The 279,734-nt window shown below is 37.1% G+C and overlaps 2 protein-coding genes across 2 annotated transcripts; both read left to right on the top strand.

Annotated features, from left to right (window-relative positions):
* Positions 1-41,855: 41,855 nt before the first annotated feature.
* LOC117345076 (neprilysin-1-like) lies at positions 41,856-85,275 on the top strand. Its single transcript, XM_033908018.1, has 21 exons — positions 41,856-42,579; positions 48,282-48,329; positions 49,477-49,638; positions 51,096-51,179; positions 56,983-57,188; positions 61,206-61,385; positions 64,728-64,814; positions 66,073-66,197; positions 70,504-70,606; positions 71,074-71,193; positions 72,591-72,689; positions 73,082-73,159; positions 73,371-73,474; positions 73,793-73,851; positions 74,910-74,961; positions 77,219-77,286; positions 77,706-77,836; positions 78,782-78,847; positions 80,021-80,116; positions 81,021-81,097; positions 81,843-85,275. The coding sequence occupies exons 1-21, from the start codon at positions 42,246-42,248 to the stop codon at positions 81,940-81,942; spliced, it is 2,379 nt and encodes a 792-aa protein (XP_033763909.1). The 5' UTR covers positions 41,856-42,245; the 3' UTR covers positions 81,943-85,275.
* An 11,344-nt stretch (positions 85,276-96,619) lies between these two features.
* Positions 96,620-270,438, top strand: LOC117345325 (arginine-glutamic acid dipeptide repeats protein-like). The gene is given in 27 exon segments (XM_033908393.1): positions 96,620-96,727; positions 98,745-98,825; positions 99,456-99,715; positions 110,994-111,064; positions 136,610-136,712; positions 204,766-204,862; positions 206,169-206,322; positions 207,261-207,394; positions 207,816-207,915; positions 208,646-208,666; positions 208,668-208,745; positions 218,815-218,895; positions 242,047-242,179; positions 243,404-243,505; positions 253,224-253,450; positions 253,622-253,780; positions 254,124-254,210; positions 254,362-254,454; positions 257,601-259,039; positions 259,441-259,588; positions 260,258-260,423; positions 262,109-262,214; positions 262,427-262,554; positions 262,904-263,113; positions 264,100-264,417; positions 266,462-266,646; positions 267,146-270,438. Coding segments are annotated over 25 exon segments (4,680 nt in total). The 5' UTR covers positions 96,620-96,727; positions 98,745-98,825; positions 99,456-99,468; the 3' UTR covers positions 267,239-270,438.
* The last annotated feature ends 9,296 nt before the right edge of the window (positions 270,439-279,734 follow it).

Raw genomic sequence — 279,734 nt, 5'->3', positions numbered from 1 at the left:
TTACCACATATATCAAATATTATCCTGAGCGTATTGACTGTTTGGGTGAGCAACACGTTACACATCGTGACATTGTCGATATGGACTAACTATTAACAGGGTACACTCGTGAATATGGAATTAAGAATAATGCCATTTATAATTAACGTTATGCATTTGTATCTAAATTTTATCATGTACTGGAAAAATGTGGCGAGTGTTGAAATGTCACTAAACGGTGAGTACAGCCAATCAGAGCAATGATGTCCACACATCATAATGAAGTTACATTAGACTGTATTGTGTTAACTTTTAACTACATTAACATGTTGTTAAGACGAGCAGGCTACATACCAATTACAGCTTATTACGAAGTAAGTTAAAATCCTCGAACTTGGCTCAACCTAACTTATTTTTAAAATCTTATAATGAATTTCGAATGTAACGAATAATGTCCTCTTGTCTAAGAAAAATCGTTGTGAACAAGCAGTTTTGATGCCTAGAATTATATCAAATTATTGAATTATATCGAATTACTGAAAAAAAATTGAATCATTGAATTAAAATATATTGAATTAAATTGAATTATATTGAATTATTGAATAATATTGAATTAAATTGAATTATTGAGTTATATTGAATTGTTCAGTTATATCGAATTATTGAATTATATTGAATTATTGAATTATATTGAATTATACTGAATTATTGAATTATATTAAATTACTGATTAAAATGGAAATATTAAAATATATCAATTCATTGAATTATATATATTGAGAAAATCATACGAGAGAACAAACAGAATAACGTTGTTGGTGGTGTTTTTTTAAATGCATATTTGAACACAGTAAAACGTAAACACTGTATAAAGATAAAATGATTATTTCTTTCAAAGTAAAATAACGAATTCTTTCCGATGAATGTATATCACAAATAATAATAAGGAAAGCGACAAGACCATTGTTTAGAATGTACCATTAATTGCCTCAATATTAATATAGCCATTACCTAAGTGCTGTTACCAAGGATTACGTAATCTGAATTGATATCACATTTTAATGCGTAGATATCCAAATATGTATATAACACTCAATATTAACACACGTATCACCTATCTAATGTCACCTAAAGAGAAAGAACAAAATTCACACACAAAAATGTACATTAGTTTATATATGATCGTTAACTATCTATTTACATATATGTTTTTTCTCGAACCATTTGAATCCCCTAGACATATATAACTATTTACATATACATACTTAATGTAGAGCGCTGAAGATACACCCCCATACACTTAAGCATTGATGTCAATATTTGTTTTTGTTTCATTGGGGTATGAAAATACTTGTTTGCAAATTGTATGAATACGCGTAGCGGTTTTTACAAAAATTTGCATACAATTTCTTTCATACCATGTAAATGTTAAATGGAAGTAAAAAAACAAACTGAAATCAATGCTAATTTCTTAATTACAACAGAAAAACAGAAACCAATGTATGAATTCACCATTTCAATAATTTAATTGTGGATTATTTTCTTGACAAATCACTATGTTCAAATGTTTCGTCTATGGCCTCTTGTGTGACGTACGTGACGTCACAGACAGTTGTTTTCCGCCTCTATACATTAACAATCTTTCCAGACACTTATTATAAATAACAAATTTCAAACATAAATAAAACCATTTGGCGTACAAACGAAGTTTAAAGTTTCTAATAAATATTAAAAGAATACAAGAAATATCTTTAAAAAAGATAAACGGCATAGTTTAAATGCTAGTGTTTATAATACAAAACTGCTGGTGAAATAAATGAACGAACTCATGTGTTTCAGCACAGATAACAAAATGATATCAGTTTGAATCATTTTTGTGATACGACTGCATTTGAATCAGTATGATTTTATTAATGTGTCATTTGGAAAGATACATCCACTTATTCAGCTTCCATTCAATCTTAGCTTTGTTTCGTTTTTAACTGCATATCTGCATTTTGCATTTAGCGCTACATTGACCAATCCCATACTTCATCTTGACCAGTAACGCCACCTGTCGCGTCATCTCCGGGGCAAAAGAATATCATACGGAACGTACATTGTATCGTATCAGTCACATGCTTCAGAACATGATTCACAATCCTAAACGTCTAACTACACAGATAAAGAAAGACAACTCCTATTGCATTTTCATGAACTATATTAGAGTACGCTAATAAATCCAGATATTTTTTGCCATAAACACCATTAGATCACTACTGGATTATGTGTCCATTCTAAACACGTGTGTTAAGGGCTAGAATAGGTTGTGCAGAGTAACGAAGCATCTATAGTAGTAGGCAGTAAAACGCCATGTTTTAGGGGGGAAATACCTCTGTGGATGAATTGTATGACGAAAACAGTTAAATGTATTTAGAAAATAATCAATCTATGAATATAAGTCAATCTTATTAAAATCAGCTGTTACATGGCTACGTTTACTATGTGCATAGTAAACGTAGCCATGTAACAGCTGATTTTAATCAGATTGAATATAAGTCTATCAATTTTGTAATTTCACACAGAAAACTCATTTATTGATAAGATATCTGGTTCCGTGTTAATTTCATTAAAAGAAATATTTTGAAAATTAGGATATCAAAAATACAAATATGCTGGTTGTTCAGCGTTTAAAGCCTCAATACATATACACATTTGTCAAACATATGTAACGCTGTCACTTTCCTCTTTATATCGTGCATTTTGGTGCTTTTTTTCTTTGATTTTTTTTTCTGATTTTATTTTTCCAAGGAATGTTACAAAATTTTGCACACTTGTAGAAAATGGTCTTTTTTAGCTCATAGAATTACCGAGGTCATCATAAGCACACATCACGTGCATGAAAGCCGTTCCTTGTTGAAGAATGCGATGATTCTCATTTTTGAATTATTAGGTATCATAAATATTTGTTTTATTCGCTATATCTACCTGTAAATATTTCAAGCGAATATATCCGTTCACACTGAGTTCAGTTTAACACATATACTCGTTCACGCTGTGTTTAGTATAACACAGATATCCTTTCACGCTTTGTTTGGTATAACACAGATATTCGTTCTCTATGTGTGTATAGTATCACATATATATCAGTTCATGTTATGTTCAGTTTAACACATATATCCATTTATGCTGTGTTTATCATAACACAGATATCCGTTCATGATGTGTTTATTATAACACAGATATCCGTTCACGTTGTGTTTAGTATAACACAGATATCCGTTCGCACTGTGTTCAGTATAACACATATTTTCGTTCATGTTATGTTCAGTATAATACAGATATCCGTTCATGTTGTGTTCAGTGTAACACAGATATCCGTTCACGTTGTCCTCAGTGTAACACAGATATCCGTTCACGTTCGTGTTCAGTATAACAGAGATATCCGTTCACGTTTGTGTTCAGTATAACAGAGATATCCGTTCACGCTGTGTTCAATATAACACAGTTATTCGTTCACGTTGTCCTCAGTATAACACAGAAATCCGTTCACGTTTGTGTTCAGTATAACAGAGATATCCGTTCACGCTGTGTTCAATATAACACAGTTATTCGTTCACGTTGTCCTCAGTGTAACACAGATATCCGTTCACGTTGTCCTCAGTATAACACAGATATCCGTTCACGTTTGTGTTCAGTATAACAGAGATATCCGTTCACGCTGTGTTCAATATAACACAGTTATTCGTTCATGTTGTCCTCAGCATAACGCAGATATCCGTTCACGTTTGTGTTCAGTATAACAGAGATATCCGTTCACGCTGTGTTCAATATAACACAGTTATTCGTTCACGTTGTCCTCAGTATAACACAGATATCCGTTCACGTTGTGTTTAGTTTAACACAGATACTCGTTCACGTTGTGTTTAGTTTAACACAGATACCCGTTCACGTTGTGTTTAGTATAACAGAGATATTCATTCATGATGTGTTTATTATAACACAGATATCCGTTCACGTTGTGTTTAGTTTAACACAGATATCCGTTCACGTTGTCCTCAGTATAACACAGATATCCGTTCATGTTATGTTCAGTTTAACACAGATATCCGTTCATGCTGTGTTTATTATAACACAGATATCCGTTCATGATGTGTTTATTATAACACAGATATCGGTTCATGTTGTGTTTAGTATAACACAGATATCCGTTCACGCTGTGTTAAGTTTAACACAGATATCCGTTCATGATGTGTTTATTATAACACAGATATCCGTTCATGATGTGTTTATTATAACACAGATATCCGTTCACGTTGTGTTTAGTTTAACATAGATATCCGTTCACGCTGTGTTAAGTTTAACACAGATATCCGTTCACGCTGTGTTCAGTATAACACAGATATCCGTTCATGCTGTGTTTATAATTACACTGATATCCGGTTCATGCTGTGTTTATAATAACACAGATATCCGTTCACGTTTTTTTCAGTATAACACAGATATCCGTTCACGCTGTGTTCAGTTTAACACAGATATCCGTTCACGCTGTGTTCAGTATAACACAGATATCCGTTCGCGTTGCGTCCAGTATGACACAGATATCCGTTCACGTTGCGTTCAATATGACACAGATATCCGTTCACGATGTGTTCAGTTTAACATAGATATCCGTTCACCTTGTGTTCAGTTTAACACAGATATCCGTTCACGCTGTGTTCAGTTTAACATAGATATCCGTTCACGCTGTGTTCAGTATAACACAGATATCCGTTCGCGTTGCGTCCAGTATTACACAGATATCCGTTCACGTTGCGTTCAGTATGACACAGATATCCGTTCATGTTATGTTCAGTTTAACACAGTTATCCGTTCACGGCGGTTTACATTAATCTCCCTATTCCCCTGGTGTGTTCTGTGTGATACCGTCAGCCGTCGTGTTTTGTACTCTGTAGTAGCCGTAGCTGTAGAGGGGAAATGTGTATGTACCGGTAAGTAAGCTAGCCGACGAGGATTTGGACAACATGATCAATATGAGCTCCATTGAGGACTGGCAGTACCACCTAACACTCTCCTGATAAACACGTCGGACGGATCGCTCTCCGGCAGGTAGCTGGTTTGGGATCTACCTAAACTCTATCTGACCGTTGTCATTTGTTATACATTTGTATTCAATGCTTTGGATGTTTGGAAAACTCGGGTCGTGACATCTTAATGGATACGTATAGAGGGAGACTGAAAGTTATGTGTGCTTGAAATAGTTAAAACTCAAAGTACATTGATCAAGTCATCATTAATTTCCAGAACTCAATTACTCTGAGATTTTTGTGGAACATAAATCTATTAAGAAAGTAGGAGTGAAGGAGATTTAATCTGATTGGTGTTAGTACATACTTTATAGATCGTCACCTCCTACTCGCGACATTTTGATTTCTGGTTGACACGATAGTTGTATTGAATCGTTGTTGCTGTTTTTGACTTGGTAATTGAGAGTTACCCCGGTTCATTCGTCCTGATTGACGACCCGCCACACTGGAATATTCGCTGTTGTGTAAGTGACATCTCATTCCTAAGCAACCTACTTCCACGCGCCAAATCACCTATAAGGTAAGAATGATTTAATTTTTAAGCCTCTTTTCCTGCACTTCATCCCGGTATGATGATAATGGATTGCTATATTCTACAATATACAGTACTGTCTATCGACGTTCACAGCTTTTATAACTATGCAATTTGAACTTAGAGCTAGAACCAGGGGATTACAAATCCGTCAACGCCTCAGTGGTCCTACATCGGATGGCAGCGTTTGGTTTGTTTTTGTTTAACGTCCTATTAACAGCCAGGGTCATTTAAGGACGTGCCAGGTTTTGGAGGTGGAGGAAAGCCGGAGTACCGGAGAAAAACCACCGGCCTACAGTCAGTACCTGGCAACTGCCCCACGTAGGTTTCGAACTCGCAACCCAGAGGTGGAGGGCTAGTGTTAAAGTGTCGGGACACCTTAACCACTCGGCCAGCGACCCGAGTAATGACGTCACATTATTGTATGACATCACCCCTGGATTGTGAAGTTTGTTTAAAATGATGATCGTGTTCCTAACGCTGACGTAAAATCGAATATTTCATTTTTTGTTTTCATTCTATGATCTGATTTGCAAAAATATGACGTATACCTTGTGAATGCGATATAATTTTTATGTATATTATTTCAGCGAATATGTATTCTAAAACAAAATATCACAAAGTCATCAGACTTGCCAGATATTGATTTTTTTATCTATTTTTTTATTCGAGTTTGTATTTTATTTGTGATTCGTTCAAACGAAGCGTGGATCTCTACAACATATTGCATGACATTTCCTTTGATTAGACTTACCTATACTCTCTATACGTCCCGGTACTACCGGTAGCGATTTGTTACGAAGCCAATATAATTCTCTTTAGGATCTACTGCGACTTACATCATGTTCCACGCGGTTCTTTAATGGTCAACGCGATATGCTATCACGTTTTGTCACATTTTCTTTAGATCCTCTCAAGATTGAATCATTTAACATTATCATTCAGTCCAGAGATAATTTTATTTTACATCGTTGCATGTGATTAATTCATAAAGATATTTTGTGAAATAAGTGTACATTATATAGGTATAGTGTACATTATATAGGTATAGTGTACATTATATAGGTATAGTGTACATTATATAGGTATAGTGTACATTGTATAGGTATAGTGTACATTGTATAGGTATAGTGTACATTGTATAGGTATAGTGTACATTATATAGGTATAGTGTACATTATATAGGTATAGTGTACATTGTATAGGTATAGTGTACATTGTATAGGTATAGTGTACATTATATAGGTATAGTGTACATTGTATAGGTATAGTGTACATTATATAGGTATAGTGTACATTATATAGGTATAGTGTACAGTGTATAGGTATAGTGTACATTATATAGGTATAGTGTACAGTGTATAGGTATAGTGTACATTATATAGGTATAGTGTACATTATATAGGTATAGTGTACATTGTATAGGTATAGTGTACATTATATAGGTATAGTGTACATTATATAGGTATAGTGTACATTATATAGGTATATTGTACAGTGTATAGGTATAGTGTACATTGTATAGGTACATTATGTATAGTGTACATTGTATAGGTATAGTGTACATTGTATAGGTATAGTGTACATTATATAGGTATAGTGTACATTATATAGGTATAGTGTACATTGTATAGGTATAGTGTACAGTGTATAGGTATAGTGTACATTATATAGGTATAGTGTACATTATATAGGTATAGTGTACATTGTATAGGTATAGTGTACAGTGTATAGGTATAGTGTACATTACATAGGTATAGTGTACATTATATAGGTATAGTGTACATTGTATACGTATAGTGTACATTATATAGGTATAGTGTACATTATATAGGTATAGTGTACATTATATAGGTATAGTGTACATTGTATAGGTATAGTGTACATTATATAGGTATAGTGTACATTATATAGGTATAGTGTACATTGTATAGGTATAGTGTACATTATATAGGTATAGTGTACATTATATAGGTATTGTGTACATTATATAGGTATAGTGTACATTATATAGGTATTGTGTACATTATATAGGTATAGTGTACATTATATAGGTATAGTGTACATTATATAGGTATAGGATAGATTATATAAGTATAGTGTACATTGTATAGGTATAGTGTACATTATATAGGTATAGTGTACATTATATAGGTATAGTGTACATTATATAAGTTTACCCTTAAGAAAAGGTCGAAACATGGTTTTATTAACCTAAAAACGAACACGAAGTCGGATGTGAAATTTTTTCGCGTTAATAAAATCATGTATTAACCGAAATCAAAGGCTATAGCATTTTTATTATAAAATGATGGTTTGGTTTTGAAATAATTTTGCAAGAAATACAAGTAACACTTGTACATGTAATGACGGAGAATAATTTTTGAAGCATTTGTCATCAAAGTTTGAACAATTCCTGTCTGGAATATTACTTTCCAACGTTAATTACACCTATCATTATCTCCATCTAATCGCTTGTTTACATGAGGTTCATGTTATCTTGTCAGGTTCTGTACATCGTACTTATATTTGTTCCTCTTTGTCGTTGCAAAACCTTAAGAAATAACCCGAGCATTAGCGGGGACGGAATCACCCGAGTATTAGCGGGGAAGGAATATCCCGAGCATTAGCGGGGACGGAATCACCCGCGTATTAGCGGGGACGGAATCACCCGAGTATTAGCGGGGAAGGAATAACACGAGCATTAGCGGGGAAGGAATAACCCGAGTATTAGCGGGGAAGGAATAACCCGAGCATTAGCGGGGACGGAATAACCCGAGCATTAGCGGGGAAGGAATAACCCGAGCATTAGCGGGGACGGAATCACCCGAGTATTAGCGGGGACGGAATAACCCGAGTATTAGCGGGGAAGGAATAACCCGAGCATTAGCGGGAAAGGAATAACCCGAGTATTAGCGGGGAAGGGATGACCCGAGTATTAGCGGGGATGGAATAACCCGAGTATTCGCGGGGAAGGAATAACCCGAGCACTAGCGGGGAAGGAATAGCCCGAGTATTAGCGGGGAAGGAATAACCCGAGCATTAGCGGGGAAGGAATAACCCGAGTATTAGCGGGGAAGGGATGACCCGAGTATTAGCGGGGACGGAATAACCCGAGTATTAGCGGGGAAGGAATAACCCGAGCACTAGCGGGGAAGGAATAGCCCGAGTATTAGCGGGGAAGGAATAACCCGAGCATTAGCGGGGACGGAATAACCCGAGCATTAGCGGGGACGGAATCACCCGAGTATTATCGGGGACGGAATAACCCGTATATTAGCGGGGACGGAATAACCCGAGTATTAGCGGGGAAGGGATGACCCGAGTATTAGCGGGGACTGAATTACCCGAGCATTAGCGGGGAGGAAATATGTCTGCTGTATGTCACTGTATATCGTGGGACCATCCTACAGGTTCGGGGGTTGGTTTCTTATTTGTCTTCTGTCAAGAGTACATTGGTGAACCCAAGAATAAGGTTCGTTATATCCTAATGTATGTTGATCGTAGAAGGCGACTAAAAGTGGGCCCCCTGAAGAATCGAGGATTTCCTTCTGTGTCTCATATTTAGGGGATATATAAGAGACAAAAAAAGATCATCTGTCCTCATTGTTACACTTGAAACCTTATTTTTTTCTTTTCTTTCCTCACAGCTCTGTTTTTCTGTGCTTTGATTTCTTATCCTATGTTTCTCTATCACATCCGTCATTATATGATCCTGGCTGTTGGTGTCTCCATCACATCCGTCATTATATGATCCTGGCTGTTGGTGTCTCCATCACATACGTCATTATATGATCCTGGCTGTTGGTGTCTCCATCACATACGTCATTATGTGATCCTGGCTGTTGGTGTCTCCATCACATCCGTCATTATATGATCCTGGCTGTTGGTGTCTCCATCACATCCGTCATTATGTGATCCTGGCTGTTGGTGTCTCCTTCACATCCGTCATTATATGATCCTGGCTGTTGGTGTCTCCTTCACATCCGTCATTATATGATCCTGGCTGTTGGTGTCTCCATCACATACGTCATTATGTGATCCTGGCTGTTGGTGTCTCCTTCACATCCGTCATTATATGATCCTGGCTGTTGGTGTCTCCATCACATCCGTCATTATATGATCCTGGCTGTTGGTGTCTCCTTCACATCCGTCATTATATGATCCTGGCTGTTGGTGTCTCCATCACATCCGTCATTATATGATCCTGGCTGTTGGTGTCTCCTTCACATCCGTCATTATATGATCCTGGCTGTTGGTGTCTCCATTCACATCCGTCATTATATGATCCTGGCTGTTGGTGTCTCCATCACATCCGTCATTATATGATCCTGGCTGTTGGTGTCTCCATCACATCCGTCATTATATGATCCTGGCTGTTGGTGTCTCCTTCACATCCGTCATTATATGATCCTGGCTGTTGGTGTCTCCATCACATCCGTCATTATATGATCCTGGCTGTTGGTGTCTCCATCACATCCGTCATTATATGATCCTGGCTGTTGGTGTCTCCATCACATCCGTCATTATATGATCCTGGCTGTTGGTGTCTCCTTCACATCCGTCATTATATGATCCTGGCTGTTGGTGTCTCCATCACATCCGTCATTATATGATCCTGGCTGTTGGTGTCTCCATCACATCCGTCATTATATGATCCTGGCTGTTGGTGTCTCCTTCACATCCTGGCTGTTGGTGTCTCCTTCACATCCTGGCTGTTGGTGTCTCCTTCACATCCTGGCTGTTGGTGTCTCCTTCACATCCTGGCTGTTGGTGTCTCCTTCACATCCTGGCTGTTGGTGTCTCCTTCACATCCTGGCTGTTGGTGTCTCCTTCACATCCTGGCTGTTGGTGTCTCCTTCACATCCTGGCTGTTGCGAAGATGTTAAACCACTTAACAAACAAAAAAACCTGAAGAAATCGTGTTTCTTAGTTCATCAAGGTATACCCTGCGCTGGGCCGCTAAGGCCTGTAGCGTTATGTCCCGGTCTGTTAATATCTACACCATTTTTCTACCATTACTACGTTCTATCACGCTATCACAAGAATCATATCGGGATAATCGTGGCAAAATTGTCATTCAAACACTAAGTCGAAATCTTTACTATCATTAAAATTCTGATAAGTTAACCCGCCAATATTTGATCCCTTGATGATTTTCTCAAATGCAGAGTTCGCAGACTTTGTAGCCAAGGGTAAACTCAGAATTAACCAAATTCTTATAAGGACTGGTAACAGAAGCCAATTTTACTTTGAAATCAGAGGAACTACAGATATATTGTCGATTAAACAGAAGACGTTTATCCTCTCGGAACACCTGGTCGTGCTCTATACTGTTAACGTCGGATAACCGTGTAGATCTGTCCTCGTTGGATTTATTTTGGGTTCGAATACTTTCTATTTTTGTATCAGATGCGGCATTATTTCCATGGCATGTCTTCCTCTTTGACAAAGGCGCTACGTTGTAATGATAAAAGTTTCCTGTGTGATTTGATGTCAGGCACTGACAAACTGATTCGTACTCATGCATTTCCTTTGTCTTTATGATAATCTGTTTAATTAATTATTTATAATATTTCTTTCTCTAAGACTTCCTGATACGTTTCTTCTAAATGTATAATTCCTTATATTTCATTCTTTGAAGAATATAAGATTTACAGCTATCGCTTAGGGAGGAACGTGGTAATTGACGAATTATTTTGTCTGCACTACTAGTTATGCGCAGATTTTACTTGTACAATAAATGAATGTTATGTAACTTTCAATTGAATTAAGAATAGCACGTGCTGAAGTCAATCCCGTAATGTGTGGTGTATTCATCAGCCCCTATAAATCATTAATTCAGACGTACTTCTCTGTAATTTCCCAAAGAATATGCAAGGGAACTGAGAAGTGCATACAACTAAAAAATGTAACAATTGTAAAACAAGTGATATCAACTTGATCCAATCACTGTTATTTGCCCGGATGGAAGCGCGCGATGGGCCTAAGAGTGAGAGGACCCCAGAGTACCGTGGAACTTAGCGCGGTCGTGCAGGTGTTTCTCGTACACTTACGGTCGGGGAATCGAACCCCGATCGCCTTGATGAAAGACGAGTGTGTCACCACCCGACCACTGATAAGTATAACGAGATGAATCACTTACATAAACTACGTGAATATTGCTTTGATTCTAATTTTCTATCGACTCGGACATAAAAATACTGAGCTTTCATCCTTATGTTAGTGTTTGCAGTCGGGGCATGTCAATAGTAAACTTAAGTTGTTGTTTTTTTTGTTTTTTTTTTGTAAAGTTCAAGTTTACCAGATTGAAATATAAACTCTCTCTACTCTATCGTAACGTATTGCTAACCCAGACACGTTGTCAGTGTATTGGTGAATTAATTTAACTCTCCAACAGTTCAGAGATGTTTATGAAACAGATAAGTCCATGCATTGATAATCGAATCAATTGCGACACAGACAGGCGCGTAGCAGCCTATACGCAAATACGCAGTTGCGTACACATCAGTTTTAAAAATAAAACACACACACACAACCCCCCCCCCCCCCCCCCCCCAAAATTAAAAAAAAAAAAAAACCTCTGTTATTTATATCAGCTTATCTATACACAAAATATGAATGCTGTCCCTAGGTGATAGTTCTAGCCAAACCCACTAATTGATATAACTAGTCATTACGTGGTAGGGAACGCAATCAATCGGTCGGTTAAAGTGGGACAAAGAAAAATCCGAAGACCTGCTTCTTTGGAAGAAACTTCAGCTCGCCCCGCAGGAACCATCAGCATCAGAAACAAGTCAAAATGGTACACCTGATGTAACAAAGCTCCCTGGTGGTTGTCAGAATTGCAAAATGCTGACGCTAACATTTAAGAGCATTATGCATTTTATATACAAAATTTGCAAGATATATGTATATATGAGAGGTTGAAGTAAATTCTAAATAGCACACAAAACTTGGTTTTGATATCCAACGGTTTACACAAAATATGGGAAAAATGAAAATAAATCCAAGTAATTTCAAAATTAGTTGTCAAATAAAAAAGATGCCAGATATATATACTAATATAGACTAAAAAACTTAATATAGACTGAAAAGTGTTTCGATAAGTTTAAAATGAGCTTTGATACAAAAACGTGAAGTCCTAAACATATCAAACTTAAATTAAAAGAAGAAAAAAAAATCAATAAAATATTTAAATTTGTAACTTTACTCTACTAAATGATTATCAATTTGATTCCAGTATGGCGTCCTCCACCTCTCTTGTCTTGATCAATCAGTCTATTTGGTATTGTACCTTCAAAATAGAGCAAGTTATTTTCTATATTCTCCTAATTTTCTTCTGTTTATCTCTCCTACCATTCCCTTTTACAATACATACTTATTTTGTACAATTCAGATTATCTTTTTTATACTAAACAGATTATACAAAAAATGTATTTTTAGATATGTCTCAAGTACACGTATTTGCTGTTAGACGTACATGTAAAACCATTTCAGGTAAAAGTAGATTTCAATTGATTCCACGAGGAAAATGGGTATCTGAATGAGCGAATAGTGAAAATTGGAGATAATATCTCATTTACATATTTAAATTGCTCATTTAGATATGATTTAAAATTTGGGCATAGTATCATTTAAATTTTTTTCTGGGGTCTGATCTAGCCCACTTTCCTCCATTTGGTGCCATTCCTATAAAGGACTACTTACAACCGGAAACCAGGGTGAAGTCTGATTTACATATTTGTTACTGTTAATCTTAAAATGAATTATAAAACATTAACCAAAAGGATAGGTCCGGAGTTATATATGCGCAAAGAGTACAAAATTCACTATTGGAATTTTCCTCACTACATGACAGTTGGTAAGATGCAGAAATGAATCAATACTTTTAAGGAAATCGTTTGCTTTCAAACGTTAGGTGAACGTTACTATACGTATGCTTAGGAATGTTATTGAATATAATGAAACACAGCTTTCTGAATGCAGATAGACACAGAAATCTAATTTTCAAATGGACAGATTTTGATATTATATATGTACCCTTTGTCTGATCTTCGATGAAATTAGTAAATTAATGTATTTTTAAATCATTAGGTTTGCACACCAACGCTGTCACGAATGTTTTGCCTTATATATCAAGGCTGCTAAATAGTGGGATTAACGTCTTCAAACGAGACCAAGTGTGGTTGTCCTGGATTGTCTGGGTAGTAACAGTTATGTATTGATAATAATTACAATGTTGATTCCATATTACTTTCTAATTATTGAATGACGTTTTTATCTGTAAATATTGAATAAAATTTTATGAAACTTAAAAAAGTCTGGGTAGTAACATGAACACGGTTCCCTGGTAGTTAAGCTTCTGAACTCTGACCTCTATCTGAGAGAGTGTCCTAGGCTCGGCTATAACCGGAACAAGTCCATCAACCCCTATCTGAGTATAATGATAATCGTTATAATTCCAACTTTTACCTTAACTCTAGAACACATGTCGTGCTATGTTATGATCACCGGTACAGTTGAAAGATTCATTTATATTAAATTCATTTCGATTTTACTGGAACTTTTATAACTACAACTGTACTTTTATATATAAATGAATTTTACCTACGCATACCGTCATGAAAACATCGCCCATTGTCGCAATGATCATCCCAAAACGTCGTGTTACGGTAACGCGACTTAAATACAAGGTTGATCTCAGGTTTTTGGTCTTGATTTCTTTCTTTTACAGCCCTTCCCAAAGGAAAAGTATTGCTTTGCCCAATGGACTATGGTTGTGTACGTATGGTTATTGAACACATATTCGGACATTATGTAAACGTGTCCCAAGAGTGTAAAATAAGGTAAAGTCAACGCAAAGTATCATTCTAAATGCTGTGCAAGGTTCGTCGTTTCAAGAAAACAGGACAGAGTAACTATTCGAACATCGTTAAATGACGGACTTAAATTGTCCAAACACTTAACTGTATATCATAATACGGTACTCATTCACACCTCATTTCATTTCTCTGCATACACATACAAAATAACTTGGCTACGCGCATGACAGATATGGCCCATGCTCAGCTAACAGATGTAGGGGAATCGAGTTCCACACAACCTTAATTACCAAAAGACTAATTAACGTGCAGATAAAATGATTTGATAAGAAAACATTACGTCATCCGCTTACCTCGATTTTTGTTACACTTACAGTGTACCCAGCAGGGACCAGAAGAGATAGCTTGCAACTAGCCTGTATAATAAATTTTCAATTTCCAATCTGTTAACTTTCCGTTTCTAGATAGTAACACCCCTGCTTCATCACGATTTCCGTCACAGGTGTCTGCTGCTATTACACAGGCTGACATCAGCATGGCGTCATTGGGAAATATTTGTTTCCTAAGTCGAAGACGCTTACGCTCCTGAAACACACCTGATCATCCCCCCCCCCCCCCCCCCCCCCCCCCCCCCCCCCCCACTGTTTTTTTTGTCAATATTTGTTTTATATGTTTTGCCATCGTTTTATCAATTATGAGTTTGAATAACGCTGACCTTTGCAAATTTGTTCTCTATTTTTGATGTAGATATTACGACGTTTGAATGACGTTTAACAGCAAACAAAATACGTCGTCGTTATTTTACCTGTCTTTCAAGGTTGGAAACTTGAGTCGTGTCGGGACATTTATTATATTTTTTAGAGTCATCTGATTTAAAAAAAAAAAAAAAAAAACATTTAAAATTAATCATTATGTATCATGCTAAAAACATGTTATCTACCTAGAGTAAGTTCGGTCACACTGAACAAATATATACATTCATAAATTTAACTTGACGATAAAAACTAATACTAGTTGTGCGGCCTCTGTATGTTGATTGAGATAAACAGCGTGATATTAATATAAATACCAGCACTATTTCAATATCCTGCCGTACTTATAAATGCTAATTGAAAGTTAAATGGCACGCCTTAACTGTCTTGCAAAAGTTTATGCAGGAATTGTAATGATTTTACAGTCAAAATTTTAATTAAAATGTGAAATGCATTGTTCAGGTTAGCTATACATATCCATTTCATTTTATACGTCATGTCAGATGGTTACCTATTATAAAGTTATGTACATATAGACTGCTATGTAATGTATGAATTATGTATACAAATAGAAGGCTGTATGTAAATTGGATGTTATTTAAGTGTTGAATTTACATGTATGTTCATAGATGAAACATTTTAAGAATTTATCGTGATCAAATCAGGAGAGATGCAAAGAGTGAAACGAATCGTAATTTCAATCAAAATGGCCTTGAAACTAGCACACAACAAGAATGTTGAAGATTTAAAAGCCGTATGAATAGAATGTACAGTGGAAAGGGGGCCCGAAGGCCAACGAGGAAATAGATTGTAACCCGTGTGATCTATCACAGAGAGGACAATTGTTTTCTGCTTAATAAACAATGCCAACCGTGTAAATATAGTTAGATTCGAAATGATGTCATGTCCTTAAAATATGAACCAGGGTAGCAATAATTATACGACATGACATGTTAATGAACACCATTAAAATCATATGCACCAGGAATATTCCCTAATGATATAATTATGGACAATATCATTATCGTTATTGCTCACCACATACACGACTGTGTCGTAAAACACAGGGTTTCTTCCGCGTTTCTTCCGCAAGAAATCATAGCATATCATGAAAATTATTCTGTTCAGAGGTAGTCCGTTGATATCGAATCTAAAGCGACACCGATCCTAGGAGAAGCTTGGATGTTGTCATTTTATCTCTCTTACGGTGTAGTATTATTACTATTGTATATTACACATGTAAGTCTGCTTCCAGGTCCAGCTAGGAAGGTTGAGGTCAGTATTTTCTTGTTGAATAAGTAAAAGAAAACTATCTTTTCTAATCCCGTTATGTTAGGTTCTTTAATGAGATCAACTTATATAATAGCTATTCTCGTGTTTTCGTCTTCAGGGTATCTCATATTGCCCGCTGTATTGTAATTCACGTGCACATGAATTTAATATTTCACGCCAATTTTCGCCTTACTTGAAATAATAGATTTCATAGTAAGTAACGTCACATCGAATTCATTTCAGTTTGAAATTCGTTATGATCCATGTAATATAAGAAACTGGAAAATGTTTAGAAAGACATATCAAGTTTTAGTCAGAACGAGGATGTCCCCAAGGTCACCTTCTGTATCATCTACTTGTAGTGAAAATTCTTGGAAACAAATGACTATTTACACCTATAATACCTATAAGTGTAGTTGCAGTGTTAAATATGACATTTGTTGAATAATCATTATAGAAACTACATCATACAGATGGTTCGTTCTTTAGTTACTGTATGGCTGTTAAATTTCGTGGTGGTTATGCTTCGCTGTTGTCCTAGTCCGACCCAGTTTGACGGTGTTACATTTTGCGCAACTACACCTCTTGTAAGCATTTTCAAGTAGACACTTTTATACATTTAAGAGGCGAACATAACTACCCTGAGAATATTTATGAACAAAATATTGTAGTGTTTACTTGAGAATGCTTACTATACCATAATGTGACACATTTGATCACCTCACAAGGACAACATCGGTATGAAATGACAGCTAGAATCGAGAAGTGAACCTTTAAACAAAGACAACTTCTGGATCAAAGTATTAAAACTCTTACCCGAAGCTGTACGGTATGTTTCCATTTCCCTTTTGCATGTTTACAGTTAATATAGTGGTCATAGATGCCCACTATGTTTCGATACTCCAGGATTTGTACCTAATATCTTAATTTCCCTAATACACACATATATTGGAGAAGACCAATGTTTTACGGTCTACACCATTGTCACGATATTCTGTCTAACTTTGTGATGTAGAGTTAGATCTGGTCATGGTCCGTTATATTTTTTTTCTATTTTCGCATTTTTGGTATATGTCATGACCCGGATTTGATTTACAGAAGCAAAAACCGCTTAACATCTCGGAACGCATGGTCTTGTTCTCATTTTACTTTCTCATTGGGCTACGTGTAAATTCATTTTTTGATCATATTTTGGTTTGGTTTTATTCATTTTGAGTTCAAGGTTCACATATCGGTACATTTTCTTCATTTTGAGACTGTCAGTCCTGGCGACAAGAACCTAGTACCGATTCCATCAATGTTATTTCTTTAACAACTGATGTTACGAAGTCATAACACCGCCTGTATTTTGTAATTATAACTCTATGAAGCATCATTTTCAACACACGTTATTACATAAACGTATGTGTTTATTTTTATATATTCCAGTACTCTTTTCCCCTAGCTGCTTGTGCTAGCTCGGTATTTCAAGACAAACATTTCTTTAACCGAGATAAAATAATTTCAACTTCAAAAGACGTTACGACCAGCACTAGTAATCACGTAATTGAACATCAGACTTACAGCACGTCCATATGCGCGTGTCAGTAGTGCACTCAACAGACACGACAAACAGGGACAAACAACCGTCTACGGATTCCGATACTGTCAGTATCCACGACGGAGCCGGCTTTGTGTGTTGATTGTATAGGAAACTCGACAACAGAACAGCGAGGTCCTCAATCTACGTCGTGTTGCGTCTCCATACGCCCCGTCTAATTGCTGTAGCGGTATGCTGTGGTGAAGGCACTTTAAATGAATAAGACTTTCTAAATCTAACGATGTTTCTGACGGACAAAATTCTTATTGACATTATCGTGAAAGCCTATCTCGTCTGTATATATATATATGAGGAACCCCACTGTACTGCCCCCCCCCCCCCCCCACTGTACTGCCCCCCCCCCCCCACTGTACTCCCCCCCACTGTACTGCCCCCCCCCCCATTGTACTGCCCCCCATTGTACTGCCCCCCCCACTGTACTGCCCCCCCACTGTACTGCCCCCCCACTGTACTGCCCCCCCATTGTACTGCCCCCCCCCCCCCCCATTAAAGCATTTTCTGTCTGAGATGGTCACAATAAAGTAATCGTATCAGTATTTTCATAATTAAGATTTACTTCTATAATTCCTTGCTGAACGAAACATTTTTAATATCACTTAATTAAGCCGAGCACGATCTATAGCAAACGATGCCATATGAGGCAGTATTAGACATTACGGTGATCTGTAATTTAAAAAAAAAAATATATATATATATATATATCACAGTTCAGAACAGTAACTGTAATATATTTCGTCAATACACAACCTGAACGTATGAATGTGTATATAGGAGATAGGATGTGTCTGACTGCTGTGACACAGATTCACTGTTGTAATTGATGTATGATGAGTGAAAACCCTCCTGCGAGTGGTCAAAGAGTGCAAATTCGGATGACTATTTAGTGAATAAAAAAACTGATGTCACTGGGAAGTCCTTCTGTAAAGTTCAAATATGAAATAAAGGTTAAAGTGTACACTGAATTATAAAAATAATAATAACACGAGTGCCAATTGATATGTTTTGAGCCAGGGTGCGTCCATTGTTTCGATTGTTGTTTGGCCTCTGGGGTAAAATGATGGATCCATGTTTCATCCATAGTGACAAATCTCTGAATAAAGTTGACAGAATCTTCCTCAAAAAGGTTTAGATTAGCACCCGATAATGTGCACCTGGTGTGTTTCTGATCAACTGTCAGAAGTCTTGGTACCCATCGGGCCGAAAGCTTTCTCATTGCAAGGTCCTCGGTCAGAATGGAATGTACTGTACCTGTGTAATGCCACCTCTACAGGCTATATATCTTTCTTTGACTCGTCTGTCGGTCATAACAATATCATGAACTTTATTAACCATTTCCGGGATTGCAACATTGACAGGCCTTCTAGGACGGGGGGTCATCCTCAAGGCTCTGTCGGCCGTGCTTAAACCGCCACCCAACTTTTCACTGTAGCCTATGAAGGGACATCTTTCCCTAGTGTTGCTACCATATCATTATGGATATCCTTAGGTTTTAAACTTTTAATGCAAATATTGGATCACTGCTCTTTCACCGATTTCGTCCATTTTGCAAAAGCCGCTTGTCTTGTTTACTTTAGAGTGCTACCTCGTCGATATAAGCTAACCAAATGAGACCAGTCCTTGGGTACACGACCCTATATAGTCAGAGAATAGTAGGACTTAAAAGAACATCCTTGAGTACCTCCTTGAATATGAGGCACACAACATATCAATCGTTCCGCGTAGTATTGATTCGTTTTGATTGTCCCTTCTCCTTTTCATACCTTTTGGCATATACATGATGATTATAATTTTATATATAAAAGGAACTTACAAGTTACTAGAATGTCACAGGTAAACATTTATTCATTGTGATGTTATTATTAATCATTCTTGCATTGACATTAGCATAAATATTGATGTTATAAGCGCTTAACATGAAAAGATGACGACGCCTTTTGTATCGTCGTTTTTGATTGGCTGATACAGTGGCGTACACAGGCAATATTCTTTCACGTGAAATTCACGTGAAGAAATATTGCCTGTGTAATGGTTTGTGAGAGAAAAGAGTTCATTAATAAAAGAAGATTTCCCCAGGGATTATGTAGAGTAAATTAAAAGATAATTATTAACTTCTATATATTTTTCTATGTTGTGGAGCACTAACAAAAAAATGTACTCTCATCATTAACCGCTCTGCGCTAAACTACGATGTTGATATTGTTGTTTGTCTGTTGAACTTGTGTAACAGTTCCATGTTATAGTCTGTATGTGATCGTTTGTAATTTACCTGTGTCTTGATAAAGGGGAGGATTGCCTCGAAAATTCGACAATTTACTAGTCTGTACTGTCGCTCATTCAACATGATCAAATATCCATCACATAAATTATATATTCAAGCTGATAATTATAATCCCATTGTGATTTTTTAGCTATCCCTGCTGGATGTGTTAAATTGTCACTTTAATCACACAGATTATCTGTTAGCTATTACTGCTGGCTATGTTAAACTGTCACGTTTGTCACACAGATTATCTGTTTGCTCTTCCTGCAGGCTATGTTAAACTGTCACGTTTGTCACACAGATTATCTGTTTGCTCTTCCTGCAGGCTATGTTAAACTGTCACGTTTGTCACACAGATTATCTGTTTGCTATTCCTGCAGGCTATGTTAAACTGTCACGTTTGTCACACAGATTATCTGTTAGCTATTCCTGCAGGTTATGTTAAACTGTCACGTTTGTCACACAGATTATCTGTTTGCTATTCCTGCAGGCTATGTTAAACTGTCACGTTTGTCACACAGATTATCTGTTTGCTATTCCTGCTGGCTATGTTAAACTGTCATGTTTGTCACACAGATTATCTGTTAGCTATTCCTGCAGGCTATGTTAAACTGTCACGTTTGTCACACAGATTATCTGTTAGCTATTCCTGCAGGCTATGTTAAACTGTCACGTTTGTCACACAGATTATCTGTTTGCTATTCCTGCAGGCTATGTTAAACTGTCACGTTTGTCACACAGATTATCTGTTTGCTATTCCTGCTGGCTATGTTAAACTGTCACGTTTGTCACACAGATTATCTGTTAGCTATTCCTGCAGGCTATGTTAAACTGTCACGTTTGTCACACAGATTATCTGTTAGCTATTCCTGCAGGCTATGTTAAACTGTCACGTTTGTCACACAGATTATCTGTTTGCTATTCCTGCTGGCTATGTTAAACTGTCACGATTGTCACACAGATTATCTGTTAGCTATTTATGCAGGCTATGTTAAACTGTCACGTTTGTCACACAGATTATCTGTTAGCTATTCCTGCAGGCTATGTTAAACTGTCACGTTTGTCACACAGATTATCTGTTTGCTATTCCTGCTGGCTATGTTAAACTGTCACGTTTGTCACACAGATTATCTGTTAGCTATTCCTGCAGGCTATGTTAAACTGTCACGTTTGTCACACAGATTATCTGTTTGCTATTCCTGCTGGCTATGTTAAACTGTCACGTTTGTCACACAGATTATCTGTTAGCTATTCCTGCAGGCTATGTTAAACTGTCACGTTTGTCACACAGATTATCTGTTAGCTATTCCTGCAGGCTATGTTAAACTGTCACGTTTGTCACACAGATTATCTGTTTGCTATTCCTGCTGGCTATGTTAAACTGTCACGTTTGTCACACAGATTATCTGTTAGCTATTCCTGCAGGCTATGTTAAACTGTCACGTTTGTCACACAGATTATCTGTTAGCTATTTCTGCAGGCTATGTTAAACTGTCACGTTTGTCACACAGATTATCTGTTAGCTATTCCTGCAGGCTATGTTAAACTGTCACGTTTGTCACACAGATTATCTGTTAGCTATTCCTGCAGGCTATGTTAAACTGTCACGTTTGTCACACAGATTATCTGTTAGCTATTCCTGCTGGCTATGTTAAACTGTCACGTTTGTCACACAGATTATCTGTTAGCTATTCCTGCAGGCTATGTTAAACTGTCACGTTTGTCACACAGATTATCTGTTAGCTATTCCTGCAGGCTATGTTAAACTGTCACGTTTGTCACACAGATTATCTGTTTGCTATTCCTGCTGGCTATGTTAAACTGTCACGTTTGTCACACAGATTATCTGTTAGCTATTCCTGCAGGCTATGTTAAACTGTCACGTTTGTCACACAGATTATCTGTTAGCTATTTCTGCAGGCTATGTTAAACTGTCACGTTTGTCACACAGATTATCTGTTAGCTATTCCTGCAGGCTATGTTAAACTGTCACGTTTGTCACACAGATTATCTGTTAGCTATTCCTGCAGGCTATGTTAAACTGTCACGTTTGTCACACAGATTATCTGTTTGCTATTCCTGCAGGCTATGTTAAACTGTCACGTTTGTTACACAGATTATTTGTTAGCTATCCGTTTTGGCTATGTTATAAGCAAATGCCAATTTCAGCTCTTGAAATTATGAGCATGAAACTTTGATTGTAAGAATTTTAAGGTAAATGCGATCGACATAGTAAATAAGTATTCTTATTGTTTAAATCCAACCGCATTATCCACTAAAGGTGCAATTTAAAGACTTTGCAAGGCCTTTGTCACCTTTTCTGATAAGATTTTACCATCAACTTCGTACGAAAACAAGCGAAGACCGACACACCGTTTGTTCTACCAAAAATCTCGGAATATCTTATCGGACTCATCGAGGATGTTTTCAATCAGTAATCCAATTATTTTCACAATTTCATCCTTTATGTCGATATGATTACCTAACAAGGAAGCATAAGAAGTGAACAAAATATTCTCTGAAGAGAATGTGATGTGAAAAAACAACTTTCCCACAGGTTTACCAATCTTCCATCTCATTGTACTCCCGTGTTGTAAGTCAAGCTGAAAATACTCCACGTCCATCATGCAATATTCGGATAACAAAAGAGACATTGAAACCAAAGTAATGACGTCACGATGGAATTTATTTATGCTTTCCATCATAGTAAAACATCAAATTTTCTGACATTCTAACTATAAACATTTCCTTAATAAAAGAAACAGCCTTCACGCCTCAGTTACATTATCTGTTTAACAGACTATAACCTTTGAAATATGATGTCCAGTATAGACAACATCAATAATGTTTTTGTGACTCTTTATATCTTCTCAAAAGATCTGAGCATGATGTGTGTGAAACGTTGTTTGATATCAGAGCTTAATACACAACTTGAGAAACGCTATACTGATGACTCCATTGCCTTGTAATATTGATATCCTTCGGTAGATTTATCTGATGACTCCATTGCCGTGTAATATTGATATCCTTCGGTAGATTTATTGTCGACAACGTAATCTTATTGTAAATAATACTTTTTTGTGCGATAGGAAGATAGACGTAATCGGTTCTTAGACATGCTCAGTAGTTCATTTATCACCTATATTTTGAGAAAGTGAAGCTTCCTGGAAATAACTTAGCACTCTATAAGACGATGTCTTTGATAAAATGGAATACGCTTGCTTTCCCGGAACACATTGTCTGTCCGGCAAAAATCTTGATGTTATAGTATCAACAGCAATTTTCGTCCAGACAGTGGTATTAACACATGCATTCATTAACACTCATGACAATGACAGGCAGGATTAACCATATGATAAAAATAGAATTGCAACATTTTGCATTATCTTTACTTTGTCACTCAAAAGCTCGAAAAACTAAAACAATGAAAAATATGTATCTTAAATCTTATATGAAACGAAAATCGTGACAGGTCTGCTATTTCTGCAGCATCTTATAGACAATAGATGTCAGAAAACGGTACTTAATTTAAGGTGTGTCGATAGGGTGTATTGCAATGGCCATAAATCTAACATATAGAGGGTTTGAAAGGTTGATGGTAGTGTTTTATGCGAAACATCTTAGTGGCCATAATTCCTGAAATAGGTTTTATATTGATTCGTGTGTTTATGGAGAATATGTTTTTGCTTTCAAAAGTATCGGTGCCTTTAATGTATCTTTAATATGCGTCACATGAATGTTATCCATACCAGTAATACCGTCACCGTATATTGATGGCCTCGTTAGTGTACGATGTCGTTCTAGGAAGACTTATGAATATAAACTCTGGTTCCAAAGTCATTGTGTTATATTGCTTACATTATACACCAATGGATTCACAGTCGTTGACGCACACATGTTCATATATGCGTAAAATGCTTATGCCACCATACTTTCTAAAGGAATATACAAAATATTATCATTTATATATTATAATAAAGGTAAAACGATGACGAAGACGTGAATTTATCTGTATTTACGTATTACGTATTTTTTATTATGGTTTTGTTCACTTATCAGTATTGTCTTATTATACCCAGATACAATTTACACTGTTAAACAATAACTTTATTTTTGCCTAGAACAGGCATTTCATTGTCTTAACAAATATCGGTCCACAACGTAAACATGACGTTGCTTTTGATTGGCTGATATAGCCGCGTAATAATTTCTTAGAGAAAATAGTCCATCAATAAAAGTAGATGTTCACAGTAATCGTGTATATTACATTAAACTATAAGGATTTACTTGAATATATTTCTATGTTATGGAGCGGTAACACGAAAAGTGGAATTGAACTCTCTTCATTCAACAGAATCTCACTCACCAAAAACTGTTTCTAAGAGATTCATCTCTGTTTGAAATTGAATTACATTGAGAGATGTGTTCCGTCTGAATTTGCTTTCTGCCTTTTCATAGGATCACCTGTTTAATCTTTTATAACGTTCCAAATAGTTTGAACAGATGGTCCGGGGTTATTATATACGAAATGACTAACACTAGTTGATAATGTTTGAAGATCACTAGACATAATATCTATGATGTTTAAGTAAAATGGTGTCTCCCGTCGTTGCTCTAGCACCAACACTCAGCGATTCAAGGTAATAAACCAAAATGTTTAACACCTACTGATTGTAGAAATGCAAAAGAATTGATGGCTTTATTGATTTTTGTTTTCACTTTTGATGTCCATACTCCATATTAGATATAAGAAATAAGCTTTGATTTGTTTGTGTATGATATCTAAGTTAAGTTAGTCATACATACATGTACTCATCACAATGGATGTTCCTGTCGCGTTCTGTCTTATCAGCTCACACTGTCACTCTCAAGACAGTCTTATTCGAGGAGACAAAACATATTATACAAAGTTGAGTCATAACAAAAACAAGCTGACTATACATTTAAAAACATAGAGATGAATTTTATGTTGTTATTTAGCATTTAATGCGTGCATGTAAGATTCGCATATCATACTTAATATATTCCTGGATACATACGACAGCATATTGACATATACGTTAACGAGATAACGTCATAGATCTATAATCTGTCTGTAAGGTTATTTCAAAGATAAAATAAGAACGCGGTGAAATTTTAGGCGTTGTGGTGTAGACATCTATATAGTGGTGATATCTATTTGTAGTGTTATTCCAGACGTCTTTGACATGCTAGAATATCTCTACGGAATCTACTGCGTTCGACAGTCCTTGAAAAGTATTTAAATGTATTGTATTTGCTTTCAATTAGCTTTATATGTTTTCTGTATACTGTACCACCTCACCATCATCATTTTACAATCATTCGTACGCATGGTATAACGACGTTTGTAATTAGCAAATGAACCTGTTTAATTATCCCATTCATTTTCTTATCAGTTGTATGCAGAGTGGTGTTATTTCTATTTAAACTTTAGTTTGTCTGTGTAGTCGTGTGTGTGTTTGTCTCAACCAGAATCAAGGATATTAACAGGAAATAAAACACACCAATGCCTCACAAAGCAACTCGGAAAACAGCTATTTCGGAGAAACAGCGTTTCCGTGCTGTCTTTTTACGACGAAATAATCCACTTGATCAGTTAAGGAAACTACTAAATGTGTAGCAATCATTAAGTGGAAGGCGTTTCATGAATTCTTCTATCACTGCAATTGATTTTAAGTAAAACGTAACTATTAAGAGTTTGGTTTACCTAATAGTAATGCCGTGATGGATTTAATTGATCTAACGCACTCCAATCAGGATATCCTTGCTGATAGTCGGCTTTAACAGGCTGATGTCGATAAAAACACTATATTCTCAATATCGGCTTATATTGTTAAAATTGTCAATTTTTGGCATTAAATGAGGCAGGTTGAGCGTAGGTTTTGCTTCGTTTCTTCACCTGCTTTTTATTTTACTTACTATTAACGAAAATTACTACCCTTTCTTTATTGTAATATTTGTTAATGAACACTTTTGATTTTTAGGCCACCTGAGACAAAGTCTCAAGTGACCTATTCTAATCCCCTTTTGTCCGTCGTCGTGCGTCGTGCGTCGTCCGTCGTCCGTCGTGCGTCGTGCGTCGTCCGTCCGTAAACAATTTACATTTTCGACTTCTTCTCCAAAACCCCTAAACCAAATTCCATGAAATTTGGCAGGAAGCTTCTATGGCTAAAGGTCAACCAAAATTGTAAATTATATGGTCCCCACCCCCCAGGGGCCTGAGGGACGGGGCTAAAAAGGGTCAAATTGACTAAAACTTCAAAAATCTTCTTCTCTACTCTCAGATATGGTGGAATCAAACACTCTTCGTAGATGGAAGGGTCTTAAGGTGCTTTACCAAAATTGTAAATTTCATGACCCTGGGGTCTCACGATTGCCCCTGGGGAGGGGGTAAACTTTACTATAGTTAATATAGGAAAATCACATTTTTGACTTTTATTTGTTTTATTTCTATTGGAATTCATTCTAATTTGGTAAACATTGTCAGCATGGGATGACAGTTTGATGCCATGCACATGTTGGCCCTGACTGACCCCCAGGGGCTGATGGGCGGGCTAAAAAGGGCCAAATTGACTGAAATTTCAAAAATCTTCTTCTCAAGACCAAAATAAGGTGGAATCAAATACTCTTTATAGTTAGAAGGGTCTTAAGGTGCTTTACTAAAATTGTGAATTTCATGACCCTGGGGTCTCAAGTTTGCCCCTTGGGAGGGGGTAAACTTTACTATAGTTTATATAGGATAATCACATTTTTTACTATAATTTGTTTGAATTCTATTGGAATTTATTCTCACTTAGTTAACATTATCACCTTGTGAAGGCATTTTGATGGTATACAGATGTTGGCCCTGACTGACCCCCAGGGGCTAATGGGCGGGGTTAAAAAGGGCCAAATTGACTGAAATTTAAAAAATCTTCTTCTCAAGACGGAAATAAGTTGGAATCAAATACTCTTTATAGTTAGAAGCATCTTAAAGTGCTTTACTAAAATTTTGAATTTCATTACCCTGAGGTCTCAAGTTTGCCCCTGGGGAGGGGGTATACTTTACTATAGTTTATATAGGGAAATCACATTTTTCACTATAATTTGTTTGATTTCTATTGGAATTCATTCTAACTTGGTTAACATTATCAGCTTGGGATGGCAGTTTGAGGGTATGCACATGTTGGCCCTGACTGACCCCTAGGGGCTAATGGGCGGGGCTAAAAAGGGTCAAATTGACTGAAATTTCAAAAATCTTCTTTTCAGACCGAAATAAGATAGAATCAAATACTGTTTATAGATGGAAGGGTCTTAAGGCGCTTTACTAAAATTGTGAATTTCATGACCCTGGGGTCACACATTTACCCCTGGGGAGGGGGTAAATTTTACTATAGTTTATATAGGGAAATCACATTTTTGACTGATTTGTTTGATTTCTATTGGAATTCATTCTAACTTGGTTAACATTTTCAGCATGGGATGAAAGTTTGATAATATGCACATGTTGGCCCTGACTGACCCCTAGGGGCTTATGGGCGGGGCAAAAATGGTCAATTAAATTAACCGAAATATTTCAAATCTCAGGTGACCGTTAAGGCCCATGGGCCTCTTGTTATTTTACTTACTATTAACGAAAATTATTTACATAGTTCATATTTATAAATGCTATTTCTTCTATGTATTGAACAACCTTTTGAGATTTCCGGATATCGAACTCTGCTGGTAAATTTTTAGTCCCCGAGCTTTTTCGTTACCCTGCATGCCAACATATTTCAAAGGTTATAGTCTGTTAAACAGATAATGTAACTGAGGCGTGAAGGTTGTTGCTTTTATTAAGGAAATGTTTAAAGTTAGAATATCAGAAAATTTGATGTTTTACTATGATGGAAACAGTTTAACCAGTTTAGAATTTACACACGAAGTTCAAGTTCTTTTTAAAATATCTAATCTGCAATTGTATGAATTGTTTTTCTACCCTTTCTTTATTGTAATATTTGTTAATGAACACTTTTGATTTTTAGGTCACCTGAGACAAAGTCTCAAGTGACCTATTCTAATCCCCTTTTGTCCGTCGTCGTGCGTCGTGCGTCGTGCGTCGTCCGTCCGTAAACAATTTACATTTTCGACTTCTTCTCCAAAACCCCTAAACCAAATTCCATGTAATTTAGCAGGAAGCTTCTATGTCTAAAGGTCAACCAAAATTGTAAATTATATGGTCCCCACCCCCCAGGGGCCTGAGGGGCGGGGCTAAAAAGGGTCAAATTGACTAAAAATTCAAAAATCTTCTTCTCTACTCTCAGATATGGTGGAATCAAACACTCTTCATAGATGGAAGGGTCTTAAGGTGCTTTACCAAAATTGTAAATTTCATGACCCAGGGGTCTCACGTTTGCCCCTGGGGAGGGGGTAAACTTTACTATAGTTTATATAGGGAAATCACATTTTTGACTTTCATTTGTTTGATTTGTATTGGAATTCATTCTAATTTGGTAAACATTGTCAGCATGGGATGACAGTTTGATGGCATACACATGTTGGCCCTGACTGACCCCCAGGGGCTGATGGGTAGGGCTAAAAAGGGCCAAATTGACTGAAATTTCAAAAATCTTCTTCTCAAGACCAAAATAAGGTGAAATCAAATACTCTTTATAGTTGGAAGGGTCTTAAGGTGCTTTACTAAAATTGTGAATTTCATGACCCTGGAGTCTCAAGTTTGCCCCTGGGGAGGGGGTAAACTTTACTATAGTTTATATTGGGAAATCACATTTTTGACTTTTATTTGTTTTATTTCTATTGGAATTCAATCTAATTTGGTAAACATTGTCAGCATGGGATGACAGTTTGATGGCATGCACATGTTGGCCCTGACTGACCCCCAGGGGCTGATGGGTAGGGCTAAAAAGGGCCAAATTGACTGAAATTTCAAAAATCTTCTTCTCAAGACCAAAATAAGGTGAAATCAAATACTCTTTATAGTTGGAAGGGTCTTAAGGTGCTTTACTAAAATTGTGAATTTCATGACCCTGGGGTCTCACGTTTGCCCCTGGGGAGGGGGTAAACTTTACTATAGTTTATATAGGGAAATCACATTTTTGACTTTTATTTGTTTGATTTGTATTGGAATTCATTCTAATTTGGTAAACATTGTCAGCATGGGATGACAGTTTGATGGCATACACATGTTGGCCCTGACTGACCCCCAGGGGCTGATGGGTAGGGCTAAAAAGGGCCAAATTGACTGAAATTTCAAAAATCTTCTTCTCAAGACCAAAATAAGGTGAAATCAAATACTCTTTATAGTTGGAAGGGTCTTAAGGTGCTTTACTAAAATTGTGAATTTCATGACCCTGGGGTCTCAAGTTTGCCCCTGGGGAGGGGTTAAATGTAACTAAAGTTTATATTGGGAAATTTGTTTGAATTCTATTGGAATTCATTCTAACTTGGTTAACATTATCACCTTGTGAAGGCATTTTGATGGTATACACATGTTTGCCCTGACTGACCCCCAGGGGCTAATGGGCGGGGCTAAAAAGGGCCAAATTGACTGAAATTTTAAAAATCTTCTTCTCAAGACGGAAATAAGTTGGAATCAAATACTCTTTGTAGTTGGAAGCATCTTAAAGTGCTTTACTAAAATTTTGAATTTCATGACCCTGGGGTCTCAAGTTTGCCCCTGGGGAGGGGGTAAACTTTACTATAGTTTATATAGGGAAATCACATTTTTTACTGTAATTTGTTTGATTTCTATTGGAATTCATTCTAACTTGGTTAACATTATCAGCTTGGGATGGCAGTTTGAGGGTATGCACATGTTGGCCCTGACTGACCCCTAGGGGCTAATGGGCGGGGCTAAAAAGGGTCAAATTGACTGAAATTTCAAAAATCTTCTTTTCAGACCGAAATAAGATAGAATCAAATACTGTTTATAGATGGAAGGGTCTTAAGGCGCTTTACTAAAATTGTGAATTTCATGACCCTGGGGTCACACATTTACCCCTGGGGAGGGGGTAAATTTTACTATAGTTTATATAGGGAAATCACGTTTTTGAATGATTTGTTTGATTTCTATTGGAATTCATTCTAACTTGGTAAACATTTTCAGCATGGGATGAAAGTTTGATAATATGCACATGTTGGCCCTGACTGACCCCTAGGGGCTTATGGGCGGGGCCAAAAATGGTCAATTTAATTAACTGAAATATTTCAAATCTCAGGTGACCGTTAAGGCCCATGGGCCTCTTGTTCTAACTTCCGTTCAGGTTTTCCTACATTTTTGCCTCTAGCATACCAGACGGTCCTAGAACGACGAAACAGCTATTAAGTTCAGTTTTATACATCAATGTACAATATTGAAACCCCCAGTCTGTGATCTGTTTTGGGTACTGACATTTCGAAAAACGGGAAACGCACCTGGTGACGTCGGAGCGTTCTAAAAATAATTCATGTGAACTTCGATTGACAATTTTCCTTTGAAACACACTTCGACATTCTTCTTTAGATACAAGCATAAGTGGATCTTCTGAATGTTTAACACTTGAACAAACTGCTTGTTTGGTTATCTGATTTGGGAACTGCCACCTTATATCAATTGTTTGTTATTTGATGAAACGCTAAATCTATATTGCCATTGGCTTATGTGTCGTTTCAACAATCATTCAGCAAATTAATATCTTTAATTTACAAAAGAGTTTTCTACAGTTTAGTTTTGAAATTGCCGCTGCTTTTACTTAATTCGGAAATTAAATAGGTCTGCTACCTCAACAAGAGTTCGGACTCAGATTTCGGACAATGTCCCTGCTGGTAGGCAGGGATTAGCTCATAAAAAGATAAAAGACTTTTTGAGTAATGTATGGTATGAATCATAAAACCAATGGAGAGAATACATCAAGGAGTGATATTTTGTACCAAACAAGAACAATAACTCGTTTAAAGTGTTAATGTGATATTTTTAGGCATCATCCTATTTATTTAAAAAAAAAACAATGGATAGGATACAACGATGGCGTGATACTTTTCGCTTCCTAGAACAGTCGATCAACCGATTTCGGTTTCTGTACTTTCTGAAACTGATTTATTATTGCATTACATCAAGATACTTAGCTGAAGGGCGTTGTCGTTATCAAGACAATGTATTACGTATTTTTATGTATTGGAGACATAAGAAATATCGCTAGTTTTAATCAGATAGCAACAGTCATGATAAATGATATGGGTGTCTTATCTATGACAAGTCATAGAATGGCGAGGCAGCTGTATGTAGCTGTATGATTTATTTTGACTCTACTGTGTTTTGAAAGGTGCTAATGTCTTTTGTACAATCCGTCCAAGTGTACCTAATTATTCCTGACAAATGGGGACAACATGTAATATCTATAGTTTGGTGATAACCTTCGCTTACCTAGCATATGTCTTCTGTACTTTAATAGTGAGAATATATCAATGACTTCAGTCAATATAAACTGTCGTCATCTTACTTGACGTGACGCAGGCAAGTATCCATTTTAGCTGATAAGATTTCCTTTGTCCTGAAGACAAACATGGTGGTGTATATGACCTAAAATAATTTTGATTATGGTGTTTTGTCCAATCACTTTAATGGCGACAAACTTTTTATCGCGTTTGCAGGTACAGACGCTGGTTATTGAGATTCGACAAAATATAAACAATGCATAAAATTGCCATACACAGCCTTGATATATAAGGTAATAAGACTGGGTTTTATCAAGGATAAGCGTATTTTGCTTAACAAAAACCATGAAACGATTACCTTTCACAGACATATGGGCTGTACAATACAATTTTTTCATTGTGAGTATTATGAGGATTTCTTTCCGCAAACAACTGTAATCTGTAATGTTCGGTTTTATTCATTAGTTACAATTCTGTATCTATTACTTAACTCATATTCTTTTTTTCTAATTCATATTTAAAGATGTATTTTTGTATTTTATATATGATACAAAACATACGCATATATAAAACAGAAGTTGGTAGTACAAAAGTTCTTCACCAATTGAAAAAAAAATGATATAATTTGAATTTGTTCTAACAAATGTTTATTAATTTGGTCTCCGTGTTCCACGTACTTTGTTATAATGTTTAGAGGCCTGACATCGGATTTCCAAACAATGCTCTCTTTTATCATTCTCCATGCATTCATTCCCTCATCCGCATTTCTACTTACTTATTTATTCATTCATTGATTTTTACTTTTGAATGGGAATATTTATGTATCTACACATGTATGATTAATTAAATAGTAGTGCCAGTATCTACTATACCATGATAATAATTGACATGATATATAATGTACATTATATTCGGTTACTAGTATACCCCTTGGATTGTACATAGGACACAGAGGACAATAACAACACATTGTATCTACATCATAACGAAACCGTATTTCTGACTCAAAATCAATCAAACGATCGCAAAATCCGAACAAAGGCAGCTTGGCATGGAGACTGTTTCGGAGAATTAGATACAGTGCAGCTAAAATGACCATTCTAGTTTAAATATATATTCAGGTTTTATTAGAATACAATGCCCTTGCAGATCATGAATAAGGGGAAATACCACTGATTGTACTGCATGTCAAGAGGCGACTAATGTGGGAATCTCCTTCATAATTCGTTATGGCTTTTCATGTACCAAGCTTGGGGAAATAAATGCAACCAAGAGTTATCTGCGGTAGGTACATTTTCTCTACAGTAGTACTACATGATTCATTCTTGACTCTTTGAGCAAAACTTCTTATCACAAATGACTGTATTATTTAAAGTCCACCCAAATGACGATCAAGGTTAGGGATTTTGCCCCCTGATGGAGAGAAACCAAGGTCAATAAAAATTCAAGATGCTGCTTGTCTTAAAGAAAGTGGTACGGACTTGAACATTCCTTGTTAGTATAATGTGTCCGGAGGTGGTGTTTTGTATTATGTCGTGTTAATGTAGACCGTTTTAGTGTAAAGACATAATCGACGTGTCTATCAGTGATCATGATATCCTCGGACTCCTCGGACGTGTCTATCAGTGATCATGATATCCCCGGACTCCTCGGACGTGTCTATCAGTGATCATGATATCCTCGGACTCCTCGGACGTGTCTATCAGTGATCATGATATCCCCGGACTCCTCGGACGTGTCTATCAGTGATCATGATATCCTCGGACTCGTCTTCTCACACCTTATCTAGGCAATAAGAGGATGCTAAACCTTAACAAATAACAAAAAAAATCGAATGTGGAAAGATGAAAAAACAAACAAAACAATACAAAAAACAATTAAAGATAATAATTCCTATGTAGAAAGATTAAAATAACAACAGTTAAAACAATATAAAACTAAATAAACACAATAATTCCACTGTGGAAAGATGAAAAACAGACAAAACAATACCAAAAAAACAACAATAAAAGATAATAATTCCTATGTAGAAAGATTTAAATAACAACTGATAAAACAACATAAAACTAAATAGACACAATAAGTCCACTGTAGGAGGCTGCAAAACCATAGTCCAGACAAAACAGTACCAGGGTACATTTTAATGTAAAGTACATGTTTTAGCAAAGTCCGTATAGTACAAATGCGACAAGTTTTATCACACTTGGGAATAAATCCATTTAGGTTAAACCTCTTGGATGTTTTTTAATCAATTTGAATCGATGTAGAAATCGATATATTAGAGTATAATATAACTTATCCGAGTGGCCCTCCGGAGACAAATCAAACGGTGTCATCTTCTGTGATCTCTTGCTTCCAATCCAATCCTCTCGCTACAGTCATCCGGGGATTAACATCGCCTTATACTGTTGATCTATAGCGGCTCGATATGTGTAAAACCTCATCATTATCTGTGTTCGGCCTCGTAAATAATACACGCTTTCAATGTGGACTATGATGTACGCGTTTGTTCACACAAGTCTCCCCAAGACCCTTCATCGAATACATCAACACAATATGTATATGTATATGTATGTATGTACGTACGTACGTACGTACGTATGTACGTGTGTATGTATGTTATAACAAGGTATGTGCTGTTGTTTCTTTCGTAGTTTTTAATTTGTACTTGTAATTATTTTATATAAAAATGTACATGTTCAACAGCTCTTCATAAGTTTTATTCCTTATTCTTTTTATAAAAGAAGGTTGTTAATTGTTGTTAATTAATAATATTATTTTAAAATGAAAACAACTAGCTACCGACAGTTAAATAAACTACAGCTAATTAGAGTTGTTGAACATGTTTAGGTTAGTAAATCCTTTTCTTCCATGGTTGAAGAAAATAATCGATTATTCACGTTACAAATAAAAAATTTTCATCAAATATTGTCGTTTTTATTTTAAAGTTACACTATAAATTAATTAACCAGGGTGTCCATGACGGTTATACTGATCCGGAAGGCATATTGACTGGTTGTGTTACTCTACATGTACTTTCTCTACGGCCTCTGTGTATCTCGGGCCATATTGTAATATCTGTGAGTTGTTGGAATCACAGGTTTGTTTGCATACCACTTAATCTGGGCCCAGTTGATCAAAAGGTGATGAGGCTAATCAAAGTTTAACAACAATTTAAAGTCTTTCTGTTGAACTAACTTGATAAACATTCACGAAACTGATAACACCCGTCGGTTCTGTATACCTGCCTGTTTTAAGTAATGCACAAACACAGGTATAAAAAGAAAAAGAAAAGAAAAAAAAACTTGAGAATCTGGGTCCAGACCCTGAACCTGCAGTAATGCTGATTGTGGCTATAGTAATGATGTGGTTATAGTAATGCTAATTGCGGTTATAGTAATGATGATTGTGGTTATAGTAATTTTGATTGCGGTTATAGTAATTCTGATTGTGGTTATAGTAATGATGATTGTGGTTATAGTATTGCTTATTGCGGTTATAGTAATGTTGATTGCGGTTATAGTAATGTTGATTGCGGTTATAGTAATAATGATTGTGGTTATAGTAATGATGTGGTTATAGTAATACTGATTGTGGTTATAGTAATGATGATTGTGGTTATAGTAATGCTGATTGCGGTTATAGTAATGTTGATTGTAGTTATAGTAATGATGTGGTTATAGTAATACTGATTGTGGTTATAGTAATGATGTGGTTATAGTAATACTGATTGTGGTTATAGTAATGATGTGGTTATAGTAATACTGATTGCGGTTATAGTAATGATGTGGTTATAGTAATACTGATTGCGGTTATAGTAATGATGATTGTGGTTATAGTAATGATGTGGTTATAGTAATACTGATTGCGGTTATAGTAATGATGATTGCGGTTATAGTAATGTTGATTGCGGTTATAGTAATGATGATTGTGGTTATAGTAATGATGTGGTTATAGTAATACTGATTGTGGTTATAGTAATGATGTGGTTATAGTAATACTGATTGCGGTTATAGTAATGATGATTGTGGTTATAGTAATGTTGATTGCGGTTATAGTAATGATGATTGTGGTTATAGTAATGATGTGGTTATAGTAATACTGATTGTGGTTATAGTAATGCTGATTGTGGTTATAGTAATGTTGATGGCGGTTATAGTAATGATGATTGTGGTTATAGTAATTTTGATTGTGGTTATAGTAATTCTGATTGCGGTTATAGTAATGATGATTGTGGTTATAGTAATTTTGATTGCGGTTATAGTAATGTTGATTGCGGTTATAGTAATGCTGATTGTGGTTATAGTAATGCTGATTGTGGTTATAGTAATTCTGATTGCGGTTATAGTAATGATGATTGTGGTTATAGTAATGATGATTGCGGTTATAGTAATGCTAACTGTGGTTATAGTAATGATGTGGTTATAGTAATACTGATTTTGGTTATAGTAATACTGATTGTGGTTATAGTAATGCTGATTGTGGTTATAGTAATGCTGATTGCGGTTATAGTATTGCTTATTGCGGTTATAGTAATGTTGATTGCGGTTATAGTAATGTTGATTGCGGTTATAGTAATGCTGATTGTGGTTATAGTAATGCTGATTGTGGTTATAGTAATGCTGATTGTGGTTATAGTAATGCTGATTGTGGTTAAAGTAATGCTGATTGTGGTTATAGTAATGATGATTGTGGTTATAGTAATGTTGTGGTTATAGTAATTCTGATTGTGGTTATAGTAATGATGATTGTGGTTATAGTAATGATGTGGTTATAGTAATGCTGATTGTGGTTATAGTAATGTTGTGGTTATAGTAATTCTGATTGTGGTTATAGTAATGATGATTGTGGTTATAGTAATGATGTGGTTATAGTAATGATGATTGTGGTTATAGTAATGTTGTGGTTATAGTAATTCTGATTGTGGTTATAGTAATGATGATTGTGGTTATAGTAATGATGTGGTTATAGTAATGCTGATTGTGGTTATAGTAATGATGTGGTTATAGTAATGCTGATTGTGGTTATAGTAATGCTGATTGTGGTTATAGCAATGATGATTGTGATTTTGTAATGCTGATTGTGGTTATAGTAATGATGATTGTGATTTTGTAATGCTGATTGTGGTTATAGTATTGATGTGGTTATAGTAATGCTGATTGTGGTTATAGTAATGCTGATTGTGATTTTGTAATGCTGATTGTGGTTATAGTAATGATGTGGTTATAGTAATGCTGATTGTGGTTATAGTAATGCTGATTGTGGTTATAGTAATGATGATTGTGATTTTGTAATGCTGATTGTGGTTATAGTAATACTGACTGCGCTAGCATGATCAATCACTGCCTGATTAGTTAAACTGTTCATAATAAGATCTTTAAATCGTTATCATGTTTTCAGAACTTTCCAAACTGAAAACCGATACCCTTGTAACCAGATTGATAAATCTTATTGTATTTGTATGTATTTCTTTTTTTATGTTCATGAACATTACAATTACTGGCTTGAAATTGTGTACGTTTACCGATATGAAAAATAAAAAAATAACTCTGATACAATATTTTTTAAAAAGTTAGTTAACATGCAGAATAATTCCTGGCTTTGAAACTTCGTAATCAGGTTCAGCAACAATACATTGTTTCTAAACGTCAATAACATCAATGAGCTAAATAAACAACAAGTTACAGAAAGCATATCACATACAACAGTACACTGGAATTCAAAATAGTAGACGCGTACTAAAGTTAAAACTAATAGCAAAATCACGTACTTCTAATATAGAATATTGATTTTTGAAGTTTCTGACTTTGAATTATATGGCCAGGTAAATTAAAAATACCATACTTTGGTACGCTTGTACTTCAGATAATAAATATATACATCTATATATATATATATATCGCTGTCAATCAAACCAAAGAGTTTTACATGCCAATGAGCAATAAAGAATTCCTACGGGAAGCATATCATCAATGACAGGTTTTCAAGCTTATATTTGCAATCGGATTGCATGTTCAAGTCATGCATTGGATATATTTGGATTTTCTGGGTTAATCGAGCATTTTCAACCAATATACTTTACACGAAGGTTTCAGCCTGTGGTTGTGATTAGTGTTTGGTAGAGACCAATAAGGTTAGAATCACTGTTATAAACCTACATTTTACTTTGTATTTGTAAAACTGGTCATAACCAGCAGAGAATATAGACATTATAACGAAACCGTAATCATAATTCAAAATAGTCAAAAATGTGAACAAACAGGGATTTAACTGGAGACTTAAGATAAATACAACGGGAACAATTATTTATTGAAACGGACAAAATCATTTGCCATAGTCTCCTTGAGAGATAGCATTACCTATAGTCACCTTGCGAAATGTCGGTACGTTTAGTCACCTTTAGAAATATCATTGCCTATAGTCACCTTGAGAAATATTACCTATAGTCATCTTTGAGAGATGTCATTACCTATGGTCACCTTGAGAAATATCATTACCTATATTCACCTTGAGAGATGTCATTTCCTTAGCAATGTCTTATCATTGCAGATGAAAATAACGTGACATTTCTAGACCAGAACGATGTCTATGTATGTGTCTATATCTGACACCAGACATCTGATCAGTAGTCACTGACAACAAGTCCTAAAGGACGAAGCCCCCTTATGATACAGTTTTATATGTAATATGTAAGAAAAATAATCACTCGGCGTACTTTAATCTGTCAAAATTTGTCAATCACACAATATATTTTTCATATTTTTTTTCATCAATTTATGCATGGAAGTGTAAGAATTTAAGGGAATGAATCTGCGCATGTTTATCTCACAGCATATGTAAACACACTTAAAAAATATGCGTGTGAACTTTTCTTAGAGAGGTGACCATACACCAACATAAGAAACAGACAAAAACAATGGAGAACAGGAAAAACGGAATAGTATATCAATATATTAAGAAATTCACTTTGGCGAGTTGAGCACTCTGAGAATTTTTGGTCATTATCTGGAAATGCAGTTGACGAGGAGTATGGTAAACAATCGGCGAAACTCATTAGTCAGTACAAAAATTTTACAATTATAACATTCCGCTTCATGGATTTTTAGACCTGAGTAATGGTATCGGCAAAAACTAAGTCTGAGGGAAATGTTTTCAGTTCAATACATTTTATGATGATTTTAATTAATCGCGAATCAATGCATAAAAATACATCCAGTACACAAATTCATAAATACATAATAAAATACAGTGTGTTTCATCTGAATGCGAGCTTTTGAGCATTGATGAACATTTCGAAGGAGCCGTAATTAGAATCTATATTAGAAACACCAAATCAACCAACTTTTAACAGGCTTTTTCCGCTCTGCTGGCAAATATGGCTTTTATCGGAAAACACGTGACACAATCATAATGTGTGAAACAACATATCATTTCATAAGATATTGGATTACACACGACCGTGTAATTGTTTTATAAATCTAGAGAGGACCGAGACATGACAAAATATGCTGATGGAAAGTATTTTAATTGAATTTCGTGTCAATATTCCAACAGACTATCGGTTTACCTTTGGAAACAAAGTGTGCCAGGTCATTCAATATTGATAAATTTACAAAATAAGGCAGTTATTGACTATTTTTGCATATATCATATACTTGCAATCAGTCACATGTATTGATAATTACTTACGTTGTAACTAAAAGACAGCTTACAAATCAGGTGTGTGATATGCTTCATTATTTCTCTACGACTGATTTTCCTTTTCTAGATAGTAAAATCTCTGCTTCCTGAAACTAAAGTGTTTACATGTCAAAATTGATTCGATAGTCTTGATCTTCTTTATTTTCATACAGGCAGAGAATGGAATTAAATTGTAAACTAAACAAGGGCAGAAGAGAATAACTTGTAAACTAAAAAGGCGGAGAAAGAGACAATATTGTAAGCTAAGCAGGCGAAAAATGGGACAAACTGCTTACGACTGTTGACAGAAACAAAAGTCTGTACAACATAAAGTTCGATATTAGTGTTGGTCGTTACTGTAATACAGCGTGCAGTTTCGTTATCAACACCCGCTTTTCAGACTGAACACCACTTTAGGGCTGACCTAGGTTGACATTTCGAATTTCGTCGGAGAAATAAAAGAAAGTCAAATTGACAAAGAATAAGGACTCCTAGGGAAAAAAACAAGAATAATAGTTTACAAAACGACTTAGATAAATGTTAAAATATAGAAAAGGGGAAGAAAGTTGGTAACCAAATCGTTTATTTAACACTTCAAAAGATTAAAGTTGTACTGTTATAGTTGAATAACAAATCACTAAATGAAGTTTCGAGAGGTAAGTATAATTTACAATGGTCATTTGTTTATCAGTAGGGATTGGTCATTGGTAGTGAGTAACTGGTTTAGATGAAAATAGGTTGACAGACACGCTCAGACAAAATTTACGCCAACTATTCATGGGGGAGATGGGACACAAAATGGTTATTACGGAGGACAGGGTCACTCATGGGTTGTTTTTGGCTACTTTAAGGGAAAGAAGACACTAAAGGGTTATTTATGACTATTCAAGAGGAGGGGGCACTAAAGAGTTATTTATGACTATTCAAGGGGAGGGGCACTAAATGGTTATTTATGACTATTCAAGGGAAGGGGCACTAAAGAGTTATTTATGACTATTCAAGAGGAGGGGGCACTAAAGAGTTGTTTATGACTATTCAAGGGGAGGGGGCACTAAAGAGTTATTTATGACTATTCAAGGGGAGGGGGCACTAAAGAGTTATTTATGACTATTCAAGAGGAGGGGGCACTAAAGAGTTGTTTATGACTATTCAAGGGGAGGGGGCACTAAAGAGTTATTTATGACTATTCAAGGGGAGGGGGCAATAAAGAGTTATTTATGACTATTCAAGGGGAGGGGGCACTAAAGAGTTATTTATGACTATTCAAGAGGAGGGGGCACTAACGAGTTGTTTATGACTATTCAAGGGGAGGGGGGCACTAAAGAGTTATTTATGACTATTCAAGGGAAGGGGCACTAAAGAGTTGTTTATGACTATTCAAGGGGAGGGGGCACTAAAGGGTTATTTATGACTATTTACTAAGGAGGGGACACTTAAGATTTTTTTAATTTCCATTTTGCGGTGGAAGGGAACACCACGAGTGGGTAATGTATAGCTATTTTACGGGAAAGGGGGCCATTAAAGGTTTATTATATCTTTTTTTGGGAAGGGGGAACACAGACGAGTTATTTATGACTGTTTTACTGGGGATGGGAACAATAAAGGGTTATTTATAACTGCTTTACGGGGGTTCTGATAGAGGGTGACTATCTTACGGGGAAAGGGGACACTATATAGGGTTATTATATCTATTTTTCTGAAAGGAGGAACACAAACATATAACTGTACATCTGTATCTATATAAGTAATGTGTATATGAATGTAAATATAACTGTATATGTGTGTACATATAAGTAACACGCAGATATATATGTTTGTGTTGGTGGAATCACGTGATGTGTAAACTGAACCCCGATATGTTAGTCTTACCCAAACACCGACCCCTAGTCTCCCTACCCCACCTATGTGTTGACTGAACCCTGATATGTTAGTCTATCTTTCAACCCCTAACCCCCCTCTGTAATGATTGAACCCCGATATGTTAGTCTAACCACCCCCCCCCACCCCCACCCCCCCCCCCCCCCCCCCCCCCCCCCCCCCCACCCCTGTAATGATTGAACCCCGATATGTTAGTCTATCCCCAGCCTAACCCCAAGATTAATATTACTTTGTCGTGATACGCATATTTTGTGTGATAATACACGTTTTCTCTGCACAACAACTAAATAACACACATGTCCGTGTTTGTGTCGTTGGTCCATTATTGCACGTGTTTTATACTATTCACAGTCTAATGGTATGTTCCTTTTTATTCAAACGATATTGTTTACGCATCCAATATCGGTGTGACCTACTTTCTCACCTCGCTTCAAAATGGGATCTATCATGAGCTAAAGCATTACACCGCCAGTGTGTGGCGAATTGTCACCCCTAGCTGTAACAATAGCTGTAGGGATTGCTGTATTGATTCCAACACTCTTCGTATCATGTTAACCTTGATTAGTTTCTGTTAAAGATAATGAAAACGCGTGACGATTTTTCTTAATTATCTTCGTCATGCAAACATTCGTTAAGTATCAAAGTGCATATCTTAAATTTGATACGTGCATTTAAAAATATCCAACATAATTATGCATTGTTAAAACTATATGGAAATCGGTGTACATTCATCCCGGTAACGTCACTTACGGAATCTCACTGTTTTACATGTGTTCTGTCTTCGTTGCAGTTATCAGGGGAAGCTGTCTGCAGTATTCGTAGGAGCCATGCCTGTATATGCGTTGTGTGATTAACAAATTTCAACATGTCCGGGAAGATTTTGGGAATTAACCAGAAAATACACGAAGCACGTGTTGTTTGTAGGTTCTACGATTTATTGAGAGCAGTTTAGGATACCGTGGAATCTGTGGACATTGTAGGCTATCGACATGTCCGTCACTTACACCTTCAACAACAATCATAACGACTTAAACAATGGCCCCACGACCACCCAAAATGGTGGGATGGATTACTACCGAGGTTCTGCCAAACCCCGTGCTGGTAGTTATGGCAACCGAGGACAAGCCAAACCACAGACAACAAGTAGTTGTGAGAAGGTCGATCTCACTGTGCATATAGCCGGACACTCAAATTGTGCAAAACCATGGACGGCCCGAGAGAAATATCTGGGCACCATTTGTCTCCTGTTGTTCGTGGCGGCCGTCTCCTTTGTTGTCATAGCCTTAATACGTGATGAGAGATGTAGTAGGACCACCGGTAATGGTAAGTTACCCCCCACGTCCTCTAAAACGTACTGACGCGTCCTAGAAAGACAAACTTGATGTATGAGACAGTATTATATTTCACTATGCCTTGCCCTGTCCCTTACTAATATCATATTTAAAGGTATCCATACGTATGTCATTTGTATATGCTATTGTGTAGCGTCTTGGTCGGCCAAGTTATACCTCTGTCGTAATAGTTAATTTTATGACATAAAGAACATATTCTTACTTTAAAACAATACATTTGTAGATCATACCTTATACACCATGCTTTATAGACCAAACTTTATAGACCAAACTTTAAAGACCTCACTTTATAGACCATGGTTTATAAATAAATCATGCATTGTGGACCATTCTTTATAGATCATACTTTGAAGATCATACTTTGAAGACCACACGTTATATACCATACTTTATAGACCCTACTTTATAGACCATACTTTATAGACCACACGTTATAGACCACACGTTATAGACCATACTTTATAGACCATACCTTATAATCATATTTTATAGACCATACTATATAGACCATACTTTATAGACCATACTTTATAGACCATACTTTATAGACCCTACTTTATAGACCCTACTTTAAAGACCATACTTTTAACGGTCTATATAATGATAAACACTACATATTCATAAACATCTTCAAACGGTAGATATATAGTTATGTATGTGAAGTTGTAAATATGTAAATTTATTAACATCCATATGTATAATTTAAACTGCCCTGACCTGATTTCATTTTCTGGAAACATCTACGTTCACACAAGGAAGACAAACCTTAAATAAATGAATGACACAAAGAAAAAAAAACCTGATATGGACTCGCCAAATACAATAAAATATGCCTTCATTAGTAATCCAAACATCTAGACGACAATTTAGGACGTCACCACCACATCTGGTATCCTGTTTCAGATGATGGTTTGTGCTCCCTGTATGATACATAAGATGGTGGTGTGTTTTCCCTGCGTAATATCTCAGATGGTGCTGGGTATTCCATGTGTGATATCAAGCAGGCGACAAAAGTTACCATACAGGCTACAGTCAGCACCATCTGAAATATAATAAAGGGGAATACACCGCACCATCTAAGATATAATAAAGGGAACACACCACCATATCAGATATAATAAAGGGAACACACACCAACATCTAAGATATAATAAAGGGAACACACACCACCATCTAAGATATAATAAAGGGAACACACACCACCATCTAAGATATAATAACGGGAACACACACCACCATCTAAAATATAATAAAGGGAACACACAACACCATCTCAGATATAATAAAGGGAACACACAACACCATCTAAGATAAAATAAGGGGAACACACACCACCATCTAAGATATAATAAAGGGAACACATATCACCATCTAAGATATAATAAAGGGAACACACAACGCCATCTAAGATAAAATAAAGGGAACACAGCACCATCTAAGATAAAATAAAGGGAACACACAGCACCATCTAAGATATAATAAAGGGAACACACGACACCATCTAAGATATAATAAAGGGAACACACAACACCATCTAAGATAAAATAAAGGGAACACAGCACCATCTAAGATAAAATAAAGGGAACACACAGCACCATCTAAGATATAATAAAGGGAACACACGACACCATCTAAGATATAATAAAGGGAACACACAACACCATCTAAGATAAAATAAAGGGAACACAGCATCATCTAAGATATAATAAAGGGAACACACACCACCATCTAAGATATAAAAAAGGGAACACACAACACCATCTATTATAATAAGGGAACACACACCACCATCTAAGATATAATAAAGGGAACACACAGCACCATCTAAGATATAAAAAAAGGGAACACACAACACCATCTAAGATATAAAAAAAAAGGGAACACACAACACCATCTAAGATAAAATAAAGGGAACACACAGCACCATCTAAGATATAATAAAGGGAACACACAACACCATCTAAGATATAAAAAAAGGGAACACACAACACCATCTAAGATAAAATAAAGGGAACACACAGCACCATCTAAGATAAAATAAAGGGAACACACAGCACCATCTAAGATATAAAAAAGGGAACACACAACACCATCTAAGATATAAAAAAAAGGGGGGGGGAACACACAACACCATCTAAGATAAAATAAAGGGAACACACAACACCATCTAAGATATAATAAAGGGAACACACAGCACCATCTAAGATATAACAAAGGGAACACACACCACCATCTAAGATATAATAAAGGGAACACACACCACCATCTAAGGTATAATTAAGGGAACACACAACACTATCTAAGGTATAATTAATGGAACACACAGCACCATCTAAGGTATAATTAAGGGAACACATAGCATCATCTAAGATATAAAAAAGGGAACACACCAACATCTAAGATATAATAAAGGGAGCACACAACCCATCATCTAAGATATAATAAAGGGAACACACAGCACCATCTGAGGTATAATTAAGGGAACACAAAACACCATCTAAGATATAATAAAGGAACACACACCACCATCTAAGATATAATAAAGGGAACACACAACACCATCTAAGGTATACTATAGGGATTATACACACCACATCTGACGTACAGGATAGAAAGTGTGTACAATCTTGACAATGTAATAATTCACACGGTTTGTCCATATATGCTGTGTATTTTTAGTTTTCATACTGTCGATGTGTAAATAACTGACAGTGAAAAAATTCATCCTCATCAGAAAATGACAATTTGGCCTCATAGACACACTGTCCATACGTCACTGTATTATGATGTTCAACCTATCTGTAAACTATTGCGAATGACGTGGCCATCGATTACAAGCTCTTTGAGAACAACATTCAGGCATTTCTTGTGATTCTGAGTTGATGTTTCCGGTCGTTGTACCATGTCTTTGTAGTTCTATTAGGGACCATTAACATCGTAGATGTGTTATTAAGGAAAATTGAACTTTATATAATTGGCGTACTCTTATTGATTTAATATTTCATGACACATGTAGAAACGTCAAAACAACAAAATGCTTTGCATTAAAGTAAACAACTAGAGTTAGATTTTATTGAAGCCTTATAATTATAATTTCTGTCTCTCGGTTAACGAGGCGATCCAGTTACTACAGCATACGTCCATTTAAGTTACTACAGCATACGTCCATTTAAGTTACCACAGCATACATTGTACGTCCATTTAAGTTACTACAGCATACGTCCATTTAAGTTACTACAGCATACGTCCATTTAAGTTACCACAGCATACGTCCATTTAAGTTACTACATGTACGTCCATTTAAGTTACTACAGCATACGTCCATTTAAGTTACTACAGCATACGTCCATTTAAGTTACTACAGCATACGTCCATTTAAGTTACTACAGCATACATACATGTACGTCCATTTAAGTTACTACAGCATACGTCCATTTAAGTTACTACAGCATACGTCCATTTAAGTTACTACAGCATACGTCCATTTAAGGTACTACAGCATACGTCCATTTAAGGTACTACAGCATACGTCCATTTAAGTTACTACAGCATACGTCCATTTAAGTTACTACAGCATACGTCCATTTAAGTTACTACAGCATACGTCCATTTAAGTTACTACATCATACGTCCATTTAAGTTACTACAGCATACGTCCATTTAAGTTACCACAGCATACGTCCATTTAAGTTACCACAGCATACGTCCATTTAAGTTACTACAGCATACGTCCATTTAAGTCCATATAAGACTCACCAGTTATTACGAAAGATCTAAAGCATGTACCGTGTTTATCATTGGAACAAGGTAGGCGATTCATTGTTGTCCCCCTGCAATATAAGGGTATTTGATTTTAGATAAAAAAAAAAAAAAAATTTAATTATTTTGGGATTATCCGTGTTTATGAATATGACCTTCTTTTTAATATACGGCTCTATTTACATTAGAGGGTAGGTACCTGGTATTTTCTGTTTAAAGCATACTAGTTTAAATTATATGTACACGTTTACACATATTTATATGTAAAGGTCGCATAAAGTTCGAAAGGTAATGTTTATCTCCGGATAATTCAATTTATCATCCATTGTCGGCATTGCGATTCAATTATCCAATTTACATATACAATTGGCCATTTTTAAATGTAGGTATACTTCATAGACCGGTGAAATGTTTGTTGTTTTATCGTCTGGATTCCATTTGTATGATATAGCGAAGGTAATTTATATATGCTCAGTCTTGAAATGAGGTACATTCAATTTCATTATATTTATATACTGTTATAAGCTATCATGGTCAGTAAAACTGAATGTCAACATTTGAGACCATGGGACTGATAAATTAGTTTTAGCAATGCAGACGGTAAAGTTAATTCCAACTAAACTGAACTAAGTGTTGTTGTACTTCTGAGAGATCGTACACTTTGATGGTTTCATGAAAAAGCAACCGAATGTCGACATTGTAACAAAATCATAATTCTAACTAAAAATAACAAAAAAATGACAAAATACAACAGAATGATGGAGAATAAGACTATGTGCTCCAGGAGAGTTAGCGTCTTCATCGACTACACCCGACATACGAATCTAGGTCTAATTGACGACACCCGCCATTCAAATTTTGGTCAAATCCGGGCTTACATTTCAATATCTGTCGTGGTTAAGACAGTTATGGAGTAGCTTTATAAATAGTTATATGAAAGACGTCATATCTTTGTGACAATGTTTATTTTCTGAGTGTTTTATTTATGTTTAAGTATATGCTTCATTTCTCTGTATGCCTTTTTTTTTTTTTTTTTTTTTCATATATATTGCAGTCATAAGTACACCTTCTCTCGTTGGTAGTAACATCTCCAGTCCACCATCCATAGTTTCTTATCAAACAGCTTTGCAATAAATCAATGAGCTATTGAGCTATCAATTTATTTACCTGTATTTTTACTATATTTTAAGTAGCTGGTGTATCCAGAATTGACACATTGCACCTCTGTTACCAATAAAACACTCACTACGAAGAAGTACGATATAACTTATCAAATCAACGGCAATAAAATTAAACTGCACAGTTTTTCCACATAATAATCATGTTTCCTGTAACATCAACCTGTCATTTAAAGCATTTCTGTGATGTACGCACGTGTTTTGATTGCCTAATGTTAAATATATATTCTAAAAAAGGGATGAAAGTAGCTTGTCTTACAACAACGTCTGTTACTGCCAGTTTTCTTTTGAAAATCATGTTTTCCTACTATAAATTATCTGTTTTTCCTATAAATAAAAAAATGTGTTACTATAATTCATATACCCTTGATAAGGGAGATAATCTGTTTTTTTCTCTATTTACTTTATTTTTCCTATTAATATCAACATTTACTACTACCATACACATGTTCTTACCAAAAGGAGAAAATCGCTTTATATGTATATATATATATATATGAATTATAATACATATCAACGTTTTTTTTACTATCAATGACATTCCCTCGCTAAGGGAGATAAGCTTTACCCTAATAATGTCCGCGTTTGTCTAAAAAAAAATTCAACTGTTAGATATTCTTACGACAAGTCCACGTCCTATTGCCAGACACTGCGAAATCTGTCTGGGGCAACATATGTAGTAGCATTCTATATCTGTAAATGTGCCGTTCGTTTATTTTGGTTGTTTTAATTACAGTGCCTATACCCAGAAATTATTGCCTTTCTCAACATTGTGTCCGGACAGGTAAGCCATTTGGAATCTCTTTCATCATTGTGGCTTTTGATTCCCTTACAGCGTTGTTGATTTTCAATCCCTTACATCATAACCTCTTTTGAATCCCTTGCATAATTTTAAATTTTGAATAACTAAAATCATTCCTTGCTTTGAATCACTTCATCGTTGCTGATTTAAAATCTTTTACGTCATTATTGATTATGAATCGCTTACATCGTTGCTGATTTTGAATCGTTTACATCATTGATTATTTTTAATTGCTCACAAACCATTGACTGAATTACAATCTTTAGTACCAGTTCTCTCCGCTAGGCTTTGCTCATGAATACTAATTATTTTCGAAGCGAATTCTAATGAAGACCAGAAAAACTATGGCCGACATTCAAATCTACTTAAACGATTGCTTCTTTTGAACCCCTTACATTATTTCTTCTTTGAATCCTTGCTGATTATTAATCACTAACATCATTGCTGATTTTTAATCCCGTACATCATTAGTGATTTTGAATCTCTAAATCATTGGTGATTTTGAATCAATATACATTTTTTAGCATTGATTTTTAATCCCTTACATCCGTGTTGATCTGATTTATAAACAAGATATTACAAGTTATTACTAAGCCATAATGAAATGCAATAGGACAAAGTAATGAATAAAACAGTTGAAGATCACTAGTTATTCGCCGAACAGCAACAGAGTGTCATGTCTTTGATTTTTCAAGTCAGTTTTGGTAGAAAACGTGCACAACTGTAATTACTCTGCCTGCATTTCTAGGGATTCCAGCGCTGTTCATCACTGGTTTGCTGCTTTAACTAGATTAAACGCGGAATGTAGCTGTCTCCTTCAGTTGAATTATTGGCATAACTACCATATATGATAATTGTTATATTGATATATGAAGTATGGACGACTAAATTCCGTTAGCGCTCAGAAAGGTGAAAACATTAACGAGAGTAATATCATAGCAACATATTCAAAGCATGCATGGCTGCTCATGTAACTTGATATAAATTCAATTTCATGTTGAACGGATGCACTGCTATCATATGTTATTCTCGTATTTTATGAAATAAATGTGACAAATTGTTATAACTGTTTTTAATACATGTTATTTGTACAAATGTAGTAGAATAAACTATTTTTGATTTACTTAAGCGGCCATGTTGCTGGAAGCCATGGACCAGTCCGTGGACCCTTGTGAGGATTTTTTTCAATACGCATGTGGCAATTGGAACCGTAAAAATATCATCCCAGACGACAAATCCAGCTTTAACACATTCGAAAAACTTCATGATGACCTTCAGATCACTCTCAAGGGTAAGGAAGAGAGCGTCACATAGATTCCAGTTTACAATTTCCACAATTTAGGATTGTTTTGTGTATGCTTTCTCATCTAGGCAATAGTGCAAAGTGTAAGCATATAGAACGTCTCGAACACGCAATCTGCTGTGGACGGGCTAAGGTATTTCTCTTGACAGTCTGTTGTCTACTTTACATATTTCTTGTTAGATATGCATTGGTAAAACTGTATATACATACGAATTATTCGACAGAATCTCATCAAATCCGCATATCTTACGCATATACGTAACACCAGAATAGACTAAAGAAGTTGTTTATGATATCCCAGGATGTAACACAACCAGTTGAACGTGTAATGCAACATAATAAGACAAAACGAAATCGTTCATTATTTTATACGACGTAAATCTTAATCTTTGAAAAAGTCTCCCCTCACCATTTTGGTCTTAAGATGTCAGAATAATGTCAATAACTCTAGAAAGTGTTATAGGGATGAACACGATAGTTTTGAATCCGCAACGTTTTTATGGACGAACAAGAGAAAACATACACTATGTAACGTTGTGGAATGAGAAAGCGATAACAAATGGTGTCACAATTAACTACCTTGAACATAAACTTCGATGACACTTGATATCTGCCCAAATGAAAGCTATCATACTTGTTGACGTTAAAGAAGAACGTACAAAATAAAAATATATATATATATCACGTATTGTGTGTATTAAGGATTATAAATCATTTTCAATGTATTCTATTTTTCTACATATTTTTTTTTCATTCTGAAATTCATGATCGAGTTTTAGAAATATAGCAATAATATATATGCACATACATTTTATGGCGTTCAATGTAATCATATTATCTTATTAAAGGGTATTTCGCGTATCTACAGCAGTAAGATGTATTTCTCGTATCTACAGCAGTAAGTAGAAACAACATTGTAAGATAATGTATATTTCTCGTATCTACAGCAGTAAGCAGAAACACATTGTAAGATTATGTATATTTCTCCTATCTACAGCAGTAAGTAGAAACAACATTGTAAGATAATGTATATTTCTCGTATCTACAGCAGTAAGCAGAAACACATTGTAAGATAATGTGTATTTCTCCTATCTACAGCGGTAAGCAGAAACAACATTGTAAGCTAATTATATTTCTGCTATCTACAGCAGTAAGCAGAAACAACATTGTAAGATAATGTATATTTCTCGTATCTACAGCAGTAAGCAGAAACACATTGTAAGATAATGTGTATTTCTCCTATCTACAGCGGTAAGCAGAAACAACATTGTAAGCTAATGTATATTTCTGCTATCTACAGCAGTAAGCAGAAACAACATTGTAAGATAATGTATATTTCTCTTATCTACAGCAGTACGTAGAAACAACATTGAAAGATAATGTATATTTTTCGTATCTACAGCAGTACAAACGCCGGAAGTAAATAATCTTAATATCTTTTCCAGGTTTATTGGAGGAACCTGTAAGTTCTGAAGATAGCCAAGCTACTAAGAAAGTGAAAGTTCTGTACAAATCCTGCATCAACGTGTGTAAGTATTCAGACAGTAGAACATAAATCAATGACGTCAGACATGGTAATGATGTAACCAGTTTGTCTGTGAATGATAACGCGGCCATTTTTTAAGAACTTATCGTGATTGTTAACCTTCTCCTTGTCAGTTTTGTTTTTGGATACAGACACCAGACCCCAGACAAAGGAATCCTGTGATGTATAATACAGATAATTGTCTTCCTGTAGATGGTTAACTCTCTCCATAGGTGATGATGTATCACCGTTTAGAGCTTGGATATCAAAACAGTTAATATCTACGGTTTTAATTATCTATTATGTATAGAACTGAATGTAATTCATATTGTAAATTGATTAATGTCTTTAACTTAGTTCATAATATCAGCAAATTTAAGGTATGTTAGTTACTTTGTTCTCTTACTGATGATCCTTTAAACAATAACCCTATATAATATTCAAGCGTAACGTCATTACTATACGCTGTAGCTCGCGGGGCTAATATTTGGCGGTTGTTGACAGTCGGCAGTACTTCGCAGGTATTGAATTTCGCGAAACACCGACTGAAGTCAATAGTTCCATACATTTGTGTGTGTTTATAAATATTAGCTTGGTATTTATTTTCTCGTTTTATTCAATGGTCGCGAATATTATGGAAAATAAATATACCGCGAATATTACAGAAAATAAATCTCCCGCGAATATTACCAACTGTACGATATTACACATTAAATTACTGTAAACATTTTGGCGCATTCCATTCAAACTTTATAGCGCATATTCTAATTCCAACATATCAGCGACATGATGAGTTTGTGCACACCAAATACATTTTTTGCGAGAAACGCTAAGATAAGATTACCTCAAAAACATTATGTTTACAGTTCTCTTCAAATACCCACTCTTTTCTTTCGCGAACGCTTTTTTTGTCTAATATCATATCAATTTTCCTCGTGCTTCGTCTCTGGTCTATCTTGAAGTGCTATCATAATTAGTGAAACATTGCTTTAAGTTGATTAAATGGTATAAATGATAACACTGTCAAATTAGTCTATCGGCTTTATACATCAATAAATACGTCATTGGTACAATGCGCTCCTTGGCGAATGTCCACTGTTACAACTAGGTATCAAATGATGATAAATTTCGTATTAAGATTTCATATGTCTGACCGCTATACCCTAGTAGCGGTTTCCTTGTTCAATATTCACTAGTGATATATCAATAGTTACAATGATAAGGTTTCGAGAGATGCAGGTTGCTTAAGACTGGGAAAGTTCCACGTCTGTCATTACGATCTCATATACTATCTGACGTGTTTGATGTTTTTATTTCGGGTTTTCGGGGTTTTTTTAACTTAGGAGTATTGCTTCGTCATTATGTTGGTATGTTTGTTGTTCTTGTCATACGAGTTCAATCAAGTTGAATGAACGAGGAAGGGTACATATGATTTCCTTTATTTATCGGTTCAATTATTTCATTTTTTAAAATAATTATTAGATCGCAAAACCTACAAAGTCGTTAAATCATAACAAACTGATGAACAAGACTTAGAACGTCATTTGAAGTTGTTTTTATTCAATACAATCGGACTGCCAGATATTATTGCTTGGGAAACTTTGTCAGGTTTTTAATCAAAATGCTTTGTTCGAATTAAGTGAATACAAAATAAACACATCCCCTAAAGATTGCTCTAGTCTTAATGCAATGATAATATTATTACGGATTTATCAATATCTTTTGTATTTTTGTCTTTTGTGTTTCAAATAATTAGAATCTTGATTAAAACTAGTTAGATTAAGAACAAACTTTAATTTGTTTCCTACTGATATGAATAGAATGACTGGCCTGTCCTTCTCTCATGAAGTTGTGTTTCTAAAACTGCATATTGTTGTCTTTCTCGTATAGCATTCTTTCCAATAAACGTATGCAATAAATTCTCCAATTTCTGCAACAACTGTCAGGAATGGCTATTATCGATAATGACATATCAAATTTGCCTCAGTTTTAAGACTTTTTATTTCGTTAATTTGCCGACAACATGTTATCGATGGTAATGATACACGAAATTTCCCTGAGTTTTAAGACTTTTTTATTACGTTAATTTGCTTACAACGATCAATTAGGTTTTCATTGATCATTATCCCGTTAGAATTTATGTTTAAGATGTAATGAGCCATGTTTTGATTTCAATATAATCACGTTTTCTGTATCAGTTACATTAACACGACAATAACGTGGATATGATTATCTGTTTGTCATAATAACACACGTATCTTTGTCAATAACGGAGGGATTATAAGGTAATGTTGTTGAGGTCTGATAGATATGGCGTTTCAACACGTTTGTTTGATTGATTTGGTTGCTAGACATTAGGTATATCAGATGTCAAAACTCAATACAAACCTGAACAACAAAAGAATCCTTAGCAATAAACGTAACTGAATTAAAGCTCAAAATCGACAAAACTGAGGCAGAATAGGAAAAAGTGGTTGTCCCGGAAGGGTGGACAGAATTTGTTTCACACCAATATTTTGAATTTAAAATAACAATAATCACTTAAGCGTTCATTGTATTATACCCTATAACAGTAGAATAAGATTTATGAAATATTATAAGTTAGAAATACACAAAATCAATGTTTGTTCCATAAAATAACAAGAGTATAAACAACAGGGAAAACAATGTGTTTCTTCTTTGTTTCTTGTCATTTATATTGTATGAGCAATGACATTGTTATGTGTGCACACATCAGATTAAAAATACTCATGTTTTATTTCACACTAATATCACCTTAGACATTATGGAATTGGTTTATCTTAAGGTAATATTATTCATTTACTCAAATGAAGGCTAAAACTGAGGTTAGATTTTGTTTTACCTCAACATACACCATACATTAACAAACAATGCTAATAGAATACCAGTGTACAAAATACTTATACACATTACATATTTTAAGCAGCTAAATAGATATTTCTTAATAGCATTCCTGAATAAATTTTATTTCCTGAACTGTTCGAAAAACCTCAGTCGGTTTCATATATAGTTACACATGATACTTCGGGGCATGCCTGTTCTCTGTACATAGGGCCGCGGGGGCCGAGTGGCTAAGGTGTCCCAACGCTTTATCACTAGCCCTTCACCTATGGATTTCGAGTTCGAAACCCACATGGGGCAGTTGCCTGGTATTGCCCGTAGGCCAGTAGTTTTTCTCCGGGTACTACGGCTTTCTGCCACCTCCAAATCTTGGAACGTCCTTAAATATCCCTGGCTGTTAATCGGACGTTAAACAAAATAAACCTTAACCTCTGTAAATACAATAAGTACGATAAAAACTATGCTGTGAAACTATCTCCAGAGTTTTGTCTTTTCCGACGTTTGGTGGTAGTTATAATTCCGGTAACATCCCTTCAAGAGGATATGAAGCTCGATCCATTATCGTCCAAAATTACCGGTCTAGCACTCTGACGAAAGGCACTTATTTATTATTTTCACATTGGAAGCATATAATTATATTTAATGTACCACGTACGGCGTGTCATATAATAACGTAAAATTTGTCTCGGAATCACGTATCTCGGAGACGCTGTATTCCTGTTATTCGTCATATACCAATTTGAATTAGGTTTAGCAGCGATTCTTTGCGGAGCTCTTTCTAAAAGGAAATTTGTCACGATTCATTTGGGAGCTCTTCCTGAAAGGAAGTTTGCCACGATGTAGCATATCCCCTTAATAGATCGGTATACTCTGTAATATCTTCATTATCGAATTATTATCAAGTGGCTTCAAAATGGTTACAAACGATGTACTTTCTTACAATATTTTGATAAATAGGTGTGCCATAACTATACATTTTACACTTTATACATATATGTTTAAAAGCTTGACGACGTATTGACTTATTAATATTACGCCTTTGAAATATTAATGCATGCATCAACTGACTGCTATGTCAACGATGGTGCACGTCAAACTTTTGACCTTTTCTTACAGTACAACTTATAATAAAACGATGTAAACACGTGCTCGCGTTATTTATACCGTCACCTTTATCAGAAGTGTAGCAGTCACGAATATACGACGACTTTGTCGATACGGTATTAACCGGGCGGACAATGCTTCACAATATCCATAACACTGCCTCGGTGCTATTGGCTTATTACGCTGAACTGAACATGCACTTCATTTCAATCGGATGATGACTGGTGGTATAGATTCATGTAGATATATTGCAGTCATCACCTGATCTATTCTCAAGTGTAATCTCCCTTGCTGGATTTGTAAGAAGGCCTAATTAAAAGTTAACGCTCAGATAAATTATACAGCTGTATGCATAAAGCCACATGCATGCCATTGGTACACCGACCTCGGCGGGAAACCAGCGTGTGAAGTGTGTTGTGGTATTATTAACCCTACGTTAAAGTCATGAGGTCTACGTTATTCACATAAAAATATACTTCCAGTTTTCACGGAAACGACTCTCGATGTGAATAAATGAATTTGAAAATTACCTTTATTGTTTCGTTAACACTGTCATTATCCAAATTAAGGAAATATTGCCGTCTGTTTTCCGCCAATTCATCATATTTTGACTGCTTATATAACATGATAGATACATGAGTTGTAGAGAAAATCATTTCCATAATTAGATTTTATAATTTTGTAACAGGAAAATCAATAAAGTGGTAGTGTCGATACACATTACGCTTCACAAAACCATTTGGGGATGTTTGTAACACCTAAGGATAAAAACTCAGCCATGGACAAATATGGTGCCATCTTCCACACTTAATTTACGGATGGTATATTTCCGTAAGTGAGGGGACAGAAAGACCACTCACTCTTTTCCGTTGGGCTCACAACTTTGTCTCGAACAACATCAATGTGATGGATAAGGGCTCACGTTGGTGCCAACGTTTTGACAAGGACGCGTCCAGACCTGACCGCAATAAGGACTGAGAGCACCACACCTTGCACGTCGCATATGCCAGCCTTGTTCAGTCACATGACTTTGGGATGATCCCCAGTCATATGGCTGACCACCGCTAAGAATGTCCCTTGTAAGCAGAGCTATGCTTGCGAAGCTACCCGTGAATTAGTTCTTTGTTGCAAACTAATAGATATTACGAAATGGGTTAAATGTCACAGGAGAATATCGCGGTAGGAACATCCCGGTAAAATTTCAGTGCTCTAATTGTAGATGTTTCTATGACTTGTACTGTGGTACGCTTATTCATCATTCTGCTTTTTTGTTTTAGCTTGGTTATCCGCAAACATTTGAGTACGTCAAAAAGAGTATGTTTTCAGTAATTCTTTCCGTGGTTCGTTATACGTCTGGTGGTTCCGATGTCGGTACATAGGTTCTCATTGTAGGAAAATTACATCGATGACGCTGAAGACATTTTAACCTTCCAGAATAGCTCGTCTCATTGTCTTATTTCCCTTATAATATCTGCAACATATCAAAAAGTAGCGTTCATGTAAACGCAACTAGCATACCGGCAACAAATTACCTACTTTTTTGTGTTTGGCTTTTACAAATGTTTTATAGTTGTGACATTGTACTTCTTGATTTACCAAAATATTGCCTGAATATTTCGATTCAGAATCATTATGAATTGGTATCACAAAAAGCTAAGCTTCGGAAGAAACTGAATAACATATGTCTCATACTGTAACAAGTTAATCTTTTGTATGAGTGACATCCAACAATATTAAGATAACATGTTGAGGAAACCGTCTAAGCCTGTTGCAGTCTATAGGAAATTATTTCGTTTGTTTCTGTTTTATATGTTAAAAGTGCTGTTTTTTCTTGTCAACAGCCACGATAGAGGAAGTGGGAGATCGGCCGCTGAGACGGGTTCTTGAACACCTTGGACGTTGGCCAGTTGTCGACGACCTCTGGTCAGCGGAAGATTTCCACCTGGAAGAGGTCCTGGCTAAGATGCGCGGGATCTATAATGCGCCGATACTCATCGACTGTTGGGTTGGGGCAGACGACAAGAATTCGTCGCTAAATATCATTCAGGTAGGTATATACAAACCTTAGGCACGAGGATATTAGACGATACACACGTGTATATTAACTGATGGGCAAATGTCATTTCAAAGATAGGCACAAGTACATTAATAGATACGCACGTGACAATTAACAGAAGCACATATGTACGTGCACATTAAAGTGGACCTCTGGTAATCTGGATTACGTTGTTACTGCATAATGAAGCAGTTAGATAATAGGAAGAATCTTAACTAGACACTCGAATGTAGTTATGTTTTTACAGAAACTGGGAAATGATTTCTATGTCTTTGAATTAGGTATTTGTGGTTGATAAACTCGCTACTTCGTGCCTAGGTGGTTATATGCTTTTGAACGGATCTTCCCGTTAAAGGCTAAATAATATGGATGATGCAATCCACAACGAGGAAACTGAATAATTACCCTGATTACGTTTTATGGACGCCATCATAACCTGATAGCCTCGTTCTGAAATGTTAATGTCACCATAATTAAATTAAAACTTCATTGTTTTGGAGAAATAACATGCTGTGTTTATAGGAAACACATGTTATAACTAAAAGTTTACTATTTTGTTCATCTTTTCTCTACAGTTATCATTCCATTCCCTTATAAGAAAATACACCAATACCCTAACTAGTTGGAGGCACGGTGGTCTAGTAGTAGGACACATGGCTACGTGACCGAAGGGTCACTAGTTCGAGTCCCAGCACGGACACCGTGTTGCATCCTTGACGTAGCTAAAAATGAAAATATCTTAATGCTGAACAACAATGTCGCGTGGAAGCTGTTTGCGCCAAAATGGCAGCTCCGGGTTTATGCTTCCCAGAGAGGAAATTGACAAAGGTCGGCTGGTTGCTGGAGACATAATAACCACGGATAATAGTTTTTGAAATGCAATGTTGCTGTGGTATGGTAGCGTGAGGACCAGTCTCGGAGAATAGCCTATAAGGCCCTTTACCATTTGAAACACTTTTTTGTTGGATTTCATTGATCTGCAACCTTCCTAGACAAAGTTTCAATAGCAGCACTATAACATGTCGAAAACTTTTCGGAACTGCTTACATATTGTGATCTATCTAGGGGCTGTCGGTCTTTACCACAAGCTATGAGTTACCGTAGTCAAGTGTTTCATTTTAAACTAAACACATGGGGATACTAATATATCGTTATATTTTTACATGCTTCCTTTGTCTAATGTTGTTTCGCTTTTTGCCCGTTTTACTCGCCTGTTTTGGTCCTAATGAATTTTACAGTGTTTATTGGCCTAAAATGCCCAGGTATGTAATTAGAAAATAAAATAAAAAGTAAAGCTGAAATATCGTTTCGTAACTTCTCGAACAATATGTCATTATTGCTTAGGTTAACCCGTGACTATATTAACCTTCAAAGAATGCATTTACAATACTGAAATAGCATTAGAACAGAACTGGAACTCAATGATATGTACAATACTATAGAGTCATTGGTACAGAACTAAACTCAAAGATATGTACAATACAATAAAATCACGGGTACAGAACTTAACTCAAATATATGTACAATACTATAGAGTCATTGGCACCGAACTGGAACTCAAATATATGTACAATACTATAGAGTCACGTGAACAGAACTGAAAATCAAAGATATGTACAAAACTATAGAGTCATTACCACAGAAGTAGAAGTCAAAGATATGTACAATACTATAAAATCACTGGTACAGAACTGAAAATCAAAGATATGTACAATATTATAGATTCACTGGTACGGAACTGAAAATCAAAGATATGTACAATACTAGAGTCACTGGTACGGAACTGAAAATCAAAGATATGTACAATACTAGAGTCACTGGTACAGAACTGAAAATCAAAGATATGTACAATACTATAGAATCACTGGTACAGAACTGAAAATCAAAGATATGTACGATACTTTAAAGTCACTGGCAGAGAACTGGAAGTCAACGATATGAACAATTTTATATAGAGTCATTACCACAGAAGTGGAACTCAAAAATATGTACAATACTCTAGAGTCACTGGTACTGATCTGGAACTCAAAGATATGTACAAAAGATGTTTGAGTTGATATCACCCTTTAACAAGACTATTGTAATAGATGCAGTTAATGAGGATTGATGATTATAAAGCTATCGATACGAAAATGCAGGAATATGGAACACACTGAAAATGGCGCCGAAATATTTAAAAAGCGGCATGAAGGAAATAGTGGTCTCAGATGTGGTGATCTGGTGTATCATTGTAACGACATTCTCTACTTAAGTACGCTTTGGGGTAAGTACCGGGGAGTCATTAAACGGGAGATATTATTCAAGTGATGTTCGGTGTGTCGGACAATGGAAGGCGCTAAATCTCCGTCAGTAGGGTGGTGTCTCCTGGGGATCCCTGCCTTCACCTCGAGGCCGATACTCAAAGCGTGCCATACTAGACCACTAATTAGATTGCTCAGATCGTGCAGGGAGATTCCGGCATATTTGTCGCCTTACTACCAAGCAATTAGATTGCTTTGTATTGGCCAATACCCCTGAGAGATATGTCGGACTCGATTGTGATGTCTACACATACGTATTGGGATGAACTTGTATCTCTTGCCATACGCCATAAAGAGTTTTAATTAAAACAGCAATAAAGATGACAGTTTTCCTCTGATTTTAAGTATCGTATCTATTTGACTTACATAGTGAAGGTGTGAGATATGTAACGTGCTGATAAACAAAATGTGTTTATTCTCAAGTATCGTTAATGCCTCTAACATCTGATCTAGACGGAAATGTTCACATTTATTGCGCACAAAGATAAGACTCTAATGTATGAAGCACTTACCGATATGGACCTCCCATTATTTGTGTCGATTCGTTTGTTACCGTCTGGTATTACAAGGTCTCTACACAACAGACATTCCCTTCAAATACTGACATGCCCTTATATAGCCCGACCTTAATGTACCAAGCACTTACCGATATGGACCTACCATTATTTGTGGCGATTCGTTTGGTACCTTCTGGTATTACAAGGTTTTAACACAGTAGACATTCCCTCCAAATATTGACATGCCCTTATATAGCGGACTGCATATCATCCACTCACTGCAACACTTGACCAAGTAACATCAGACGTTGTTTGGTCTGTATCTTTTATTCAGAAATATTAAAAGACATAAAAACTCTTTACAGCAACAAGGACGAATAGACATAACAATAGGTTTTGTCTGTGATACATTTAGGCAATATGAACTGTTGGTGATGAAAACCAGTATATGACTGCGACTCTGCTCTGTCCATTTGAATTTTACACAAAAACAAAATTTCAGTCTTCAAAATGCTTGATATGCATAACGTTTGTACGAAGAAGTATGAATAATATTATTAAATTCTGTATAAGTAAAACGCGGATTCAATACAAATATTAAGTTGTCTAACGTGTTAATTTGAACATGTTAATTGGACTACCGTTTTTATGCACTACCATAACGATAATGTTCATCTCGAATTACACAAGAAACACCCGGAAAACCATTCCAAGATCTTGGGAACATTAACAGTTCAAGTCAGAATAAAATCAAAATACTCCGGAAACCATTTCAAGATATCGGAAACATCAAAAGCTCAAGTTAGAATAAAATCAAAACACCCAGAAAGCCGTTTAAGGCTTGAAAACATTAGAAGCTCGAGTCAGAATAAAGTAACATTCGGGAAGCCATTCCAAGGTATTGGAACATTAGAGGTTCAAGTCAGAATTTTAAAAAAAAACACACTCGGGAAACCATTTAAAGACATGAAAAACCACCACAAGATCAAGTCACAGTGGTAGCAATGTCATAAGGAGGAGGTATCCATATGATACAGGAATATGTAGATAACTGTTTACTTTCTGTCTTTGGTATCCATATGATACAGGAATATGTAGATAACTGTCTGATTTCTGTATCGGTACAGGAATATGTAGAATAGTGTTTGCTTTCTGTATCGGTAATATGTAGATAATCGTTTGTAACTGTTTGTTTTTCTGTATTGGTACAGTTGGACCAGCCAGTCCTGGGAATGCCTAGTCGGGAGTATTATCTGACAGACCAAAGCTCAGGCTACAAAGCTGCCTACCTCGAATACATGATACGGTTTGCCGAACTTCTGGGTGCCTCTCCAGTACGAGCACGTGAGGATATGATCAACGTTCTAATGTTTGAGACGAAATTAGCAAACGTGAGTATTCTTCGCTCTACATTAATTTAGGATAAGCCATTTTCTTGTTTGACTGCCAATGAAGGGAAGTCCGCAATATAAGAGGTGCTGCATATTAAGCAATGATTAATTAGGATCGATTGAAAAAAGAGACTGTTATATAGTTAGAAATTCTGTCTTACTAGGCCCATATTCTGTATATGTTTTGGAAAATAACTTTCGATATAATCAGCGTTCAGTTTAGAATCCTGTTATTGTAGTTAAATGTCAGTGTTAAACAGATACGTATCTATACCATGGGTGTCATTTGTTGGTGTTAAACAGATACGTATCTATACCATGGGTGTGAGTTGTTGGTGTTAAACAGATACGTATCTATACCATGGGTGTGAGTTGTTGGTGTTAAACAGATACGTATCTATACCATGGGTGTCATTTGTTGGTGTCAAACAGATACATATCTATACCATGGGTGTCCTTTGTTGGTGTTAAACAGATACGTATCTATACCATGGGTGTAATTTGTTGGTGTTAAACAGATACGTATCTATACCATGGGTGTCATTTGTTGGTGTTAAACAGATACGTATCTATACCATGGGTGTGAGTTGTTGGTGTTAAACAGATACGTATCTATACCATGGGTGTCATTTGTTGGTGTTAAACAGATACGTATCTATACCATGGGTGTGAGTTGTTGGTGTTAAACAGATACGTATCTATACCATGGGTGTGAGTTGTTGGTGTTAAACAGATACGTATCTATACCATGGGTGTCATTTGTTGGTGTTAAACAGATACGTATCTATACCATGGGTGTGAGTTGTTGGTGTTAAACAGATACGTATCTATACCATAGGTGTCATTTGTTGGTGTTAACAGATACGTATCTATACCATGGGTGTAATTTGTTGGTGTTAATTAGATACATCTCTGTACCATGCATGTCATGTTATGCATTTTGTGACAAGCAGTGAACTTTTTTTTTTTAAATCACATAGAGTTGCAAAGTTATATGAAATATATATACATCCATTCCCCAATCTACACGATTCCACTCGGTCAGTACAAACTGCACCTTACTCAAGAATCCACGTGTACTCTAGAAAAACAGATAATATGGCTAAATGAAGAGAGGTTAGTCTGAGGTTTGGTGTTATGTTTTGAAAACATGAAGTACGAAATGACGTGCTAGTGTACTGTCGTAGATTTATAACTTGTATTCATACAAATAAACATATCTTTGGAATTATATCTTACTTTAAAATGATGATTATATCATGATTTTTACATAAACAGCAACATTGATTTCCACTGATATTAATGCAAAGAAACATATTTTGGAATTATATCTTACTTTAAAATGTTGATTATACCATAATTTCTACAAAAGACAGCATGCAATACATCAGACGATGAATTTTGTCGGTGCAGTTATCCTGTAAGATAATGACTCGATTGTACAAACATTTAATCAGATGAAATACATATTTTAAAATTAAAAAGCATAAGAAATAAACTGAAAGAATTACCCGCTGTGCCATTTAGCTGAAGACGTGTAAGACCTAGTCCGTGCTGGTAAAGAGAGCACAGTTTCAAACACACATTTAGATAGTGGAGACAAACAGCATGTTGTAGATTTGTTTACATAACCGCGTATCATTTACTAACAACCGTAGAATCAAGATTTCGCTAATCACCGTCGTATTAACGTTATTACAATTTTGGTTTAAAAACATTTTAAGAGGGTTCCATAATTGATTAGAAGGAAATATTTAATTTTTTTTGAATTAACGGCTCTTACTCTTCAGTGTGGATAAGATTCATACAGAAGCAGTTTAATTGACACAACGGCATCGGATGGAGATACCAGTCACAGAGAAACGTATTATTTTATATCAGTAATGTCTGTTAGTAAATAGTTGATATGGAAGATCAAAAATGATTTTCTTTTTACATCCAATTAACTTGTGTTATGGAAATGTCGATAGGAAACGTAAACTTATTATTTTTCTTATATGCCTGATATGTTCTAGACAAACTAACATAATACACGTGGTTTAATGAATATAATCAACATTATGGTACGTATGGTTGATGAGAGGTATTCGTGACGTGTTGGTAAACAAAAACTAGCCATGACGAAACACATAGAAAGATATCATTACCATATATATATATTGTTTTTACCGGTAGTATATCTTCTCAAAATTGTCCAATATATGTAAATATCAAAGCAATATACATATGTAAATAAGGATTGCTAGCGTTAAGAGGTCCTTGGTTCAATCCCTTGTGTAGTAAATGTCCTCAAACATAGGAAGCCTTTCGTACTCCTCTCCTCTTTCATTTAAATTTACATAATATGTTTCTAACTATATGTATCGTTTCCATTCTCACTATCTATACTCGCTAAAATAGAACAGCTGTTTCTAATTTACGGCCCTTAATCATGTACTTGTCCGGCTGTTTTTACTCGCGTAGATTAGTTTGACTTGATCTTTTCCGGTCTAAAACTATTATTTTTATTGCAACATATTGATCACATTGTATTATTTTTATACATGAAACTACATTAATTGCATCTTACTATTCATTTGTAATATGATACGGTTAACGTGGAAATGTTCACGAAGGTGAATTTACGATGATTACGCGAAACTTTAAATTTGTCGACCGCGAAAATGTCCCCATCCGTATAATTTTGTGATGTATGAAGCATATGCAAAAAAAAATAACTGAATTAACCCAACGTGTATAGTTTATACCTATCAAAATCGCGAAAATCAATCCCGCGGAAATAACTGCGTTTACAGTAGATATAATCAACATTATCATGTGGTTGGATCTATAACTTGATATTCCAAATTGACGAAACCAACCTTCGTCAATTGTTTTCCAAAAGTTTTCAACATTGTTATCTTTCACAATTGATATTAAAATATATACATTTGTATATATATATATATATATATATATATATATATATGTTGATTATATCTTAACTATCAAATGCAAGCGCATGCCTATAAATATAAGTGTAGCAATATATTTACTAATGATAGTACACAATTATCGCTGATGTGCTCGAGAAATGTGCTAGACATTGAGTGTTGCATGGATCATATATACTTGAACATATATCAAATCACGTTTCACGGTCAATAAACCGAATCACGTATGTACAATTTTTGATGGTTTAAAAGGTAAATGTATTAGATACATTCATGCATATAGCGTGTGAATTGATGATCGCACGCCGGAGTATACATAACAATTTTACTGCCAGAAACAATAAAATTGTAAACCGTTATTCAGAATGTCTCATCAAAATATTTCATTGCCCCATTTGGTATATTGTAGGTAACAAAACCACAGTCCGAGAGGCATGATACGGGAGCTCTTTATAGCAAAATAACCATCAAGGCCCTCCAGCGACGGGTTCCAAAGGTACGAGGTGTCATCTCGAGCACGTTCTACAGGGAATTGTTCGATATAGCACGCCATTCACACCTCTCGCTGCGCTGTTTCATGTATCAATAGTTTCATTTCAATCTTGACAGGACATTTGAATCAATGTACATAATTGTCAGATATACAGAAACGACTTGATTGAATCGATGAAAAAGCCCATGAAGGGTAATTCCTGTCGGTATATGATATTATTCACATTGTACGAGTATATAGGCCTGCTCGCTATTCTGCCAGACCAGACATTTGCCCTGGCGTCATGTTTGGTACATTCGATTTATGATCATATAATCATATAACGGACTTCTACATTTATAGAAATCATATTATATAAAATATATTTATATCGTTGAATATTCACTTACTTGATTAAGTTTTACACTTTCGTAGTTTGATAATATTATCTTTTTAAATAGAATCACTAAATACGTAATGTGATTATGTAGAACATGGAAACTTCGGAGTCTTGCGTCTGTATTTAAATAGCCTACAGAAAAGTTACAAACATAGGAACAAGTGAGATATATGATTAGATTAAACCATTGTAACACGTTTTCAATGGGAGAAGACTTATATAGGCAATGCCTGATGTCTAATCCCTTTGACAATTGTATTTTTGTCAATAAAATTATTTGAAATTGTAAAAATTGTAACACGTTTTCTCAGTTCATCTCCATGTGTAGATATGGAAATGCGACCTGGGGAAATAAAACCATCTCTAAGTTAATAAAATATTGTAGTATGTTTATCAACATCGGTGTGTTAATATTTTTTTTGAATGATAAAGTATTGTAAAAGCTACCCTTTTTGGTATCGTAAAATAGTATTGAAAATGGCTAAAAGAAGGTTGATAAAACATGGATAAAACAATGTGTTGTATTATTTAATGAATAGTGTCTTGTTTATTGTGTAATAACCCTGTGACAGTAACGGACCTTGAAGACGATGTCGTTCTGATGGATATGAAAATTCTCTGTGATAACGACGAGATATATACATATTCTAAATGCAATGTAGATCAAAGTTGACAGTTAATCTATATGACTATAATACTCAACTTTTTGAGAAACATGACTGATCAAGATTTCATAATATGGTCACAATATCCTTGTAAAACGTGTATGACTCATAATTTATCCTCCACATTCTGAACTCGATGTGTGAACTATGCTTCGCCTTAATGGTAACACCTTTAAAACACTTCACTTTATAATTTATCGAAATCTGATTATTACAGTTTGACTGGATGGGTTACTTCAGGGTATTCGTTGAGGACCCGTTTGATGAGTCGGAACCAATCGTGACTTTTGCAACAGATTATCTTTCTGTTCTGACTGATCTCATAGAGGTCACAGACAAAAGGTCAGTGTTCTTCATAGAAATGGATTTAGAAACTATGTCCTATAGATGTTTGTTATATCGTCTATGTCCTATAGATGTTTGTTATATCGTCTATGTCCTATAGATGTGTGTTATATCGTCTATGTCCTATAGATGTTTGTTATATCGTCTATGTCCTATAGATGTTTGTTATATCGTCTATGTCCTATAGATGTGTGTTATATCGTCTAGGTCCTATAGACGTTTGTTATATCGTCTATGTCCTATAGATGTTTGTTATATCGTCTATGTCCTATAGATATTTGATATATCGTCTTTGTCCTATAGATGTTTGATATATCGTCTAGGTCCTATAGGTGTTTGTTATATCGTCTATGTCCTATAGATGTTTGTTATATCGTCTATGTCCTATAGATATTTGATATATCGTCTTTGTCCTATAGATGTTTGATATATCGTCTAGGTCCTATAGGTGTTTGTTATATCGTCTATGTTCTTTAGATGTTTATTACATTTTCTACATCTTGATGCTTGTGATATTGTAAATATCTTTCAGATGTTTTTAATACTATCTACATCTTACATATGTTTGTCATATAATATACATCGTACAGATGTTTGGCATATATAATCTAGATCGTACAGATGTTTGACATATAATCTACAATATTTTGATGTTCATTACACTGTCTACATTCTATAAAGGTTTGTTACATATATACATCATGTTTTGTTACATATTCTTCAAGCTTTGGGATTTTCGTTACAGTATTTATATCCTTCGAACTATGTATAATATATGACACTATTAAAACAATGTCATGTTAAGTTGTAAAACTAATATGAAACAGGCAATGCCTGAAAAGAGCGAAGCTAGCTACATGTAGTTTGCCAATGTATAACATAAAAATATAGTGATAAACGTTTCGCCGTTTAATGACGAGAAAGTAATAATAACCGGAAACCAGAATGACTTTTCTGAAGATGCTATTTCTCAGAAACTTGTGAAATGCTTTGTAGTATGTATGGTCAATATCAGCATGCAAAGGATTTTATGAATTTACAGGAATGTTTGTGAATTGGTTATCTCCATTGCTTTGTGCTGACTTTCAAAACCCCACATTTTTTTTTTTTTTTTTCTGTTTGAGTCTTACCATTTGGAATTGTTGTCGCCCTTGGTTTTGCATAGTACAGTATGTGTGATCATTACCAGAGACATATGAATGATTTATTGCATATAATGTGTTTATATACCAGACATATATCTCTGTATATACCAAAAATGAGAGTTTTCTAAACAGCAGTTCAACTGTAGGTATATGGCCCCATGTAGTTGAAGGATCAAAGCATGACATTGAATATATGCCAATTATTTCCATTGCTTTCTTTCAACCATACTTTTATGTGAATGTCCAAATGAATTGCTGCTGCTTTCACTTCAGAAAGTGTAGCCCAACCATTATTGAATAGTGTACAATTTATGCGTCCTGTATGTGGAATTAGAAATTGATGTGTTTTGAACCAATTTTAATTTTTTTTTTTAAATCTTCCCAGAAAATCGAGTTTTTATACATATCTGTACAGAAATGCTTTATCAGTCTTTGAGAAAAATCACCATGTAATGATCATGTAATGATTAACATAAAATTGCATCACTTCAACACCAATGGTGAACATGTAAACTTGATTCACAGGGGCATGTCTAGTCTTAAATTTAAAAATAAATACATTTTGTAGCCAGAAATAGCTATATGTTAATTTATATAGGTATTTCTAGCTATTTTTTGATATAAGACAAGACATGTCCCTGTGGTTGATTAAAGGAACAATTGTTAAGTTCCAATGTAGACAGAGCTATAACCAAGGCACTGGACTGTTAATTGTCTTTGATTATTTCCCCTTGTTAGCCTTGATACAAAGTAGAATAATCAGTAAGCTTAAATGAGTAATTTCAAATATGTAATACCCAAACCTGTATAGTAATTGAAACTATAAAGTGCAGTACAGTACAATACAGGTCTGGCAATGTTATGTCTAGTTACAACCAGAAGTGGATCCAGGATGGATACAAAATCTAGACAACAGTTACAATTCAGGATGTCAATCGATTTTATTTCTGATTAATATCACTATCAGTGTAACACTTGAGAAAGATGTAGTATTTTGTTGTTCATGGTGCGAATTCAGCAGCTCATATCTATGTAGTTGTTGTTCTAGCCTCTTTATTTCAGCTGCTGCTGACACAACTTCCAAAGCTGTATCTGAAAAAATACAATAGTTACAAATGGTTTTTTTTTTCATATTTTTCATTTAATGACAACACTCTTAAGCTAAAGTTTTCATTTTTCTACATGTCCGGAGTATGCTTTACAATATCTCAACAAATAGGATGTATATTTTCTATGTATGTGCTATTCCCACCCTATACATGAAGTCTTTTGACATGCTTGCTGTTTACTAGAAAGCTCAGGATTCATATCAGGAAAGGTCATGGATGTTAGAATAATCAGGGGGTGGGGTCGGATAAGATATGTTTACTGATGGTGGATAAGGTCATGGATTAATAACACTCAGGGATTAGAATAGACAGTTTCAAAATTGCACTTGTATTATATTGTAGTTACCGATGTTTATTATAGAGGAAGGAAAATCAAATGCATACAATTAGTCAAGCTGTCACATCATTATGTTTGACTGGTTTATAGATTCGAATGTGGTTTATTAAATATTTAGTTATAGAATATTTTCATTTTCACTCAATGCCAATATGATAATCAACAGGAAAGTGTTTCATTAAAAAATATCACATTATCATTAGATGATATCCCAAATATTAGTGCCAAATGGAGGCATTCCAGTAATATACACATTTCATGTGGCAGTACATTTGGTAATCTGTGAGGGGAAAATAAAGTTAAGTGTGAATCAGATGTAATTTTGCAACATTGATATTGTTGGTAACAGTAACATAGCTGGTAACTACAATGTAAACTTAATGTTATGTATATACTGTGTTCTATAGTAGAATTAGAAATACAGTAAGATTTGAGAGATTATCATCTTTTAATTAAAACTGGTATTGGGCACCATTGAAAATTAATAGCTAATGAATTTGATATAACCACATGGACATGTCTCGTCATATATTTTAAAAATAGCCAGAAATACTTATATATAAAGTCTTCATATAGGTATATCTGGCTATTTTTTTTTTAAATAAGACTAGACATGCCCCTGTGGTATAAGTTAACAGTAATAAAAGCATGCATACATGATGAGTGTGTTTCAAATGGTATCAGATAGCCCGAGTTTCCTCTGGCCCTAACACTACACCAGACATACATATCAGACTGCAGTATAACGTTAGGCAAACCTTGCCACGAGAAAGTGAAAGTACACTGTTGATGACTAAATACATGAAGACAAGATTCCAAACGTTCGCAGTAAATACATGTACTACACATACATGTACTTCGTTACACTAGTCTTACTGTACAGTACACAACGGTGACATTACCTTGTAGCTTCTACTTTCGTTTTGACATGGTTTTGTACGCCTTCACCCACCTCCAGCTCATTTTTATGTCGCTTTTACTTACGTTTTAGGTTCCATGAATTGTAGAATATACAACACCGCCCTCCAATCTATCAGGGTATCGGCCGTAACTGTTGCCAGTTCCCCACGAGCACTTTTTCACCTTTTTCTGTTTACATATGTATTCTCGCGGTGTTCAACTGAGGTCCGACAAATTGACGGAGGTAATGGCGGACAATCGACCTCGCGATCTGATTGGCTAGATTTATATAGCAACCACGTTGCCTAGGAACGACATGGAGGGTGCAACATCTCGGTACATTTTCGGCAATCATCGGAAATATGCCGAATGTTCCCAGTTCCGTCCTCGAAACCATAACTCGAGCTACATTTTATTCGCACACTATAACAGATATTTTTTACAAAAATAGTTAGTGAGAATTATGAACACACAAACTGGATTTACGTAACGTTCGACTTTGTATACAGTTTCTGCAGACAACTGGAGCGGGTTGCACCCGCTCACTTCCGGCAGAAAATGTTCAGGCTGTACCATCCCGTACGACGTTATGCGAAGCTGGACTAGAATACTGTACATACGCGCACGTTAACGGTAAAGAGCTTCGCTCGGGCAGCTTCGCTGCCCGAAGAGCTTCGCTGCCCGAAGAGCTTCGCTCTTATTATAAAATCATATCCCATATTTTCGTGATACCAGCAGTAATACGATTTTTATATATTGCATTGTTTGTGATTCTATACAAAATCATACGTCATGTCTTATTTATCATATAGGGTTTTGTCTAACTACATTCTGTGGCGAGTAATCATGGGGTTTGCACCAGAAATGACAGAAAATTACCAGCAAGCGCGGCGTGCTTATCGTCGGGTCCTCCAGGTAGGTAATGTACACAGGATTTGTTTAGTCCCAAAGTAAAAAATGTTTCTTTATCGTGAAATGTTGTGCTTGAGTCAACGCTACAAGTCGATTGTTTAAGCATTTGTTCTGTAAATAAACATAATTATGATATTAGTTATTTTGACATTAACTAATGATCGAATTTCGAAGTTGCCTCCAGTTACATGAGGTTCTAAGCTCTGGACCATTACACATACATGTTTCATTAGAATAGTCATGGAAATTGAAATTTAATTAATAAGCATTATTTTGAAAACTCCAAATGTTATTTCATAATACACATGTTGTTATATGGATCGCCTCCAAACTTTGTATGTACGACTTGAAACGTAATCACTTGTTCCCTACAATAAAGGGATATTTTCCATGCAAGTTCATTTTCTCAGTAATGTCTATTTGGAAGACTTGAGGGAATTGTTTAACACAGTTAACCTTTGTCTTTGAAGGGAATAACAATGGACAAACCTCGCTGGCAGAAGTGTGTTGGGTATGTGAACGACCGTCTAGGTATGGCAGTGGGCGCCGTGTTTATACGGGATAACTTCCGGAAAGAAAGTAAAGAATCGGTTAGTATGATTGCTACAAACATAAAACTGCCTTTCGAACTTATATTAAGTAATCTATTCAAACATACATAAAACATATTTTGTTGTAATAAAAAACCAAAATAATTTGGCACAATTTACATTCAGAACGAAGTTATGTTAGTAACGCCTTTTCCTTATACAATAATCAATTGTATATCTAAGTTGTGATACAGCAAACGCTCTCCCTGCGGATCCGGTGTATTTGATATAGATAGTTTGTAAACTTCTTTGATCAAAAATGTTTCCCAGTGGTTGCCATTATAAAGTGGAATAGGTTTAGTTTATATGTGAAAATTGACCCTGAAATGTTCCAATTCATGTAAAACATATTGATCAATAAAATAATTAGGTTTTCGGCTTATAAATTTTGACGAATCATGAAAAATCAGATAAAAGATATTTGATATTTTCCGGATTAATGAACGAAATACCAATGAATTACTTCGTCTCTATTTCATCTGTGAATGAATTAATTTCCGCCACAACAAGATACGGGAAGATTTATTTCATGTGTACAAACAGAAAATATAAGATCTGTAGAGCATTTTTACGAAAAACATGTGTAAGTGAAGATAATAGACAAGATATACGGAATATCACAGCACGCTGATAACAGTATTATGATATAGGATCAAACACAATTATTAAAGCTAAGAAACACTAAACAAAGCATACCATGCATGACACTCACAGGGTTTTGTTTCGATACAAATAGCTAAGACCTTTCCCTGATTTGCCTTCATACCATTTCCAATGAACTGCTCTGTCAACATTTTCTAGAACCTCTTATCGGAGGACAAGGCTGTTGAGATTTGACAGGTTCTATTTTTAGCGAAGAGTGGAGGTGTCCAGTTTACCGAAATATGTTATCAAGTACATAAAGTATATAGAGGATATCTAACAGTGTCTTCAGTAATACCATATATATTTCACGAGTGGGGCTAATATTTTGATATTTTTTCACGAGTTCGCAGCACGAGTGAAAAATATCAAAATATTAGCCACACGAGTGAAATATATTTGGTATTACTGAAGACACCGTTAGATATTCTGTTTATTACATTTTTTATCAACGAAAAACCTACCCCGTATGCTAACTAGGCCTACAGCGAAAGTTTGCATACGTTTAGAGTAGTTCCCCCTGTCCAGGTGCTGACATATATGTCGGGCTTTCTGATTGGTCAATCATTTTGGTATTTTCTAATCATTAATTTGATTGGTCAAATCAGCAAAAGTGATATTTTTCACTATGATGAAAAATATCACTTTTATAGAATGAATAATTTTTGATATTCCACTGGTAAAAATGTAATAAAATGATTTTCTTCTTTAATCGTTGACAAATGTTTCTTCCTTCTATACCACTTATCCTCTAGGCTTTAACAATGATACACAACATACGAGAGGCATTCAACGAACTGTTGGAGGAGAACGAATGGATGGATGACGACACACGTGCTGTGGCGCGGCAGAAGGTAAACATATTCGTGTTCGCAATGTATACCATGTTGTTTCAAAACCGATTTCTAATAATTATCAACCCGATTTAATTATGGGTTTGGTGAACGGTTACTTCATGAAATGTTTGTTTAGGACAATGTTTTCCCAACCTTCCACTATTTCTTTTTTTCGTTATCACAGACGAGTCCTGGAATATATTAATTACTCAGACGTAACATTATCAACTATAACAATTATATCGAAAGATGCTATTAATCCCAGTATATTACCCTGATTACATACTTGTTAGATACTCTAACTGTTCCTTACGTCCCTTCCAATATTACAAAGGTGTATCTGATATGAATTATTATATACTAAGTCATACCACATCGACAGGCATTAATGACATATATCTTCCCTAAAGGCCAACGCAATGAATGAAAGAATCGGATACCCAGACTTCTTAACGGAACCCGACAAACTTGACACAAAGTATGATATTGTAAGTATACTGTCTTATTGTCTGGATTTGGTTTTCTACGGCTGAACATTTTATTAACTTAATACTTATGTAAATGTCTTTACATTTCAAAAGAATCATGGAAAGTGATAAAGCAATTAAAATAATTGATTTAGAATTGTTATTATGTAATTAATTAACATCTGGACCAATTAACTATTTAACCAGGATCATTAACGTTTTTGTTGACCAGCTCCACTTTCAAGAAGATCAGTACTTTGAGAACATTCTGAATGTAGAGCTTTACGATGCCCGGATGACGATGACAAAATTGCGAGAACTAGTGGACAAAAATGCGTAAGATATGATGTAATTTTGTCATGCTTTTACAAAGCACTTACAGATATGTTTGATAACGAATACATTCCTTGACGACTAGTCTTGTTACTGTCAGGTATCATATACGATAGCAAACACGTTTAGATTAGATAATCTCTGGTCAATTGGGACATGGGTTTGACCTCGGGTTATAAATGAATGTAAACAATCAGGTTTAGCATGACACACATATAAACAGATATATATGTTGTATGTATTTGAATTTAAAAATCAACAGTTTGATTAACGCCAGGCTTTATATTTATTTTATTTATTTGTTTATCTATTTTGTTCAAGGTGGGACCAGGGACCAGCAATGGTAAATGCCTTTTACAACCCAAACACAAACGATATAGGTATGTACGAGTTACGTCCCTTGTTCTTGTTAAGGCTAGATATATACCCTTGTCTGCTGCATTAAAATCAAGTGCACGTGTTATTCAAAAAATATCGTGGAAAAGGTTAAACGCTATTATGTATGGTGGCATATCGTCATGGCTATCTTTAGCTCGCGCCGCGGGTGTCTTTTTTCGTTGTTTCGCGCTACAAGTTTCGTTGTTATTTCGTTATGTCGATGCAAAAAGACTATGTTTAGTCGGCGAAAAGACGATTATTAATGTTATTAAGCAACTAGATAAAAATAACGAAATGTAAATCGCTTGATTGGAGGCCTACTTTTATAGTTCCACCTCTTATTTAACACTTAACATAAGATTACATCTACATCTATTTGTAAATGAGATATTTTGAAATCATGTCTGATAACAATTATCTTAATATTGAGTCTGTGTCATTTTAAGTGATATTCAGTAAGTCACAAGAATGCCTTCGCTTGTTATGGAACAAATTAATTCGTTAGGTTGTTTTTGCCAACAGACAGAACACGATTTGTCAGGCTTTTATAGGTTAGATAAGTTGACTATGTAAGTTAAGGCATTATACAATAGATTATGATTATAAACAATGAATTACTACCATACTGTAAGCATTATTCTTCCAGTGAAATGAGCATGTTCCTGAAATTCCCATCTTGATTTTATGAAGTCAAACCAGTACTGTAATGAATTGATGTACACGAAGATGTAGATAATAAAATAACGTGAGATATTTATATTGTCGGTGATATAGATAATAAAATAACGTGAGATATTTATATTGTCAGTGATATAGATAATAAGATAACGTGAGATATTTATATTGTCGGTGATATAGATAATAAAATAACGTGAGATATTTATATTGTCAGTGATATAGATAATAAAATAACGTGAGATATTTATATTGTCAGTGATATAGATAATAAGATAACGTGAGATATTTATATTGTCAGTGATATAGATAATAAGATAATGTGAGATATTTATATTGTCAGTGATAGGGATAATAAGATAACGTGAGATATTTATATTTTCAGTGTTTCCAGCTGGTATTTTACAGCCCCTGTTTTACAGCGACAAATTTCCGAAGTAAGTAACGAAACAACACCCTCACAAGTTGCGTATACTACAAATTTTAAAATAGAAAAGTATATTCACGTATATTTCATTATCGTGTTAAATCATTTAATATACAAATGTACACCTTTTTAAGTTGGTGATATAACTGCACCTCACTTCATATATTTTAACATTTGTGGGGTTTTCTTTTGTTTTTTGTTTTTGTTGTTTTTTGTTTTGTTTTTTGTTTGTTTTATTTTTTAGATGGAGGGAGGGGGTTTGATTTTTTTTTTCTTTCTTCTTTTCTTCTGACACCTCCCTTGAAGATTTCCACAAAAAAACCTGAATAGATGAAATAATTGCATAGTAACATTCTTCTTTCATTATTAAGCAAATATTGTATCTTATTCACTTCAGAAAGTGCTATATAGAGGTTATTGAATGGTTTCACGTTTAATATAACATATATTTCACGAGTATGACAGAATATTATATATATAGAGTGCGAAGCACGAGTGAAAAATTTCGAAATATTCTGTCATACGAATGAAATATATGTGATATTTAACGGGAAACCATTCAATTTTCTTTTTATTGTATTTCATAAACTTAAAAACAAAATTGTAAACATCGAAAAAGTAATAGTGTCAAAAAGTGCAGGGAATCAGTAATCAGAAAGGACTGATCAGCGCAATTTAAGCGTTTTCTGCTGTTATCGGAGAATCTGTGCATGAATAGCTAACGTCAAGTGAGTATTTTGTCAAAAAGTACTCAGAATATTCCAGAAATACAGCAAAATAACCAATTTATCTACCTCCGCTTCGATTGGAAAAATCGGCAAGTTTCAACGAGGTGAATATACAAAGGTCCGCTCTGAATTGTCAAAAACGGAAAACTTATATTTTCACTGCAAAACTTATATTTTCGCTGCAGTGAAAAGATGTTTTATTAGTTTGATAAATTTCTATATTTCACTGACAAAAATGCAATAAATATTTATATTTGTCTATCTCATAAAATCATTTACCTTTCTCAACAAGTTTCATAACTCATTTTTTCGGACTTCATGAATTAAGGGTCATCTATATAGCAGAATACTGTTGAATTTCAAATACGAATAAATACCTAAAGATTTGCACAAAAAATGTGATGTAATATACCAAAATGTTTGTTTGGACATGTAGCTTCTTACAATCACCAATAATATGCTATAGATGCTACCAGTTTCTTCTATAGAGTAACTTTGTGGTAAGATGTAGCATGTAATAATTCTAAGTCACGCAAATTATCAAACCTGAAAAATAGCCATGCTGTTATGTTTACAAGTGTCTATAGCACAGGGTAGGAGCATTTGTTTGACCGGATTTTACTGTATATACGTATAAACACTTATTTTGTTTTGACCTTGAAATGCAAATGGCAGCTGAGAATAATATTACATAAATATGGCGTAGAGGAGGCATTTCAGTTAATAACAATACTCCTATATCGTACTTTTAAGACATCTTATCATAGTAACATGAACATTTTGAAGTCAATTTGTTCAACTGGTGAGTTTGGAGCCTTTTTCGGAAATAGGCTTATTTTACCCCAAACTCAACGGTTGAACTTTTTTTCATAAAAGCAGTCTTCTTGCCACATCAAGAATACTTTATATTGTCTAATAAGAGCATTTTTGATGTTTTAAATACCTCCTAATATGCCATATTTGTGTGATATCATTCACGACCGCCATTTGCAATTCAAGGTCAAAATAAAAACAGCGTTTATACATATAATAACGTCAAAGCTGGTCAAACCAATGCTCCTATTCTGTGCTTTAGACACTTGTGAGCAAAACGACATGGCAAGTTTGTGTAATATATGGGATATAAATGAGTTAATTATGTCCCCCTGAAACATGCATTTTTCTTACGTTTTGTTGAAATTTACAAACAGCTTAACAAATTACATGTCAATAGCAAGTCCCACGGTTTGCCATGATACATACTAAACGTTCATCATGTTACTTCTGTGACATTGCACCATAATAGGGATTTATAGGCCTGTAAAATATCAATGTTTTGACTGGATTTGCTGTTTAGATGCCCCTTAAAGATACATCTGCTACATACTATACAATGCTGAATACTGGTAATTGTAGTGTTAAAATATTAAAAAAAAAAACAGTAAGAGTTAACCTGGTCTTCAGTAATGGACGTCATCGAATGTACTATATATATTTACTATGAAATTTGACATACTTGCTAACACTGTTACTGAGCTAATCAGGGAATGGTTTTAACAGGTCTTTGAATTACGGCGGTGTCGGTGTGGTGATAGGACACGAAATCACACATGGCTTTGATGACAAAGGTAATAATCTGATTATTCAATATGATAATATGATAGAAAACGGTTTTGCTGAGCAGATCAGTGGTAAATGTTCGCAACGTTTTACCAACACGTGCTTTACGTGGTTATTAATAAAACACTTTGCTGTGTACTTTTATCAGAATATTAATAACATGATCTGCCCTCCTTGATAGAAATGAAAATGTTTTGTTGTGGAACAGTGCTGTGTATCAACTACGAACACTAACTATAATTGTATACACAATGTATATTATATTGTAAATATATTTTTCTCTATAGATCATGTCAGTATGTGAAAATGGAATCAAATGAATTTGAATGTGTGCACACACCTTGTGTCAATTGCCGCAATTTAGAATGAATATCAAGCTTCTAACTTTCATTATACGTTACACAAAATGAAACTTGTGTATCTACAGGTCGTCAGTACGATAAGGATGGAAACATGAAACAATGGTGGAAGAATGAGACAATAGAAGCCTTCAGGAAACAGGCACAGTGTGTTATTGACCAGTACTCTAGTTATACTCTCGAACAAATAGGGCTCCATGTAAGTATTACTGTAAATATACTTACACATATTAAGTTTGCGACACTCCAATCTTAGCGAAAACCAGAATTGAAATATTACTTCAATAATGACGAATTAGAGCAATCACTATAGAAGGGTATACAGAAAATCCAAGTACATGTAACACAAATATAATTCAGCGGAATACTTTCAACGTAGTATCCAACAGCAACTGTTGACATTAATTGCAATTGTTGAAATTAATGACAAATATTAACATCATTAACAAATGTTGACATCAATAATAAATGTTGACACCAATAACAAATGTTGAAATGTTGACATCAAATAAATGTTGACATTAAACAAATGTTGACTACAAACATGTTGAAATGTTGACATCAATAGCAAATGTTAACATTCATTGCAACAACTGACATAAATAACGAATGTTAACATCAATAGCAAATGTTGACATCAATAAAAAATATTGACATTCAGCAAATGTTGACACCAGTAACAAATGTTGTAATGTTGACATCAATATCAACTGTTTACATGAATATCAACTGTTTACATTAATATCAAATGTTGACATCAATATAAAATGTTGTTATCATTATCAAATGTTGTAATCAATAGATATCCGTTTCCCTCCTGTTGGTATTTAACACTACTGTATATAGTTGGTAATAATCACGAGGCATTTAATTTCGTTTTGATAATAACTAAAATTCTTTGTGAGTTTATGGAATTTTCACTGTTGATCGATAAACAGCCTAAGCTTGTTATCGTTTTAGAGGTGTTACTTTGAAACGACACACATATATTTCCAAATAGCATTTGCATCAAATGTACAAATGTGCCCATTTCTTTTATGAAAACTACATGTAGTAAGAACGAAGATGTTCATAATAAACTACTGTAAGTTACAATTATATTTCTCATTATCTAATGACATCATGTTGAAAACTTTAATTGCAGATTGATGGTAAAAATACACAGGGCGAAAATATAGCAGATAATGGCGGACTGAAACAGTCCTATAGAGTAAGTATACAATGAGCAGTCTACCAGAGTGGGTTTATATTGTACAGTCCGGCCATACCGGGCCACTTCTTAAATATGAAGCTTGCGTAAATAGAGGATATCTAACAGTGTCTTCAGTAATACCAAATATATTTCACGAGTGGGGCTAATATTTTGATATTTTTCACGAGTGCGCAGCACGAGTGAAAAATATCAAAATATTAGCCACACGAGTGAAATATATTTGGTATTACTGAAGACACTGTTATGCGCACTCGTGAAAAATATCAAAATATTAGCCCCACTCGTGAAATATATTTGGTATTACTGAAGACACTGTTAGATATTCTGTTTATTACATTTTTTATCAACGAAAAACCTACCCCGTATGCTAACTAGGCCTAATGTAAACAAAAAAATAGTTTCCCCTGTCCAGGTGCTGACATATATGTCGGGCTTTCTGATTGGTCAATTATTTTGGTATTTTCTAATCATTAATTTGATTGGTCAAATCAGCAAAAGTGATATTTTTCACTAGTGAAAAATATCACTTTTATAGAATGAATAATTTTTGATATTTCACTGGTAAAAATGTAATAAAACACATTATGTCTATCATGACATCAAGTTCTATATCGTATTCGAGTGCCCGTCGGTCAAGGTGAAACAGCCAAACCTCACACATAAGTATATTGTATATTGAAAAAAAAAAGAGTTCAAGTAATTATATATATTGATTTACATTCACGTACAAAATACACTCATGTGGAGTGGGATGTTTTATCTGTGGTATGAATAAGTACATCTGTAACTGATTTAAAATATTATTTTGGTCTCGTACTTGGACAAGTATGCCAAAACGAACCTATTAGCTTTGACATTTTGACATTTCCTTCGACCTTTGTTTATAATTTTCTCACTGTCGCCTGCTAGGTATTAACACTGTAGGCACTTACTATCTCTTACGAGTCCTAGAAATATCAAAAATCTGTATGATTAGTTTAATTCATTTTAGCCTTCCTCAATTCAATCTTGATTTGTATTGAATGGTGCTGATATAGTGTATGCCGTTGTATTATCCTTTACTTCCCAAGTGTCTGCAGCTAAATTCAACTTACAAAAATAACGGCCAGCACCATTACCTAATTGTTGTGTCATTAACGATTGTTAACGTGTGATTATCTCCCTTAACAGGCATACAAGAAATGGGTGGCGAAACACGGAGAGGAATTAGCTCTGCCTAGTTTAGAACTGACGCATGATCAGCTCTTCTTCTTAAATTATGGACAGGTATTCTGAATTATAAATAATTAACCATTTGTATACATACACGAAAGAAGCCCAGGTATTAAAGATGTACTGTCATCAATTTCTGATTTATATCAGTAATGAAGTCATCGTGACACGTTTAGGGTCTCGTTACAGATCTATTCTACCCTTGCTTGCTTTAGGCCAGTATTGATAGTGGGTAATGTTACAGTGCAGTAATCCTTCCCCTCCTTCCGACTATACTTCATGAAACAAGAAATAAACGAATTAATAAAACTATTAAAGAGGCTTGCCCGCAGAGAGATCAATTGTTGAGTTTTTCATTTTATTTTCCTTATAAAACGCTGAAAAGTGATATTAAAACCTCATTTTTTAAATATTATTTATTTAATCGCAACCCGCAATAAGTCCCCGCTATAAAGTGGAGTCTAATTTGATTGACACATCAAAGAAACAAGCACTAGCACAGTGCCGCACAGTGATAACTTCAAAGGCAGCGGCGATTTACAAAGAAGATTTGCCGTTATATTCCATATTCCCTCTCAGGTTGAGTTTTAAAACGTCTTTTAAATACATATTCTGTAATTGTTTTCAAGAAATAAAGTCGGAAAGCCTCTAATTTTGTCACATAGAAACGTGTACTGAAGTTTATTTAGTGATCGGAGATGTGCCGTTTACCGGTCCGTCTGCGGGTAAGCCTCTTTAAACTTGAGTTTTATTTTATATTTATATGTTTATTCTACTTTGTAAAAAGATAAAGAAAACGTTGCTAGAACATCTCTCAACTCAAGACCTCAAAAAGAGAACAAATCGCATTACCCGTTAATAGTATTTCTTGTATGTGATATAATTTCAGATTTTTTTCTTTCTTATTCTTCTTGCTATTTAACTATTTCATTAAAATCTATGTGCACGTATTCAATAGATATGGTGTGGCAGCATGCGGAACGAAGAAGCACTACACGAGATTCGAACCTCTGTCCACAGCCCTGGATCTATCAGGTATTCACTATAAAGTCTAGAAAATGGATTAATTATACACGTCTGTTAACGTCCTGTGTAAACTGACATAGACAGTTTGATATAGAGAGTAATTACATGATATACGCTAGCTTAGGATATAGTGATATAGGTATGTTTAATTGAAGCTTGGTTCAAACAACTATTCAGCTTCTTCTCGTGGACCGCAAATCTACCAATAACATATACATTGTACTACACATTCTAGAAATGTTTCTACGAGTTTCACATACATAACATTACATAACATAACATAACATCATAGAAAATGAACTTCGATTGAAATGAATTAATCAAAAATAGTTGATATTGATGATAGTCATGTCTTCGCCTTGGCTATTTTGACCTAGTATATATTGCTCTGTTTGGTGTTATTTCCATGGCGTAAGGCTAACAATATGTCATTGTCTACAAAACTTCACTGCATTACGCTATAGGTATGTAATAAAGTAAGTGGTAATCACGTCTGTACCGTTACCTGAAATGTTCTTTGTCTACATAAAATGTCTTTGTATCAAACGATGGATGTTTCATGATGATATGTCATTGTTAACCATACTGCAGTAGTATTAATTTAAATAAAGGTTCTGCTTCTGAACAAAACGAATATTGCTGCAGGATATTACCAGACAAGTTATATGTCAGCATGCATTAATAGGGTTTCGAGCAAAGATATTTCTCTAAAAACGTTTATCACTTCATTCTAACAACATAATTATCGTTTCAGAGTACTAGGCCCATTGTCCAATTCTAAGGACTTCTCGGAGGCTTACAAATGCAAACTAGGAAGCAGAATGAACCCGACACATAAGTGTTCCATTTGGTGATTGGTTGAACTCAATCGGTAGTCAGCCAATCATTGGCACGCTTTGAGAGATGAGTGCAGATTGGTGTATTGTCAGTCACTGACGCATTGTGAACGGTGCCTATCACTCACAGACGTATCCGTACGACCGAGATGATTCCTCGCTACCTATTATTAAAGGGAGATAATCCATTCACCAAATAAAACTACATTGTACATCAGGTGGGCGATTTGAGTGGAAAACAATTTTCTTCTCTCTATAATTTCTTCGAATGTGCTGAATGTGCGAGATATACGTTATATGAACTGTTCGAAAACATTTTCTGCAATGTTTACACGTCAAATGACGTCACGTTATTTTGGAGAAACGGATCAGCCACCGACTTGAAAACGGAAGTGACGTTGTTGGTGACTAATGATCGCATTATATTTCGTCATCATTCTAAGTTAGAGGTGTCGCATATATATCATGGAGGACGTCTATGTGCGCTACAAATCCTACTTTAGACGACCAGATCTTGTAATATACATGTAAACGATAATACAGTTTTATTTACCGTTATTGGGTACATGTATATGTGAGGACATTGATACAGGTCCACGATTGTGTATGTGAAAGTTGTCCTTGATGGACCAAATGCACAACCCAGATATTGTGTGATTTTTTTTTCTTCATTGTTGATATCATTTTGGTAAGTTTGTACTTAATGTTTTCAAATCTTTATATAATTAGACGTTATGATGTGTTTATCAAATTCCTGTGTATTCGTTAATCCAGCCGTCTTGGTTCCATGGTCCAATGAACGAGGAAACAAACTCATTATTAAATATAATATTACTTATGATGAGCGTGGCTTAATAGATTTTGGTTATGTCCGTGTGCTAGTCCGACATGATGGGCATGGTTTAATGGAGTTATGATGGGCGTGGTTTGATGGAGTTATGATGGGCGGTGTTTGATGGAGTTATGATGGGCGTGGTTTGATGGAATCATGATGGGCGTGGTTTGATGAAGTTATGATGGGCGTGGTTTGATGGAGTTATGATGGGCGGTGTTTGATGGAGTTATGATGGGCGTGGTTTGATGGAATCATGATGGGCGTGGTTTGATGGAATCATGATGGGCGTGGTTTGATGGAGTTATGATGGGCGTGGCTTAATGGAGTTATGATGGGCGTGGTTTGATGGAGTTTGGCTATGTCCGTGTGTTAGCCCGATATGATGGGCGCGGCTTAATGGAGTTTGGCTATGTCCTTATGTTTTTATTAATTACCTACATAGATTTCAGTGTGGGGACGCAAGTGACATTTTAATACAGCTCAAAAAATGAATTATCAGCAGCCGCTTCGGGTTTTACAATGGGTTTTATATTATAACATTCTTCTACAGCAGCATATCTATAAAAAAGAAAGATTTGTGGCAAAGTACCAACCAATGTTGTACATTCCAACCAACTGATTTGACGGGCGACAGCCACCGAAGTATCAAACAAAATGGGTTAGATGATTATCACCAAGAGACGTCATCAGTACGATGTACGTCATCAATATTGATTAGAAGATACAACTTTGGTGGGTACTTTGGTTTGGCGGTTACATTGGTTCGGGAGTATTTTGGTGGGTACTTTGGTTTGGCGGTTACTTTGATTCGGTGAGTAATTTGGTGGGTGCTTAGCAATATATTGCTGCAAAAGAAAGTGATAATAAAAATAAATATACCCGAAGCGGGTGCCGACATTTCATTCTATTCTTGGTGTTTAGGATACTTAAAAGTCACGTGGGTCCAACCTTTTGGATGTGTGGTTGTGATAATTTCAGTTAGCTCGTAAGGTACAGATTATAGTTACATAGAGTTTTTTTACCTAATGATTTTATACTGTTCATCAATGGTTTACATAAACATCATGTAAATACGCCCAACCCACTTTAATAGGAATAATGATATGATTATCACGAATGTGTTTTTGAAAACTTAGAAATGCTACAGCAAATAGTAGATAAATAAATTGATATCAGGGAAGAAAAAGAAAAATATGTCAACGAGTCATCACGGAAGAGACAAATGTGAAGTCGATTATAAATAAAAGAATGAGAGAATAGTTAATGTTTATAGTTTATATCAATGCATCATCAAAAACAAACAGATTAAAAATCATTGTATTATTATTGATTGAGTAAAAATAAACAAACAAACAAAAAACACATTAAAACGTGTAGTTCTTTCCCGCCAAATCTGATTTTATGTAAAGCCGGAATATATCAAACCAAGTGTTCCTGATTTATTTTCGGCCACCATCGGCTGCCCACTTTGGGGAATGATAGAGTGAAACGAAGGGAATTAACTCTAATAGATATTCGTTCCTCGTGGATGGATTGCTTTTCGTTGTACAGAAATGTTAATATTTATTTCAATTTTCATTGCTTTCTTCATTATTAATCGTTTTTATTTTATTTTTATCATTTTTTTTTTTACATTGCTGTACTTATATAAGACCAGTAAAAAAATCGTGTGTCCAGATTTCCCGTTTTGTGTATAGTTTGTTAATTCACGGTTATATCTATAAATTCTTGCGTTTAATCCATCCCAGTCCGGATATTTACGTAGCTTTACACAATATACCACTGACATTTGCCGTATATTTCAGGATGCAAAAATTGTATAAGTTATCAGGGAGCCGAAGGTGTTTAAATCAATTTGCAGGAAAAAGTTTCGTTCACAGTTTGAGTTTCTCTGGGAAGGATATTTATAAACGTGCAGTTCTACTTTTGAATACCAGCAATCTACAAAATCATCTGCGTGTTAATTCTAAATAGTGAGTTTTGAGCGACAGCCAAAATTTAAAGGTTGGGGTTTAAAAGACGACGTCATTATTATTATCATTATTTTTTTAATCTCACTTCAGAAGTATTTTTACCTAGATATTTAATTATGGCCTATATGTATGACTTATGTAGATTTTAAGAAAATGTATGTTTAGTATATATATACAATACCTACATTAGAGTGTCGAACGTTCACTATGTCCACAGGGACTTGGCACAAAGTCCTATTGCACGGTATATATCCTACATATTATAAATGGCCAGTGGGCTGGGAATTTGTGTCAGATCCCTGTGTCCGATACAAGTGTGACATATCTTCATTACTGTTGACCGACAATAAAAAGTAGATGTTAATTCAGTGAATCTAAATATCCCCATTGTCAGGAAATATTCATCGTCTAAAGTTATAATGTTACTTTGATGTCTGTACCCGGTACATCAACGTCTAAAGTTATTACTCTGATGCCTGTACCCGGTACATCAACGTTAAAAGTTATTACTCTGATGTCTGTACCCGGTACATCAACGTTAAAAGTTATAACTTTGATGTCTGTACCCGGTACATCAACGTCTAAAGTTGTTACTTTGATGTCTGTACCCGGTACATCAACGTCTAAAGTTATTACTCTGATGTCTGTACCCGGTACATCAACGTTAAAAGTTATAACTTTGATGTCTGTACCCGGTACATCAACGTCTAAAGTTATTACTCTGATGCCTGTATCCGGTACATCAACGTCTAAAGTTATAACTTTGATGTCTGTACCTGGTACATCAACGTCTAAAGTTATTACTTTGATGTATGTACCCGGTACATCAACGTCTAAAGTTATTACTTTGATGTCTGTACCGGTACATCAACGTCTAAAGTTATAACTTTGATGTCTGTACCCGGTACATCAACGTCTAAAGTTATTACTTTGATGTCTGTACCCGGTACATCAACGTCTAAAGTTATAACTTTGATGTCTGTACCCGGTACATCAACGTCTAAAGTTATAACTTTGATGTCTGTACCCGGTACATCAACGTCTAAAGTTATTACTTTGATGTCTGTACCCGGTACATCAACGTCTAAAGTTATAACTTTGATGTCTGTACCCGGTACATCAACGTCTAAAGTTATTACTTTGATGTCTGTACCCGGTACATCAACGTCTAAAGTTATTACTTTGATGTCTGTACCCGGTACATCAACGTCTAAAGTTATAATGTTACTTTGATGTCTGTACCCGGTACATCAACGTCTAAAGTTGTTACTTTGATGTCTGTACCCGGTATATCAACGTCTAAAGTTCTACTGTTACTTTGATGTCTGTACCCGGTACATCAACGTCTAAAGTTATAACTTTGATGTCTGTACCCGGTATATCAACGTCTAAAGTTATAACTTTGATGTCTGTACCCGGTACATCAACGTCTAAAGTTATAACTTTGATGTCTGTACCCGGTACATCAACGTCTAAAGTTATTACTTTGATGTCTGTACCCGGTACATCAACGTCTAAAGTTATTACTTTGATGTCTGTACCCGGTACATCAACGTCTAAAGTTATAACTTTGATGTCTGTACCCGGTACATCAACGTCTACAGTTATTACTTTGATGTCTGTACCCGGTACATCAACGTCTAAAGTTATTACTTTGATGTCTGTACCCGGTACATCAACGTCTAAAGTTATTACTTTGATGTCTATACCCGGTACATCAACGTCTAAAGTTATTACTTTGATGTCTGTACCCGGTACATCAACGTCTAAAGTTATTACTTTGATGTCTGTACCCGGTACGTCAACGTCTAAAGCTATACTGATACTTTGATGTCTGTACCCGGTACATCAACGTCTAAAGTTATTACTTTGATGTCTGTACCCGGTACACCAACGTCTAAAGTTCTACTGTTACTTTGATGTCTGTACCCGGTACATCAACGTCTAAAGCTATACTGATACTTTGATGTCTGTACCCGGTACATCAACGTCTAAAGCTATACTGATACTTTGATGTCTGTACCCGGTACGTCAACGTCTAAAGCTATACTGATACTTTGATGTCTGTACCCGGTACATCAACGTCTAAAGTTATTACTTTGATGTCTGTACCCGGTACACCAACGTCTAAAGTTCTACTGTTACTTTGATGTCTGTACCCGGTACATCAACGTCTAAAGTTATACTCTTATGTCTGTACCCGGTACATCAACGTCTAAAGTTATTACTTTAATGTCTATACCCGGTACATCAACGTCTAAAGTTATTACTGTGATGTCTGTACCCGGTACATCAACGTCCACAGTTATTACTTTGATGTCTGTACCCGGTACATCAACGTCCACAGTTATTACTTTGATGTCTGTACCTAGTACATCAACGTCTAAAGTTATCAATTTGATGTCTGTACCCGGTAGATCAACGTCTAAAGTTATTACTTTGATGTCTGTACCCGGTACATCAACGTCTAAAGTTATAACTTTGATGCCTGTACCCGGTACATCAACGTCTAAAGTTATTACTTTGATGTCTGTACCCGGTACATCAACGTCTAAAGTTATTACTTTGATGTCTGTACCCGGTACGTCAACGTCTAAAGTTATTACTTTGATGTCTGTACCCGGTACGTCAACGTCTAAAGTTATTACTTTGATGTCTGTACCCGGTACGTCAACGTCTAAAGTTATTACTTTGATGTCTGTACCCGGTACATCAACGTCTAAAGTTATTACTTTGATGTCTGTACCCGGTACATCAACGTCTAAAGTTATTACTTTGGTGTCTGTACCCGGTACATCAACGTCTAAAGTTATTACTTTGATGTCTGTACCCGGTACATCAACGTCTAAAGTTATTACTTTGATGTCTGTACCCGGTACATCAACGTCCACAGTTATTACTTTGATGTCTGTACCCGGTACATCAACGTCTAAAGTTATTACTTTGATGTCTGTACCCGGTACATCAACGTCTAAAGTTATTACTTTGGTGTCTGTACCCGGTACATCAACGTCTAAAGTTGTTACTTTGATGTCTGTACCCGGTACATCAACGTCTAAAGTTATTATGTTACTTTGATGTCTGTATCGGTACATCAACGTCTAAAGTTATTCTGTTACTTTGATGTCTGTAATTGTTACTAATAAAATCGTCATTTTAAACATGTTCGTCTCGTTTGTTGTTTGACAGAGTTGATGCTAGAGCCTGCGTTGGATTGCAGCACGTCTGGTTCCAAGCACCATTGAGTATCCTGAGAAGGACGAACCAGAGGTTCATTAATCAATTATTATGTACTAGATGTATCTGTTAGCAATCAAATTCAAATCTATAATATACTGTTTCACATGCATTGTCGATACCGTTTTACAAGATCTGGATTAGAACATTTTTGGCCTTTAATATCATGCAGAAGTCACGAAAAGAAGAGAAGTTTGTATGATGTAGTATACAGATTGATGTAGACAATGGGACAGAAATATTCCCTTTCCTTATACAGTGTACACATGGGGTCAGACATGATTGGTGTTTGTTGATACGCCTAGTGGTTCCGTTGTCACCACCCTAGTTTTAATTTTGAGAGTGTGACGTAATTCGGATTTGACCTGTGTGAAGCAGAAGACGCTTACTCTACCAGAGCTCATGGTCTCATTCTCCTTGTACATTTTACAATAGTATCCATGCAAATCCATATGTTTGTTGGTATTTTTTATATTGAGTGTAAATAATGGTTTCGTTATAATGTCGCTGTTGTCGTTTTTATTCAGTGTTAATGTCATAATGGCCTAATGAAATGTTCAAATGTAGGAGGTGAGGTTATCATTACCATTATCTAACCATTTCCATAACTGTTACCTAATGGAAAATTAAAAATATATATATCACATGTGTATAATCTGTCATTATTCATAGGAATTTAAACAATGCATGGCAACCACTCTATCCCATTATCTTACACTATTTATTATTCTATATGAATTAAAGTTTGACAAGCAGGTTTTTATAAATCTCGGTGACTGAAAAATCTACCCGCAGTGTCTACCACCTGCACTCAAAGAATTATACAAAAGACACGGATAAGTGGGCAGCACTTTTAAATTACTTTTAATGAAGCCATATAATTACGAAATCTTCAATTAATCTTGGTTGATTAACACAAACGTCACGTGTCCTCGCTGGTAGAGTGCATAGCAGAGAACTGAAGGGTTTGATATTACGTCACTTCCGGTAAGACGTAAAACCACAACATAAGCTTGTTTATGTTGTCCATGTGACTACAAACATATGAACACCTAGTCTGGTTCCCTGATCCCTATTTCCGTTTCCGTTGGACTACAATATAGGGTCCCTATATTGTAGTCCAACGGAAACGGAAATAGGTGACCCTATATTGTAGTCCAACGGAAACGGAAATAGGGGTAACGCCGTTCTAAGCAGAGAGTTAGATACAGTAAAATCTAAAATGAATTAAACTGCATCATACAACAGTTTCGTCTTTCTCGGACTCGTCAATGTTTTAATGTAACATATCAGTGTTATGATGGAGCATTACTTCTTGTTTTTATATAACGACATACTGGATGGATCATAACTCTTGGCTAGCAGAGATGACTGGTATTCAAGTTTGATGATTGTCAATTGACTTCGGATTAAATCAAACTAAAACAAGCACCGCTTGATACCGCATACGGATTCCTAATCCTAATTCATGAGCCCGAGCCTGATATTATAAAAACAGTTTTTAGCTTCGCTAACTTAAAAGAAACCGTACGAGTTTTCATTAGATTATATAATTACACATATTTATAATATCTAAAACACATCTTGACTTTAGGATTTCACGTCATTTTGTCGAAGTCTTACAAAAAGATAGCATTATCTAATTATTTTTAGATATTGAATACACAGACCACGTGCCACTTTATTTTCTATTTTGTATATAAAGTACATATTTCAGATATAAGTTGGACACTCGAATTACGTTTGTTTCAATTGACATATCACATGCCTAATTTGAACGGAAAAGCGATAGGTGCCTTTGATCTGTGGAAAAGTACTCATTAACCGTGACGTCACCGGCAGTGATAGCGACTGTTGAGAAATGCCTTTCCTTGAAAATAACATTTAGATTTCATCCAAGTCACCCTCAACTTCCGGTTAAGTGTTACATTACAGGCGATATCAATGGATGCCCGTGCTACTTGCAGGTGAAAGGAAGCATAATTATTCAAATATCATTTTAAAATTATACTATTTTAGCCTTTTGATTTAGGTTAATACGTCGTTTTATTAACTCGCAAAAATATTAATCTTTGTTAATGAATTCATGTATATACCTCTTCAAAAGACTATAATTGTATCACAACCATGTAGATAAGTATTTCTTATTGTCGAGATTATACCATTAATGTATAGAATAATTCAGGCTTTGCTAATTTTACAATACATTGTATCAACTTATACTAATAAATCTTGTTCGTCCGGATGGACGGATGGGAAAGACGATTCTTCAACAATGTATACCGGTCGGTCTGCTGTTGAAGGAAACCTCGGAACATACGAAGGAAGCTCACGTGGTCGCGCAGGATCATGGAAATCTCAGAATATCCAAATGAGGCCCACGTGGACGGCCAGAACCAGGAAAACCTCGGAACATTCGGAAGAGGCCCACATGGTCGGGCAAGAATCAGGGAAACCTCGGAACATCCGGAGGAAGCCCACATGATCGGGTAAGGATCAGGGAAACCTCGGAACATCCGGAGGAAGCCCACATGATCGGGTAAGGATCAGGGAAACCTCGGAACATCCGGAGGAAGCCCACATGATCGGGTAAGGATCAGGGAAACCTCGGAACATCCGGAGGAAGCCCACATGATCGGGTAAGGATCAGGGAAACCTCGGAACATCCGGAGGAAGCCCACATGATCGGGTAAGGATCAGGGAAACCTCGGAACATCCGGAGGAAGCCCACATGATCGGGTAAGGATCAGGGAAACCTCGGAACATCCGGAGGAAGCCCACATGGTCGGGTACGGATCAGGGAAACCTCGGAACATCCAGAGGAAGCCCACATGATCGGGTAAGGATCAGGGAAACCTCGGAACATCCGGAGGAAGCCCACATGATCGGGTAAGGATCAGGGAAACCTCGGAACATCCGGAGGAAGCCCACATGATCGGGTAAGGATCAGGGAAACCTCGGAACATCCGGAGGAAGCCCACATGGTCGGGTAAGGATCAGGGAAACCTCGGAACAGCCGGAGGAAGCCCACATGGTCGGGCAAGAATCAGGGAAACCTTGGAACATCCGGAGGAAGCCCACATGGTCGGGTAAGGATCAGGGAAACCTCGGAACAGCCGGAGGAAGCCGACCGTGGTAGGGCAGGATGTAGTTTCATCAACGTTCCTTAACTGAGGGAAAGCCTTCCCCAATGGTGTTTTCTTTTCGATTCTTTAAGTTCAAGAATTTCTTTCAATTAATGAACGTCAGCGGAACTGGGACTACAGGCGCGGTTCCAGGAATTTGAAAAAAAAAAAGGGGGGGGGGGGGGGGGGTCCAGTTTTTTTAAGGCTATACAAAAATTTTCCTCATCCGAAAAGGGGGCGGTCCTGACCCCCAGGACCCCCCCCCCCCCCCCCCCCCCCCCCCCCCCCCCACACACACACACACACACACACACACACACACACACACACACACACACACACACACACCCCTTGGTTCCCCCTGGACCAGGAGACACTTAATTTTCACAATGAATGGTGATTGTGACGTCAAACAACAGTATACATACATGCGCGTATGCGCGTAGACAAGTTATTTTTTTTACGTGTATGCAGAGAAATGAAATGAGGGGTGAATGAGTACCGTATTATGATATACAGTTAAGTGTTTGGACAAAAAGTCCGTCATTTAACGATGTCCGAATAGTTACGTTATCCTGTTTTCTTGAAACGAAGAGCTTTGTATAGCATTTAGAATGATAATTTGTGTTGACTTTACCTTATTTTGCACGCTTGGAACACGTTTACATAATATCCGAATATGTGTTCAATAACCATACGTACATAACCATAGCCCATTGGGCAAACAATACCTTTCCTGTGGGGAGGGCTGTAAAAGAAAGAAATGAAGACCAAATACCTGAGATCAACCTTGTATTTATGTCGCGTTACCGTAACACGACGTTTTGGGATGATCATTGCGACAATGGGCGATGTTTTCATGACGGTATGTGTAAGTATAATTCATTTATATATAAAAGCACAGTTGTAGTTATAAAAGTTCCAGTAAAATCGAAATGAATTTAATATAAATGAATCTTTCAACTGTATCGGTGGTCATAACATAGCACGACATGTGTTCTAGAGTTAAGTTAAAAGTTGGAATTATAACGATTATCATTATACTCAGATAGGGGTCGATTGATGAGGATTAATGTCCTTGTTCCGGTTAAAGCCGAGCCTAGGACACTCTCTCAGATAGGGGTCAGAGTTCAGAAGCTTAACTACCAGGGAACTGTGTTCATGTGACAACCCAGGCAAGCCAGGAAAACCACACTTGGTCTCGTTTGGAGACGTTAATCCCACTATTTAGCAGCCTTGATATATAAGGCAAAACATTCGTGACAGCGTTGGTGTGCAAACCTAATGATTTAAAAATACATTAATTTACTAATTTCATCGAAGATCAGAGAAAGGGTACATATAAAATATCAAAATCTGTACATTTGAAAATTAGAAAATTCTACGTCTATCTGCGTTCAGAAAGCTGTGTTGCATTATATTCAATAACATTCCTAAGCATACGTATAGTAACGTTCACCTAACATTTGAAAGCAAACGATTTCCTTAAAAGTATTGATTCATTTCTGCATCTTACCAACTGTCATGAAGTGAGGAAAATTCCAATAGTGAATTTTGTACTCTATGCGCATATATAACTCCGGACCTGTTCTTTTGGTTAATGTTTTATAATTCATTTTAAGATTTACAGTAACAAATATGTAAATCAGACTTCACCCTGGTTTCCGGTTGTAAGTAGTCCTTTATAGGAATGGCACCAAAGGGAGGATGGTGGGCTAGATCAGACCCCAGAAAAAATTTAAATGTTGCTATGCCCAAATTTTAAATCAAATTTAAATGAGCAATTCAAATATGTAAATGAGATATTATCTCCAATTTTCACTATTCGCTCATTCACGACATGTACGTTTAACAATAGATGATATAGGCGCTTATTTTACTTTTCTTAATTGAGAAAGTATCAGATTGTTTTTTCTGCAAGTTTCATGCAATTTGTGCCGAAAAACACACATATTTGAAAAAAAGAGTTTTTCTCGTTGTGTATAATTGTTATAATTGAATGAGCTAAATTATAATGTTATGTTGTATTGTATTTCGGCATATTATCGTGATAACATATCTTATATTTTAAGGGATAGGAATTCTAACAATGCTATATAGTTTACATTCAGCACGTATCTGAATATAGCTGTTAGATTGTCTAACATGTGTAAAGAGCTTTCAGATACCCATTTTCCTCGTGGAATCAATTGAAATCTACTTTTACCTGAAATGGTTTTACATGTACGTCTAACTGCAAAAAAAGCAAATACGTGTACTTGAGACATATTTAAAAATATAATCTGTTTAGTATAAAAAAGATAATCTGAATTGTATAAAATAAATATGTATTGTAAAAGGGAATGGTAGGAGAGATAAACAGAAGAAAATTAGGAGAATTTAGAAAAATAAGTTGTTCTATTTTGAAGGTACAATACCAAATAGACTGATTGATCAAGACAAGAGAGGTGGAGGACGCCAAACCGGAATCAAGTTAATAATCATTTAGTAGAGTAAAGTTACAAAAACATATTATTGAATTATTCTATTTTTTTTCTTTTAATTTAAGTTTCATATGTTTAGGACTTAACATTTTTGTATCAAAGCTCATTTTAAACTTATCGAAAAACTTTTAAGTCTATATAAGTATATATATCTGGTATCTTTTTTGTTTGACAACTAATTTTGAAATTATTTGGATTTATTTTCATTTTTCCCAAATTTTGTGAAAACCGTTGGTTGGTTTTGTGTGCTATTTAGAATTTGCTTCAACCTCTCATATATACATATATCTTGCATTTGTATATAAGATGCATAAATTTGGCATTGATCTTTTATGTCCTGAATGCTCTAAAATGTTAGCGTAAGCATTTTGCCATTCTGACAACCACCAGGGAGCTGGTGGTTCCTGCGGGGCGAGCTGAAATTTCTTCCAACTTTCAACTTTCTTTATTCAATCTCTTTACAAAAGTTCAATGTATAGAGAAACATATTTACAACATTCAACAAAACAATATATAAGGAGGACAAAGAAACGAAACAGGGCTTCGGATTTTTCTTTGTCCCACTTTAACCGACCGATTGATTGCGTTCCCTACCACGTAATGACTAGTTATATCAATTAGTGGGTTTGACTAGAATCATCACCTAGGGACAGCATTCATATTTTCAGCTACGCGCCTGATATAAGAGTTTATATGACGTGCGCAAAACATGTGTTCTCTTTGACGTCTTGTAGAGACTACAATATTACACATGGTGGCTCTTTACAAACAAACTTACTAAGCACCTTATAAAGCATTCCATGTAAAATATTACTTTTTATCTTATTGACGACTGTATGATTTTGAAAGCGTGAACTAAATGGCAGTGGTGCACAATAGGACGTTGACAACAGAATTACGACTCACAATTTTATTTCAAAATGAAATGTTATATCGTCCAAAGCGACGACGAATCACCAGGAATATACCTGGAAGACATATGTATGTGTATATGACATACAGGTATGCTATGTTAATTAGACATATCAAAAGTTCTTTAAAAAAAACATATCTCACAACTCCGTTCACCTCCTCCAAATAAAATAAGATAAATAAATAAATACGTCATGTCATAAAAATACAAACAATTTGTACTAAAATGTCACCACACTGGAGCAAAACAATACGAAAGAAATGAGAACAAAGACAAACAAAAAAGAGGTAATAATCGACGCCTATTATAATTGCTATTTTAAACCTCGATACCTAATTAGCATACCTACTAAATAAATCAAAAAAATTAACACTTTACATTATATTTCAAATAAAACAAAACACAAGGATATTATCTAAGTACTAATAACTGTAAGGATGGTCAGTTTGAATTAATTAACTCTAAATAAATGCTATCAACTACATTTGATAGAAATGTTATACCTTTCCATTATTTATGATATGTATGGAAACCGAAGGAGCATGGACAGCTGCCTTTGTATTTTACTTCTAAATGGAATCATGTTTTCTTTTATGAATCAACCAACGATTTCATGGAACTAAAATATGTATATACAGGCATTGACCAAGTCACGGTCTAACTTTTCATATTTACGTTAAGAGTTCTTTTAATATTTAGCCTTGAGCTTTTCAGCTCATTAAAAACACACACACAAAATGTTACAAATTTCCCATGGCAGCAACATGTTTAATTGCTTCAACAATAAATTTGCAAAAATAATTGGTTACCTTATGACTCTGTATAATAACAATTTTAGTTGAATTAAAAATCCAATAATGTCTTTTAAAGGGACATTCCTTTGTTTGGACATCAGAAACATGCACAATTTCTATTGCTGAAACTCTTACTATCATTTTAATATTTGTTGTATTTGGACTTTTTCCAGAAGGCAATTTTGATATTTCTAAATATATCGTCTCTCATATCATATATAAGTGTTACTGTTACTATATAATTCCGCTTCAAAAATATTGATTAAAAAACCAGTGTGACAGAACATCATGGTCTATTGTAACACCTTACTTAGGTCATACAGTACACTTGTCCACTGAAAGGCTGTGATAGTGGACGCTAAACCTGTCAATAATAAAAAGTCATACATTAATCCACCCCCTCCCCCACCCCCTCCCAACTCCCACTCCCAAACAGAAAACCAAACAAACGAAAAACAAACACATATAAAACGAAATACGGCAGATTTAAAAATTAATTATTAATCTAAATCCTTGTAACTTACGTCTCTGAAGTTTCAACTAGCGTTTAATATGATCAATATCTTAAAGTCGCTGTTTAAATTGATCCATCAAAACATATTTTAAATTTCATGAATGTTTATTTACAGTAAAACTTATATCTGATATGAGAGACGATATTTTAAGAAAATATTAATTCGGACTACAGGTATTTCTCGCCGGGAACATAGAATTATATTATATATATATTATATTACCAGATATCTATTAGGTGCCGGAGTAGATGGCGAGCTCGAGGCCCGGTCAAAGCAGGAGTCATAAAAATGTCTTCCTTCGTCATTTGTGTTATGATAATAATAATGATAATGATTAATAGTACAGTATACAATATTTATATAGATCTAGCGCACAATCTAAAATCTAAAATTACTCTAATGCTCTTAACATTACATAATAAAATGATAATACATTTACAATATATTATTATTATATTATATATACTTTATAGAATGTAAAGGTGCTGCAAAAATGATGGCAAAAATATTCTACTCTTCTCCTTTTTTGTGAGTGCATGTCATATACACAGGTATAATCCTTCTGTATGGCCCGTGTGCCATACGAAATTCGTTAAAAGAAATATTTAATTGTTGAAACAATTTAAAATCGCCGCTTACGTTTTGCGACAGATAAATATACAATTACTATGTAAATCACACAGACATTATTTATTCGAATGAAATAATACGTGCAGGTGTCATTACACGGGCACACCCTCACTTGACACCAACTTTTTTTTTTGAGTTATCCCCCTTGTGACCCCGGAGATGGTTACTCTGATTGGCCAGTGACCTCGCGGTCAAAGGATAGTTGGCACAGGATTATGGAATATGGCGGACAGCTTGAATCCAATACGTCTTTGTTCCTGAAGATCTAGCAAGCCCTGTTCCTAATCGTCGTCAAAATGTAAATTTGGCATGATTGAAAAGCTGGTATATTGTGAATAACAATCAACCACATTACAGAGCAGATATGTAGCAAGTCAAGCGTCAACAAAAGCATGTTTATGTTGTAAATCTGCCCGTTTTCGTCAGCTGTTTTGCATGTCAAGTGTCAAGAAACCACGTGTTTTATCCGCTTTTAAATATCGATTATTTTCAGTTGTTTACGAAGAGACATATTCGGGCTTTTATGTTTGTATTTTGGTTTGAATCCAAGCTTTGTACTGCTGATTTACGAATGTAATTATGTCGACGGCTGTATGTCGCGTCGACATTTTCTTCAGTCGTTTAGTTGACATTTGACACCGGTACAGTATCTTCCAAAAATCGAATTCCATTATATATGATCAACATCGTCGACACTGTATCCGTGAAAAGATCATTAGACCGTATGTATTTGTATAATATGTAATATATTATTCTTGGAAAATTAACGTATTTATATATGTAAATCAATGATATTTTCTCAAATGTGGAAGTGTATACGTAGAACAATGCTAAATTTTCATATGGAAAATTACCAAAAAAGATATGTTGTCAGTGTTGTTTACAAGCATAGCAGGCCAACAAAGAGGTGTCATAAATCATTGTTATCCATGTTCATGTCACTCAGTCTATTTATAGAATGTATTTGCTTGTTTTTACCCATAAATTATAGTTTCGTTATGTATATGTTTTTCTATCTCAACCTGCAGGTGAAGTATATTTCATCGAGGTTATAACACTATTACAATAACAACAAGATTAAACGCAATACTGAGAATTCAGATTAATTGTTTACAAAATGTTTAGACCTGCAGTGAGATCAATCTGATATTTGGCATAAAGCTTTAAGCAGATAACAAGAAATCTTGTTGGGGATCTGAAAATATTCTGAAGTTTCACACAGATCTCTATTTATATCTTAATTGTATATCCAAGAAGTTTATCTTGTTCTTGAAACAAAGTTCACGAATCCATAATATACCATTACTAGTGCTTGATGTGTTGGTACCAACATGATGTATCCAGGGATTTCATGATCACTTGACTCTTCAGTATATGTTTTTTGACTCTGTAGAACTGCTTTTGACTCCCTTAAACTGATTTCGGACTCACTAGAATTGATTTTGGATTTCCTTGAACTAGGTTTGGACTCTATCCTAGCACTAGTTTTCACTCTTGTGTCTATTTGATATGTTTTGACCACACAGATTTGTGATGTAACTAATTAGGAATTTGCTGATCAATGTCAATTAGAACTAAAAGCCCATCCTCATAACAAGATACCTATATCTATAATGTTGTCGAGTCATTTGGGTCTCTGAGCCTACTAATGTAACTTTTTATTCCATGGTGTTTAAGAGGTGTTGGTGATCATATTGTGTAAATCACACCAAGAATTAACATGTTATAGTTACTATGACAACCATCATAACAACTCTATAATATAAGATAAATGTGTTGAAACATCATAACGTATTGTCCACCTACAAATTATTATTTTTTGGCTGGGGACTGAACATGCAGCAGTATATTGTAAGTGTTAGGAATTTGAACATATTTTGATATACTTTGACAAATATTCTGAGGTGATTTCTGAGAAGAGTATTTTATTATTGACAGAATGGTATGTCACCTGACTACTTGACTCGACTGATATGTAAAATATACATTAGTGGTTAAATTTACGTAAAAAAAAAATAAAACTATTGATTTTAATGCTTATTAATATGGAGGTTTATGTTTATTGCTATATTTAATTAAATCGCTATAGTACAACAGTTTGTGTTGCATGCTTGAAATTATTGTTTTATACCAGCTTGAAACAAAAAATGATAGTTTAATTTGTTATGTATTAAGATGCCACTGAATTATTATACAATATATATTGTATGTTTAAGAGTTAAATACTGATTGATTCGTTCCTTCTGAAACAATATGTATTAAGATATTGTGATTTTTAAATACTGATTGATTTGTTGCTTCTGAAACATTTACAGATTACTGTCGGTGTCCATGACACTCCCAGGGTATCCTGTTTTATAAACCTACTTCACCAGGAGTTGTCTCCCATGGAATAAGTAAGTACACTGCTGTGACTTAATTTAGAAGATATATGAATATGCAGGTAAAACACTGAAAGCATTGTGATGGAAGTGTAAACCTTTTGAATGTCAGTATACATGTAATTTAACAATATGTTGTACCGATTGTTGTCGGAGTGCTGTTCTTTTTTTTGTAGTTGAGAAACCATACTAAAGAATTCATAACTGTAAAAATCTCTCAACCCCCCCCCCCCCCCCCCCCCTCCTCCCCTCCATATATTTGAATACCACTGCACAAAATTTTAATATTTGAATTGTTATACTGGTAAAATGTAGATTTCCCCCCTCCCCTCCATATATTTGAATACCACTGCACAAAATTTTAATATTTGAATTGTTATACTGGTAAAATGTAGATTTTATGTGGAGATTGAAACAGATGCTTTAATGGTTTTGTTCTAGATATTCATATTAAGAAAATTTGAGACACTTTTGTATAATTATGTTCAAGGATATTTGCTGTTGATATTTAGCTGTTCTCCAGTACTACATGGACAGACACAGACTGACCTTTGACCCATGTATGATTTAAGGGTTACTCTATCCCTTGAGCTTCAGAAATATGTCATTAATATTTTATTGATTTTCCTGCTCATTGTCTTGTAGAATAACTGTCACCATGGACCCTAGAGTAATTCTCAAAGAAACTAATGATTTGGCTAGTCCAGCCAAGAAAAGGAAGGGAAGAGAATCCAAATATATGAAGCAAGAGGCTGAACAGGAAAAGGTGCAGGAGGACATTGTTGTCGTGCCAGTGAGAAAAGGTCGTAAGGGGTCAAAATGGCAGGGATCAGGTTTTATCACCAAGAGAGGCGACCAGATATTGTCCTACACTTCAGAGAACAAGATTACCTACCGGAAAGGCGGTAAATCAATTTGATAACCTTCTCTATCATATAAAATATCTGTGCGTTCTTCCTTGTATTGTTTAAATCAATTTTAGATTGTTCAGGGAGTAGTCCTTCTTTCTCATTGGCTGATAGTCAGCCCCAGATTCTTCCAAATGTCAATCTAATTTTCCCCAAACACACTCTTTTTTCCCTTTCTAGCATATTAACTTCAGCTTCTGTCCCTTCTTGCATATTCACTTTCAGGGCCTGTCAAACTAAGGCTCAAGCATTCAGTGTTCAGTTTTACTGGTTTTTTTTCTAAACCTATGCATATTGGCATTTTTCCAGAGATCACAGATCTAGGAAATATAACAAGTTGATTAATGTTTATTCTCGTCTTTTTTCTAATTGAAGTGTTTTTACCTATAGCAGAAATGGGATCCGAAAATATCATGTCGCATTTTGTTGAATGTTTGAACTATATCTTGTAAACACATGGTCTTTCTTAAACTTAAAATGCTACATACATACACAGCCCATCCAATGAACCTGATATTTCGTCCATGTTCGGGTATCATTAGGTCCGGGAATCAATCATCTCTTGTTTAGATAAAGATCAGTGATTGTTAACGTTCCTACCTATAACTTATTGTTTCTTTGATATATATTTTGACTCCATTTTAGACTTTATTCCCTTCTGTGAAAACTGCATGCAAAAATGTATAACCACAGTAGTCGTCTCTGGAAAAGCGACATTTTTTGTTACTATTCATGATCATCTACATGCTTTACATTAACATGCTTACCAGACAAGCGTCACTCTGACATGAATTCTAATCTGCTAAAAATTAGGTTCTGAATCTGACATAAGTATCCAGATTTTGCCTGCATGATTGACACAAGTTGAAGTATTTTGCTTGTGTTTGTGAAGAATTGTGCATAAATACATATACACACAGGCTATCTGTAGGAACACTGTATAAAATACAGTATACATGTTAGTGTTGTCCTGATGCTTGATGGTAATCAATATCTAATCAGAAAGGCAACCGATTCCTGACAGTTGTTTATCAGATGTCAACATTGTCACTAAGAGAAGAATGGGAGTTCTATGTCATTTTACTCTTAACTATAACTTCTTACCAATCATGCCATTGATTTATTGTAAAAAAAAGATAAAAGATAACTGTTCATCAATAAAGATTGGGATATTGAAATTGAAATGGTATGATACAAATAAAGATATAAAACTACACAGAGTAAAGTTAGTATCATATCAGAATGGTATTGAACTCTGCTATGGAGGGAATAGTACTATTTGATACCAGGGTAAGAAAAATTCTCTTTTTTTTTTTGAAGGATTATGTAACGGAATATGTTGAATTTTGGTGTTTTGATAATTGATTCAGATCCTTGTTAGATTGTCGACACTACTGTGATGTGATATTATTGTACTTTGAACATGTGATATTATAACTCCCAGTAAGATTGATTAAGATTGAGTGCAGTAGCTATAGACACAATGTCATGTCATATCTTAATTGAGAATAATAGCTACAAAATCAATTAAGACTCCAAGATTTTCAGAAAGTTAACGATTCTTGTAAATGTAGTTCAGAGTGTAAAATGAATCAGGAATTTGTTTCCTTTCAATCCTACAATTCACCGTACAGTTACAATTTGTTCCAAGTCTCTGTGAAATGATTGTAAGTCTTCACATTTATGAATCTTATCTTCTATGAGAATTAAACATTTATGAATCTTATTATATATGAGAATAAAACATTTATAAATCTTATTATATATGATCAAAATAAAACATTTTTGGATCTTATTGTATATGAGAATAAAACATTTATGAATCTTATTGTATATGAGAATAAAACATTTATGAATCTTATTATATATGATCAAAATAAAACATTTATGAATCTTATCTTCTATGAGAATAAAACATTTTTGGATCTTATTGTATATGAGAATAAAACATTTATGAATCTTATCTTCTATGAGAATAAAACATTTATGAATCTTATTGTATATGAGAATAAAACATTTAGGAATCTTATCTTCTATGAGAATAAAACATTTATGAATCTTATTATATATGAGAATAAAACATTTATGAATCTTATCTTCTATGAGAATAAAACATTTTTGGATCTTATTGTATATGAGAATAAAACATTTTTGGATCTTATTGTATATGAGAATAAAACATTTATGAATCTTATCTTCTATGAGAATAAAACATTTATGAATCTTATTGTATATGAGAATAAAACATTTTTGGATCTTATTGTATATGAGAATAAAACATTTATGAATCTTATCTTCTATGAGAATAAAACATTTTTGGATCTTATTGTATATGAGAATAAAACATTTATGAATCTTATCTTCTATGAGAATAAAACATTTATGAATCTTATCTTCTATGAGAATAAAACATTTTTGGATCTTATTGTATATGAGAATAAAACATTTATGAATCTTATTATATATGAGAATAAAACATTTATGAATTTTATTAGATATGAGAATTAAACATTTTTGGATCTTATTGTATATGAGAATAAAACATTTATGAATCTTATCTTCTATGAGAATAAAACATTTTTGGATCTTATTGTATATGAGAATAAAACATTTATGAATCTTATCTTCTATGAGAATAAAACATTTTTGGATCTTATTGTATATGAGAATAAAACATTTATGAATCTTATCTTCTATGAGAATAAAACATTTTTGGATCTTATTGTATATGAGAATAAAACATTTATGAATCTTATCTTCTATGAGAATAAAACATTTATGAATCTTATTGTATATGAGAATAAAACATTTATGAATCTTATTATATATAAGAATAAAACTCCTGAACTTTTTTTATCTGCAGATGTCCTTTGTCAACTAGTTATTCTTGATATCAGACTGACATGCTATTTTATCCTTGTGAAATTTTTCTTTTAACGTTTAGAGTCATTCATTAAGTTGATGACAGTCTTCGTTTGGAAAAGTAACCTTTAACATTTGAAAAATGTTTTATATTTTTGGTATTATCATACATTTTATCTAAGCCTGGGATATGTTCAGCTCATTTTCAGTGTTAGTATTTTTTCCCCAAAATTTCCCTCATTTCAAGCTATATGCTAATGAAGGTGTTCTTCAAATCAATATTGATATGGTGTTTATACTGTGGTAGTTCACCGTGATAGAAATAATCCCAACATCAGGAGATTACATAATGGAGATAATTTTAAAATGATAAAAAAGTGTTTACAATAAATTTTCAGTTTACAATGCATATTTAAAAAGAAAAAAATTGGATGTAAATGAAAGAAAAATAAGGTTGTCATGAATTTAAAGATTGTGTAACAAGAAAAAACATGGAATATAGCAAATGTCAGTGAGTTTCATGTGAAGTTAATTATAAGAATTTGTGTTGATTGACGAGGTACAGTATAATTAAGGTAGCTTTTCAGGCTGTGCAGCTGTAGGGGCCTTGTTGTAGTGTGTCGGAGGCGATACTCCGACTAGAGGTGGCATCTCTCTGTACAACTCCAGTCATTAAGGCTAAACATTTGCATCCGTTTTGGATTTGTCTTGTAAAGGTGTTCCTGTAGTCATTGTGTGTGCCCATGTATACCACACCTGTACACATGCATGTCTGATGAATAGCCCCATATCACACAGGTGATTCTAACTCTCTCTTTACTCGCCCTTACATAACATTTTTTTTTTATTTGAATTGTTCTTGATTTGTTCTGAAGTCAAAAATGGCTGTTTCCCTAAATATATGCCAGAAGTTGTACCTTCTTTCTCTTCTTTTTTGAATCTGTATGCAATAAATACATGTACATTCAGTCAAAAATGTCTATTATTCTAAAGGTGTGAGTTATGCTCCTGTATAAGACATCACATTATATAAAATTATATTTATTACCATGTGATTGGATAGTGGCATCAGATGTTTGGATAGTGAGTATTTTATGATTGGATAGTGGCATCACATGTTGGGATAGTGAGTATTTTGTGATTGGATAGTGGCATCACATGTTGAGATCGTGAGTATTTTGTGATTTGATAGTGGCATCACATGTTGGGATAGTGAGTATTTTGTGATTTGATAGTGGCATCACATGTTGGGATAGTGAGTATTTTGTGATTGGATAGTGGCATCACATGTTTGGGATAGTGAGTATTTTGTGATTGGATAGTGGCATCACATGTTGGGATAGTGAGTATTTTGTGATTGGATAGTGGCATCACACATTGGGATAGTGAGTATTTTGTGGTTGGATAGTGGCATCACATGTTGGGATAGTGAGTATTTTGTGGTTGGATAGTGGCATCACATGTTGGAATAGTGAGTATTTTGTGATTGGATAGTGGCATCACATATTGGGATAGTGAGTATTTTGTGGTTGGATAGTGGCATCACCTGTTGGGATAGTGACATCACACATTGGGAAAGTGAGTATTTTGTGATTGGATAGTGGCATCACATGTTGGGATCATGAGTATTTTGTGATTGGATAGTGGCATCACATGTTGGGATCATGAGTATTTTGTGATTGGATAGTGGCATCACATGTTGGAATAGTGAGTATTTTGTGATTGGATAGTGGCATCACATGTTGGGATCATGAGTATTTTGTGATTGGATAGTGGCATCACATGTTGGAATAGTGAGTATTTTGTGATTAAATCATGGCATCACATGTTGGGATAGTGAGTATTTTGTGGTTTGATAGTGGCATCACATGTTGAGATCATGAGTATTTTGTGATTGGATAGTGGCATCACACATTGGGATAGTGAGTATTTTGTGGTTGGATAGTGGCATAACATGTTGAGATCATGAGTATTTTGTTATTGGATAGTGGCATCACATGTTGGAATAGTGAGTATTTTGTGATTGGATAGTGGCATCACCTGTTGGGATAGTGAGTATTTTATGATTGGATAGTGGCATCACCTGTTGGAATAGTGAGTATTTTGTGGTAGGATAGTGGCATCACATGTTGGGATAGCGAGTATTTTGTGATTGGATAGTGGCATCACATGTTGGGATAGTGAGTATTTTGTGATTGGATAGTGGCATCACATGTTGGAATAGTGAGTATTTTGTGGTAGGATAGTGGCATCACATGTTGGGATAGTGAGTATTTTGTGGTAGGATAGTGGCATCACCTGTTGGGATAGTGAGTATTTTGTGGTAGGATAGTGGCATCACATGTTGGGATAGCGAGTATTGTGTGATTGGATAGTGTCATCACACATTGGGATAGTGAATATATTGTGGTGGGATAGTGGCATCACATGTTGGGATAGTGAGTATTTCGTGATATTGACCTCACATTCAGTTATTGACATGTATATATTTGATTGCCATAAACAACATGTTCCATTGTCAATCACATAAGAAATGGTACAATATTTTGAATGAATGTCTTCTTTTTTTTAGCTCACCTGGCCCGAAGGGCCGGTGAGCTTATGCCATGGTGCAGCGTCCGGCGTCCGTCGTCCGTCAACTTTTTCTTTAAATCGCTACTAGTCATAAAGTATTGAATGGATTTTCACCAAATTTGGTCAGGAACATCCTTGGGGGAAGGGGAACAGAGTTTGTATACAGTTTTACTCTGAACCCCTAGGGACCTGAGAGGCGGGGCCAAATAGGGGAAATAGGGTTAATCCTTTAAATCGCTACTAGTCATAAAGTTATGAATGAATTTGAACCAAATTTGGTCAGGAACATTCTTGGCAGAAGGTGAACAGAGTTTGTATAAATTTTTACTCTGAACCCCCAGGGGCCTGAGGGGCGGGGCCAAATAGGGGAAATAGGGTTACTCCTTTAAATCGCTACTAGTCATAAAGTTATGAATGAATTTGAACCAAATTCGGTCAGTAACATCCTTGGCAGAAGGGGAACAGAGTTTGTATAAATTTTTACACTGAACCCCCAGGGGCCTGAGGGGCGGGGCCAAATAGGGGAAATAGGGTTACTCCTTTAAATCGCTACTAGTCATAAAGTTATGAATGAATTTGAACCAAATTTGGTCAGGAACATCCTTGGCAGAAGGGGAACAGAGTTTGTATAAATTTTTACTCTGAACCCCTAGGGACCTGAGGGGCGGGGCCAAATAGGGGAAATAGGGTTACTCCTTTAAATCGCTACTAGTCATAAAGTTATGAATGAATTTGAACCAAATTTGGTCAGGAACATCCTTGGTAGAAGGGAAACATAGTTTGTGTAAATTTTTACTCTTAACCCCCAGGGACCTGAGGGGCGGGGCCAAATAGGGAAATAGTGGTTTATCCTTTAAATCGCTATTATTCATAAAGTTATTAATGGATTTGAACCAAATTTGGTCTGGAATATTCTTAGGGGAAGGGGGAAAGAGAGTTTATATAAATATTGACTCTGACCACCAAGGGGCCTGAAGGGAGGGGCCAAATAGGGGAAATAGAGATTTGAGTTTTAAATGGATTTGAACCCAATTTGGTCAGAAACATCCGTGGTGATGGGGGAACAGATTTTGCATAAATGGTTACTGTGACCCTCAATCCCATAACTATGTATAGTAACGCTGGGCATTAAGGGATAAACACAATTCTTATGTAAACATAGGCCAAAGGGTTTTCCCCACCCTAAGGGACTTAGTTTCTTTAAACACCATTATGTTGTAAAAAATAATCCATATGGTCTTTCAGAGAGTACATTTTTGTATAATGTATTAACAAATTGAACATGAACATTATTTTGACATTTGGTCAAATCCAACCAGGTGAGCGATACAGGCCCCATGGGCCTCTTGTTTAAAGATGTTTTGAAATCAACAGTAAAGGATCATTGCTTGATTCCACTTGTCATGAAATTGATGTTGTCAAATGAGTAATGCATGTGCGTCTGTTCTTAAATCATTCGATCATAAAAACTGTTTATGACATCATTGTCAAGGTGATGATGATTGATGACATTAGGCTATTGTTTATGACAATGATGGTTTGTGACATCAAGCTATTGTTTATGACAATGATGGTTTGTGACATCAGGCTATTGTTTATGACAATGATGGTTTGTGACATCAGGCTATTTATGACATCATTGTCCAGGTGATGATGAATGGTGACATCAGGCTATTGTTTATGACAATGATGGTTTGTGACATCAGGCTATTTATGACATCATTGTCCAGGTGATGATGAATGGTGACATCAGGCTATTGTTTATGACGTTATTGTCAAGGTGATTATGAATGGTGACATCAGGCTATTGTTTATGACAATGATGGTTTGTGACATCAGGCTATTGTTTATGACAATGATGGTTTGTGACATCAAGCTGTTGTTTATGACGTTATTGTCAAGGTGATGATGAATGGTGACATCAGGCTATTGTTTATGACAATGATGGTTTGTGACATCAAGCTGTTGTTTATGACGTTATTGTCAAGGTGATGATGAATGGTGACATCAGGCTATTGTTTATGACAATGATGGTTTGTGACATCAGGCTATTGTTTATGACAATGATGGTTTGTGACATCAAGCTGTTGTTTATGACAATGATGGTTTGTGACATCAGGCTGTTGTTTATGACGTTATTGTCAAGGTGATGATGAATGGTGACATCAGCCTATTGTTTATGACAATGATGGTTTGTGACATCAAGCTGTTGTTTATGACGTTATTGTCAAGGTGATGATGAATGGTGACATCAGCCTATTGTTTATGACAATGATGGTTTGTGACATCAAGCTGTTGTTTATGACGTTATTGTCAAGGTGATGATGAATGGTGACATCAGCCTATTGTTTATGACAATGATGGTTTGTGACATCAAGCTGTTGTTTATGACGTTATTGTCAAGGTGATGATGAATGGTGACATCAGGCTATTGTTTATGACAATGATGGTTTGTGACATCAAGCTGTTGTTTATGACATCATTGTCAAGGTGATGATGACTGGTGACATCAGGCTATTGTTTATGACAATGATGGTTTGTGACATCAGGCTATTGTTTATGACAATGATGGTTTGTGACATCAAGCTGTTGTTTATGACGTTATTGTCAAGGTGATTATGAATGGTGACATCAGGCTATTGTTTATGACAATGATGGTTTGTGACATCAACCTGTTGTTTATGACAATGATGGTTTGTGACATCAAGCTGTTGTTTATGACAATGATGGTTTGTGACATCAAGCTATTGTTTATGACAATGATGGTTTGTGACATCAGGCTGTTGTTTATGACGTTATTGTCAAGGTGATGATGAATGGTGACATCAGGCTATTGTTTATGACAATGATGGTTTGTGACATCAACCTGTTGTTTATGACAATGATGGTTTGTGACATCAAGCTGTTGTTTATGACAATGATGGTTTGTGACATCAAGCTGTTGTTTATGACATTATTGTCAAGGTGATGATGAATGGTGACATCAGGCTGTTGTTTATGACAATGATGGTTTGTGACATCAAGCTATTGTTTATGACAATGATGGTTTGTGACATCAGGCTGTTGTTTATGACGTTATTGTCAAGGTGATGATGAATGGTGACATCAGGCTATTGTTTATGACAATGATGGTTTGTGACATCAGGCTGTTGTTTATGACAATGATGGTTTGTGACATCAAGCTGTTGTTTATGACATTATTGTCAAGGTGATGATGAATGGTGACATCAGGCTGTTGTTTATGACAATGATGGTTTGTGACATCAAGCTATTGTTTATGACAATGATGGTTTGTGACATCAACCTGTTGTTTATGACATTATTGTCAAGGTGATGATGAATGGTGACATCAGGCTGTTGTTTATGACAATGATGGTTTGTGACATCAAGCTATTGTTTATGACAATGATGGTTTGTGACATCAAGCTGTTGTTTATGACGTTATTGTCAAGGTGATGATGAATGGTGACATCGGGCTATTGTTTATGACAATGATGGTTTGTGACATCAACCTGTTGTTTATGACGTTATTGTCAAGGTGATGATGAATGGTGACATCAGGCTATTGTTTATGACAATGATGGTTTGTGACATCAAGCTGTTGTTTATGACGTTATTGTCAAGGTGATGATGAATGGTGACATCGGGCTATTGTTTATGACAATGATGGTTTGTGACATCAACCTGTTGTTTATGACGTTATTGTCAAGGTGATGATGAATGGTGACATCAGCCTATTGTTTATGACAATGATGGTTTGTGACATCAAGCTGTTGTTTATGACGTTATTGTCAAGGTGATGATGAATGGTGACATCAGGCTATTGTTTATGACAATGATGGTTTGTGACATCAAGCTGTTGTTTATGACATCATTGTCAAGGTGATGATGAATGGTGACATCAGCCTATTGTTTATGACAATGATGGTTTGTGACATCAAGCTGTTGTTTATGACGTTATTGTCCAGGTGATGATGAATGGTGACATCAAGCTGTTGTTTATGACAGTGATGGTTTGTGACATCAAGCTGTTGTTTATGACAGTGATGGTTTGTGACATCAAGCTGTTGTTTATGACATTATTGTCAAGGTGATGATGAATGGTGACATCAGGCTGTTGTTTATGACAATGATGGTTTGTGACATCAAGCTATTGTTTATGACAATGATGGTTTGTGACATCAGGCTATTGTTTATGACAATGATGGTTTGTGACATCAACCTGTTGTTTATGACATTATTGTCAAGGTGATGATGAATGGTGACATCAGGCTGTTGTTTATGACAATGATGGTTTGTGACATCAAGCTATTGTTTATGACAATGATGGTTTGTGACATCAGGCTATTGTTTATGACAATGATGGTTTGTGACATCAAGCTGTTGTTTATGACAATGATGGTTTGTGACATCAGGCTATTGTTTATGACAATGATGGTTTGTGACATCAGGCTATTGTTTATGACAATGATGGTTTGTGACATCAAGCTGTTGTTTATGACGTTATTGTCAAGGTGATGATGAATGGTGACATCGGGCTATTGTTTATGACAATGATGGTTTGTGACATCAACCTGTTGTTTATGACGTTATTGTCAAGGTGATGATGAATGGTGACATCAGCCTATTGTTTATGACAATGATGGTTTGTGACATCAGGCTATTGTTTATGACAATGATGGTTTGTGACATCAGGCTATTGTTTATGACAATGATGGTTTGTGACATCAACCTGTTGTTTATGACGTTATTGTCAAGGTGATGATGAATGGTGACATCAGGCTATTGTTTATGACAATGATGGTTTGTGACATCAAGCTATTGTTTATGACAATGATGGTTTGTGACATCAGGCTATTTATGACATCATTGTCAAGGTGATGATGAATGGTGACATCAGGTTATTGTTTATGACAATGATGGTTTGTGACATCAGGCTATTTATGACATCATTGTCAAGGTGATGATGAATGGTGACATCAGGTTATTGTTTATGACAATGATGGTTTGTGACATCAAGCTGTTGTTTATGACGTTGTTGTCAAGGTGATGATGATTAATGACATTAGGCTATTGTTTATGACAATGATGGTTTGTGACATCAAGCTGTTGTTGATGACGTTGTTGTCAAGGTGATGATGAATGGTGACATCAGGCTATTGTTTATGACAATGATGGTTTGTGACATCAGGCTATTGTTTATGAAAGGTGAAGAAAGCTGCTATCAATTCTGGATAATTTTCTGATCATGTCATTAAAAGCACATGTACCCATTCCTTATTTTATTAGTCATATAAAAGCTATAATGTGTTATGATGTTTATTCCCCCACCATAAAAAAATGGGGTGGGGGGGTGGGAGGGGGCAGATACTTGCCAGATAGTGCTACCCATGTCCGTCACTTCCTGTCGCGTCTCGTCCCAATGCAATGTGACTAGCTAATCTCAGAAACTGCTGATGCAATCCTCTTCAAACTGTGTCTCAGGGTGTCAAGTGGCAGCAGGGGCATTTATGTCTTACAGACATTTTCTAGTTTACCTGTGTTTCGCATTGGTCAATTTCTTAAGCTTAATAGAAATAGTCAAGATTCATTGCATCCAAGGTCAATATCTTATCATAAATAGGACGTGTAAAGCACATGCGACTTGAGTGTAATTGGTACAGGGTATATTTCACCTCGATGGCCCCCATACCCTGATTGGATGTGTAAATTGTATGGGATTGCATGTGTCAGGTTCCACCATGCTGACAAGAATGATTAATATATTATATGTTGACAACCTGTTTCATAATTGTTGTAATATAAATAAAGTTTAATTTTTAATATATTGGTGTTTCAGACTGTGTATACCTGGAGAATTCGCGCCGAGACCAGCCGTACCTTGTGTGTGGGATAAAAGACTTCAGGCTGGTAAGTACACCTTTTCATAATATTACATCTAAATTATTAATCATTATTGATATATAGTTATTGTTGAATCTCACGAGATATTGTGCTGTTGCTGAGGTTTGAAAAAAAAAAGGTTGTAATGTGAATAAAAGATGAAACAGTAACCCTTGAGTATAATAAGAACCCAGTTTGATGGTGTGTGCATATTATACATGTATTTTGTTACTGAGCTTGAGTTTGATGCAGTCCATGTTAAGTGTACATGTACTACACATGTGCTTATTTCTGTTTTTGAAGGAAACAAATAATATCAATTCTATTAAATGTCATGAAATATTTCATTTAAAATATAGGTACCAATAAAAATGATAATCAATAATAAAGATAATATAAATGTTTAAACTCTTAACATGTGATGAGCGTCAATTGCAAGTTCAAATCCTTCGGAATTAACACCTTTGTATCGATATGGCAGCCAAGCTATTTTGACTCTCATCACTTGCAAATTTCGTGAAATCATGTGTTCATGAATATGTCTGAAGAGATGATATGTTTGCGAAATGTTTGCGAAATGAAGTATTCCCAAAGTCTTCTTTTTTTCTCTTTCTTCAAAATCTAAGTGATTTACTGTTGGAGACAGATCTAGATTATTTGCGTATTTCTATGTAAAGAAGATCTAGAGTATACAATATAAATTGATTACCTGGAGAATGATAGAAATTTGATGTTAACTTGAAAGTACCTGTGCTTCTTTGAACATATCAGTTCTCCACACGGTGTCCAGTTATAACACAGGTAAATGCGCATGCATGTTCTGTATTTCAGTGAAAACTGTTGCAACATGATGCATTATAAATTGTATCAAATACAGACATGATTGTGTAACTCTAAACCAGGGTAGTAATATAACCTTTCCCAGATGGTGCGATGCATATATTTCTGTAACAGTTGGTATGAAATCTAGATAATATCTAGGATCATAAATTTTATCATTTCAAGTCATCACATATTCCGACTTCTCATAAGTGTATCAGATTTGGTTTCGACATCTCCATCCAAATTTACCTGTTGATCAATAGGCTGTTTCAGCTTCGTTATGTAACATTACTGTCTTGATGAGTTCAGCTTATAAAACGTCTGGTTACATATACCAGGGTGATCGAGTGTATATATATAACTATCAACATGATACATATTTTTGATATATATATACCCCTGCCATGATATATATATACCCCTGCCATGATATATATACCCCTGCCATAATATATATACGCCTGCCATGATATATATACCCCTGTCAAGGCTGTCATGATATATATATACCCCTGCCATGATATATATACCTCTACCATGATATATACCCCTGCCATGATAAATATACCCCTGCCATGATAAATATACCCCTGCCATGATATATATACCCCTGCCATGATATATATACCCCTGCTATGATATATATACCCCTGCCATGATATATATACCCCTGCCATGATATATATACCCCTGCCATGATATATATACCCCTGCCATGATATATATACCCCTGCCATGATATATATATACCCCTGCCATGATAAATATACCCCTGCCATGATATATATACCCCTGCCATGATATATATACCCCTGCTATGATATATATACCCCTGCCATGATATATATACCCCTGCCATGATATATATACCCCTGCCATGATATATATACCCCTGCCATGATATATATACCCCTGCCATGATATATATACCCCTGCCATGATATATATACCCCTGCCATGGTATATATACCCCTACCATGATATATATACCCCTGTCAAGGCTGTCATGATATATATACCCCTGCCATGATATATATGCCCCTGCCATGATATATATATACCCCTGCCATGATATATATATACCCCTGCCATGATATATATACCCCTGCCATGATATATATGCCCCTACCATGATATATGCCCCTGTCATGATATATATGCCCCTACCATGATATATGCCCCTGCCATGATATATATACCCCTGCCATGATATATATATACCCCTGCCATGATATATATACCCCTGTCAAGGCTGTCATGATATATATATACCCCTGCCATGATATATATACCCCTGTCAAGGCTGTCATGATATATATGCCCCTGCCATGATATATATACCCCTGCCATGATATATATACCCCTGCCATGATATATATGCCCCTGCCATGATATATATACCCCTGTCAAGGCTGTCATGATATATATACCCCTGCCATGCTATATATACCCCTGCCATGATATATATACCCCTGTCAAGGCTGTCATGATATATATACCCCTGTCAAGGCTGTCATGATATATATACCCCTGCCATGCTATATATACCCCTGCCATGATATATATACCCCTGTCAAGGCTGTCATGATAAATATACCCCTGTCAAGGCTGTCATGATATATATACCCCTGCCATGATATATATACCCCTGCCATGATATATATATACCCCTGTCATGATATATATACCCCTGCCATGATATATATATACCCCTGCCATGATATATATACCCCTGCCATGATATATATATGCCCCTGCCATGATATATATACCCCTGCCATGATATATATACCCCTGTCAAGGCTGTCATGATATATATACCCCTGCCATGATATATATACCCCTGCCATGCTATATATACCCCTGCCATAATATATATACCCCTGCCATGATATATATACCCCTGTCAAGGCTGTCATGATATATATACCCCTGCCATGATATATATACCCCTGCCATGATATATATACCCCTGTCAAGGCTGTCATGATATATATACCCCTACCATGATATATACCCCTGCCATGATATATATACCCCTGCCATGATAAATATCCCTGCCATGATATATGCCCCTACCATGATATATGCCCCTGCCATGATATATATACCCCTACCATGATATATATACCCCTGCCATGATATATATATACCCCTGCATGAAAGAGTGTTTTTCAATGGGTGCTAAAACTGTCTAACATGAAACCTTATGCCCTTGTGCGGCGTTCGTCATCTGGTCGTCTTTTTCCTTTTAACAAATTTCTTCTCAATAACCATAAGGCACAGAGACATGATATTGGTCCTATGGCATGCTGTGGTGAAGGGCTACCAATTGTAAGTTTTGCAAATGAATGACCTTGACTTACATTCAAGGTCACAGTGAGGGGTCAAATAGACTAAAATCTTTAAACAACTTCTTCTCCCTGATCAAGAGATTGAGGGAATTGATAATGAATCTAGCATGCTTGGATGAAGGATTACCAAGTTTGTTCAAATGTATGACCTTGACCTACATTCAAGGTAATAGGGGCCAAATATGCTAAAAAATTTAAATAATGATTTCTCAAAAGCCAAGACACTCTGAGACCCGATATTAGGCTAATAGTATGCTGGAATGAAGGACTAGAAAGTTAATTGACATGAATATAAGCCTAGTCTACTCTGATATTTGATTTAAGTGGTTATCAGCATGGTATCTGCAGAAATGACCTAGATCAACTTCAAAGTTTTGGTAGCCCATTTGAAGGGTAGCTTTCAAAATCCTTAATTCTGAAAAGAATTGGTAGCTTTTGTACGTTGTAAGACAAATTCTTTTTATTTGTAGATTTTACTGTAAGAGGTCATGATCATGGAATGAATTAAATCTGTACAAGACTTACTTTTCCTTTTAACCTGAAAAACTTAATTAAGTGCACTTCAATGCGACATATTATCACTGCAGTATATTTATTGTTGATTAATTTTCCAACCAAGACTTCTCTTTATTAGCTGCAGAACAGGTTGCCTAGATCTGGAAACCACTCAGACCCTTCAGCCATTTTCTCGGAAAGCTTAAGATGTTTTTCCAAAGGTATGACTGAATGGCCGGAGTGGTACCGATCAGGTCCCCTGGTTATAGTCCCAAGTATTTTTTTGTCCTATCCAGCTGTTTCTTGCATTTTTTTTAGGTTGCCTCCCTTTAGCTGTACATACTTCACCTTTATATATACCTTGTGTAATTTATTTTACAATGTTACTTAAAATAATATGTAATCATTAGATTACGATCATGAAATACAGATTATGATTTTAATAAGCTAAGGTTGTTAGGTTGTATACTTACTTGACTCGGACTTCTTAAGTACTGTCAGACTTTTTATCCTTATAATTAAATAGTGTTTTACCATTGGAGTCCCATAACCATTGACCGTGTGTGGGAGAAATTACACAAGATCACTTACACTGTTATGTTTCACACAAGACTGATTTTGCCACATTTAAAAAACCATCAATCCAAAATAAGTTTCAAAAAGAAAGAACATTTAGTTTAATTTGTTTGACACTGGAATTAGGGTATAATGAGTTTAAATTCAGTAAATGAGGTGCACTGCTGAACAATGGTTCAAAAATGATAGAGCTATTGTACTGACCAGTCTTGACAAGGAAGGTGATCCTTCTGAGTTGTAAAGTTTGCTTTAGTACAGAGATGTGAAATAATTGATATGTTAACAGCACATGTCATTAATTATTCATTTCTCTGTCCCGCTGCAGGCAATGGTCGAAGTCGACAGACACATATACGCCTCATCAACTCTTTGTTAGCTCCGCCAGCTTTATCATACAATTTCATTGGAGGACGTGTCTGGTTGTGGATGTAAGGAGTTGTTTGATTGGTCCAAGTGTAGATTTATGGCCATCAGACTGAGATAATAGCTGCTAAGCACCTACTTTATGGTTGTAAAACTAAGTTGATTATTGAACACCAGTAAAAAGTAACTGTTTTGTTTTTTTACTGTGAGAGCTTTGATGACATCAAAGTTAAACTGACTTCAATGTTGAGCTGTATGAGGATTTAATATTAAATGTTAAACTCTTAGTACAATGAAAATTTATATAGAGTCCATATTACCTGATAACTCAAATCTGACATGAATAAATAGTTATTAATGTTTTAGACCATCCTCTCATTGTACAGAACAACATAAATATTTCTGTATTAAGAGCAGCATTTCATTTGACAGTTGATAAATACACCTGACTTCTGATCAAATCGTCCTTGAGATTGAAATTCAGGCCCTTCGACTCTAATTATATTCTAGTGTGTTTTGTCTTGTCCTTTGAACAAACTTCTTCATAGATATATTGGAATTTTGTTTTGATCTTTTAACAAATGCAGTAAGATGTTGACAGAGAAATAGGTTTAAGTGTTTATCCAGCAAACAGTCGAACAGTTCTAGAAGTGCTCCCTGAAAATGTACAAGGCTATACAGCAAGTTATGTCATTACACCTCTTCATATCCTCTCAAAGAGACTAAGGTCAAAGGTCACTTGTTAATGTTTCTTGTCAGTGTTGAAGGTTAAAGGTCACATATGTAAGTCTGGTTGATTTGGTATATAGTGTGTGTGTACCTGTTTTAATGGTGATATATGACTGGAGCATGTTTTTACAAGTTAGAACCAGACGCTCTCTTACTGATAAATGTATTTACATAAATCTCCTGACATCTTCAAGTGCTGAGCAGCACTGTCTGTGGAATATTTTATGGAAGGGTTGTTGAATGATGTCCCAGGACACCAAATTAAGTTCTGTTACTGGTGCCATGTCATGCTGTTGTTACCATGGAAATAACAGAATAATTATTAGTCTCAACCCATATATATTATAATTTTTACAAATCGGCAATGGAGCAGAACTGATTAGGATTGTTAGTAATAATAATAAGAGAGTTGGTAATATTAACACTGATTTAATCTCTGGTAATGAAGGTCAGTGGAACCTTGGCAAGGCATACTTAAGGTCAACAATGCAAGTAATTTTGATACCAGATGGCTCTTCTGTAATATATAATAAATATAAGAACAGTTTTATTGGAGTTCTAGTAGGCTGGCCCATGTCTCTAGAATATCAAATTTATCAATAAAAGTGAGTTTTATAATTCTGTCTCTACAATACGGTATATCTGATTCTAAGGAATTGAACCAAATCTTTTATCTATACTATATTGAACGGAGGCCGGCAAGGAATTAAACTAAATCTTACATTTATACTATATAGAACAGAGGCTGTCAAGAAATTATACCAAATCTTATATCTATACTTTATAGAACAGAGGCTGTCAAGAAATTATACCAAATCTTATATCTATACTTTATAGAACAGAGGCTGTCGAGGAATTAAACCAAATCTTATATCTATACTATATAGAACAGAGGCTGTCAAGAAATTACACCAAATCTAGATCTTATATCTATACTTTAGAGAACAGAGGCCGTCTATAGGTATTTCAGTGAGAAATGTCGCATGTCTTGAGGAATTATGAGAGGGGTATTGAATTCATTTCTGAAGACATTATTTTCAAATGCTTATGTCATTATCTTCACTACACTGACTAATGATGTTGCTAATGTATTAAGATGATAACTAAGAAGACTGGTCCAGGAACAGTAACTTAGTTTGAAGGATGTGTGGTTTTAAAGATACATTCATTGCATTAAAAGAAGTGTGCATGTAGGTAGATGGAACACACAGAAAATACATGACTACGGTCAAAGAAAAGATAGCAGTGTCATTGCTCCTTATACTGTTTACTGTAAAAAAAAAATTTTTTTTTTTGAATTGGCCATATTGACCAAGCAATAAGTAGAAGATGGTAGTGTGCTTAAAGCTAGGCATGATGTGTATTATTTACACAGACTAAACACAGTACTTCCCGGGCTGGTATTGATACAGAATGGCTTATTACCATTTCCTAGGCACGGCATCAACATCTCCGTCTGACTACTGCCAGCACGGACAACATCGCAATGAAAAATATGGATTACAATATTCATGGAAACTGCCACTGGGAGTCTGTGGACTCTACATGGAGAGCTCTGAATAACAGTCAATCACAGCTGGCCAAACGAAATTACATGTGATACAACAGATATCGTGTGGTATAATGAGGGGGCCTATATGTTGCTACCATGTAAGGAAGTAATCATGTACCTTAGGGCTTGTGTCCCTGTGGTGTGACAGCTTTCCTAGTAACAAGGGCTCAGTCCCCATATAGGACCTGGGGGCTCACAACACCACAGTGTGACAGCTTTCCTAGTAACGAGGGCTCAGTCCCCATATAGTACCTGGGGGCTCACAACACCACAGTGTGACAGCTTTCCTAGTAACAAGGGCTCAGTCCCCATATAGTACCTGGGGGCTCACAACACCACAGTGTGACAGCTTTCCTAGTAACGAGGGCTCAGTCCCCATATAGTACCTGGGGCTCACAACACCACGGTGTGGCAGCTTTCTAAGTAACAAGGGCTCAGTTCCAATATAGTACCTGGGGGCTCACAACACCACAGTGTGACCCATACATTACCTGGGGGTTCACAACACCACAGTGTGACAGCTTTCCTAGTAACGAGGGCTCAGTCCCCATATAGTACCTGGGGGCTCACAACACCACAGTGTGACAGCTTTCCTAGTAATAAGGGCTCAGTCCCCATATAGTACCTGGGGGCTCACAACACCACAGTGTGACCCATATATTACCTGGGGGCTCACAACACCACAGTGTGACCCATATAGTACCTGGGGGCTCACAACACCACAGTGTGACCCATATAGTACCTGGGGGCTCACAACACCACAGTGTGACACTTTCCAAGTAACAAGGGCTCATTCCCCATATAGTACCTGGGGGCTCACAACACCACAGTGTGACATTTTCCAAGTAACGAGGGCTCAGTCCCCATATAGTACCTGGGGGCTCACAACACCACAGTGTGAACCATAGATTACCTGGGGGCTCACAACACCACAGTGTGACACTTTAACACCACGGTGTGACCCATATAGTACCTGGGGCTCACAACACCACAGTGTGACCCATAGATTACCTGGGGGCTCACAACACCACAGTGTGACACTTTCCAAGTAATGAGGGCTCAGTCCCCATATATTACCTGGGGGCTCACAACACCACAGTGTGACCCATATAATACCTGGGGACTCACAACACCACAGTCCGACACATTAACACCACGGTGTGACCCATATAGTACCTGGGGGCTCACAACACCACAGTGTGACCCATATATTACCTGGGGGCTCACAACACCACAGTGTGACACTTTAACACCACGGTGTGACCCATATAGTACCTTGGGGCTCACAACACCACAGTGTGACCCATATATTACCTGGGGGCTCACAACACCACAGTGTGACAGCTGTCCAAGTAACAAGGGCTCAGTCCCCATATAGTACCTGGGGGCGCACAACGCCACAATGTGACAGCTTTCCTAATAACAAGTGTCCAGTTGTCAAGGAATTCACATAATTGGGGGCTCACATCACCATGATGTAACAGCTTTCCTTGTAACAAGGGCTCATGCCACATAAGGAATTCATGAACCTGGGGGCTCACATCACCATGATGTGACAGCTTTCCTAGTAACGAGGGCTCATGCCACATAAGGAATTCATGAACCTGGGGGCTCACATCACTGTGATGTGACAGTTTTCCTAGTGACGAGGGCTCATGCCACATAAGGAATTCATGAACCTGGGGGCTCACATCACTGTGATGTGACAGCTTTCCTTGTAACAAGGGCTCATGCCATGTAAGGAATTCATGAACCTGGGGGTTCACGTCACGGTGATGTGACAGCTTTCCTTGTAACAAGGGCTCATGCCATATAAGGAATTCATGAACCTGGGGGCTCACGTCACGGTGATGTGAAAGCTTTCCTAGTGACAAGGGCTTAGGCCATGTAAGGAATTCATGAACCTGGGGGCTCACATCACGGTGATGTAACAGCTTTCCTTGTAACAAGGGCTCATGCCATGTAAGGAATTCATGAACCTGGGGGCTCACGTCACGGTGATGTGAAAGCTTTCCTTGTAACAAGGGCTCATGCCATATAAGGAATTCATGAACCTGGGGGCTCGCATCACGGTGATGTGACAGCTTTCCTTGTAACAAGGGCTCATGCCATATAAGGAATTCATGAACCTGGGGTCTCACATCACGGTGATGTGAAAGCTTTCCTAGTGACAAGGGCTCAGGCCATGTAAGGAATTCATGAACCTGGGGGCTCACATCACGGTGATGTGACAGCTTTCTTAGTAATGAGGGCTCAATTAAATTGCCACATAAGGAATTCATGCACCTGGGGGCTCACGTCACCGTGATGTGACAGCTTTCCTAGTGACGAGGGCTCATGCCTTATAAGGAGGTCATCATGTACCTGTGGTTTCACATTATCATGGTGTGCCACCTAGAAACAAGGACTCATTTGTCGTATGAGGAAGTGGTCAAATGTATCTGGGGACTCATGATCAGTTACCATGGCATATGTGACACTTTTCTAGTATTGAGGGATCCCCACCATATAAGGAATTCAGTAGGCTAATGCGTCACTGTGATATCATACTGTCATTCTCTTCTATATAATCCAATAGGATAAGCAACACAAATACAACTAATTTATTTCACAGCAACATAGGCACTGACTGATATGTTTATTAAAAAAAATCATGATTATCAAAAACAATTACATAAACTACACATAGTTTCTATTCCTCACCTAACCTTTTTATCTCATTAATAGAAAAAAAATAATTCTGGTATGCTCGCTGTTACATGTGTCACCTAAATGACACATAGAAGTTAACCTAAGCCCATATGCACATGCAAATACCGGTAGTGCTACCTATTGGTGTATCTCATACCAAAGAGAAAGTAATTACATCCTAATTCCTACCATCAACTGATAATGAGGGATCAGTTCCCATATAAGGAATTCAGTGATCACGTACCTGGGGGTTAATGTGTGCATGTGGTATGGTAATGTTGAAATAATGAGGGCTCAGTACCCATACAAGGAAGGACTCGCTTATCTGGGGTCTCACTGCCCTAGTACAAGGACCTAGGTTACCATGTACAAGGACCTAGGTTACCATGTACAAGGACCTAGGTTACCATGTACAAGGACCTAGGTTACCATGTACAAGGACCTAGGTTACCATGTACAAGTAGCTGGTGTAACTCATAGTAATAATTAAGGCTTGTATTTTTGGATTTTATGGGAAAAAATTCAATGGTTTGAACTATTTACCTGCTGTTTGCATTTGAATATTATCTTACTCAATGTTGAACTAGTAATATAATTTATTTATATATTCAGTAATTAAATGCAAAAAAGATCAACACTGGCCATACAAGAATAGGCCACTTTTGTCACTAGTCAGCAGTCTAAGTATGTAGACCAGCTTTGGGTACCTGTACTTACAGGTGTATACTATGGTACTGTTGATACGGATGCTGGAGTACATATATATATGTTTTAATTTAATAATTATAAGTTAGGTCGATGAGTGTACTAGACACTAAATGAGAATTCAGACAGCATAAAGATTGCTATCAGTTGACATCTAGGTATGTATAATCAACTGTATCGGGGTATTTCTACCTGTTTTGGAAATTGTTCTGAAGCAACTAATTTGTCTTGGGAATATTGATCATGTGATTGATATACTCATGTCGATGAGGAAACATTAACGTTTTTATTGTTATACCATACCGGCTCCATAAAGGTTTCAACACTGGTATTCAAAACATCCTTCAAAGGAGAACTTCCATGAAAAATTTATTATTTAAATACAGGCACAGCTACACAGGGTGACTTTTTCATGTTTAATGTGACCACAATGTTCTAGCTTGTGTGGTGAGACCATTAACAGAGACGCAGGCAAACCTATTAAGTTTGACAGTAAATCATGGAATAGTACAGGCTACTAATTTGATGGATGACAATTTATATTGGAAATTATGATGGCTGTAAATTTTACAAGTCCAGGATTTGTACTTGGCTTGGTAATAAATATGAGAAATTAATTTACCTTCTTTAATAATGAAAGCAACAAATCATACTTAAAATTTAATTTTTATTGAGATACTGATTTATGTAAAATTTGAAAATCATGACATAATTTTGAAAATTCAAATTTGGGATAGAATTGTGTTATTAATAGTAAGACAAGAATAATGCTACTACTAACTGACTTACCACAGTTAGGGCTGAAGAAGGCCACCAGGTGTTGGTTGAGAACTTACCCATAATTAGTAAATTTATTTGGTGAGTGACATTGTTAAAAACTTCCATTTGTTAAGAAATTTCTTCAAACTTATCACAATTCTTTTTTGTCCTTTTTCGGAAATTTTTACTTGCAGGTATGCACTGACCACATTGTAGAGTTTGATTTACTTAATGCAGTTTTGTTTTCATTTCAAACATTGATTTGATGATTCTTGAGAAAGGAGGAGACATTTTAACAGCATCTCTAGACTTCTGTATCTGGACATCACTGTGTGGTCTTCTATTGGTTACAAGGAAACCCAATCAGTTGTACTTAATACTTGCCATGGCGATGACCCAATCGTACAACGGTTTTTGAGAAAGGTCACCTAAGGTCTTTAAAGAAACGATCAGTTAAAAGCCTCCTGGGCTTGGATGGTTTAGTCAGTTCAAATTAGCTATCATTTTATCTCTGTTCTTGTATTACATCAACAAATTTTCAATATTAGATCAACAGATTTTGATATTCTAGGAATTAGCTGGAATTGGTGGAAGTTAGATGATGAGATTTGCTGTAGATCTGATACAGTTTGTCAGTGGTATTGACTTGAACAATCTATAAAGTGTTTGGCTGCAGTAACGGAAGTGTGTAATGAAGGGAGCCTCACGACACCGCATCAATTTGCCTGCCGTTCCCCTGCCCACAAATGATCTGTCTCTCGCAACATCTAGCCTCTTGAAATTGACTTTTCTGCTTTGTAAGCCATCTCCATATACCAGGCTGCTGTACCAGGAATCTTGTTAGAAATATGCACGAATGGGCTGGGTTCCCATTGTGGAGTTATCACCAGACATGGATGTATAAGAGATGTGTGGGCAAACCTTCATCGATTCCCAGTCGCATCTTGACAAGATAAAGAAGTTTTGTTGAGAATATGCTGGCTATCATTGAGTCTGCATGTTGGCACTGTTTAGCTACAGCTGACTATAAGCATTGATTCCCAGTGAGCAAAGGGAGATAAGTAATGTCTTGTGATTCTTTTCATTTCTGTTATTATTATGACAACGATCATTCTAGAATTTTGGGGAAACATGTACTTTTCTTAAAGATGCTACACTGCCCACAGTATACAATATGTGTCTCAAAAATGCATTAAATAGCCTTTTTACTAGATCTCCTTGTAGTAGCTGGTGGCAACATCGCTAAACAAAATATCAGAGGCCTATCACATGCCATCTAGCGCTGATAGGTTAAAGTGTCTTGTCCATGGATTCAACCACATTAGCAGAGACTGGTCCATTTTCCAGCTCCTGGGAAATACTGCAGGGGTAGGGATTGTCAAATCCTGCACCTCAGATCTTCACTTGAGGTTTATACAAGCTGATGACCTAACCAACTGAGCTGTCATGGCCCCCGTTAAATGACATCACAATGTTTGCGAATTCTGATATGATACAAATACTTACATGGTCGAGGACGCCTGTTTGGGATAGATTGATTATAGCATAAAATAGTTAAAAATAGAAAATGATCTGCTTTATCATTGAATATTCTGAACTATTTTCTTCACAAATTATTATGCTTGCTGCCTTGTTTGTGCAAGGGGAGGTAATTTGTACGTACTCAAGTTGATGTGTTTATTGTGAGATTGGAAAGTCTCTTAGGGGTTGATAAAATGGCCCTCACCTGTCAAATACGTTTTTTTTTTTTTTTATGGCATCAGTGTCAATCAGTAAGTGAACTCTTTGACTGTTTCTATACTTGATACTTAAAATGAAAGTAGAATACTTCTGATCGGTTCTGGTGTCATTTCCAAGAAATACAAACATGGGGATGATAATTGAGCTGGACGAAGGAGATGAAACCTAGCTTGTTTTAGCAATGGAGATTCCGATATCAATGATTAAAGAGGTTGCATGGTTTTAAGTAGTAGATAGAGAAATGCTTGTACATGTAAAATCAACAAATCACTGAAACGGATACCATTCATCAGTAACAAACAGCACATTTCTGAGACGAGTTTCTTCTAACCAAAGTTATGGAAGATCAAATATCTAATCATGATCCAGATCAATTAATATATGGAAAAAATGCAGTAAATTGAATGAACAACATTGTAAATGTACGAACAAAAATATATAGGACAGTAATTTATGGGAATCTTGCAGAGAATCGAAATGTGGCTTATTAAAAAATCACAGACATTTTAAACACGAAGATCAGTAGATCTAAGAATTAAACTCAATCATAGTGTGCCAGTTCAAGAGAGCTTTAAAAAAAGTAATTCTACATCTTAAGCGGGATGTTGACACAACTACAGCCTTTTCAATGTCATTCGAATTCCTGAAAATTCCTGAGGGGCCGCGGTGGCCGAGTGGTTAAGGTGTCCCGACACTTTAACACTAGCCCTCCACCTCTGGGTTGCGAGTTCGAAACCTACGTGGGGCAGTTGCCAGGTACTGACCGTAGGCCGGTGGTTTTTCTCCGGGTACTCCGGCTTTCCTCCACCTCCAAAACCTGGCACGTCTTTAAATGACCCTGGCTGTTAATAGGACGTTAAACAAAAACAAACCAAACAACTGAAAATGGCAATGCATAATTACTTAAATAAACTAAAACTGTATTCCTTTTCCTGTTATTTTACTTTTATGGACTATATTTGATTCTCTCCCTTTTAATTTTTTTTTTTAATTGATCCAGACTCCAATCTCTGCTGGCCGGCTTCAGTTTAAGCTAGAATAATCATAATCTCATATTATTGAAGATTTCAGCAAATTTCAAGGATTTCATTTAAAAAATACTGGTGTTAATGTATGGCTAATTATGATGTAGTAATACAAAATATACGATACGTTTTATTACATCAGGTGAAATCAACGAATGACAATTAGTCTATAGAAATATACCAGCTCTCCTTGACACATTACAGAAACTTTTTGTGTTTTCATGTACATGTAAACAGCACCGGTCAGATGAATGATGAATGTTATGTTTCACGAATACCCAATTTCCCCACAGAGAAATACAAATTTTATATGGATTACTGATGCTATCATCATCTGGTTGTCTTGACTGTCAATCAGAGGATATACTTCGTCACAGTTTAACATCCAGTATAATGGTCATCGCGTTGTCCAGGCTGTGATCTATATAGGCTCTGTACATGTGGTGGTAATAGATGGGTCCCATATTGGGTGACAGATAAAGTCGGATATATCCCTGGTGCTGGAAAGGCTCTATGCGACATGTGTTTGTCAGCCACAAGCTTAATCCTCTTTGTACTAGGGTCATACAGATCTTCCTGAAGGATTATTAAAAAGGAAGCACTTTGGGTTTGTCAATAGTCTTGGCTGGGAACAGGACAGATATTGGTTGATGGTGAAGGAAACATGATGAATATCATGTACATAATCTCTTCATTGTCATAGAGACAAAGAATCTGTGGTATACAGGTAATCCAATAAGCTGGTTATCAAAGGATTTAACTAGTATTGATGTGGGAGACACTGTAATGATTATGTTTTGTAATTATGTATTTGATATTCTCAAGATTAAACATTTTTCTCATTTTTCCTGAAATAAAGTGTTGCTTAACCCAGTAATGGACACATTTATTGAAAACTTTATTTATTTGTCAACCATTGTGAAATATACACATTTTATTAGTCTGTGAAGGGTCTTATTGTGGGATGAGATTGGAGTACCCGCAGAAAAACCATGTGGGTTGGGCAGGTCATTCACTTTTTTTTTTATGTCTGATCATTATTTCTCTATGCATTTAATTTTCAGAATTTCTATAGATAAACTATACATATAGGTGTATTTGCACATTTCCATAAATACCATATAGATAAATAATATGTGTTGAGTGGATTTTCTCGGCCTATTATGGTCATCGCGTATGAAGCCTAAAATTTCCCCATCACATAAACTTCCACATTTACAGTAGGTAAAATTTACAGGTGATTAAACCACTGAGCCACCAATCGCCCTATATGTGTGTATATTTATCACTACATTCGTATTTAGATTTACCTGGTATGGTGCTATACATGTATCCCACTTTTGTACAATCCTTTGACATTCAGAGAACAACACGGTATTACATTACCTGTTGAGCTTTTACCTGTATTTACAGCCTCTTTAGCTTTATACCTGTTCAGTTGTCTCTCACAGTGATATGATAATCTAATACAAATTAGAAAGTAAATAATTTGATTATGTTGAATATTTAAACCTATTAGTAATTTAAGATGATGTATTGTGTTGGCTGGGGTCTCTGTACTTTGTATATATATATATATATATGGCCTGGCTAGGAGAACTTATGACCATCATACTGTCAAGTGGATGTTAGAACTGATGTGTACAAGCATCAAACTTCCACTAAATGTCCTTAGGCTGCTGTTTTGACACTTTAATAGTGGCTCAGTAATAAAAAGTGAATTTCAGATACAATGTAAAATTACCACTAACCTGTTCTGACTGAATACTGGTTTGTTCTGCTTGGTTGAACTGAAACCAGAGCTGCCTCCATTGTGGCCCTACATTTATTGGTTCACTTGCACATTTTGTCTGTAGTGATTTGGGCAACAAATCACCAATTGATAGTAAAATTACCTTTATATGGTGTGTGGCTTAGATTTCAGTAATATCATACTTCACCTCACCTTTAATAAATAATAATATTCCCCTCCAACGAAGTTTGTGGATAGGGACATTAAACTGGAATCAGATTGTGCCTGTATCTGTCTGTAGATCTAGAGTCTGTACCAGAGTTATTGTCCTTGATTTACAAAGCCTACTCCTATAAGATTGTTCTCAAAATCGTTTACTACTGCTATCTAAAATATTGCACTGTTGTTAATGAAATTTGGCACATTTCCCTATTTTCTGTGATGTAAACCTCTGCATAAACTTCCATACTGTTTCCTTTGAACAGTTATTGCCCTTTGGTTTACAATCTGTGTCCGTCGTTACCTATTCCTACACTTGGTTTACAATCTGTGTCCGTCGTTACCTATTCCTACACTTGGTTTACAATCTGTGTCCGTCGTTACCTATTCCTACACTTGGTTTACAATCTTTGTCCGTCGTTACCTATTCCTACACTTGGTTTACAATCTGTGTCCGTCGTTACCTATTCCTACACTTGGTTTACAATCTGTGTCCGTCGTTACCTATTCCTACACTTGGTTTACAATCTGTGTCCGTCGTTACCTATTCCTACACTTGGTTTACAATCTGTGTCCGTCGTTACAATCTGTGTCCGTCGTTACCTATTCCTACACTTGGTTTACAATCTGTGTCCGTCGTTACCTATTCCTACACTTGGTTTACAATCTGTGTCCGTCGTTACCTATTCCTACACTTGGTTTACAATCTGTGTCCGTCGTTACCTATTCCTACACTTGGTTTACAATCTGTGTCCGTCGTTACCTATTCCTACACTTGGTTTACAATCTGTGTCCGTCGTTACCTATTCCTACACTTGGTTTACAATCTGTGTCCGTCGTTACCTATTCCTACACTTGGTTTACAATCTGTGTCCGTCGTTACCTATTCCTACACTTGGTTTACAATCTGTGTCCGTCGTTACCTATTCCTACACTTGGTTTACAATCTGTGTCCGTCGTTACCTATTCCTACACTTGGTTTACAATCTGTGTCCGTCGTTACCTAACAATCTGTGTCCGTCGTTACCTATTCCTACAGAGTAAGATGGATCTCACAATCTCTGATCTTACATGTGTTTCACACACCTTACATAAACTGGTGTATGTGTGTATATTTACATTTTAGGATTTCAATACATGTTTTCCTTCCTTAGTATTATAGCCTTCTATATATATATATATATATATTACTATCATACAATCATGTATATATAACATAATAACTAAATGAACACACAATGAATGTAGATGTTCTGTGTGATTGTTAAATTTCACAGGGCTGATATATTTTGCGGTTGTCCTTATCGGACATAGTTCGTGGTATCGAATTTTGTGTAACTGTGCCTTGTTAACATTTTGCAGTAAACACCTCTACACATTTATTCCATATTTATTGGGTATTCATTTTGGCTATATATTAAATGACTATGAGTAAAGCCAAAATAAATCCCCTAGGAGTTATCATTTATACAGTATAGTTAATGTACATACGCAGGCTCTTTGTATATTTCAATGTTACTACATATTATGTAATTTGAAATCTGAAAAATAAATAAGTATAGACAAATAAATGTTAGAATCTTAAAATATTAAGATATACCACATTAGATGTCAGTCTCTCAAGGATTTACAAAAATGTTATTGGAGGTATTAAAGATATTTGTTTATTAGTCGACTGTTTGGAATGTGTGTGATTGAATACAAACAGGTAAATATCCCCCCTGTATAATAGGCTTTCAGTGTACCTATTGAGGGGTGTAAATATATCGTTTTTATTTACTTACGCTGAGTTAAACATCGACAGCCATTAAGTCGATCGTATTATTCACATGGTTGTCACGTACACACGCTATATATTGATGATACTGTTAACACAGTTATTAATGGCTAATAACTACCGTTTATGGAGTAAAATTTAGTGCTCTGCTATTTGAAAAAGCCTTTGTTATATATCCTGTACCGCCCAGAAAAATGAACGAAAGTTACATAGCCTGGAAAGATTATGAATCTTGTACTGTCAATTGACAAGTAGAATTTGTGTCATGAAAGGTCATTTAGTGATAAAGCCCCATGTTATCAATTCAGCTTGGATTGCATGTTTAGGACGTATTGTCCACCAGTCCTCCGAATGTATACATCTGTTTTAGGACGTATTGTCCACCAGTCCTCCGAATGTATACATCTGTTAATTAGGACGTATTGTCCACCAGTTCTCCGAATGTATACATCTGTTTTAGGATGTTTTATCCTCAGATTGTGTGTTTAGGAGGTGTTGGTTGCATTCCAAACAGTCCTTGGATTGTGTGTTTAGGAGGTGTTGGTTGCATTCCAAACCGTCCTTGGATTGTGTGTTTAGGTGTTGTCCCCTGACAACAGTCCTTAGGTTGTGTGTTTAGGAGGTGTTGTCCCCCAACAACAGTCCTTAGGTTGTGTGTTTAGGAGGTGTTGTCCCCCAACAACAGTCCTTAGGTTGTGTGTTTAGGAGGTGTTGGTTGCATTCCAAACAGTCCTTGGATTGTGTGTTTAGGTGTTGTCCCCCGACAACAGTCCTTAGGTTGTGTGTTTAGGTGTTGTCCCTCGACAACAGTCCTTAGGTTGTGTGTTTAGGAGATGTTGTCCCCCGACAACAGTCCTTGGGTTGTGTGTTTAGGTGTTGTCCCCCGACAACAGTCCTTAGGTTGTGTGTTTAGGAGATGTTGTCCCCCGACAACAGTCCTTTGGTTGTGTGTTTAGGAGATGTTGTCCCCCGACAACAGTCCTTAGGTTGTGTGTTTAGGTGTTGTCCCCCGACAACAGTCCTTAGGTTGTGTGTTTAGGAAGTGTTGTCCGCATTCCGAACAGTCCTTGGATTGTGTGTTTAGGTGTTGTCCCCCGACAACAGTCCTTAGGTTGTGTGTTTAGGAGATGTTGTCCCCCGACAACAGTCCTTAGGTTGTGTGTTTAGGAGGTGTTGTCCGCATTCCCAACAGTCCTTGGGTTGTTTGTTTAGGAGATGTTGTCCCCCGACAACAGTCCTTAGGTTGTGTGTTTAGGAGGTGTTGTCCCCCGACAACAGTCCTTAGGTTGTGTGTTTAGGAGGTGTTGTCCCCTGACAGGCCTTTGGTTGTCCTGTTTAGGAGGTGTTGTCCCCTGACAGGCCTTGGTTGTCCTGTTTAGGAGGTGTTGTCCCCTGACAGGCCTTGGATTGCCTGTTTAGGAGATGTTGTCCCCTGACAGTCCTTGGTTTGTCCTGTTTAGGAGGTGTTGTCCCCCGACAGTCCTTGGATTGTGTGTTTAGGAGGTGTTGTCCCCTGACAGGCCTTGGATTGCCTGTTTAGGAGATGTTGTCCCCTGACAGGCCTTGGATTGCCTGTTTAGGAGGCGTTGTCCCCTGACAGGCCTTGGATTGCCTGTTTAGGAGATGTTGTCCCCTGACAGTCCTTGGTTTGTCCTGTTTAGGAGGTGTTGTCCCCCGACAGTCCTTGGATTGTGTGTTTAGGAGGTGTTGTCCCCTGACAGGCCTTGGATTGCCTGTTTAGGAGATGTTGTCCCCTGACAGTCCTTGGATTGTGTGTTTAGGAGGTGTTGTCCCCTGACAGGCCTTGGATTGCCTGTTTAGGAGATGTTGTCCCCTGACAGGCCTTGGTTTGCCTGTTCAGGAGGTGTTGTCCCCTGACAGTCCTTGGGTTGTCCTGTTTAGGAGATGTTGTCCCCTGACAGTCCTTGGGTTGTCCTGTTTAGGAGATGTTGTCCCCTGACAGGCCTTTGGTTGTCCTGTTTAGGAGGTGTTGTCCCCTGACAGGCCTTGGATTGCCTGTTTAGGAGATGTTGTCCCCTGACAGTCCTTGGATTGCCTGTTTAGGAGATGTTGTCCCCTGACAGGCCTTGGGTTGTCCTGTTTAGGAGGTGTTGTCCCCTGACAGACCTTGGGTTGTCCTGTTTAGGAGGTGTTGTCCCCTGACAGTCCTTGGATTGCCTGTTTAGGAGATGTTGTCCCCTGACAGTCCTTGGATTGCCTGTTTAGGAGATGTTGTCCCCTGACAGGCCTTGGGTTGTCCTGTTTAGGAGGTGTTGTCCCCTGACAGGCCTTGGGTTGTCCTGTTTAGGAGGTGTTGTCCCCTGACAGGCCTTGGATTGCCTGTTTAGGAGATGTTGTCCCCTGACAGTCCTTGGATTGCCTGTTTAGGAGATGTTGTCCCCTGACAGGCCTTGGGTTGTCCTGTTTAGGAGGTGTTGTCCCCTGACAGTCCTTGGATTGCCTGTTTAGGAGATGTTGTCCCCTGACAGGCCTTGGGTTGTCCTGTTTAGGAGATGTTGTCCCCTGACAGGCCTTGGAGTGCCTGTTTAGGAGGTGTTGTCCCCTGACAGGCCTTGGGTTGTCCTGTTTAGGAGGTGTTGTCCCCTGACAGGCCTTGGATTGCCTGTTTAGGAGGTGTTGTCCCCTGACAGACCTTGGATTGCCTGTTTAGGAGATGTTGTCCCCTGACAGGCCTTGGATTGCCTGTTTAGGAGATGTTGTCCCCTGACAGGCCTTGGTTTGCCTGTTCAGGAGGTGTTGTCCCCTGACAGTCCTTGGGTTGTCCTGTTTAGGAGATGTTGTCCCCTGACAGTCCTTGGGTTGTCCTGTTTAGGAGATGTTGTCCCCTGACAGGCCTTTGGTTGTCCTGTTTAGGAGGTGTTGTCCCCTGACAGGCCTTGGATTGCCTGTTTAGGAGATGTTGTCCCCTGACAGTCCTTGGATTGCCTGTTTAGGAGATGTTGTCCCCTGACAGGCCTTGGGTTGTCCTGTTTAGGAGGTGTTGTCCCCTGACAGACCTTGGGTTGTCCTGTTTAGGAGGTGTTGTCCCCTGACAGTCCTTGGATTGCCTGTTTAGGAGATGTTGTCCCCTGACAGGCCTTGGGTTGTCCTGTTTAGGAGGTGTTGTCCCCTGACAGGCCTTGGGTTGTCCTGTTTAGGAGGTGTTGTCCCCTGACAGGCCTTGGATTGCCTGTTTAGGAGATGTTGTCCCCTGACAGTCCTTGGATTGCCTGTTTAGGAGATGTTGTCCCCTGACAGGCCTTGGGTTGTCCTGTTTAGGAGGTGTTGTCCCCTGACAGTCCTTGGATTGCCTGTTTAGGAGATGTTGTCCCCTGACAGGCCTTGGGTTGTCCTGTTTAGGAGATGTTGTCCCCTGACAGGCCTTGGGTTGTCCTGTTTAGGAGGTGTTGTCCCCTGACAGGCCTTGGGTTGCCTGTTTAGGAGATGTTGTCCCCTGACAGGCCTTGGATTGCCTGTTTAGGAGATGTTGTCCCCTGACAGGCCTTGGTTTGCCTGTTCAGGAGGTGTTGTCCCCTGACAGTCCTTGGGTTGTCCTGTTTAGGAGATGTTGTCCCCTGACAGTCCTTGGGTTGTCCTGTTTAGGAGATGTTGTCCCCTGACAGGCCTTTGGTTGTCCTGTTTAGGAGGTGTTGTCCCCTGACAGGCCTTGGATTGCCTGTTTAGGAGATGTTGTCCCCTGACAGTCCTTGGATTGCCTGTTTAGGAGATGTTGTCCCCTGACAGGCCTTGGGTTGTCCTGTTTAGGAGGTGTTGTCCCCTGACAGACCTTGGGTTGCCTGTTTAGGAGGTGTTGTCCCCTGACAGACCTTGGATTGCCTGTTTAGGAGGTGTTGTCCCCTGACAGGCCTTGGGTTGTCCTGTTTAGGAGGTGTTGTCCCCTGACAGGCCTTGGGTTGTCCTGTTTAGGAGGTGTTGTCCCCTGACAGGCCTTGGATTGCCTGTTTAGGAGGTGTTGTCCCCTGACAGTCCTTGGATTGCCTGTTTAGGAGATGTTGTCCCCTGACAGGCCTTGGGTTGTCCTGTTTAGGAGGTGTTGTCCCCTGACAGTCCTTGGATTGCCTGTTTAGGAGATGTTGTCCCCTGACAGGCCTTGGGTTGTCCTGTTTAGGAGATGTTGTCCCCTGACAGGCCTTGGAGTGCCTGTTTAGGAGGTGTTGTCCCCTGACAGGCCTTGGGTTGTCCTGTTTAGGAGGTGTTGTCCCCTGACAGGCCTTGGATTGCCTGTTTAGGAGGTGTTGTCCCCTGACAGACCTTGGATTGCCTGTTTAGGAGATGTTGTCCCCTGACAGACCTTGGATTGCCTGTTTAGGAGGTGTTGTCCCCTGACAGGCCTTGGATTGCCTGTTTAGGAGGTGTTGTCCCCTGACAGGCCTTGGATTGCCTGTTTAGGAGGTGTTGTCCCCTGACAGTCCTTGGATTGCCTGTTTAGGAGATGTTGTCCCCTGACAGGCCTTGGGTTGTCCTGTTTAGGAGGTGTTGTCCCCTGAGATAATATGTTAATCTTGCATGTTATTTCCCCTGCAGCCAGATGAAAGGTTTTGTGCTGTGAGAGAGTCATTCTACAGACGAATCTCAATATTGTGAAGCAGACTCCATCACAGATTTACATAATGAATGTTATATGCACGTGGGTCACCTTATATAGCATTGTATTAAGACTGGGGAACTGATTTGCTTGTAATTAGCGTGAGCTACACGACTGCAGTATTAGTTCTTCTTCTGTCTTAATTTGCTAATAAAAGCATTTGCACAATAATCAACAGATTAATTGTGTGCCAGCGTTTTTTCTGCACTTGCCGATTCGCGTGCTTGATGTCTCCGAAGTAGCATTAGAGCCTTTGTTGTAACCTAAGTGTTGTTGAAGCCTTCGCTCGCCACTGATTGTCGATGTAAATCATATCAGCCAGTTTTGTATCAAGTGTTGTAGTTCCTTATAGGCTAGTCAAGTGGTTTGTCCTAGCAGTATGTTTATACAACTGCTAACTAACACACAAAACACCATCAAATCCTCATATTTATACAGGCATAGGTATTTATTTATTCTTGAAAGACACACAATTTAAAAAAGGGGGGCTAGGATTTCAAACCATTAAACAAACAGTGAACACAGTATGTATTTATTATTCAGCAAATAAAGGGCCTCAGCAGATTGAATAAATGGCGCTATTGGCAGTGGGATCAATACAGGGAAGTTTGTAGCTAGCTCAAGTCAATATCACCTTGTGACACGCCAGGGTATAACCGGCAATACACTGATTAATTTATGTGTTAATTGGGGATTAATTACACTTGGTGTCTGCTGTTTGTTGCTTGGGTAGTAGAGCGGCTGAGAGGGTAAGGATTGTTGGGGTTCAGGGAATTAGGTCTATTGTCAGTTAGTAGATTGGTTCAGGATGTGAAGGCTGCAGAGGTCCTGGAAGTACAGTATATTTGTAATTTCTATTGGATTACCAGGTGTGAGATTACTAATGGTCAGTTATTTAATGACTAGCTGTTGTAAGGTGTGATCCTTTTCTTCACTCAATGGTCAATTATCAAAATTAAAAATATCATCTAGTCACACACACCATCATTATCTAGTCACACACACCAACAATATTCTGGTCACACACCAACATTATCTGGTCACACATCAACATTATCTGGTCACACACTAACATTATCTGGTCACACCAACATTTTCTGGTCACACACCAACATTGTTTGGTCACACACACCATCATTATCTGGTCACACATCAACATTATCTGGTCACATATCAACATTATCTGGTCACACATCAACATTATCTGGTCACACACTAACATTATCTGGTCACACCAACATTTTCTGGTCACACACCAACATTGTCTGGTCACACACACCATCATTATCTGGTCACACACCAACATTATCTGGTCACACATCAACATTATCTGGTCACACACTAACATTATCTGGTCACACCAACATTTTCTGGTCACTCACCAACATTTACTGGTCACACACACCATCATTATCTGGTCACACACCAACATTATCTGGTCACACATCAACATTATCTGGTCACACACTAACATTATCTGGTCACACCAACATTTTCTGGTCACACACCAACATTTTCTGGTCACACACCAACATGGTCTGGTCACACACATCAAAATTATATAATCACACATCAACATGATATAGTCACACACCACCATAATCTAGTCACACACACCATCATTATCTGGTCAAACACACCATCATTAGCTGGTCAAAAACACCATTATCTGGTCACCCACCAATATTATCTGGTCACACACACCAATATTTTTTGGTCACACACCAATATTTTCTGGTCACACACCATCATTATCTGGTCACACACACCATCATTATCTGGTCACACACCCACCAATATTTTCTGGTCACACACAATCATTATCTCGTCACACACACCATCATTATCTGGTCACACACACACCAATAGTTTCTGGTCACACACCATCATTTTCTGGTCACACACTAACATTATCTCATCACTACACTTACATTATCTCGTCACACCAACATTTTCTGGTCACACACCATCATTTTCTGGTCACAAACATCAACATGTTCTAGTCACACATCAACATTATCTAGTCACACACCAACATTATCTGGTCACACACTAACATTATCTAGTCACACACCATTATCTGGTCACACACTATCATCTGGTCACGCACACCATCATTATCTGGTCACACACACCATCATTATCTAGTCACACACCAACATTATCTGGTCACACACCATCATTTACTAGTCACACACCATCATTATCTGGTCACATACTATCATCTAGTCACACACACCTTCATTATCTGGTCACAAACACCATCATTATCTGGTCACAAACACCATCATTATCTAGTCACACACACCATCATTATCTGGTCACACACACCAACATTATCTAGTTACACACCATCATTATCTGGTCACAAACACCATCATTATCTGGTCTCACACACACCAACATTATCTAGTTACACACCATCATTATCTGGTCACAAACACCATCATTATCTGGTCACAAACACCAAGATTATCTAGTCACACACACCATCATTATCTGGTCACAAATACCATCATTGTCTGGTCACATTATCTTGAGTACTTATGGTTGTATGTTATACACCTGGTTGTGTGTTATATACCTGGTTGTGTGTTATACACCTGGTTATGTGTTATATACCTGGTTGTGTGTTATATACCTGGTTGTGTGTTATATACCTGGTTGTGTGTTATATACCTGGTTGTGTGTTATATACCTGGTTGTGTGTTATATACCTGGTTGTGTGTTATATACCTGGTTGTGTGTTATATACCTAGTTGTATGTTATATACCTGGTTGTGTGTTATATACCTAGTTGTGTGTTATATACCTGGTTGTGTGTTATATACCTGGTTGTGTGTTATACACCTGGTTGTGCATTATATACCTGGTTGTGTGTTATATACCTGGTTGTGTGTCACACTTGTTGTGTTATATACCTGGTTGTGTATGTCACATTTGTTGTGTTATATACCTGGTTGTGTGTCACACTTGTTGTGTTATATACCTGTGTGATCAAAGCCTAAGTTGATGCTGACAAGTGTGCTGTAACACTATAGTTACCTAGCTGTTGTATAATCAATATTTAGGATGTACTCACGTCCTAGGAGACTGTTCACTCTAACATGTACATTATACACACAGTTACGCCAGTCTATTATCACTGTGCTCCAACCTGGCTTCTCTCATTATTCCGTTGAGTATTATTCTCAGAAACTTTTTTTTTTCTAAATTCAACATTTTGCTGAAATTGTCCTCCTTAGCCGACAAAAGACATTAGCGGTGAGATTCTGTGTGATTAGAAGTCAGAGCATTGTCCTAAGTCTGGGTTCAATGTTGATATTTTCTTGCTATGATTGGCTGATCTTCAAGGACATGGAGTAAGGAGCAAGACAAACAACTGCTATCACCTTATGTGTAACATTGAATATGCTTTATTTTACAGACGAAGCGCGAGACTTTGGTGGTGGGGATCAAGTGGTACTTCCGTCTGTCTGAGGTGCCCGATAGTGTCTACCAACTGTTGGTTCAAGACAGGCACAGTGAAAGTAAGTTTCTTGTCACTTATATTTTCTTTCACTTTCTCATCCATTCATAATTCTTTTTGCAGACTGATAATTAAAAAAAATGCATGCAGTTTGATTTTAAAATCAGAATTTGGCATGTGACAATACAAGCTTTAGAATTCCTACTGGAGGTTTGATTGAGCTGACCCCTGTGGGATTTTAAATTCAGACCCTGCAGGTTCATTACTGTGTGTACATGTACACTTATGTAAAATTATGTGTGTTTTTCATTTTCCATCTTTGTTCCAAAGACTAAATGATCATGAACTAATGCTAAAGATGTTATTATGAGCACATGATTATAGAGAACTTTACTTAAGCTATCCTTTTAATTACTAAAAATTGCTTAAGTAGCCGATTAGTTAATCTGAGGTTTTACTCTTATTCTGTGGACGAGATAATCCAGCTGTTGTTGTGTTGGAAGTAGATATCTGTTCTGAATCTTGGAACGTTTGTAGGGATATCTTTCCAGGTAGCATAAACTACCAAATCAAGGTTCTCATCTGTCAGAAAGACTCAACTTTCATTTATCTCTCAAAATTAAGTTGAAATACAAAAAAGATGAGATAATATACAGTGGCGATGTCCACAGCTATATTAGGTTGATGGTCAGAGCTGGCGGGTCACAGTTAGAGTCAAGATTGATAGTTCTAGGAGGGAGGCAAAGTCATAAAGGTACTGACAGATTGGACAAAATGGTGAAACATTCATTACAGGAGGATAGAGTGCTAAAGAAATCAGACCTGCCAACTACTACTATTTTATAGTAATCTTTACTATTTTGTGGTGGTCGTTACTCTTTTTTTCTCTCGAAATAGTAGCAAATTACTCTTTTTGATGCAATAGATTTGGCAAGAATTGTTAAGAATTACTCTTTTTTGCTCAAAAATGGGCCAAATTACTATTTTTGAATTTGAAAGGTTGGCAGGTCTGAGAAATTTGAAATAGACTATAAGGTTAAAGGTGATATATCACAGGTCATATGTAGGTATCGCAATAACCAGAGGTCAAAGTAGAGGATGATGTCAAAGTTGAATGAAATTAAAGGTAACTTGTATAGATAGGTATTCTAGCCACAAATGGTAAGTTGAAATAATCGTCTTCTCAAGAAGAGCAATTTAAAAAAAAGTAATGTTTCAGGGCATGTTACATATAGAAAGTGAAAACAGAAAAGTGTCATGAGATATCAGTTGGAAGGTCAGAATAGAAGTGGTGACCGAGGTCAAAATTAGGAAAGTAAAAGGTGATGGATGAGGTGAAAGCTAGGAAGGTCATTGGTATTGGCCAAGCTGGGAAGGTCAGAGGTGGTGGCTGTCAAGGTCAAATTTAGGAATGCCACATGCAGTGGCTAAAATCAAAGTAAGGAAAGTCAGAGATCGTGGCTGACTGGTGGTAGTAAAAAACTGAATTTTAAAGCTTAAATGGAAAATATTAAGGTCATTGACATGTTCACGAGCCCTAATTGACATAGTGTCAATGTCATGGTTAAGAACCTTTGCAAACTTTCTGATTGTTATATTCAGCGATCTGTCACTGATCAGTTTCACAGAAGAGCGGACGCTTCCATCCAAACATTCAATCAATATTCTGTGCTGTCTTTGATTCTAACTTCCTCGTTGTCGCAGGCACATCGAGGTGTAATTCAATTTTACCGTTGTTAGCGTCAAACCATTTGTTCACACACAAACACACACGGAGAAAGAAGTGGATTCTGCTGGTAAATGAATTGATATTTTACAGACAACATGACAATGCTGGTGTTTATTCTTTACTAGAGGTGCTGAGGCCTATACAAATATCTCCACGTGTTTTTGAGTGGTAATTTATTATTTACAATAAAAACTAAACAGCTTATTTCCTTTTTCATCTACACTTTTCACCTTGGCATTTTATCAATAAGGTGATTTTACCATTCATCTGTTGCTGTTTTATGAGCTAACGTATTGTACTGTATTATACATTCTAAGTTGTAATAAATACCTCTATTGATACTGTATGCAGTTGAGGAAGTTATGATAACTATATTCATAGTTGCATTAAGCAAGATCATTTTGCAACCCTAACAGGATCAGATGGCATCCATATGCCTATAAATGCCATGACATTATGATTGTTATGTTTGATACCTGGCCTTTCCTTGAAAGATGGCTGTGTTTTGTCATTAAGCATACTCAGTGCATAAACCTCTTAAACTGAATAGAGAATTTAATTAATGTAATATGCTATAGAAAATTAATCTATTTTGGAAATGTTCAGTATAAGAATTGAATTGCTGTCGGTTGACATTCTTGGGCGGTTTGAATGGCAAATTCTCAAATCCAAATTCAACATTGACTTTCCATTTTGCATTCAGAACTGCTATAAATGCCAAAGGAAAGCATTTCATAGCTTGAATTTTGTCCAGGAGTTGGCATACCTAAATTACCACATTGAACCTCTTTACCTGTGTTATATTATATGTACAGTACATCACTATATATCTGGTGCTTCTCAGTGGAACCGTATTCTTTTTCACTCATACAAATTGTACTCTGTGGTCCTATATTTGAATACCCCTGTCTCTGAAATACAACTCAATATGCGTATAAACATTTGGCGTTGTCTGCGGAAAGAATTCCCCTAGTAGAAGTCTATATGTGAAGTATATGAATATTTCATTTGTTGTGGGTTTAGAGTTTATTGGATCAAATGTACGACTGGAGTACCTATTATGACTTCTCATAAAAGAATAATGAAAAAGAACAAGACTGCCTTTTATAATCTCATAAAATCCTTATATGGATGCTGACTGATCTCTGACTCTCAATGTGTCTGTTTACATGTCTACCATATACCACCGTCACATGTCCAAATTACTCCAGTGAGTATTAGTCATTAGATTTTAATAAGCAGGAGTGTTTACTAGAGATGGGTTGAGTGACCTGATATTGTTTTATAAATATATGACTATATCTCCACATCGTGTTTGGTAATGTATCTTTTATAAGCATGGTATGCATTGTGTTTGGTTGTATCTTTTATAAACATAGTGTATGACCATTTCCACATTGTGTTTGATTATATTAAGTTTTCTACATTTCAGTTGGCTTTCTTCAAAAATATGCCAGACATACAAAAAAAAAATGAAGAAAATAGAAATATGTGTATGATTTTTTTCCTTGGTCAGTTTAAGAAAATGGAAATCCCTAGATTCGGTGAATCGTTACTGTCCATCAGCGGTGTGGTATTGTATTGTTCCATCAATACCTGCCTCTTTCTTGTTGATCTATAGTCTCTGTGTACCAATAAATTGGAGATCAGACTGGGACATACATATGCTATTGATTATATAATACTGAAGGATGTAGTGACACGGGAGGTATAAACGGCCTACTACTGATCACGATCGTGTAGCGATTCAGACAATGCCTTCAAATGACACCATTCTCCTGTTATATCCCCTATACAACTGTTATCGGTAGCTTAGATTATCCGGTTTCATGGTGACATTTCATTTTCAGACCCAAAAAACATTGGATGTTGTTGGCCGATATTGTTTATTTGCGGGAAATTTCCGATCCAAACAGATTTTGTGTAGAAGATCGATTACAGTTGTCAGTTCATCAGTTACAAAGTGTCCTGGTTATTGATAGGCGAGTCCTTCCGAATTCGATTTTCTCCAATAAATTGTCCTGTGCGTATGTATCATCAGATATTTGAAGACATTAATGATTTTCTTTTGTGTCTGGAGCAGATGACTAGAAGGCACGTCGGTGCCTGTTGATCATTGTACCAGTCCCAAAAACCTCACGCTTAAAGAAAAATCTTATCAAAATCCAATTGATATGCTCTTGTAATGATCTTTACAATAAATCATAATTCTTCATTGATAACTCAGCCAAGATGTCTTTTGTACATGCTATCTGAGACTTTGTAGAGTCTGTAGAAGTTGATAAAAATTAATAATTTTAAAAATAAATCCCATGAGCTATTATAAATGTCTGGTTTTGACTGGAAGATATGGTCATGATAGATATGCTGACTTCATAATATCACAAGGTCATAACAGTAATTTAGGAAGGGCCAATAAGATTGATACTGGTTCCTGACTGGTGAAGGAACTTGGAACTCCTATTTTAGACTTTAGTTACATAGGATTATAGTGAGATTTCATTGGATGTAGAATACAAACCACCCTTTTCATTCAAGGCTTTATTAAAATATTTGTTTTTATTGTGAAGATAACTGAATATTTTCATATTCATGGAAAAAACTGGGCATGGGTCAGCTTATCCAGATGGTGTATAGGGAAAACATATGTCCCTAGTAAAACATGAGATTTGATTAGTATAAGTAATAGTATTCATCAAGTAAATAAGATTTATTAAAAGTAATCAACTGAAATTACTGGCGAGTATTTCTCAGGAGAACTATGTATTCTGGTGGTGTCTGCTATGGTCTGGTATGTATTTTATATCTTCCTGTTATGTGTACCGACTTTCCTTTGATGTTTAACTCCAAAATTACACACACATGTTCACCAAATTATTTCAGAAATGGGAATTATTCTGGGTTTAACAAAGTGATCTGCATAAAGTATACAGTCAGATCTACCTGTAGATTTATCAGCAATTACACAAAGATTGAGGGGGTATCTAAGTGTGTCTGTAATTACACAAAGATTGAGGGGGTATCTAAGTGTGTCTGTAATTACACAAAGATTGAGGGGGTATCTAAGTGTATTAGTAATTACACAAAGATTGAGGGAGTATCTAAGTGTATTAGTAATTACACAAAGATTGAGGGGGTATCTAAGTGTATTAGTAATTACACAAAGATTGAGGGGGTATCTAAGTCTGTAATTACTCAAAGATTGAGGGAGTATCTAAGTGTATTAGTAATTACACAAAGATTGAGGGAGTATCTAAGTGTATTAGTAATTACACAAAGATTGAGGGAGTATCTAAGTGTATTAGTAATTACACAAAGATTGAGGGGGTATCTAAGTCTGTAATTACTCAAAGATTGAGGGAGTATCTAAGTGTATTAGTAATTACACAAAGATTGAGGGGGTATCTAAGTGTATTAGTAATTACACAAAGATTGAGGGGGTATCTAAGTGTATTAGTAATTACACAAAGATTGAGGGAGTATCTAAGTGTATTAGTAATTACACAAACATTGAGGGGGTATCTAAGTGTATTAGTAATTACACAAACATTGAGGGGGTATCTAAGTGTGTCTGTAATTACACAAAGACTGGGGGGTATCTAAGTTTATTATCTGTGATGGATTGTCTCTGGTTAGATAGAACATCTTTGGCATTTTAGCTACATAATGAGAGGCATTATATCTTTCCAGCCACTGGGTTGCTAGTTTGAAACCCACATGGGGTAGTGACCATAGGCCAGTAGTTTTTCTCTGGGTACTCTGGCTTTACTCCACCTCCAAAACCTGACAGGTCCTTAAATGACCCTGGCTGTTAATAGGATGTTAAACAAAATAAACCTAACTTATAAAGATTTTATCTCTTATTTTAGGGATGTTTTCTTCATTATGGAAGGGATTAATAAAGCTCTATACTGGTATTATTGAAATCGGGATTACATCCCAGTAATACAGTGTTAGTGAAAGTTGATGAGATTATCAATGGGCAGTGTGAGAGTAACTGCTACATTCCTCACTGCATGGCGCCCCCCTGTGGACCCTCACGCTGGGGTGAACAGCTTATTACAGAGTTACACACTTTATTGATAAATCAAAGCTGGCATGCTACCCAAGTGCACACTAGGAGCAGGCCGTAGTATGTGTAGGGATCAGAAGTTCTTCAGTATAGCAGAGCATACACAGATCCTACTATACCTAGACCTGGTGCCAGTGGTGTTTCTGTCAGTAGTCCTAATATAAATCTCGCTTATAAATAAGCCACACTGTGAAACAATGGAAACAGTGATAATTACACTGTATACAAGATTCTGATAGGGAGAAGAAAAAAGTGAAATGAAAATGTGTATTTATTAGGTGAGCTGTCTTCAGGACAGATCGGATCTAATTTGATTGTTTAAGTGTGAATCACACAATGTGTTATACTGGTATCTCTACTACCATGCTACAGAAACTAGACTAATCCAGAGGGCTGCAGTATCAGAACCGCTGCAGGACCTACAGTGTAGAACTACCTTCCAGAGATTGGACCAGGCCATTGGATCTGAACTGGACTAGTTCAGTAGATCACAGGATTATACACAACTATTTATACCTATAGTAGATGTACTAGGCCACAGGGTCTATGCTGGGAGCTTCCTTTAGCAGATTTGACTCAGCCTGTCGACCTTCACTGGACTGGCCAGTAGTCCACAGAATTTTACACTTGAAGTTTTACCTATAGTATAAATCGTACTAGGCCACAGGGTCTACACTAGGAGCTTCCCATCAGGATATAATTACTAGTCTGTGATAGAAGTGTCAGTTGTGTTTCTTCTGCATTGTGCACAAGTGTCAATGTGCTATCCTGAAAATGTGTGTGTAAACTGTAATTACATTGGCAGATAACTGGATTACATATTTCCAACCCCGAAGCTTCTTTGTAAGTTACGACAGTGTTATATAATATTACAAACCCATTGAGGCTTATTATTGTGAAAGTTGCTTTATTGGAGGTAACTGTTTAGCAGATCCCCCACTCTCGCGGCTTACAGTGTAAGGTGGGTATCCTCAACCCCACCAGTTTACATTGGAGGATATAACTGGCTACACCTAGGACTATATGTAGCCCAGAGATATAAACAACAGCTGAGTGGCAGACACATGGTAAGTTATCCACTAATTATCTGTAGTGGTCAACAGTTTATGACTGACCACTTGACCAAGCTCTGCCACAGTGTCACACAAGTAAAATAGACCTTATTGATTTAACCCTGTCAACTCCACACCATGACTTTATCAATACTTTTGGATTTTGTTATATTACCACCTTTTTAATGATGGGATGCCCCAGTATTGCTGATAACAGTCGGCATGTCGAGTTAAATTGTATTACATGTGTGAAATTACATATTGATATATTAGCATTTAAATCTAGATGTTGAGATTTTTGTGCGAGTCATACCATCTGCCTTCCTGCTGATGACACTTATTCACACATGACTGCCATAAACTTCAGCTGTACCAACATGTGATGCAGACTGTATTTACCAGATAGTTTTAATTTTTTTGAAGAGTATCAGATTCAAGGCTATTTGTAAACTGTTGGTCTTAAACTGCAAATTTTTTTGAGAATTTTTTTTTTTTAGTAAAATCCTTGTTAGAATGGTAGATAATAAAAAGCTACCTGTCATACTGTGTGGCTTTGTAGACCTGGGTGTATACTTGATCATGTTAGAATCAGTGGGATGACATATAACTCAATACAGAGCCTACCATGTATTACCTCCCTTGTCAAGGATTTTACCCCTTGGGGGAAAACCGAAGATGTATGGTTACTCTGTACTGGGAATTGACCAATTGCAATTAGTGACAAGTCTCCTAATTGGCTTAATTGTCATGTCTGTCTGATATTTAACCTCTTAAATTGCTGGTTGTCATAAATATTAGATTAGAATTAGTCAAAGAAATTATTTTATCATATGTGCATCAATTTTACAGAAGGGAACAGTAAATATACCATTTAAAGATGCTGTTTCTTATAATATTCAGATTAAAATTAGTCACAAGAAATTATTTTTCATGTAGAATTTTTATCAGTTAAGAACAGTTTTAAAATTAAACATCCTTCACATGTGCTTTGCACACAAAAACAGGTCAGGTCACAATGTATATATATATAATAACAAAAGTTTAAAAAATCTTATCACAAAAATGGATACAACAAAGACAAAGGAGAAGCCTCAAGTTGATTCCAACCATTCCTGGCCTACAAACTACAAATTAAACTGTTCAATGATGAGAGGGAGAGTAATTGTAATCCTCCTACAGAACACATAACAACCTCACCATTGATAGAACGATCAATTTTCTGCCCGTTTGAATGAAGATTCATTATTTTACAATCAATTTGAGATATTCTATCACAATTCTGCATTCACCTATCAGCTGATCTATAAATCAAACGTGGGCCATACCGATCACTGAGCTGTTCATAGACTAATTAACTTGTAAAGTGTACAGGATCAATATTTACTCTGAAAACACAGGATTGGTCTCTTACCATCTCAATTGATCCCTAGGAAGGTGAACATAACCTTTTGTCACGACTGTTGGGTAATTGTACATGTTCTTGTTCTAACCCTGCCTGCAAAACGGACTTTAACCACATTTCACTGCAATCAGATCGACAAGGAAATTGATTTTCATCAGACTTTTTTTTAATTAAATTTCTTTTTGAATTCAGTATAATTGAAAGATGCTTCACTAATGTAGTGAATAAGAGTGTTGAAAATTACTTAAATTAAGACAAAACATAAAAGATCCGTTTTATCTTTGAAGGATTGATATCCAGTGTGTAAATTATTGTTAGTTTGTGGATAATAGTGTACTTTCACAAAGATACTTTCCAAATTAAAATCTTTTATTTTAAATTGAAAAAAGGATGTGATTGAAAAGGAATGTTCCAGTTTGATTAGAAATTTCACTGTTACACAGTTGTTCCACCAGAGGGTATTAGTGACAACATTTATAAGTCTGCTTTCATTAGGTCCTATGGTGGCAATGTTCTGGCTGACAATTTCTGTACCATTTAAAGCCAATAAAAACAGAAGGTTTGGCTGGTATCATCACAAGCATGTACATGTTTCCTTTGAAAAGTAAACTGATGAATTAAATGTATGAGTTGAAACAGTTCTGAGGGTCTAGGTTTTAAGGGGAGATCAGGAGATCCTAATGGTAACTATGGGATATTAATGGTAACTATGGGATATTAATGGTAACTATGGGATATTAATGGTAACTAGGGGATATTAATGGTAACTAGGGGATCCAAATGGTAACGAGGGGATATTAGTGGTAACTATGGGATATTAATGGTAACTAGGGGATCCTGATGGTAACTAGGGGATCCTAATGGTAACTAGGGGATATTAATGGTAACTAGGGGATCCTAATGGTAACTAGGGGATATTAACGGTAACTAGGGGATCTTAATGGTAACTAGCGGATCCTAATGGTAACTATAGGATCTAGGATCTAATGTGTCACTAGCGGATCCTAATGGTAACTATAGGATATTAATGGTAACTAGGGGATCATAATGGTAACCAGGATATCTCAATGGTAACTAGGGGATATTAATGGTAACTAGGGGATCCTAATGGTAACTAGGGGATATTAATGGTAACTAGGGGATCTTAATGGTAACCAGGAGATCTTAATGGTAACTATGGGATCTTACTGGTAACCAGGGAATCTTAATTGTAACTAGGGGATCCTAATGATAACCAGGGAATCTTAATTGTAACTAGGGGATCCTAATGGTTACAACCAGGGTAGAACCAGTTTGACAGTTACTACGTGTGATATAAGGGGCTGGGTGACTAGGAGACAACCAAAAGGGAACCCTGTAGCTCATGGTTAAATATATATGGACCAATTAATATAGGGACTTTGTAACTAAGGGTAACAAAAACTAAAGGTGGATCAGGGGGAATTAGTAACCAGAGGGACTTTGTAACTAAGGGTAACAAAAACTAAAGGTGGATCAGGGGGAATTAGTAACCAGAGGGACTTTGTAACTAAGGGTAACAAAAACTAAAGGTGGACCAGGGGGAATTAGTAACCAGAGGGACTTTGTAACTAAGGGTAACAAAAACTAAAGGTGGACCAGGGGGAATTAGTAACCAGAGGGACTTTGTAACTAAGGGTAACAAAAACTAAAGGTGGATCAGGGGGAATTAGTAACCAGAGGGACTTTGTAACTAAGGGTAACAAAAACTAAATGTGGACCAGGGTCTTGCAATATCCTATTGTACTTCCGAATCCATCCGTCTTCTTCCTCTTTTCTACTAGATCATGTCATCCTGTTGTTCCTCTTGTACATTGTTTTTATTTTCTTCACTCTGTTCTCCCATCCTCTTCTCACAACTGTTGTATAAATACTGTCACTGCAAACCTAGGAACTGTGTTGAATGTGAGTTGTAAATTACTGTTAATTAGACAAGGCAGTGGGGAGTGTGTACTGAATTAGGTTTCTGACTGTGTTCATTAGTACTGGATTAGTGTGTGTCAGTGTATGGTATGATAATCAGCTGATTAAGTGTTGTTGTCACAGTAAATTAGAGTTCTCTTTGGGAGGTACCTCCGATTTTTGTCATTGTCGTGTCAAACGACCAAAGTGAAGCTGGTAATACTTTTACATCTGTGTGTGTGTGTATCAACCAATCTTGAAAAATTGTACTTATATCAGTCTCTCAGAAAGTGACTTATGGCAACCAGAAAAAAAAGTGTACAAATAAACAGTAGGACAAAAAGTTTTGGATGTAACTGGGATCCACCTTACTGTTTACATATACAGTGTAACTGTTGTAATGATATTTCTTTGATGGAATAAATTCCCATTGATATTTAAGTGTGATTAATGTACCTGTAGTAATACTGTATCAGAAGTTAGGACTAGTTACAGGTAGATGTCATAGTAGGTAGTAAGTTAGGACTAGTTACAGATAGATGTCATAGTAGGTAGTAAGTAAGGACTAGTTACAGGTAGATGTCATAGTAGGTAGTAAGTTAGGACTAGTTACAGGTAGATGTCATAGTAGGTAGTAAGTTAGGACTAGTTACAGGTAGATGTCATAGTAGGTAGTAAGTTAGGACTAGTTACAGGTAGATGTCATAGTAGGTAGTAAGTAACAGATGCTGGAAACAATGGAGGTTAATATATTGATTATTGACAGATTTACCTTTTAATGAAATACATGCCCCCCCCCCCCCCCCCCCCCCCCCCCCCCCCCCCTCCCTCCCTCCCTCCCCCAATATTAATTGTTAATGAGACATTTGTTTTTGCCTGGAAACAGATTGGTCCCAATATAATCCTCTCCAGTGTGTTAGTATAATCCTCTCCAGTGTGTTAGATCAATATACGGATCTCTGATTCTGCCTCTCCAGCATCCAGTCAGCTCCTTGTAATAGCATGTTGTTAATTGTTTGAATGTTTTCAGCAAAAATCAGTTAATAAATTTCAGAACATTATATTCTTATCATCAATTAACTGAAAATTTTATGTTGAAGGGAAAAAGATTGATGATTATAACCACAGATGTACCTGGAAAATGTGTTAGCTGTTAGTTAGATCTGGTATCTTGTATGTGTGGCTGTAAGCATCATATTGCTAATGCTAACTGTCATATAAAAAATTGTCAGTTGTTAAAATAATGATATTTGCAAACCAGAATGGTCTTCTTGAGATCAGCTGTCACTACAATTAAAACTAGATTTATAATTATCAGTGGTGAAATTAACAGGCCTCTACATGTTATTTGGTTTTAATTGGCTCTTAATGTTACTGATTCTGATTGGTTGGCGCAAAATGTTATTGATTCTGATTGGTTAGCTTTAAATGTTATTGATTCTGATTAGTTAGCCTAAATATGATTGATTCTGATTGGTCAACTTAAATATGATGATTCTGGTGTGTTGGCTGTAAATATGATTTAATTCTGATTGGTTGACTGAATATTATTGATTCTGATTGGTTGGCTTTAAATATTATTGATTCTGATTGGTCTGCCCTAAGCTTTATTGATTCTAATTGATCCTTCATTGGTTACTAGTTGAATAGGCCTAGTGTGATATATACAGTACATTATAATGTTATGATAGTCTGATTGATCTTCAGTTGTTATGTATTAATGTACACAGTTATTGGAATATTGTGATAATGGAGGAAAATCCACTGGGGTACTGCTGATATATTGATTTTAGGATAGGAGGCTCCTGGAGGGACAAAGGACATATACACTATAGATTTTAGGATAGGAAGCTCCTGGAGGGACAAAGGACATAGACACTATTGATTTTAGGATAGGAGGCTCCTGGAGGGACAAAGGACATAGACACTATTGATTTTAGGATAGAAGGCTCCTGGAGGGACAAAGGACATAGACACTATCAATTTTAGGATAGGAGGCTCCTGGAGGGACAAAGGACATAGACACTATTGATTTTAGGATAGGAGGCTCCTGGAGGGACAAAGGACATAGACACTATCAATTTTAGGATAGGAGGCTCCTGGAGGGACAAAGGACATAGACACTATTGATTTTAGGATAGGAGGCTCCTGGAGGGACAAAGGACATAGACACTATTGATTTTAGGATAGGAGGCTCCTGGAGGGACAAAGGACATATACACTATTGATTTTAGGATAGGAGGCTCCTGGAGGGACAAATGACATAGACACTATTGATTTTAGGATAGGAGGCTCCTGGAGGGACACAGGATATAGACACTATTGATTTTAGGATGGGAGGCTCCTCGGGGGACAAAGGACATAGACAACTTTGTCGATTATACAGTGTAAACTGTACATGAGCACAATAAAAGATTTAGTGACTTTTTCTTCTTGCAGAATATATATAGCTTGTTCCAGGGACAAGAGATATAATCCTCAAACTGTATGACAATAGTTCAGTTAATTGTGGTTGAGAAATCTAGACATAGCCCAAAAATTTAGTAACTTTATCTGCTCGAAGGGGAGACTACTGGCGAGTAGGGAATGACCAATCTCTAGGTTATATTATAATACATGTTTTACATCTTAAAGATGAAAAGAATTTTTTTTTTTTTTTTTTAAAGCAATATAGATTGAAGGAAATGACTACTACATTACATTTAAACATAAATCATGTTAATTAAACATTGTTAGTGATGCTATCTGGGGATATCAGATTCGGAGGGAGCATCTCGTGTACAATATTCTGTGTGGTCACATAATTAGATTGATAAATCATGTAAATTAATTTGTTACTTATGACCATTCTTTCAGGCAATTATTTTTTTGAGTTAGAATATGTTTGTTGTTTAGTAAATAATGCTTCCTTACCTGGTTTTAGTTACATTTCCTGAATATTAAAAAAGCATATCAAAAATTGTAAACTAATAAAGCAAAATTTGTTCATGGTGTCATTTATCATGTTAACACAAAATTCTTAATAAGTCACCTGCTGTGTGGGCCTTTTCTACAACTATTACCAAGGAACTCTAAACATGCCCCGTAGCCTATTGTTACATTTCTCAGGCTGTGTGTACCTAGTCTGGGTCCTAAATCAACACCAGATCCCCGTCACTTCCCTCCCAAAACTGTCAAGTGCCTGGTACATTTAATAAGTTACAACATGCATTACATATACACTGAAATAAATTCTTCCCAAGTGTCAGATTGTTGACAAAAATCTCACACATTTAACAAAATAAAAACTCTAGATTTATTGGTGATGACATTTTAAACATGTTTGTCAAGACCTCTCCTACAGCACAACATATAATATTGCAGTGAAGACTGTAAACAATCCAGAACCTGAAGGCCCCTTGGTTTTATGCTAAGTGTCTATTTTTTTTATAATAATTTTTGAATTTTTGGTTGCATGAGATGGCATACAGATGTTATGTACTTTTGTTTTTTTTTTAATTTTGCAAAAGTAAGATCAAAGATGATATGCCCCTATTTATATAAGCTGGGTGCTGGGAGTCAAAATTATTAGGTTTGTGTTGAGCTATGTAATAAATTCCAAAGCTAAAGATGCTATATTTTCTTTCTGAGAAACATCTCTGGTTCCGAAATTTATCTACAAGTCTGTCTATCTATTATTTCTCAGAACTACACTGTCTGATACGACAAACCTAGAAATCTGTTGTTTCGACACTGCACTGTCTGGTACAACAAACCTAGATATCTGTTGTTTTCCAGACTGCACTGTCTTGTACTACAAACCTAGATATCTGTTGTTTCGACACTGCACTGTCTGGTACTACAAACCTAGATATCTGTTGTTTCGACACTGCACTGTCTGGTACAACAAACCTAGATATCTGTTGTTTCCAGACTGCACTGTCTGGTACTACAAACCTAGATATTTGTTGTTTCGACACTGCACTGTCTGGTACAACAAACCTAGATATCTGTTGTTTTCAGACTGCACTGTCTTGTACTACAAACCTAGATATCTGTTGTTTCGACACTACACTGTCTGATACGACAAACCTATATATCTGTTGTTTCGACACAGCACTGCCTTGTACTACAAACCTAGATATCTATTGTTTCCAGAATACACTGTTTGGTACTACAAACCTAGATATCTGTTGTTTCAGACTGCACTTGTCTGGTACTACAAACCTAGATATCTGTTGTTTCCAGACTGCACTGTCTGATACGACAAACCTAGATATCATGTTGTTTCCAGACTACACTGTCTGGTACTACAAACCTAGATATATGTTGTTTTCAGACTGCACTGTCTGATACGACAAACCTATATATCTGTTGTTTCGACACTGCACTGCCTTGTACTACAAACCTAGATATCTATTGTTTCCAGAATACACTTTCTGGTACTACAAACCTAGATATCTGTTGTTTCCAGACTACACTGTTTGGTACTACAAACCTAGATATCTGTTGTTTTCAGACTGCATTGTCTGGTACTACAAACCTAGATATCTGTTGTTTCCAGACTACACTGTCTGATACGACAAACCTAGATATCTGTTGTTTCCAGACTGCATTGTACGTCTGGTACTACAAACCTAGATATCTGTTGTTTCCAGACTACGTTGTCTGATACGACAAACCTAGATATCTGTTGTTTCCAGACTACACTGTCTGGTACTAACAAACCTAGATATCTGTTGTTTTCAGACTGCATTGTCTGGTACGACAAACCTAGATATCTGTTGTTTTCAGACTGCACTGTCTGGTACTACAAACCTAGATATCTGTTGTTTCGACACTGCACTGTCTGGTACTACAAACCTAGATATCTGTTGTTTTCAGACTGCACTGTCCGGTACTACAAACCTAGATATCTGTTGTTTCCAGACTGCATTGTCTGGTACTACAAACCTAGATATCTGTTGTTTCCAGACTACACTGTCTGGTACTACAAACCTAGATATCTGTTGTTTCGACACTGCACTGTCTGGTACTACAAACCTAGATATCTGTTGTTTCGACACTGCACTGTCTGGTACTACAAACCTAGATATCTGTTGTTTTCAGACTGCACTGTCTGATACGACAAACCTAGATATCTGTTGTTTCCAGACTGCACTGTCTGGTACTACAAACCTAGATATCTGTTGTTTCCAGACTACACTGTCTGATACGACAAACCTAGATATCTGTTGTTTCGACACTGCACTGTCTGGTACTACAAACCTAGATATCTGTTGTTTTCAGACTGCATTGTCTGGTACTACAAACCTAGATATCTGTTGTTTCCAGACTGCACTGTCTGATACTAACAAACCTAGATATCTGTTGTTTTCAGACTGCATTGTCCGGTACTACAAACCTAGATATCTGTTATTTCCAGGCGGCACTGTCTAATGTTGTTAACAGGTTAATACAGTGTGTTTGCTATTGTAATTGATCTAGGCTGCTGAAACCTTCTACAAGTATCTTATATTGGCTTTTGCCTGGAAACATGGTGTAGAAAATTGTTTCTGAGACCAGGAATACATCATCTTGATGAATACTCTGGGGAGGTTATTTTATTACATTGTTGTACGATGATGTGTACAGGGCGAATCACCTGAGGACGAAATCTCATTAAACAACGCATCCATATAAAGTAGACACCCTCAATCACCACAATCACATTTACTCCAAAGCTTCCATTTCTGGCTGGTGTAATTGTGGCATGGCTGCCTGTCTCACACATGACTGGATAGTGTCCCACAGTGAATAAGTACCAAGGTGTAGGGATAGGGAAGGCCCTTCGTCAGCCAGGCTCTAGGCCAACTCAAGCTATCGATCCCTACCCATACAGATTAAGCTGAAAGACATCTCACTACAAGTAGGCAGGCAAATTAACATTAATTAAGGGATGTGTAAAGAGAATGTTTGACCTGACTTTCTCTTATTTTCCTTAACTGGTTTGAATATTTGTGTCTTTGCATATTCTTGAGTTTTCTAAAAAGTTATGAAGGGTAGTCATAGCATGTAACACCATACACTTTCTGTGATTGGGCACAAATTCCAATTTTGTTGAAGTGTTTCTCTGTGTTTGGGCTGAATCTTCTGTCTTGGAATGCTAAGCTTCTCTGTGGTTGGCAAGAATTACCTGTCCTTGAACCATGAAGACTGCTTTGCTGTGATTGCATGGCCAGACTTTTGTTTCATTATTGCTTCTCTGTGATTGGCCAGAATTACCTGTCTCTGAAGATTGCCTCTCAGTGGTTGGCCAGAATTACCTGCCCTGGAAGTCTGCTTCTCTGTGATTGGCCAGAATTACCTGTCCTGGAAAGCTACATGCCTCTCTTTGGTTGGTCAGAATTACCTGTCCTAGAAAACTTTTGCTCTGTGATTGGCCAGAATTATCTGTCCTGAAAGATTGCTTCTCATTGTGATTTGAAAGACTCCAAGAGTACAAGTAGGACATAATGACTGATCTGAAGTTAATACATGGGTTGAAGTGAGACGGCATCATAATCAATGTCATGACAAATCCTGTTTACATTGACTGTCATCCCTGCCTGGGTACAAATCTATCACTGTAGACAATATCTTCACAAATATGCAACTTTAAAAAAAAAATTGTTTTTGGAAAAGTTCTTGTTGAAACAGTGAATACCGATGAGGGCGGTAAGCTGGGGAGTGTTACTATTCACAAACTGTGTCTGCTACTCTCGTTTATTGATAACCCCGACCTGGCACACATCCCCAGGAATGTGCTACATGGTGTGGGTGGAAGGTCTGTCTCATGAGGTTTCCATCCTCTCTCTGCTACACCTGGCCTATAGGTACCAGTGATTGGGAGTCAGCCTTTAATTACCCCCTGCTCCCATGTTAAAGGTAATATGTTAGTAGTGCAGGTTTATACAGGTGACTTAAGGTCATTTCCCCTCTGAAGGATAAATTTATCACCTCTCCTGTTGGAGTTAATTCACTAGAGGTCGTAAGGTCAAGTCAGCTCTGTTTAACTAAGTAGTAAATTATCATCCCTCTTCCTCCTCCTTGTAGGTAACTAATGAATACCCAATACCCTCTAACTATGTAGTAAATTATCTGGGTGTCCAGACGGAAATGTCTATTTGTCCATCCATCCTGGAGCATCCTGTCAAAAATACATCATCAGGGCCCCTTACATCAGGCCGATCTGTCTGATATTTCTTATAATGATATACTGTGATATTCAGATGTGCAATAGGGGTTTAAAAAGCTCCCAGAATCAAAGTCATGTTATTAGGTTTGAATGGACATCCTTTCAAAGTCTTAATTGACCATGCACTTCCGAAATTAAAAAAAAAATTCAAGTCTGTTTAAGCTCAGGTTTAGAGATAGACACTTTGTAACTTTGTAGGACTCTGACATGTCAGTAATCTGGTAACACTTATCAGAGTGATACCGTCTAACACAATTTAGTTATGTTAGAATGAACAGTCAGGTATGTAGATATACCTGGTAGATTAAAAGGTATTATAATGTCCCTCCTGTAGTATATCAGCTTCATTGATGGTGTATGGTGCAGGAAATATGCCATGATTACCCCCTCCCCCTCCCCCTCCCCCTCGCCCTCCCCCTCCCTCCTCTCCAACTGTATACACTGCCAGACACTTCCTTCCTCTTACTGTGTAATTATCAACCACTGCATTATTTTGTTTCTAAACACAAGCTCATCATATATATACTAACCCTATGATTGACCTCACCAGTTAGCATGTTAGTGATATTTACCCACTCAATCTGTCAAAATGTGACATTGAGGGTCTGTCTAAACAAACAGCCTTAAGGCTGTTAAAATGTGACAGGATTCTCCATCACAGTAAACATGTGAAAATGTGACAACATTCTCCATCACAGTTAACAACATGTGCAAATGTCACAACATTCTCTGTCACAGTTAACAGCCTGTTAAAATGTGACAACATTCTCTGTCACAGTTAACAGCCTGTTAAAATGTGACAACATTCTCTGTCACAGTTAACAACATGTGCAAATGTGACAACATTCTCTGTCACAGTTAACAACATGTGAAAATATGACAACATTCTCTGTCACAGTAAACAGCCTGTTAAAATGTGACAACATTCTCTGTCACAGTAGACCGCCTGTTAAAATGTGACAACATTCTCTGTCACAGTTAACAACATGTACAAATGTCACAACATTCTCTGTCACAGTTAACAGCCTGTTAAAATGTGACAACATTCTCTGTCACAGTAGACCGCCTGTTAAAATGTGACAACATTCTCTGTCACAGTTAACAACATGTACAAATGTCACAACATTCTCTGTCACAGTTAACAGCCTGTTAAAATGTGACAACATTCTCTGTCACATTTAACAACATGTGCAAATGTGACAACATTCTCTGTCACAGTTAACAACATGTGAAAATGTGACAATATTCTCCGTCACAGTTAACAACATGTGCAAATATGACAACATTCTCTGTCATAGTTAACAACATGTGCAAATGTGACAACATTCTCTGTCACAGTAAACCGCTTGTTAAAATGTGACAACATTCTCTGTCACAGTAGACCGCTTGTTAAAATGTGACAGCGTTCTCTGTCACAGTAAACAACATGTGAAAATATGACAACATTCTCTGTCACAGTTAACAACATGTGAAAATATGACAACATTCTCTGTCACAGTTAACAACATGTGAAAATGTGACAACATTCTCTGTCACAGTTAACAACATGTGAAAATGTGACAACATTCTCTGTCACAGTAAACAGCCTGTTAAAATTTGACAACATTCTCTGTCACAGTAAACAACATGTGAAAATGTGACAACATTCTCTGTCATAGTTAACAACATGTGCAAATGTGACAACATTCTCTGTCACAGTAAACCGCTTGTTAAAATGTGACAACATTCTCTGTCACAGTAAACAGCCTGTTAAAATGTGACAACATTCTCTGTCACAGTAAACAGCCTGTTAAAATGTGACAACATTCTCTGTCACAGTTAACAACATGTGAAAATGTGACAACATTCTCTGTCACAGTAAACCGCTTGTTAACATGTGACAACATTCTCTGTCACAGTACACAGCCTGTTAAAATTTGACAACATTCTCTGTCACAGTAAACAACATGTGAAAATATGACAACATTCTCTGTCACAGTTAACAACATGTGAAAATATGACAACATGCTCTGTCACAGTTAACAACATGTGAAAATGTGACAACATTCTCTGTCACAGTTAACATGTGAAAATGTGACAACATTCTCTGTCACAGTAAACAGCCTGTTAAAATTTGACAACATTCTCTGTCACAGTAAACAACATGTGAAAATGTGACAACATTCTCTGTCACAGTTAACAACATGTGCAAATGTGACAACATTCTCTGTCACAGTAAACAGCCTGTTAAAATGTGACAACATTCTCTGTCACAGTAAACAGCCTGTTAAAATGTGACAACATTCTCTGTCACAGTTAACAACATGTGAAAATGTGACAACATTCTCTGTCACAGTTAACAACATGTGAAAATGTGACAACATTCTCTGTCACAGTAAACCGCTTGTTAACATGTGACAACATTCTCTGTCACAGTAAACAGCCTGTTAAAATTTGACAACATTCTCTGTCACAGTAAACAGCCTGTTAAAATGTGACAACATTCTCTGTCACAGTAAACAGCCTGTTAAAATGTGACAACATTCTCTGTCACAGTAAACAGCCTGTTAAAATTTGACAACATTCTCTGTCACAGTAAACAGCCTGTTAAAATGTGACAACATTCTCTGTCACAGTAGACCGCCTGTTAAAATGTGACAACATTCTCTGTCACAGTAGACCGCTTGTTTAAATGTGACAGCGTTCTCTGTCACAGTAAACAGCCTGTTAAAATTTGACAACATTCTCTGTCACAGTAGACCGCCTGTTAAAATGTGACAACATTCTCTGTCACAGTAGACCGCCTGTTTAAAATGTGACAACATTCTCTGTCACAACAAACAATCTTAAAATATGGCATTTTTGTCACGGTTAACAATCTTTGGAAATATGACAGCATTCTCTGTCACAGTAAACAGCATGTGAAAATGTGACAACATTATCCGTCACATTATACAACCTGTTAAAATGTGACAACATTCTCTGTCACAGAAAACAATCTGTTAAAAAGTGACATTTTTCACAGTTAACAATCTATTAAAATATGATAGCATTCTCTATCACAATAAACAACCTGTTAAAATGTGACAACATTCTCTGTCACAGTAATCGACCTGTGAACATGTGACTTTATCCTGATGTTAAACACATTGATATATATCTGCTATTCTCATCTCCGAGCACATCCGATTGAAGCCTTCTGAATATATTTATTATATTACTACTCATTGTTCTATGTATTTCTGTTTGATTATAAAATACCAGGGTTCAAATATAATCAGTCGGTGATATGATCAAATGCCAAGCTTATAATCAGTGGGTGACACGGCTATCGTCACGATGAGTTTGTAATGTTCTCTGGCTCGAGTAATCTATATAGATTAATGGCCTGGATCACCTTGTCACAGACATTCTTTTAATTTGACTATTGACAAGTTGTTGAGGTTTCGACCTGTCAGTTTGACTAAGACCATGACAAGACAGCTAGTCAGGATTTCAGGAGGCCTATAATTATGTGATAAACAATTTTGATAAATCATTGTATGCTATCTATAGGAGATTGTACAGTGTTGGGGAAATATTTATTGAACACAGATATGTCTGTTTCCTTGATGGATGGAATCTGATGCAAGAGATGTCAGATCAGGAAATATTCTAACTGGAATGTGATAAGGTTTTATTTGTATGGAGCTAGGTAAGGTGTCTGATGACAGGAAAACTTGTTTTGAGGTTTATTACATCACTCCACAAATACATGATACCTTTACATTATACCTGTGATGGGTATTGTGGTTAAAGAGGTATGTTAAACATTATACTTGTAATTTATGGGAGCGTTAAGGAGATATGCTGTCTTACACTTTCTACCTGTAATTTGTAGGAGAGTTAAGGAGATATGCTATCTTACACTTTCTACCTGTAATTTGTAGGAGAGTTAAGGAAATATGCTATCTTACACTTTCTACCTGTAATTTGTAGGAGAGTTAAGGAAATATGCTATCTTACACTTTCTACCTGTAATTTGTAGGAGAGTTAAGGAGATCCCGTCCTCATATGACCCTGACTGTTGCGAGGATGTTAAACATTTAAAACAAAAAGCCAAGGAGATATGCTCGCTTGCATATAATATCCTTGATTTCTTTTGAATTATCTCCCCTAATTGAATGAAGTCATACCATGAAAGGTACGAAGGGCAGTGTGTAACCTGCCTTGATAATGTCTATGTAGGATCTATCTACATGGTTCTGATGGTATTTGCTGTTTTTATGCTGTGTATTATTAACTGCTTTCTGATTAGTTACTGGTTTACAGCCTATGTGACTCCTCGAATTGTTAGGTTTCAACTCACGGACTATTAGTCAGTATTCTGTCAGTGTCAGAAGCCTTCTGTTTCCTGAGATATATAATCTCATTACCAAGGGAAAAGAGCGAGAACGAAACTAAACATTTCAGTATTCTGTGGTGAAGATTACCATGTTCTAGTGTTGTAGTATCCATATACCTGGTTAAGTGAAGTACACATATCACTATATTGGGGAATTATAACTTGGCTTAGCACCCATATACCTGGTTAAGTGAAGTACCCGTATCACTATATTGGGGAATTATAACTTGGCTTAGCATCCATATACCTGGTTAAGTGAAGTACACGTATCACTATATTGGGGAATTATAACTTGGATTAGGACTGGTGAACCTCAGGTGGCTAATTGCTGAGAATCGGTCCAGTATTTTATGCTTGAGGATCAGACCTTTAGATTTGGTTGTTAGACCTTTAGATTTGACTGTTAGACATTAAGATTTGTCATTTTCAATTGAAAATGAATGTTAATGTAACATTAGTAATCTCGTAATATTTCGACTAATTCATGGAATCTCTGCCATTTTTTCAGCTATTGGTAGAGCCAGACTGTCTATAAAACTGACCATGATAACACAAACCTGGCATGACTACGTGGCGTGAATTCTGATGGTTTCAAGTAGAAATGACATCAGGAATAGATTACGTCTCTGTCATCTCTGATTATTCAGCATATAAATACAACTATTAGCATGTATCTTGCTCTTTTAGACCAATGTCAGAGTGGATTGATTTGCCTGTACACCACTAACGTGTCCTCAGTTTTATACGCCCGAGCAGAATTTTGACTCTGATTTATGTTACCCTATCTACCACCAGGCTAAAACGCTGTCTAAAACAAACAAATACTTATCAAAATCTTTAGATAGCATGTCAGTAGTTTTTGCATCAATAATTTACTTCAGTACTATCTACATCACACTGTGTTTATTTCAGTAATAGAGCTGAAGTTAGAATAACTAAAAATCAGGAAGATATTGGGATTCCTCCCTTCCACAAACATTTCATTGTTCAAATATTTGTTCTATCTTCATATGGTAGGTATGGTAGGCGCCCCGCCCTCATTGCATCCACATCTTATTGGTACCAATATCTACAAGGGCAAAAACTTATCTACCTCATCTACAATATCAGTAAAATAAGTATGTCCCTCCCAACATGTCAATGCATGTATTATACCCAGTAAGGAGACTAAGTGGAAGATTGCCATGGTGGAGCAGTGGGGGCATTTATGTCTTTTCTAGTGTTCTAGCTAGTTTTTCAATAAACAATGATTTTCTAATCAGTGAAGTTCAAACTCTGATTATTTATAATTGACCCTATTTCGTATAGTTTGAACATGTTAGACAGACTCCATTTAGTTAACAGACACGTATAGGGTAATGGGTTGTACGTCAGTTAACAGACACGTATAGGGTAATGGGTTGTACGTCAGTTAACAGACACGTATAGGGTAATGGGTTGTACGTCAGTTAACAGACACGTATAGGGTAATGGGTTGTACGTCGGTTAACAGACACGTATAGGGTAATGGGTTGTAGGTCGGTTAACAGACACATATAGGGTAATGGGTTGTACGTCAGTTAACAGACACGTACAGGGTAATGGGTTGTACGTCAGTTAACAGACAAGTATAGGGTAATGGGTTGTACGTCAGTTAACAAACACGTATAGGGTAATGGGTTGTACGTCGGTTAACAGACACGTACAGGGTAATGGGTTGTACGTCAGTTAACAGACAAGTATAGGGTACTGGGTTATACGTCGGTTAACAGACACGTATAGGGTAATGGATTGTATGTCAGTTAACAGACATTTATAGGGTAATGGGTTGTACGTCGGTTAACTCTTTCCGTACTCACGACGACTACAGACGTCACAAAAATGTGCTCTTGTATCCTTCATGACGACTACACACGTCACAATTAACATGCCTTCCATCCTTTGTGACGACTCAAATCGTCGTAAAACATCGCGAAAGATGTTGATATTACTTGCTGGTTTAGCATAGTCATACGAAGGAATTGACACGGAAATGATGCTTTTAAGAAATAAAAAGCAATGTAAATATTGTATTGATGGTATGTTTTACGTACCAGAAGCATAATTCATTCGTTAAGATTGTCTATTTCAAAGAATTCCGCCGGTTCATGCCGAGCTGTTTACATAGCTACAAAATGGCGGCCTCAAATTTACTTTCGTTTTCTGCGAGATTGTTGAGGTGTTAAACACAATAAAACAATTAAAAACGATAATATATATATAATTGAGTAACGTTTATCATCAAAATAAGTAAGAAATACGTAAAATATTTTTACACACCGAAAAAACTATTTTTACACACCGAAAAAACGATGTTTTGGCTGCGTGATTTCTTGCACATGTGTGACACATGTGCCGATTAACATGTCATTTCCCGCGATTCTGCCTGGTGATTTCGCCGTATTTTAAAGGAAAAATTGGGTAAAAGAGTTTCCGTACTCAGTACTTGTTCCATATGATAAACTTCATTTAATATTAAGCATTATACAACAGTAAAAGATCAGTAAAAGATCGTTTTATCGACGTCTGATGTGATAGCCATATGCTTCAATACACAAAGGACCTACCCAGCATTCACTTCCGGTAGCGACCGCGAAATTTGAATGAGTACGTAAAGAGTTAACAGACACGTATAGGGTAATGGGTTGTACGTCAGTTAACAGACATGTATAGGGTAATGGGTTGTACGTCGGTTAACAGACACGTATAGGGTAATGGGTTGTATGTCAGTTAACAGACAAGTATAGGGTAATGGGTTGTACGTCAGTTAACAGACACGTATAGGGTAATGGGTTGTACGTCAGTTAACAGACATGTATAGGGTAATGGGTTGTACGTCAGTTAACATACACGTATAGGGTAATGGGTTGTACGTCAGTTAACAGACAATTATAGAGTAATGGGTTGTACGTCGGTTAACAGACACGTATAGGGTAATGGGTTGTATGTCGGTTAACAGACACGTATAGGGTAATGGGTTGTACATCAGTTAACAGACATGTATAGGGTGATGGGTTGTACGTCAGTTAACAGACATGTATAGGGTGATGGGTTGTACGTCAGTTAACAAACACGTATAGGGTAATGGGTTGTACGTCAGTTAACAGACACGTATAGGGTAATGGGTTGTACATCAGTTAACAGACACGTATAGGGTAATGGGTTGTACGTCGGTTAACAGACACGTATAGGGTAATGGGTTATACGTCAGTTAACAGACACGTACAGGGTAATGGGTTGTACGTCAATTAACAGACACGTATAGGGTGATGGGTTGTACGTCGGTTAACAGACAAGTATAGGGTAATGGGTTGTACGTCAGTTAACAGACAAGAATAGGGTAATGGGTTGTACGTCAGTTAACAGACACGTATAGGGTGATGGGTTGTACGTCAGTTAACAGACACGTATAGGGTAATGGGTTGTACGTCGGTTAACAGACACGTACAGGGTAATGGGTTGTACGTCAGTTAACAGACACGTATAGGGTAATGGGTTGTACGTCGGTTAACAGACATGTATAGGGTAATGGGTTGTACGTCGGTTAACAGACATGTACAGGGTAATGGGTTGTATGTCAGTTAACAGACATGTATAAGGTAATGGGTTGTACGTCGGTTAACAGACACGTACAGGGTAATGGGTTGTACGTCGGTTAACAGACATGTATAGGGTAATGGGTTGTACGTCGGTTAACAGACACGTATAGGGTAATGGGTTATACGTCAGTTAACAGACACGTATAGGGTAATGGGTTGTACGTCGGTTAACAGACACGTATAGGGTGATGGGTTGTACGTCAGTTAACAGACACGTACAGGGTAACGGGTGGTACATCAGTTAACAGACACGTACAGGGTAATGGGTTGTACGTCGGTTAACAGACACGTACAGGGTAATGGGTTGTACGTCAGTTAACAGACACGTATAGGGTAATGGGTTGTACGTCGGTTAACAGACGTATAGGGTAATGGGTTGTACGTCAGTTAACAAACACGTATAGGGTAATGGGTTGTACTTCAGTTAACAAACACGTATAGGGTAATGGGTTGTACGTCGGTTAACAGACACGTATAGGGTAATGGGTTGTACGTCGGTTAACAGACACGTATAGGGTAATGGGTTATACGTCAGTTAACAGACACGTACAGGGTAATGGGTTGTACGTCAGTTAACAGACACGTACAGGGTAATGGGTTGTACGTCAGTTAACAGACAAGTATAGGGTAATGGGTTGTACGTCAGTTAACAAACACGTATAGGGTAATGGGTTGTACGTCGGTTAACAGACACGTACAGGGTAATGGGTTGTACGTCAGTTAACAGACAAGTATAGGGTACTGGGTTATACGTCGGTTAACAGACACGTATAGGGTAATGGATTGTATGTCAGTTAACAGACATTTATAGGGTAATGGGTTGTACGTCGGTTAACTCTTTCCGTACTCACGACGACTACAGACGTCACAAAAATGTGCTCTTGTATCCTTCATGACGACTACACACGTCACAATTAACATGCCTTCCATCCTTTGTGACGACTCAAATCGTCGTAAAACATCGCGAAAGATGTTGATATTACTTGCTGGTTTAGCATAGTCATACGAAGGAATTGACACGGAAATGATGCTTTTAAGAAATAAAAAACCAATGTAAATATTGTATTGATGGTATGTTTTACGTACCAGAAGCATAATTCATTCGTTAAGATTGTCTATTTCAAAGAATTCCGCCGGTTCATGCCGAGCTGTTTACATAGCTACAAAATGGCGGCCTCAAATTTACTTTCGTTTTCTGCGAGATTGTTGAGGTGTTAAACACAATAAAACAATTAAAAACGATAATATATATATAATTGAGTAACGTTTATCATCAAAATAAGTAAGAAATACGTAAAATATTTTTACACACCGAAAAAACGATGTTTTGGCTGCGTGATTTCTTGCACATGTGTGACACATGTGCCGATTAACATGTCATTTCCCGCGATTCTGCCTGGTGATTTTGCCGTATTTTAAAGGAAAAATTGGGTAAAAGAGTTTCCGTACTCAGTACTTGTTCCATATGATAAACTTCATTTAATATTAAGCATTATACAACAGTAAAAGATCAGTAAAAGATCGTTTTATCGACGTCTGATGTGATAGCCATATGCTCCAATACACAAAGGACCTACCCAGCATTCACTTCCGGTAGCGACCGCGAAATTTGAATGAGTACGTAAAGAGTTAACAGACACGTATAGGGTAATGGGTTGTACGTCAGTTAACAGACATGTATAGGGTAATGGGTTGTACGTCAGTTAACAGACATGTATAGGGTGATGGGTTGTACGTCAGTTAACAAACACGTATAGGGTAACGGGTTGTACATCAGTTAACAGACAAGTATAGGGTAATGGGTTGTACATCAGTTAACAGACATGTATAGGGTAATGGGTTGTACATCAGTTAACAGACAAGTATAGGGTAATGGGTTGTACGTCAGTTAACAGACATGTATAGGGTAATGGGTTGTACGTCAGTTAACAGACAAGTATAGGGTAATGGGTTGTACGTCAGTTAACAGACAAGTATAGGGTAATGGGTTGTACGTCGGTTAACAGACACGTACAGGGTAATGGGTTGTACGTCAGTTAACAGACATGTATAGGGTAATGGGTTGTACGTCGGTTAACAGACACGTATAGGGTAATGGGTTGTATGTCAGTTAACAGACAAGTATAGGGTAATGGGTTGTACGTCAGTTAACAGACACGTATAGGGTAATGGGTTGTACGTCAGTTAACAGACATGTATAGGGTAATGGGTTGTACGTCAGTTAACATACACGTATAGGGTAATGGGTTGTACGTCAGTTAACAGACAATTATAGAGTAATGGGTTGTACGTCGGTTAACAGACACGTATAGGGTAATGGGTTGTATGTCGGTTAACAGACACGTATAGGGTAATGGGTTGTACGTCAGTTAACAGACATGTATAGGGTGATGGGTTGTACGTCAGTTAACAGACATGTATAGGGTGATGGGTTGTACGTCAGTTAACAAACACGTATAGGGTAATGGGTTGTACGTCAGTTAACAGACACGTATAGGGTAATGGGTTGTACATCAGTTAACAGACACGTATAGGGTAATGGGTTGTACGTCGGTTAACAGACACGTATAGGGTAATGGGTTATACGTCAGTTAACAGACACGTACAGGGTAATGGGTTGTACGTCAATTAACAGACACGTATAGGGTGATGGGTTGTACGTCGGTTAACAGACAAGTATAGGGTAATGGGTTGTACGTCAGTTAACAGACAAGAATAGGGTAATGGGTTGTACGTCAGTTAACAGACACGTATAGGGTGATGGGTTGTACGTCAGTTAACAGACACGTATAGGGTAATGGGTTGTACGTCGGTTAACAGACACGTACAGGGTAATGGGTTGTACGTCAGTTAACAGACACGTATAGGGTAATGGGTTGTACGTCGGTTAACAGACATGTATAGGGTAATGGGTTGTACGTCGGTTAACAGACATGTACAGGGTAATGGGTTGTATGTCAGTTAACAGACATGTATAGGGTAATGGGTTGTACGTCGGTTAACAGACACGTACAGGGTAATGGGTTGTACGTCGGTTAACAGACATGTATAGGGTAATGGGTTGTACGTCGGTTAACAGACACGTATAGGGTAATGGGTTATACGTCAGTTAACAGACACGTATAGGGTAATGGGTTGTACGTCGGTTAACAGACACGTATAGGGTGATGGGTTGTACGTCAGTTAACAGACACGTACAGGGTAACGGGTGGTACATCAGTTAACAGACACGTACAGGGTAATGGGTTGTACGTCGGTTAACAGACACGTACAGGGTAATGGGTTGTACGTCAGTTAACAGACACGTATAGGGTAATGGGTTGTACGTCGGTTAACAGACGTATAGGGTAATGGGTTGTACGTCAGTTAACAAACACGTATAGGGTAATGGGTTGTACTTCAGTTAACAAACACGTATAGGGTAATGGGTTGTACGTCGGTTAACAGACACGTATAGGGTAATGGGTTGTACGTCGGTTAACAGACACGTATAGGGTAATGGGTTATACGTCAGTTAACAGACACGTACAGGGTAATGGGTTGTACGTCAGTTAACAGACACGTATAGGGTGATGGGTTGTACGTCAGTTAACAGACAAGTATAGGGTAATGGGTTGTACGTCAGTTAACAGACAAGTATAGGGTAATGGGTTGTACGTCAGTTAACAGACACGTATAGGGTGATGGGTTGTACGTCAGTTAACAGACACGTATAGGGTAATGGGTTGTATGTCGGTTAACAGACACGTTTAGGGTAATGGGTTGTACGTCAGTTAACAGACATGTATAGGGTAATGGGTTGTACGTCGGTTAACAGACACGTATAGGGTAATGGGTTGTATGTCAGTTAACAGACAAGTATAGGGTAATGGGTTGTACGTCGGTTAACAGACACGTATAGGGTAATGGGTTGTACGTCAGTTAACAGACACGTACAGGGTGATGGGTTGTACGTCGGTTAACAGACACGTACAGGGTAATGGGTTGTATGTCAGTTAACAGACATGTATATGGTAATGGGTTGTACGTCGGTTAACAGACACGTACAGGGTAATGGGTTGTACGTCGGTTAACAGACATGTATAGGGTAATGGGTTGTACGTTGGTTAACAGACACGTATAGGGTAATGGGTTATACGTCAGTTAACAGACACGTATAGGGTAATGGGTTGTACGTCGGTTAACAGACACGTATAGGGTAACGGGTGGTACATCAGTTAACAGACACGTACAGGGTAATGGGTTGTACGTCGGTTAACAGACACGTACAGGGTAATGGGTTGTACGTCAGTTAACAAACACGTATAGGGTAATGGGTTGTACTTCAGTTAACAAACACGTATAGGGTAATGGGTTGTACGTCGGTTAACAGACACGTATAGGGTTATGGGTTGTACGTCAGTTAACAGACACGTATAGGGTAATAGGTTGTATGTCAGTTAACAGACACGTATAGGGTAATGGGTTGTACGTCGGTTAACAGACACGTACAGGGTAATGGGTTGTACGTCAGTTAACAGACACGTATAGGGTAATGGGTTGTAAGTCAGTTAACAGACATGTATAGGGTTATGGGTTGTACGTCGGTTAACAGACACGTATAGGGTAATAGGTTGTATGTCAGTTAACAGACACATATAGGGTAATGGATTGTATGTCAGTTAACAGACACGTATAGGGTAATGGGTTGTACGTCGGTTAACAGACACGTACAGGGTAATGGGTTGTACGTCGGTTAACAGACATGTATAGGGTAATGGGTTGTACGTCGGTTAACAGACACATATAGGGTAATGGGTTGTACATCGGTTAACAGACACGTATAGGGTAACGGGTTGTACGTCAGTTAACAGACAAGTATAGGGTAATGGGTTGTACGTCAGTTAACAGACAAGTATAGGGTAATGGGTTGTACGTCGGTTAACAGACACGTATAGGGTAATGGGTTGTACGTTGGTTAACAGACACGTATAGGGTAATGGGTTGTACGTCAGTTAACAGACATGTATAGGGTAATCGGTTGTACGTCAGTTAACAGACATGTATAGGGTAATGGGTTGTACGTTGGTTAACAGACACGTATAGGGTAATGGGTTGTACGTCGGTTAACAGACACGTATAGGGTAATGGGTTATACGTCAGTTAACAGACACGTATAGGGTAATGGGTTGTACGTCAGTTAACAGACACGTATAGGGTAATGGGTTGTACGTCAGTTAACAGACACGTATAGGGTAATGGGTTGTACGTCAGTTAACAGACATGTATAGGGTAATGGGTTATACGTCAGTTAACAGACACGTATAGGGTGATGGGTTGTACGTCAGTTAACAAACACGTATAGGGTAATGGGTTGTACGTCAGTTAACAGACAAGTACAGGGTAATGGGTTGTACGTCAGTTAACAGACACGTATAGGGTAATGGGTTGTACGTCAGTTAACAGACACGTATAGGGTAATGGATTGTACGTCGGACGTATAGTAATCGGACGTACATTGGGTATGCCTGGTATACATGTTGGGACCCAACCAACACAATTTAAGCATTAATCGAAAATAGCTGGGCATTTGGCTTATTTCAAGTCAATTTAGTATTTGCTGAGCATTTTAAATCAGTTTTATAGGCCTGTTACCAGTTATGGGTTATTGTCAGTCGAATATGATAAAATTCTGAAGTAAAATTCAGGTATAAGAGACAAAATCTTACAATTTACAGGAAAGTTTAAGTGGATCCATTTTATATCAGATGCCATATAAAGAAAATATGACCTTAACTTGTTTGTTGGCCATTTAACTAATCAAGGAAAATTTGTATCTAAAGCTTTCACAATGAATGTCATCTCTCTCCCTCTCTCTGTTACTTAAATAGTTGGAGACTCCTTACAGTCACATCATGTATTGGTCATGGTAGAAATCTATTAAAAAGACCCATGAGCCCTGATGTGTATTGAACGAAAAGCATGTTAATGGCGGAAGGCCATGTAAACATCTCTGTTGTAATGGATTGTCTAGAGCCTTGGGTCTCCTCCAATCCTTTCTACTCATGGTATATCTCCATGGAGATGATTTCCTCTACCAATCAAAATCCTTTATGTGATCTTAAATTGACACTGTTTCGGTAAATTCTGTCCTGTAGGGATGATTTTATGTATACCAAGATTATGTGGTGTGTGAATATTGTCAAAAAGCAATCTGTATACTGAAATAGAAATTAGAATATAAAAAAAATCTGTAATGAATCTGTGTCTATTTTAGATGTGAATAAACTAAATGATTACTACAGAGTTTATAACTGACATTTGTATACTGTTTGAGTGCAATATCATACTCCACATTTATGTATAAAAAATATTCGTTATGGGATGTAGAACGAAAGAAATTGCTCAAATTCTAAAAATCGTTTGATCAGTTAAACTTAAACATGCTTGAACTTAATGTCAAATGCTTTCCAGCTTCAGCCTTCTTTGGAAATAGGTTAGCAGACCTGGTCACAGTCTGTTTGTTGGTTCGATTTGTAGCTCTATCTTTCGGCTCTCTCTCCAGATTTGTGGGCTTTCTGTCTTTGCTGCACACTCCTGCTGTCCCCAACAAGCAAGGTTTAATTATTTTTTTCACAGTGATGTGTGTGCAGACCTGATACAGCTGTCGGGCGGTGCCCCCTCCCTGCCAGGGTACATCATACCTATCACTAACATACATCAGGCCTCCTTGTAAAACACATACTCTGTTCTCACCAACACCAACACATGCTAACAGTCAGGATAAAAAGTACCGGCAGCGTTCAAAGGTCATACACAGCTCAGATAAGCAAATTACTATTTATATATTTATTTTATTATCAGATTAAAACACACAACTTGATGATTTACACAGCCCCAGGGACTAAATGTATTTCCATTACACGTCCAGAGAGAACCTCAAATTAATCAAGATGAAATTAGTCTAAACAGTCTGTAGCAGCTAGGCTTTTAACAGTTTGTGTGTAAAGTTTACAGTTCACAATTTCTGGTAGAAAAAAAAGATTTACAGTTTACTTTTTATTACAATCTGCCATATTTAAAATTTATTGTTCGAGGCTGTTAAATGTTTATCTATTATCTTTTAATTCATTAATTGTAGGCTAACTTAACTAGCTACATTTTACAAACTTAGTTGGAGTCCTTGATATTGTAGTCTGCACTGTGAACTGGTGACTTTTTAAGGCACCTGAGACGAAGTCTCAGTTGACCTATTGCGATCACCTTTTGTCCTGCTTTGTGATCGTGCGTGGTCCATCATAAACAATTTACATTTTCAACTTCTTCTCAATTACCAACAGGCCCAGAGACCTGATATTGGGTCCCTAGCATGCTGGTATGAAGGGCTACAAAGTTTGTTCAAATGGATGACCTTGACCTTCATTCAAGATCACAGGGGTCAAATATGCTAAAATCTTTAAATAACTTCTTAATAAACAAAAGGCCCAGAGACCCAATATTAGGTCTGTAGCATGCTGGGACAAAGGGCTACCAAGTTTGTTCAAATGGATGAACTTGACTTCATTCAAGGTCAAAGGGGCCAAATATGCTAAAATATATAAAAACTCAGGTGACCGTCAAGGCCCATGAGCCTCTTGTTTAATAACATCAAATAAAAAATATATCATAAAAAAACTAGGGTAAAAAACTTTAAAGTTTCAGAAGATCTAGAGGCCTTTCACCAATGCATAGTGAATCATATCACCTCTGTTAGAAATGTTGTACAGTATTAACATTTCCTGAAACATCACTAACATTAGGTCAACATGACTGAAAACAAAAATGTCATTTTGCCATTATTCCTTACTAGCTATATATGAGTGATTCAGGCCCCCTGAGCCTCTTGTTTGATGAATGTATATAATGATTAAGCCTAGAGAAACTAGACGTGAACAATTTGATTTATGGAATGTATGCGACAATAAGCTCATGTTTGGACCTGAAATCCATCGTGTGGATTTAGTTCACTTAAAATGTTAATGTTATTTCATTGTCCTGAAGAAAGTCAGCCCCTGATTTTGTGTTAGACAGTAATGTTTGTAGCCCCCTGGGCTTATTTCAGGATAAATACAGTATCCTCATTGAAGTCATTTGATAATTGTATGAAAAATGAGACCGTGCGCTTATAATCTTCAAAACATGCACAAAAATAATCCCCACCACTCAAATTTTAGTGTGAGCCGGGCCTGTATCCTCTGATATGTTACTAAACAACAGTGTACAGATTATAAGTGTCAATTGTTAAACGACACAAATATCCAGGACGTGCTGTTTCCTTTACTTGTGTGTGAACATATGAGGAAGGAGTTTGCCACCTTCCATTGAAATAGTGCGGATACTCCCACTTAGAGACCAAGATACGTCTCCTCTGTCCAACATTATACTGGAGCCCCGACACCAGGCAGGTAATGGAGAGAGAGATGTGCTGTAGTGTAGCTAGTAACAATAAGATAGTGTTTGTTCATTCTACAGTAGAATATAATGATAGATGATTGTATATTGACTAAGAATATATATAAATTGGTCACATTTTATCACTTTTAGCCTGAAATTGTCTGAAGTATACTCTACCATACATATCAACCCTCCCCAAATTTTAGGAAAGAGATTTTAGTCCTAAATTTTAACATAGAATATAAGTATCATTGTAAGTATCATTGTTCCTATTCCAGAAAGAGAAACTTTAAATAGGTTGTTTTTGTCTTGTCTGTGACGAAGGTTACCAAGCGAAACTATGTTGTCACCTTTCCGGCAGCGACAGTGGTGTCAGGATGGCAGTTTACTTTAAAATTTTGCGTTTAGATCTGTTGCTCAAAAAGTTTAAGTCCAACTTTATCTTAACTTGGTGTGTAGTTTGATCACATGGTGGAAACCTCAACACAGCCTTCATTTACGGAATATCGTTATTACATGATTTTTTGCAGTAATTTGGAGTTAAAAATTTTTGATTTTGAAAAAAATGATATAAAATCTTCATTGTTTCTCCAATTGATTTATGAATTAGTTTATAACCTAATTGAAGTGAATTCTATGATAAATCAGAAGTATTTTCTTTCAACATTTCACAAAGAGTGAGGTTTGTGATACATTAAGTGGCATAATTTATTTATTTTGTCAAATTTTGAGAATTACTGGTAGTGATTTTTTGCACAATTTGACTTATGCCTTTCAATGCATCAATAATTACAACAAAGTTGGCAAGTATGTTGTCGCAAAATGAATCATAATGTCAAAATGGGGTTTTTCTATTGTCAGAATTCTTCTTTTTTTTTCAATGGTAAAATGTGGTGAGCCGAGAGGATCCTATTAAGTAATGAACAAATCTAGTTATGGCCAAGGGAGATGGCCCCATATCTAAATTTCCCTAAATACAGGCATCACTGCCAGATCAAAACTTTATTTTAAAATTATAACCTAGATAGAAACTTAGACATTGTTCTTATTCTGTATAAGATGTACAACCTTTGTGATGTATATTTCACCTTTGATCTGCCTGCTATGCGAGTTTGAGGAGTTTAGTAGACTTGGCAGGTTTTACCAGCCTATATCAGTACCAAGCAGCCTCACCATACTCCCCAGCCTAAGGAGAAGCATACAACATCCTGTCGTTTGATCCTTGTATGTGCATTCCATGTGCCTTTCAACATAGCCAAAAGACTATATAATGAAAGCTGACAAAAGGGTCGGTAGTTGGTAGATCTGTGTACTTAGTCTAGTATGTCTGTCGAAGCTTTAAGAGCCAACACATCATTGTCTGTCAATTGACATTTATTTCTAGCAGGGACCAGCGCTTTATAGTGTGATGAAAGTCAATAGGATGTGCGAGAGTGTTAATTCTATAGCTGCAGGAGTAAAAGTAATTATATATATCTGATCTACACAAGATGATGAGGCCACTGACATAATCTGTGGGGACATCAGCACTGGAACACTGGCACAACTAGTTGTCAAATGTTGTGGATTCTCATCTCAATTCTAAATTATAGCATGGCGGATGCCTTGTTCTAATATAGCTTAAGGCATTTTAGAGTTTTAATTCCCAAGAAACCCTTGAATATTGTGTTCACATTGCGGACTCCTGTATTTTGTTTGTTTCCTGTGTTTATCAAGCCTGGAACAAAGGCCAAGGTCATTTTTAGATGGGGACTCTTTGTAGTAGCTGGTAGCTACCTCACTCATCCCACATGCTAGAGATTTTTATCTGTCCACCATACATCTAAATCCAGATCTCTCCGGCATATTGGATGCCTCATTTTAGTTGTATATATTGGATGGCTCATTTTTGTAGTTAGATATATAGACAGAACGTGCAAAACCTGCTGTTGTTATATATATACTCTACATAATATCAGCTCATCACTGCCAAGTATAACTATGTTTACATTAGATACAGCTTGTCAAATGCAGTTGAAGCATATTCCACAGTAAACCTCGGTTCCCTGATGATTTGCCAACGTTTTCACAGAAACTGGTGGCTGGGAAGTTTTATTGTACAATATTTACTATTTCAGACTTTTTTTTACTAGTTAATTACCCAGTCAATCAATTTTCTGTATATAGATATATGGATCAGATTCCAAACAACTAAATTAAAGTTAACCAGTTGTTGCAGTAAGAAGTAGAGTAATGCAGGTGTAAAATGTAGGGTAACAGATGCCAGGACTAGAGAAGCCACACATTGTACACAGACAGTTCTGATTGCTTCCCCGTTAACAATTGCCTTCACTATGATGAGTATGCACATAACGCACATACTACACTGCCTCGCAGTGCATCGATGCAACCTTACTGCAGGGGGCTCTCTGTGTCGCTGTTTACAGGTGTAACTCGTTACAGGTAAGCAGAGGTTACCAGTTTTGTCAGATATGTTTGTTGTGTATTTATCAGTGAGAAATGACACTAACTGTATGTGAAGTTGTGGTGATTTCAGGGAGCTTGTATGTAGGTTTACTGTCTAGTGGGCTGCTAGTGTAATATACTGGGAGGGCAAACTACAGCTGGTGCAATCCTATCTCTGTGTACATATCAATTTCACTTTTAAAGCATTTGGGGCTTGCATAATAGGATGAATGATGGCTTATATAAAAAAGGAAGTATTTATGTTTTCACAGTTTTGTAAGTTTTCCAGGACATTTCTGTGGTTAATTGTATGATTGTATAGACACTGCCACTATGACTTTTAACTTCTGCTGTGAAATTTTACACCTTAAAACAGCTTAAGGGTATGGACTTTTTACCTCTATGACTGCATTGTGTATGAAATTCATTAAAGTAATATGAAAAGTTGATTTATAAATTTGAGGTTTTAACTGTTTGGATATACACCAATATTATTTTGATGTCCCCGTCATGAAATGGGATGGCCTTTAGTGTTACCCATGTCCGTAGTGGTGTGTTGTGTTGTGTTGCGTTGCGTCGCATCTCGTCGCGTCCTGTCCTGATGCAATGTAACTAGATAATCTCAGGAAGTTGTGATGCGTTGATTTTTACCAAACTGTGTTTTAGGGTGTCTTACAGATGTTTCAGGGTGTCAAGTGGCAGCAAGGGCATTTATGTCTTACAGACATTTTTTAGTTTATATTCTAAGATTGATAATTAAACCCCGCCATGAAATGGGGGACATATAGAGTTTTTTCTCTAACTTTACTGCATGTGTTGATGTTTACCTACGGCTAAGTATGTCTTGACTCCTGTGACTCCTATTTCAGGCCCATTGCTTTTCTTTAAAAATATTATTGACTTTGACCTACTACTAAGGACTCCTGATTCATTACTGGACCATTGATCCAATATCGAGGAACTCCTCACAACCACTTTGATATTTTGGACCAAGTGATACCAGGACCCTCAAACCCCCACATGGTCGACATGGTGAATTCTTTAGACCCCACTCAGCTTTATCCAAGCCCCTGGATCCAGAAATATGCCATGGTGACTCCCTCAGGCGCTCATGATTGAGACTGATTATGACTGCCTCTAACCCACTTCTGGGTGACTTTGAGCCCCTCAGACCCACTGAAAGGGCCTGGTGACTCCTTCAGACATACTAACAGAGACTTACCTACCTTACAACTAAACATTAAGTATAATTACAGTTATATATACTGTTGTAAACCTTAGATCCAAATTGTCCAGATTTAGTCCCTAGACACCACCGTCTTTTCCAGTCTCTTTGTACAAGTCTGGTGTTTATGTACGGATCTGCATTATTTAGTAACCAGTATTTAATGTTTTCTGACTGGATCAGCGAAGATCAATATCTCAGTAGGCACTCTTGAGTGCCACCAGACTCTCCCTATCAGCCATTGTTTCTGTGTGAGGGTCATCCCTGACTCTGAAAAAATGAGGAGTCAGTGTTGATCAGCTAGTATTGTACATTAACTGTAGCAACTAAACTTGTCTGATGCATAAAACCATTTCTGTGCTTGCACTTTTATTGGTGATTCAATGTAAAAGGGGTACCAAATATTGCTAAGATTGATAAAAACAAAACATTAACTTGTTATTGTTGATTGGAAATGGTACCTGCAACCACAGCAACTTTTATTGTTTAATGTCCGTCTGACTATTGACATCACCAGCTATATTGTTGCCTTTGACTCTTGTGTTGTCCGAACTAATGTTTTCTCCAGATGTTGTCACCTTTGACTGTTGTATCCCTCTAACTGATGTTTTCTCCAGATGTTGTTTCCCTAATTGACTGTTGTCTCCCTATAACTGATGTTTTCTCCAGATGTTGTTTCCCTAATTGACTGTTGTGTTCCTATAACTGATGTTTTCTCCAGATGTTGTGACCTTTGACTGTTGTCTCCCTATAACTGATGTTTTCTCCAGATGTTGTTTCCTTAATTGACTGTTGTCTCCCTATAACTGATGTTTTCTCCAGATGTTGTTTCCCTAATTGACTGTCATGTTCCTATAACTGATGTTTTCTCCAGATGTTGTTTCCCTAATTGACTGTTGTCTCCCTATAACTGATGTTTTCTCCAGATGTTGTTTCCCTAATTGACTGTCATGTTCCTATAACTGATGTTTTCTCCAGATGTTGTCACCTTTGACTGTTGTATCCCTCTAACTGATGTTTTCTCCAGATGTTGTTTCCCTAATTGACTGTTGTCTCCCTATAACTGATGTTTTCTCCAGATGTTGTCTCCCTAATTGACTGTCGTGTTCCTATAACTGATGTTTTCTCCAGATGTTGTCTCCTTTGACTGTTGATGTACATGTCCACAGATTTTGTCCTGACAATGTTTCCCCCAGTGATGTTTTCTCCCTATGATAAGTGATGTCCTGACTTTCCTCCATTTTGGCTGATGCTGCCTACAGGTGTTTTGTGAATGTTGATGCCCGCAGCATTGTTAAATCCATTTTGTTGTAAACTGACCTTATATGCCTACAGGGAATAACCTGAACGTGTATAAATTTTGATATCTCAGTGTTACATCATGTACACAAGAAATCAATACAAACTCTATACATGTATCAGGTCTACTTATCAAAGAAATCCTCAGAGGAAAAACCAGTTAGTGATATAATAGCAGTGTATTATGGGGAGAGAAAACACAGGCGATGATATATTGATATGTTTCATTAAGATTAATCGGTAATGCAGTCATTCCAAGCTATATATTCAATTGAATTGTACATTGGGAGTGTTCTATCAACATGCTATACCGCGGTATTATAGGCTGTATAAAGTTCTGCATGCTTCATTAGCCAGTGCAGGTCACAGATCAATATGTGTTGTTTGCTCTTTGTTAAAATAATAAAAATGTCTGACGGATGCCAGCCGCAGTTTGATAGATTTTTGTCTCGGGACCAATGATTACACGCCTTGAGAAGGTATTGAATTGACAGGGTATTCTTACAGTGAATAGTTGATGAGCTCTGCGGAGATATGAGATTGATACCAGGTAAATTAAATACACTCTGATCACACAAAGCTGACTGGCAGTGTGTGTTGTCCTGCTATGACCTGTTACGATACTATCGCTGCATATATCGTATCGGATTTCATTTTCATATTTTGACATGTGAACTCGTTAAGTGTACTCATGCTTAACGGGAGATAAAACGATCGTTTTTACACCTCGTGTTGGGCAAATAGATGTACGTGATAGGACTTTAATTTCGAACACACTGGGATCTAGCCAATTGACTTGTTATTATGTACAATACAGGGGTCAGAGGTCACAGATTTCATATTTGACATGTTAAGTTGTTTGCTTTTGTTGTTTATGAAAGAAGGCAATGTTAAAAGGATGTTTCCCCTGATGACTTGTGAAAAGGTGTTACTTGCTTTTCAGACCTATTATAACTGGCGGTGTATATACATGGATTTAAAGTCTCGCCTCCGTTAGGCAGGGGTAGCTTGGGGCAAACAGTGATAATCGTGTCAAAATCACTTTAGTCTCATACACACACCTAATGTCAATTGAGATTAGTGATCTTTCTTGCTATAACTTGAATTATAATTCACTAGAATTTATTTACCTGTTGATATATACAATGTTGATTTGTAATATTGTACAAAACATTTATAACAACCCTCCAGATATACTTATATATACAATGTTGATTTGTAATATTGTACAAAACATTTATAACAACCCTCCAGATATACTTATATATACAATGTTGATTTGTAATATTGTACAAAACATTCCTAACAACCCTCCAGATATACTCGTATTTATAGACACAATGGAAAGAATTTCTGGAAATATTTACTTCTTTTGAGAATTGTTATTTAAGCCAGAATTGATCAAAGATTTCCAGTATCTGAAAATTTGTGAAAAGCAAAATAATTAATATTTGGAAAAGAAAGAATCAAAACTCACTTGTTAACTGGTCTGGACTGAATTGAATATTGCGCAAAAAAAAAAAAAAATCACTTAATTTGATATTTTGTACATCATAGAATATTAGAATTATCAATACAATTGATTTTTATATCGTTGGTTGCTAATTCAAACCAGAGGGAGATAACCTTGAGCTGGGCCATATTCTGTACAAAACCTTAGAGGCTCCATTGTGGCAGTCTATGTAATAATTGATAATTAAAAAGCATTCAGATTTCCTGTAGTTTTAATTAATTAAATTGATTGCAATACTGTATAACATGAAATGTACGTGTGTATTTTCTAAAACTTTCTAATTATTTCATATGTACAAACTTTATATTTAACCTATGCAACAATGATACATACAACAATGATATAACAATAATATAACAATAATACATACAACGATGTTATAGCAATAATACATACAACAATGATATATAACAATAATACATTTAAGGATTAACATCAATTATTTTTTTCTGTTATACAGTCATATTTCTGTTATACAGTCATAGCGAAGCGGTTTATGAAGAGAGTATACACTCCAGTTTTTAGGTCACCTGAGACAAAGTCTCAAGTGACCTATTCTTATCCCCTTTTGTCCGTCGTCGTCCGTCGTGCGTCGTGCGTCGTCCGTCGTGCGTCCATAAACAATTTACATTTTCAACTTCTTCTCCAAAACCCACAAACCAAATTCTATGAAATTCGGCAGGAAGCTTCTATGGCTAAAGGTCAACCAAAATTGTAAATTATATGGTCCCCACCCCCCAGGGGCCTGAGGGGCGGGGCAAAAACGGGTCAAATTGACTAAAACTTCAAAAATCTTCTTCTCTACTCTCAGATATGCTGGAATCAAACACTCTTCATAGATGGAAAGGGTCTTAAGGTGCTTTACCAAAATAGTAAATTTCATGACCCAGGGGTTTCACATTTTCCCCTGGGGAGGGGCTAAACTTTACTATAGTTTATATAGGGAAATCACATTTTTGACTTTAATTTATTTTATTTCTATTGGAATTCATTCTAATTAGCATGGGATGACAGTTTGATGGCATGCACATGTTGGCCCTGACTGACCCCCAGGGGCTGATGGGCGGGGCTAAAAAGGGCCAAATTGACTGAAATTTCAAAAATCTTCTTCTCTACTCTCAGATATGCTGGAATCAAACACTCTTCATAGATGGAAGAGTCTTAAGGTGCTTTACAAAAATTCTAAATTTCATGACCCAGGGGTTTCACGTTTGCCCCTGGGGAGGGGCTAAACTTTACTATAGTTTATATAGGGAAATAACATTTTTGACTTTTATTTGTTTTATTTCTATATGAATTCATTCTAATTAGCATGGGATGACAGTTTGATGGCATGCACATGTTGGCCCTGACTGACACCCAGGGGCTGATGGGCGGGGCTAAAAAGAGCCAAATTGACTGAAATTTCAAAAATCTTCTTCTCTACTCTCAGATATGCTGGAATCAAACACTCTTCATAGATGGAAGAGTCTTAAGGTGCTTTACCAAAATTCTACATTTCATGACCCAGGGGTTTCACGTTTGCCCCTGGGGAGGGGCTAAACTTTACTATAGTTTATATAGGGAAATAACATTTTTGACTTTTATTTGTTTTATTTCTATATGAATTCATTCTAATTTTGTAACCATTGTCAGCATGATATGACAGTTTCATGTCATGCACATGTTGGCCCTGACTGACCCCCCGGGGCTGATGGGCAGGGCTTAAAAGGGCCCAAATTGACTGAAATTTCAAAAATCTTCTTCTCAAGACTGAAATAAGGTGGAATCAAATACTCTTTATAGTTTGAAGGGTCTTATGGTGCTTTATTGAAATTTTAAATTTCATGACCCTGGGGTCACAAGGTTGCCCCTGGGGAAGGGGTAAATTTTACTATAGTTTATATAGGGAAATCACATTTTTGACTGATTTGTTTTGATTTCTATTGGAATTCATTCTGGTTAACATTTTCGGCATAGAATGAAAGTTTGATAATATGCATATGTTGGCCCTGACTGACCCCTAGGGGCTGATAGGGGGGGGGGGGGGGGGGGGGCAAAAAGGGTCAATTAAATAAACTGAAATATTTCAAATCTCCGGTGACCGTTAAGGCCCATGGGCCTCTTGTTTATGTTATGACTGTATAACAGAAAAAATAATTAATGTTAATCCTTATAATTTAATTTCGTCTTATACACACCAAGATATTTCACTTTCTTAGGCGAACTCTTTTCTGTGATAAATTATTACGCAACGTCATCAGCCAATCAAAAATAACGTTACATTTCGCAACGTCAAAAATTTTGTTATGGAGGTATAACAAAATTATTTCAGCCAATGAAAATGCGTGTTTCATACAAAATTAAATTATACAACAATAATATAACAATTTTTATAATACATACATCAACATTCGTTGTATTTATATTCGTGTTTCCAGATAGCAACCACAACAACAATGAAAGTTTATTCACAATCTATGTATCACATGTTACGTTTACAGTAAGATACACACTTTATAAATTTAACCCAAGTTCAAGTTCAAGTTCATGTTTCAATCAGTTGCAGGATAACCAGGATTTAAAGTGTAAATGTGGTATGAACACTGTACAACTGATAGAATTTCTATTGTGTGTACTCCAATGTACAAAATACTTCAATCCTATCCCATCTCAACAGGATGGAAAAAATTACTTTGATGTAGGAATAGATCACTTTGATGTAAGGAAATATTCAGACTGTGTCAAGTTTATAATAAAATTTGGTCTTTACATAAGTAGCTCGTCATCATGACATTTAAGTCACATATCTTTTAACTGACTCCACTGTCTCAAGAATCTTGAATTGATGAGATGAAAATGAAACTGGTGTAATTCTGATATGTTGGATGCCTGTCTCCCTGTGGAGTGGTATGGTGAGCTTGTTATAAACAAGTCTTTGTTATCAGTAAATGTGTGCACAACCCTGCTGTGTGGCGGGTCAAATGTAATGATCTCCGGCTTGTAAGCACACCTATCAGCTCAATCAACACAGGACTTGGCACGGTACTATTGTATACACTGTGTTGATAAATGGTGGGGCTTTTAATTTTCCAAAAGGATAATGGGTGATATTTATTTAATGTTTAGATGATGTTGTGTTTTGATATCCTGTATAATTGTAGACGTTCTAAAGCTCTAGTATGCTATATATACTATGGGACAGTTGCTGGGATACAGTTACAGTATTGTAAGGAATAAATCTATATACATTTATAAGGCCGTGAACACATACAGGGATGAGTATATAGATAGCGTAGTCATACAGCCGTGAACACATACAGGGATGAGTATATAGACTTAGATCCTTGTAGTAGTTGGTGACTACCTCACTGATCAACATACGGGAGGCCTGTCGCATGCCATCTAGAGCAATTAGGGAAGTGTCTTGCCCAAGGACATGACAGCACAGACTGGTCTTCAGGAGAAATACAAACCAACACGGGTAGGGATCATCAAACCACAAACCTCAGATCTTCACCTGAGGTTACGTGGCAGGCACTCTCACTATCGCGGCCCTCTGAGTTGATAGATAATGTAGTCATACTGCAATGAACACATGGGAAGAGTAGACAACATTCTTGGCCTAATTATTAAAAAAGAAATCCATTAAAAAAATGAAATGTTGATATACGGAGATTATTAGTGAAGTATGAAATAAGAACATAGAGAGTTGTGGCTGAGTCATTAAATGTGTAATTGGACTGGTAAATGGTTCTACACTGCCTGGCGTAATGGTGATTGGAACAGTGAAGAAATATAGTTGGTGATTATTAAGTCAACTTTTAAGTCTACATCTTCATTGTACGTTATCAAAAGGTATTGATTTTTGTTTATATTCCATATTGGTTTGACTTAATGTTTGAAACATCGTTTGCTTTTTATTAATTCTTAAGTTACATATATCTGCTGGAGCTGAATCTAATTTAATGTGAAAATTTATCTTTAAATGATGTGAGCTCCAGAGCAATAAGAACCAATTAAATTAACAGAATAGAAGAAAAAAAAAGAGAAGTAATTTACACTGCTGCTGATTATAATTAGTTATGTTTATAATGCTACAAATGTCGAATTAAGCACACATACAAAATTATTATATTTTAAGTATGGATGTGTGACTAAGATTTCGTTAGGAGTTAAGCTGAATTCATTTATCTTTGTGTGGTACTTTCCATGAGCTAGTGCAAATTATACTCATTAGGAAAGTGGTTCGGAAATAGCTGGTGGGCTATTAGAGCATACAGGTAGCATGTTAATTATTTAGTGTGAGGTGTGATTTATAGGTAACAGGGAGGTATGTTAGTTATGGTGACAGGCTGACTTGTAAACAGTTGAGGTGTACTTGACAAGGCTATACAGTCTATGGTATTTAGTTGGTGGTTAAAGCTATATGTGTGTATCATACGATTGGAGCAGCCACACTATAAGGGATAAAAGCTTGTCTAGTAGGGAGACACAGGTACGCTTACCTGTGACCCTGCTCCTCACCTGGCCCTACCTGTCATTGTTAGGGAGCTGTAATTGGAGGTGTGTGCTCTTGGGTCGCTGGCTCTCATACACCCTTTAGGGCTGAACGTTAAGGGACTATAGCTACTGGCTCCCAAGGGTTACCTGTCTGAGGTGAGACCAGAGATGGACAGGTCCTAATCTGAGGTTTGTTGGGGCGGTGTGGGGGTGGTACAGGACATGTAGTTATAGCTTGTTATTTTCAGTTTCCTCACACTCAGTAACGAAATATTTCTACAGGTAACAAGTGGACAGGTAAGAATCTGAAGGAAGCATACTACAGGTAACATTGATATGGATAGTACTTGACAGTGTGTGATAAGCTAGAGATAATGAGATATACTCCCGTGTACTTGTTGTCAGGTGTTGGAGGAGAAGGACAGTAAATAAGACTGGACATGGCTGAGTGATAGATAGCCAACTACAGTGTATAAGGCTGGGGGGACAAATATTTAAAAGGAACCCAGGTAATTATATTGTAAATGTCAACAAGCCTGACTCTGATTATAGTATTAGGCCTGTATGTCACCACAGCAGACTCACAACAGACCTAGGACTTACCAGACCCACTGGACTCAGGTACACGGAAATGTTTAGTTACTCTAACTGCCTGGTGAGACCCAGGTCCTACATAGTACAGCTATATCAGGGTCATATAGATGTATTAGGGTTTGAAATAATAGCTTAAAATAGCAGGTACCTTTAGTATTAGCTTGTATATATAGCAGGGATCTCCTACAGCCAGGAGTCTGTGTAAGTACATGGTGTGGTATATGTATAGTGAGAACCTCCTATAGCTAGGAGTCTGTGTAAGTACATGGTGTGGTATATGTATAGTGAGAACCTCCTATAGCTAGGAGTCTGTGTAAGTACATGGTGTGGTATATGTATAGTGAGAACCTCCTATAGCTAGGAGTCTGTAAGTACATGGTGTGGTATATGTATAGTGAGAACCTCCTACAGCCGGGAGTCTGTAAGTACATGGTGTGGTATATGTATAGTGAGAACCTCCTATAGCTAGGAGTCTGTAAGTACATGGTGTGGTATATGTATAGTGAGAACCTCCTATAGCTAGGAGTCTGTGTAAGTACATGGTGTGGTATATGTATAGTGAGAACCTCCTATAGCTAGGAGTCTGTAAGTACATGGTGTGGTATATGTATAGTGAGAACCTCCTACAGCCGGGAGTCTGTAAGTACATGGTGTAGTATATGTATAGCAGGGGACCCCCTATAGCTAGGAGTTCAGTGTGATATATGTATAGCAGGGGACCCCCTATGGCTAGGAGTCTGTACATGTGTAAGTACATGGTGTGGTATATGTATAGCAGGGGACCTCCTATAGCTAGGAGTTCTGAGTGTGGTATATGTATAGTGAGAACCTCCTATAGCTAGGAGGTCAGTGTGATATATGTATAGCAGGGGACCCCCTATAGCTAGGAGTTCTGAGTGTGATATATGTATTACAGGGGACCCCCTATAGCTAGGAGTCTACTTGTTAAGTACACAGTGTGGAAGGTAACACTTGAGTTATTGGATCAACACAATCTGTGAAAACAGCAGTGAGCCATGCAGTCATTATACCTGTACATTTATTTATAAGATTACAGGAGACTTACCTGTGGTGATTTCTTACCTTTAAGGAACTGTATACAATACCTGTGGTATATATATATATATATACATCTATCAACAGATCACAGGTAGTTATGATTCCTACCGTGTATACCTGGGAGGTGACATACCTGTAGGTCAGGCCCTCCATCACCTTACCTGTAATTAGGATGTATCTCTGACTGGACAGTGGTGACGATCCGTGTTACAGGCCCTGGGATTTAACAAGTGTGTGTAAACAAAGGATTATATCTACTGCCCCACGGACTGGCAATGCTGAAATGTGTACACTCCATACTGGGATCTAGTGGTGCTAGGATCGTAATGGGAAGGCTGAGCTTTTCCTCTTATTGAGTATGATAAAAGAAGAATATTGTACAGTGTCGGACAACAGGTACCTACGGAGGTATTATAGGTCCGGTACAGGTGTGTAAGGGTACCGGCATTAGTGTCACCATTAATTCGTTTGTGGAATAATTAAGCTGTAATTGTCAGCACGGACAGTGTTTAAAGCTCGTCAGCTAGGATCTATCAGTGTGGCACCTGGTACAGTACTTTGGTAAGTCAGAACATGTGGTATGAGGATCACCGTTTAATGACGGCATGTTTACACTTCGTACACACTGAGGAGTAAGCTTGTACATAAACTGTTTGTATATACACACAATGCTGTGTATTTTATTAAACTTCAATGAGAAACCTGCAATTCTAAACTGTATAAATTGTTAAAGATTGACACAGGTTGAAAAGCTAGCCATTACTCTGTATCTGTAAATCAGTTCATGTTCTGACCGCCCTTGACGTTGGTGATAATGGTCGATTTAACTGAATTATTGATTTCTGATACAGCCCTATGTACTGGTGTAACGGTATCAAACCGATCTGTCACCATACCTGATTACCTATTCTTTTAATTGTACCTGTCAATGCTAATTAACATTTACTAATTAGAAGTCAGTGGTTGTTAAACAGTAGGACTGAAGCCACAGACACTGAAGTTTTATATTCATTAAACTCCAATTCACTTTGATACAATGGTGTTGAGACCTTGATCTGGGCAATTCTGGAATTTTCAATTTAAAAGTAATTTAGCTGCATTGGTCTATATCTGAATAATCGAGGCATTTATTGTAGAGATAACTTACATAATATGAACTGTTCATGTAGGGGTGAGGATAAGGTAAGGGAGGTTATGCTGAGATAAACCTATTATGTGTGACTTCACAGCTGATAAACCTATTATGTGTGACTTCACAGCTGATAAACCCACTATGTGTGACTGCACAGCTGATAAACCCACTGTGTGTGACTACACAGCTGATAAACCCACTATGTGTGACTTCACAGCTGATAAACCCACTATGTGTGACTACACAGCTGATAAACCCACTATGTGTGACTACACAGCTGATAAACCCACTATGTGTGACTTCACAGCTGATAAACCCACTATGTGTGACTTCACAGCTGATAAACCCACTATGTGTGACTTCACAGCTGATAAACCCACTGTGTGACTTCACAGCTGATAAACCCACTAGGTGTGACTTCACAGCTGATAAACCCACTATGTGTGACTACACAGCTGATAAACCCACTATGTGTGACTACACAGCTGATAAACCCACTATGTGTGACTACACAACTGATAAACCCACTATGTGTGACTACACAGCTGATAAACCTATTATGTGTGACTACACAGCTGATAAACCCACTATGTGTGACTTCACAGCTGATAAACCCACTATGTGTGACTACACAGCTGATAAACCCACTATGTGTGACTACACAGCTGATAAACCCACTTTGTGTGACTACACAGCTCATAAACCTATTATGTGTGACTACACAGCTGATAAACCCACTATGTGTGACTACACAGCTGATAAACCCACTATGTGTGACTACACAGCTGATAAACCCACTGTGTGACTACAAAGCTGATAAACCTATTATGTGTGACTACACAGCTGATAAACCCGCTGTGTGACTTCACAGCTGATAAACCCCCTATGTGTGACTTCACAGCTGATAAACCTATAATGTGTGACTTCACAGCTGATAAACCCACTATGTGTGACTTCACAGCTGATAAACCCACTAGGTGTGACTACACAGCTGATAAACCCACTATGTGTGACTACACAGCTGATAAACCCACTATGTGTGACTACACAGCTGATAAACCCACTATGTGTGACTACACAGCTGATAAACCTATTATGTGTGACTACACAGCTGATAAACCTATTATGTGTGACTACACAGCTGATAAACCCACTATGTGTGACTACACAGCTGATAAACCCACTATGTGTGACTACACAGCTGATAAACCCACTGTGTGACTACAAAGCTGATAAACCTATTATGTGTGACTTCACAGCTGATAAACCTATTATGTGTGACTTCACAGCTGATAAACCCACTATGTGTGACTACACAGCTGATAAACCTATTATGTGTGACTACACAGCTGATAAACCCACTATGTGTGACTACACAGCTGATAAACCCACTATGTGTGACTACACAGCTGATAAACCCACTATGTGTGACTACACAGCTGATAAACCCACTATGTGTGACTATACAGCTGATAAACCCACTATGTGTGACTACACAGCTGATAAACCCACTATGTGTGACTACACAGCTGATAAACCCACTATGTGTGACTACACAGCTGATAAACCTATTATGTGTGACTACACAGCTGATAAACCCACTATGTGTGACTACACAGCTGATAAACCCACTATGTGTGACTACACAGCTGATAAACCCACTATGTGTGACTTCACAGCTGATAAACCCACTATGTGTGACTACACAGCTGATAAACCTATTATGTGTGACTACACAGCTGATAAACCCACTATGTGTGACTACACAGCTGATAAACCCACTATGTGTGACTACACAGCTGATAAACCCACTATGTGTGACTACACAGCTGATAAACCCACTATGTGTGACTACACAGCTGATAAACCCACTATGTGTGACTACACAGCTGATTAACCCACTATGTGTGACTACACAGCTGATAAACCCACTATGTGTGACTTCACAGCTGATAAACCCACTATGTGTGACTACACAGCTGATAAACCCACTATGTGTGGACACAGCAGGAGTTTAGATATATAGCCTTCAGATATGCAACATTTTACTTTAGACAGATATTAACAAAGACAAGCTTGTGCTAGTATTTCTGATATTCCAGTACCTTTTGAATGTATAACACTATGGTCTAACAGTATAATGAATATAGGATTTTTCAGTAGGTTTCAATTAAAACAGTTCTTGACACATGTATTTACCAGAGGCCATCTCAAGATTTAGGAATTCTTAGTTAAACCATTGCTTGTAAAGTACATTATGTGTTCATGTGTTCTGAGATTAAAAATAAAAAATTAGTGGGGGGAGTAGGGCACCAAAAATCCCCATAGATCGACCACTCACGATAGTGTTGACTGTATTTAAATAAATGTTGATATTCAGGTTACATTACACGGGCAGCTGTTGCATAAATAATTGAGAATTTAATTTATTCATTCTCATAAGCTTGACACTATACAGTGTATGGTATTGATAAAGTCTGGTGACTGTTTTCTTTAAAGAACTGCTCGATCATTTATGGCTCAAGCTTAAAGTATTTTAACAATCTGTACTTGTTGAATCTGTAGAGGTGGTTGAGTATGTGTATACTTAAGAGGTTTTGGTGGTTCGCTTATCTTAATTACCTTCTGTATTAAATGACACTTGGCACCTGTAATATACAGTAACACAATAGGAGAAATACCTACTTCTACCTGTGTCTCGTTAAACATCACTGAAAAACTACCCGATAGGCTCTTACATTCCCAGGTACGATCTGTAGTATATCAGATGTTTAGGCTCTAACATTCCCAGGTACGATCTGTAGTATATCAGATGTTTGTGATAGTAGATAGAGGGGTTAAGGATCATAGGGTATGACAGTGATGTGGGCAGGGGGGTATATCATAGGGTTTGACAGTGATGTGGGCAGGGGGTATATCATAGGGTTTGACAGTGATGTGGGCAGGGGGTATATCATAGGGTTTGACAGTGATGTGGGCAGGGGGTATATCATAGGGTTTGACAGTGATGTTGGCAGGAGGGTATATCATAGGGTATGACAGTGATGTGGGCAGGGGGTATATCATAGGGTTTGACAGTGATGTTGGCAGGGAGGGTATATCATAGGGTATGACAGGAATGAGAGAAAAGGGGAGTCATTTGTTTGTTTGATTACAAAGCACTAATAAGGTTGAGAACATAAGAAATATAATGGAGGGGGGGGGGGGGGGGGGGGGGGTGATGGTATGATGTGTGATAGTGTATGATGATGTGATAGTGTATGATGACAGGTCAGCTATGTCAGTACAGACATACCACAGACAGGTATGGCATTGTAAACATGTATAATCTCGGTCTGATAATATATCTCACCTGTTATCAGCCGTTACTTATATAGACAGGATAACAAAGTGAGATTGTTTGCGACTCCATGTTTATATAAAATATCACAAACCAATGTGGACACAGTCCTTACATATCTTAGCTGTTGCTAACATGATCTTGTCTGCATTCAGAAAGTCAAAATGAAGGTAAACTTTTGATCAGGATTTATTTAGCGTCTCTAAGCTGGTGTAATTTTGGCTAACAACATGAGATAGGCTATGTCAGTACAAGATAGTTTTAATCCTGAACAGAGTTTTGACTGTAAAATGTGGTCAAAACAAAAAACAATTAAGCTGTGTTGTGGATGATAATGCTGTTGATAAGAGGTCTAATGTTTGTTATTTGACCAAAGATAAACTGCCTATTTCATATGTTCCCACATTCTTGTAGTTTTCATTAATGTCTTGAATATTCTGTTTGAATACATTGTGTAGGTGGATATTGGTAAAATATTAATGTAATGTATGTCAGAATGTCAAAGTATGTTGGAATATTAACATGTTTTACTTCAGATGTGTACTTGTGGTGCTGGTATTGTATTTACAACAGAAGTACATTTTATCTCTCACACAAAACATCACTACATATTTGATGGTGATGGTTGACATTTTTCTTAATTGAACAGTTTGTGTTATTAAATATTAAATATTGCACCACACACTTTCAAAGTAAAACTATTTTAAGATCCAATTAGTCCTGATTTATTGATTGCATTGGAAGGTTGATGAATTAAAATCATTTTCCCATTTAATTCTCTCATGGTTATTAAAGGTGTAAATTTTTCTTAATTAATTCCATCATGCTAGATGTTTTAGAAACAATTTGATATATACTGTTCAGAGGAAAAAAGCTGGAGCCAGCTCAATAGAACAATTAGTCCCCTATGGATAAAACTTGGGGACTATAAGGTTTCCTATCTGTATGTCTAGCTTGTACATACCTATGTAGGTAGCACCAAAGTTTGTCAGCACTCGAGGGACATCATTAAATATCATATTCCTTGAGGGGTTTTTATCAAACTTCACACAATGATAACTGACCATAATATCTCAGGACAAGTTCGAGTTTTAGGTTTTTTTTGGGTCAAGGTTAAGGTCACTGTTGCTGTTTTTAGCAGGGGCCAGTACGGGAATGTATAGATTTAACGATTTGTGTAGGTGTTGTATTGGATGGAAGACTTTGAGTTTAATAGGAGATTGTATTGGAACATGTCCCTTCCCATACCGAAAAAAGGTACAAAAAAGTTATACTTTTTTAGGTACAAAAAAGTTATAACTTTTGATGCTAGATTGGAACCATGTTTAAACAGCGGTTCCAATCTAGTACTAAAAAGTTATAACTTTTGATAACTTTTCTGTACCTAAAAAAAGTTATAACTTTTATTAGGTACTGAAAAGTTACAAAAAAGGTACAAAAAAGGTATAAAAAGTTACATTTCACACAAAAATAGGTATAATTTAGGTACTAAAAAGTTAAAAAAAAGTTATAACTTTTTCTAGGTACTAAAAAGGTACAGAAAAGGTATGAAAAAGGTACAAAAAAGTTATAACTTTTTCTAGGTACTAAAAAGTTAAAAAAAAGTTATAACTTTTTCTAGGTACTAAAAAGTTACAAAAAAGGTACTAAAAAGGTACAGAAAAGGTATAAAAAAGGTACAAAAAAGTTATAACTTTTTCTAGGTACTAAAAAGTTAAAAAAAAGTTATAACTTTTTCTAGGTACTATAAAGGTATGAAAAAGGTACAAAAAAGTTATAACTTTTTCTAGGTACTAAAAAGTTATAAAAAAGGTATGAAAAAGGTACTGAAAAGGTACAAAAAAGGTACAAAAAAGGTATAGAAAAGTTACAGAAAAAGTATGGAAAAGGTACAGAAAAATATAAAAAGATTTTGCTTCAGAATGTTTTTTTATCCAGAAATATACTTATTAAATACATGTCTTCTAGACCAATGAATTACTATTCATAAAACATCACAGAAATCTCCTTTCACTTTGCACATTTTCTTGAAAGACTAACAAAAGCACTATTTTTTTCCTTATGGAAAACTTTATTTTGAATAACAGATTCCTTCCATGGATGAACGCAGCAGTCATGTACTATTACACTGTCATACTCCTGCTCCTGTACAAGGCATTATCCACTTTGTTTCTCTAGTATATATTATAACTACCGTTTAATGTAAACATAAAACCAACATGTCATCAAGAATTAAGTATTTTTACCGCATAACACAGCACTCTAACTGGACTGTTATTAATACACATTGTATTGTATACTATATATAAAATGTGTTAGCTGTTTGAGGCATTGTTACACAGGAAAGAAAAAAGTCTGAAATAATGTAAATGTTCCTCTTCTGGGATCCTTTCCTTGAGATTTGACTGACAATACTGCAAGAACACTGATTTTTCCAGGAGCTGATCAGGGTTCTTCTTCCGGATTGACACTATAGTCCATCAAAAAGAAAACAAAACAAAACAGTTAGTGATCTATTTACATATTGTAACTCTGGTTTGGGTGTAATAACTTAATAATAGGACAGGCTGAGAGTTAATTGGGTTATTATAATTTATTAACTAGAACACTGAAAATTTAAAGGACCCCATCAGTTTGATCATGAGGCAATAAATATATCTCCCATAATCATCAAGAACCCATCTGCCTAAATCACTGAGTAATATTGGTTGGAATGATAGTGAAACAAAATCTGAGCTTGGCCTTTGACTAAGTGACCTTGACCTTTGGTCAGTTTACTCCAGTTGTCTCAAAATGCAATATGCATAACTAGGCACCAAGGGGAACCTACATATGAAATTTGAGAAAGATCCCTTCAGTACTTTCTCAGAAATAGCGATAACAAACTTCAATTGTCAAAATCCAAGATGGCTGCCTGTCGACCATGTTGTTTTCCGATTGGTCTCAAAATGCATAACTAGGCACCAAGGGGAACCTACCTATGAAATTTGAGAAAGATCCCTTCAGTACTTTCTGAGGATTAGCGATAACAAGAATTGTTTACGGACGGACCACGGACGCAGGGCGATTGGAATAGCCCACCATCTGATGATGGTGGGCTAAAAAATACCTTAACCTTTCAATCTAATGACCTTGAGCTTTGACCCTGGGTTTTGACATAATTTTGTGAACTGTACCTGGCCCATTTCGTGTAAATTGGTCAATAAATTCTAGAATTATTAGACAGCACCAAAATTTGAGGGCTGGGAGACATGTACAGTTGTAATTACTATAGGCTAACAAACACAACTTATCATGTCAAATAAAAAAAAAGACACCCCCAGAGATATCGTGTAATTGTATGATTATTATATAAATATCAATTATATATATATCATATATACAAGACTGTTCTTTGGCCTAAGAAGGAAGAGAAAAGTGATTCCTAAATAAGGAATCACTTTTCTCTTCTTCTAGATCTTAATAATTTGAAAACAGAAGCCTAAAATGTGTCTTTTGAATAAGATCCATAAATAACTTTCTGAGAAACTTCAAAATTATAAAATTCAAAATGACAGCCTGTCAGCCATCTTGCATTGCATACAAGCTAATATATTGGGGGCGGGGATGATCAACTTAAAAGGGAAACTGATGGTGAAAGCAATCAATGTGTGTTAATTCAGCAATAAAACATTTTAAATGAATTCACATAAAATAAAAGAAGATTCTTCTCAAATTTTCCAATGGTCTATGTAAATAAAATGTGCTAAAAATTGTATATAGATTTTACTTTGTAGATCTATTTTAAATACTTTGACAAATTTTTAATTAGGACTTTTAATTTATTTTAATGGATTTCCTTGAAATTTAAAGCACACAACAAGTAACAATCCCTCTCATTTATATATATATATTATTTACCGTAGCCGATTCCGTAGATATTAATTGCATGTTAATTACATTTTAAAAAATAGTGTTGTGCGTATAATTAGGAATAAAGAACAAAATGTTCATACTTACCATAAATTATGGTGCATATATTCGTCTATTTCAGTAAAAAATAGTAACAAATGTACGGGAAAACATGAAAAAAAAATCGGGTAAAATAGCTGACGAAATTATTAATATTGCCTACCCCAATATAGTGTATCGAATTTCAAGAAAATCCATTGAAAAACGAAGTAACGTTATGGGACGTTCATACCAAACGCCATAAACGAAAAACGTGTATGGCCATATATATGTGTAAATCCATTTTAAATATATCATAATATTGACCCTGAAGTGAAGGTGAAGGATTGAAAAATAATCACTTGGCAAGCAAATTAAACTTACGATTGAAAGGTGCAACATTTATAAATCGGCTGTGAGTAAGGGCCGGGTGGTCCGAGGATCATGAATGCTGGTGAATTTAGTCCTGAAACATGAAGTATTTCATATGAACATATTAACTCAATGTTGTTTAATGTACTGTATGACGATCGCGAGAGCGACAAAATTTGCGATTCGAAGACAAATTAGAACATAACTTACCCTGATTTCATGTTGTCCGATAATTCAGTGTTTGCCGGTGAAAGGGGTATCATAAGTCGCCAAAAGCTAGACGAAATTTGATATTCTGATCCCAGTTTGTCGATGGTATTCCGTGAGTGGGGAAATTAAATGTCGCAATATATATATATATATAACGTGATTTTGTTCAAGGTCTAAGCTTTCGTCACGTTTCCGTAAACAAACAAAATGGCCGCCACTTGTAATACAAATCTCCCGCTAAACTGAAGGAAGCGCCGCCTGGCGGTGGGTATACATGTGTACAGTAGGGCCAAGTGAACGAAGAAGAGAAATGTCGAATAAAGTTATTAGGCCGCCTACGATATCATAAGAAATCTTATCGATGTTATTAAATATATATATATCTTATATATTGTTATATATTTTTATTTAATTATGACAGAGACCTATATACTATATAGGTCTCTGATTATGATTACTGCAACATCGTACTCTTTCACAGTGCACATGATCGCACACATAAGTGTCTGTACAGAGAAACTAACGTGTCATATGATCTGTTATATTCTTGATACCGATAATATTGTGCACAGGTGAGATACCCAGGTAAACTGGCCAATGCAACAAATCATAAGACAGTCAGGCATGACAACGATGTAACTAATTAATTAACGCCCCAGGACACCGCTATGTCAGCAGGTGAACTGGACACTCCTCAGGTACACAGGTATTTCCACAATTCAATGAGTTCGGTACAGTAGACTGCCGCTAATTATATTCTAATTAATGCCCCGAGGAAGAGGTCTTCGGTGATCAGCTTGTGCCTGACGGGGTCGGTTAACTTTTGGTGCGTGGTCCCACTTTTCGTGAGGTAGCCTACACACATGATGTGCACGTTTCAGTAACAGCACTAAGCTTAGGCTACTGTAATGCTACGAGATAAATTCTCCTGCAGATGTCCTTTGTGAATAATCTGACGATCTGGCTTATATATATATATATGACCAATTGATTGTTTTGTTTAATGTGTACTCTGACAAAACATCGTGTGCGCCGTTTTCAGATTAAAATGTTTATTGCAATTTACGTCATATCGAGATCATAAAAACGCTTTACTTATATGGAGTTAAATCAAAGCGTCTGAGAGTTTGGACGATCAAAATGACACAAGTGTTACACACGTGTGTTTGTTTACCGCTGGAGTTTGTGTCCAATGCGGCATAATTGTGCATGCTAGTACAAGATTTAATGTCAAAATCGCAAACATCCAGAAAATATGCGATGCACTGACAAAGACCATGCTATGTTAATCCCATTGGTGTGAATGAAGCTTGGGTTTTCCGGAAAATGTTTTTGTGGGTGAGCGACCCAGCGTCCCACGTGATCCCCTAATTTTTACGGACGTAAATTATATCATCATGTTCTATGTACGTACGTTTATGAACGTCTGTGTTGGGATTAACAACTGAGTTTGTTCATGTCCTGACTTATCAATGCTAAGTTGTAATTATTCACGTCCTCTGAGCAATGATTGGTTCTCTGAGATAAAAGATAAACTTTACAAAAAAAAAAAAACTGCCCCCCCCCCCCCCCCCCCCAAAAAAAACCCCGCATTTCAAGGATGTGAATCTTGTACTAAAAATGCAATAAATTAAAAGTGAATACCTTTTTTAATTTTAAATTTATATGTATGTTATTTATCAAAATATTTTTGATGCCTCTCTGGAATGTAAAATTAATCTATACATGGACAATTCAACACACATTTCGGATTCCAATCACCTGTTACCTAGCTTACCTGTCGTTGAGGTCTTCTAAAGGCGATTCGCCTCTCTGATCCATCACAAATTCCCTACAGTTCACTGATAATTGTATTTTAATCAATTGTATGTACATTATTATTAAGATTTCCATTTAAATGGGGATTGAGCATATATTGATTGAATTACCTGTAATAGAATTTCACTGTCACTGTCTTGTATAATTATTTGTGATTACATTAACAGTAATTATTATGTGTCATAAGCAAACATAAGATTTATTTAGTAATCTTATGGTTGTCCAGAAAAGATACAGACAAGTTTTGCTAAAATTAATCAATCTTTTCAGATGATGTAAATATTTTCTAAGTCCAGAAAAGGTACAAAAAAGGTATACCTCAAATTTTCAAAGTCCAGAAAAGGTACAAAAAAGTTATACATGCAATTTTCTAAGTCCAGCAAAGTTTTGCTAAAATTAATCAATCTTTTCAGATGTTGTAAATATTTTCTAAGTCCAGAAAAGGTACAAAAAAGGTATCCCTCAAATTTTCAAAGTCCAGAAAAGGTACAAAAAAGGTATACCTCAAATTTTCAAAGTCCAGAAAAGGTACAAAAAAGGTATACCTCAAATTTTCGAAGTCCAGAAAAGTTACACAAAGTTATACATGAAATTTTCTAAGTCCAGAAAAGGTACAAAAAAGTTATACCTGAAAATTTCTAAGTCCAGAAAGGTATAAAAAAGTTACATCTAAAATTGTCTAAGTCCCAAAAAGTTATCAAAAGGTACATTCATAAATTCTAAGTTTTCAAAAAGGTACAAAAAAGTTATAACTTTTCTGTACCTTTTGAAAAAGGTACAGAAAAGGTACTAAAAAGGTACAAAAAAGTTATAACTTTTTATACCTTTTTTTGGTATGGGTTGTGACTTCAGTGTACAGGGAACATGCTTGAGTGATTATATGTTTGTAAGTATAGATACGGCAAATTAACACGCTCATCATCGCAATATACTGAAAACCTTAATTGTTTTCAATTGAAGAATTTCTTAAAATCAATTTATTTTTTTGCATCTCATTGAGTAAAGTTGTGTTGAATATGAAACATCCTTTACACCTGTCCCTCACATACAGCCATGGATGTTTAAGGATAACGTATATGGTTTATCAGGGTAAGGAATTCCCACAATGAGAAGTTGTCCTATAAAAGCTGGTTCAGACTTGCCAAAAGAGTGAACGTGGTAATTTTGATACACAGTTGATATGTATATGCCGATTATACTCACTTAATCTAAATCCCCTTTTGACGGGATAGAGTGTCAAGCGTTTATTTATGACATTCATGTAGGAAGTGTGTTTATGTATGCTTGTCACATGTTGGATATTTGTGGTCCTTGTGTGTTTTATCTTCACTTTTAACTGGTCTTTACAACAGTCAAATTGAATACTTAATCATGCATGTTGAGGACTTACATGTGGACGGAGAGTCTATTCATTAGATCAGGGAGTAAATTGGGGGCGATTATGTGTTAGCATTTTACTCTTGTGGACCAGGGTATGTCCTATTCTAGATATCAAAAGATTACTGATTTTATTGGTAACCAACACGAGGATACTAACTTCAGAGTTAATTTGTAGCTTTGATACTCCACATTTAAACACTTAGACCTACAATATTTCCTTGCAAAATTATTGCCCGTTTTAATGCATATAACTATGTAATATTGTGAAAAAAGTATGGAACTTAATTTTACCTGGCCTGGAATATCGTGCAAGAAATGTGATTTTTTTATGTTGAAAATCAGTAGGTAATTATTATTGGTACAGAAATAATAGAATTATTGGTATGATTTTAATGAGTGGGCTGAAACCAATTGTTAATATGAATATGACATATTAAAAATCAATATATTTTTCATGTGAATTCTATGACTATAAAAGTATAGTGGTAATAGGATTTATCAAAGTTGTAAAGCATCTGTCTTGCTTACATACCAGGTTTATGTCACAAAGCTATTAAAACTCTAGCTCATGATGGTACCCTTAACCATTACAATTACCGTCTTTATCCAAAAATAGCCCTTGCATGGTAAAGCCCTGCTTTCTGTCATGTATATATATATTGCTGTCCAGTAAAAAGGTGAATGTTTGTCCTGTGATAAGCCCACTGTCTAAATTTAAAATTTAAGTGGGTCTATTACAGGATAAAAACAGTACATCAGGTCCTGTTGTGATTTTGGTGGTCTGCTTTCAAGGTTAAAGGTCAGATGTCATTAATTTTGAAACTTAAAGTTTTCATTTTGTGCGAACCTTCCACATCTCTTGTTACAGACGAAATCAAAACTTTTTATATCTCGATCTGATAGGATGTACCCATTGGGTATTGTATTGCTTCATCATAGCTAGCTGAGATTGATGTACGTGTACCATATTGGCAGTAATAAACACCTTATTTAATTTTTCTGAATTTTTTTTTTTCTATAAATAAGCCCCCTACTCCACCCCAGTGTGCATCGATCAGCTCAATATAATTATGATTTATATTCTGTAGCAAGAAAATTTGCATTGTAAACCAACATATGGCTTTCACACAGTTGAAAGCAATCCTGAATGATTTCTATCAATATTTTTTGTAATGAGGATTCTGGCACACTTTTCTCCTTGTCAATTAATTTTATTTCCCCTATAGCTAGACTTTTGACAGACTTTGGTTATAATTATATCATCCTAAATTAGCACCCCTCTTTTTGTCAATATTTTAAGCACCCTGAGCTCTAATTATGGCGATTACAGTATCATATTATCTAGGAGTACAGTGTATTATAATTGCAGATTTCTGATCAAGGATCGCTGGGCTATATTGTAATTACCCCTGTTCACATAAAAAATCTGTATTTGCTTTAAAATTTTATTTTGTTTCTTACATTTGTATTTTCTGTCTTGATTTTGATTCTACGGGCAGTATCGTGAGATTCCGAAGAATGTGGATGGTTTATATATGATGATGCTAAACTGAAAGTAGAATTCATGCTGGGAAATATAAAAAGATATATGTATATATATATATATAAAATAAAAAGTCAAACACAGATCTGCTGTGTCCCTAGTACTTTCGCGGCTATGCTTCAGGCACGATATAGCCGCGAAAGTACTAGGGAGACAGCAGATCTGTGTTTGACTTTTTATTTTATTATTATTTACCGTCACATGAACACTTGAACTTTATTCTATAAATTATCAACAGTTTTCTTGAAATGTTTGCTTTAGACATTATTAAAATTTTCTTTTACTTAATAAATAGCTTTTAGTAAATTCGTGAAATCAACAATATCATTAATAAGACTGCAGATTGATTTAATGAAAATTACTTATTTGCCAACCTTGGCCCAGGAAGGTTCACTCTGGAGATCATCCATCCACCTTCATATTAGTGCAACTAATATGTAGAAACTGCTTCCTTTGTATGATTGCAACCACAGTTTTTATGGAGGCGTTTACGCCTGCCATATTACAATCACCTACGAGTTGTGACGTCACAATCTCTCACTTTCATTTTCGTTATATTTCCTTTCACAGTTCATTTTGTAGTTTATTTCGGTTCATATATGATGTAGTTGAACTATATATACATTTATGAAAACTATCAAGACTACAAATAAAGTGCTATTACATGAAAAAAGGTATATTCAGTATAAATTTCTCTTCGGCGGAAGCCCGGAATTTGAGACCTCTGGTGGTAATTTCTGTAACTAGGGGTAATGATTCGCTTATACTATTAGTTCCAAGTATGAGGCACCTCATTGTAGTCCGTCATTCAAAGTAGATGTGCACAGAAATGTATTAACTATGCTGATAATGTTGTGAACATTTCAGGAACTATTTTGAATAAACAATAAGAATAATGTCTTGTAAATATCTACACCTGCATCGATTTTTGCAAATCTATATCGAAAATACTGTTTGAAGGGAGATAACTGCGAGATTCTGACGTTACCTTACAGAGGACACTTGTTTATAACTACTAGGAATAAAGACGGCAAGCGCAAACAAATTCCCGATTTTCATAATACCCTCCAGGTTTTGGCTATAACAACATTTCTTTTGTTTACAACTTGGTAGTTTGTTCACGAGATTTTATGAGATTTGGTCCGATATTTAGCGATCACGTGTTCCGTCTGTTTACGTGAGCGAGCACTCTGTCAAAATGGAGGCACGTGGACACGGGCTTCACACGAAGCATCAAAGTGTGATGTTTGTCGCTAGAAATTAATATCTATCAACATGAATTAAAGGCAAGTTGCTTACAAAGTTTAAATCTGTTTGAAATAAGCGTTTGTTTATTTAGGACGAAACTGTTTACGATAAGTTGTTCAAGCCTGGCCAGACCACAAAATCACAATATCTACTGCGATTATAGTCCGAATTTTCTGACGATCTTGCTAAATACTATATGCAGACTTTAATCAGCTTTAAGGCGATATCAACACCAGAACCCTTCGGATTACTGCGATAACTGATCGAAGTCCCTGTGTTTCAAATCTATGAATCGGTAGACCTAGAGTGATCTACGTGATGGCGTGATGGAATTCGATCGTTTACTTTTTAAAACTAAGAAAACTGGCACATATCTGTCGTGGTGGTCATTTGTGCTGTACCTTCCCCGACAGAGACAATATACATAATCTGGGTTTTTGTGATAAGGTTTAATGCAGTAGCTACTCGCACTCGTAATATATATGAAAATGCTAAATTATTATTGAACCAGCTTGTCTTATTTATATATTATTCAGCTCACGATTCAACCTTTTCAAATGTTTTCATGTAATATATATACATGTATACATTTGTATGCACCAAGCTGTGAAATGTTTGTATTACATAGAATATTTAAACAATACAAAGTAATTGTAGATTAACAAAATGTATACCAATTGCATTTTAACCTATTAGTACAACTTTTTGTTGTTTTCATGTAATATAACTTTTTGTTGTTTTCATGTAAAATGATAAATACATGTATATCTATTGGCAATCGATATATCAAATCCATATAATATATAGAGGATCTGTCATGAGTTTCCCTTCATATTAGATTTATGATACGAGTTTTGAATTTTTTATTTTTGCGAGCCTCTGGCGAGCAAAAATAAAAAAAATTCTAAACGAGTATCATAAATCTAATATGAAGGGAAACGAATGACAGATTCTTTTTATCATATGACGTTTTCTTTCATCGTTCCCCATCAAAAACTGATTTTCTCTTTTGCCTTGAATCGTCAAAAATTTCAGCATTTTTTCATTTAATCTAACTGATTTTCTCTTTTGCCTTGAATCGTCACATCTCAACCAAATCACCCGAACCTTCGAAGTAGGTCAATTATACCGACGAGAGAAGAAATAGTTCTAACACAACTGACTCTTGAAAAGGATTCATTTTATTAAATACACGTCTCAAAACAAAATTTCAGCATTTTTTGGCGCGATAATGGAGGCTTCCTTGTACAAATGTCTATTCGCTGTCGCTGTCGTACAGAACCATTGTACGGCGCCTTTTCACTGCTTTGTGTTTATCCTCGTCCTCGCGGGAGTTTTTGGAGATGTGAAATGTTCCACCGTGAATATTCCCACTGAACATTGTGTTCAGACTGCCGTGAAAAGCGACTTTGGATGCCGATTTGTTGGCAGTGTTGTTTGTTTTGACATTACACGTGTTTGTCGACGACAGTGTCAGCATGTTATTCTGAGTAACCGTTGAAGGCAAGTTGTAACAAACTACATTGCCGTTTTTCATGAGGATTTTATTAAATAATGTTATTATTTGTTTATTTGAAAAGAATCTAGACTAGATATGTCTCATCGGACAACGCAACCGCAATTTTCTATCGGAGACATAAAATAGATGTTTGCCAGGCCTAATTTAACATCTTATAGTATAAATATAATTAAAAAACTTAGGATGTTTACATCTTGGATTTTATCTTTGATTGTACAATATGTTATGTTAATAGACCAATTTGTCGTTCAGTTGATTTTTTTCAAAGTTTACAAGCACTAGTCGCCATTTTTACGAGTCGTAGTAAAAAGAATTAGGTCGTTCCCACGCGTATGAATACAGTTCTCACGGAACCAGCCAATCAGCGTAGCGAAAGGTGTTATTACACTAGTGTCATAAAGAAAATTTATGTGATGGGTTTATGACACCGTATATAACGGTAGTCATATGATAAAAGACTTTATCAAATATCAATATTCCTCATAACTTTCAAAATAAATCTATATTTGCTTTTGATATTTAATTAAAAAAGTTTGATTTTCATGTCGTGAACAAATCCCTTAAAATGCTCATCAATCTCCTTATTGGTCTCCAGAAAGTGTGAAAATAAATGAAACTTTTTTGTCAATAATTCTATTTATTATGAATTCATGTATAACCATTTAGGTTTTTTCCAATGTTGACCTTTAAAACTATATATATATATACAAGCAACAATCTGTGGGATGTCAAATATGGAAGGCTATAGCTGTTTCAGGATAAATTGCCAAAAATGCTTATAAGTACTGTTTCTTATCACGGATCACATATATTGGGTTTTTGACTATTATGTGTTATTGCTACTTAAGTGTGAATTTTTTCGGCTTAAGTGATAATGTATTTCTTTGTACTTATGTGCAACAGACATCGCGAGAGTTTAATTCTCCTACATATAATATTGACTCCTACAAAAAGAAGTTGAGTGATCATGAGTGGTTGACTACGAGTGGCATTTTATCAAATCTCATATTGACCATACTGATTGCTCATGATCATATTTCATCCGGCCTAGTAAACTCTAGAAAAAAAACATCTTAATTTATGAAAGTAGCTAACTCCTTTAATGTATGTGTAAAAATTAAGTGTATATATATATCGTACAAAACATCAAACTTCTAATATGGTAGATATGAAACATACATTTAGGCTGACTGCCTGATAATATAATACAATTTGTAGAGTTTACAATCCTTTGACATTCAGCTCATAATATACACCATTATAATTTGATATGTCGTCATGCGTCTGTCTTCTTCTTAAGACCAAGATATCGCAGAATGGTGTACAAAAGGTTCTAAAGCTGTTTTATCAAAATTGTTGATTTCATGGCCCCCTATGTGTCGCATTCTCCCTGGGGAGAGGATACATTTTACTATAGTTTATATAGGAAACTCATCACACATATTTTAGCACAATTTGTTTCATTTTCATTGGAAATTGGTTAGCACGTGGTTAGGGCAAACTTTTCTCAATGATATATTGTCAGAGAATGTCAAGGCCAACGACTTGTTATGGGTTCGAATGTCAAAAATAAAAATCTTATATTGATTATTTTTTTCATTTCATATGAAAGAACATAGTCCACTGAAACAGAATGTGCATATTTTATTGTCATCAGATAAAAATATGGCAGAAAGATATGGCACTTGGAAAAGAATCATAAAGCTATTTTCTCCAGCCAAAATTAAAAAATAATCCAAAATGCAGAATAAAGGTTTCTGCTCTTTTATCTATAATATACACATGAAGGCTTGATGTTTGGCGCATCGATAACGTATGGCTGGCTACAAATGTTATACTTATATTTGACCTTGACCTTCATTCAAGGTCACGGGGGTCAAATGATGAAGAAAATTCAAAGTTCTTTCAAAATTATTAATTTGGGTCACATTTTTAAGAATCCGCCCCTTTAAAGGTGTGTGCAATGTATCAAGGTCAAATAATCAAAATGACGCAGATATGGCACTTTTAAAAAGAAATTCCTACCAAAATGAAAAAATGACCCAAAACTGCACATACACATGAAGGCTGGATATTTGGCAAACAGATACATGTAACATGTGTAACATGGCTACAAATATTGAGTTTATCTCTCTGACCTTGACCTTCATTCACATTTTAAAGAACCGGCTCTTATGAAGGTGTGTGTGAAGTTTCAAGGGCAAATTATTAAAAATGATGCAGACATGCCCTTTAAAGAATGTTTTCTTGCCAAAATCAAAAATTATCCATAAATTGCAATTCAATTGTTGGCTCAAAAGGGGTCAATTTGGCTCAATTGACATAAATAACTTCTTCTCTGAAACTAAGCAATCGATATAGCTCATACTTGACTGGTAGCATCCTTTTGGGTAGAGATTCAAAATTGTAAAAATGGTGGGGTTGACCCCCGGGGGGCAGGGTCAAAAGGGGTCAATTGGTTTCTCTGAAACTAAGTTATGGATATAACTCACATTGGTGTGGTAGCAATCCCTATGGGGTTGTACCCAAAGTCAATTTCATTTCATGGATTAATTGCACAATTTGGTATAAAACCTACATTTGTATGGTAGCTTGGTTATGGGGTGGGTATTCAAAATTGTACGAATGTTGGGGTTAACCTCCTGGGGCTGAAGGATGGGACCAAAATAGGTCAATTTCGCTAATTTCGACATTTTTAGAATAACAATAAACCAATGTACATGTACCCATATAAAATGCTTATGATATATTGACATAGAAATACCAGCGACAAATAAATTTAAGCATCATTCTTGTTTCATATCTCATAAAACCAGGTGAGCGATACAGGCCCTCTGGGCCTCTTGTTTTATCTGTGAAACCATTCGGATCCCAACTCCATAATCTTGCTGGACACCAAGAGATGAACACAATCCTGATGTAAAAATAGGCCCAGGGTTCTTTCCCCACCCCAAGGGACTTATACAATCATATTGAATTGATATCAAATATAAAAAAGTTTTCTTCAATATTTTGCATGTAAAACGCTGTATATTTATATACAGTACCTATAGCTACTAGGCTATTATCTACATCTTGGTGGTAAATTAAAAAGCAACAAATCACAAATCACAGTTTATTGTTAATATTGACATTGGATCTATTAAAATAGATGGAATTGATATCTAATTTTGAAATAATTGTCCTTAAAAATGAGGTCTTTGTTAAAAAAAAAAGTGTAATAACTTTTAAAAGCTGTCAATCTAATTTTGATATTATTCTAAGATCAAAATAGAAAGGAATAAACAATTTTGTTTACAAGATATTGAAAGATATTGAAAGACATTGCACACTTTCAACAAAAAAAGTAGCAGACACTCCCTGTATTTTCAATACATATCGTGTATTGCTATAACTTATTGAAATGCATATCTTATTGTTTCGACGTTTCTAATACCCAGGCCTATAAAATATAAGTTTGTTTTAAACACATAAATGCAAATTTTGAACTACTTAAGTATAAAAGATGGTTTAAAGTATGAATGTTAATGACATGTACCTAAGTAGACGTTGATTTGAAAAAAAAATTAAAATGTTTGACTTTTTAAGTAAAGGTTTGATTGAAATAAGAAATGTTTAACTACTTTTAGGAGTAGGTTTGCAACTTTTAAGATGGTTAAAACCATTATGTACATCGGAACAGTCTAAACCATTACATTCATCAGGACTGTGAAAACCATTATGTCCGGTTGGTTTGACACATTTAAGTGGAAATGTTTAGTCATGTTGGTATCAGTTTAATTTGTATTCTTGCTTTATTTCAAATATCTCCTTTTACATCTGACTAACGCCTCCTACAGTACTTTCAGTACTTTGATTAATCTCTGGGTTTACAAGTGTTGTCAGAAAGCGGCTGTTGCCTCCCTTTCCACACTGTCTGCAGTTTCAGCTGTCTGTATGTAAAACAGGAGTGTCTGCAACATAATGTAAACACTGATCTCTACACCACAGGCATGTTTGTGTTGTCACTGTGTAGGGGAGGCAGGGCTGGCCTACTTGTATTAGACAGATACTAGTCTAGGTGGCTGTGAATCCTCGGCCAGCTTTACTTGTCTGTGACCCCAAACAAACATGGCTGCCGTCCCGTTACAGATGAATCCTTAGAAAGTGTTTGGCTATTCATGGATAATTCAGAAGGTGAAGTTGTAACTGCCCGGATTGTTTTTCTGTTGTTATTTGTGTACCTATACGTTTACAGGTTTATCACCCTGGGGTGTTTTAAGTCGGTAGAATTTTATAGCTTTGTATGTGAGCTATTTTTAGCCACATACATGTGTGTACACTAAATTCTTTATGAGACTTTCAAATGTTACTGACAAGTTTTATGCATACATTTCCGCCTGATCATGAAGTGTATATCTCGGGACTGGAATTAGCATATGTATGTCTGGTAGGTTTGCTGTAGTAGATAGTACTCTGTAGTACGAGAATAACACCGTACAAATACCTGGACAGACTAGAGAAGGACTATGTATAGGTCAATCTAGCAGGAAATGGTGCCTTATATATTTATGAGTCTCTATGTATTATAACCTCCATTTGAATAATCGTAAGTCCTGGCTGCGGAACTAATTAGATTTGTTATTAAGTGAATACGTATTCAATTTTATTGATGTATTGTGGTATTGACAGTCTTGCTTGGTATATATCAGTATGTATGTCGATCAGTATGTATGTCAGTATTATATCGGTATGTTATTGAAGCAGGTTGTAAACTCTTCCAATTTTGAGGGGAGATTCCCAATTTAGACCTTATAGATTTCAACATACATCATCAAGAAAACTCTTTCATTGTTCATAATTTTAAAACTTCTATTAGGCCAGAAGACAATCGGCTTCAAATATGTAGTTCTAAGGCATTAGTTGGTCTAATATATGTACAATCCTGTCGAATGAACATTCCTAACATTTGAGCATATCCATGCAGACCTGTTGCTGTAAATATCTCCATATTAGACATGTATAGCAACAAAGTATAGAGCTGTGATGTAAATTCACCATTTAGTCATTACATGGTTTATCCTTTGAAGAGCCTTAGTGTGTACAATCACCTCTGACTAAGGGAGATAATAATCAAGAGTAAAATTTGTCCATTAAAAGATACTCTTGTGTATTTGGTGGTTGAATGTGACAGAATCTTAAGATGATAGATTTTTGTTTTAGGAGAAGATTGTTAATTAAGAATTACTTTCGTATATTTGCAGGCTGTGGAAGAGAATCGTTGATACCAGACCCAGACATTCGCTCAAGGGAGCTCTTCATATCCGATGCAGCCGACACCTACCCTGTCAAGGCTTTGAGGTCATTATCCAAGTTTGTTAACCCCTAATTCTCTAGTGTTATGTTAACCAGCTATCTCAATTACATGGGAGGCTGTCGTTTAATGACTTTAGCCGTTTATATATAAGGACGTTAAACAATACTAACTCAAACCAATTAAACAAATCCTAATGAATCGATGACATACATCTAGAGAACCCCTCAAACAGCTTGGTAACATAATGCTATACATCACATAGTGGTGGTCATTGGTCAAACATCTGACCACATTGTGGTGGTCATTGGTCAAACATCTGATCACATTGTGGTGGTCATTGGTCAAACATCTGATCACATAGTGGTGGTCATTGGTCAAACATCTGATCACATTGTGGTGGTCATTGGTCAAACATCTGATGACATTGTGGTGGTCATTGGTCAAACATCTGATCACATAGTGGTGGTCATTGGTCAAACATCTGACCACATTGTGGTGGTCATTGGTCAAACATCTGACCACATTGTGGTGGTCATGGTCATTGGTCAAACATCTGACCACATTGTGGTGGTCATTGGTCAAACATCTGACCACATTGTGGTGGTCATTGGTCAAACATCTGATCACATAGTGGTGGTCATTAGTCAAACATCTGATCACATAGTGGTGGTCATTGGTCAAATATCTGATCACATTGTGGTTGTCAATGGTCAAACATCTGATCACATAGTGGTGGTCATTGGTCAAACATCTGATCACATAGTGGTGGTCATTGGTCAAACATCTAATCACATTGTGGTGGTCATTGGTCAAACATCTGACCACATTGTGGTGGTCATTGGTCAAACATCTGATCACATTATGGTGGTCATTGGTCAAACATCTGATCCACATTGTGGTGGTCATTGGTCAAACATCTAATCACATTGTGGTGGTCATTGGTCAAACATCTGATCACATTGTGGTGCTGATTGGTCGATGTTAAAGCTTCAGAGGTCAATCTGACACCTAGGATCCTGCACAGTACACATGGTTGCTTGAGGTTGGGGGTTTTAGATGTTAGTGTCTTAGACCTTTTCTAGTAACTTCATTCTAGATGGCATGATCCCTACTTTTGGAGGTCGGGGTGTGAAAAAGGGAAATCCATTGTAACCTATCAAGGTTAAATTTTGTCATTTGCATTATGTCCCTAAATATATTTTTTGAATCTTAATTAACAAACACATGACAAAACATAAGTGCTGAGGTGTTGACAGATCAAACAGCACTTAAAACATATCTAATGAGAAATTCACTGATATTTATAGCAGGAATAACACAGATTCACATGATTCTTGTATTGGTTTGTAGAGGTAGGTGTAAAGTCAGTCGCTACCACGACCTCAGTGCTGCCAAAGACTTCAAACCGGATCCAGACTCTTTCTTTTACGTCCTCGAATACAACCCCAAAACCAAGAGGCTGGCGACCACACAAGGGGAGATTCGGGTGGGACAGAGTCACCAGGTAAGTGTAGATACCAGGGCCCAGTTGTTCAAAAAGTGATTAGGCTGATCGTAGTTTTAACAACAATTTTGAAATCTTGAATCTCTTCCTCTGTTTATTTTGAGAAGAAATGATATTTTCACTAATTGATTGATTTAGCTAATTACTGTTTAACAACTGTCGGTTGTGATATTTGGATGAACTTCAAAGGACCTTGTCATAACTCTTTGTTGCAATATCACTATAAAAAATAGTGAATAAATCTGGCCTATTCATGAAACAAAACTCTCACATCCTATATTTATCAACAAAACTCTCATATTCTGTATTATCAACAAAACTCACATTCTATATTATCAACAAATCTGTCACATCCTGTATTATCAACAAAACTCACATTCTGTATTATCAACAAAACTCACATTCTGTATTATCAACAAAACTCTCACATCCTATATTTATCAGCAAAAATCCGCATCCTGTATTTATCAACAAAACTCTCACATCCTGTATTTATCAACAACTCTCGTATCCTGTATTTATCAACAGAACTCTCGTATCCTGAATTTATCAACAATAATCTCACATCCTCTATTTATCAACATAACTCTCACATCCTCTATTTATCAACAATAATCTCACATCCTGTACTTATAAACAGAACTCTCACATCCTCTATTTATCAACAGAACTCTCACATCCTCTATTTATCAACAATAATCTCACATCCTGTACTTATAAACAGAACTCTCACATCCTCTATTTATCAACAGAACTCTCACATCCTCTATTTATCAACAGAACTCTCACATCCTCTATTTATCAACAATAATCTCACATCCTGTACTTATAAACACGTGTAATCAAACTGAACCTTTACACCAGTACCTATTAGAGTCTCACATTCACCTGAATTTCTACCAGATTTTTTGTGAAAGCCTTAAATGATTTGTTTTTAGGCTCGCCTACCCGAATTACGGCGAGATGTCATGCCATCGCAGATGCCGGAGAAAATGGAATACTGGGAGGAGCTTCGATGGCGGCCTAATGCCGTCATGGATGGAGATCTCATGATGTACCTGCGAGCCGCAAGGTAGGTGTGCAATGGTGTACTAAAATATGGGTGATGAGGTGATGAATTCCTGTAGATAACGAAGGTAGGTGTACAATGGTGTACTAAAATATGAGCGATGAGGTGATGAATACCTGTAGATAACGAAGGTAGGTGTGCTCACATGGCGTCCTAAGGAGCATTTCCTATGTCATATATACCTGGGGCAAAGGGAGGTTACTATCCTATCAAAAAACTGTTAATTCACTTTTCGTACAGAAACATAGCGAGACACAGTCGCAAGTATTCGTGATAAACACAGAAATATCTTAGTAAGAGCAACACAGTCACAAGAAATGTCTTGCATTCATTCATCTTTGATGATAGTTCTACACTGTTTTCAAAAAAAGGTTAAATACCTTCTAACTAGAAGCAGTCCTAAGAGATATGATTGTCCTTTCAGGAGTGTGGCAGCGTTCGCGGGGATGTGTGATGGAGGATCCACAGAAGACGGGTGTCAGGCTGCTTCTATGGACGAGACCACCATCAATGCCATGGATATTGTATGTAGTCCACAATGGATACTAAAATGCAGAAAACACTATGCTGTAAATCAGTGTTTTGATGTATCAATTAAATTGACAATAAGCCATTTTACATCTGCCTATGACTAATTAACACCCCACAAATCGTAATATCTATCTGTCAGAAGAATCAAGAACACCAAACTTTCTGAAATTTATTATGGTATTAAACTGTGATGTCAAATATTGGTATGAAAAGTTTCCAAGGTCAAGGTCACTGTTACTAAAAATAGAACTGAATTTATATTGTAAAAAACATGTCATCTAAGGCCCATACAGAAGGTCAACCTTTCTGAAAGTTGACCACGACGATTCACTGAAATGAGATGGGCATTAGAGGTTTATAAACTTCCTAAGGCTAAGGTCAAAATTGTTCTTTCTAAAACTAAAACTGAATATGGATTGTCAAAAATACATCATATAACCAGTACCCATATTTCACATCTGCACCCCAGTATAACACCATGCTGTACAGGTCTGATCAAAGCACAAATACATTTAACCAATTTTGGTAAATGGTTTTGTAAATATTTCTGTTCATGTTAGTCTCATAATTGTTTGAGAATTGTGTTTGATTCAACTTTTAAAGTGATTCCAAACACAACCACTGCATACATAGCTTATTACATTACAACAATTTACTGTTTATTTAAGTATGTACAATTTCCTGTCAACTAGAAATACTGATGAGATCTATGTATCCCTACAGTTACATCGTCACACCTACGACACAGGGCAAGGGTCTACAGGCACTGGTCAAGTCTCCAGCCCTCCGCAGTATAGAGAAAAAGTGGACAGAGGAGGATTCGGTAGGTATCCGTAGTGTGTTTGTTGTAATTGTTGTTACCAGTTCAATGTCAGAGTAACACTTACTGTATTTGACCTTAAAACTACACAGTCAGTCCTGAAAAGACCATTTGAATATTGCTGGGTGTCCTTCAGAAACTTTGAATCAAAGCCCATGGTTTGAAAAGCCTTGAATTTAAGTTTAGGCCTTGAAAAGATTTGAATCTTGGCCCATAGCATTTGAAAGCCTTTAATCTAGACCATTGATATTGCAAAGCCTTTAATCTGGACCCATGGCCTTAAAAAGCTTTGAATCTTGGCCCATGGCATTGAAAAGCAGCTTTGAATCTCGGCCCATAGCCTTGAAAAGCTTTGAATCTTGGTTGATGGACTTGAATAGCTTTGAATCTTGGGTATGGCTTTCAAAAGCTATAAACTGTAGCCCATGTCATTGGGAAACCTTTTAATCTAGGCCCATGGCCTTGAAAAGCATAGAATCTAGGTGCATGACCTCTTAAAGCTTAGAATCGGGAACATGGCCTTGTAAAGATTCGAATCTGGGCACATGTCCTTGTAAAGCTTTGTAGTCTGAGCACATGTCCTTGTTAAGCTTTGAGTCTGGGCACATGTCCTTGTAAAGCTTTGAGTCTGAGCACATGTCCTTGTAAAGCTTTGAGTCTGAGCACATGGCCTTGTAAAGCTTTGAGTCTGAGCACATGTCCTTGTAAAGTCCTGGAATGTTTAAATCAGTATTTTCCTTATCTAATTGAATAGAGACAAAAATATCAGGAAATGTATTTCAGTCCAAAATTTGCAGAAAAATTCCCCATTTAAATTTTTGATCTAAATTTTAAGACTTCAATGGTTAATAGCAATTTGTTTTGTATCTCAAACTGAAAAAAAAATCAAGGATTAAGGTGAGATTGTGTATGAAAAGTGTGAAGCATCAGGAAAAAATCAATAATGTAAAATGACATTTACTCTGAAAAAATCGTTGAATAAATCAATTTGGGGCCATGAAATAGCCTTGAATTAGGTTTGACCAGATCTGTGTACACAGTTTTCTGTCATAACACCCAAGTGTTCTGTGTAAGTGCTTTTATAGCGTGGAACTTGAGATTATCGTGATGAAAAAGCCTATAAGGAAGTGCAATGGATTTTTAATGGCCTGACAATGGAAACATAAGGTTTACCAGGGTAGAACAATATGTCAGGTTTACAGTATGACATCAGTCACCATGGTAACTGACTCAACACTCTAGTTACTGACTCAAATCACCATGGTAACTGACTCAACACTCTAGTTACTGACTCAAATCACCATGGTAACTGACTCAACACTCTAGTTACTGACTCAAATCACTATGGTTACTTGCTCATTACTTTGGTATGGACTCCGCTACCATCACTATGGTTAAAGTGACTCCATTACCTTGGTTACTGACTGACCACTACTTTGGTTACTGACTGACCACTACTTTGGTTACTGACTGACCACTACTTTGGTTACTGACTGACCACTACTTTGGTTACTGACCCACTACTTTGGTTACTGACTGACCACTACTTTGGTTACTGACTGACCACTACTTTGGTTACTGACCCACTACTTTGGTTACTGACTGACCACTACTTTGGTTACTGACTGACCACTACTTTTTTTTTACTGACTCCACTATTGTGGTTATTGACTCGTGACTCGTGACTCCGTGCTGTTGTGCTGTTGTTAGTTTATACTATTTTACCACTGTTGTTTTAACTGTATTTACTGTAAGAGATGTCAGTTAACTCTTGTGTCACTGGTGTTACTTACCAAGAGCTATCGGGTGTTACTCAAGTTACATTTTAATATCTAGGATTTCATATTGCTTCAATTACAGCTGAGTGTGAAACATCTGAATATTCTTTTATGGCTAAATGTTTGTAACAAATGGGGCCATGATATTGCTCTGTGGTCATGGTTACACATCTGTTTCTACGGTAACCTTAATTAGAACCACACATTGTAGGTGAAGGTCTCTGTGTTTCTGTATTACACCACATAAATGCATATCTTCTGGCATGTTTGTTGCAATGCAGCTACATAGTCATTAGTATACAGCTGTGAAGTGCTAATGCTTCTCATAGGCACAGATGTCACAGGCCCTTGACACTTCAGGGCACTTACATACCCTAGGAGCCTTAAATATATTGCAGGTCATTTACACGTCAAACCCCTATATTCCCACTGCTGCACAGCTCATGTGGTGTTACCATGGCCCACAGCCTTACACATGCATGTGATTGTACCGACGTAAGAGGAATGCTGGGTGGACATGCCCCACAGTAGCAATATCACTAGTCACCTTCAGTCATGTGCTGCTGTTTCATCGTACATACCACTGCCATTCTAGCCAACATCCCAACGGGAACTTTCCTCACTAGAGGGCACTGTAACACATTATCACTGTTATAGTCTTGAATGGTTTACATTGCATACATATCCCCACAATCACACGACAAGTGGTGTTGTCATGTTCATGTACAGCGAAATCTGGAGGAGGCGACACCAAAGGGGATTTGGGCTTATAACCTGTCATTGTCTTTCCAAGTCAGCATGCTATATCACGGCAGTCATAGGGCCGTGAAGCTCCCGTAACAGTCAATAACACTTCAGTCCCCCTTCATCATGGGAAACAACATCCTAGCACTGTCATGTACTGTAATAATGATTATAGGTTTCAGGAACTTATCTCAATCACCGTTTTATGTTATAGATATCAAACTTGGGAATTGTACAATATGAGAATGTATGTGTTGGGTACTAGAGTGTGGGGGGACAAAGTGACCTCAGCCTGACCTCAGTTTGACCTCTGTGTAGCCATTTACAATGATAATTCAGCGATTAAGACATTGTTTGAAAGTACTTCATGAAATGTAAAGGTGTTATATGATAAAATGTGTTTTCTCTGTTCATCATTGACATTGACAATAGTTACAAAAATAAAGACGGTGATGTAGGCCTATAGGTTATATACAACACTGGTTATTTATAGATCACATATTGTTGTGCAGGGATACATGAAGCTCCTCACACTTTATGTTAAACCTTGTTTACATTTATATCTAGTGTGCTAGTTTTCTGACAGGTTTATCTAAGAAGTATGAAATGAACCAAAGATATTTAATGTAAACAAGCCTCAATCTGGTCAACAAAAGATCAATTAAAAAAATACAGAAATAAATACATCTGTATACCAAAATTCATAATTGGATATGTAGCATTAAGAAATATGCAAGATCATGTTAGTGATACAGACTAGAGTTTTTGCAAATGTTGGTGAAAACAACATTTTTCAGGTGGATATTAAATCTAAAATGATAATGTTTAATCTTCATACTTCTCCTTTTGTGGTGCCATCATTACACATGTGACACCATTATGTTGATGTCTCAATTGAAACAATGGGAAATCTACAGCCAATCTCAGCTTTTGTTTATATGCAAATTGAATCCATAGCCAATCACAGCTCTGCTTGTATTTGATTGTGAATCTACAGCTAATCTCAACTCTGGATGTATGTTATTAATTGTGAATCTACAGCCAATCACAGCTCTGCATGTATGTAACCGTGTATCAACATCCATGTGAATCTACAGCCAATCACATGCAGCTCTGCATGTATGTAAATGTGAATCTACAGCCAATCACAGCTCTGCATGTATGTAACCGTGTATCAACATCCATGTGAATCTACAGCCAATCACATGCAGCTCTGCATGTATGTAAATGTGAATCTACAGCCAATCACAGTTCTGCATGTATGTAAATGTGAATCTACAGCCAATCACAGCTCTGCATGTTTGTAAATGTGGTATTACCACAATGTATGTGTTTGGTGTGGTTTTATTCTGTATGATTCAACATTGTAGATAAAAATAAGTGTTGTTTTTACACTCACTGTGCACTTATTGCCAGCAGATCAAAGTGAGATATCTTTGGTGGTTATTCAATAAAAAAACATGCCAGACAATTTAACATTTGAAATTGGAAATTGAAATGTAAAAAGGTGACAAGATGAATTATATATTCAAATAATTGTATGCATGCTTTCAACAATTGACAAAGGAGATACAAATTTTCATTTCAATATTGTTAATTTAAAAATAATACTCTGAAAGGACAAAAGAAGAAGAAAAAAATACTAAGTGGGTTATATGCACATCAACTCGTGCAAACAATCCAAAAACTTGTAATTTGATTTTAATCTCAAAGATTGAAAGATTAAATTGTGAATTAGATGGTGGGTTTCAAGTGAGAATCTGTTAGTGTTTAGGAGGCACATATTGATTTTCACGAAAAGAGACAATTAGCTCGGCCTTGTCGCTTCTCATTAGTCCATTATACTGCTGGAGAAAGTGTCAATAGTACTCTGAGGGGCCTGATCGGCAACATGTTAACAATTCAGATATGTAAGATACAGCTGTAAGACTAATAAAACCTATAGTCAAAAGATCATCCGTATAAAACCTATAGTCAAAAGATCATCTGTATAAAACCTAGTCAAAAGATCATCTGTATAAAACCTAGTCAAAAGATCATCCACGTAAAACCTAGTCAAAAGATCATCCACGTAAAACCTAGTCAAAAGATTATCCACATAAAACCTAGTCAAAAGATCATCCACATAAAACCTAGTCAAAAGATCATCCGTATAAAACCTAGTCAAAAGATCATCCGTATAAAACCTAGTCAAAAGATCATCCACGTAAAACCTAGTCAAAAGATCATCTGTATAAAGCCTAGTCAAAAGATCATCCACGTAAAACCTAGTCAAAAGATTATCCACGTAAAACCTAGTCAAAAGATCATCTGTATAAAACCTAGTCGAAAGATCATCTGTATAAAACCTATAGTCAAAAGATCATCCACGTAAAACCTAGTCAAAAGTCCATCCACATAAAACCTAGTCAAAAGATCATCCGTATAAAACCTAGTCAAAAGATCATCTGTATTAAAACAGTCCACTTGAAAAATCTATAGTGAAGATAAATTGAATAGTAGGGTGTCTGCATTCTATGTCTATGAAGCTGGTCATATTTCACATCTACACAGTTATTTCCCTTAGATAGACAACAATACAGTTACTTTCAGCTTGGCACTCGCAATATAGACAAATCATGATGAATTTCACAATTAAGTTCTCTTAGTTTTTCAAATAAAAAGTAAGAGAGCTCATAATGATGTTGGGTCATAGACGCTTACAACATAAATCACACATCAAGGGAAGCTATGCCTCCACGCAAATTGCTAAACTACATCCAAGGCTTGTGATGAATTCTGTCTGATTGGCTGAGGCAAGGCAAAGTTACACTGGTACCAGGAGAGGCTGTACATAGGCTCCTTATTGATTTGTGAGAAAAAGATATGATTTATCTGTTACATATCTGGTGGTTTTATGATTAGGGGGCTGTTACGACCAGCTGGAATGCATTTAGAGGATTGAGATCTGACAAGTTCTGATAGGAAAGTACCTGTATATTCAGATAGAAGCTAGGCTGGTAATTCATAATTATACCCACCAGTTAAGATAACAGGGTTTGTGTAGTGGTAATGATGCCGTAGACCCCCTTTGCCAGGCGGCAGATGTTGGAGTGTCTACACTACAGTATAGGTCTATCTCACACAAGATCCAGCCCTATAACACCAGGTATATGCTGCACCTCCCAATCTCTAGGCTCAATACAAAACACACAAACCTAAACCCCAGGGCTAATTGCAGACAGCGCCATCTAGTGATTCCAATGTTTCAGTACTTAACGTCCAATCAACATACTGGTATTAATAGAACGAAAGAAGATTAGCCAATGAGAGGGTGTAGGAGTGAAGAGCAGCCAATCAGCAGTCAGATTTATTGAGGGACTAGAGACCTCATTATCTGACACTTGAGTTATCCTTGTGATCGATTGGGAAGGAGATCGGTGTGAAAACAGACAGATGTGTATTTGTAAACATCCTGCAGTGCATTTCCTTGTAGGTTAAGTTACAGCTCTGATATACCAACAATTCAAACTATCTCTTACATACATCTGTACAACTTCAAAGTGAAAGGTAGGAAGTGTAAAGTGGTACAGGTCCGGAAACTGTATATTTTATAGGCCATACCGTTAAACAGTAGTTATCAAACATATCATATGCTCATGCCCATATATGGGATCTATGAAATTGTAATTTTTTCAAGATAGCTAGACTAAAATTGAAATCAGTTGAAATCAGCTATACAACATGGGCTAGGTAGTTGTTTGAGGTCGTATATCTTAAATATTTGGTTCAGCTGGAAGGGCATAGAACTTTGTGTATATCTGTTGTGTAGCAGGAAACGTTCAAAAAAGATTTTGAAATGTTTTTTTTTTATGCCCCTGCCATGAAATGGTGAATTACCACTCAAAAGGACTGCCAAACGGATTGGGCAAAATTTAGATAATGTCCGATTTTAATGAAAATTTGCCATGTACATGTGGTTGGGTTATACTAAGGCAACGGCAGTGTTACTTTGATAAAAAAAAAAATGGCCACCATTTACTACCCTCTGATTGGCTGAAATCATATCCAGTAATAACTTTTGTTATGCCCCGGCTATATAATGGGGGAGCATAGAATGTTGCCCATTGATTTTAACACTTATAGCAATCTTCATTCCTTGCTCATCAAACTTTATACAAAGGTGAATTATGAGTATACTTCCGACATTGTTATGTTTTGGGGTATAAAATGTGAGGCTGGTATTGGGGTATTTTCTAGTATTTTTTTGGATTTCTATGACAGAAACTGAAGGGATGGAATCTCTCTCAGTACCAATGTCCTAATGTAGAGGTTTCAGACTAGAATACCTTTCTTAACCTAGAATTTGAATCGTAAATGTACTATTTATTCCTGTTAGCAGGCCGTTGACCACGGTTACTGTGGATACCAGACCATTCAGTAACAATGACAGACACAAGGTTATTACAGGGCAGTGGTGCTGCTATCAATAACGGCCTGTAGACACTATTTGCCCTCTCAATAAGTGTTTAGGAACAAGGGCTTACACAGCAACAGATGTATTGCCCGAGTTGACACAAACAGGAGACTGGCCATCACAGGACTTGTATCTCCATAGTACAAACATGCCACAACACCACGATCGGGAACGCATTTTCTGGGTATACAGGAGAACAAACACCGACAACACAATAATCACGATCACAACATGTACAAACAAACACATGGGGCATTAAGCTCTGTCAACTTAATGTACCTTCATGCTATAGAGTTCTAGCTACCCGATCCAAATGTACCTCCGTAAAATAAAGGGTTGTGCCCAGTCCAAATTTACCATCACAAAATAAGAGCTCTACCTAATCCAATGAATCTTTGTTAAAAGAGCTCTTCCCAATCCAAATACACCTCCGTACTAAAGAGCTCTATATCCCAATCCAAATGTACCTTCATAAAAAAGAGCTCTTCCCAATCCAAATACAACTCCGTACTAAAGAGCTCTATATCCCAATGCAAATGTACATTCATAAAAAAGAGCTCTACCCAATACAAATACACCTCCGTACTAAAGAGCTCTATACCGCAATCAAAATGTACATTCATAAAAAAGAGCTCTTCCCAATCCAAATACACCTCCGTACTAAAGAGCTCTATATCCCAATGCAAATGTGCATTCATAAAAAAGAGCTCTTCCCAATCCAAATACAACTCCGTACTAAAGAGCTCTATATCCCAATGCAAATGTACATTCATAAAAAAGAGCTCTTCCCAATCCAAATACACCTCCGTACTAAAGAGCTCTATATCCCAATGCAAATGTACATTCATAAAAAAGAGCTCTTCCCAATCCAAATACAACTCCGTACTAAAGAGCTCTATATCCCAATCAAAATGTACCTTCATAAAAAAGAGCTCTACCCAATACAAATACAACTCCGTACTAAAGTGCTCTATATCCCAATCCAAATGTACCTTCATAAAAAAAGAGCTCTGCCCAATCCAAATACACCTCCGTACTAAAGAGCTCTATATCCCAATCCAAATACACCTCCGTACTAAAGAGCTGTATATCCCAATCTAAATGTACCTTCATAAAAAAAGAGCTCTACCCAATCAAAATGTACCCTCATAAAAAAAGAGCTCTACCAAGTCTAAATGTTCCTTCATAAAAAATAATTACCCAATATAAATACACCTCCATACTAAAGAGCTCCACTCAGTCCAATCCACTGCTAAAGGAAGGTTTTATATGTGTGTAAGCTTGGTAATGCCATCTTTATTAAAGGTTAAGATTGTAAAGACAACGTAAAACTGTTTGTCTTGTGTAAGAAATTGGTAATCCTGATGTATATCTTCTCTCAAAATGTATCTCCAATTCCTTTTGATCATCAGTCATCTAAAGACTGCCTGGGATATTTAATGATTGTTGATTAATTCTCATTCCAATGCGAATGTTTAATTCTGTAAATGACAACATCCGTTAGGAAATAGATTATAAGCTTGAGTTTCATCGCTATAAATGCAAAAACCATTGTGTCACTGCTGGAGAAATGATTCATCAATTTCCTTGTATCTATTAGCTGTTACTGTTTGCTGGCCTTGGAACAGTAATACGTTTACCATCGTATATAATATAAGTGTGTTGGGCTATGGAAATTCTACTACAGTCTCTAGAATAATTGCCTACTCCTATATCTATATAAACAACTATTCTGCCATCACCTTACCTACGTTTTCTTGAGTTTTGTTCTTTAGAATTGGTATTTCCATAGCCAAGGCATATGTTTAGCCGTGACAGTCCAATGTGTGAAATTACCATATTTTAAATGAACAAATCAGAATTTCATATCAGTAACCAAAAGGTAGTACACAAATAAGCTCTCCCCAAACTTCAGAGCTAGAAGAAGGGTTTATTTGAGGAGGAAAAGCTCTCCCCAAACTCCAGAGCTAGGGGAAGGGTTTATTTGAGGAGGAAAAGCTCTCCCCAAACCTCAGAGCTAGGGGAAGGGTTTATTTGAGGAGGAAAAGCTCTCCCCAAACTTCAGAGCTAGAAGAAGGGGTTTATTAAAGGAGGAACAGCTCTCCCCAAACCTCAGAGCTAGGGAAAGGGGTTTATTTGAGGAGGAATACTGTAGATTTTATTGGGGAGGGTTTGATTTTAGGAAATATATTCTTATCAAGGGCAGAGCACTGGATTTTGAAGATACATCTTGTTTGTTGTCTACATACTAAGTGTTCCTTTATCTGGCCGTACCAGTTATACTGAATAGGTCAAGAGTCAAGAAATTTTATTTAAAGTCCCATATTATACAACAAGTCAACATTAGCACTGTAGTGCTATTCTTGCGACAAACAAAAGTAAAATCAACATGATCACAGTACATGCATAAATAGTAACAAATTTAAATTATAGCTCTATCACAGTTTCATATTTATACTAAAAATAGTTTAATAATGGACTATTGTAACTCTCACTCTCACTCTCGTTAAGAATAAATTAAAACACTATCAAAGTGTAATGTACATATATGCTAACAAAGCACACAATAAAAATTGACATAGTATACACTATTATAGTGTGTGTTAAAAGAGACTAGGCCTGTCTGTCAGAAAAATTAAAGCTGAAATTTACAGCACCATGTGATGGAACAAAACGGAATCTCATGTTAATTTCTATGTTTGCAACAAATATATGTTTCAAAGATAAAATTCATCATTTCGCCTTTTAGTAATGTAGTGGGTGTAAACTGATGCCTCAATAGTTTCATCATATATGTTTATATGTAACCTTTACAATTCTGTGGGCTGATGAAGATTCTCGTTTTTAACAAAAAGTAAATTGCAAAACATAGAAGCACCTTGTTCTGCAATCTTGGATCAATGTGGTACGATTCAGAAAATGAACCACACAAACTTGTTCATTTCTTCTGGTATGGCACGCTCCATTATAGATACAGCAGATTTGTACCAATACAACTGGTATGAACCTATAGCTAATAAAGGAACGCATGGCTGACCAATACACCACCCATCACTTGTAGCATTGTGATCATTCTACTTCTATCTCTTTACAGAAACGTTTCATCAAAGGTCTCCGTCAGTATGGCAAGAACTTCTTCAAGATCCGAAAGGAACTTCTTCCTCATAAAGAAACGGTGAGTGTTTTAGTTATATATTGTTTCGTGATTAAAGCACAGTGACACAACCGTCTGTGTTATAGTTCATTACAGAAAATCTGTTTAATAATGCATGTTGGAACAGTTCCATACAAAAACTAGAACAAGTGATTGGCCCTTGCTCTGATGATCATATTGTATTTCTCACTGATTATACTTTGCTGTGGACTCCTCCTGAAATCAAAATTATGCTGACCCCATATCTGGAATATACTGATTTGTGATTTGAAGTGCACAGCCCTATGTATGGTTATAACAATAGATGGGATATTTTGATATCCGTAAAGCATTGCAATGAAAAACAAATATTTGACAGATGTTTTCCTATTGATGTCCAAGAAATTGAAGATATTTTTTGTAGATTGAGTTAAGCTGTGATGTGTGTATTATGATACTATCTAACAAAGCATGCTGTATAATAGTATTGATATTCACAGATATTCAATATTATACTCCTTTGGCTGTTGATGTCCCTGTATCATATATCACACCCATTAACAATCTGTTGTGTGGGCCAACATGCTCTTAGTTACGAAATGAATTTTTAATTTTTAATTTAGATTGTCTATATAAATGGCCATTATATGTTTGTTTAGATAGCCATGCTTGCCTGTGTGTATATAGAGTCTTGTTTATGAGTTACAGCATGAGGTGATGTTTGAAGCCCTTTGTCTTTTGACTCTGTTACACAAACCCTGTGGTACTGACGTGTCAGTATCTGTTTGTATAGTCATCAGTACAGGGCCGTCCTCTGTGAACAATTGCCGGTTAGACGTTTTATAATCTGAGTTTAGTCCTGTCAACCAAACGGCTCACAAGAGATTGTACAAATCAATGAGAATGTAATATGCAAATGCTGTATTGAAAGCCAGTAAATGGGAATTTGAATAACATGTTGCATGAGTGATGTCCCTTTACTGATAAAGAATTGCGGATGGTCGTACAGTTGGATATATGGTAGATTTAGTTTGTAATGATTGGTATAATCTCCACCATTCATATCTTTAATGCCTTGCATTGAGATCAAATTTGATGATTTCCGCCCTCCGTTTGATATCTTAATGGTGAGCTAATGAACTATATGCTCCATTGGTTTCCCATGTCACACCTGACTGACCACACTAAACACCGCCACAAGCATGGCTGTGGGACAGCCGGAATGACTAGCCTGCATTTTACATCAAATCAATTTGAGTAGGTGGATAACTTTCTATGGCCATTCTAACTTTCCAGCTCACTATAGTTCTATGAAATCTGTTAACATCTTTTGATTTATCCATTTGTTTGCTTTAAGTGTGGTTTGAAATCCTAAATGAAGTCAACTGTCTCTAGATACAGAAGTCTGTCTCTGAAATCAACTCTCTCTAGATACAGAAGTCTGTCATTGAAATCAACTGTCTCTAGATACAGAAGTCTGTCTCTGAAATCAATTCTCTCTAGATACAGAAGTCGGTCTCTGAAATCAACTGTCTCTAGATACAGAAGTCTGTCTCTGAAATCAACTGTCTCTAGATACAGAAGTCTGTCTCTGAAATCAACTCTCTCTAGATACAGAAGTCTGTCTCTGAAATCAACTCTCTTTAGATACAGAAGTCTGTCTCTGAAATCAGCTCTCTCTAGATACAGCATGTCTGTCTCTGAAATCAACTGTCTCTAGATACAGAAGTCTGTCTCTGAAATCAACTCTCTCTAGATACAGAAGTCTGTCTCTGAAATCCGCTGTCTCTAGATACTGTCTCTAGATACAGAAGTCTGTCTCTGAAATCAGCTGTCTGACTTTCTATTTACAGCATGTCCGTCTCTGAAATCAGCTGTCTCTGAAATCAACTGTCTCTAGATACAGAAGTCTGTCTCTGAAATCAAATGTCTCTAGATACAGAAGTCTGTCTCTGAAATCAGCTGTCTGACTTTCTATTTACAGCATGTCCGTCTCTGAAATCAGCTGTCTGACTTTCTATTTACAGCATGTCCGTCTCTGAAATCAGCTGTCTGACTTTCTATTTACAGCATGTCGGTCTCTGAAATCAGCTGTCTGACTTTCTATTTACAGCATGTCGGTCTCTGAAATCAGCTGTCTGACTTTCTATTTACAGCATGTCAGTCTCTGAAATCAGCTGTCTGTAGTTAATATGGCAGAGATATTGTGAAGTGAACAAAACTTAAGTATTGTTAATGTCTCTATGGACTGGAACTGCCTCCAATTATTAAGGATGTAGATATTGGTATTTTTGGGAGACAATAGGTCTAAATTTCCTCCCTCTATATCTCCAAAGTTTCTCCTGGCTGTTGAGACTGACAATCCCTATAGTGCTTCAACCCTTTCCTGGTATAGAGAGTGTTGTCCCATTGTCACACAATACCATCATCTCAATTGACAGTGAGTAGGAGTCCTATATGGAAAGGGTACGATTTTCAACTAAAAATGAATGGCTGGGTAGACTTAAAGCAATTAAGAGATAATTTCTCCAATTTTGTTTCCTTTAAACCTGCTTTGTTACATTTTTATATCACAATATAGTAGTCCTAGACTAACAGTATAACATCAACAGAATGGGATTCAGGAGCAATCAGTGTACCAAATCCAACACCATACCAAGGGAAGTAACTCTTGGAATCACACCTCGCACATTTTGACTATAGGTAGCTTTCTATAGTGCCTCCATATTAATCAACTGATATGTCAACCGACCGGTGCCTGGCCAGCCAGGCCACTTGAATATCTACAATTGACTAGTACTGTGTTTCCAGGGCTGTGTGTTATCACAGCTATTCACCACCTTTGTTTGCCCTCAAAGTTTGGAGTACACTTTTTATCAAGTAGATAAGGAATGCTTTCATTGAGCTGTTTGTCTCGTAAATGTCCCTGCTCAACGTGTTTTAGTTGATCTGTGTCGTTTAACAAACAGTGGGCTATAAGCCCAGTATTCATGCTGATCTAAGGACTGTAATATTGTGTAAACTTTGTATTGAGACTACTTTAGGGGGTGTTAGTTTGTATACAGCCTTAATCAGATCAGACCCGGCCCTCATAACTTACCCATTGTTGGGTGGATCATTGTGATAAGCTACCACATACAACAGTACACAGGTATATACACTTTCTAGTGCCTACAGTAGCTAATATTTCTCCTAGACTGACCATCACACACCTGTTACAAAAGTAGACTGTTTAATTTGTCCCCAGTATTTTTCCTAGACTGACCATCACACACCTGTTACAATAGTAGACTGTGTAATTTGTCCCCAGTATTTCTCCTAGACTGACCATTACACACCTGTTACAAAAGTAGACTGTTTAATTTGTCCCCAGTATTTTTCCTAGACTGCATGACCATCACACACCTGTTACAATAGTAGACTGTAATATCTACAGAGAATTGTCCCCAGTATTTCTCCTAGACTGGCCAACTCGTATACCTAAACAGTGTGATCTGATGTATATTTGGTATATATTAAACCCTTGATAATTGATATGTATTTGGTATACAAACTTTTAACGGTAGATATCTAACAGTATTAGTATTCAAAATCCCTGGCAGTAGATAAATATTCAGTAGATATGTATTCGGTAAAATCCCTGATAGTAGATATGTATTTGGTAAAATCCCTGACAGTAGATATGTATTTGGTAAAATCCCTGACAGTAGATATGTATTTGGTAAAATCCCTGACAGTAGATATGTATTTGGTAAAATCCCTGACAGTAAAAATGTATTTGGTAAAATCCCTGATGGTAGATATGTATTTGGTAAAATCCCTGACAGTAAAAATGTATTTGGTAAAATCCCTGACAGTAGATATGTATTCGGTAAAATCCCTGACAGTAGATATGTACTTTATAAAATCCCTGACAGTAGATATGTACATTATAAAATCCCTGACAGTAGATATGTATTTGGTAAAATCCCTGACAGTAGATATGTATTCAGTAAAATCCCTGACAGTAGATATGTATTTGGTAAAATCCCTGATGGTAGATATGTACTTTATAAAAATGCTGACAGTAGATGTGTCTTAAGCGTGACATATATCTGTCAGTCATGCCCAGGTAACAAATTATACCTGTGTCAGACTTGACAGCTTATGTCTTAATTAGTAATCCTAATTTGTCAGTGAAGTCTGCTTCTCATCATGGTAATAATAGATAAGTATAAAGGTAAGAAGTACAGGTAGGATATAGACACAGTGTAAGACCAGGTAAGAGGCGAGATCCAGGTAAGTGTGACATGATGGATGGACATGCTCAAGGATGTAATGTCTTTTCAGGTTGTCCAACACCTAGAGGACGATTCATTTGTCTTTACTACTAATGGTGTATGTTGTTTCTCAGACCTAGTTTGATGTTCTCTGCGTTTTATTTAGCACATGGCATGTTAGTGTTTTTAACTCAATATATCATGAACACCCATCGTCACGAGTTTGTGTTGTATCGTGTTGAAAACGATTTGTAAGTCCTTAATCTTATTTACATCCTTTTGAGGGACTTAAAGCTCCTCTGATAAAATACAACAGGAACATTAAGAACATTAGGCTGAGATAGTAAGCTTGTTTGTGCCTGATTTCCTTGTCTGATAGACATACATCTATCACATCAAACACTGTCATCACAGTGTATGTGCAGTCCATTATATTCAACTATGAAGTGCAAAAAAATTATTTCATCTTTCTTGTTAGATATTATCGTTTTCAGTGGTCGACTGCAGTCAAAAAGTGTGCGAGACCTTTGGAGGTTTGATTATGGCACATATTTTTTTAATTGCCCAGGTGCTTCAATAATTTGTTCAGTCACATCCTCAAAAAAAAAAGAGAAAAAAAAAGATAATTACAAGATTTTTTTATTTTATTAAGTTGAAAACAATGCTTTAACTGCTACCTGATATATGACCATGTGTAGCTTTGTCTGTCCGTGTGACTTTGTCTGTCCGTGTGTGACTTTGTCTGACCGTGTGTGACTTTGTCTGTCCTTGTGTGACTTTGTCCGTGTGTGACTTTGTCCGTGTGTGACTTTGTCTGTGTGTGACTTTGTCTGTCCGTGTGTGACTTTGTCTGTCCAGGTGTGACTTTGTCTGTCCTGGTGTGACTTTGTCTGTCCAGGTGTGACTTTGTCTGTCCAGGTGTGACTTTGTCTGTCCGTGTGTGACTTTGTCTGTCCTGGTGTGACTTTGTCTGTCCAGGTGTGACTTTGTCTGTCCGTGTGTGACTTTGTCTGTCCAGGTGTGACTTTGTCTGTCCGTGTGTGACTTTGTCTGTCCAGGTGTGACTTTGTCTGTCCTTGTATGACCTTGTCTGATCTTCACTGCCTTATCTGACCTTAAGCTTATGTGACCTTTTCTGACCCTTACCTCCTCTTCTGTGACATTGTCCTGGATGTTGGCTGGTTTGACCTTGACATTACTGCCAGTCATGACATTGCTGTGACCTTGTATCTTCCTGTGTGACTATTGTTCTGTCTGTGTTAATTAGTGAAATAAGTTATTCTTTATTGCTTCACACATCAATAAATGTAAGGTATTATGTGACTCTTGAATGAGATAATTGGGACAGCCAGAGCTTTAATACACAGAATACTTTATGATGTAATTTGCATGAATTTTATTATCGTGATATAAAGTTAAAAAAAATAAGAATGACATGCTTCTTTTGACAAACTCCCAGTGCTTGTGTTTCTTCACATAGAGCCTACCAGCCCGCCAGTTTAAATGATTCAGTTCCATAAATCTGATTTAAAAATTGATTTAGGATTGACACGTGAACAGTGATAGGTTGGACAATAAAATATATGGATTCCTCATAGACTGTTTGGCAACAAATTTATGATCTTCATCACATAAAATGTATGGATATTTCTTTAGTAACCATGACAACCTATGGCAGTCATTGTAAGATGTGGATACCAGAGGTTTGATGTGATGTGTATAATGACACTGAGAATTCAATATGTTGGCTATGAATGTCAAGTGTGGGAAGGTCTGATCCATGGAACACAACGGAAGGCTGTAGTTGTACTGTTTGATAAGGCTTTGTAATTGAATGGCGACATATCGCTTATTTTCATGCATTGTGCACAAGGTTAGGAACATGGAGGCATGGCTCTCTGATCTGACTGTCATATCTGTATGTAGCTGGGATGATTGGGAGGCCTCGGCTCCTCTTGACATCAGATCAATAAATAGTCTTTTGTTCTTGAGAAAATAAGCAGGATAAAGAATGTAATCCATCAACATAACAGGGGGATTCGCCTTTAATCAGAGTAAACAGCGCTAAGACTTGGTGAGCGACAGTGCCTAGCATCTCCTCAGCACCATGCCCGGACGCCTGTATATGCACAGCTAGACCAAGCAGCTTTACTTTATACCAAGGTTGCCACCTCTCGGGTCCTTATCGACTTTTCTGTGTCGGTGAAGTGCGCTTTACTGCGATTTATTGGCCAATATTAAGGGCATCTGACTCGTGATTTTTATATAATTGTGTTTCAGCAACAATCTTATCATATTGTTATAAAAGCCGGTAGTTGTCTCTTCACTGAGTGGGGTACATACAGGGTACATACAGGGTAAAAACAGGGTACATCATACTGTCCAATGGAATACGGGGTCAGTTATCACCAGCTTGTGTAAATACAGCAGGCAGCAGCTTCCAGTAGCTCCGATAAAACATACCGTTTCTCCGTCAGACGACAAGACAATGTCAATTTTTGAACTTGTATGATGGTCGGCCAATCAGAAACTGGTATTAGAGAAACAATGTCAGATTTACACCCGCCACGACTTGATGGCCCGGCAGTTTACGACGGTAGAGGTCTATTGATCAGTAATGATGACGGCCACCACATTCTCCACAGACTTGATGGTCAGCCAATCACAAAATATCTTGTCACTTTAAACACAGTTAAACATACCAAAAAGCCAGGTCCGCTAGCATTGTGTTTGCCAGTCTCTATTGATTCACTCAGACAGGAAGTGTCAGTGACAAGCGCTGGTGAGGCGAGCGACTTGGTCCAATACAAACGTATCTCTGGTGTGGAGTTTATAGCACGTCCCTGGGGACTCTGAGTCCTGCCTGCGTTTGTTATCAGTGTATACATGCTCCCTATATCCAATCGTCACTGTACATGCGGTTAGGAGTAATTTGTACATGATAGAAGTGGATTGGACTAATCAATACACACTTCCTCCTGTCAATTTGATGGGATGCTAGAAAAATAGTAAAATTAGCGTCTTTGTTTTGTGTTTGGTGTGTGTGTCATCGACAATGTCTGCGTAGCGCTGCGTTCCATCACCAGGGGGCAGGGCACTACATCACTGTGGTGCGAGGTACGCCAGGTTGGGTGACAAGTTGACGCTGGCGGCCCGCGATAACATTTGCATTCACAGTGTGCTATTAATACCCTCCAAGAGGCACTTTTTGTTTTCTGGTGTGTTCTTGTGTGTTAATTGTTGGTAAACGTCTCGACTGTAGAGGTTAAACAGAACAGTATCAAACCAACATTAGAGCAATTATCAGTATAACACAACCAATCCACAGATATCATTCCTCAAAATACATTATCAAATTAGTGTAAAACACTCCGAAACTGACAGCAATTTCACTGGAAGAAATGGTCATACATTTTAATATTGCCACTTAACACATCTGCTTGCTTGTTTAAAATTTTAGCATTGCCGAGAAAGAGCTGTAATATTTGAAATGTGATTAAGATGTGTGTTCAAGGAGATTTATGGAGAAAATTGGACTTAAAATGAAGATAAAATGTTTAATAAAGGAAATAATTTATACAAAATTTGACACAAATTTGATATCTAAATAAAACAATATTCATTATAGAACCATGAAATGACACTAGTACATTTTATGTAATTTAATACAATATATTATAAAGGTTCATAACTTCATAATATTTAAAAGGCAGCTTTAATGATAGAAGACGTTTCAGTAACAGACACCAATTGGTTTGTTTTATAAACGTTGTAACAGAAACCATTCACTGAATTTTTTTCATTTTTTTTTCAAGTTTTATTTTGTTTATTTTTTTAATTGTGTTTAATTTGATACATATTCTATAACATAATGTATTATGTATGCAGTAGTGTCAAGCTGTCACCCTGTCAGATCTGTCCAATATCTGTTATCTTCCCCACATCAGCTATTGTTGACAATAAAACACCCTGGTACAGGCATAAATGGCATCCCATTGTTGATAGCTGTTAATATATAGGTATCAGATCCCCACTATACACAGAGGTCTCTCAGTTATTTCGTCAGCGATAAATATTTTATTATTTAGCCTGTAGACATGTACGTTATACATGGGCTCCCTTTAGATTTTTAATAAACATATTATGCAGTTAAAATGTAAGTTTTTTTTAATTATGTAACTATTGGTACAACTTGAATGCATATTAGTATGAAATAAACTTCATAAAACATAATAATATAAAAGTTTTGCTAAACAAAGGTAATATTTTATAGATATATACACTGTTATTTTAATGTATGATGTTTAGACTGGTAACATTGATATAGCTATAAACTGTTGGAGAACATTCAGAGAAGAGATTTGTTGACAAATTTGTTAGATAAAAGTAGAGTTAAACCTTAAACATGTGCACAGCCGTGTTTATAGACACGTGGACAGAAACATCTGTCTGTTGGGTGTGATGGCTCCTAACATACCCAATTACACTAATCACTTAATGTCATTCTATAATTTACATGGTGATAGCTGTCTCCGTGGACTCGTGCTAGTCACATGACCTGTAACCATCTGTCAATCATAGCTTTGTCTGAGGACGGCTGAAGTACAGGATTCGTTTTAGGATGGAAGGGAAGCAACTCTTGTAAAATGGTCTGGTAGATTTCAAATTTCCTCTAGCTCTATCTTTGGCAAACAAATAGGTTTTGTTTTTCAAGACTTTTGTATTCAGGACAACTCAAAAACAAAATTCAATCAACATGCGTTTATGTGAAAAATAAAATAAAATCAATAGATAAATGCAAAGCATTATCAAATATCTGTAGTAAAATGAAAAAGATCTTCCAACACCTCAAATACAAAGATAATCAAAGATGTTCCTTGATGCTAAAACAGACACTTTTTGCTGAAAAGGTAAATGTGTTCATAATATGGGGAACTTTTTATGTAAATGATATAAATATCCAACAGCAAATTCTAAAAGGTAATGATAAACAGCTCGTAGCATTGTTATAAAAAGGTATCCTTGTTTTACTAAAACAATTAGCATCAGATTGGTTGTTTTGACTGTTGATAATGCTGTTGTAGATTCCAGATCTGACATCAAGCAAAAGATAATCAGGCACTCACATTCTGACCCAGTTCAAACAGTTGCTAAAACTTGTTTGAATTAATTGTAAACATTGACAGGAACAATTTGATGAAAGATTTTGAATTAAAGAAAAAGTAAAAGTTTGAAAAAACATTATGATAAGCTTGCTAAACACTCCAGTTTGACATATGAGAATTGTGAACAATCCAGATTTATTAAAATCATAAATATTGGTATAATAGATTGCAATCTGAAATCGATAACAAACCTAAAATGTTCAAATTAATAGCCAGTAAGATGGTAAGTAGCGGTATTAAAGTTTATTACCAGAACAGGATTCAATTAAGATCCTCTACACCGGAATCAAATATACAACATAGATCAGAATTAAATAAATTATTTGTGACTAGCAGTTCTATTTTCAACAGAATTTCTGATTTACAATCACATAAAAGTTCTTGATCCCCCCCCCCCCTATGCTATGGAAATAGTTTTTTTTTTGTGGTATTGACTAGAAATACAATTAATAATGGATTTATCCAGATTTCACACATATATTGAGAATTAGAAGTTACCTTCGTCGGATGCTGGGCTATTCAGATATTTTTTGTCCATAAGATAAATTTGTTGTCTTTCTTTTAACAATTAAGTATTTTTATCTGTTCGTCCTTAGATGTGCATTACATAATTATATATTTTATTCTGGGACTAAGAGAGTTGTAACAGTACCAGAGTATAACAATGGTAGTTAGGGTTGTAACAGTACCAGAGTATAAAAGTGGTAGTTAGGGTTGTAACAATACCAGAGTATAACAATGGTAGTTAGGGTTGTAACAATACCAGAGTATAACAATGATAGTTAGGGTTGTAACAATACCAGAGTATAACAATGGTAGTTAGGGTTGTAACAATACCAGAGTATAAAAGTGGTAGTTAGGGTTGTAACAGTACCAGAGTATAAAAGTGGTAGTTAGGGTTGTAACAATACCAGAGTATAACAATGGTAGTTAGGGTTGTAACAGTACCAGAGTATAACAATGGTAGTTAGGGTTGTAACAGTACCAGAGTATAACAATGGTAGTTAGGGTTGTAACAATACCAGAGTATAACAATGGTAGTTAGGGTTGTAACAATACCAGAGTATAACAATGGTAGTTAGGGTTGTAACAGTACCAGAGTATAACAATGGTAGTTAGGGTTGTAACAGTACCAGAGTATAACAATGGTAGTTAGGGTTGTAACAGTACCAGAGTATAACAATGGTAGTTAGGGTTGTAACAATACCAGAGTATAAAAGTGGTAGTTAGGGTTGTAACAATACCAGAGTATAACAATGGTAGTTAGGGTTGTAACAATACCAGAGTATAACAATGATAGTTAGGGTTGTAACAATACCAGAGTATAACAATGGTAGTTAGGGTTGTAACAATACCAGAGTATAACAATGATAGTTAGGGTTGTAACAATACCAGAGTATAACAATGGTAGTTAGGGTTGTAACAATACCAGAGTATAACAATGGTAGTTAGGGTTGTAACAGTACCAGAGTATAACAATGGTAGTTAGGGTTGTAACAGTACCAGAGTATAACAATGGTAGTTAGGGTTGTAACAATACCAGAGTATAAAAGTGGTAGTTAGGGTTGTAACAATACCAGAGTATAACAATGATAGTTAGGGTTGTAACAATACCAGAGTATAACAATGGTAGTTAGGGTTGTAACAGTACCAGAGTATAACAATGGTAGTTAGGGTTGTAACAATACCAGAGTATAAAAGTGGTAGTTAGGGTTGTAACAATACCAGAGTATAACAATGATAGTTAGGGTTGTAACAATACCAGAGTATAACAATGGTAGTTAGGGTTGTAACAATACCAGAGTATAACAATGGTAGTTAGGGTTGTAACAATACCAGAGTATAAAAGTGGTAGTTAGGGTTGTAACAGTACCAGAGTATAACAATGGTAGTTAGGGTTGTAACAGTACCAGAGTATAACAATGATAGTTAGGGTTGTAACAATACCAGAGTATAACAATGGTAGTTAGGGTTGTAACAATACCAGAGTATAAAAGTGGTAGTTAGGGTTGTAACAGTACCAGAGTATAACAATGGTAGTTAGGGTTGTAACAGTACCAGAGTATAACAATGGTAGTTAGGGTTGTAACAATACCAGAGTATGACAATGGTAGTTAGGGTTGTAACAATACCAGAGTATAACAATGGTAGTTAGGGTTGTAACAATACCAGAGTATGACAATGGTAGTTAGAGTTGTAACAATACCAGAGTATAACAATGATAGTTACATCTCCTGCTTAATGCTTAGTATTTTGGGAGTGTATAATCTGGCAGGGTGAGGTGTCCTGCTGGATGTCTTCGGCAGTGTGATTCAGTGAGATAGCACTTTAAAGCTGCCATCAGTCTGGCACTAACAAACATGAACATGCTGCAGCCTCCTAATACACACATACATGTGCATCTCTACCATCTTGCACACACAGAGGCCGTCCTAAATGACTTTAGCTGTTGATGGGACGTTAAATATTACAAACTGGATGGCTGTAGGTGACTGGGATTTTAACAGATTTTTTTAGTGGTGATCTTTTTGATTGAATAGTTTTGATTGGACAGATTTTTACATGTGATTCCATGTGTCCTTAATGTGTGTTGAGCAGAATATGACATATTTAGTTGTGTGTCATGCAGAATGTGTCCATAATAATTATGTTGAGCAAAACATGACGTATCTAGTTGTGTGTCTTGCAGAATGTGTAATTGCGTCACACAGAACATGACATCTACGTATGTCATGCAGATATTACACACTATTTTTTTGTCGTGCAGAACATGAACTCCATATCCATCATGCAAATATGGCGTCTGTGTATATATCTGGGATAGTCTTCATGCGAGGTTTTTATCACCAGAACATTACTAGACTTTGTAAGCAGTGTAATAAGACCCAATAGAACTTAGACAGAGTCCTTTCTTTGTTTAATGTTCTCTCTTCCAAAGTTTATAGATTTTTTATTGGAAAATATGTAATAACTATTTCAGTCTCTAAGTCAAAAGGAGCCATTTTCCAAGTTTATATATCATTTCTGTTTTTTAGTTATTTTTATGAAGGTGTCGCTGTTATTGATGCTTACAGTAGGGACGACTGTAATCATCTGTCTGTCCTTGACAACTAGGAGGTGATGAAAGCTACACCTAGAGGCCGTCAGTAGGATTATTACAGGAATATAGAATAGTACCTAAGGTCTTCTGTGATATGGTTTCTACCAAGATAAAATGAAAAAAATCACATTTTTCTGATGGTGGAGAAGTGCTGATAGCCCGGAGTCTTGTTTGTAGCTCATAAATCACGGGGCACAATAAACCTCTTGGTGCTTGATGACTTTCTGTCGACCTGAAAGTAAGGCTTTGATTATCGTTTATTGGAAATCATTTTTGGTTTATAATGATGACAAGGTGATTTATCAACTATGTCAAACAACTTGTCTTCAGGACAAAACAGCACCTGTCAATTTTATATATGGAACTAATAGCGAAATGTTAAGTAAATAGGAAATTATTCAAATGACATTAAGTATTTTGTGATGTTATTCTTAAATTATTTTCCATAATACATCTTAACCATAGCAAATCGTGATGGCATTCAGAGTATTGTGAGTGCCATGGCCCGATAGTAATTTGTTAAAAATATTCAATATACTAAAATAATTCTTCAATTCCTCTATTAACAATTAACTATTGTCAGCCATCAACAACACAATATCATTATAAGTCACAATAACATGTGATAACAACTTTTTATTATCCCTGATTGAAGATCAGAAGGGGACCATTTCTGGGAAATAGTTGAAGAGGACTAATCAAACTCAAGCTTCACATACTACATCCTTATGAGTTTCCATCTGGCTCAAAGAGTCGGAGATCGAGGTTACTATTACTATAAATAGAATATTGGTTAATGGACGATATAACTCTATCAGGTTCAAGTAGACCTATCAAACTCAAACTCCATACATTGCTTTCTTATTGGGAATGGTTTCTTAGGGCTTCTTCTTTTTGGATCAAAAGGGTCAAATGCTAAGAAATTTAGTATCCCGGCAATAACTGAAGTTCTAGTGGACCAACCAAACTAGAAATTCCACACACTACTTCCTTATTTGGATGGCTTGCTTGGGATTTCTTTCCAGAGCAAAATGGCAATGAACTAATTAGAAGGATTAACATCAATATTCAGCAATATCTTATGTATTTGTGAAACTGGTAATATATATATACGTATATCAATAATACATGTTCTATGTTTATATGTGATCGTTTGTAATTTACCTGTGTCTTGATAAAGGGGAGGATTGCCTCGAAAATTCGACAATTTACTAGTCTGTACTGTCGTTATTACTACTTGACAATTATATCAATAATACCTGTAATATATATGATATCAACAATATGGAGTACTAGAAAACCCACATGCTACAGGAAAGTGACCCCAATACCTTTTTAGGCACCACTCAGGAAGAGAAACCGAATGTACTACCACTGCATCAACTGACCACCCTAACGAAAGTACACTGTAGAATTAAGGTAATCTTTGAACAGAAGATACAACACTGGGTGTGGGGTGTCTGTCAATCCGTCTGTAAACATGATAGGGTGTCTGTTTGTCCATCTGTAAACATGGTGGGGTGTCCGTCCGTCCATCTGTAAACATGGTGTACTGGAAGTGGGGTGTCTGTCCGTCCATCTGTAAACATGGTGTACTGGAAATGGGGTGTCTGTCCGTCCATCTGTAAACATGGTGTACTGGAAGTGGGGTGTCTGTCTGTCTATCTGTAAACATGGTGTACTGGAAGTGGGGTGTCTGTCTGTCCATCTGTAAACATGGTGTACTGGAAGTGGGGTGTCTGTCCGTCCATCTGTAAACATGGTGTACTGGAAAGTGGGGTGTCTGTCTGTCCATCTGTAAACATGGGATACTGGAAGTGGGGTGTCTGTCCGTCCATCTGTAAACATGATGTACTGGAAATGGGGTGTCTGTCTGTCCATCTGTAAACATGATGTACTGGAAATGGGGTGTCTGTCTGTCCATCTTTAAACATGGGATACTGGAAGTGGGGTGTCTGTCCGTCCATCTGTAAACATGGTGTACTGGAAGTGGGGTGTCTGTCCGTCCATCTGTAAACATGATGTACTGGAAATGGGGTGTCTGTCTGTCCATCTGTAAACATGGTGTACTGGAAGTGGGGTGTCTGTCCGTCCATCTGTATACATGTTGAACTGGAAGTGGGGTGTCTGTCCGTCCATCTGTAAACATGGTGTACTGGAAGTGGGGTGTCTGTCTGTCCATCTGTAAACATGATGTACTGGAAGTGGGGTGTCTGTCCGTCCATCTGTATACATGTTGAACTGGAAATGGGGTGTCTGTCCGTCCATCTGTAAACATGGTGTACTGGAAGTGGGGTGTCTGTCCGTCCATCTGTAAACATGATGTACTGGAAATGGGGTGTCTGTCTGTCCATCTGTAAACATGGTGTACTGGAAGTGGGGTGTCTGTCCGTCCATCTGTATACATGTTGAACTGGAAATGGGGTGTCTGTCTGTCCATCTGTAAACATGGTGTACTGGAAGTGGGGTGTCTGTCCGTCCATCTGTATACATGTTGAACTGGAAGTGGGGTGTCTGTCCGTCCATCTGTAAACATGTTGAACTGGAAGTGGGGTGTCTGTCCGTCCATCTGTAAACATGGTGTACTGGAAGTGGGGTGTCTGTCCGTCTCTAGATGGAAAATATGCTGCACAAAGGCTGTCCATCCATACTTCTGTAACCCTGGTAAATGGTGACGTTTGACAGACAGGCGTTTGTTAGGACCCTTCACTTTCCCAACCTATTTTCATGAAACTTTGTCTGCAAGATGTATACATAAAGTAGTTGTGGGGTTAAATTACTTTATAAGAGGGACATTAATTATCTGGTATAGTAAGCCCATGCTACCACTATCGATAAAGTTGTTCAAAGCTGGGGTTTGGTTTATAGAGTTATAGTCTTTCCGATCCCACCCTATTGGATGATGAATTTGAGTCCATTAAAAAAGTATATTAAAAAGAGTGGCAAAAAACAAAGTAGATCAGAGTAAATTAATAAGAATAGGCGTATTGCTTGATATTAGTACAATTAGGTATTTTATAAACTAAGAAACTTTGAGTACCCCTGTTTTTATTCTGTTTCTGAACTGTAAGCAAACATGAATCCCTGAAATCGATAGCCGGTCAGTAGAGGGTCATCCAGGCATGTTTTTCTATCACTTTCCAGGGCATTTTGCATTTAATGCTGAAATTATGGGCATATTTTGTCCTTTGACAAGACAAATTACCCCCATTTAATCGTGATAGTATATAAAAGGCCTCTGGTTCAGTGATGTAGCTACAAGCTACTACAGGGGGATTCCTCATCATAATGACCATTACATGGCTCTTGACAGACGATACAGTCAAAAAACAATATCCCATTTAATATTACACTCTCATAGTGTTGTCTGGAGAATCATCTCTCACACTCTAATGGTGTTGTCTGGAGAATCAACTCTCACACTCTCATGGTGTTGTCTGGAGCATCATCTCTCACACTCTAATGGTGTTGTCTGGAGCATCATCTCTCACACTCTAATGGTGTTGTCTGGAGAATCATCTCTCGCACTCTCATGGTGTTGTCTGGAGAATCATCTCTCACACTCTAATGGTGTTGTCTGGAGAATCATCTCTCACACTCTCATGGTGTTGTCCGGAGAATCATCTCTCACACTCTAATGGTGTTGTCTGGAGAATCATCTCTCACACTCTAATGGTGTCATCTGGAGAATCATCTCTCGCACTCTAATGGTGTTGTCTGGAGAATCATCTCTCACACTCTAATGGTGTTGTCTGGAGAATCATCTCTCACACTCTAATGGTGTTGTCTGGAGAACCATCTCTCGCACTCTAATCGTGTTGTCTGGAGAATCACCTCTCACACTCTAATGGTGTTGTCTGGAGAATCATCTCTCACACTCTAATGGTGTTGTCTGGAGAATCTGCTCTCAAACTCTAATGGTGTTGTCTGCCATGGAGAATCATCTCTCACAATCTAATGGTGTTGTCTGGTGAATCATCTCTCACACTCTAATGGTGTTGTCTGGTGAATCATCTCTCACACTCTAATGGTGTTGTCTGGAGAATCAGATCTCACACTCTAATGGTGTTGTCTGGAGAATCAGATCTCACACTCTAATGGTGTTGTCTGAAGAGTCATCTCTCACAATCTAATGGTGTTGTCTAGAGAATCTGCTCTCAAACTCTAATGGTGTTGTCCGACGAATCATCTCTCACACTCTAATGGTGTTATCTGGAGAATCATCTCTCACACTCTAATGGTGTTGTCTGGAGCATCATCTCTCACAATCTAATGGTGTTGTCTAGAGAATCTGCTCTCAAACTCTAATGGTGTTGTCTGGAGAATCATCTCTCACACTCTCATGGTGTTGTCCGGAGAATCATCTCTCACACTCTAATGGTGTTGTCTGGAGAACTTGATCTCACACTCTAATGCTGTTGTTCACAGAATCTGCTCTGGTACTCGAATGGTATCAATCTGCTCTATCAAATACTCTGAGCAGTTTAAGTCCTCTATGTTGAACAATGTCTGCTGAACCAGTCTAGGTGTGCCTTCGCTTTGTTTAAATAAAGTCTGATACCAATGGGTATACCAATTGTTTGATAGTCGATGTTCAACATTATAGTGGTGTGCCCGGGGCTGGGGCTATTAGAATACATCACCGAGTGTCTCATCTCTAGGTGTATCCCGTAACCTTGTCCTCACCCCCTTGCAGATATCCCCATGGTATCGGAGGGTGCACCTTTTGTCTGTAAGTGCATTGGCTATGTTAATATCTATGTGCATAGTGCATGTTGTACTATAACGTATGTGTCCCCTCTCCTCCAGCCTTGCGAGTGTAACACAGCCAGGCTTACCCACCAGTGTGTACACTGGGTTTGGTAGTGAGGCTTTATACCGTACAGGCCTGTCTGTATACACTCTCTTATAAACAGGCCGCCATATTGAATTGAACGGAAGCCGTTCACTTGACTACTTTCAAGTCGTGTAACACCACTTTTACAAGCATGTAGCAGTGTCCAGGGCCGGTACTGAGTAAGTGTGAGCTGTTTGTCCATTGTTTGGGGGAGATATTTGTTGGTTGCCTGGGTTTTCTTCTCTAGGACAGAAGAATACTGTCTGTCAAGTGCTGCTCCCTGTGTATACTAAGCTTGTAGACTATTTTTACCTGTTTTCTGCCTGTTTCGTCCAGTATTGTGTGAATTGTTGATGGTAGGTGTGTTGGATGGTTTAGGGGGATTATCTAGACTGATACATGTCTGTGGGTATAGTCCAGTGTGGTCTGAATGGACCCACCATTGTTATGTCATTATAGACACTGGTGTATTGGGAAGGTATGAACACAGAGCATTAAAGGGCCGACATGTGTATCAGAGACAGGCAATCCCGTATGTCTATAGACATAGGAGACTGGGGTGTACAGTTAGGCACTAGCCAAGGACACAAACAGCCCTCTCAGGGATGTGTAAAGGGTTGGACTTAATCCCCTCACAGGGGCAAGGTAATGTTTGCCCCTCCTGGTGTAAGCTATGAGATATTCTTTCTGACCCCTCCCTTCATCACTGTTGTATGATTATGTTTATATCCATATTTTACTCTGAGAAGTGGGAGGGAAGTAATATTTGGAGAAATTGATTGATTGATTGATGGGGCTTAACGTCCTTGTTCCGGTTATAACCGAGCCTAGGACACTTTTTTGGAGAAGAAATCCACACTGGTACATGTATAGACCCGTGTTGTGTAGTGCATTGCATGTTTACATATCGCTGTAATTCTACAGTATATCCCAACACTTGTACACATGTGCCTGGTATACATATTAAACATTCAGTATTCTGACTTTCCACAAGCATCGACTTGCCATTTATGTATTTATCAATGGATATCCAGAGTAGTGTATTATATGATAGATCTGCAGTTTGTCAGAAATACCAATATATCACCAAGGGTGCAGTGATGTAGGATTAGATTGGTTGGGTGACATATTCGCCTTTCACCTATAGGGGACTGGGGTTTGATTCCCTGATCAGACATCAGAAGGTATGGGGTCGCCTGTCTATATGGGTTTTCTCTGGGTACTTCAGTTTCCTTATGTCTTAGAATCCTTACACATTTCTATCCAGACCTACAAGAGTGAATCATAGTATAATTTGTTTCGCAGTTGCTGAAAAATAAATGTTTTAATTTCATTAGAGTGCATACGTGAGGTATTCTGATATAAGTTAGTAAAAGATGTTACATTTCGTTACCAAATCAATCACTGACTTTTACAATGTGCTTGCGATAAAGATCGATGTAAAAGAAAAGTTCTACCAATGTGTGCTAGGAAATTGTACCAGAGGATGTTAATGTTTAGAAGGGAAAATGTTAAAAAAAAACCAAATTCACAAGTCTGACTTTTAAGCCTATCTGCCTTCTTGGGATTCTCACATACATTTAGTTTTAAATTAAACCCGTTAGGAAATGTATAGATTGGGGGATTAGTTAGTGTTTGACATGTTAGTAACATGGTCCATCCAGAGAATGTAGACATTTTGTAGGTAACTTTGTAACTTCGTGTATAGAAAGCAATGTGTGTGATATATGATACAGACCGGCTTTGCTGGACATGTAACTGCATGTGTTAACTGAAATATAAGTATGTAGATATACCAGGTATGTAGATAAACTTATATAGGCTCTCTGCTGATCTCAGACTGTAAAAAATCTCGTTAACACCTGAAAGCACATATATTGTGGTAGCTACACCTGTATATTCCAGGTGAGGGGATATCAGTAAAGTTAGTTTGATACCTTAGTCTCTATCTGTACCTGTGTGTTTACAGCACCATTTAATGTATAACATTTCCGCTAGGTGCTTAGAGAAGGGACATGTAGCATAAAGAGTATAGACAATACGTTATATCACTATTATGTGTTACAAAGTTATCAGACCCTTTTCATCCATTAACAGTACTTTGACTGTTTAAACTGACTGTATGGCTTTTACTAAAAGTCAATATAATTAGTATACCAGAGATTATACAACCAATGTGTTAAATATTGGCTATTACACAGAATATCAAGTGAAGGACCCTTTTAAACAGTACATTGATTTGGAGTGTGTTGCTTTTGGTATGGACGTCTATAGTAAAAATCATGGAATATTGGAAAGCTTGCATGAAAATCGACTTATAATTAATCTGTAAATATTTTTAAGGTAATTCTAGGTTGTTTGTGTATGAAATACATCGTATGGTCGATATTCTGCAGTCATAGGTCAAAATCTCTGTAGCTTTATATCATTTTCCAGATATTTACTGGTCAGAAATCATGAGTGCTGTTGGGTTATCTTAACTGAAAAGGGTCAAAGGTTACAGTATCAGGATGGCTATCTGACCTTGAGGTCGACCTTTATTGATACAGGTGGTTGTCTATACCTTGTGAAGTCAAAGGTTATAGGTGTACATCATCTTGGCTTTTGAGGTCAGAGGTCACAAATACAAGCTGATTGACCTAAAAAGGCCAGTAGTAATGGGAATAAGGTGGTTGCTGGCTTTTTGGAGGTCAAATGTTGTATAGTTGTCTAACCTGTGGAGGTCAGAAGACTTATTTGACTGGACAGGTTAGTGGTAGGCCTTAGTTCTACACACACCCTGTTTGACACAGAAATCAATGGATGGTCCAGGTTTATGTACCACATCCAGCCTTTTGGCTATTGTCTTTAGCTCTGCTGGCTATTATAAGCTCTGTTATATTAATATTGATAGCCCTTCAACACACCAGATAACTACATTTATGACAGATCTGACAGGCTGTCCGACAAGTTTATGTTGGCCTTAGATGGCCCATCATTGTTGGCCATGTGCATGCAGATGTGAACATCATTGTTCATCATTACTGGGCCTTCTATATGTCATTTACACCTCAATGAATGCAGGTGAGTTCACTGTTCTATAAGGTTCTACCTGTAACACCTTACACAGGTATAAGGGACACAGGTGTGAGATCTCTGTTCTATAAGGGTCTACCTGTAACACCTTATACAGGTATAAGGGACACAGGTGTGAGATCTCTGTTCTATAAGGGTCTACCTGTAACACCTTACACAGGTATAAGGGACACAGGTGTGAGATCTCTGTTCTATAAGGGTCTACCTGTAACACCTTATACAGGTATAAGGGACACAGGTGTGAGATCGCTGTGCATCCTTGTTCCCTTTCAGAGTCGGCCCCGGAGAGATGTAGAGAAACATACCATTGCTAGATGAAATTAGGCCATATATCTGTATTAGGTGCCCACACAGTTCAAGAGATACATTACATATGATATATTAGATCTTCTTTAGGGAGCCCTAAGAGATGAAAGGCCACAATCCAGGCTCTGGACCTCTAGTAGAGACCCCCAGCAGATTTATATCTCCTTTAGGGAGCCCCAATAGATGTCTGAGACAGGTGTTTCAGGCTCTAGACCTCTAGTAGAGACCCCAAATCAGATCTAGATCTCCTTTAGGGAGCCCCAATAGATGTCTGAGACAGGTGTTTCAGGCTCTAGACCTCTAGTAGAGACCCCAAATCAGATCTAGATCTCCTTTAGGGAGCCCCAATAGATGTCTGAGACAGGTGTTTCAGGCTCTAGACCTCTAGTAGAGACCCCAAATCAGATCTAGATCTCCTTTAGGGAGCCCCAATAGATGTCTGAGACAGGTACTGTTTCAGGCCCTAGACCACTAGTAGAGGCCCTAACAGATCTAGATCTCGCGACCTGGAGGACCTGGAGGACCTGGAGTCCAAGAGATGTCCAGACACACACTTCAGGCTTTAGACCTCTAGTAGAGGCCCAAACCAGACCTAGATCTCCTTTAGGGAGCCCCAATAGATGTCTGAGACAGGTGTTTTAGGCTCTAGACCACTAGTAGAGGCCCCAACAGATCTAGATCTCGGGGCGACCTGGAGGACCTGGAGTCCAAGAGATGTCCAGACGCACACTTCAGGCTTTAGACCTCTAGTAGAGGCCCAAACCAGACCTAGATCTCCTTTAGGGAGCCCCAAGAGATGTCCAGACACACCCTTCAGGCTTTAGACCTCTAGTAGAGGCCCAAACCAGACCTAGATCTCCCTTAGGGAGCCCACCAGAAGTGAAAAGACACCTCATAGTGTAGAACAGGTGTTTTACTGCCTGATGGTGATGGACAGTCGCCACACAAAACAATGTATTCCTTCTAGATTTATTCTCCTATAAAACCACTGGCTAGTTATCAGTTCATTAATCTGTACAATAACCAATAGAGATGCTGCCAGCCCTTTGTAGTGGTCAGTCTGGACTTTTACCAGCCTGTTGTAATGGTCAGTCTGGACTTTTACCACCTTTTGTATTGGTCAATCTTTCACTTGACCAAATGCCAAACTCTAATTATGTGATTCATTTCCACCTACCTGAAAGTCTATTGAATCTCCCATGTTCACCTGTTAGCCTACCTTTATGTTCTGTTATAATGTTCTGGATTTATTTTGTAGTTTAGATGAAGTAGTTTATATGTTTGACAAATGTAGTAAAGTACTGTGTGTTTGATACAATTTCCTTACCACTATTTTTTTTTTTTACTATTTGACTTTGTGAGTTACACTTTTCTGAACACTATTTTACTGCTATGTAAAGTTGACTATACATTTACGTTATATACTTTCCATTGAGAACATGTGAGGTTAGAAACTTTCTGTATAGCTCCTGTTTTTGACCTAAACACAACCTGGTGTGTCCTAACCCTAGATGTGCATGCCCAGACACTCTCAGGTGTTAAACTGACAACAGTGTTGAGAGACATGGCCATAGCTTCTGTAGATACCTACATCACACAGATGTTTGTAACAGACCAGACTTGTAGTGTAACATGATATAATGTCAAGACATTTAAGACAAGCATGGAATAGTTAGAATATATTATAGAATTCCCGTGTTATAACATCAGAGGGACACCAGTTGGGCTGGCCACTTACACTCAAGCTGATGTACTTGTGTATAGCCTTGGTCGGTAAATTTTCTGTAATAATATTTACTGCCAGGTTTTGTGAATATCTTATTTAACATGTAAATGTTAATTTTCAGCAAATTATTCTAGCTACTGCAGTCTAGATGATAATTCAAAGTTTACCGAGATATAAATGTCCTTATTTCCAGTTCACATTCTGAAACCATGTATGATTTGTGTTGGAGTTAAGGGTATATGCTACCTTACACATTATACCTGTGATTCTGTTAGCGTTAAGGCTCTATGCTACCTTACACATTATACCTGTGATTTTTTTACAGTTAAGGTTATATGCTACCTTACACATTATACCTGTGATTTGTGTCAAATTAAAGCAATATCAATGTGTTAGAGTTTCTCTGTAGTGTGGAACTCCTGGAAAAACAGTATATATCATATAATATATATGGTAAAAATTCCAACCAGGAATTACAAAAAAAAAAAAAAAAAAATGAGAATCGGGGAGACATTTTGGAATTAAAGCAATAAGGGTGGTCATTGTTGCCTACTTATCAGTTAGGAGTCCTTATAAGATTGGATCTTTACAGAGGATTTCTTATTGCACAAGTTAGCTGTCAGAAGTTTGGCGGTCAAAAGCTTGATATGTTATCCTGAAGGAATATGTTATCCACACTGAATTATGCCATTTACACACATTATATGTGTCTGCCTTCTTCGCAGGGAGAACTGGTCGAGTACTACTATTTCTGGAAGAAAACTCCTGGTGCCACATCAAATCGGCCCTACCGAAGACACAAACGTCCGGCTTTCAAACGCAACACTCGTTCCCAACGCCCGACATCAAGTGACTTCTGTAAGTATCTAACTCAAACAGATCCTCATTTGATGCTGCTGAGTTCTTCGGCACATGATTGAGGAGATCTGTTTTATGTATCTTATATGATCTATTACTGGATTATATAATATTGAAAAATAATTATGAAAATATTATCAAATTGCACTGTTTGTTGATGCCAATGAGAAATATCTGGTTTTCTTTCCATTCAAAAGATTCATCTGCTGAAAGGAAAAAAAGTATGTAATGGATGTAAATCCTGTTATGTTATCATTACACACCTCTACATTGACAGTTTGGTTCTCTAACTGCATGTAGTTTCACTTGCATTCTGTTCTTGCACCAAAAAATTATGCCCAACTCTCATGAGGAATGTGGCAAAGAAGACAGGTAGATTTTTTTCTCGACGGCCAAAACTTATACAGATGTTGAGTCTATGTTACATCTGGGTTTTGGAGTCTCTTCTACACCATGGATGCTAAATCATTTATTGTAGATCAGAATAATTGATAAATATTCTTTAGGCTATAAGTATGATTAATTAGGAGCATGTAAGTAAAGTATGGACATATAGATATGTACGGTAATGTTGAAATGTAACAGTCACACTGTCGGGCCGAGGGGCTCTCATCTGTCAGGACAGGGCGACACCAGGCAGACAGAAATATTCCACACCTATCAGTCAGAATTGACAAGTGTTGGAGCAACTGATCTAATGACACTGGACCATCTTAACATATCTGGTACAAGTTCCACAAGCATACCTCGCATCCTCTATCCCTTAGGATTAGCATGGCTACTGTTTACAGGCCATAGAGATTGATGAACATTCTTTTATTAATGTTGTCTATAGTCGTACACACAATGGCATTATCCAGAATGATAAACTTTCTGTCTTTTTATGCCTTGAGTCAATTTATACATTGACTTTAGTTTTGTTGATAATTTGATTCTTTTGTAAATATTTGGTATTATATTTATTGACCTTGGATGACTTTTACTATTTGTGTTGACCTTGGATAACTTTTACTATTTGTGTGTTGACCTTGGATTTCTTTACTATCTGTTGAACTTGGATGACCTTTACTATCTGTTGAACTTGGATGACCTTTACTATTTGTGTGAACCATGGATGACCTTCACTGTATATGTTGACCTTGGATGACCTTCACTGTATATGTTGACCTTGGATGACCTTTACTGTATGTTAACTTTGAATGACCTTTGCTCTTTGTTCTGTAGGTGACCAGAGTTGTTCAGCCAGTGAGTGTTCGGAGGATTCTGATGACAGTGGTGCTAGTCGAGAACTGAGTGGTTACTCTTGTCGTCACTGTAGTTCTACAGGTAAGATATATGTCATCTCGTTTACAGAACAAGGATACCTACCTATTATATATTAGTACATGGACGGTCCGACCCCCGGTGGCTGCCCTTTAATTGGTATATGGAATGATCCAACCTGATGGGGCACCCATATTTGAAGTGAATTGTTTAAACGTGATGGGGAACAAACATATTGGTACATGGACTGTTCCAACAGGACTGGGGACACCTATATTGGTACACGGACTGTTCCAACAAGACTGGGGACACCTATATTGGTACATGGACTGTTCCAACAAGACTGGGACACCTATATTGGTACATGGACTGTTCCAACAAGACTGGGACACCTATATTGGTACATGGACTGTTCCAACAAGACTGGGACACCTATATTGGTACATGGACTGTTCCAACAAGACTGGGACACCTATATTGGTACATGGACTGTTCCAACAAGACTGGGACACCTTTATTGGTACATGGACTGTTCCAACAAGACTGGGACACCTATATTGGTACATGGACTGTTCCAACAAGACTGGGACACCTTTATTGGTACATGGACTGTTCCAACAAGACTGGGACACCTATATTGGTACATGGATTGTTCCAACCTTATGGGAGACACCTGTATTAGTCCATGCACAGCACCACTCATGAAGGAAATGGCCATATTGGTATACTGACTGAATGGTTCAAGTATTTGTCAAGGGTCACACTCTTGACATACCTCTAGGTGAAGCTTATGTGCTATTCTCCATGCATCCCTTGGAAGCTGAAATGAATAAAAATATTCAAAAATATTTCCATCTGGGAACAGTTGCTGAAAGTATTGGAGAATCTTCCCCAATGCTAAGAGAACTGGAATAATCTTAGGTTATAGCCCATTAGCCATTAATTGCTTGACTTATGTTTATGATACAAATGGAAAGATGTATGAACAAACATATGTAGTCACTGTCAGATATTGGCATAGTACTGTAAATCTGGCTTATCATTCCTAGTATAAAAAGAGAACTTTGAGGTAATATTGGAATGTACCAGGGAGGGAGACCATACACTTATGTACTTTAGGTAGGAACGACTGTGTGGTGTTAGCAGTAGGGAACCGTGTGGTGTTAGCAGTGGGGAACCGTGAGGTTTTCAAGAAGGGGACTTTAAGGCACTAAAACACCCTGAGGTTTTCCTCAAAGGGACAATCCTGAGGCTTCAAAGGAGGAGATGGCCTAGTAGAATTATAGGATGGGGACCCTGAGACACTAAAGAAGGGGATGACCCTGTAGAACTATAGGTGGGGGACCATAGACACTAAAGAAGGGGATGGCCCTTTAGAACTATAGGTGGGGACCCTGAGACACTAAAGAAGGGGATGGCCCTTTAGAACTATAGGTGGGGGACCATAGACACTAAAGAAGGGGATGACCCTGTAGAACTATAGGTGGGGGACCATAGACACTAAAGAAGGGGATGGCCCTGTAGAACTATAGGTGGGGACCCTGAGACACTAAAGAAGGGGATGGTCCTGTAGAACTATAGGTGGGGACCATGAGACACTAAAGAAGGGGATGACCCTGTAGAACTATAGGTGGGGGACCATAGACACTAAAGAAGGGGATGGCCCTGTAGAACTATAGGTGGGGACCCTGAGACACTAAAGAAGGGGATGGCCCTGTAGAACTATAGGTGGGGGACCCTGAGACACTAAAGAAGGGGATGGCCCTGTAGAACTATAGGTGGGGACCCTGAGACACTAAAGAAGGGGATGGCCCTGTAGAACTATAGGTGGGGGACCCTGAGACACTAAAGAAGGGGATGGCCCTGTAGAACTATAGGTGGGGGACCCTGAGACACTAAAGAAGGGGATGGCCCTGTAGAACTATAGGTGGGGGACCCTGAGACACTAAAGAAGGGGATGGCCCTTTAGAACTATAGGTGTGGGACCCTGAGACACTAAAGAAGGGGATGGCCCTGTAGAACTATAGGTGGGGGACCCTGAGACACTAAAGAAGGGGATGGCCCTGTAGAACTATAGGTGGGGGACCCTGAGACACTAAAGAAGGGGATGGCCCTGTAGAACTATAGGTGGGGGACCCTGAGACACTAAAGAAGGGGATGGCCCTGTACAACTATAGGTGTGGGACCCTGAGACACTAAAGGGGATGGCCCTGTAGAACTATAGGTGTGGGACCCTGAGACACTAAAGGGGATGGCCCTGTAGAACTATAGGTGGGGACCCTGAGACACTAAAGGGGATGGCCCTGTAGAACTATAGGTGGGGGACCCTGATACACTAAAGAAGGGGATGGCCCTGTAGAACTATAGGTGGGGGACCCTGAGACACTAAAGGGGATGGTCCTGTAGAACTATAGGTGGGGACCCTGAGACACTAAAGGGGATGGCCCTGTACAACTATAGGTGGGGACCCTGAGACACTAAAGGGGATGGCCCTGTACAACTATAGGTGGGGACCCTGAGACACTAAAGGGGATGGTCCTGTACAACTATAGGTGGGGACCCTGAGACACTGAAGGGGATGGCCCTGTAGAACTATAGGTGGGGACCCTGAGACACTAAAGAAGGGGATGGCCCTGTAGAACTATAGGTGGGGACCCTGAGACACTGAAGGGGATGGCCCTGTACAACTATAGGTGGGGACCCTGAGACACTAAAGAAGGGGATGGTCCTGTAGAACTATAGGTGGGGACCCTGAGACACTAAAGGGGATGGCCCTGTAGAACTATAGGTGGGGACCCTGAGACACTAAAGGGGATGGCCCTGTAGAACTATAGGTGGGGGACCCTGAGACACTAAAGAAGGGGATGGCCCTGTAGAACTATAGGTGTGGGACCCTGAGACACTAAAGAAGGGGATGGCCCTGTAGAACTATAGGTGGGGACCCTGAGACACTAAAGAAGGGGATGGCCCTGTAGAACTATAGGTGGGGGACCCTGAGACACTAAAGAAGGGGATGGCCCTTTAGAACTATAGGTGGGGACCCTGAGACACTAAAGAAGGGGATGGCCCTTTAGAACTATAGGTGGGGGACCATAGACACTAAAGAAGGGGATGACCCTGTAGAACTATAGGTGGGGGACCATAGACACTAAAGAAGGGGATGGCCCTGTAGAACTATAGGTGGGGACCCTGAGACACTAAAGAAGGGGATGGCCCTGTAGAACTATAGGTGGGGGACCATAGACACTAAAGAAGGGGATGGCCCTGTAGAACTATAGGTGGGGACCCTGAGACACTAAAGAAGGGGATGGCCCTGTAGAACTATAGGTGGGGGACCCTGAGACACTAAAGAAGGGGATGGCCCTGTAGAACTATAGGTGGGGACCCTGAGACACTAAAGAAGGGGATGGCCCTGTAGAACTATAGGTGGGGGACCCTGAGACACTAAAGAAGGGGATGGCCCTGTAGAACTATAGGTGGGGGACCCTGAGACACTAAAGAAGGGGATGGCCCTGTAGAACTATAGGTGGGGGACCCTGAGACACTAAAGAAGGGGATGGCCCTTTAGAACTATAGGTGTGGGACCCTGAGACACTAAAGAAGGGGATGGCCCTGTAGAACTATAGGTGGGGGACCCTGAGACACTAAAGAAGGGGATGGCCCTGTAGAACTATAGGTGGGGGACCCTGAGACACTAAAGAAGGGGATGGCCCTGTAGAACTATAGGTGGGGGACCCTGAGACACTAAAGAAGGGGATGGCCCTGTACAACTATAGGTGTGGGACCCTGAGACACTAAAGGGGATGGCCCTGTAGAACTATAGGTGTGGGACCCTGAGACACTAAAGGGGATGGCCCTGTAGAACTATAGGTGGGGACCCTGAGACACTAAAGGGGATGGCCCTGTAGAACTATAGGTGGGGGACCCTGATACACTAAAGAAGGGGATGGCCCTGTAGAACTATAGGTGGGGGACCCTGAGACACTAAAGGGGATGGTCCTGTAGAACTATAGGTGGGGACCCTGAGACACTAAAGGGGATGGCCCTGTACAACTATAGGTGGGGACCCTGAGACACTAAAGGGGATGGCCCTGTACAACTATAGGTGGGGACCCTGAGACACTAAAGGGGATGGTCCTGTACAACTATAGGTGGGGACCCTGAGACACTGAAGGGGATGGCCCTGTAGAACTATAGGTGGGGACCCTGAGACACTAAAGAAGGGGATGGCCCTGTAGAACTATAGGTGGGGACCCTGAGACACTGAAGGGGATGGCCCTGTACAACTATAGGTGGGGACCCTGAGACACTAAAGAAGGGGATGGTCCTGTAGAACTATAGGTGGGGACCCTGAGACACTAAAGGGGATGGCCCTGTAGAACTATAGGTGGGGACCCTGAGACACTAAAGGGGATGGCCCTGTAGAACTATAGGTGGGGGACCCTGAGACACTAAAGAAGGGGATGGCCCTGTAGAACTATAGGTGTGGGACCCTGAGACACTAAAGAAGGGGATGGCCCTGTAGAACTATAGGTGGGGACCCTGAGACACTAAAGAAGGGGATGGCCCTGTAGAACTATAGGTGGGGGACCCTGAGACACTAAAGAAGGGGATGGCCCTGTAGAACTATAGGTGGGGACCCTGAGACACTAAAGAAGGGGATGGCCCTGTAGAACTATAGGTGTGGGAACCCTGAGACACTAAAGGGGATGGTCCTGTAGAACTATAGGTGGGGGACCCTGAGACACTAAAGAAGGGGATGGCCCTGTAGAACTATAGGTGGGGACCCTGAGACACTAAAGGGGATGGTCCTGTAGAACTATAGGTGGGGGACCCTGAGACACTAAAGAAGGGGATGGCCCTGTAGAACTATAGGTGTGGGAACCCTGAGACACTAAAGGGGATGGTCCTGTAGAACTATAGGTGGGGGACCCTGAGACACTAAAGAAGGGGATGGCCCTGTAGAACTATAGGTGGGGACCCTGAGACACTAAAGGGGATGGTCCTGTAGAACTATAGGTGGGGGACCCTGAGACACTAAAGAAGGGGATGGCCCTGTACAACTATAGGTGGGGACCCTGAGACACTAAAGAAGGGGATGGTCCTGTAGAACTATAGGTGGGGAACCCTGAGACACTAAAGAAGGGGATGGCCCTGTAGAACTATAGGTGGGGACCCTGAGACACTGAAGGGGATGGCCCTGTAGAACTATAGGTGGGGAACCCTGAGACACTAAAGAAGGGGATGGCCCTGTACAACTATAGGTGGGGACCCTGAGACACTAAAGAAAGGGATGGCTGTGTAGAACTATAGGTGGGGAACCCTGTGACACAAAAGAAGGGGGTGGCCCTGTAGAACTATAGGTGGGGACCCTGAGACACTAAAGAAGGGGATGGCCCTGTAGAACTATAGGTGGGGACCCTGAGACACTAAAGGGGATGGCCCTGTACAACTATAGGTGGGGGACCCTGAGACACTAAAGAAGGGGATGGCCCTGTAGAACTATAGGTGGGGACCCTGAGACACTGAAGGGGATGGCCCTGTACAACTATAGGTGGGGGACCCTGAGACACTAAGGAAGGTGGATGGTCCTGTACAACTATAGGTGGGGGACCCTGAGACACTAAGGAAGGTGGATGGTCCTGTACAACTATAGGTGGGGGACCCTGAGACACTAAAGAAGGGGATGACCCTGTATAACTATAGGTGTGGGACCCTGAGACACTAAAGGGGATGGTCCTGCACAACTATATGTGTGGGACCTTGAGATACCAAAGAAGAGAATATCCCTGTAGAAGGAGGTTTTGGGACCCTAGGCCACTAAAGAAGGAGACAACCTTGTGGTACTGGAAGGGATGGCCCCTTCTTTGCTAAAAGAGGGCTGACATTGGATAGCGAGAGGGCTGCGATATATAAATATTGTAATTGCACCAAAGTGTTCATTAAATCCTCATTCACTGCACATTCTTGATAAAGAAAATACTGTTGTACCCTATAGCTTTACAGCTCGACTGTCAGAATGTTTTAGCTAGATGTTAAAAGAGTAGGCAACGGATGACTGGGAGTAAATAGGGAACAAAGCCTGCTCATACCACAATGATGAGCTACTGGTGAGGCTAGGCAGATAGTTAGTCTTACCTATTTCTGGTCATGTTCCCGCTCAACCATGGCTGATACTGCTTTGGGGTCGGCCATGCGTAAAAGCTGATTATAACGGGGAAGGCGCTGACAGCCAGAGTCATGTGTACAAATCAATCGTGCTGACAATGCTGCTTGCACAGCCGTGTATTGGACAGATCACGTGAAAACGGATGGTTAACAAATTTGGTTGGTTCCCTATTAATTTGATGATAGCATCACTATAACACAGATATACGACTGCTTTGAGCTGTGAAAGGGAGGAATTTGCTGGTGAAAAAGAGGTGGAAAAAATATAAAGCTATCGTAAAGGACTTAGCTTTGTAGTTTAATGTGGATTTGATGATAGTGGTGTGTGGGCCCATACCTGATAAGATGTTTTGTGTTGTACACCCCTCGCAGCGCTCCACACTCTACCCTATGTGAAGCTCACAGCCACAGTGATCAGGCTGCCTGTGGAAATTCATATGAAGAAAGGAGCATTTTACAGTGATATATATATATATATATCATGTGACTTACAAAAGCTGAATACATTCTAGGAAGCTTCTGCAAGGCATATTAGATCGGTCTGGAATGACAACTTAGAAATAGCTTCCCTAGCTGTCCCTGCTCTCAAACGCTGTACTAGCCTCATTAATGTGTTAGGGGGGAGTCAAAATGGCTGCCAGGAGGCGGGGATTTACAGAAATTAAGAGATATGCATCTCCCCTGTCAGTCTGTAATAAAAGTTACAGGCTGTAGAGAACTATCAGAAGTAATGCTAATGTCAATTAAACTCTGTCAGGCTTCCCTGTCTACAGTAGGCAGGGTGTGCTACATCTGAACAAGCTACAATTCTCGCTCACCACAGGTATTTATCATGAGTTAGTATAGGATAAAATGTAAGACATAGAAGAGAAATGGTTTTTAACTTTGAATATGGTAATATACAAGGATTACTCCTTGTGATAATGTAATGGTTTCCAAGACGCAAGTTCTCATGAGGTGATTGCCAGCTTTCAAAAAATTGCCATTGAGGAGAATGCATGTGCTTTGGAACAATACACTTATATATAGACTTCCCTCGATAAATTAATACCCCAGAACTATGTATTTTAAACTCTTCTTCCTGGTGAACTAATTGGAGTTTCTGAATTATAATGAAGAAATTTTCTCTTGGGATCCAAATCAGGGGTCTCCTTCCCAAATTGGTGTGGCAAGTATGTCCTTGCAATACTGTAATAGTTGACAAGAATAAGTCCATTTGATGATGTAATAGTTAACAAGAATAAGTCCATGTGATGATGTAATAGTTAACAAGAATAAGTCCTTGTGATGATGTAATAGTTAACAAGAATAAGTCCTTGTGATGATGTAATAGTTAACAAGAATAAGTCCATGTGATGATGTAATAGTTGACAAGAATAAGTCCATGTGATAATGTAATAGTTAACAAGAATAAGTCCTTGTGATGATGTAATAGTTAACAAGAATAAGTCCATGTGATGATGTAATAGTTGACAATAATAAGTCCTTGTGATGATGTAATAGTCAACAAGAATAAGTCCTTGTGATGATGTAATAGTCAACAAGAATAAGTCCTTGTGATGATGTAATAATTGACATGAATAAGTCCTTGTGATGATGTAATAGTTAACAAGAATAAGTCCTTGTGATAATGTAATAGTTAACAAGAATAAGTCCTTGTGATGATGTAGTAGTTAATAAGAATAAGTCTTCATAATAAATGTAATAACTAGTTAAGAATAAGTATCCGAGTATATTGTAGTTAACAAGAATATGATATGATAATGAACTTGTTTTTAAACTTTATTTTCTCACCTTTGCTTACAGTGATTCTTGCAATCTCTTTTGATACATTGATGATAAAATAGATACTTTTATGAAGAGATTTGGGCAAGTGTGGTCTCATTTCCCAAAGGGCTGGTATATCTAATGACAATAGAAGGGCTGGTATATCTAATGACAATATAAAATTCTGTTGTTATTGGTGTGACAACTTGAGTCTGGGAATTCAACCAGTCTGTAGTACCTGCATGGATGTATGTTCTACCATGAGAATTATTGGACTTTTAATCTGTCCCAGGAAGGCAAAACCTAAATTTACCTGATGTGGTTATGGGAAGTTTAAGAACAGTCCCTGCAACATATGCAGCAGACACATTAATTTTGGAGTGTGCAGTAGTATATGGCTATTGATCTGTGGGGAACAGTTTCTGGGGCAAGAGACCTGGTAACAAAAGTTAACGCTCACTTAGCTGGCCTCTTAGTCATACACAACCTGTGAAATTACACAAGTTTGTTAGAAAAGTTCCCTGATGAATTGGTGGAGGAATTGGTAGTAGCAGTGAAAGGTGCTAAAGTGCTCACTGTACACCAGATAGAAATGTAAAAATGTGAACCAGCTAGACCTCGTTTATGGAAGAGCTAGGTCAGTACAATTAGGACTGGTTGGATCAGTACATACAGTGGTTAAGGTGTCCCGACACTTTATCACTAGCCCTCCACCTCTGGGTTGCGAGTTCGAAACCTACGTTGGGCAGTTGCCAGGTACTGACTGTAGGCCGGTGGTTTTTCTCCGGGTACTCCGGCTTTCCTCCACCTCTAAACCTGGCACGTCCTTAAATGACCCTGGCTGTTAATAGGACGTAAAGCAAAAAACAAACCAAACATACAGTACAAATAAAGATTATACTGGGCCCCTTAGATCAGTTCAAATATAAATCATACAGGACCCCTTATACCAATCCAAATAAAGATTATACTGGGCCCCATAGATCAGTTCAAAATATAAATCATACAGGACCCCTTATACCAATCCAAATAAAGATTATACTGGGCCCCTTAGATCAGTTCAAATATAAATCATACAGGACCCCTTATACCAATCCAAATAAAGATTATACGGGGCCCCTTAGATCAGTTCAAATATAAATCATACAGGACCCCTTATATCAATCCAAATAAAGATTATACTGGGCCCCTTAGATCAGTTCAAATATAAATAATACAGGACCCCTTATACCAATCCAAATAAAGATTATACTGGGCCCCTTAGATCAGTTCAAATATAAATCATACAGGACCCCTTATACCAATCCAAATAAAGATTATACTAGGCCCCCCGTAGATAGTCAAATATAAATCATACAGGACCCCTTATACCAATCCAAATAAGATTATACTGGGCCCTTAGATCAGTTCAAATATAAATCATACAGAACCCGTTTTCCAATCCAAATAAAGATTATATATTATATCAATACTAATGTATATCATGCAAGACTACTTACTTTGATACCGGTCAAAATTATATAGGGCCTCTAAGTTAGTTAGTTCTGTTTGTTTGTTTGTTTGTTTGTTTGTCAACACAACATGACTTCACACATTATAGCTATTAAAATCATTCACGATTCCTGAGATCATCAGAGGGGTATATCTCCAATTCATTTAGGACCTCTTAGATCAATAGAAATTGAAATCATGCAGGGCCCTATAGATAGTTCAAATCTAGATAAACCAGAACCCTTAAGTTTGTACAAATTAAATTATACATTGGACCTGTATGTTAGTACAGTATTAAGTAGATATACATTACTAATGGGATTATGTTAGTACAGATATATAATTCTTATTGCAGTGTCCAAAGACTGGCACCATGCTGGTAAAGACAAGAGTCTCCGCTGTACAGAATGTCGCCTCCACTTCAAACGCTATGGGGAAGAGCGGCCCTTAGAGAGTCCACGCGACTCTTCAACACGAGACCCCTCATCCCGCGACCCATCTCCCTTCCTCTTCCAGCCAGTCAAGGAAGAGGACTCTGTCAACGGTCGACACAATATGCGAACACGACAGACTCGGGAATCGGTGAGTAATAGTCATTCACTATTTATTGTGTTGAAATAAATTGATAAGTTAAATAAGAGAAATAACAATTACACCATCATATTCTCCTTTGCTTCATTTATGTTAATAAGGCAAAATTCAAATTTGAATTGAGAACGATTTAAATGAATTTTAAATTGTTTTTTGTTGCAGACAAAAGGCAAAAGAAAGGAAAGAAATAATAGTACTAGTAGTCCGGATATTGTGGACAGTCCACTGAATACACTAGCTCCACTGGCACGCGGTCGTAAGTCTCCAAGTACTGGTAGTACCTGCAGCAATAGTAGCACAGACACACAGAGGAAGGTCAAGGTCAGTATATCTTGGTCATAGGAATTGGTTTATATCAAAGTTATGTGTTATAGAGATTGGGTTTACAGGTCAAGGTCAGTATATCTAGGTCATGGGAATTGGTTATATCAAGGTTATGTGTTATAGAGATTGGGTTTACAGGTAAAGGTCAAGGTTGGTAAAACTAGGTCATAGGAATTGGTTATATCAAGATTATGTGTTATAGAGATTGGGTTTACAGGTCAAGGTTAGTATATCTAGGTCATAAAATCAGTTTTATGTAGGCCATGTGTTATAGAAATGGAGATTAAACAGGTGATAACAGGAAAGTGACACCATAATTGCTATAACATTTTCATTACAGAAGACAGCTGAGGCCCAGAACAAGGGCAAGAAGCGACAGGCTAACTCCGATTCCGAGGACAAACACAACAAGAAGAAGAAAGCTGAGGTATTATATATTGATGTTAGTACTGAGTCAAAGTTTATTAGACATTTACCCGTCAGTTCAATCCAAAACACCATAACAATGTCAAAGGCATGTCTAGAAGTGCTGTCTGATATAGAGACAGGCTTTGATCATATAAATTGTTTATTCACAGGACCGGTCTGATTCTGAGTCAGTATCTGACAGCAGCAGTCTATCTGGGAATGATGAAGAGAATGGTAACGAGGGAGATATAGAGAACAATCAGGTATGGATCAAAGGTCAAGGTCAGAAGTCCTATCCAAGGTCGAGTCATAGGGATAAAATCAAATTTAAACTAGCTGGCAGCTTCTTGATGATTAATTTCATGTCTGAAAATTCATATATCTGCTGATTTAGTATTTTGTAAATGTTTAAATGTATAATGTATATAATATTGATAATATTGTGATGTATTTACATTTTGTATATAGGATGTAACATATCAGTTGTATGATATATCTGATATTTTAGTATGTTTACTGTTATAGTGTAATGTGATATAGAATTATACTATGTGTCTTTTGTTTACTACCAATCTATTGTCTACTATAAATCTATTGTTTACTACCAATCTATTGTCTACTATAAATCTATTGTTTACTACCAATCTATTGTCTACTATAAATCTATTGTCTACTATGTATTAATTATCTGATGTATTTTGGTAAGAATGTCTACTATGTTAAGTGAAACCTGACTTTACTGACCACCAACTTTAACAACATAGTGTATCATCTGACCGTATCCATACAGAACTGTGACTGTATCATCCGACCGTATCCATACAGAACTGTGACTGTATCATCCGACTGTATCCATACAGAACTGTGACTGTATCATCCGACCGTATCCATACAGAACTGTGACTGTATCATCCGACCGTATCCATACAGAACTGTGACTGTATCATCCGACCGTATCCATACAGAACTGTGACTGTATCATCCGACCGTATCCATACAGAACTGTGACTATCATCCGACCGTATCCATACAGAACTGTGACTATATCATCCGACCGTATCCATTCAGAACTGTGACTATCATCCGACCGTATCCATACAGAACTGTGACTATATCATCCGACCATATCCATTCAGAACTGTGACTATATCATCCGACCGTATCCATACAGAACTGTGACTATATCATCCGACCGTATCCATTCAGAACTGTGACTATCATCCGACCGTATCCATTCAGAACTGTGACTATCATCCGACCATATCCATACAGAACTGTGACTGTATCATCCGACCATATCCATACAGAACTGTGACTATCATCCGACCGTATCCATACAGAACTGTGACTATCATCCGACTGTATCCATACAGAACTGTGACTATATCATCTGACCGTATCCATACAGAACTGTGACTGTATCATCCGACCGTATCCATACAGAACTGTGACTGTATCATCCGACCGTATCCATACAGAACTGTGACTGTATCATCCGACCATATCCATACAGAACTGTGACTATATCATCCGACTGTATCCATACAGAACTGTGACTGTATCATCCGACCGTATCCATACAGAACTGTGACTATATCATCCGACCGTATCCATCAGAACTGTGACTATATCATCCGGCCGTATCCATACAGAACTGTGACTATCATCCGACCGTATCCATACAGAACTGTGACTATCATCCGACCGTATCCATACAGAACTGTGACTGTATCATCCGACCGTATCCATACAGAACTGTGACTATATCATCCAACCGTATCCATACAGAACTGTGACTGTATCATCCGACCGTATCCATACAGAACTGTGACTGTATCATCCGACCGTATCCATACAGAACTGTGACTGTATCATCTGACCGTATCCATACAGAACTGTGACTGTATCATCCGACCGTATCCATCAGAACTGTGACTGTATCATCCAACTGTGATGTACATATGTTCCACTCTCATATCCGACACATTGATGCGGTCCCCCCAGTGTGTCAGTAAAGTCAGGTTTTTCTGTTTCTATAATCTGTTGTGTGTTTGGTAAGACTGTCTACTAGTGTAATGTGGTATATAACATCTACTGTACATCTGTTGTGTATTATAGTAAGACTGTCTACTATGTGTCTGATGTCTGTATATGCTCTCTACTATGTTATCTGCACCTAACACAACTCACTTTTTAAGAGATATTTTCTGCACTTTACTATACAGCCGTGTGTTGGGAATGTGGCTAAAAGAGATCTACAGAGATTGGTAACCAGGGTTTATAGGGCTGATGGTAGTCTAGAGAGATTGGTAACCGGGGTTACTAGGCTAATTGAGTTCTACAGCGATCAGTAACCAGGGTTTATAGGGCTAATGTTGGTCTACAGAGATTGGTAACCAGGGTTTATAGGGCTAATGATTGGTAACCAGGGTTTATAGGGCTATTGGTGGTCTATAGAGATTGGTAACCAGGGTTAATAGGCTAATGGTGGTCTACAAAGATTGGTAACCAGGGGGTGGTCTACAGAGATTGGTAGCCAGGGTTAATAGGGCTAATGGTGGTCTACAGAGATTGGTAACCAGGGTTTATAGGGCTAATGATGGGCTACAGAGATTGGTAACCAGGGTTAATAGGGCTAATGATGGTCTACAGAGATTGGTAACCAGAGTTTATAGGGCTAATGATGGTCTGCAGAGATTGGTAACCAGGGGGTGGTCTACAGAGATTGGTACCCAGGGTTTATAGGGCTAATGATGGTCTACAGAGATTGGAAACCAGGGTTAATAGGGCTAATGGTGGTCTACAGAGATTGGTAACCAGAGTTTATAGGGCTAATGGTGGTCTACAGAGATTGGTAACCAGGGTTACCATTGTTTCTTGAGCCAGGTGATTGTTGATAGGGGATGTGGATAATGTATTGATAGAATAACTGTGAGGTAGGTCATGGATGTACTTAGGTTATTGTATGTAAAATTAAGATACTAGATTATTGGGTTGTTGCAAATTAATGGAACTATACAAATGAAGGTTACTGGGTTATTCAACTTCTGGGTACAGTTAGTACTAGGATACTGGGTGTTTATAAGTTCTGGTTACTGGGTTATAGTACAATCAGGTTATTGGTTTTCTGGGTTTTAGTATGATCAAGTTACTGGGTTATTGTAAAATTGGGGTACTAGAAGAATTGTACTAGGCTACTGAGTTAACGTAATATCAGGGTAGTTGGTTATTGGTTATTACAACATAAGGGTGCTACATTACTGGGTTAATGTAAGATATAGGGTTATTATAGGATCAGGGTACTGGGTATGACTTAGGTTGATATTAAACCTATGGTGATAAGGTTGTGCTAGGTGTGGGTTATTACACGGTAGACAAGTGGCTGACCCTGTCTGTCTGTCTGTTCCAGGATGACCTTAGCTCGTCCTCACCTCCCAGCACTCCGCGCTCTGTAGACACCGACTTCAAGTCCAGTAAACCTCCGGTGTCCTCACAAAGTTCTACAACCAGCACCTCTGTTCAGTCTCCGGTGACAACTGTTGTCACTCCTACTTCCACCGCCACCGTGGCCAACCTTCACGATAAGGTGCCACTTGTGCGGCCGGAGCCAGCACATATCCACCATCCTCATACGTCACCCCCTCCTGTGTCACAACTTCTCCCCCCTCCTACTCATCACCTCCCCCACCATTCACACCCTCTCTCCCCTGTGTCGTCCTGTCCCCCACTCGTACCATTGTCATCTTCGATTTCTCTACCGTCATCACAGAAATTACCATCGGAGAAGCTGTTGCCCACAACAACGCCATCCATGCCGCTGTCACTCCAATGCAGCACTCCTCAGGATCTTGCTTTCCACCGAGAAACGTCACCTTTCACATCGCCATCATTATCATCGCTGCACACGAGGGCACCGCTATCATTACCTCAGGTCAGCACTTCCAGTACCTCGTCAACACCTGTCCGCCTCGATGACCTCCACACAAATACAGTTCCCATTAAGAAGGAGCCTTTGTCTCCACCGCCATCTCCTAAACACAGCTTCGGGGCTACCAAGCTGCTAATGGACAATCCAGCCTCTCGGCCTAGTGCAGTTGAGGAGAAATCTAGCATGAATAGTGTAATAGTCAAGTCAGAACCTTTGTCTAGTTTCTCAAACCGGCCAGAGTCATTTCAACCATTTGATTTCTCTAAACCTGGATTGGAGTCTAGTGCTAGTAGTACAGTGGTATCAAACAGTCGAGTGTTAGACTCTGTGAGTAGTAGATCGGACAATAAAACCCCTCCCCTCCATGTATCTCACCCACATGGACCTCCCCCACACATAACTCCCTCACATGGACATTCTCACGGAGTATCTCCCCATGGGCCTTCTTCCCATGGAATCAATCCCCACGGACCTTCCCTACATGGACCTCCACACCCACATGGACCTTCCCCACATGGACCTTCCCCCCATGGCCCTCCCCAACATGGGCTTCCCTCACACGGACCTTCATCACATGGATCATCATCACATGGGCCTTCCCTTCATGGACCTCTATCACATGGACCTTCTCCTCTTAGGCCCATCCCCCATGGGGCTACACCTCATGGGCCCCATCCACACATTCATGAACCGCCCACCACCCCAAAAGAACTGATTTCTCCCTCTTCTACTGTGGATGCAAGCTCGATAGAGAAATTGACCCCAGGGGTGGGGGTCAAGTCTGAGCCGGCCACTCCTGTGTGTGAGACCAGTGTTGTGATGGAGGAAGAGGAAGAATCGGACCACGAAGGAGGAACGACCACGCCAGGGCCAGACCCGACGCGATGTAGCTTAGAAATGTATAAGTCTGAAAATGCATTGTAAGTACAATTATACCTAAAAGTCATTTGTTTATATTGTCAGTCTTTTAAATCAGAATCTGGTCATTTCTATACAAAATCAAATGCTTCGATACATGTGTCATGAAACCAGTTATGATAACTATGATCTTGTTTTGAATATAAATTTAGCTCCTCTGGCCATTTTTGTAAAGGAGTTGATTTTCGACGAATATGTAAGCAAATATAAGACACAACATAATTATAATTGGTTAAATCATATGTTGGCTGTAAACCATTGGCCAGTAACTGAAAGAAGACACCATTTGCTGTTCTTGTCGAAAACAATATCACTTCTCTTAAAACTTAAAAAAGGAAATCTTTCCGAATGTTTGATAATACGCTACCCAGTTTGACATGTTACGATTCATTTCACCCCATAGACTAATGAAAGTGCTGAACAGAGGAGAAAACAACTGCTGCTCTCGTTGTGATATTGTCTTCAGACCGCATCCCGATTCCAAACTGGCTCGTAAGAGGGCAGCACCGACTCACACCCCGGTTAAGACAGAAGAGAAGGTTGTTAGCGCTGTAAGTTAGTAGTGACCCTGATCTTCGGTACTAAAATACCCAGGTCTTGGCATTATCTAGCTCTCGGCTTTAATCTATATTTTTCTACAAAGAACAAAATTACTGTGTGATGGGAAACTTTTGCCCCAGGAAACTTTCACCTTCTGACAATAAAAAGCCAATATTTTTGATCCAGTCAAAATTTCCCACCATCTTTTGCAAAATGTTTGTTTTTGCAAAAATTTCCCACCATCTTTTGCAAAATGTTTGTTTTTGACTCACTGTTAAATTTGCCCTTTTCCTATATGATGAAAGTGGTAAAGTTTAATGCTATTAACAGCTTCCCATTATACAGTATGCAAACTACAGTAACTTTGATATTTTGCTTTTAAATCAGTAAAATAAATTTGTTGTTGATTAAGTAATTAAAAATAAAAAGTAGCCTTACCCATCTACAGCTACATGTTGTACATGTTTTTACCATCAGTATTCACTGACTAAGGAAATCGGACATAAAACAGTTAATAGACAGACTTAACCGAAACATGAAATTTCTTAATTTAATTATGATTTATTTCATTGATAACAATAAGTGGAAACCTTTGTTTTATTTTGGAATTATGCTTTTTTTCTTTTGTCTTTTTGGTCTCTTGTATGAAATCTTATGCTATTTATGTCATTATTGTGCAGAAAAAACCAGAAACACCTCCTCCAAACTCGACAGCAGATGCTCAGATCACCAGCAGTATAACACCAAACAACCCATATGAACGCCATACACCTCGCTCATCCTACCCCGACACTCCTGCCCTACGCCAGCTCAGCGAATATGCAAAACCTCATGTTATGGGTTCCGGTAAGTTGTGTTCGCATATAATTAGGTAAAGGGAGACGATTCTGTGTTTGACAAAAATATTCTGTGAACATCTAGTAAAGTACAAGTTTACTTGTCAACAGAGAAGAAACGGTAAGTTGTGTTCGCATATAATTAGGTAAAGGGAGACGATTCTGTGTTTGACAAAAATATTCTGTGAACATCTAGTAAAGTACAAGTTTACTTGTCAACAGAGAAGAAAATCAAATTTGACATCAATTACATTGCCGGGCTTCCTTCTGGAATGAGTCCGTATGAGTTGTGATAGTAATCCAAATGAACCCCCAAATGTTGGTGTATAAGTATTTAGAAATAAGAGTATTTTTGGAAGTTTAAAGTATTGATAAAGTTAGAGATAGTTTTGTATACTGAACACCAGTGATTAATACCTCAGTAGAAATTGGAAGGATTGTACAAACGACACAGAAGGTATTGGCTCCATTCAAACAAATCGGAAACAGATACAGCAGAGCCAAGCTGAATTGAACTGTGTAACACAGTGGTTTCATCCTTCTAGGACTCGTCAATGATGTTAGGTATATCATACAACTGTTCGTCCTTCTAGGACTCGTCAGTGATGTTAGGGACATCATACAGCTGCTTCGTCCTAGGACTCGTCAGTAATGTTAGGGACATCATACAGCTGTTTCGTCCTTCTAGGACTCGTCAGTAATGTTAGGTATATCATACAACTGTTCGTCCTTCTAGGACTCGTCAGTGATGTTAGGGACATCATACAGCTGCTTCGTCCTAGGACTCGTCAGTAATGTTAGGGACATCATACAGCTGTTTCGTCCTTCTAGGACTCGTCAGTAATGTTAGGGACATCATACAGCTGTTTCGTCCTTCTAGGACTCGTCAGTGATGTTCCTCATACAGCTGTTTCGTCCTTCTAGGACTCATCAGTAATGTTAGGGACATCATACAGCTGTTTCGTCCTTCTAGGACTCGTCAGTGATGTTAGGGACATTATACAGCTGTTTTGTCCTTCTAGGACTCGTCAGTAATGTTAGGGACATCATACAACTGTTCCGTCCTTCTAGGACTGGTCAGTGATGTTAGGGACATCATACAGCTGTTTCGTCCTTCTAGGACTCATCAGTAATGTTAGGGACATCATACAACTGTTCCGTCCTTCTAGGACTGGTCAGTGATGTTAGGGACATTATACAGCTGTTTCGCCCTTCTAGGACTCGTCAGTGATGTTAGGGACATCATACGACTGTTTTATCCTTCTAGGACTCGTCAGTAATGTTAGGGACATCATACAACTGTTCCGTCCTTCTAGGACTGGTCAGTGATGTTAGGGACATCATACAGCTGTTTCGTCCTTACAGTACTCGCCAATGATAATAGGGACATCATACAGCTGTTTTGTCCTTCTAGGACTCGTCAGTGATGCTTCGGGCCTAACATGATCATAGAATGCAACCAACAAACTCGAGATATAGGTTAAAAGAAATGTCACAATCTGGATGAGATGTAATAGACGAGTAATTTCAATAAATTTCATATATTGTACCATATGTGTAATTTTCAGGTGCTTAGATTTAGAACATTCACATTCTCCATTGATATTTCAAGAAATTTACAGTAAGTTATAACTTGATTTCTTTGTTGTGGACAGTTTGGTAAAATTTTTCTGTTAATAATTTGTGTTTTGACAGGCCCAGATCCTGCACGATCTCTTTCCTACGCAGGCATGCCACATAGTATGGACCACCTGTTAGACTACCGAATGGCAGCTATGTATCCACCAGGCTCCCGCGAAAGGTACCAGCCGATAGAGAATCTGAAATAGGAAAATTTCCATCTAAATCAAAATAATTGAATTAAAGTCATGAATTGTTTTGTAACAAATCCGAGAAATAAAACTTCATTTGTACATGAATAGCATAAAACGAAAATAATACCAGTTTAAAAAAAATATGTATATGCAATAAATAATCACTGTTAAAAATTTTATATTGATGTTTATATTTCAGGTTAGAATTGGAACTCGAGCGGGACAAAAGAGAACGAGATGCCAGGGAGAGAGAACTGCGGGAAAGAGAGATACGAGAAATGGAAATGAGAGAAAAATTAAAAGCAGATTTAGAGCTTAGTAAACCAGGTAATTTTCTATACGTTTTAATGCTATCTCCTGATTTAGTCTATTGTCCTGGCTTCAGATTCCTTGGGGATTGAAAGTTATTTTTTTGAAGCTAAACCATCGGGACTTGAAATTTTTTCATCAAAAACTACACGATTCTTTGTGTAAGATAACAGGATTAGACAACCGGGAATATGAAGTGTGAATGGGAAATATCTTAACTCTGTTGATCGAAGTTTTTAAAATAACTTTCATTTCAAAATAAATAAATTCTGAAATTAGATTTATAGATAAAAAATGTTTATCAAAACTTACTCAGAAGAAATAATTTCAGTATATTTAAAGTGTCAATAAAAATCTGTCTGTTTAGGATTGGACAGAATACTACCACATGGGCCAGGGATAGACTCCAATTGGCTGGAACTACAGCGACGGTTCTGTCAGCCTGGCAGTCACGTGTTACCGTCGGCAGCTAATGTAGGAGGTCCGGGAGGGGGGCACCATATCCCTGGAGTCTACCCACCCACAAGTCTGGCCAGCGACCTTTTACAGCGAGAACGGGAAAGGATGGAGCGACTAGGTAGGCTGATTAGATTTTTTTAATCTTTTGTTTGATACACTGTTAGTTTGGTGCAGTTGTTTATTTTCATATAATGTGTCAGAGAGAGGAAAAATTATAATCGGGGAATGCTTATTCATTACTGACTATTTCAAAAGTTCAATCTTCAATAGAAAAAAAAAGTTCACAAATTAAGAATCCGGGGATATAAGGTACATCCGACATTACTGTAAATATGGTTATTTCCACAGGGGTTTAATTTTGCGATTTTCATAGACAAACTCTATGTGTGTGAGTTATTTTAAATTGCGTAAATTTTCATGTTTATAGTAAGGTATTTCACACCACTATTTCTCCCATAATCGAATGAAAAATAATTGAATTGATTCTGTGTACTGTATGATTTTTTTACCTGAAAAAAAAAGAAATTGAAATATAATGAAACCACCCTGTGATGATTTCTTCAATTGAAAGGGAAAAAAGAACTGCCAGTAAGATAGAAACAAAATGTGTATGTAGATATATGTTTTTATTCATGTCACTGTTTTGTCTTGTGTTTAAAATGAAGTTCTTTTTTACCTATGCATTTCTGGAAACAATAACATTACCAAGCCCTGTCAACAGAGCAAGGGAGACAATTCTTATATTTCAAAGAAAAATTTTACTCCTGAAAGCTCTGACACATTTATTTATTATACCATCAAACTTTTGTATTGATTAACATATTTATATAAATATTTGGATAAAAAACAAATTTGTGATAAAATCTAGAAATTGAGTTCAGAAATCTGCTTCCTTTCAGAAATTTGTCTTTTAAAATCTTTGGAGTTTTTGAAATAAATCTCATAGATATAGCTGTTAGCCTTCCTGTGTAATGTTTTCCTGGCTGTGTGAGCTGTAGAAGGTAAGTTGAAGGCACAAATCGAGAAGACAGCCATTGTTTTCAGTAGCCGGGTAATACTGTGGTTGACTCCACAAGTGACTTTTCTTTACCTGTTTACGTGTAGGCCTCTCCCAGTGTCATCTTATGCACCCTGGTGCTGACATGGCTGCATACTCCAACACAGTGGAGCGACTGTCGGCCGAGCGGCTACATGCAGAGCGTATGGCCCTCGCAACCGACCCGATGGTTCGACTGCAGATGGGAAACCTGGGCGTGTCACCGTCTGGCCACACCCACACACACGCACATTCGCACACGCATCTCCACCTTCATCAGCAGGATGCAGCAGCAGCGGCAGCAGCAGCAGCAGCAGCATCAGGGGCTCCATACCACCCCTCGCTGCATGGTCTGCCTCACCATTTCCTCCCTCCCCTGCCCCCAGGTAAGCCGTCGTCGTCTCTCATAATTAATCACACCTCTAATTGTCGTTACAGATATTCTACATTCTGATCAATTGACCGGAAGAATGATATACCAATTTTACACTCAGCGCCTTACAAATGAGCAAATCTACATGCAAAGGGTTTCTAACGAGTGCATCCTCCGCTCAAAGCATGATAGGGGTATGCTTGATCCGACCTCACATTTGGCCTATCAGTTTTCTAGTAAGTGCGTTCTAAAGAAAGACCGCCATGTCCAATTATTGTCCGTGGTTTCCTCTGCTTTCCTGTTTGCCTTAGTTCCCAATTAGTTTTTTTCCTGCTTCCTCCTATCTCCTTTTTTGTTCCTTTTTATTTTATTTCAAACTTAGATGCTTTTTATTCCTATCCTTTTGTTGTTTTGAAGTATTTTTATTTTTTTGTATATTTTTTTTATAACTGAATTATGTAGAAGAATGTTTGTTATGAAGCTGTACCTGTGTAAACTTGTGTACATGATATCAAAAAACATTTCTCAGAAACTTTGATGTAAAGCATGATTGTATGCTTTAACATGTATGTATACTTTCTCAATAAAATGAATGCACTTATCTAAAAAGTTTAAAATAATTTTACTTGGAAATATCTTCTGCTTGTGTTCTTGTCTTTTTTCCATTTCTTGTGTGTGCTGAACTTCATCAAATCAAATTTGACAAGAATGTTGGAGACTTTGAAAACCAAAATTAAAAAGATAAACTTTTTGAGTGACAGCATACTCTTATCATGCAATTACTATACTACTTCTTATGGATGATTCTCGATATGGCATGCCCACTACTGTATACATGTGTGTGACCTCTGGCAGTGATACTTTCATGAAATGTGATGGAATTACTCTTTAACTACATACCTGTCAAGTTGTTTACAGTTGGGACCAGAGATACCATTTGGAAACATGTTAGTAAATAAAGTAAAGCAATGTCCAGCTAAAATATTTTTCTAACACTTTTGTTTTTTAAATCCATCATTTCTACTTTTCCTATCTTTAAAACAGTTGCTGATAAGAAAATATTTAAGCAATAAAATATTAAACCAAAATTTTTGAAAGACTTTCCATACTAGATCGAGATCTCCGTTTTTACTGTTTGGACCTTTTGACAGGTATACTACTATCTATATGATCTATTCTTATCATTAAATTGATAACCTGGCCATTTAACTTTTCAAATGTATAAATATAAAATTACATTGTATGTTACTATGGAAATACACTGTCACCAGCACACCTGTATACAGTATATAGGTACAGTAATAATGACATTGTACCTTGTGTTTATTGTAAACCTGTTATGGTGAGACCACAATATAATGTTTATCTATATATTACGTGGGTGGGATCAAGTACTGATATCATCAGTAGTGTTTGAATTTATCCTTGTTTGTATAAGTTCCATGTTGACCTCAAACCAGCCAGAGGAATTAATCTAAAAAGGTTATATTGATATAATTTTAGCATATCTAAATTTGATAAATTGTGTTATTTAATGTATTGATTAAAGTTTACGTGTGACAAAGTACACGATCAATATCAAAACTTCTTGAAAAGATTAATTACAACAAGTAAAGATCTGACATTTATGTATATATGTCCTAGTACCTAGTAAAAACATCAGGGATGGGATTTATGCAAGCTCACAATTTATCAATATTGACCTAGATAAAAGTTATTAATAGATACTGCCATTTGATCTATGAGTGGCATGTTTGTAGATAATTATTGGAGGCAATGCTTTTTATGGTACTGGGGTTTTTTTTCGTAAAAGAAAATACCTCTTTTATGCTTTGAGATAATTTGTTACATTGATACTTTTATTATGACATTTGTTGAAAATATGTTACCATCACAATATCTGATTCTTAGAATTACATAGCAAATATTTTTTCATTGTTTTCTATAAAAATATTATAGAATTCTTGTTGAATGAATGGTTCGCATCCTTAAGAATTTTAGTTTCTATGGTAGCATCTACACAAACTGTAACACATTCTCTGATTGGTGCTTTTCAGGAGCTGATCCTCTAGCCTCGGGAATGAGCAGCTCTAACCCTCCGACGTCCAGCGCCGGGCAACACCTGCAATCCCTGCCCCAGGGACTGCCTCACCATGCAGCTCTGCTGGCAGGCCGTGAGCAGGAGATGCTTCAGAGTGACCTCTACAGACGAGCATATGCTGATCCAGCATTTGCTCACCAGGTAGGTGAAAGTTTCCAGTATAATACTGCACTTATTATCTTAAAAAATATTTCCCCTCATAAAATTATGACTACATTAAATTTTGACAAAACCAGCTATTTCGGTATTAAACTTTCACCAATGGGTCAATGATCAGAGCCTCTTAATCTGTCATTTGCGAATTCAGCATTTAAACAAGAAACTAGTCAAATGACGAAGCTTTAATGACCTCAATTGGGTCTATATCTTACAAATTTACATTGCTAATTAAAAAGAAAATGCTGTACAATGTATTTGTTTTCAATAAAAATACAGTTATCATTTTTACATGGATGAAAGTTTTTAGTATTAACACTAAATTTACTATTTTATGAAAGATTCCCCTCAAATATGTCTGTGTTAAACTTTTGTTAAAGCAGCTAATTCAGTTAAGTTAGATTGTGGCACTTGCTCCATTTTTAAACAAGAAACTTCTTGACTTTCTGTTTATGTTTTAAATTTGAATTATCTCTCTTTGTAGCTGTCTGCCCAGGCTGCTCACCAGGAGGCGATACAACGTCAGCTAGCTATGGATCGTGAACGCTTTGGTCCTGGAGGTCATCTCCACCATTGACCTCCCCCACTGTGATCTCCATGGCTACCGTTGTATGACCTTATGACCTTGGTTGTGATGATTGTGTAGAACCCACAGGCGTGTATAGAAGTAAACGTATGATATTTGACAACACACAACATACCTTTCTTTAAGAGGGTAGTTCAGCATGTGTTGTCACAGTGGCAGCAGTTACCGACTTGTGTGAATAATTAGTTTTCATGGTTGAAGCATTATTTCTCGTGAGAAAAGGGAGACAATTTTGTGTCCATATTCTGTGGAGTTTGATTGTAACTCTGACAATCAGGAAGGGGAGGAGACTATTAATGAAATCCTGGTGTTTTCCTCTTGGGCTTGCTCAAGACTTTTATGGGCAGGACCCATGTGTTATATGTGGCCCCAGACTATGAGGGGTGTGGCCCCAGGCACGTGTGGGTGGCTCTGGTGACCTAATGGACAACGCCTGAACAATGTGGCCACATCAGTGGCATGATCTCTCAAGGTCTGCCAATCCTTGTGCAATCTTCAATTTTGTATAGATTTTTTGTGAAAATGAAACATATTTAAATGAATAAAAAGTGGGATTCCTTGCCCAGTATCATATGGGAGAGGGTATATCCTTCTGTTAACAGGCAAATTCCATTGTACAGTATTATGTGGCTATTTTGATTTTCTTTGTGACATTTTCATATATGCTCATGCTGTGTTTACATTTTGTAATTTATAAACAATTGTTTGAGGTATGCATGAGTTAGAGTGTGAGGAATGATGCATTTCTGAGCGTTTGTTAGGTCATGTGACAATCCGGTATATAGTCATGTGACCACATTGTATGTGATCATGTGACTGGACCAAGTGGACTCGTGACTTTTTTCGCTGATCATGTTTATCTTTGATGATGTTTATATCATCTGTCAACATTTTCAGCAATGGGCGTCTGAGAGTCAAAATAAAACAGACTATCAATAGATCATGATCAATGCAACAAGGAGAATTATCATTTTAGAGAGTGAACAATTAATTGTATGAGAAGGGAGTGTTTGTTTTAGTCATGTGTTCGAGAGAGAGAGAAAGAGAGAGAGAGAGGTTATTTACAGATACACTTGTAATTTGTGACAAGAGTGTGAGAGTTCAGAACAAAGGGAGGTAAGCCCACATCCACAGTATATATGGCAGCACACCACTATCTATTCTCCTTGATATATTATATAGCCTTTAGTAGTAGAAGTTTCAGGGAATGATGTTGTAGGGTTACCAACCTCTAGTTCAATATTTTGCTAATTAATTAAAATATGTTCGTTAACTTTTTGTGTAAGGCTTTAGTCAAGCATACTGCTTTGTTGAACTACATATAAGAACCAAACATTAAGTCAAGCCATAGTTCAATAAGGATTCAGAATTTCTTAATTTCATCGAGTTTATTTATTTCCCTAGAAATGGTGCCATCCTCATGATAAATATGACAAGAATTTGAAAAGTATTTCAAACAGCAGTTTTAAAAGAATATTTATGTGAAATTTCGCAATAAGAAGAGCGACCAAGATTTCATACTGGAATCTTTTCTTCATAATGTTTTATTCATACAGAAAAAAACCGTTTGATACAACTAAATCTTCTAGCATGTAAAGTACAGGTAGGTTGTCTCCCCTTAGTCTCTCTCCTGAGTGTGAAGGAGGATTATGAGGTAGCTGACATGAACATTCCATTGGCCACCTTCCTGTAGGTACGGTAGTGGTGTCTCCAGTCTGGGGATCAATTTGTATCTTTTAACCATGACAATATATATATATAAATACACAAATATCCTGAAAAAATGTTGATAGCTTTACTGAAAATTAGCAACATGTTGATCAAAGATCAAAGTTGAAAAGCTGCAAAACCAGTTGGATATAGGGATATTTCCTGTACTGGAGCATATTGTATGAAGTTGCTTACAAAAATGCAAAGAAATAAGTTTTGTATTATTTTTTTTTTATCTTTGTAAATTATTGGTAATGAATTTTGATTATTAGTACAGGGGACACCATGTTTGTCGGAGAGTATCCGATGTTATGTGGATGACATTTAGCGTTTACTTCCGATGTAAATAGAGAGAGCTGGTAACAAACAGAACCCCAGAGATTTGCTATGTTTGTATTGTGACGTGTACTGCGGTGTTACCAGTAAACCCCAGTATAGTATTAGTGCTGAAGGACATTCTGGTCAAACAGGGGAGCCAAGGCAGCAATTTTTCACACAGGATGTTGATTGTAGGAAATAAATTGAATTATACATGGTGTAACATTTTTCTGAACATATCCTGAAACAGCCAATTCAAAACCGAGGATTAGCAAACTATTTCTTGCTGGCATTCTCAATAAAAAATTTATTGAGAGCACTTCCGACATTAAAACAGACATGTTTAAATAATAGCATTTTAACACTTCTGTTGTCTTGTAAAGTGGTGTCTAGAATTATTGTATTGAAGGAGATTGTAAAAGTGATGTATTTGTTTCTTCACATCAGTTCTGGAGTAAACATGCTTTAAACTTGTGTACATTTACACTTTCAAAGCAGGCATATTTGAAGATTTCTAACATTAAAACATCTTTGAAAGCCTTGTTAGTATAACATATAAATATATGTTTCATTACTGCCACTACCTTCTGAATGACCAGAATGTCTTTTAGCAATGCCAGTAGTCTGCAATATATTTATATACCTGTGGTGTGACCTAGGTGTAGTGCTGTAATCATATAACATCATTAAAGGGACGCTGGCCAGTTGGCAAGGTCCTGTGTCATTATGTGGGATACTGGTCAATTGACTGGGTCCTGTGTCATTTATCTTGATGCTGGTTAGTTAACAAGGTCCTGTGTCATTACTGAGGATACTGATCAATTAACAAGATCCTGTGTCATTACTCAGGACTCAGGGTCAAGTGCTGTGTCATTACTTAGGACAATGGTCAGTTGACAAGGTCCTGTGTCATTTCTTGGGATGCTGATCATGTTAACTAGGTCCTGTGTCATGTCAATACTTGGGAAGCTGGTCAGTTGACTAGGTCCTCTGTTGTGTCATTATTAGGGACACTGGTCAGTTGACTAGGTCCTGTGTTGTGTCATTACTAAGGACGCTGGTCAGTTGACAAAGTCCTGTGTCATTACTTATTGATGATTTGCCTAATTCTAATGAAACATTAATCCACCCAAGTGGTGGGAAATAAAGTATATGTAAAACTGTCTCCTCTTTTGGTTGTTCTTTGTGATGTTGATAGGTATAGTTATGACTTTGTGCTTCTTCCCGGTCATGATATCATACCTCTGCAACTCATAAACCCTCCTTCCTGGCCATGATGTCATACTTGTGTATCTCATTAACCATCCGTCATAAACAGTCAACATTTATGCCGGTAGCAGCCTAAGGCTGCGGTAGCCCGGTAGCCGTGAGTTTAGAAAGGCCAAAGGAGCTAGAAGTCGACTGTTAATGTATACACCTTAGACTGGGGGGTCAGGGAAGCTTCTATTGTATCGAGACGGGGGTACAGGGAAGATTCTATTGTATCGAGACGGGGGTACAGAGAAGATTCTATTGTATGAAGACTGGGGGTACAGGGAAGATTCTATTGTATCAAGACTGGGGGGTACAGGGAAGATTCTATTGTATGAAGACTGGGGGGTACAGGGAAGATTCTATTGTATCAAGACTGGGGGGTACAGGGAAGATTCTATTGTATGAAGACTGGGGGTACAGGGAAGATTCTATTGTATCAAGACTGGGGGGTACAGGGAAGATTCTATTGTATCAAGACGGGGGGGGGGGGGGGGGGGGGTGTACAGAGACGCTTCTATTGTATCAAGAACCTTTACTTTTTTACACGACTTTGAAGTTATTGATTTTGATTGAACCTTCTCCGACATATATTGTAGAATCATCTTTACACTTCAAGGTTTGTTGAAAAAATGGTGATGACGTAGATTGCAAATGAAGTACACAATTGTTCTACTGATCAATTAAATTCTATAAATACTAAACTCAATGTTTTGTCGGAAAAGGCTTCTGTTAGTAAATTTGAAGTGAATGAGGTAGTTAACCAAGTATCTAATCTATTCAAAACGGCAGCTCGATACCAAAAAAATCGCCCTAGAATACAAATAATGTCTAATAACAAACCGTGGTTTACAGCTGAGTGTGCCACCAGAAGGCGAGACTTCCATGATGCTAAAAGTATATACACAAGTCACAAAACTGATATCAATAGACGAAATATGAAAACATAAGCTAGGGAATATAAAAAAAGTCCTAAAGAAGAGTTATAATGTATATAAATTGAACATTTGAAATCAAAACGAAGTAATAGTAACGGCGAGGTCGATATATCTTATAAGTGAGGTTTAAAAACGTAATTCTTCGATCACTGTTAAGCACAAATTTAACGCAACTAGAGCCTTTTTTAAGTAAATAAAATTCCTTAAAAATGACACTCATCAGTAAAATATTCTGAAATGCACTTCAAAAACAATAAAAATGTCTTCTATAATATTACATGACATTTTATATTTATATAATATTTGCTTTTCTCCTGTATTTCAATCCCTCATGCACAGCACCTATAAGTGGCCTCGGCACTTTGATTAACTCGGGCTGTGTTAAAAAAAACAAGGATGGATAGTATTGCAACAGTAATACAAAGTCTCCTGCCTGAACCAGGAGTGCAACTTTTTATTTCCCATTTTTTAAACTACGTGTTATACTGATGACATATACCAAGTTTCGTTGTCCGGACACGCCTCAACCAATGAGAAGCCGGCGTCAATTTTGAAAAATGTTTTTTTTCGAAAAGAAAAATTGGGATGCACAACTACATGTTATACTGATCATGTGTACGAAGTTTCGTTAAAATCGGAGAAGTACTTTAGGAGGAGTTGTCCGGACAAGTCTCAACCAATGAGAAGTTGGCAGCCATTTTGAAAATTGGTTTTTCGAAAAAAAAAATGCGGGATGCACAACTACATGTTATACTGATCATGAATGCCAAGTTTCGTTAAAATCGGAGTAGAACTTTAGGAGGAGTTGTCCGGACAAGCCTCAACCAATGAGAAGTTGGCAGCCATTTTGAAAATTGGTTTTTCTAAAAAAAAAAAATGCGGGATGCACAACTACATGTTATACTGATCATGAATGCCAAGTTTCGTTAAAATCGGAGTAGTACTTTAGGAGGAGTTGTCCGGACAAGCCTCAACCAATTAGAAGCCAGCAGCCATATTGAAAAATGAATTTTTGAAGAAAAAAAAATGCGGGATGCACAACTACATGTTATACTGATCATGTATACCAAGTTAACTTAAAATCGGAGTAGTACTTTAGGAGGAGTTGTCCGGACAAGCCTCAACCAATTAGAAGCCAGCAGCCATATTGAAAAATGAATTTTTGAAGAAAAAAAAATGTGGGATGCACAACTACATGTTATACTGATCATGTATACCAAGTTTCATTAAAATCAGAGTAGTACTTTAGAAGGAGTTGTCAGGACAAGCCTCAACCAATGAGAAGCCGGCAGCCATTTTGAAAAATGAATTTAAAAAAAAAAATGTGGGATGCACAACTACATGTTATACTGATCATGTATACCAAGTTTCATTAAAATCGGAGTAGTACTTTAGAAGGAGTTGTCCGGAAAAGTCTGAACCAATGAGAAGTCGGCGGCCATTTTGAAAATTGGTTTTTCGAAAAAAATATGTGGGATGCACCTCTACATGTTATACTGATCATGTATACCAAGTTTCATTAAAATCGGAGTAGTACTTTAGAAGGAGTTGTCCGGACAAGTCTGAACCAATGAGAAGTCGGCGGCCATTTTGAAAATTGGTTTTTCGAGAAAAAAAAATGTGGGATGCACAACTACATGTTATACTGATCATGTATACCAAGTTTCATTAAAATCGGAGTAGTACTTTAGAAGGAGTTGTCCGGACAACTATTGCGTGACAGACAGACAGACGGACATACAGACAGACAGACAGACGGAGGGTAAACCTATAGTCCCCCCGTTTTTCAAACGGCAGGGGACTAAAAAGAAGGATGACCTCGATAACTATTGAGCAATTACACTAGTCTCTTGTCTCTGTCAAATATTTAAGGTGTCCCGACACTTTATCACTAGCCCTCCACCTCTGGGTTGCGAGTTCGAAACCTACGTGGGGCAGTTGCCAGGTACTGACTGTAGGCCGGTGGTTTTTCTCCGGGTACTCCGGCTTTCCTCCGCCTCCAAAACCTGGCACGTCCTTAAATGACCCTGGCTGTTAATAGGACGTTAAACAAAAACAAACCAAATGTCCAAGGTGGCCTTAGAAAAAGTTTTTTATCCTTCACGTTTTAATATCTATATACCTTTCCAAAAATAATAATAAGCTATTTTGTTCATTTATGGACTTCAGAAAAACGTTCAATACTGTTTGGAGGGTAGGTTTATGGAAGAAATTGTTAAAAATCAATATTACGGGGGAAATATTTAATGCAATAATTGGTCTTTATGACAACACTAAATCATGTGTAAAAACTAGCAATAGTATCACCGATTTCTTCACATGTCATGTCGGGTAAAACAAGGGGGAAATCTCTCCCCATTTTATATATGTAATGATTTAGAAGACTTTTTAATGTACAGTGTAAATGATTTTGCTGATTTCAAATGGATATGTATGGTTGCCGAAGAATACCTCAAAGTTCGTTAAAAACCATTCTACAAGATCAATTTATACAACAGTGATATGCTGATCATAATTATGCAGTTTTTAAACACCAGTTTCAGATTGAAAAATATTTAGCTTTACCTATGTAAAATGGTAGAATAAGTATATGTAAATTCAGAACCGGTAATACCCTGGTATACATTGTAGTTCAGGGCGATGACTGGAACGTCAAATATATGCTCAAATATATATACATATATGCAAGTCTATTCATAAAATGAAAGGATTATTATCCAATGTTAGAGTATAATGTATTATCAAATCTTTCCATGTTCATCCAATTACTAGAAAGACATTTAAAAATGATATGTGATTTTCAAACAAATTCGTAAAAAGTATGTATTGTAAAATTACTGAAATAATATACATGTATTCCAAAACATACATGTGTGTGTAGTTAAACAATATACTAAGCCCATAGTATGCTATATCAACTATTTATATGGTTGAATATATCATCCTGTATTTAACCTACTTTTGTGTGGTTTATACCGTATAATAAAAAAAATTATCTAAATACATGTATATCAGAAATATGTGTTTCACTATTCTGTACATAATTATTTCTTGTATTACGCTGTTGTCATTTTTGTTGACCTCTTGTTGCACACAGTGTGTCTGAGTGCAACTTTTTTTATACTATGTATATTTTGAAACCACTCATTTATGGTTTTTGCTACTTTCCCGTTCATAACTCTATTATACCTTTATGAGTAGATGTTACTGGACCGCTATACTCTGTTAGACCTTTATGAGTATGACTCCTACATGTTGCTGGGCCGTTACGCTCCGTTAGACCTTTATGAGTATGACTCCTACCTGTTGCTGGACCGTTACGCTCCGTTAGACCTTTATGAGTATGACTCCTACATATTGCTGTGCCGTTAGCTATGTTATACCTTTATGGGTATGACAACTAGATGATGTTTGGCCGTTACGCTCCGTTAGACCTTTATGAGTATGACAACTAGATGCTGTTTGGCCGTTACGCTCCGTTAGACCTTTATGGGTATGACAACTAGATGCTGTTTGGTCGTACGCTCCGTTAGACCTTTATGGGTATGACAACTAGATGTTGTTTGGCCGTTACGCTCCGTTAGACCTTTATGGGTATGACAACTAGATGCTGTTTGGCCGTTACGCTCCGTTAGACCTTTATGGGTATGACAACTAGATGCTGTTTGGCCGTTACGCTCCGTTAGACCTTTATGGGTATGACAACTAGATGTTGTTTGGCCGTTACGCTCCGTTAGACCTTTATGAGTATGACAACTAGATGCTGTTTGGCCGTTACGCTCCGTTAGACCTTTATGAGTATGACAACTAGATGTCGTTTGGCCGTTACGCTCCGTTAGACCTTTATGGGTATGACAACTAGATGCTGTTTGGCCGTTACGCTCCGTTAGACCTTTATGGGTATGACAACTAGATGTTGTTTGGCCGTTACGCTCCGTTAGACCTTTATGGGTATGACAACTAGATGTTGTTTGGCCGTTACGCTCCGTTAGACCTTTATGAGTATGACAACTAGATGCTGTTTGGCCGTTACGCACAGTTTGACCATTATGACTCCTACATGTTGCTGGGCCGTTACGCTCCGTTTGACCATTATGACTCCTACATGTTGCTGCGCCGTTACGTACACGCTTTGATCACTCCGGTATAATCTACCGTGTGGTCTTTCGCCATTCTTGAAAACGAAATCTCTCATTGCAAGAGAACTGTTTCATTTCTAAAGTTTGGAATGACGGTTTTGTACGGGATGAAGAAAAATAGCATGTTTAAATAGATGCTTTAAACACAATAATAACAGATAAAATGTTCAAATGTTTGCTACTAAGTAAATTCATTCTCCTTTGCACCGACCAATCTTCATTATTTGAGCGGAAACTCCCATTTTTACCATGATTTGCACAAATTAACATTTAAATTTTATTATGCGTTATTTAAAAATTCCAATTAATCTTCATAAATATCAGATTAAAATATGTAGCATTAAGAAACGGAGATTACGTTGCCATAGAACTTGAAAAGTTATAATGAGCGTATTTCTCAAAATTGGCAAGCCCTATCGAACGCTTCTTTCATAACGTTTTAGTTTAGATTTGTTTTTGTACATGATAGTGCCAAAATTTAATTTATATATTTCTTACATAATAATGACAGTATTTACATTTGCTCCGCATTTCCTCATTGACACAATGCTAAGAGGCAGTTGCCACCATACGCCTATAACACCCAGCGCCTCAGGCTATAACACCCAGTGGGTCATGTGACATTAAAAAAGGCGGGATTTTTTTGTTTGTTGGTTGGTTTAGTTTTTTTTTCAAAGTTGACGAAAATGGTAAGCATGTACAATGTAAATATAAGTATTAAACAGTGGGTGCCCATGCTGCATTTGCCCACCATACATCTTGCTGCCATATTGACTATAACAACATCAAAACTACTGTTCATTGCTTAAATAACGAAATGTTTACGACTCAAACCTGAAATGCAGCATTTGTAAAAGGATTGCTACGATAACTGTGATAAAAATAAAACAGAATTCTTTGCTTTGTGTCATTTTGAGCGATATCGCGAATGGGCGATGGAGTAATGGTGTTGTTTGGGTCCAAGTCTCGACCAGCCAGATTGAGATAGAAAGCTTGTAAACCCAGAGATGATATGCTTCATTTGATATTTTTCTCAGAATTTGAAGGTTACAAGACAACACTGGCATTGTGGTATCTGTTAGAGGATGTAGCTCTGGGAACAGAGCGCGCGGTTTGATTAGATTTCAGAGTGAGTCCGTCCTTGGAGTTGATAGGTTGTGTATTGTAATGACCTGTAGTAACTACTCAGGTTGTGTATTGTGATGACCTGTAGTAACTACTCGATACAATGTATTAAGGAAATCTGTCCGGGCAGCATGTCCAAGGGATCACTCTATATGGCATGGGTAAAGGTCTTTCTGGCAGTTCCAATATTCGTTAACTTTTGACGAAAACCTTAAATCTGTTGGAGTATTCGTTTTCGTTAGACAGGTTGACACGAGCTCCGACATCTGTATGGCTTTGAGTTTTAGACAACCTTATTGTTGGATTATCCTCTGAATACGATTCAAAATCTACCAGAAACGTCATCTGTCTGTTTATTAGGGCTTTATCTCTGGTCGGGGAGCCGTAAGTTGAACACCCTTCTTGCCTCAATCTAATTAGAAACAAAAATCGAACAGAGAATACCGACATAATAACGAACTCGTGTCTCTAACTCGACGTCGATAAAACCGAGGGCAAAATACGAACATATAAAAACAGATTTACATGAAGGCATTTGAAAAGGAGAATAAGACCAGGTGTCCCAGGAAAGTAAGCGTCTTTATTAAAATCATACTTAGCCGGTGCCAGATGTAGCACCTGAGCCGGATTTAGCACTTGAGCCGGAAATGGCACCTGAGTCGGACAAGTCCGTTTTAGCATTTCTATGTTGGCAAACTCCGACGATTGAGAGCACACTTGTTAATTTACGAAATTTAGGACACTCACTTATATGCATAACTGCTCACTGGCGTCCCCAGACTCAAAAATTCAAAAACTTTTCGGGGATTTCCACTATTTCAAAGGATTTATTATTATTATTTCATATCGATTTGAAGCATATCGGGTAATCTCTAATTGCTCCAGCTTCAGCTGCAGCTCCTTTCTTCAGCACGGAATCCGCCGAGTTGTGACGAGATCGGTCAAACCAATCGGAGAGCCACTCGGGCCTTTCCGTCATATCTTCCGAAAAACAGTCGGTGTTTTCCGAAGATATGACGGAAAGGCCCGAGTGGTTTTCCGATTGCGGTTCAATGATAAACTTTCCTTGTATAACATGTATCAGCTGTTACTGTTGATGGTTAACAAGATAGATGGCCGGTATCCTTTTATAATAATAATATATACAGACACACCATAACAACGACATTAACAGCATTGTAATGGAAAATAAGTCTACTGAATCCCCTGATACAAGACCAAATCAGTCTTGATTAATTTGCCCTTAGACATTAAGTGCGAGGTTGTAAGGGTGTAATAGAATTTTGAGATCTGTGAAAAAAAATTTCTTCGTTGTTTTCAAAAAACTGTTTGACGTCACTGGGACTTATGACAGGGGACATCTAATCTGTGGATGTGTACCCCAGGCTTATACAATAATTCGGGGATTGCTCCGCCGTCCATGATTTTTCGGGCCGGGTCCATTATACGTCAATCACTGACGTAAGTTAAGACCCAAATGTATTTTAACTCCATTAATGTTGAATTTGAATAATAGCAGTGGTGTAAATTGATGAAATTTGAAAAAATAATAAAATTAAAATCCCAGCTTGATCGATAGAGATTGTACACAATGACCTTGGTTTTGATTTCTCTCATCGTGTAATCTATTTTATGTAAAACTATATCAAAGTTGCTTTTCCTGGGGGAACTCCCGCTAAATGTGAGAAATCACATTATATTTATTGATGTGTGTAGACCATTGAATTATTAATGGCGAAACATAACATTATTTGACATTTTCAATGATCGTGTGTCATAAGAATGATACATAGAACTTCCATTTGGTCGTTATAACATGCATTTTATTTTGGAGATTGTCAATGTTATCGACTTAATTATACGTCAATCAAATTTATTTTGTACACATTTTATCTACGTTTTTATCGTTAGTTGTGCTTAAAAGACTGAATATCGATAACAATATTTACAGACCACACGAGTTTCCTTTCATTCAGGATATCGTTAGCTTTCTGATATTGCATATACGTACGCACTTGCATGTGTTTTACAGGTGTCGTCACGTGGTATAGCAGGTAAAAGATTGAGAATGAGAGATGATTTGCGAAGTGAAGATTTTGAGATCATGTGACTTGTGGAAAACGAAGGATTATGTGACATATGTACATTGAGATATTCTGTGACTATTTGAGATTAAGAGATCACGCGACAGGTAGAGATTGAGAGATCACGCGACATGTAGAGAATGAGAGATTATGCGACATGTAGAGATTGAGAGATCACGCGACAGGTAGAGATTGAGAGATCACGCGACAGGTAGAGATTGAGAGATCACGCGACATGTAGAGAATGAGAGATTATGCGACAGGTAGAGACTGAGAGATCACGGGACAGGTAGAGATTGAGAGATCACGCGACAGGTAGAGATTGAGAGATCACGCGACAGGTAGAGATTGAGAGATCACGCGACAGGTAGAGACTGAGAGATCACGGGACAGGTAGAGATTAAGAGATCACGCGACAGGTAGAGATTGAGAGATCACGTGACAGATAGAGTCTGATAGATCACGTGACAGGTGTAGATTTGAGATATCACGTGACAGATAGAGTCTGAGAGATCACGTGACAGGTAGAGATTAAGAGATCACGCGACAGATAGAGATTGAGAGATCACGTGACAGATAGAGTCTGAGAGATCACGTTACAGGTAGAGATTAAGAGATCACGCGACAGATGGCAAACGAGATATTATGTGGATATTGTTAGATCATCTGACAGAAAGATATTTAGAGATCAGATAAGTGATAGATTGAAACTGAGATGATTTGACTGGTGGATATTACGAGATCGCGTGCCAGGTGGGATTCGAAAGAGGTTGCGTCTGGTGGATATTGAGAGGTCATATGACCGGAATTGATTTAGCGGTCATGAGACAAAATTAATATTGAGAGATGACGTACATGTGTACTATATAATGGGTACTAATAGAAATTAAGGGATTAAGTGTTAGATAGAGATTGAAATATC

This window comes from Pecten maximus, chromosome 16 (assembly GCF_902652985.1).
Source record: "Pecten maximus chromosome 16, xPecMax1.1, whole genome shotgun sequence".
In the NCBI taxonomy this organism is placed as follows: domain Eukaryota; kingdom Metazoa; phylum Mollusca; class Bivalvia; order Pectinida; family Pectinidae; genus Pecten; species Pecten maximus.
Note: the sequence above shows the minus strand (reverse complement) of the source record. Positions and strands in the feature narration are given on the sequence as shown.

Bases quoted from the DNA above. Each gene is read 5' to 3' on its own strand.
- LOC117345076 (XM_033908018.1), top strand. From the start codon at position 42,246: ATGTCCGTCACTTACACCTTCAACAACAATCATAACGACTTAAACAAT. The intron at 78,848-80,020 runs GTAAGTATACAA...CTCCCTTAACAG, and splicing joins GACTGAAACAGTCCTATAGA to GCATACAAGAAATGGGTGGC. The intron at 80,117-81,020 runs GTATTCTGAATT...CGTATTCAATAG, and splicing joins TCTTCTTAAATTATGGACAG to ATATGGTGTGGCAGCATGCG.